This window comes from Eublepharis macularius, chromosome 17, assembly GCF_028583425.1.
Source record: "Eublepharis macularius isolate TG4126 chromosome 17, MPM_Emac_v1.0, whole genome shotgun sequence".
NCBI classification, from domain to species: Eukaryota; Metazoa; Chordata; class Lepidosauria; order Squamata; family Eublepharidae; genus Eublepharis; species Eublepharis macularius.
This window is the reverse complement of record NC_072806.1, coordinates 16,472,962-16,756,049: the sequence shown is the minus strand read 5'-3', so window position 1 is coordinate 16,756,049 and position 283,088 is coordinate 16,472,962. Positions and strand designations below refer to the sequence as shown.

Here is a 283,088-nt window from a genome sequence, read left to right as displayed (position 1 = left end):
TGTTCCATCCTCCCCACAAGTCCCTTGGCATTTTATGATGCTCTAGCAGGAACACAGGGATATGAATCTGGGCCCCCGTTTTATCCTTTCAACCCTGTGAACTGGTCAGATAAGCAGGACCGCAACCTGGCCAATGTCATAGAGAGATCTTTGTGGCTGAGTCCCTCTAGACTAAATGTAGCACACACGGGCTCTTTCACAAAAGGGAAATAAAGATAACTCTGGGAGTCGTCTCATGCGGTTGGAATAGGCACTTGCATTCCTTTGCTCAAAACCTTTATTATATGGACATTTGACTGACACTTTATTTGGAAGAGCAAGATTTGGGTCCAGCAGCACTTTAAGGACCAACTAGATTTCCAGGGTATGAGCTTTCGATCTCTGACTTTTGAAAGCTCATACTCTGGGAATCTAGTTGGTCTTTAAGGAACTACTGGACCCGAATCTTGCTCTTTTATGACAGCCCAACATAGCTACCCACCTGAAATTATTTTATTTAGAATGTCTGTCCTGCTTGTCCTACACAAAAGATCTCTGAGGTGATTGGCTGGCCACAAATATAATATTAAAAGTCAATACATAAAACAATTATCTAACAGAACACAGCTGCAGGAGGGAAAGTATAAATCGGCAGGTGCCTCTCTCCCAAGCCTTCTCTTTTCTAACTCTGCCCAGTAGTTGCAAGCAGAAGGGATTCCCGAAGGTGTCCTAAGCCAGGCAAGTGGGTAAATTAGTTTAAGAACTGATTCACAGATACACAACCTGTCTTGGCTTGTAACTGGGTGTGGGAGCAGAGGTGCCCTTGGAAAGCATTGTGTTTGGGTTTGAAACCTAAAAGTGCTATATAACAGTGAAGGACATGTAAGTCTTCCCCAAAGGTGCAGCTGTCTTGTGAGGACCGTGTTTCTGAAAATCAGTCTGAGGTTTGCAAGACTCCGTGGTTCTAGGAAACTCATTTTAACTCCCTTTCAGTTATTACGTGTATGGATGGGGCGAGGGGACCTGACTTTTTCCCTGCCAGTAAGATTTGGTGCTAGAGGCTGTGGATTTGCCCCTTATTGTCCTGGGAAGTACCTGATAAATCTCTGCCCGATGCCCCGGAGGAGCAAAGCAACTAAGTAACCAAGTGGTTGAGAAAAACCAAGCAAAAATGGAACAAATAGTAAGATAAATGCGACAATTTATAAAAATGCATCCATTTTAACAAAAGAGAGAACAATTAAAACAATAACTATATACACATAGTACCTCGATGTCGCATCTTTCCCTTATGTAGAAAAAAATGTAAAACAGAATAAGAGCAAACGTAAGACTCTTATACATTAGCCAAAACAAACTGTAATCAACTGATGATTAGTGTTTCAGCCTATAGAGCCTTCTTCAGTTTTTACTGATAAATTGTTTCACAACCCTTCTCTATTTGTTAAATAGGATAGAATAAACCTGACCAGACACAGACTAAATCCTAAAAATAAAAAGCGAATATATGTATTTAAAATATACCAATTAAATGTAAATAATATAGTTTTGTTCTGAATATATATAAGATTTTTTTTAAAAAAACAATCACTTTTAAAAATGCCACAAGCTGTCACGGAATAGGTTAATATAAAATCCAGTCCTCCATATATAATGAATATCCATTCCAACAGGTATTTATGTTGTAAAAAGAGGGGATGCTGTTATATTTAATATCCATGAACCTAAACTTATACAAAAGATATAATGCCTATTTATCCAAATGTAATAATAATAAACCAATACAAAAAAAGAACTGCTGTAGCATAGTGGTTAAGTGGCTAGGCTGCGAATCAGCACTGTGCTAGTTCTACTCCCGCTACTGCCATGAATTACGCAAGTGGTCTTGGGAAAGTCACTCCTCTCAGTCCCAGCTCCCCAGCTGTATTTTGGGGATAACAACACTGACTTTGTTGTTGTTCCTAGCTATCCACTAGCATGGCCACAGGTGATAAGAAGCTCCTCTGCCACATTTTCAAATGAACAACAGGCTAATATACTCCCCAGTATGAACAGTATTGGGGGCTCCAGCTGGGTTTTACTTTGGTGCATCTCAGGATTGCCCAGCAAGTTTCATTGGCAAAGCAGGGATTTAAACCTGGATCTCCCATATCCTAGTCTGAAACTTTAATCACTATACCACAGTGGCTTTTTGCAGGATAGCTGCTGTTGAACAGTACCAAGCAGCCGGCCTGGAGGAGTCATGCAAGCCATGTAGTAGCAAGTTGTCTGGTTGCTGCCTGTTCTGTCCCCGATGAGTCCTCCCTCAAAGGCCCTGCCCCCTTCCCACTTCCTTTAACTGAATACCAAGGCTTGGAGGCTAGCAATACTGCTGTGGTTGCCTAGCAACCTCCACAATGGCCATTGGAATCTTATTCTTAAAGGTGCGGGTGCAGATTTTATTATTTTGGTGTATTTTTAGATTTTTCTACAAACCTGGAGCTTTTCTCAGGTTGGTAGAAAGATCTATCTGTCTTGTCTGTCCGTGGCCCCAGTATCTGGATTTAATTATCCACAGATAGGCCATGTTGAAAATTAGAGATGATGATGAAGATGGAGATATGCAAGCAATTCCGTGGATGCTGCTACTACACAAATTCTTTCTAGCCCATCTGAAGGCAATCACACAAATGACTGTTAATGAAAGATTTTAAACGGATTGGACTAAAAATCAAGTGTCAACAGATTTCTTCCTGCAGCTTAGACCAACTATTTCTAATTTTTCTAGCATCTAGTTGGGGTGAAATGGATAGATGGATGTGCCTTGCAGGTGGGAATGGCATTTGTTACAAAACAAAAAATCCATGGGTAACTACTAGAGCAGTCATTTGGCACTCTGGTCCACTAAAATTTTGTCTGCAATAGCAGAGAGGTTTTTTTTGGGGGGGGGGGGAGGGTTGCATGTTACAGAAGAAGGAAATAGTACAGGGAAGATCATATACAGTGAGGGGGACACGGCTCAATGGCAGAGTGCCTGCTTTGCATGTAGAAGGTCCCAGGTTTGGTCACCAGGACCTCCAGTGAAAAGGATCAGGTAGTAGGTGATGTGAAAGTCTTTTGTATCTGAGACCCTGGAAAGCCACTGCCAGTCAGAGGAGACAGTACTGACCTTGGTAGACCAAAGGTCTCATATGGTTTAAGGTAGCTTCATGAGTCTGGAAGCTGCTCTGGAGAGCATAAAGGAGATAAGAGGCAAAGGGCACCGAGGCTCTTGCAAGGGGCAAGAACATCTAGTTGAGGCATGGGCTAGCTGGTCAAATCTAGCCTCCAAAGGCTTACCATCTTTCCACCTCTCACATGCTCACAGTTACATATCTCGTCCATTCTCTAACATTGAGAGAGGGGCAAAGGGCTCTTTAAGCCTGCTGCCTGCAACTGGGAGCAACAAGTTAGTGGAGCCCTTTGCCCCCCACCATTGCCTTCTGCTGCTCACTCTTGTGCAGAAGCCAAGATACAGGCACTGTGGAGTGAGCAGCTGCTGAATCTACGGGGGACGGGGCTCTACTAAATCCTCAGCTCCTGTTCAATTTAGGAAGGAGAATGGAAGAGCCCTTTGTTCGTCTCAAGACCATGAGGATCAGGTGAGCAAGCCAATATTGCAAACACTCCAGCCCCTGCTAAGTTCAAAATGTGGTCTTTTAAAAGAAAATAGTTACTGACCAAGGCTGAAATCACTTAGTTAACCTTCAAAATGTAACTGGCCTATCTTACACATGCATTGTGTTCCTTCCCTAGTTTGGTGAATGGCTTTGTGGGATGAGGAATTGACATCGCTTAAACACACACACAGTCTTGGGTGATGTGCGCAAGCAAGTATGTGGCTTGTGATATTTTAGCGACTCTCAGCCGGAAGTAGGAATGGTCAGCAATTTTTTTAAAAAAAACCTTCGCTACTTCTTTGGCAGGCGGTGCAGACAAAATAACAAACAGTTCAGAGCACGTGTTGTTTGAAAAGTAAGCAAGGGAGACACTGATAGATTATGCGGCTGGAAAACTCTTAGCTTATCCTCCCGAATCTTTTTTCCTATTATAGGGAGTTTCTGCTGGTTTTCGTGCCTCTTAGGAATGAAATTGCCTTTAACTGTTGTGGGTTTTTAGCTAGCTAATTCCATCTTTTCCCCACCCCTTCTATTCTTTGGTCCAAGACTTTTTTTCATGCCAGAGACAAAAAGTTGAAATGGTCCCTTCCCTCCTGGCTAGGACAGCTGGGACAAGGTCAGATTTAACTATCTATAGAATATCTCTTTTATCCCCCCCCCCTTACTTTCTCCCAAGGAGCTTGGAGAGTCATACATGGTCTCCTCCTATTTTTTCCTCACAGCAACCCTGTGAGGTAGGTTAGGCTGGTGGAAGGTGGCTGGCTCAAGGACACCTAGTGATCTGCCTGGTTTAGATGAGGTTTGTATGTACCCTGTTGGCTTTCTAGATCTGCTTCCCTCAGCAGAGAGGACAGATCTTGAAAGTTGGTGTGGTGTTATGGCTCGAGTGTCAGGCTAGGATCTCAGTTCAATTCCCCAGGAGGAGTCATTAAGCACAACTTGGCAGTAGGACAGCTCTGGTTGAAGGCCAGACGTCTAGGGGCAGAAATGGGTTTTGTGCAGAGAAGCTGCTTGGACTTGACATGATCCCAACACTACAGTCCCTTTGCTTTCAGCTCTAATTGTTGGAGTAATGATGGCGCTGGGGCAATGCCAGCTTTGAGCTGCTGGGGGCGGGAAGGAGGGCACACATGTTGGAATTGAATAAATAAAAGCCATGGGAGGGCTCTTGGAGTTTTCTCTGGGTTTTGGATGAGCTTAGAAAACAGCCATCTTATGCTGTTGTTTATAGGGAAAGGGGAATTTGCAACAGGATGCGATGCGGGGCCCCGTTGCTCTCTGCAGAGGCCAGGCCCGTCTTCCTCCCCTTTTAGTTATAATAGTCACCAAAAAAAGCTTGAAGCTTTCTGCAGCAAAGGCTTCTCACGCAAGTTCTCCGGGATCCTGGCACAGCTGTTTGTGCAGACAGAGTCTCCTCGGCTGTGCCCCCTCCCTCATCTGCACAGCTGGCTTTCTGCTTTTACCCTAAAGGTGGGAAAATAGCAGCTCTGAAAGCGAGGGCGGTGTACTCCCAAAGAGACAGCTGGGCTGGGAGCAGACAGACAGCGTGGGACTGGATGGCCTGGGGTCCTCCTGATCCTAGGAAAATGTAGGGGGAGCTCGCTGTGATTCTCCCCCCCCCAATTTTTTAAAAAGGAGACCACCACCCACAAAGCCAGTGAGTTAAAGGGGGAGCAGCCTTGTGGGGAGAAGGACTTATTTAAGGCCAAAATTACAGTTGCTACCATGCTTGGGAAATACCTGGAGATAATCAGGGCTTTTTTTCAGGGGGAATGCGGTGGAACGGAGTTCCGAAACCGCTTGAAAATGGTCACATGGCTGGTGGCCCCACCCCCTGATCTCCAGACAGAGGGGAGTGGAGGGCAATCTAAACTCCCCTCTGTCTGGAGATCAGGGGGCGGGGCCACCAGCCATGTGACCGTTTTCTCCGAGGGCGACTCACTGAGTTCCACCACCTCTTTCCCCAGAAAAAAAGCCCTGGAGATAATAACATTCAATTTATATATTAATAACATTCGATTTATATACTGCCATTCAGGACAAGTTAATGCCCACTCAGAGCGGTTTACAAGGTATGTCATTATTATCCCCACAACAAAACACCCTGTGAGGTGGGTGGGGCTGAGAGAGCTCCAGAGAGCTGTGACTAGCCCAAGGTCACCCAGCTGGCTTCAAGTGGAGGAGTGGGGAATCAAACCCCGCTCTCCAGATTAGAGTCCTGCACTTTTAACCACTACTGTCTGTCTGTAACTGACTGTCATTAGGCAACTTGCCTAGATTTGTGCCAGAAGTTGCAAGGAAACTAAAGTCAACATATTCTTCTTGCCCTTGAGGAAGATGCTCAAAATGGGTTCAAGTAGCTGGCAAATTTGTTGAGTGGGTGGAGGCTTTTGGTGCCCCCTTACCATGGCATTTTGACAGTAAAGAGCACATGTTCCTTGGTTACCTGTAACACAACAGAGAACAAAAATTTACCTGGGTTGGCACCAAAACTCAGACTTGCCTTGGAGGGTTGCAGGAACTTTGTGTTTGCAAGAACTTTTACATCTGCAAGATAAGAAGGAACAGTTTCATGACACTTTCTGGCTGATAAGTGGATTTACTGTTGCTATTTATTATTGTAACCGTTGTGTATTTATTGTACTTAATGAAGAGTTATTATCTGTACACTAGTTGGTTTGGATCAAAAAGGATGTATTTATAATGAAATGTTTGATGGTTTTGTAGTACTGAGCAGAGCGCTTTATATATTTATTAACACTTGTTTCCATATCCTGTTGACTGTTGGTAATTCTTGTTATTAGGTCCTCGGTGGAGGTTAATTATTATTGAAAGAAATTAAGAACTTACCTTGATTTGGCCCCGGAGTCTCTCTGAGCTGGGCTCATTCCAATGGAATGGTTTATCACTACAGTGACTATAGAAAGTGATTTATACATGATTATATGAATTGTACCAGACTGTTGGTTATGAGATATGCAAAGGTTTTGTATGACTATATGAGCACTTGTCACTTTATCATAAGCAGGATTGTTAACTGTGTAATTTATGACGGTTGTTTTCCTGGGTGCGGTTCCCCACTTTTGTAGTTTTGCGCCTCCAGGTGGTGGCTGGAGATCTCCCGGAATTACAACTGATCCCCAGGCAACAGATATCAGTTCCCCTGGAGAAAATGGCTGATTTGGGATGTGAGCTCTATGGCATTATACCCTGCTAAAGTCCCTCCCCTCCCCAAACCCCACCCCTCTCCAGGCCCCATCTCCCAAATCTCCAGGAATTTCACAACCTGGAGGTGGCAATCCTGAGATCGATGGTCCGACCTGGATAGACCGATGGTCTGATTCAACACAAGACAGCCTCATGCATTCTTGTGAAGAGTTGTGGCTTAGTGATAAAGCATCTCCTTTGTGCACAGAAAGCCCCAGGTTCAGTCGCTAGCATCTCCAGTTCAAAGGCTTGGGTGGTGTGACTGTACCAGCCAGAGGGAGCAGTCTTACTTGATATACACTGAATCAAGTTATCCCAACAGTCTGATTCTGTAAAAGTTATCTTCATGCATGACCCTTTGGGCTCAGATACGTTACTGGAAGTTTCATGGGAGGTTGAACTTTCATCTGGTGCCATTACAGCAATTTAAATTATCCCAGGGAGCCATGATTTTCCCTGCTGGGGCAAAAGTACACAGTAAACAAGCCAACCTCCGTTAAAGCAGCAAACCAACTTTACAGCTTTACAGCAGAGAGATGTTCTATACATGCTGAAGAGATGTAAAGATTGCTGTTTAAGATTGAATTGTTGATGGTGGTTCTGACGAAGGACTCCTGATGAAGCAGAGGGAAACAAGGTGGACATCAGCCGGCCCCTTGTTGAGCCCACCCCAGACACGGGCTTTGATATCTTCTCAGCCAGGGGCGTAGACTTTCCAATTTCCCCGGGGGGCGGGCGGGCTGGGGCTGGGCTGGTCCTTAAAAGAACCGGGGTCCAGTGATGTCCTAGGGAGGAGCCAATGACACCACAAGGAGGGGCTTCCATTGCCACCATCTATGGAGGCGGGGCCATGGAGGGGCTCCCCACAAATTTAGGGGTACCCAGGCACCCATGATCGTTACCTGCTTGAAAATCAAAAAAGGATTGGAAAACATTTTCATAAAAATTTTCTTGCATTGTTTGGCGCATATATTGTTGCTAGTGTGTAAATCTTGCCTTCCAGAAGCCTGATTTTCAGAATCATATATCTTCCGTCAGAGTCTCTGAATTCTTCTGTAGCATTTATTTGTAAATTGTTTATATAAACTGCAACTCCTTTTTAAAATTATAAATTCTTAATAAACACAGAAATACATAAGAGCAAAAAACAGGAACAAAGCCCCAAAGAATCATAGAAATTGTAATATAAATAGGAGGAGTGGACAGTCCTGTGCTTCATCTGCCATTATAACTGAGTCCCTCATATGAGTTTGTCATTGCTTGCCCCCCTGACCAAATTCAAGGGGGCTTGAGCCCCTCAGCCCCCATGTAGTTCACTGGTTGCCCGGGGGGGCTCAGCCCCCCCTGGCCAAATCCGGGGGGGGCACGAGCCCCTCAGCCCCTCCGTAGTTTACACCTATGTTCTCAGCCACCTGAAACATACAACAGGACTTTATGAATAGCCTTGTGTACACTAGCAAAAATTATTAGCCTTGTGTGCACTAGCAAATATGCTGCATTCTCTTAGGACCTATACCCCATTGATGAGACTTTTGTATATCAAAGAGGGGGGTTTGAGCTGTTAAAAATATTTAATTTTGGAGCTGTTGCTATTATAGCTGTGTAAGAATTGTCTTTGTGAAAATCACTAAAATATGTATTATTCACTGTATGGAATGTAAATTATTGTTCTGCATTTTGGATTAGATTGTTTAATATTTATGTTGAGGTTCACTGAGCACAGAATATAAGAACAAATATTTACTTTATTGTTGTAATTATTTATTTGGACCCTCCAGTGTGGTTTCCACTGTTGGTTTGGGGCAAAAGTACAGGCAGTGCTTCTTTCCTAAAAGAAAAAGGTGCCGGTGTTCTTGATGGTTTCCCCTCTCGGCCCAAGTCCCAAATGCCCAACAGGTGCTGGAACTCCATAAAGAGGAACTGGAACTCTGTTCTGGTGCATTCCCCCTAGAAACAAAGCCCTGTGACCTGGTACCTACCTGTTATCAGCGGCCATTGCTACACCTTGTGACAGTGAGGCCACACATCAACTGATGCTGTATGAAAAAGTACTTCTGCTCATCTGCCCTTCCCTGACTGCAGATGTTTCAACAGGTGCCCCCCCTTTCAAACTTAAGAAAGTGGAGGAAAACTATTCATCTTTTTAAAACCTCTGCTGTGGACTTCTGTCCCCAGACTGACCTCAGAAGTTTGGGGGTTCATGAAAACACTTAAATAAGTCATCCAAAGAGATTTGCTCAGCAGACACCTTTTCTACTTCCCTTGGCTCTCCGTTTAGGGCAAGCCATGAGCCCCTGGGCTGCTTGGGTTCTGTGGTGCTCCAACCGCACAGGAGGGCAACCCCCCGCCAGTATGCCAGTATGGTAGTGCCTATAGTGTTGCTCCAGGATCTTGGAGAGACCAAGGGTTGCCAGTCTCCAGGAGGCGGCTGGAAATCTCCTGGAATTACAACTGGTCTCCAGGTGACAAAAATCAGTTCCCCCAGAGAAAATGCCTGACTTGGAAGGTGGATTACATGGCATTATACCCAGCTGAGATTCCTCCCCTCCCCAAACCTCGCCCTCTCCAAGCTCCCCCCCCCCTCCCAAATCTCCAGGAATTTCCCAACATGGACCTGGCAAGACTCCAGTTCAAATCTGCAGTCTGTCACTTTCAATCTAGCCTACCTCACAGGGTTGTTAGGATAAAATGGAGGGTCCTTCTGTGCTGACCTGAGCTCCTTAGAAGACTGGGATTAAAAATATGGTAGGTAAATACTGTTGATATGTCAATGACACACTATCTTCATTCCTAAAGGATATCCAAAGATCTCTTGCTTTGTTTCAGGGAATTATCTGTCACGGGAGTCCCAGTATTCTCTGTAACATTGCAAAAGATCTTAAGGCACCGAGGGCAGCAAAATGTCTTGGGCTAAGCCTCAGCAGATGGATCTGGGAGCAGGGTCTGGTGGGGCAGGGTGTTGGTTTAGCCACGCTTTCGGCCCCTTCAAAGGTTCTTCGACCCTGGGAGCGATCTCCAGCCCCTGCCACGGGCTTGCCTGCCAGTTGGCTTTTATGCCAACTACTTTCCCAGTTAAATATATATTTTGTGACCCTCCCTCCCACTTGATGAAGAACACCATGGCCTCGTCAGAATTTCCGTTCATCCAGGCAGAGAGCTGTTGTAAAATCTACGACGGTTGCAGCCAGCATTTCGGTTCCAGGCTAAAGTCTGGTGCTCTTGACTGCCAAGTGGTTCTTCTTCCAGAAATCTGGGCGGGGGGGGGGGACAGGATGACCTTGCAGTTCAAGCAAAGCAGCACTTAATTTACTGACTAAAAGGCACTGCACAGAGTTCCACATCCTGCCTTGTTACCATTTGGGAGGAAGAGGATTGTGCCTGCTTGAACTGCTTGTGAGCCGTTTTCAAGATCCTATCCTCGTTGGTGAATTCTGAACCAAACTTGGGGGGTGACTGATGTGTTCAAAAAGAATTTCCCTCAGCAATAGGGTTGTCAACCTCCAGGTGGTGGCTGGAGATCTCCTGGAATTACAACTGGTCTCCAGCGATCAGTTTCCCTGGAGCAAACGGCTGCTAAGCAGGGTGGAATCTATGGCATTATACACTGCTGAAGTCCCTCCCCTCCCCAAACCACACCCTCCCCAAGCCCCACCCCCAAATCTCCAGGAACTTCCCAACCTGGAGCTGGCAACCCTATGTAGGGTTACCAATCTCCAGGTGGAGCCTGGAGATCTCCTGGAATTACAGCTGCTCTCCAGGCCGGAGAGGTCAGTTCCCCTGGAGAAAATGGCGGCTTTGGAGGTTTCTGAGGTAACTCTCCTCCCCAAACCCCACCTCACCAGTATCCACCTTCCAAATGTCCAGCAATTTCCCAACCTGGAGTTGGCAACCTTAGAGAAGGAAGCACACAGCAATTCTCTGAAAAGATTTTGAAAAATGAAAACGAACTTCCTTTTTTCCCACCCAGTAAATCTTTTCCTTTGAGTGAAAGTCTGGGTCTTCAGAACTGATGATATGGGTTGCTAAGTTTGGTGGTGGTAGGAAGGCTGATTAAATGAAGAGAGGGCTCCTCAAGTGCTGGGCTGGGTGAACCCCTGGCTCCTGGGACATTTGTTGATCATGTAGAGATGCTCCTGCCCTACTTTGGGTTGCCTTGGGGCCAGCAGCTAGATCCAGGAACCAGCTCGGCCTTCTTGCTGTCTGTGATATCTGTCTCCTTGTTCATTGCTGCTTGGAGGAAGAGCTCTTTCTCTCTAGGGGCGACTTGTCTTGGGCAGAGAAGGATCCCAGGTCCCTCAGTGGGGGTAGAGGATACCCTGTTCCCACCCTCAACCCCACCTGCCACCACTCACCTGGCCACCAGGGGGAAAGGCGTGGGAATGGACTTCCTGGGCATGGTCCCGGGGTGGTGCAACGACATCACTTCCTGGAAATGACATCATCATGCAGGTGCAGGAGTGAAGACAAGGTGAGTGCCAGCCACCCCTTCCTGCCAGGTGGGTAAGGGGACCTGGCAATCCTAGCACAGACACAGACTGGTGCAAGGAATGTCTCGGGCAGGAAAGGAGATGTGTGTTTTCCTGTCCGTGTGGATTCTGCTTGACATTTCATCTTGGCTGAGGGGAGAACAGGCTCTGAAGCTCACACAGTTCAGAAGCTGATGGAATAAGCTTTGGGGGAAGGACATGATGGCCTTTGAGAACTGACCCTTCTCTGAAGCAGATTCTGTTCTCCAGTGACCTTTTGTGAGTTCAGTAGGAAAGGGATCAATGAGGCTTAAAGCAGGAATCAAACACCTCGCAGTTGTGCATCCTCTGCGCCAACCGGCCTCCTTTCCCAGGTGGTGGCTGGGGGTAGAGAAAGAGTCACCTCTTTTAAGAACAAATTAGGAGATGACAAGGAAGCAGTCCGTGTTCATCTGCTCCTATATAAAAGGCGAGCCGCATTGACGACAACTCACCTTTTATCCCTGCGCAGGCACCCTCGCACATCCCTCTATGGGGATAAAAGGTGAGTCCTCGGTAGCACAGCTTGCCGAAGAGGCCTCAGCAGGCCGCTGCCAGTGGCAGCACAGCCCAGCCCAGCACAGCGGCCACTGTAGGGCCTTGGGAGGGCTGCACTGGGCCTCTGTGCTGCCCCAGGTAAGGTTACCAGTCCCCCGATCCCACCCTCCACCCCTACCCCCACTTACCTGGCTGACAGAAAAAGGCTGGGGACCATGCTTCCTGGCGTGCTCCCTGGTGGCGCAGTGTGCTCCTGTGTGCCGCAGTAGGCCACTTTAGCACCCTTTCTGCCCCCCCTTGGCACTCCCTGGCCCGGATTGGGGCAGGATCGGGTGGTTACGCAATGCAGGAGCAAGGCCCTTTCTGCCCCCCTGGCAGTGTTCCCAGGCCCTCCAGCCAGCCAAATTGGGGTTGAATTGGGCAGCTGCAGAGCTCAGGAGCACTCCAGGACCTGTTGCACCCCTGCCCCAGTGTCACTGCTGGGCTCTGCAGCGGCCCGTTGACCCTAATTCGGGCCACTTTGGGCCAATTCAGGCCACTGCAGGGTGCAGGAATGCCCTAGGGCCTGTTGTGCCATCCCAATAGTGCTCCTGGGTCCTGCAGCATCTCGAATCAGGGCTGAATTGGGCAGCTGCAGAGTGCAGGAGCACTCCAGGGCCCGATGCACCCCTCCAGCGGCACTCCTGGGCTCTGCAGTGGCCCGATTTGGCCGAATCAGGCCCATTTTAGAGGTGCCTCTGAACGTGGAGGTTCCCTTTAGTCACCAGTGATGGATCTCTCCTCCATGGATCTGTCTAATCTCCTATGAAAACCATCTGTGCGTCTAGTGGCAGTGAATCCTACAGTCTGGTTACTCATTGAGTGAAGAATTCCTTCCTTTTGTCTGTCTGAATCCATTGCCTAGCAACTACATTGGTGCTCCTAGGGTTGCCAGCCTCCAGGTGGTGGCTGGAGAGATCTCCTGGAATTACAACTGATCTCCAGGCCACAGAGATCAGTTCCCCTGGAGAAAATGGCTGCTTTGAAGGGTGGGCTCAATGGCATTATGCCCCCAAACTCCACTCTTTCCAGGCTCCCCCCCCCCAGATCTCCAGGATTTCCCCAACCTGGACCTGGCAACTCTAGGTGCTCCAGAGGTCATGAAGGGAAACTCTGCGTATAACCAGAACTTTGTCTCCATCATAGTAGTTTTTGTTACCACTAGAGTTCCCAGCTTCTGCTTGAAAGCAAACTTCAGCTTGTCTTTTCAGCAGTAAGACTTCATGCATTTCCCCCCAAGATTGTTGTATGTAAAACACCCCAAAGAAGAAAAGGAAACTGGCCCAAATATTTAGCTTAAAATTGAAAATTTTTGCAGGCATGGCTGAAATAAAGCTCTTGTAAGGATGGCTGAAGTAAAAATATCTGTCTTCCTCTAGTTTAGGCCCCAACTAAGTCCTTGCACACGAGTACTACCCACAGCTATGAGCGTGATGAAGCATTGGTCCCCAAAAGACCAGCCAGCAGGCGTTAGCTCAGTTGAAAACTGAGGTTCGTGCAAAGGCAAGTTGAATTGCCAGTGCTTTTGGGACTCTTTGGCAGCTGAGTAAGCTTATGGAAAAATCGGTTGGCCGGAGATGAATCTTAAGGAGTCTGGGGGGCAGCGAGCCAGGAGCCAGATCTGCGGAGTGGAACAGGTCTGCAGTACAGCCGACCGGGAAAGGGATATGAAGGTGGTTGGAGCGGGAAGAGGGAAAAATTCTCTGGAGCTTTTACTTTGATGGAAGCCCCAAAGCCAGGACAGGCAGTGGGGGCGGTGGTGGTGGGGAGATTAAGGGTGTAGCTGCAGACAGAAAGGAGCAAGACATCATTTCAAAGATTGGCCAGGCTTCCTGCAGTCCCGCCTTCTGGGATTCTGGCTGTCACCCTTGTCTTTTTGGACTGAGCTGTGTAAACTTCAAAGAAACCTCAGCTGGTGGCACGGACCTGCTTGCAGACCCTGTCCTGTTAGCATCCGCAAGAGCCGTGCAACCCACAAGCAAAGATGGGGGCGGGCGGGCGGGGGGGGGGGAGAATTTAGTAAGTAGTTCATTCTGTGCAGGGAAAGCTTTTTGCAAACAGGAAGCAAAAACAAGTTTGCATAGGCAGGGCTTTCAGGCCGGAGTCTGTTTGTGTGTGTGTGTGTGTATAGTTCACAGTAACTCTTTGCTCCGTTTAGTCTAGAGAGGGAACCGACTGACCTTTTTCCTTAGGCGGTGAAACACTTTCAAATGGCTGTTTCAAGTTTTTCCTCCTCTTTAGCTTGGAGTTAAATAAAATAGACTGTTCCATCAGTCACAGCCAGCTGGAACAAATATTTGCTGTAGTTTTTTTTAAAAAAACTACCAAAAAAAAAGATCCTGAATCGCAACCAGGTGTGTAAGATGAGAGTGGAAACCAGACACGCTTTGTATGGCTCGTAGAAACCTTGGCATTGACAGTTGTGGCCCTAGGCTCACATGCCAAACTAACCTGCCCCTTTCCCCCTGGCCTGGCTGCTGGTCCTACTGTCGTGGAGGTCAAGATGCAGCACCTCTGTAAGGAAGGCTCACTCAAACCAGTTCCACACCAGCCAAAATTTCACGGATGAACTTAGGACTCCTGGTGGACCTGTGCCACTGCAGCTGAGCGCCTCACATGATGCACCCGCTTTGCTCTGGTGAAAGCTCTTTTTCACTTGCTGTTTGGTGACTTTGCTTCTGAAGCAGTCTGTCAGAGGTTGTTGTATGTTACGGGTCAGGTGCCCCTCGAGCACTCGCAAACTCGTGCAGCCTCAATTTGCCTCTGGTCTGTGAAAGGAAAGGAGAGAAGCATTTAACCCTTCAGTTCCCACTCCCTGTTTTCATCTGGCTCCTGTGCTCTGCTTTTCAAAATTTAACGGAGAAAAATATATCAGAGCAGGCAACCTGGTTTCCCATTGCATGGAGGTTGGAGAGTTAAGCTCCCTTTCTCTCCTTGCATGAACCTGTGGCAAACGAGGGCTGCTTATTGTGGGTGGACGGAGTCATGTGATCTTTGTCTCCACTGGTGTTTGGTTTTTCTGCACAAGAAAGAGGGCAGAAGGGGGAGGCCCCTGATAGGCATGGTTCTAGTAGTACAAGCACCCCTGTGAGGAAGGCTGCTGTTTCTAAACAGATGCTCCCTCCAGGCACAAAAAGTTCTGGGCCCTTCTCAGGCAGAGGCAAACTGGGATTGGCTCTTTGCTTGGAGAAGAGATGCTTTAGGAAGAAACAAGTAGGTGCCAAGAAACAAATCAATGGATGCTTTGGGCATGGAGCAGGGGTCACTGGGGTAGGGGGGGCGGTAGTTGTCAATTTCCTGCATTGTGCAGGGGGTTGGACTAGATGACTCTGGAGATCCCTTCCAACTCTTTGATTCTATGGTGCCTATAGGTACCATATTGGGGATCACTGTCTTAGTGGTATACATGATTCTTGACCCTATTCTCATTTTTATTGTCTTTTATTCTGTTCTTCTTTGACTCTCCGGAGCTGATTCTGTATCGAAATAAATTGATTGATTGATTGATTGATTCTTGCCCCTTCATATTCCTTCACACCCACCTTGTGAAGTAGGTTGTAGAGTGATTTGCCCGTAGTCACTCAGACAGCTATGTTTTGACTTAGAAGAAAGTGACTTGGGTTTAAAATGACACTGCAAGTCACCGTCTAGTAAAGTGGTTTCACTTTTTTTTTCAAACCAAGTGTGTGTCTCACACATCTTCAGAACAATTGTCCTCCTGGAGTTGTGGTGATGTTGTTTCACTTCCTTTTCTCTTTCTTCTCGAACAACATTACCCTTCGCTTCTGAAATCTTACTGTAGGGGCAAAACTGCTGAACGGTCTTATTTCCTTGCTTTCTGGCCATTTTTTTTAAAAAGCCCACCATAAATATGTCTTGTATCCTTGGCTGAGATCTCTTTCATAAATGATGGAAAGCGAAATTTGTGAAATGTCTGTAGGAGGCTGAAGAAAGGCCCTTTGTCCTGCATTGGTGCAGAGAACATTGGTCAGTTTCTTAGAAGCACTTCTGCTGTCCCAGAAACCTCCAGTTTTGCAGGATGAATACGCTGCTTGTCCGGGCATCCGCCAGAACCTGCTTCTCAAGGATGAAGCCTCACGGGCTTGCCTCGGAGCTGCAGATGATACTCGGGCTGGAAAATGTGGTTGCCGATCTGTACTGTTAAAGGCAATAACCCTCTTCCCCCGGCTGTACCCCGGTAGAGCAAAGAAGAGCTTCTGGGATTCTTCCGGGCCTCCCTACATCATGTTTCTGTACTGGAAGAAAAGGGGGGCTTATGAGCTGGAGACTCTCCCCACAGATATGGTGGGACTGGACTATGCAATGGTGGAGCGCTTCTCCTGGAACTCGGCTACGGACATTGCCGAAGATCTGGATGGTAGGTCAGAATCCCTGCCTGCGGAAGGCTTGTGGGATGAGGTCAGCGAGCTCGGAATGTGCAACTGCCCTCTTTGCTTCCCAGAGCCAACCCCAAAACTATGCAAATATTTTTAAGTGTAGATAATTTATTTCTGCACAGAGAAGTTGCTTTTCTTCCTTCTCGCTCTCTCTTTTGCCAGAATGTGCCAGAGTTGTTTTATGACAAGGCGAAATGTTTTTACAGTTGAAACCGAGTTGTTAGAGCTAGTAAATAGACAAAAGAAACAGGGAAGGTTGTGGGTGCTGGGCCAGGATTTGGGGCATCTAAGTGAGGGGACTAGATTGGGGGCTAGCTTGTGATGGGTACGAATAACTTATTTTCCGTGGGACAGGAAAAGAGAGATGCTGCTTACACACGGTGAGCCTTGTTCCTTGGTGAGAAAAAAAAATACATCTTTGGGTGCATCAGTGTTTGTGTAATGATGACTTCCTTTCTTGGCTGTATTAATGGCCCGGAGCAGTGGATCTCCAGTCTGCAGTCCATGGCTGGTCCCTGAAACTATAGTCAATCTACTGGAAGGTTGATTCTGTTATATGCTGAAGAAGCTACCTGTGTTTCCGTTTAAAAATGAAGATGAATAGCAGACTGCCTCTTCTTCGGCAATGCAGACAACGGCTTATTGCTCCCTTGTGGTGAAGAGGCAGAGTTTTAAGGAGGAAGACATTCCTGCATTCTCTTATGCAGTGGGTTGCAACTGCAGTGGCCCACAAAGAGCCATGCAGCCAGACCAGCGGTTCACTATTCTACAAAGTTGAAGGAACACTGCCTTAGCAACTGTCGGCCTGTTTAATTGTATTGATTCCTGAAAAAGCTACAGTCTGATGAGAGCCAAGCTACAAGTGACGCCTGACACAGGTTGGACACTTGTCAGCTTCCCTCAAGTTTTGATGGGGAATGTAGGCATCCTGGTTTTACAGCTTGGCTCTCCATTACAGCTGCAAGACCAGGATGCCTACATTTCCCATCAAAACTTGAGGGAGGCTGACAAGTGTCCAACCTGTGTCAGGCGTCACTTGTAGCTTGGCTCTGAGCCTGGAGCCTGTAACCTCTGCTTGCAAATGGCAGGATCAAATACTGTGTGGCTCCTTTCTTTTCTAGCTTGACTTGATGATGGCTGAGCAGTGGCCTCAGTCCTCTAGAGGAATGCTGAACAGTCATAGCTCTGCTTCTGGACCACCTCTCACATTATTTCTTGGGGACAAGGAGATGGATGCCCATAGAGGGAAAGTTCAGGGAAGTATAGGCCAAGGGTAGAGAAGAAAGATCACTGGGAGCAAGCCTTAACAAGCACGGAGCTGCTCCAAAAGGGATCTTCCAAAGGCTAGTCCAGAGGAGTCTCGCCGCAGGGCCTTAACTCTGCATCAAGGTGGTGCATGCAGCTGCTTGACTGCAGGGTGAGTTCTTCCTTGTGGTCACTATTGGGGATAAAAAGGTAAAGGTGCAAGCACCGAGTCATTACTGACCCATGGGGGGATGTCGCATCAGGACGTTTTTGTGGCAGACTTTTTGTTACGGGGTGGTTTGCCATTGCCTTCCCCAGTCATCTACGCTTTACCCCCAGGAAACTGGGTATTCATTTTACCACCCTCGGAAGGATGGAAGGCTGAGTCACCCTCGAGCCAGTTACTTGAACCCAGCTTCTGCCAGGATCGAACTCAGGTCATGAGCAGAGCTTGGGCTGCAGTACTGCAGCTTACTGGAATCGCATGTGGTGAAACAATCTGCAAACCAGTAAATTGCAACAGATAAAACTTTTATTGAAGCTTCTGCAAAAAGTTTTGTTTCGGCAAACGGAATTCTGGGAACCAGATTAGCTAGGTGAGGGGAAAAAAACAGAAGTTTCTGGAGTAGGGAAGCTGCTAAATGAAATTGAGTCCTTTATTTTAGGAAGAAGAGCAGATGAGCGTCAGCCAGGAAGAGTTTGTGATGATTGAGTTTCGGGCTGTTTTTTGTTTTTTTGTTTTTGCAGGGAGATAGAGATAAGCTGCTGTGAATTTGCAAGTTGGACAGCTAGCTTCTAAAAGTTTATTGCCCCCTTTAACATCACATAAATGTTTAGCTCAAGTGCTTCTCTGTTTGGTAAACACACCACTTGCTGCGACAGATGCCGTCCCATAGTTGATTGCTGGCACAGTCGGAGAACTGGCACACAAGTACAGGGGCAGGGGGAGGTTTGATCTTGCAAGCACTTGAAGAGTAGGAATGGATACTCAGCGGGTACCTGCAGCACCTTTTCTAGTGCACAAGGGGAAGCGGCTGGATTCCTGATACCTGCGGGAAGCTATATCATAATATACCACAGATTATTGGTGATGATGATCCCCCTAGTTGTGATTGGCTGAGCTGTCCTAAAGTCACAGGGCAGATGGACCATTTCTCTGCCAAAGGCTGGGCTGCTCTGATCTTGGAGAAGGGCAAAGCAGATAGGGAGGGAGAAAGGCAAGGAGAAGGAACAAGGACTTAGGAAAAGCAGTGTGGCAGCCAGGAAAGGAGGGAATAAAAAGACTAAGGAGAAAGCAGTGTGGCAACCAGCAAAGGAATAAAAAGACAGCAGTGTGGCAGCCAGGAAAGGATGTTAATGATCTGGTTATACGTTCAACAACCCTGGTGTCTGCCTTATCCTTTGTAACCTTGAATCTTGCTCTTCTACTACAGAACGGCTACCCACCTGCAACGCCCTTTGTAATGTGGGCCCATCTACATCAGGGGGGTCCCACACGCTTGGCAAGTCCATTGAGGAGTTCACAGCTGATGCCACTGGGCTTTTGTTTTCGCTTGCTAGTAGCAGACTGACATGGCTACCCCTTTGCCTTTAACGCGTTGCAGACAAACAGAAGTTGTGGTTACTTACTGTTTGATCGCTCATTATCCAGTTCTTAAAAGCAGGGGGCCAGACGCAGGGGAGGAGCAGCCGCCCGGTTACAAAGGATAAGGCAGACACAAGGGTTGTTGAACGTGTAACCAGATCATTAGCATCATTCCCTAATGGGATTCAGATTAGGAGGGTGACAAATGCGGGGAAAGAGACTTCAGGCTTTCTCCTGTACCATTTCCTTGAATTGAAACAGCCCCGGGGTGCTGCTTATACCAATTTTTAATTTTTTAAACAAATAGCCCCAATTTTCTCCCTAAATGCAATGCAAAGTGGCTTATCGCATCCTTCACTCTTCCACCACTTTATTCTCACACTAATAAACCTCGGAGGCAAGATAGGCTGAGAGACTGTGACAGGCACAAGGTCACCTGGCAAGCTTCTGTAACAGAGCGGGGATTAAAACCCAGGTTGTCCTGCTCTAACCACTAGGAAATCCTGCCTGCACGTGAACTGCTGGGGGGTTAAGGAAAGGTCTCATAAAGGAACAAAGAGAGCCACTCAAGGGCCTAAAAAAAGAATGGCACTTTAAAAAAATTAAATATGTGTATGTCATCTCTGTATCTCTGCATTTGATGCCAGAAATGCAAAACAAATGTGTTATTGATGTGTTATTCTTTTAACTCAAGTTTGGCAAGCAATTTCCTTGACAATCAGAGGAAACAACAGGGAAAATAGCCTCTCTGCTCCTATTAGCCTCTCTATGCATGATGTGACTCTTCTGTTCTTGCCACCTATCTTGGTGGTGTGGGGGGAGCGCTTCCGAGTCAGAGTTGATGTATGTTGACTCCTGGTGGGGTGTTCACGGCAAGAGACTCAGGGCCAAGCTACAAGTGACGAGTTACACTTGAACGGCAAGTGAACAGACTCACATGTATTCCTCCCTGTTCACTTGCACTCCACTTGCATTCCACTCGATCACTACGTGTTCGAGTGGAGTGCAAGTAGAATGCAAGTGAACAGGGAGGAATACATGTGAGTCTGTTCACTTGCCATTCAAGTGTCATTCATCACTTGTAGCTTGGCCCTCACATGTATTCCTCCCTGTTCACTTGCATTCCACTTGCACTCCACTCGATCACAGAGGTGGTTTGCCATTGCCTGCCTCTGCAACCCTGGTCTGTGTTGAAGGTTTCCCATCCAATTACAAACCAAGGTCAACCCTGCTTAGCTTCTGAGATCTGACGAGATCAGGCTCCCCTGGGCTATCTAGGTCATTTTACAGGGCTGTAAAAGAGACATGGGCCGTTTCCACATGGCTTAGCGCTGCTCGTAACAACCCGGAAGATCGCACAAAAAACGCGGAAGATCACGTTTTCTCGCGCGAGATTTGCGCAATGTCATGTGACGTCGCACAAATCTCGTGTGAGAAAACGCGATCTTCCGCGTTTTTTGCGCCATCTTCCAGGTTGTTACGATCAGCGGTAAGCTGTGTGGAAGCGGCCCAGAATTGACGGGAACCACATGTACTGATGAATGTGCAATGAGTCATCAGGACAAACGTGTGGAAAGCATAACATGCAGTTAGGCCTGTATACCTGCATCCAGTCAGGATTAACTGTCTTAAGTACTATCTCCAAAGACAATCCCCTACCTTGGTGTAGAAAACCATCCTTGTCAATCATTCCCGCCGCCTGGCTCAGGCCTTATCCTAAAAATGCTGCTTGATCCCGGGGCTGTAGCTGGATTTCCTTGTTTTTTTCCTGCATTTGGAAAAACTTTCCCCTTTTTCTCAGCTGAAAGAATTCCTCATTCACTTCCGTTATTATTCATAATAGGTCAACTGTAATGATAATTTTGCCTGGTGAGGCAGCCAATGGGGAGGCTGTAACTAAGCCTCCACAGCCAGAAGTGACCCCGCAGCGGATAGAGATCTCATTGTTCTGGAAGGGTAGGGGGAATACTTCTGAAGCGTGGGTAGGCCGGCTCTCAAACATGCATATTTCTCTTGACCATCTTGAATAACAAGGAAAGATGCTAGGCCATGCTTGGCCGCCATGGCTGATACCTGGAAGCCATCAACCTTTTCTTCCTTCCTGGCCAGGTTTAAAAACTGCGGGATTCCTGTTAGGGCTGAAACAAAAAAAAAGGGAAGAGATTTCCTCAATTTGCAATTTACACAGGGGAGGAGGGAGTTGGAAAGCCAGTTTCTTATAGCTGAATTTGTGTGGGAGAGACTGGGTGGGTGGAGCTCATTGAAAATATGGCCAAGGATGTAAACAGTGACTGAGGGTGCTTTGTTGCGTGTGACGGCAGCCAGTAGGTATTGGTGGGTGTCTTCTGGGCAGATTTACAAGCTGACCAAGATGCGTGTCCTTCTTGGCACACTGCAAACCTTGGCAGCTGCGTTTTGAACCCAGTGCTAATTCCTCCAGTTTTTAAAGGCAGCTCCACGAAGTGCATGTGACAATAATCCAATCTGGATGTTACCAAGACGATTAGCATTGTGATCGGGTCTGTCCTTGATGATTACAGCGGGTGAACCAGCTCAAGCTACTAGAATGCACTTCCTCTGCAATTGGCTTCAGAAGAAGCAAATCTGGGAGTGGAAACAGCCCTAAGCTGTGAAACTGTTTCACTAGGAAGTGCAACTCCCTCCAGAATTTGCCATATACTGTCTGAGAGGGCAGAAAAGAGCAAGAGTCCAGCAGTGGTAGTGTATGAGCCTTCGTGAGCCACAGCTCTCTTCTTCAGAAATCTGAAGAAGTGAGCTGTGGCTTCCAAAAGTTCATACCCTGCCACAAATTTTGTTAGTCTTATAGATGCCACCAGACTTTTACTTTTTTCTGCTGCTACAGACAGACTAACACGGCTACCCATCTTGATCCATCTGAGAGGGATTGTGGCTTAGTGATTAATGGGTCAGACTAGGATGTGAGAGACTTTAGTTCAAAGCCCTATTTGATTCACTGGGTGACCTGGGGCCATTCTGCCTCTCTGTCATCCTAACCTGCCTTGCAGGGTTGTTGTGAGATAAAATGGGAAAGAGAGAGCCATGTCCATCCCCCTGAGCTCCTTGAAAAACAATCCGGATACAAGTGCAGAAACATAGCATAGCATTGCTCTTTAGATCTTGTTGGTACTTTGAATGTGTAGGATTTCAGTGCCCCCATTTGCGTTAGTTGAAGTCTAACATGCCAATTTTAACAAAATCTTTAATATGCAGGCTCAGGAGGAACAGTCCTCTGAATGATTATTGAACACAAGGGGTACAAAAGGGCAGCAGGTTAGGAGTGAAATATATGATCCCGGAAGCGTATCCAACAAAACAGCCCGCTAAACCCAAAGAGAACCACCCTCCAATCGGCCTAACCTTTCGCAGCTCAGCCACTTGAAAGGATTAGTTTGGCCAAAGGTGATATAAGCTTGCTTCAAAACAGCTAAGACTTCATGCTTCTCAGGACAAAAAGCCTACTGGAGGCAGGGAGGGAGGGAATGGCAGAGGATCAAGAACCGGTAATCACCCAGCACACAGGCACTGGCTTTCTCAGCAGGAATGAGATCCAACCAGGGAATCAGCCCCATATACAGAAGCAACCTGAGTCTTGCCAGAGCATCAGGTCTGGGTTATCCGTCTCATCATTAGCCACCTTGGAGCTCTCCCGGCCTCTCCCCGTCTTGCTGTTTCCCAGGTGAAGCTGAAGGCTGTGCTCACAAGTTACTTCCTCAGCCGTCTCCCTTACCAGGCGGAGACCTGCTTAGGTCTCTGAAGTCACCATGGACCCTTGGAGTGCAAGGAGGGCATCATGCCTCATAACATGCTCGAAGGAAGGAGCTATTTTTGACGGGCGACAGCCTGGCGCAAAACAAAAGCCTCACAATGGGATTTGGATTAAAGATCAGCGTAACGGTTAAAGCTTAAAAGCAGATTGTAGACCCATTTTGGGGGCCAGGAATTCACTAAGCTTGGTGTTGCCATCAGCGGCAAAGGCAGCCTGGGAGACACAGCCAGAAGGGCTTATTTTCCCAGGTGTAAACCCGGACCCCTCAAAGTGCTGCTGTTTCCTTGGAGTCCCTGCCTCTTCCTAGAATCGTGGCGCTGTCCCACATGTACACACAAACCACGATTCACAGCTGAATGTGTAACCTGCCTCCATCGCAAAATGTTGTGATGTTAGTTCATAGAATCATAGGGTTGGAAGGTACCTCTAGGGTCATCTAGTCCAACCCCCTGCACAATGCAGTTCAATGATGGCCTGTTCAAGAGAACAGTTATCACAGGGGGGGGGGGAATCAAAGGGATATATTGGCATGTGTGAAATGGTCTTAACTGTTTAAGAACTATCTGGCCCAGTTGGCCCCTTATAGACAAAGGCCATCATCACACGGCTCCTTATTTCATCAGTTTTGCGCTAGAAATAGTTTCCTCTGTTATCATTATCAGAACGGATCCTCCCATCTTTTGACAACTGCTTGCACTTCCAGTTGGTCACATTAACAGGGGAAAGCGCAATTTGACGGGCAGTCAAAGTGCCTCCGGAAACGGGGCCCCAAAATCCCAACCCCCTCTTTTAAAAAATGTTTTTTCCGCATATTTGTGCTATATCGCACTTCTGTTATACCAATATTGTGCTGGGCCATCACTGATATATATTTTTTAAAAGGGGGGGGGGCAAGACGGGCAGCGAAGCAGAGAATCCACGGCTCCTTGACACTAAAATTTTAGAGGAAATGTCAGTGTACTCAATCGGTGTAAACTGCTTCAGTTGTTCTTGCATGGCAGAATATCGCAATAGCGCTATAAGGCTTACCTTTAAAAAAAAATACTTTGAGGCTTAATTGCAGGTTACGCTGGGGCTTGTAGGAGTGTGGGGCAGGAGAATCAGCATTAGGTGGGACAGATGATCGGGGAAGTGAGCGCTTTGGCGTTGCAAAGCGTTCAGTCGATCCAGGGCATTCACATGGAAGTGGATGAGGACGACATAAAGAGTCACAAAACGTGATTTGGGGAGAATGGCGAAATCGCAACAGAACTGGAATAAGGTGAGCATTCAGCGGGAGATGGCGCTAGTTTGGTGCTAAATTTATGGCCGTGTGACGATGGCCAAACCCTGGTGTCATCACACTGGAATGAGAGGTTGAATGAACTGGGAGAAGGGAAGGCCAAGGGAGGCAGAACGGAGCTCTTTTAATACCCAAAGGGGGTATTGCATGGAAGAAAGTCCGCTAGTACCTTTAAGACTAACCAACTTTATTGTAGCACAAGCTTTCGAGAGCCACAGCTCTCTTCGTCAGATGCAAGAGAGCTGTGGCTCTCGAAAGCTTACGCTACAATAAAGTTGGTTAGTCTTAAAGGTGCTACTGGACTCTTTACTATTTTGTAACTACAGACAAACACGGCTAACTCCTCTAGATCTATGAACATGGAAGAGGGCAGCTCTCTGCTGCTGCATAAGGCAAAAGTCGACCTAATGGGCTTGAGTTGCAGGAGGTGGCCGGTTTCGAATGAATATTAGGAAAAACGTCCAAACAGTGAGAGTAGTCTGGCAATGGAACCAATTACCTCCTTAATAGGCAAGAGTCATGCTTTGGGTTCCTTTCTTCATTTGGGATTAGGGGAAATATGAAAAAGAAATCCAGCTGTGAGTCAGTTTGTTGGCAGGGCTTGGAGCAGTAGGTCAAAGGTAGATTGCCGATGCCGTCAAGGCGAACGCAGGTCTCTCTTGTTGTTGTTGGCCGGAGACCTGTGCTTGGAACTTGCTTAGTTCACTGCTAAAAATAAACCGAACTGCCCCGCCGTGTCCTGTAGCAATACCTGAAAAAACAGCACCCCTTTTTCCTCCCTGATTCAAGGCAGCACGATGGGAAAGGCTACACTGCATGTCTTCAAAAGTCCCGCATTTGAGCATTTTCTTGAAAATTAATGCTGTCCACTGACTGCAGCACCCTTTTGCCGATGTCTTCATCGGTATTCAACTATAGTTTCTGTTTCGGGGGGTGGTGGAATGCAAATCTTTTCCGTTGGGGCTGAATACAAGGAGGATAAAGAATAGTTTGGTGTCCTCCCTTTTTAGCAATAGGCATGTGCTCTATGTGGCCGTTTCCACACACGTTGAATAATGCACTTTCAATGCACTTTAGCAATCCTTTGGAAGTGGATTTTTTGTTCTGCACATGGAAAAGCAGTTCCAAATGTTCACTAAAGAGTATTGAAAGTGGATTATCCAACGCATGTCGAAGCAGCCTATGTACCAATAAACTTTGGAACTCATGGCAAGTGGGTGTGGCATTTGTATTTTCATCATGAAGGAATCGCAGAATCACAGAGTTGGAAGGGGCCATACAGACCTTCTCATCCAACCCCCTGCCCAATGCAGGATGAGCCTAAAGCATCCCTGACAAATATTCATCCAGCCTCTTCTTGAAAACTGCCAGTGAAGGGGAGCTCACCACCGCCCTAGGCAGCTGATTCCACCTTTGAACTACTCTGACTGTGAAAAAGTTTTTCCTAATATCCAGCCGGTACCTTTCTGCATGGAATTTAAGCCTATTGCTTTGGGTCCTACCCTCTGCTGCCAACTGGAACAGCTCCTTGCCCTCCTCCAAATGACAGCCTTTCAAATACTTAAGGTGAGCAATCATGTCCCCCCTCAATCTCCTTTTCTCCAAACTAAACATTCCCAAGGCCCTCAGCCTTTCCTCCTGGGGCTCAGTCTCCAGACCTCTGATCATCCTCGTCACTCACACATGAAAGGTGGAGACAGAGAATAGCTTACTTAAAACTTCCTTTTGAGTTTGCTGCAGAGGCTAGCTTCCACATGGCAGTGATGCTCCGTACAGCTCTCAGCAGCCACAGACTATCCATATGATTATTTTTTTCCCCTCCTTCTACACTTTGCTTAGCTCATGCCCTTGTGGCTGCCATTCACCCACACCAAAGGAGGGCTTATAAAATAAAACGGTAATTGACATATTGCTCTAGCATTTGGTTAGAGTGATATGTCAATTACCTCTCAGATCTCACAGCTCCTTCTGTTCCCTTCTCAGCTACAATCAAGATTAAGTATGCCCTCCTATTGCTCCAGGGAGCAAGAGACTGTGCTGCTTTCCTTATGAGTAAGTGTCTCAAGTATCTGCCTGTTGAAATCATGCTGGTGTTGGTAAGGTGGTGGTGGACCACTGGAGTGACAGAACCTGCTGTTGTCATGTGTGATCTGGGCTTTGAATTGTTTCCCTTTGTCCTGTCCGTGAGAACAACTGTGAAAGGAAATGCCTCTGACTTGCTGTTGCTTTTCCTAATAATGTGGCTTTGCTATTGATTTCCATTAAATTTTTATTGCAATGGGAAATAAAGAGTTAAATGTGTATAAACGATTTAAGCGGATATTTATTTGTTTAGAGAATTTATAGGCCCTGTCTCCAAAGACCTGCTCCAGGCAACTGAGTCAAAACAATAGAATAAAATCATTTTTAACAAACCCATAAGTATTATCAGTATTAAAACAAGCCATTTCTAAACAAGCCTGGGGCATAAAACCAAAAATCTTCAGCAGCCTGTTCATGGAACAAGAAGCGGACCATAAACACAGATTATTTATTTATAAACTGCTTTTCTCACTGAGACTCAAGGTGGATTGCATAGTGTAAGTCAATGCAAACAACGGCAGAGATATTCAATAAAGCAATAGTACATATATATACGAATGCAAATTTGCAGAGATTTGAAAACAAGTAGAAATCTGATACAGAGCTGAAATGCTGATGAATCAGGGCACAAACAGTTCTAATCCTGACATATTAAACAATGCAGAAACTGCCTGATAGGATTATACTTACAGCAACAGCAACAGATAGTACATAGTAGCATAGTCTGCAGTTCCTATCCCTTTACCGATGCATCTCTTTGAAACCACTTCTTTACAGTACAGCCCTGGAGAAGAAATTGGCTGTGGAATGTTTAAAAAGAACCATAGGAAAAAATCCTTGTTATTTAAGTGGGAAAAGATTAAACATCAGCTGGTATAACACCAGTTGCGCTCATCATTTGTAACGAAGAATACAAAATAAAATCATTCAGTGGGAGCTTCAAAAGCTGAGGAAGTAGTTTTAGGATATCCTAAAATTATATGGATTTATGAACAAAGAGAGAGAGCGCAATATTGTGAAGCAGTGGCAACATGCAAAACAGATAGTGGCTGCTGCCGTGTTTTCAAATAAAGTATTTTCAGCGCAAGACAATGAGGAGTGAATAGAAAGTTTACAATGTTTAAAAAGCCTTTAATTCACTTAATATGGTCATAAGACCTTTCATCTAAAGGTCCTCCTTGAGGGCTCACCAGGCCCCTACCTTACTGTCTTTTAGGCACCAGCCCCAAACATTTCTTTTGACCTAGGCTTCTAGTTAGGGTTTTTGTCTTTCCAGCTGTTTTATGGTCTATGCTTTGTTTTACGGACAGTTTAATGATGATTTTTATGTCCCCAGCTTGTTTTATTGGCTTGCTTGTTTTAAAATTGGTTTACATATTTTAATTCTAAGCCACCTTGAGCAGGACTCTGGACAGGTGGCATAAAAATATCCTAAATAAATAAATAAATAAAGGAGCTGGTCTATTGATAAAGGAGGGTTTGGGGACAAAGGGGGAAAATGAATGGAAGACAGGAGAGTGGGGAGAATATAGTATCAGGGATCAAAAATGGATAAGGACATGTACGAATGTTATTAGGTATACAATTTGGACTGGTTTCAGGGGAAATCACTGCAAGCAGTACCTTGCACCAGTTAAGACCGTCAGCTTTGGGAAAGATCAGAAATATGATGAGCAGCCCTACAGCATATGCAAGGCAGGTCAGGTAGAGCAGAGATATGAGAAGTTACTGAACTGGGGTGGTTTCTACACAGAGGATTTGCTCTGTACGTGACTCCCAAAGGGCAGCAGGATTTTTCAGAGCATTTATACCCCATTGTCCCATTCCCATTCACCTTCTTTTCTCTGGGCTTTCAAGAACCTGCCTTGATCCAATATTCTTGGGCACGCTGGAGTCAAAGTAAGCTAGTCCACACGTGAACAAGACAGGTGTGAATTTCCAATCCTTCCTGTATATATACTCCATGTAATTTTCCTTCCACATCTCCTTTTGTCTGCCCCCCCCAGTTCTTTTAAAAATTGGTAATAGATACATCACTATAATATTATAACGATATACCCACTACTGATTATTTTTTTAGAGTCCTCCATTGGCATTGGGTGGAGGATGTTTGGTAACGGAGGGCACAAAGAAGGAAAACCAGAGATCCATCTGAGGCAATGGATCTGCTACAGAGAATTGTTGCTGTGTGGAAGCAACCTATGATGTACCCCACATGGGCAGGTGGGGGCTGGAAAATTGAGAATTGCAATGAAGCCAACAAAAAGAAACAAGTCCGTGTTTTGTAGCTAGGAGGAGGAGCTGTGGGGGGGGGGGGAAAGCTCCAAGTGAAACTGTTTGCTTTGGAGGGGACCGATGCTGCTTTAAAGAATGGCCCTGTCTGTCTAGATGCTTGCCTGCTTCCTCCATGTGCAGCATGCACACTTGTACATAAACACATCCTGTGCAAATGCTACAAGGCTTCAGTGATCCCTGCTGGCAAAGAAAAAGACCCCGTACTAGGTGCTCCAGGAACGTCCAGTGCTTTTTGAGGAAGAATGTTCACTGTGCGAGCAGGAGATGGATTTTAAAAGGTACTTTTAAATTATCCCCCCCCCCCAGAGTTCCATTCAAAGAAATTTGGCACCTGCGGTTCACTAAAAATCTCTGCCTCTTCCATACTGCTGCTGCATGGACCCTTGTGGCTGTACGAAGTCCACATCGAAGGCGATTTGCTGTTCTTTTAAAGCGATCTTTCCTGTAAATTCTTGCAAGCAGGCAGCTTCTCGTCAAGCTTTGTGCTTTGATCGTAACAGGCTCCCTTTCCCTGCTCTTGCACCTTTTGTGGGTTAGTTTCCGGAAGAGCTGCCTTGGTTGGATCTTTCTCAACGCCCCCGCCACCTCTTCCTTTGACCACAAACCATAGTTTTTCACTATTCGAGCTGGCTAGCTCTCCAGAGAGGGAGAGAGCAATATTGTGGTCACATGCTGGCCACTGATTTGAAGTTTGCAGGCTGGGAAAGTTTGCTCAGGACTAAGAGGCTGATCTGTCTCTCCTTCTCCTAGATGAACGGGCGGTGACAGAGGAGAAGGTCCAGCATTGCCAAAGTCCCAACTGCACCAACAAGCGAAGAGCTGTAAAGGTACATCTTTGCCATCTTTTGGGTATGGAGTAAGGGTGAGTGTATGTGTGTGTGTGGGGGGGGGAGGTATTTGTGAATTTCTTCCCTTGCGCAGGGGGTTGGACTAGATGACCCTAAAGGTACCTTCCAACCCTATGATTCTTCTTTGTTTTCTTGGGTGTGGATCCTAGCGCTTTGGAGTTCTGAGGTTTTGTACCCAGAGGATACCTGTTATATGGTTAAATATGGGAAAGGAGGCTGTTTCCTTAGGTGGCTTCGCCAAAGACCTTAGGCGGCCTGGACAAATGTTTTGATTTGCTGAGTGGTTAGCCCCAAAATGGCAAAATTATGAGTAGTTTTCAGGAGGCTCAGTGGTAGAGCATCTGATCTGCTTGCAGAAGGTGCCACGTTCCATCCGTGGCATCTCCAGTTAACAGGATTGGGTAGCAGGTGATATGAAAGACCTCCGCCTGAGATCCTGGAGAGCCACTATCAATCCGTTTAGACAGGGCTTTTTTGGGGGGGGAAAGAGGTGGTGGAACTCAGTGGGTTGCCCTCGGAGAAAATGGTCACATGGCTGGTGGCCCCGCCCCCTGATCTCCAGACAGAGTGGAGTTGAGATTGCTCTCCGCACCATGTGGTGTGGAGGACAATCTAAACTCCCCTCTGTCTGGAGATCAGGGGGTGGGGCCACCAGCCATGTGACCATTTTCAAGAGGTTCCGGAACTCCGTTCCCCCACGTTCCAGCTGAAAAAAAGCCCTGAGTTGAGATAACGTTCACCTTGATAGACAACTTGTCTGATTCACTCAAAGGCGGATTCAGGAGTTGAGGTACAACTATCCATTGGAAACAAAAACTAGGCTGTTCTCTCCTCCAACCAGTAGTAGAACTTACCCTGATCGTTAAACTGTCCCTGCTCCGTAACACTGGGCACGGCTGATGGGGGCTGCATAATGACATCAGAACGGGAGGTAAAATAATAGACGCCACACCCTTACATTAATTCAGTTCCCTCGGCGGCTGCTCGTAGCGAGAAATATAACTGCTTGGCATCGAGTCTGGACTCAAGGAATGTGTGCCAAGGAGGAAAGGGGAGAGACAAGCAGTTTATATGTTAATTTAATGGAACGGGTGCAATTTTTTTCCAAGTCTAATGCCGACTCCTGGGCTTGGACAAAATATTACAAATGAGGGGGAGGGGGCATGGCTCAGGGTCTCTTTAGAGGATACGTTTCTGCAAGGCCACACTCCGGTTTTAAAATGTTCCCTGCAGTCACATGTCAGCCAAGGGGGAACGGCTTCTTTTTTAAAAAAAGAGCTCAAATGAGCTCAGAACCCCAAAAAGAGGGAGCGCTCCTGTCTCCCCCCAAGTCAGTTTCCTGCATGAAAACAACACACAGGGGGAGTTATTTTGCCGACTCTGTGCACACATTATCCACGTGTAGCTGCAAAGTCAGTGAATGTGAGAAAACAGCAGTAGGGGGAAGCCAGGAGCCTTTCCTCCCCCATGCAGCACTGATTTGAGTTCTCCTTTTCAACAACAATAATAACAACATTTGATTTATACACCGCCCTTCAGGACAATTAACACCCACTCAGAGTGGTTTACAAAGGGTGTTATTATTATCCCCATGACAATCACCCTGTGAGGTGGGTGGGGCTGAGAGAGCTCTGAGAGAGCTGTGACTGACCCAAGGTCACCCAGCTAGCTTCAAACGGAGGAGTGGGGAATGAAACTTGGTTCTCCAAATTAGAGTCCCATCGCTCTTAACTACTACATATTTGTGTTTGTGTGTGTGTGTGTGTGTTGCAGGAAAGGGTAAGGATTCAAAAGGGAATGAAGGCAAGGAGCCAGATTTGTTTCCCCACCTGATTCGTAGACTCCTTTTCAGAGCTCCTATGATCTAATGATCTTGAGCAATGACTAATAGAATAAAAATTAATTTCTAAAGGAAAATATGCCAAAGAGAAATTTAGCAACAGATCATGTACATTTGGGTCACTATCTAACATCGGATAGGGAAGAATCTCTCCATGAAAATTATGAACCAGAGAACACTTTAAAAGAGATAAAATCCAACGATTCCTAAAGACAGTAAAAAGTAAAAAAAAAAAAAAAGGACTTTCCAGTATTTTATGGTTGTAGAATGGAGTCCGGGCCATGCTTGGTCCTTTGCTCCCTTCAGGAGGGCACCTGATGGCACATTGACTGCCTTAGGCTGCACAGGTCTCCGAAGCTGGCAGGCTTGCTGGCTTCCCCAGATCAGGAAGTAATAGCTCTGCAGAGATTTGGAAGCTAGCAGTCGTCTAGCTGACAGGGTTTTTTAAAAACCCTCTTGGCAGGAAGACAAAGGGGAGTGTCAGTCTTGTCTTTGGGGGCTATTAAAGCTCTGGCTTCGGGAGGAGGCCCCTGGGAACGCAGATGGTTCACCGAGGGCAAAGATGCCACAGGGAGGAGAGGAGAAGTTGTGCCCAGCCATGTGTGTGGGTGTGCATGTGCGCTAGAAGTAGGGCTGTTGGCTTCCCCCCCTCCCCCCATTTTCTCTCTCAGGCCTTACACGGGTCTCCCATTACCTCACTCCCTTTTCCTTGCAAGTACATACCGCAATGACTTTTCCAGACAGAGCGGCAGCACTGAAGCAGCTGGAGAAACACTCTGGCTGGGAGGGGTCAGAGAGTCTCCGTTCCAGCAAAGGGATGAGGGGGGGGGCAGTTGGAGACAGCTGCTCTCCTCCTCCTGGGCCTTTCGCAGTGGCTTTCTTCACAGCAATTAACTGGAGTTCCGAATAACAGGACTTGCAAAATACAAGGACTCTTTCACGCTCCTGAGGGGTGTGGGCAACTTCCTTCAGGTCAGTTCCTCTGGGAAGAGAGAAACCCCTGGAGATTTTGAGTGTGCTGGACAGAACTGGTTTGTAAGTAAATGTAAAGAGCGAACAGGTGGGATGCAGGCAGGCACTTAAGTACGGAAACCTCCATCCTAAGGAGAAAAGTTTGGTGTAGTGGTTAAGAGCGGCGGGACTCTAAATCTGGAGAGCGGGGTTTGATTCTCCACTCCTCCGCTTGAAGCCAGCTGGGTGTCCTTGGATCAGTCACAGCTCTCTCAGAGCTCTCTCAGCCCCACCCACCTCACAGGGTGATTGTTGTGAGGATAATAATAACATACTTTGTAAACCGCTCTGAGTGGATGTTAAATTGTCCTGAAGGGCGGTAAATAAATTGAATTTTGTTATTATTATTAAAACCACAGAAGTTACTGTCTCTAGGGCAAGGAGGCCAGTTTGGAAGCTACTGTACCATATTCAACCAGACTTACCCTTTTGTCTCCCCTGGAACAAACTTTGAAGAAAAAAACCGTACCCAAACAAACCCCGCCTCCACAACTCCCCCCCCCCCTTTTTTTAGCTTTTTGCAAAAGCTAGCTGTGGTCAGCCCCAATTGGCCAGCACTTGGGACGCCGCCACCACACACAAGCGCAATCTCAGGAATAGTTTGCAACAGTTTTTAATTTTTTAAAAAAATAAAGTGAAAGATGGGCATACAAATAAATATGCATAGATATGCTACTTTAAAAAGAACGCCTTATCTAAAATATGGGCACAGCCAGGTGGTGTGTTTGTGTGTGTGTCAACCAAGATTTGGTCAGCACACGAGCAGACAAATTTCAAAGTCAGGCTAAAACCAGACTCACAGCAACGGGAAAGAGCCTGCAGTGACCACTGTCTAAATGTTCTACCTGTCTTCTCTGAACTTTACCCAACAACTATAACTTTTCATGGAAAACCAAAATGTTTCAATGGCATATGTAATCTGCCTTCCCAAATACCAAAGAAAAACTTGAGGTTATTTATTTAAAAGCTGTACACTCCTGTACACTCAATAAACACACTTCCAAAGTGTTAAGTGCTGTGAGGACTTGAACTCAGAACCTGGGCTACCACCACCTACAGAACCCTGGCATATGTCCCAGGTGAGCTGCACACCTGCCAAGATAGCTACTGGCCCAATCTCTGCTGCCCCACAACTCCCCACTCAAGATGACCAGGAAAAGAAGTACCACCCTATCTGGAGGGATCCAATCACAGCAATAGGAAACACATGGCTGAACTGTCCAATAGGATGCAGCCTGGTGGTATAAAGCTGCTGCCTTCAGCCTGGACCTTTCAGTTTGAGAAACACATCCATGGTGTAAAGATGGTTAATACTCTTGAGTACGGCTCTTGACCGTGTCATTTTTGGCCTTATGCCATGTTCTGGAGTGCCTTGTAGATTCTAGCTGTTTCCCTGATCTTGTCTGCGTTTGTGTCTAGCTTTGGACAGCTGTAATCAAACCTAACTTCTGGCCAGATCTTGAATGTGATGCTACGGTATCCTTATAGACCTCTTATTTATTTCCTACCCTTTGGCTATCTGCCTTCTGGCTGGACTTCAGACGTTTCTCGCCTGCCCAATCAACTGCATGCATCAGTGCCTGAAAGATGGCATCTGTTAAAAACAACAAAATAATTAGGCTAACCATGAGAAATGCTGGAATTAAATCAATCCATAGAACAAGCTTGAATAAAAACAGAAGAGGAGATAGATAAATACAAAGAAAGCTGGGGTGTGCAGACTTAAAGTTGGCAATAAACATACCGGGGAAAGACAACACAGAGAAAACAGGGTGTGACATCACAGTGAAAAGGGCAGGGGAGGAAGAAAAGTCAGTAATCAAAGGTCTTGAGAAAATAAAAATGTTATCACCTGATGTCTAAAAGACAGCCAGTTTGTGCCAAGCACATTTGCATGGGTGCAGAGTTCAAAAGTTTAAGTGCCACAAGGGTGCCTGAACTTTGTCGCTCAGCCACCTTGGTTCTGACAAAGAAAGCCAAGAACGGGACCCATAAAGTTGATTTTGTTGGGTAGGTTTATATGAGAGAAGCCAGCCCTTCAGGTACCTTGGTCTGAAACTGTTAAGGACTTTCAAATAATTGTATTGTCAAAGGCTTTCAAATAATTATTGGGAAGGTCATGGCAGATCTATCTAATAACACCTATTACCTATGGTTAGGTGAGCAGAGCTTGGGAGTAGTATATGAGGCTCAAACAAGAAGGAATGGCTGTCTCCATCTTTGAACTTCCCAGAAACATCTGACTAGTTGCTGGTGGACTAGGTGAACCCTTGGCCTGTCCAGCAATCTTTAGTTTTTGCCGTGATGGGCATATCAAGTTAAACTGATGTAACAGGAGCTGAATGATCAAGCAAGCTGATGGTACAGACTGGCCAAGTGGTCAGCGTTGAGTTCTTGAACAAATTAGAACCACCTTGGTTCCGCTCCCACTCAGAGCCAAGCTACAAGTGACGAATGACACTTGCCTGGCAAGTGAACAGACTCACGTGTATTCCTCCCTGTTCACTTGCCATTCACTTGCTCTCCGAACAAGTGAATGGCAAGTGAACAGGGAGGAATACACGTGAGTTTGTTCATTAATCACTTGTAGCTTGGCTCTCAGGTAGCTTGCCACTTATATCAATTTCAACTCTCCCCTGCAGCCTGGCTAGTCGCTCGGATTCTGCACCAACTGTAAGAAGAAAGTTCATGTGGGGTTTTGAGCAGCCAATGACTGCAGAACAACTGTTCTGTGCTGTGCTGATCTGCAGTTGTGACGTTGGCAGTGAGCTTTTGAGTTATCCAAAAGGATTCCTGAAGCGGAGGGGGCCATGGCTCAGAGGTAGAACCATACTGACTTCTGTGGACCAAGGGTTTGATTCAGCTTGATGTGTTCATACTGGGGTAGAGGCAGCTGCTTCTGGGGGGTTACATCTTAGCTCCGTGTTAACAGGTGATGAGATCAGGAGCACGGGGCTATGGCGGAAAAGATCTTGTGCCTTTCAGGCTGAATACATTTTTTTTTCTCCAAGAGACGAAAAAGATTTAGAAGAAAGATCCTTGCTTGTGGTACACATAACTGTTACATCAGAGTTGTTTTACCAGGGCTTATATACCTCTCTTCTAGATAAACTAGATTAGTGCCCATCCAAGAGTGGTGAACAAGTTAGTATTATCATCCCCACAATACTACTGGGGAGCTGAGGCTGAAAGGAGTGGCTTACCCAAGGCCACCTGCTGAGCTCATAGCATTAGTGGGATTTGAACCAGCAGAGTGCTGATTCACAACCGAACCATTTAACCACTGTGCTACAGCAGCTGTCTAAGTGGTTGGGTTGTGAATCAGCACTCTGCTAGTTCAAATCTCACTACTGCCATGAGCTTAATAGGGGGCCTTGGGTAAGCCCTCTCAGCCCCAGCTCCCCAGCTGTATTGTGGGGATATTAATTACACTGACTTTGTTCACTGCTCTGAGCAGGGCACTAATCTGTCCAGAAGAGCAGTATCTAAGTGCAGTTGTTGTTGTTGCCACTCTACCTCTCCCTCGTAGCCTTGGAGTCCAGCTTTGGAGGCATACTTATCCAACTGGGAATGACCTGCCTTCCTCCCCCGCTGCCAAAGCATAATTTGCGTGTCTGAGTAAAGAATAGCACCAGGGAGAATCCCCCCCCCTTCTTAACCTAATTGTTCCTTAATGTAAAGCTGTGATGGACTTAAAGCCTCTTATTCCCCCCACAGCCTCAGCAGCTGCTTTTGTTCCTTCTGCACAATTCTCTAGAGGGTTTGTCGTCCCTCAGGACTGAATTCCGGGTAGTGAAAATCCTGTGGGTTTTTTTTAACACTGCTTGGCTTTTTCTCAAGGACCATCTTGAAGTTGAGGTAAGGGTTAGGAAATGTTCTCTTGTGGAGTCCAATGCAAACCAGTTTCCCAGATTCTCTTCTTCCTCCTTTTCTAGTGTGTTCTGACCTGGGTCTTTTGGGTGGTTTCAGAGTAGCGAGTTTGTTCATTCTGGAGATGTGTTTTTGCATATTTGAGGCTCATCTTGCGTCTTCTGTGGATCTCATTTCAAGTGCAATCCTTGCCAGAGTGACACCTTTCAAAGCCCATACGGGCATAACTCTGCATAGGATTGCGCTGTTGGTGCTTTCGGCTAAAGGAAGGCGAACGTTTCAAATAGACACACCGGGCATTATCCCTGGTCAAAATACAGATATACAATTTTTCCTTTTGCACAGCAGGTCTCTTCACAAACCAGTTCTGCAGGTTTTTGGTGATTATTCAGGCTGAATCAAAGACAAATGAGTCCTTCCTTGGAAAGAGAGATAAGAACAAACTCAAGCACAGGTTTATGGCTGCTGTGTGGGATCTCAGTGGCTAGCATTTGCGACATCATTGTCTCGGAATAGCATTTCAGTTCTTGGAGCAGTTTAGGAATGTTTTTGTTAGTGTAATCAGCTTTTTTAAAGAAAAAGCTGAACATGTATATATATACGTGGTATAAGCTTTCATGAGTCAAAGTTCCTTTCTTTAGTACCTGAAGAAGGGAGCATTGACTCTCAAAAGCTTATGCCCTGAAAATCTTGTCGGTCTTTAAGGTGCACTGGACTGAAATCTGCTGTTCTACTGCAGACCGACACGGCTACCTACCTGAAACGCTGTATATACATGACCACATATGTGTGTCCTTAAAAGAACTTTTAAAAGTTAGTTTTTCTGTGGCTGAAGTACATTTCTCTCCAGCCCTTTGAGTATTTAATTTTTTAAAAAGAGCAAACAGCAAAATACCCACCCATATTTGTTAGGTCTGGCTGGTTAGTCATCTTGACTGGCAGGATCGGGGCCATAACAACAGGAGCGGTTACGGGGGTGGGGAGACCGTGCTTCCTTTATTTTAAGCCTAGAAGAGGCAGCTGTGGGCTGGGGGGTGGTGGTGGAGCAGGTTTGTAAAAGTATGACTGGTAGGGACAGAGGGAATGTCTCGTCCTCTGCAAAAACGGTGTGTGCGAGTGCTCCAGCGCAATCGATCGGCAGACAGTTCAGGGTTCAAACAAGTCCTCCTTCCTGCAATGCCTAATGAACTTATGGGGTTCTTTGTCACTGATTGTTCTGACAGGGATCAGCACAGATGACTTAGACAAATTTGGGGGTGAGAGAGTTCTTGACGGAACCTTCCTCTTTACGGGCAGCTCAGTCCTGACAAATAGATCCTTGGGAACCAAGGGTGGTCACCTTTCTGGCCTGCTCTCCAGAAGTGTCTCAGCCAGAAGGCTGGAGGAGATGGATCTTTGGATGCGAACACGGCTAGTCCAAGGGTTTTGGGTATGCCCCTTGAGGGCGCACTCTGAGCTGATGGCCAGTCTGGTAACCGGTGGGGGGGGCAGCTATGGGGTGTGGGCTCTGCAGGTCTGCCCATTTTTACTGCCCCTGGCTCCCCAGTGCCCTCCGGCACAGTAAGTAATCACCCCAGATGTGGATCATTCTAATCTGCTTTAGACTGCGGCACAGAGGGAAACAGGTCCCCAGAGTGGAATACAAAGGGAAATACAAAGCTAAGATCCTTGTCTCATTGAGAACACATGATGCTGCCTTATCTTGAGTCAGACCCAGGGCTGATGTGCCCACTGAGGCCGGGCCGGCAGCCACCTCAAGCACTAAGGCACCAAGGGGGTGCCGTAGGGGGCACTGGGGGCAGGGGTGCGCGCCATGGAGCTCGATTGCCCCGTGCTGCTGCGCCTGGCCAGGAGCTCTGTGCTGCCACCACCGCCGCTGGCATACAGCTGCGGGCCAGGCGCAGCAGGCTGCCGGGATGGCATGCAGAGCAACTGAACCGGAGGAAGGATGCATGCGCACCGTCCCGGCTGCCTGCCATGCCTGGCTTGCAGCTGCTGTGCCCGGCCAGGAGTGCGTGCTGGTGGCAGCAGCGTGGGGCAGCTGAGCGGGCAGCTTCCCAGCCCTCCCACTCAATTGGTCTGTGCTGCTGCCACCACCGCTGCCACCAGCACACAGCTGTGGGCCAGGCGCAGTGGGCGGCCAGGGTGGTGTGGGGCAACTGAATGGGAGGGCTGGGAGGCCACCCATGTGCAGCCCTGCCCCACGTGATGATGTCACACGCAGTGATGTCATCACGCAGTCTGGGTGCGCACCAACACCCCTGAAGCTGCCTCAGGCACCAGAAATGCTGGCGCTGGCCCTGGTCAGACCTTCAATCTCTGAAGGTCAGTATTTTCCACTTTGGCTGGCAGCTGCTCTCTAGAGTCTCCAGCAGAGGTTTTTCATATCCTCTTTTAACTGGGGATGTGGGGGATTGAACCTGGCACACTCTGCGGGCAAGGCAGATGCTCTACCGCTGAGCCACGGCTCCTTCAACAAGCACAGGCAGCTAATATTTCATATGGAACAACCAGGCCCATTGAAACTGAGACCAGGCCCAAGAGGCCAGCTGTTCTTTCAACTCTGTGGCTTCCTGCCTGATGTACAAGGGAGCGTTCACCTCGGTGAGGGTGGACAGTTGGCAGCAGAGGGCATTTCCTTATGATTAGTGCCCATCTTGGCTTGTGACGCCGAAGGGCCTGGGCATCACCAGGGTTTGGGGCTTGACTTCTTCTGCTGGGGGCTATGGAAATCCTCCCGAAGGCCATCAGAGAGGTGGTTGTTTGTTTGCCTTGAACTTTGCGGCAATTGCCAGGATCTATTTGAGGGAGAGAGGCGGGGCCAGCCAGCAATGTTTATGAGGATTAGGTGCTGGAGCGTGGAAGGAGTGTAGAAGAAATGGAGACAGCAGCAGGGACGACCCGGGGGAATGAGATTCCCTTCAGGGCCTGCTTCTTATGGGAAAGGGTGAGCCTTAACAGAAACGGTTCATCCGGACTCTGTGCAAATGGGAGGATAGAAACAGTATGGTATAATGGTTACAGTGTCAGACTAGGACCTAGGAGTCCCAGGTTCAAATCCCAACCCTGCCATGGAAGCTCATTGCATCTCCTTGGGCCAGTCATTCTCTCTCAGCCTCACCTACCTCACAGGGTTGTTGTTTTGCAGAGAAAACGAAAGAGGGGAGAATAATATTTTAAGCTATTCAGGTTAGAAGCAGATCATAACATCTAAAAGATGAAAGCCTGGGGGACAAGAAATGCCTTGGCCTGGTGTCTAAAAGTTGGTAAGGTAGGTGCCAAGTTAGGGTTGCCAGCCTCAAGGTGGGGCCTGGAGCTCCCCTGGAGCTCCTCTGGAAGCTTCGGAGAGTTGTCAACCTATGCAAAGCAAACCTCAAGGAGGAAGGCATTCTATAGGCAAGGTGCCACCACTGGAAATGCCCTGTCTCTGGTCACCACCCTCTGCAGGCAGGGGCACAGAGAGCAGAGCTTGAGAAGAAGATCCTAACTGGCAGGCTGGACAGTATGGGAGGGGGCAGTCCTTCAAGCACCCTGGCCCCATTCAATTTAGGGCTTCTCCTCGAGGTTGTCCTGGCAGTCCAGTCCGGGCAATTTACATGGTTATATTTGATTCTGCATGTTAAAAACAGTGGACAAGAGAATCAAGAAAATGCAATGTTCCCCAAATATTTCATAAACAGCCCCAAATAACCCAAGTGTCCTTTAGCCACCTTAGCTAGCGAGTAGAAAGGGAACTAAAGTAGGAACCACAAAGTCCCCCATGAAAATCTCATCGCTGCCACAAACTCACTTAAACAGCCTTACACAAGTAACTGTTCTCTTAGCCCCATTCTGGTAGTAATAACAATGCCGGCCTGCCTTACAGGGCTGTTGGAAGGAGGGCCGAGTGATGCAATGAAGTGCTTTGCATGTTCCAAAGGTATTAAGTGAATGCTAATGTTGGCCATGTGTCATAACTACTAATTTCTGCTCCTGGGGCAGTCTCCTGGGTCTTAATCCCTCCCCCAGCTTGTCATTGGGCTGAGTTATGGGAAGATGTAAGAGTCTAATGCTGAAATTCCAAGTTCTCGCTGCTTAGGAGTTGTTCTGCAAAAGATCCTATCAGGTCTCTGATTTTTTTACCATTCCACTCAACAGTACGAAATGGCTGAATCCACTTTATTGCGTTAGGCTGCAGGACACAGAACCAATCAGATGCTGCAGTGGTGCCTTGCTGTCTGGCCTACTGCCCTCGCTAAGCCTCTGCGCCTACCTGTTAGCTGACTTTCCACCCACTGTTAAGAAAGACCCTTACTCATTCACTACATTCTATAATTTAGTTGTTACTTCATTCCCTATCAGTGTATCACATCATCTTTGATGCCTACTTTTCAGTCCAGTGCAGACTGTCCTGGACAGGCGCCCTTATCGTATCCTCCCGCAGTTACATGTTGCTTTGGCGGCGGCACCTCCATCATCTGCCACAAGATGGCAGCACTTGCTAAGAGCTGACCAATTCTGCTCCTGGGAAATGAAGGGGCATCTCAAGTCCTTGAGGAATCGTGGGAGAATCTGGTATGAAGGGGTGGGTGGATTCCCTTTGCCTGCTTCTAGGAGGAAATGCAGAAAATACCTTGCTTTGGTCTGAAACTGAGAAGGCCTGGAGTCGCCGCTGGAATTCTTTCTCCTCCCCTAGCTGCAATGCCTTTGCGTGGCTCTTGAAACCAAGGGAAGCTTGCAGGAGTTCTTCTAATGGCTCGGAAGGATCCCAGCTCGGTTGGCACTGCCCGAAGGCATTCCTCTTGCCATGTTCCCACAGAAGATAAACCAGAGCTTATCCCAGGATTGAGGGAACAGAAACATTTGCCACTCTTAATTTCTGAAATGAGGCATCTTGGTGAAAGAGTCCTGGAGATTATACTCTGGAAAATTCTGTTAGAAATCTTTTGGCCTCATCCACAGAACTATAGTACTGGAGTAATGGTTAGGAGGCAGTAGGACTCTAATCTGGCGGTGCAGAGTGGTAAACTGCGGTACTGCAGCCCAAGCTCTGCTCACAACCTGAGTTCGATCCTGGCGGAAGCCTGGTTCAGGTAGCTGGCTCAAGGTTGACTCAGCCTTCCATCCTTCTGAGGTCGGTAAAATGAATACCCAGTTTCCTGGGGGCAGAGTGTAGATGACTGGGGAAGGCAATGACAAACCACCCCGTAACAAAAAGTCTGCCAAGAAAACGTCGTGATGCGACGTCCCCCCATGGGTCAGTAATGACTCAGTGCTTGCACAGGGGAATAATAACAAACTTTGTAAACCACTCTGAGTGGGTGTTAAGTTGTCCTGAAGGGTGGTATATAAATCAAATGTTGTTGTTGTTATTATTACAGAGATGAGCTGAATCACTGTGCTGAGATATCTTCACTATAAACTTCTGGTCACTGAGGCACATTTTTTTTTAAATTAAAACTCAGCCATGCTACCCACTTATATCCGGGAAAAAAGTGTATGGATGACCCTCTGAGGAACCCCCTCCTGTGTGTCTCTCTGGGAGTTACTGTTCTGAATGAGCCCCCCTGACTAGGAGCCCTGATCAGTGACTCAGACAGGAAACAGACAACCTGGGTGAGGTGTTCTGGTTTATTTATTTAGCTATTCCCCTGCCAATGAGGACACAAAGTGGTTTATAACCACATTGTTATCCCATTCATTTTATCCTCACAACACCCCTGTGGCTGAATGAGAGTTACTGGCCTAATGACACACATCAAGCTGCTATGACAGAGTGGGGATTTGAACTCTGTACACAAGACATCTTACACGAGTAGGATCAAGTGAAAGATCTTACACTTGTTCTCCCATTGTGGATACACATGCACCGTTAGGGAGACAGAGTACACTTGAATATAAGACCACACTGAAAGTAAGCCACTTGAGTGTCCCAGTGTAAGATGTCTTGTGTAGAGAGACTCTTAGTTCCTAGTCCAAGATGGAACAAACTCACCTATCCACAACATGGCCTTATTAGAAAATAGCAAAGCTAGCACAGGTAGTCCTGCAGAGCAGCAGCAGGCAGCCTCCTTCCTGGATCAGCTCGGTGCTGTCTTTAATTATAGAATTAATTTACGTCTTATGGCATATGCTCTGGGAAACCTCTGTAGTGTGTACTTGTCCCTGTACGTCTGACCTCCAGGGACTCTTGTACTCTGCCTCAAGTTCACCTGGTTTTTTTCCCGTCCCATAATAATCCCCCTGCGTCAGCTGGTAGGCACAATTCTTGCAGATTTGCATGCAGCCACATGCTCATTCTGTTTACAAACCATATGAAGGGGAGCCAGACTAGAGAAGAAGGAAATGTACGTGGAATGAAAAGACGTCGGTGTTGATGTGACAAGCTAAATATGCAAGTGCTCACAAGAAGAGAGGTGGGGCCAGAGGAGAGGAGCATTGATGTGATGTCACTGCCATGATAAACACTCTTTGGAGTTTGAAGGTTTGGCCGAAAGGAACATTTGTTGCTTTATGCCCCCTTGATACTTTTAACTGGTGATGGCAGGAGCTGAACCTGAGACCTTCTGCACACAAAACAAATGCTCTCCCACTGAGCCATAGCTCCTCCTCTAATGCAACCTGTCTGCAATAGATTTTTTTAATTGATTGGCAGTATTTATAGTTCGCCTTTCTCAATGGGACTCAAGGTGAATTATACAGAGTAAGTCAATATAATCAACAGGCCAGAACACCCAATAACACAATGTAATAGGACTGCAGAAATTTGGAAGCAAGTAGAAATCGGAGAACAGAACTGAAACAAAGCATAAGTATTAATATGACATGTTATTCTATGCAAAAATTATATAGCAGGTTCCTACTTACAGCAATAATCAGTACAAACTGTGCATAGTAATATAGTCCGCCGTCCCTAACCCTTAACCAAAACATCTTTCTGAACCAGCACTGCCCTATTACCTGTATAAAAAGCCCTTTTGAATAATTCAGTTTTGCATAGTTTGTGGAAAGCTGGAGAACGGGAGCCTTCCTGGTCTTATCAGGCAGACCGTTCCATAAGATGGGGGCCACCACAGAGAAAGCATGCACACAGGAAACTGCTGATTCTGTCCATTTGTGGGGTGGCACCTGAAAAGGCCCTGCTCAGATGAAAGAAGCTGTCGTGATGGATCATAAGGAGAGAGGTGGTTCTACAGATATGATGGATCAAGTCCAGGAAGGGCTTTGCATGTGATAGCCAAAACCTTGAACTGAGCCCAGTAATTGATGGGCAGGCAATGGAATGACTGTAGAACGGGAGTAATTTGCACGCTCGGTCTGGCTTCCGATAGTAGCTGAGCTGCAGTGTTCTGCACCAACGGGAGTCTCCAAATTGACTTTAATGGGAGACTTACATAGAGCGCATTACTTTAGCCTCATCTCAGTGCTACTCTGGCAGGGATCAAGGTGGCCAGACTGGCATATTGCCATCTTCAGGCCAGATGCGGGCTCCAAACGGTGCGTCTTCCGGCTGATGAGTGCCCAGCATGTGCATATATATGGAAACCAAATTTTGCCCATATTTAAAATCCAACAAAATCTGACTTTTTTTTTTTAAAGAATCAATCTCAAACCTCTTCAGGTTTCACTTTTGTTTTGAGGTTTTGTCTTGTTGGAGAATGCTTTTCTCAAACATAAATGTTAACCCTCGATGAATTTCTAGGGCGATCAAGTTGCTTTCGAAGACAGTTATGCTTGTTTTTTTTGTTCTAGTAATTCATTCTTTCTCCAGATATTCCCTGGAGGCTTGCAAACCTGAGAGGGGGGGAAGGGACTGGAATGATCTCTAGAGAACGGAGCTCAATGCTCGTGGGGGAAACGGTGGTTCCAGAGGGTGGGCTGTATAGAATTCCATGCCTCTAAGATTTCTCCCTACCCCAGACTCCACCTGGCATTTCCCAGAGGTGGCAGCCCTAACAGGGTTAAGCAATGGAAACAGACTCTGGGACTGAACCAAGACTGGGGACAAGGGGGTATTATTTCGCTTTTTGAAAATGTTGTGTGAAAATATAGAGAGAGCCCATGCGGTGCGGTGGCTAGAGTTTTTGATTAGGAACAGGGAGGCCCTGGTTTGAATCCCCGCTCTGCCCCGGAAGCTCACTGGGTTTCCTTGCCTTGTTGTGAGGATAAAATTGGAGGAGAGGAGAGAGGCAGCATCCTCAGGACCGCACCCTTTAAGGCGCCTGGTGCTCTCTTATCCTTTGTGCTAAGGGAAACCCGCAGGCCTCCTCCCTCCATGTGTTGTACTATGCCTAGGAAAAGATGTGCTCGGGGACCCAGGCGACACAAAGTTCCAGGCGCGACAAGCCCTGGAGGTGCCCTCCAGCTTACTGGCAGTCCCACTGGGGCAGGCTGCTAGGGTTGCCAACTCGAGGTTGTAAAATTCCTGGAGATCTGGTTGATGAAACCTGGAGAGGGCCGGGTTTGGGAGGGAGTTTAGTTGGGTAAAATAGGTTCGCCATCTTCCAGATGGGACCTGGTGATGTCCCAGAATTCCAACTGGCTATAAAGATCACTTCCCCAGGAGAAAATGTTGCTTTGGAGAGTGCGCTCTGTGGCATTATAACCTGCTGAGTTCCCTCCCTTCCCCAAACCCTCCCCTGTCTCCACCCCCCAAACCTTCAGGAATCCCCCGACCTAGAGCTGGCAACCGTAGGGTATAATGACGTAGAGTCCACCCTTCAAAGCAGCCCTGTTGTCCAGTGGAACGGATCTTGGTGGCCCGGAGGACATCTGCAATTCCGGGAGATCGCCAGGCCCCACCTGGAGGTTGGCAACCGGGGCTTCTCGCCTGGCCAGCGCCCCTCTCTTCCGTTCCCCCTTGCTACGCGCCTTCTTGGCCACTGCGGCTGCTGTTGCGCGGCGGCAGAATGGTACGCTCCGGCCGCTCGCCTCTCCCCGGGAGGGAAGTGGTAGATCCCGGCGGTCCTCGTTCTCCAGCTGTCGGGCTTGAACGTGGCTTTGTCTCCGGCGCCCGTCTGGGCTGCGCACTTCGCGGGAGGAAGCGGAGGGGCGATGCGCAGAGGCAGAGGGCTGGGCAGAGGCGTTTGCGGCGCGCCCTGAGCAGCTTGTCCGTTGCCTGGGTGAGATCTGGTGGGATCTCCCGCCACCCCGCCCGTGAGCCTGTAGATTTCCCTGCAGGATCCTCTCTTTGGATGCTGCAATGAGGCAGCGTCTGGGGGACTTTAAGGCGCTGGGCGAGGGGAGAGGGACTCCCGAGGGGCTCCCGGCGAAAAGCCACCTCCAAATGGTGAGTATTGAGCGGGAAAGCGGAGGCTTGTTAATCTAGGGAGATTTTCCTTCGGTGTAGGGGAGCCGTGGTTGGCCATGGGATCTGGACCCGCTGGAGGGCAGATGCGTGCCAGAGCTTGCTTGGAGATGGTGGCATCTTTTCCCAAGGGGAGGCGCTGAAAAACACGGAGACCTGTGTATAAACAGGGCTTGCGCTCCCAAAGAATTGTTTTGTTCTGGGTTTCAGGTGGGTAACCCTGTTGGTCTGCAGTAGAAGAGCAAGATTCGGGGCCCCTAGCACCTTAAAGACCAACCAGATTTCCAGGTTGTGAGCTTTCAAGAGTCACAGCTCCCTTCTTCAGATAGAAGTGGACGTATGTAGGATTTTATCCAGCCAGAAAGGTTGGATGGCCGGTGTTCAGTGAAGTGTCCCGTTGAGACTGCAGAGGGAATTCGTCTTCCCTCCCTGCCTGTGTCTGGGCTTGACTGGCATCTTACGAGGTGGGAGGGAGGGATGTTTGGCATGTGCCCATCCTGATTGGCAGTGGCAGCCTGGGAGATTTTCAAACCCAAGGAGGAAGGAACAAAAGTGCACAGAAAAAAAGATGGCAGGATGGTGGATTAACAGAGACCAGAGGTGCATAATGGTGTGAAGCCTCCTTCCCGTAGTGACATCATCTCCGGACAGGTGTGAGCGTTGTTCTGCCAGGCCACAAGGGAAAAAAAGGGTAAGCCAACCTGCGGAGGCAAGGTTAGATTCTGTGCAGGGCCTACGTCTCCTCCACGGCCCTGGCAGCAAATATTCTGAACTAGCAGCAAGTTGGCTTTCCAAGAACGCGGCGATTGATTCAAAGCGATAAGTTCCGTCTGAGTTCCAGCTAAGCCTCTAAGCAGCCTTGGCCGCTGCCCAGTTCTGCTCCTTCTCTCTCCGGATTCTGTTGTGGAGAGGTCTTCCCCCAGGCAACGGTGGGGTTTATCGCATGGGCCATCGCCCGGATTCCAGAGGCGGTGGCTTCAGCTGCTGAGACCCGGAGGGCACCCAGCAGCCTGGCTTTGGGGATGCCATCTGAACAAGGCACCTGGGGGTGTCCGAATGGTGGCCGAGGCGCATGCGGTTGCAACTTCTTAGTTTACAGAATCTGACAAGTTGCAGTAGACCAAAAGAGAGGCCTAGCACCGTTTTAGGTCTTGGGGAAAAGGGTGAAGCTCGCGGGGAGGACAAGATTCAGAGGAAGGTTCAAAGGCTTGCTCTTGGATCAACTAAAATTGGAAAAACAACCAGGTGTACTTTAAGACATTCGTGTTGTTGCACCTCACAATAACGCTAGTGATGTTACACACGCAAAACAAAATGGATTGGTGCGCGATAGGGACATAATTGGCTTACAGTATGTGGAACCAGAGAGACAGCCAGAGATAAAGTTGCTCCTGTGGAATCTTGGAACAAGGGAAATGCCCCCCACCTTTCTAAATGGTACCTGCTTCCCCCTGCCTTGCAAGCTTCATTTCTTGAAGATGTTCTCAGTGATGTGGAAAGGGAACTTTGCACGTTCTCAGAGACCTGGCATTTCTGGGTGTAGATTCTGGGGCCCTGAACTGGGGACCTCTGCTAATTCTAACTGAACAGTGCATGTGAGAAAATGTAGAGGCAGTTTTTGTTATCTTGGCTAACCAGTTGTAGCACATGGAACAGTGGGTTCTGTGGAAGCGGTCTGCCGTCTGGTTAAATGCTCTCTTGCGGAAATTTCGCCATGGGGCTCTTTGTGCTGCGGGGTCTGATTTACCGTATTTGGGACAGAGTTAAGAATCTTCATGCAGGTCAGAACAGCGAATGAGCTGAGCGTCTCCTTCTTCCTTCCCCAGAAGAGAGTAAATTGCTTGCTTATGCTAGCATTTGAACTTGGCGTCCTCTCCCCAAATAATTACCCGGTGCTTGGCTATGTGAAGTTCAAGGCACACAGCTCTGCCTTTGTATGGATGGCTGCAAGTGGATTAGAATCAGGATGTAAAGAAGTTTTTTTTTTTTAAAGGCATTCCCTCTATACATTTTTATCCCACCTTTCCTTCTAGGAGCTGCTGGCATCATGCAAGGTTTTCCACCCCTCTTTTATCCTTACAGCAACCCTGTGAGGTAGGTTAGGTTGAGAGCGAGTGACTGATCAAGGTCACCCAGCAAGCTTCCCTGGCAGAGCAGGGGACTGGAATCCACACCTCCCAAGTCCTTGTCTAACAGTCTAACCACTACACCACACTGTTCTCCTTCCCTCTGTCGGCCCCACACTCTTGACTGGTTCCACCCAGGCAACTCAGAAGGTGTGATTTTATTGGTTTAGTACATTTTTATCCCCCCTTCTTCCAAGTAGTTCCAGGTGGCTTGCAGGGTTCTCTCGTCCTCCGTTGTATCTTTACAACAATCCTGTGAAGTAGGTTAGGCTTAGAGGGCATGACTGGCTCAAGGTCAGCCAGCAGCTTCCAGGGCAGAGTGGGGATTCGAACCCAGATCTCTCAGATCCGAGTCTGACACCTGATCCACTACACCTCAACAGAGCAAGTCTGCATGGAGCTGATACCCATGCTGCTAGAGGGCCTGGTGAATGGGAGAGCGAAGGAACCATTCCTTTCCAGGTAGGCCCATTCTGCAGGGCTGGGAGGAAGGTAGCTGCACCCCTTCAGCCCTGACACTCTCGGCAGAGATCTGAAGGCACACTGTGTGGTTAGAGTGCTGGACTAGGATTTGGAAGACCCGGGTTTGAATCCCTGCTCTACCATGGAAGCTTGCTGTGTGTCCTTGGGCCAACCACTCTCTCTCTCAGCCTAACCTCCCTCACAGGGTTGTTGTGAGGGTAAAATGGAGAACACTGTAAACTGCTTTGGGTCCCCACCAGAGAGAAAGGTGGGACATAAAACAGACAGACAGACAGACAGACAGACAGACAGACCTCTTCTAGCTCCTCTTTGCTGAGTTCTGAGTATCCCGGGATTCACACACATTCTCTAGGCGCCCCCATCCCTCTAGTGCAGTGGGATCCGCTTTCCCCACATGGCTTCTTTGACATACATGGCTAGAAATGAATGTCACAGGTGTGCCTTGTGCAGATGAATTTGCCAAACAGCCGCCGGCTAACTCCCCCCCCCAAAAGTCTGCTTGGGGCAAAGCTGTCTTTGCTAGGTTAGAATGTCCCGGCCAGCATCCCCATATCGTTCCGGCATTAGTAAATGTGCTGCCGAAGTGAGTGTGCTAGCATCTCCAAGGAAGGAAGTTGCCTGGTTACAGGGAAGCACTCTTGGAGACACTGGCCAGCTATTGCCAATTGGTTTAGATGGGGCTGCCCCATTGATTGGCGTTAGGAAGAGCCTTTCTCCTTTTTTAAGAGAACAAGAGGAAGGGTATTACATGCCCCTTGTACATCCCAGCCCTTGGTGGCCGACGGGGTTAGGAGTATGTCTGAGTCCACAGCGCTGCTCCCGGCTGTGTTGGCTCATCTTTTTGACCTTGGCCGGTCAACATCAGGTCCCTCCACTCGGCCCTTTTTGGCTCTGCCTGCCGGTGACTGCAGGGAGGAGCGGTGACGCAGCTGTGGGGGACAGGCGGGCCGCTGAGTTGTGCTGCCGAGCCATTCATTCAAAGCTTGCGGCCAGCACTGCTGTCTGGCGGCTTGGCTGTTGGCTGCCTTCGAGGGTGTCCTCCCCCAGCCTACTGGAAACGATTGAAATGGAAGCCTGGAAGGGCCGAGTTTTGTGCTATTGGCAGGCGCTCTGGAGATTTGCTACCAGTTGCAGAGCAAACGGGCAGCTGGTTCCTCAATGTCCCTTCTCCAAATTTATTGCGGCTGGCTGGCATCCAGCTGAAAGCTGGGCTGTGACAACTCAGTCCAGTGGTCCCCCCCACCACTCCCGAGTTTTATTATCAGCCACTTTCAACATTATTTTTAAACAGGGCAAACTCTAGAATATTGAGTCAGTCTGTTAGATTAATTAGTGGAAAAACCTTTTAGCTCGATTTTATAAGGCACACTGGATTCATTGGATGAAAGATGTCAAAAACTGCGTTGTTTTTTCTGAGCATTACTGCAAAACCCATAGATGGCACATACAGTCTTAAGAGGCATTCCTCCTTCTGTGTGGCCCAAAAAGGAACAAATGCATCTTCTAACACGGTGCCTGCTGTGATGGGCCATCTAGGCATTGTGGAAATCCCAACAAAACATGTCTCCTCCTCCTTCGGAATTATCGTTTTGATCTATGTGCAAATATATAATTAAATTCCACATGAATGGGCTAAGTTTTTAGGAAGGAGGCACAGGAAAACCTCTTTAGGGTGATGTTGCAAACTTTGCTTTCCTGCTGTGAGTGGGTGTTGTGTTGCTAGCTGCTACTGAACATGTCACAACAATATCTGGTCGCTACCTGGGAGCATGGCACAACTGCAGGCTTGGAGGGAGATTTGTGGATTGTGAGTTGGAGGGACATGTGTGGATTATGGGACCCAAAGGACAATTTGATGTGGATTTCATTAGTGGTGGGAAGTGGTTGTGTGAATTGGCCATCAAGGGCATTGTTTTGGATATTTGGTGGCGTGGGGCAGGGGATTCCACGATGGGACTTTCTCGGGCTCAGAATTCTGCTTTTGAATATCTTCAAAATGCATTTGCAAAAGAACAACATGCTGTCCAGCGTTTCTTAATATTTTAAGAGTTTCTCCTCCTCTTACCTTTTACACCTCATAATAACTATCACAGGGTGGTCTTGGCAGTCAGACATTATTGTGGACTTTTGGTATCTAAGCGAGTATCCTCCAGTCTTCAGTAAACTGAGGCAGAGTCGTACGATTTAAGACGGAAGGCATACTTCACTCTTGCAGCTGGGCCCCTTTAGAACGGGTAAGAGAAAGGGCATTTTCCTATCAGAGGGGCATTCCTCATATTTCTGTGGGAATCAGTGTTCTGGGGGTGCAGCTAATGCATCTGCATTGGGTGTGATTGAATGACCCCCTTCCTATCCCTAGAGGAAGTTAAAAGAAACAAGACAAGGCTGGAGCATCAACTCATGAAGAGACATGCCGGGCAGCCTCTTCTGCACGTGCGCTTGCGGAAGGCTTTATTTAATGTTTTCATGAATGGCTGTCTCTCTCAGCTGGTTGAGTCTCAGTTAAAGGTGGCTGTGAATGTGGTTAGTGTATGAGTCCGCTGGCAATAGAAAGGCATCTGTGGAGTAATCACTCGTGGTCTGAAACTTGGGAGGAGGAGGAAGCAGCCGAAACAGTGTTGTTTCTGCCCTTGTTGCATTGGACGCCTCTTGGATGAACCCACCCACACTTTGTTATTGTTCGGCGACCCCAAGCAGACAGGAGAGCATTTCCTCAGCCACATAGAACATAAGAACATGAGAGAAGCCATGCTGGATCAGGCCAATGGCCCATCCAGTCCAACACTGTGTCACACAGTGGCCAAAAAACCAGGTGTCCTCAGGAGGTCTGCCAGTGGGGAAGGGACACTAGAAGCCCTCCCACTGATTACCTCCCCCCCAAACACCAAGAATACAGAGCATCACTGCCCTAGACAGAGTTCCATCTATACCTTGTGGCTAATAGCCACTGATGGACCTCTGCTCCATATGTTTATCCAATCCCCTCTTGAAGCTGTTTATGATTGAAGCTGCCACCACCTCCTGTGGCAGGGAATTCCATGTGTTAATAACCCTTTGGGTGAAGTACTTCCTTTTATCCGCTCTAACCCGACTGTTCAGCAATTTCATCGAGTGCCCACGAGTTCTTGTATTGTGAGAAAGGGAGGTCAGCTGAGCCCCGAGGCAAGAGGTCACCCTGTATAATGTGGCTGCGTCCCAGCTTGTCAGATCCAGGTGCGAGGCCTATGCAGCTGGGTACTCTCTGAGTCACTCGGACAACTCCTGAACTTTCAACATACGCAAATACGGGGGTGTGAGGCAGGAAGGAGCGCTGGGCCTTTCGCATAGGGAGAGGAAATGTGTGCTCCTTTTCTTGAGGACTTGCCAACCTCCAGGTGTGGCCTGGAGATCTCCCAGAATTACAACTGATCTACAGTCTCTGCCCTGGATGGCTTAGACTAGCCTGATCTTAGAAGCTAAACAAGGTCAGCCTTGGATGGGAGGCCACCAAAGAAGTCTAGGGTTGCTACATACATAGAGGCAGGCAATGGAGAGCCCCCTTTGAATGTGTCTTGCCTTGAAAACCCTGTGTCAGCTGTGATGGTCAGGAGCGAGGTTCAGGTTCTGCTCCAGCTTGGTCCATTCAGTGGCTGTGTGTGTGTCTTGTTTGGCTGTCTCCTCCAATGCACCTTGCAAAAGCTTGGTGCTGCACATCCTCTGCGGTTTCCTCTTGTAAGAGGTGCAGCTCCATGCATTGGCTTGATGCGACTGCATGTTGGTATGTGCCATGTTCATGCGCAAACTGTTCTGAACATGCAAGCTCTCCTCCCACTCTAATGGAATGCCTTGGTGCGTTATTCCCGCACTTCCTTGCCAACTGAAATCAAGAACGACTCTGCTGAATTTCCTTCCTTCTCCAAGATGGCAACAGGCCAAGAGAGCAACCGTGTGGCTCAGGCCAGTAAAATGTCTATAAGCAGAGGCTGTATTTCCTGCTGTCAGATGGGAGGTGAAGGAAGGGCGTGAGTTCTATGTGAGATCAATTTGTTTTCTATTGCTACTCAATAGATGGAGCTCTGGCATAAGAAAATCTCCCGGGCTTGAGACCTTCACCCAAACAGGAGATGCTCTAGACTGGACTGCATCGCTTCAGACTGCAGTTGAAGGATCGCCTTTTGGAGCACTCCCTGCAGCTAGAAAACCATCACAGCAAGCTAAGAGAGAAGACAGACCTGTTGGGCTTGTTTTCTATTGGCAGGGAGCTTTTTTTTTAAAGTGAAGTAACATTCATAGCTGGAATGAAGCTCCTGTATCCTGAAAGGGGTGAAGTTCCAGGTTAGCATTTGACAGCCTCTTTCTCATGCATGTGTGAAGGAGGGCTGTCTGGCCTACCCCTGCCAGGACCTCAGCAATGGGCAGAGGGGCTTGAATAATCTGCCCACTAAGGAGTTCCTTCTCCTGGTCCTAGAATAGGGCTGCCAGCCTCCAGGTGGTGGCTGGAGATCTCCCAGAATTACAACTGATCTCCAGGCGACAGAGATCAGTTCCCCTGGAGAAAATGGCTGCTGTGGAGGGTGGACTCTATGGCATTATACCATTCTGAGGCCCTTCCCCTCCCCAAACCCCACCCTCTCCAGGCTCCACCTCCAAAATCTCCAGGAATTTCCCAACCTGGACCTGGCAACCCTACCCTAGAAATATCTCCTCCCAGTTCCAGGCCTGGAAATCAGCCATATTACCTTTGATCTCCAGGGCAATCACTCTTTGTAGTCCCACCCCTGCAGGGCACTGAAGATTAGATGTTGAGTAGTCCCTGATTCCTAGCACACAACTCCTGATATCGCCAGAGCAGCTAGAAGGGGTAAGAGATTGGCTCCAGCTGGCTTCTCTTAAGATGGCACTTTGAACTTGAAGTAACTTCCTTAATGGCGATTCGCATTCGGGAACTGCCAACCTGCTTTGGGCCAGATACTGCACATACCGTTGGCCTAGTGGCTTAGGGTTGCCACCTGGCTCAAACTGTTCTGGCCTGACCAGAACCGCAGCCGGTTGTCAAATGGAGAGGATGGCATGCCATCAAGGAATGCCATTCACATGCCAGTGCACGTGCTAAGGTGTCATTTGCATGGAGGTGGCGGATGCTTTTTTAAGGCAGTGCACAGGTGTGCTAGCCGTGCTGCCGTGTGCAGCTCTGGCCCTTTGTAGGACTCTGGAGATGACTGGTACCATTGTGCAGGGTATGTGGGGGGAAGTGAGCGCTGGCCATTGGCCCCTGTACCTGTATGCAAACTCTCAGTCATCTAAAAACATCAGTCAATCATCCACAGAGAATCTGACACTCTGGGGGACAGACTGAGGGTTAGGCACTGTTGGAGTAACAAAGATGCATTTGTTTCCACAAAGGAAAGAAACTCTGCACATGGTCTGGGCATTCAGCCCTTGGTGCCAGAATATTTGCAAGCAAGCATTTATGTTCTGTAATTTTATGCTCTGGGTTATGCTGTTTTAATGCTCTGGGGTTTGATGTGCTTTGCGATTTTTATTGGCTGGGTTTTTGATGGTTTGTTAATTTTAATGCTTTTCTGTTTCCATGATTTTATCTCCTTGTTGTGAACTGCCTTGAGCTGGTGTCTGGAGAGGCAGCATGTTCACTTTCTAAAGGAAATGTAACCAGATTGTAATGCTTTCAGCTGAACCTGTTTTGGCCCCATAAAAATCCCAAGATAAGCATACCTCCAAAGCTTCTCAGATGAAAACAGAGATACATTTGTCCAACTCAGTTCCCATCCCAAAGATTGCTGCCTGATCTTTCCCCTCCCTGTTTATGCTCTGACGAAGGTTGTCTGTTGTAGGTTGCATTTGTTGACACTGCAAAAGCCCGCCCATCCCTGGTTGAGAAGTCAGGAGAGTGTTTGTTTGCGATTTTGGCTAAAGGTGTAATAGGAAGGCAAAATGCCTGACGAGATTCTCACACTGCTGAAAATGTGCTTCAGGATCTGACAAAGTGAGCTGTGACTCACAAAAGCTTCTGCCGTAACGAATGCATTAGTCTTTGAGGTGCTGCAAGCGCCTTTGGCATTCTGGCACAATGCCTTCATGTTCATGCGTGTGCCTTTATATGCATGTGCAATAGAGCCTAGATGGTCGACTCCCCACTCAGATTCAGGGGGGGGGGGAGAATTAATCCCTGAAGAGCAACAGCTCCAGAAACTCACACTAATGAAAGTTTTTTTTTAAAGGGGGGGGCAAAATCAGGTTTGTTTATTTATTTATTTGTACCCTGCCTTTCTTCCCAATGGGGATTGGCAAGGTTACAACAGTATTCTCCCCATCCCCATTTTATCATCACAACAACAATCCTGTGAGGTGGGTTCATCTGAGAGAGTGATACCCCATTCCCAATAACCTTCCATGGCAGAGGAGGGATTCAAACCTGGGACTCCCAGTTCCTAGTCCAACACTCCTGATCTGTAGACCATATTGGGTTATCAGATTGGGGAACTAAAAATAGAGGCTATCCCTGTTAAATAGGGACAGTCAAGGCCAGTTGCTAAGGTGACCAGATGAAATTGATGTGGGGATCTTGTCCCTCGAAGAGGAAACTCATTTGTTTGTTTTCTTCCCCCTGCATGTCAAGTTACTCGTGCCAAAATTCCCTTCTTATTCCTGTTGAAAAGATAACTTTGATAATGTCTTCCAAGTGCCTTGAACTCCTGAGGTAAGCTCAATCAGCGTTACTATGTGTGAAAACAGCACGAAGCCTTGAATCAAAACAGTTTGAATCTCACGTCTCACCTCAGAGATTTCCCTTGAGTCATCAGACTGTAGCATGATGAGAAAACATGTGCAGACGGTGCGGGGGGGGGGGGCGGGCGGACAGACTGCCATAGACCAAGTGCCAGCTAGTCAGCCCAGGAAACAGCCTGAGGCAGCAGATATCCAGGGCTTCCAAACCTTTTGAGGGAATATCCCTCCTCCTTCTATAAGGTTGCCAACTATAGGTAGGGAAATTTGGGAGGTGGAACTTGGAGAGGGTATAATGCCATAGAGTCCATCCTCCAAAGCAGCCATTTTCTCCAGGGGAACTGATCTTTGTAGTAATAGATCAGTTCAAATTCTGGGAGTTCTCTAGGTGTTACTGGGAGGTTGGCAAGGCAACTGTACCCCACTACTACTCTAGGGAAACTTGGCGAGAGTGCTGAGGCGGCTGTTCCTCCTCCTTTTTTACCTCACTTTACTCCCACACACGCACGCACACACTGTCCAAGTAAATGAAGGAAAACTCTACTCAGGGGTCTTTGGCTTCGTTAATCCTGAGGGCACTTTGGGAATTTTAACAAAGGATAGTGGGCACAAGGCAACCACAAAATGGCTGCTCTGTGTGTGTGTGTGTGTGTAGCTAACCCTAAATCTCCCCCTGCGTGTTTTAAAAACAATGTTTCAATTAAATAAAATGTTCAAAGTGGGGGGAAATGGAAGATTTCTGTTTTAGAATGGGCTAAGAAAACTTTTGGAGAATAGTGTAATTGCCTGAGCTTTATTACTATTTATCCAATTGAAATAACTGAATGGGTTTTTTGGGTGGGGGTGTGTGATGTTAATTACTATCAGGGACTCTGATAAATCAGATAATCCACTCTACCATAAAGCCCATAAACCATTTATAACAGATTTTATTTGGTGGCTGTCTGGAGATATTCAGGCAGAGCGGCATTATACTCTGGTAGTATAATGCCAGGGGAACTGATCTCTATAGCCTGGAGAGCAATTACAATTCTGGGAGATCTCCAGCCACCACCTGGAAGTTGGCAACCCTTTGTGGGATGAGTTTCCACCAATGAGACTGGGGAAGGAGTAAATCCTTTTTCTCCTCCTTTATCTTTTGAAGCTTTTCTCCTATTTAGTTCTACTTTCACTTCTCATAAAGAGTGTCACTCTTCTATAGGATTGCCAGCTCCAAGTTGGGAAATTCCTGGAGATCTGGGGGGGGGGTGAAACCTGGAGAAAGTGGGGTTTGGAGAGGAAAGGACCTTGGCATGGCATAATTCCATAAAGTCCACCCCCAAAAGTAACCATTTTCTCCAGGTGAACTGATCTCTGTGGTCTGGAGACTGGCTGTAATTCCAGGAGATCTCCAGCCAATACCTGGAGGCTGGCAACCCTACTCTTCTACCTTTCTATCATGAAGACAAACAGCCAAGCTGTGACCTTCGGCTCCCACACTAACTGCCCAGATTTGGGAAGGGGGGAGGCAGTTGGAGCTTATCTCTCTCTCTTTTCTGCCTCCCACCATTCCAATCTCTTCTCCCTCACCATCTTCCCATCACCTTCCACAAACATCAGGTGTGGGGCGGGATGAGGGTGAAAGACAGGTTCCAGAGAGCCAGAAAAAGGGAAAGGAAGGAATGTGGCAGGTGGCAAAGAAAAGAACTAGGAAGAAGATATAAGGAAGGAGGGTAGAAGGGCCAGGAAGTATGGTAACAAGTAGGAGACAGGAAACACATTGGTAGGCACCATGACGCCCCAGGCACCACATTGGGGATCATTGATATTCATCGTTGCCTTTATTATATAGTCAACAGACCTTTCAGTAATACAGTCATGAAAATAAATTATATGGCTCGTGCATATTTGGAGGTTGACAGAGTACTTTCAGCATCAAAGAAAATCAAGTCTCAATGGCTACATTAAAAAAAATAGTTCAGTAATACATGTGTGTTATGTGCTGTCAAGTTGCTTCCAATTTATGGCGACCGTATGAATGAAAGACCTCCAGAACATCCTATCCTTAACAGCCTTGCTCAGATCTTGCAAACTGAAGGACATGGTTTCCTTGAATGAGTCAAGCCATCTCATCTTGGGTCTTCCTCTTTGCCTACCACCTTCAACTTTTCCTAGTATTATTGACTTTTCCAGAGAGTCTTGTCCTGTCATGATGTGACCAAAGTACGATAGCCTCGTTTTTGTCTTTTAGCTTCTAGGGAGATTTCAGGCTTGATATGTACACCTGAAAAAGGAAGACTAGCTCTTCTGCTAAACAGCCTGGTACCACAACCAAATCCTTGGTTTAATCTGTTCTCTTATATGGAAAAGGGTCAAGGGAATCTAATTTAAAAAACATTTTTTTGAAGTGGGAATATAATTCTCCTTTCCCCTGGTTGCATGAAAATAAGACTGTGAATGTGTGTGAATAAAGGAATTAAATTTTGCTCTTGGTTGGCTCAAAGCAGAGGAGATCTCCTGAATGACCTGTGTGTGTGTGGCTCCATCACTATGTGCGCGCGCATGAGAGAGAGAGAGAGCATTTCCGGAAACCTGATGCGCCTGGTGCTGGTTACTTCTGCTGAAGTTGAGGTATGTCTCTGCCCGAGCCTGCTGCTTAGTTTCCAGCAGGGAGAGTCTCTGGCAGAAAGTGGGGGCGGGCGAGAGGAAGGCGAAGGCCAAGGCAAGTACCTGCAGGCAGGCAGCTCCAGCCGCTCAGCCGTGCTCTGAGCCAGCCGTAAATTGTAGCTTGTCTGAGCCCAGACTGGCAGGAGCGGGTTTGCAAACCCTTACTCACTGCAAACCCCAAAGATGCCCCACCTGCTTAGTCAACCTTTTGTCACACCAGAGATTCCACTCCAGAGCCCTCCGACGGCGATGAGTCAGCCAAGCTTTGCTCCAGCTTGGCCGGTGGCTCCGGAGCTTGGGAGAGACTACGGTTTCTGCCACTGTCCAGATGAATTGGCTTGGTGGAAACGGGGGGCCGAGAAGGCTGCTGTGGCCGGAGAAGGGGTAAGTGTGGGGCCCTGGGGAGTTGTGGCTTCTGTTCTCCTCTGGACTGGCCTTTTTCTTAAAGGAGTTCCCCTGTTCTCACAGCCCTTGCGCAAGTGGCATTAGCTTTCACGACGTCCACACCGCAGTTAAAAATTCAGCAGTGCTCTCGGCAGCAGCTGTGGCTCTCTGTTGCCCTCTTCCCTCTGCCTGGGTGCTTTTCTGCATCTCTCTTGGGAGTTTGGCTGGCTTGCAATTGGAACTGAGCCAAAGTTGCTGGCTTTTCCCATCCTGGGTCCAGGGAAAAAGCCACCTGCTGATTTCCCCCTTCATCTGCCCAGAGCTTCTTATCCCAGCTGCTTGAACTTGATGCTATGCTGCCTTCAGTTGCTGGCAACCATGCTTGTTCCCCTCTCCACCCCCTTTCTGGCTCATCCCTATAGGATCTGGTGCCTTACACAGACTGCAAATATTTACATGTTCACTTCCTGCACAGGAACACGCTGTGGCAGGACGAGGGCTTTGGGATCTCCTCGTCCCTCGTGAACTGCCACTGGGGGGGCTGTCCTGGAGCTTGCCTTGCTGGCCAGCCACAGGACGCCCTGGGAACACAAGAGCGTGGGAGGGTGTTCCAGCAGCTGCTGCCCTTTCGGCAGCAGCCCCCAGCTCTCACATCTGGCCGGCAGACAGGCTTTCATCTGCTCGATGGGAACCATGTGGCCGCAGAAGCGCAGATGCTGGCCTGTCTGCTCGGAGTTTCTTGGGGAGATATGGAGAGGGAGGTTCGGCAGGTCTCTGCTTGTCTGGAACATGGTGCAAACCCTTTACGACGGCTGCAAGAACTCCAGCACTTTGGGGGAAGAAAGGCAATTATGTAATCAGGGCAGGGGAACAAGAGAGAAAAAGCTACATATGAAGGAAGCACGTTTGCTTCTTCGCATGGTTCTGTTTGCTTCCTGGGGAAGGGTAAAAACTTATGCCAGGCTCTGATGCCTTCTCTCTCCCCCTGACTATTAAAAATGCTCTTTGGACTTTCTGTAGGGTGAGGCCTTGGCTCCGTAGCAAGCATCTCCTTTGCATGTAGAATGTCTCAGGTTCAGTCGCCAGCATCAGTTGACATAAAAGACCACCTAAGACTTTGGAGGGCTGCTGCTGCTGCTAGTCAGAACGATAGTGTGTTGACTCTGGTAGGCCAAGGGCCTTCCTCCGTTTAAGGCTCATATGCGGCCTGCAAGAGGTCACCAAGGAATTTTCCATGCCCTTTCAAGCCCCCCTTTTCAGAGTTCAGGATATGATTAAGAGAGGGCAGCTGGCGTTCTCGCTGCGGCAGTTGTAGCCCGCATCAGATCTACTTTGCTTTAAATTTCAGCCATCCTTCTTGGCATACTGATCTTTGTGCAGTTTCCTGCACGTACTTTCTTTATGTGAACTATGGATATCCCACCCTTCAAATAAACCTCAGGGTAGCTAATGCTGATTTAAAAAACAAAAAGAGGCAAAATAATTTTTAAAAACATTCATAATACAAACAGGAAAAGTCTCAATTTCACCCAAACCAACAACTTACAATTCATAGTTCAGTAAGCCAAATGCTGTTTTTAAAAAAGAGTCCCGTCCAACCAACTATCAGCTGGAAGCTTTCTGAAATAATCAGGGGTGTGCAGGCTTTTCAGAAGCTATGGAGGGAGGTAATCTGGCCAATGGATGCCGGGTGGCTGGTCCATGAATAATCAGTAGCTGAAAATGTCTGATTTGAGCCAAAGTTGCTCAGCCTACCCATTTTGGTGTAGTGGTTAATGGCAGGACTCTAGTCTGGAGAACCGAGTTTGATTCCCCACTCCTCTGCTTGAAGCCGGCTGGGTGACTGTGGATCAGTCACAGCTCTCTCAGAGCTCTCTCAGCCCCACCCACCTCACAGGATGATTGTCGTGAGGATAATAATAACACTCTTTGTAAACTGCTCTGGGTGGGCATTAAGTTGTCCTGAGGGGCATTATATAAATCCAATGTTATTGTTGTTATTGTTGTTGTTAGGCAGCTAAATAAATTGGTTGGTGAGTGGATCAAAGAGAACATGTAGATGTATATCAGTGGAGGAGGTCCTTTGGATATGTGGCCCCCATGTTATGGAAGGTTTCAAAGGTTATAACCAGCAATTTGAATTGTCCCCAGAAACAGATTGGTAACCTGCACCGCTGTTTAGCATCTGTGTAATATGATCCTGTCAACTTGACTCAGTATACAAACGGGTGGCTTCATTTTGCACTGGATCCTCTGAATAATTGTCTTCAAAGGCAGCCCTGTGCAGAGTATGTTACAGTAGTCCAGCCTAAAAGCAGGGTGGATTTGATTTAAATTGTGATTTACATTACTAGTCAGGATGGACTCGATTTATTCATGGCTTACCTACTGAACTTCTCATGATGTTTCATTAGGGCCACCAGGAAGGGTTGTCAACCCCCAGTTGCAGCTTGGAGAGCTCTCAGAATTACAAATGACAGGAATCAGTTACCTTGGGGGAAATGGCAGGAGGATAGACTGTATGGCATTAAGCCAGTGGATGTCCCCCTTCCCTAAACCCTGCCCTCCCCAGGCTCCACCCCCAAATCTCCTGGAAGCTCCCAACCTGAAGTTGACAACCAGGCCATGCATTTCTTTATTTCACTGGTTAAATACGGTATGCATGTCTTACCTACAGATACAGGAACTCCATTGCAATGTTCCCAAACAGGTCTCTTTTATGGCCTCCTTCCATTGTAGCCTAGGTTTTTACTTGTAGTGAGTAAACATGATGGTGGATCTAAAATCAGTGCAAGCTACTCTGAGAAAGACCTCTAGGTTTCTGAAATAATGTTACTCAGGCAGTTTCACTTTTGTTTCTACTGCCTGTCCCACCGTTCTCACACTGAACTTCAGACCTTAAGGTGGTTGTTGGAGATCTCCCAGAATAATAACTGATCTCCAGCCAACAGAGATCAGTTCTCCTGGAGAAAAATGTCTGCCTTGGAAGGTGGACTTTATGTTATTATACCCAGCCGAGGTGCCTTCCTTCCTCCCATCCTCTTCACCTCAAAAATCTTCAGGGATTTCTTTACCTGCAGCCAACAACCCTAATCTCTTCTGCCTTCAAGATTCTTTTATTCATTGAACGTCTTGAAAGTTTGCACTTTTAGAAAGAAGCAAGGGACGGACTCTGTGCACAGATCAGCAGAGGGGCTATATGGCTGAGGGTTTTCATTCATTCATTCATTCATTCATTCATTCATTCATTCATTCATTCATTCATTCATTCATTCATTCATTCATTCATTCATTTATTTTAATTATGTTATTTATAGTCCACCTTTCCCCCCCCCCCAAGACTCAAGATGGATTACATAGTGTGAATTAGGACAGTCAGTTTCAAAGACATTTCAATAAACAATGTAATAGAGTATATAAATGAAAATTTACAAAGATTTAAGCCAGCAGAAATGCAATACAGAGTTGAGGAAATGCTGAAACAGAGTATAAGCAATTATAAGATCGACCTATCCAAGGCTTTTTTTCAGCTGGAATGTGGTGGAGCGGAGTTCCGGCACCTCTTGAAAATGGTCACATGGCCGGTGGCCCTGCCCCCTGATCTCCAGACAGAGGGGAGTTTAGATTGTTCTCCACGCCGCTTCGGTGGAGGGCAGTCTCAGGGCATGGGGCCACCAGCCATGTGACCATTTTTGCCGAGGGCGATTTAAACTTTTTAAAACTTCCCCCTTGTTCCAGCTGACCCAAAGTGACGTCATTGGCCCTGGAAGCATGCGTGCACTTTGCGCGCACACATGTGATACCAGGGGCACCACCTCCCACCAAGAGTTGCCCCCTGTGCTGGCAACTCACTGAGTTCCACAACCTCTCCCCCCCCCCCCAAAAAAGCCCTGGACACATCAAACAAACAAAGGACTACCCGATAGTACATAGTAGCACATAGCAGTAAAGTCTATAGTCATTGTCTCTTTAATGATACATCTTTCTGAGACCATTTCATTACAGTGCAGTTTCTTACCTGTATATTTCTTATTTATTTAAAAACATTTTCAGTGTTAACAAGCATGTTATCTCAGGGAATACAAATCCACGGTCTGAGAACTGTAAAACTAAGCATCTCTGGTGGTATCTTCTAGACAGCCCAGAGACTCATGGGTCCTTGTTCTATGAAAAGTTGGAACTTGTTTACAAAACCTTTTCTTAAATGTTACGACTCTTGAATTAGAATTTATTATTGTTATTCCATGATGTGGTATCTTCGAGCTATAACATAGCTTAATTAAAACTGTATTTCAGATAGATTTCCCCTTAAAAAGCATTTTTTTTAAAAAAAAATCTGATTTAAATAAAAAATCCGATTCTTCTTTTTTTAAATCACTAATTTTATCCACCCTGGCTAGGGTAGATACATCAGTGTGGCTTGATTGGACCAGTGTGGCCGGCTTGATGGAGTCTAGGAGGGAGAATTTCTTAAACATATGAAGCTGGAAAATGGAATTTTTTGCCACAGTCTGAATTTGTTTTTCAAAGAGCACTGGGGATCCAGAAGTAAGTGCCCTGAGGCTTTTTACATGCTCAGGCAGGGATAACATCAGATCACCTAAAAGAAGAAAGTGACTTCCTTCTAGAGCAAGAGCCCTACTAACTAGCATGTTGTTGGTGTATTGTGTTTCATCCTGTATCCATGTGACCTCCAGCTTCCTCCTCGTGACTCCCTAAAATCAGGGCTTTTTTCCAGCTGGAACGTGGTGGTACGGAGTTCCGGCACCTCTTGAAAATGGTCACATGGCCAGTGGCCCCGCCCCCTGATCTCCAGACAGAGGGGAGTTGAGATTGCCCTCCGTGTCAGTCCGGCGTGGAGGGCAATCTAAACTCCCCTCTGCCTAGAGATCAGGGGGCAGGGCCACCGGCCATGTGACCATTTTTGCCGAGGGTGATTTAAACTTTAAAAAACTCCCCCCTTGTTCCAGCTGACCCAAAGTGATGTCATTGTCCTGAGTTCCACCACTGAGTTCCACCACCTCCCAGAAAAAAAGCCCTGCCTAAAATAATACAGAATGGCATGAACCAACTGAAACTTTGATTTGCATTTGCATAAAATGAGCTCCGATAAAGCATGGGCAGGGATAGGTATGGAATCGTGGAACGGGTGACGCTGTGCATGGGCAGAAAGGAGAGACACTCTGCAAGGTGTTTGCTCAGTCCAATTGCGCGCGCGCGCACACACACACAGACACACACACAGACACACACACACAGAGCTGCCATTTTGATGGATTTGTTGTATACTTGGTCTTCCCCTAGTTTTCTGAGATTGATGATAAAACCTTTTGGTCTCCACATACTACAGTTGAAACAAAAATGTGCCCCTAGATTCTCAAAGTTGTCCTGGGCATGTTCTGATGGCAAAGTTGTTCTCTCATGCACAGCTGTTTGCTAATAAAGATCCTCTGATGTTATCCAAAGAGTATTCAACATTTGGCAGCTGGCATTCAGTAGGAGTTGGTCATAATCAGAGATGTAGCAGGGAATATTTGATGGGATTGCAACAGATGAAAATGTTAATCGTGTGTTTTAAATCCTGACCTTCCAAGGAGCTCAGGATGGTATATAGGGTTGCCAACTCCAGGTTGGGAAATTCCTGGATATTTGGGGGCAGAGTTTGGAGAGGGCAGGGTTTGAGGAGTGGAGGGAGGGCTTTTGGGGGTATAATGCCAGAGAGAACTCTCTCCAAAGCTGCCATTTCCTTCAGGAAAACTGATATCTAGAGAGAGATCAGTTGTAGGCCCTACTTGGTGGTTAGTATACATGCTCTCATCCCATCTATTTCTATCATTGCAACAACCCTGTGAGGTGAGCTAGGTTGAGTGAGAGAGAGTGGGTCAAGGTGACCTAGAGAGAGAGGATTTGAAGCCACACACCCCACTACGAGTCCAATGCTCTAACCCCTCTACGACATGGTCTCAGTTTTATTTATTCAAAAAGGAGTGGAATTTCAAACTGAAATGCCAGATTTCAGTTCTAGACTTGGAACTTCATAGTAAAATTTCACCATCAGCGTTTGAATTTTGAAATTCCATTCGATTTCTTATGTCCCCCAAACTCCCAGGCCATTGGTGAGAGGTAATATATAAATATCTAAATAACATGGGAGAGGCAGGGAAAAGCGGCAGTGTGTTTACATCTATTCTTGAAAATTCAGTTAGAGCTGAACTCCCTCCCAAATTTCTCAGCTACCAGTTTGCTGTCAAGTATTTTCCAGATAACAGAGCATTTTCTGCATGTTTTAGATATTCGACATCTGTAATTTGACATTCTATGATACTTAATTTCAGTGTTTGATGGTTGATATGCCATGGAGATGGATACCTGACAAGATCTGATAGACGAAATATGCAATGTGATTTACAGCCTGTGTTGTATTATTTATTTATTAATTATTAATTTTTTATTCTGCTGTCCCTCCAAGCAGGCTCAGAGCTGATAACATCACATATCATATATCACAATAAGATCACATTTGAAAAGCATAAAATTCAGCGAACATAGAGAACATACATACGTCATATAACAGAAGTCTCTGAGAGTAATTCATAGCTGACGTACAATGTGGGATATAGTCATTGAATGCTGAAAGCATATGTCATATTGAAGCCTGATAAATACTCCAGCTGTCTAAAGCACACCCACTTTGAATCCTGAACTGAAAACTTCCAGTAGTTTTGAATATTTGAAGTTCTGGCAAAAGTTATCCAAGTGGGCTGTGTTGCATCGCCCCCTGCTGGGCATTTCTGTCTGTTGCTGATCCATCTATTAATCTATACAGGCCCTCATCTATCTATTAGATAGATCCATCTATTAATCCATCTATTAATCTATACTGTAGGTGCATACATAGCATCTCCATTTAAAAGATCTCAGATCATAGACTGCTCTGGGCTTGATGGACCATAGGTCCGATCCATTCGACGGTGGCTTTATATGCTTCTTCTTTTGGAGATTAAGCCAAAGGGGGCGAGGGTCCCTCTGTCTGCTCTCTTTCCCCTGGAAAGGGAGGCATGGATTGTGGCTGATTCGGGCAGCCCTGAGAGATCTTTCTTTGTTGCCATCAATGGGCATTGTTGTGTGCAGGCTGAGAGGTCACAGGGCACCAGGCAGTACCCCTCTCCCCCCCCCAGGGCCTGGCTGCGCATTTAAAAATAACTCTCTCTCGCTGTCGATGCCGAATGGCCCCGAGCGCAGCAAGGCCTATGCTCACAATTGCAGGAAACACTCTGGCTGCCGGTGCATTGTTTTGCAGCAGACACTTGCTTCCTTTGCCCTGCGAGGGGGACACCAATAGGCCAACACAGCCCACAGCCTCTTTTACAACCAGCCCAGAGATGGGTGCATAGCTTTGGCCGAGGAGTTTCCTGCTTCTTCTGTTAGAGGTTTAGATTTAGCTTAGAGAGACGGGAGAAGTCACCCCTTCCTGGTGATAACTTTGTTCTAGCTGAAGGGGAGAGTGTATTATGGATACATGTGGGGCTTACAAGCAGTGTGGGCCGCACCGCACAACAGAGTAGAAAAAAGGAGCAGGGAGCCACGTCTCAGCAAGAGGGATTGCAGACAACTTTGCTGAAGAAAGATGGAGAGGGCGGTTTTCCCACTTCTGAACGGAGGTCAGTCCTGATTTAAAATTGCTCATCCACGCAGTGTTTCGCATTTAAATTGGGTCCTCAGTCACTCTGCACATGGTGTTAGCTCCAAGGGATGTGACACTGGCCATGTTGATCTCACCCACACGGCAGCTGAGGGCCAGTGAAAACATGGAAGTAAGCGAGTGAGAGCCCTGCTGAAACTTACGTAGAAATGAGGCCTCGATTCTGCAGTTAGCAGAGGAAGATTGCCTCCCCTACCAGTATATTGCTTTACTGATTGAATGGTTTCTCCTGGGGAGGAACGTTTTATCTTTGGAATCTGTCGGAAGATTTGGAGTGCAATTCTAAACAAAGTTATTATGCCCTTCAGTCAGTTGGAATTATTGGACTTAGAAAGGTGTAACTCTCCTTAGGATGGCACGGCCAGTCTGTCAGTAAACTGTCCTTCATTTCTTCGTCTAGCCTTCTTCTCTTTTTGCATGTGCAACACAGCTACAAGGGGTTGCTGGGGACTCGTAACAGAGATCGGGTGAGCTCTTGAGGGCTCATAGGAAAGGACGTTGCCATACAGTTAGCTCTTTGTGTGAGCTTCCTTTCAGGGACTCCTTCTCAACAGTGTATCTTTCTTGCCCCAGTGTCTGATTCAAATATGACGTCTCAGAAACACAGAGGCCAAGAGAAAGCTGGTATTTTCACTGGCGCAGTTCACAAGGGCCACAAACCAATGCTTAGTTCCATTTAAAGAATTGGAAGTCATCATGTTGAACCATATGATTGGCTTGGAGTCCCTCGGGAGAGAAACAGCGCGTACGTTTCCTCTTATAATCCTGCAATGAAAAGGGCTAGAGACTTTAAAAAACTTAAAGCTGGAAACAAGTACATTGTTGCAATCGATCATTATAATGTTACATTGCTATACTGATCTGACTATTGCTGATTTTAAAAACTCAAAAAGCCCTCTGGTGGAGAGGAGAAATAGCCACTGTAGGGACTGAGGTAAGTAAAATGGTGCTAATATGGACAGGACTTGCAAAAAGAAATGCACATGCGAACGGGGCTTTGACTGCAATCTTCTGAAAGGGTGACATTTATTTTTTCATTTTCCTTTGTTGAATGGACAAGTCGCTAAAAGGGCAGAGGGTGGCAAATAGCTAAAATTAACAAACACCCTACCTGAGTAGAGCTGCCCCAGGGTGGATGTGTCCTTTTACGCAGCTTGGTTATGTTCTCAGTCTTTAATTATGGGTAAAAGTATGGTGGAACAGCACTCGAGGAGGAACCTAAGGAGTTATGCTTGCAGTTTCACACTTTCTCAGAAGGATACATCACCGTGTAATCTTATGTGTTTATATTTCTGGTTTATCATCACTGTATAATTACATTGCTTGAGATATTTTCTTAGGTGTTCTATTTTTGGTATATTTGTGGTTGGGTGCTTCCCCCCCCTTATGTTGCTCACTTTTCGTGGTTTTGAGGGGTTCTTTTGCTTTTAGTTACCTACTGTGGAGCAAGGCATTTGTCTGCACCTGGGGGGGGGGAATCCAAAGGAGGGCAAGAACTCTATACCTTTCAAAGCTGTGTAGAAGAGATACTGGTGGTTGGCTGTTCTCTGGCTTACAAACACCCCTGCACGAGAGATAGCATGTGCCAAAATACCCCTCTTCTGCAAACTCTTAAAGAGACTTGTTGATTTCAAAACTCGCCTTTCATACCGGGAGGTTTTGCTGAATGATGGTTTCTCTCTTTTCTCCCTTCCCGTGCCCCCAGGTATGCCACCACTCCGAGTGCCAGCAGCTGAACCACAACAGCCCCCTCCACTTGTGCGAGACGTGTGACGGACACTTCCACAGCGCCATGCACTTCGACGGCCACATCCGCTTCGACTTGCAAGGTGACCCTGGCCAAGCTGTGTGTGAGTGTGTATGTAAGGGGTCAAGGGCAGGATGGAGACCTGGCCCCTGAAAGGCATCGGTATTTCAAGAATCTGGGGCTCTGTGCTCAGAGCATTAAATGCTTGGTGCCTGTTGAAACCATCTGTATTAGAATCAGGGCTTTTTTCCAGCTGGAACACGGAACCTCTTGAAAATGGTCACATGGCCGGTGGCCCCGCCCCCTGATCTCCAGACAGAGGGGAGTTTAGATTGCCCCCCGCACTGCCAAGCGGCACATAAGGCAATCAAAACTCCCCTCTGTCTGGAGATCAGGGGGCGGGGCCACCAGCCATGTGACCATTTTCTCAGAGGGCAACCCACTGAGTTCCACCACCTCTTTTTCCAGAAAAAAAGCCCTGGTTAGAACCATAAGTGGAAATGGAGCATAGATGGAATCCACATGAATGACTCTTATTTTTTCTTTGGAGGAGCAATTTGAAGAAAGGAAAGGGGGGGTAGCTACCCCACTCTTCCAGGAAGGCTGCTGAAGAGCCCTGTGGCTACAGCCACTTCCTTCCTCCAGGTATCTGATGAAGGGAGCTCTGACTCTCGGAAGCTTATACCTGGAATTCTTTTTGGTCTTTGCTGGACTGGAATCTTGCACTCCCTCCCTCCAGCTATCCCTTATATTTATCAGTCTTTTAACACACATGCATTTTAGCCTGCTTTTCCCTTCTGGGGACCCTGTGTGGCTTTCTTTTTGTCATTTGAAACACATTTGGCTTTTACTGCCAGCACAAGGCGCTCGAGGCAGCTTCCACCATAGGGACAAAACAATAAGTAATAACAATGTGAACAATTCACATTAGTTAATGCTTTAAATGCTGTTTTTTTAAAAAAAAAATGCCAAAAATCCATTATTCATCTTTAGGATGGATGGCAAATTTTTTTAGGGGTTGGATTTGTCTTGAGGGTTTCTGGTTGCTGATGCCGACTGGATAACAACAGATTAAAATAGCTTCCTAGCCAAAGAAGTGAGTTGTGGCTCACAAAGGCTTGTACCCTAGCACAAATTTTGTTAGTTTTATAGGTGCTGCTGCAGTCTTGCTCTTTTCTGCTGCTACAAACAGACTAACAAGGCTGCCCATCTTGATCTAGCCGAAATGCCATCCTTCAAAAGCCAAACTGAATAGGAAAGTCTGTTTGCACTCTTGGAAAATGCTTTTGTCTATGCTCATTTGCTCCAGAGGGCCATAGAAGAGCCCCAGGCGATCAGACTAAAAGTCTGTTTAGCCCAGCATCCCGCACTCAACAAGGGTCAGTGGGGGGCATCTGGGAAACTCACAAGCAAAGCATAAAGACTGGCGGAGAGCTCTGCCAACCTGCCAGTGGCGATGTCTCCCCAAAAGGTGGGGGGATGTGACCAAGTCTTTGAATCCCCGTCCTCTAAGGGCTTTGCTGTGGATAAATCCATTCGTTTCGCCTTTCAGGTTCTGTCCTGGCACGGAATGTCTCCACGCGGTCATGTCCACCACGCACCAGCCCTGCTTCAGATGTGGAGGAGGATGACGAAGGGCTGATGGACGGAAGAGGGTGAGTGAAGGGGACACCAACATGGGCACTGCTGAATTCAAGGGAAGGTCTCTGCATCTAGAAATCCAGCATCTCAGGGAGAAAGTTTCCAAGGTAACTTTCTTTCCGACATGCTGGTTTCCTTATGCAGAGAACTGTGCTTTAAAAAAAATGTGCAGGGGAAACAGCCAAACATAGAATCTCTGTACCTGAAATCTGAAGTCCATCAAAAGTTTCTAGCAGCTCAGAAATTCTGTAAAAGTCTTTAAAACCCTCCAGGAACAAGTGGGAGAACTATCTCCTGTGTTGGGAAAATTCTTTGCTTGCCTTCCCCCAGTTATGGAGGAGGAGAGGAGGCAGAGCTTTCTTTTGTAATACCATTGTTTTTCTCTTGCAGGGATAAGAAAAGTTCAGCACTGAAGCTGCCCAAGAAGAAGGCCAGGAGGAGACACACGGACGTAAGGATGCTCTCATCTGCTCCCATCTTGCTCTCTCCCTGCCAGACCTGGGAATGCTGGCCTCAGGATGTTACCGGGATGAGGAAAAGAGGAGTGGAAATGTGCACCAGGATTTTAATGGGGAGGAACTTTGTTTCTTAATGCATGGAGCCTATGCTTAAGAGGCTTAGGTAGTCCCCTCCCTGGCAGCAATAGGAGCATATGCAGATGTCTCTAATTGAGGGTCATGCTGGGCACATGGAGGGCCAAAATTGGGTTTGGTCAGTGTAGCAATCTGCCTGTGTGACACTGGGCTTTGGTGTAATGCCAAAGAGCTTGTACCTGCCCTCTCCAGCCAGGGTGCCCGCTAGAGTTGGCAACCTGAGTAAGGGGGGACTGATGAATGTTGAGCCTTGCTTTGGGGTCAGGGCTGTGTCTCCTAGTGCTAAACCTCTAAATCTCTCTCCCAGGATCCTAGCAAGGAATGTTTCACCTTGAAGTTTGATTTGAATGTGGACATTGAGACTGAGATTGTGCCAGCCATGAAGAAGAAGTCGCTGGGGTAAAGACATGAACGTTCGCCTGGGATTTGGGGCAGGGGTACATGTGAGCTTTCAGTGGGCAGCCAGTGGAAAATTGCACCAGATTCTCCCCAAGACCCCTTCAGTGCTCCCAAGCCCCTCAGTTCACATAGGCAGAGTGCAGAATTCTACCCGGTTGCTCAGCGAGAAGTCCACTTGCTCACACCTTCCTTGCCAATGACCACAAAGTCTCCATATGACTGACTGGTGAAATCCTGAATTCTCACAGCTCAGGTAGACTGCTCCTGTACAAAGCCTGTTATGCAGATAAACCTACTGGCATATATCCAAGCATGCAGTTCCCCCAAAGGAATGATGCTTCTGTTTGTAGGTGGGGTGGTGGTGATTTCCATTGATTCCATCTTCCCATTGCAGATTCACTTTGTCCCCTGTGATGTTTGTGAGGGTCCACTTATCCCCCCCAGGAATGAAATTGGGGGAGGGCATTCAGTAGGATGTAGGAGGAGGGATGTCCTACCCTGTGAAATCCATCTGTAGTGTCTGCTGCTGTCCAGTTTCGCATTTCAAATGTGCTCTTCTAACAGCAGCATCTAAATGTTCTTCATTGTGTTATTCTTGACCAATGGTGCCATTCTGTCTGGTCTGCTGCCCGCACTAAGCCTCTGAACTAACTGACCTCTATCTTTTCACTTACCATCATCAAAATGTATCCCGTACTGCAAAAGATTACTATCTGCAATGTACATTAGTGCCCTCCAATATATCATGTGATCTCTGATGCCTATTTTGCACACATGCCCAAGTGCCTATATAGCCACAGACTAGTTACGCTGCTTAGGGCAAACATGAAACTTCTTAGCTATCAGGATGTTTCCTATCAAAGGCAGGCACAATTTGGAGGGTTGAGTGACTGTCGGTTACTTCCATGGAGTGGCCATGCTATCTACGGGCTTTGTCTTTTTCTCTTCGATGCAGTGAAGGACTGTTGCCCGTGTTTGAGAGGAAAGGCATTGACCTGTCAAAAGTGGATATTTATCTGGATCAGTCCAACACGCCTCTCTCACTCAACTTTGAAGCCTACCGATTTGGGGGCCACTACCTGCGGGTGAAAGGTAGGCGCTGCTGGGTTCTCAGCAGTCGTGGAGAGACCTGTGGGTCACTCAGGGTTCCGCTACCACATCCCATTCATTCTTTTCTTTTGCAAGGGCAGCTCTGGGATTCTTTAATCGAGGAGGAGTGGAAGGTGGGGTGGAAGGAAAAATGTAACCCACATCTGGCATATGTGTGTTGAATGATCTAATGGGGAAAGAATAGTGGCTGTTTAGCCCACTTAAAATGTGTTGGCAGCCTTTTGGGGTGACGAGTTGATCACCCAGTAGGCAATTCCCAAACATGCTTGGGATTCTAGATGGACGTTGTATACATTGGTGGTTCTGTCACGTGTCAAGTCTATTTTAACACCTGAAAGAGAACTGCTAGCACAGACATACAGAAAAACAGTATCTTTATCCACAAGCAATGGAAATATGTTCAGATTGCAGATTCTTTGAAACATTTTGTCACCTATCTAGTTGTGTGTGTGTGTGTGTGTGTGTGAGAGAGAGAGAGAGAGAGAGAGAGAGAGAGAGAGCTAAGAGGAAGGAGATAGAGTCCTGGATTTGGAGGTATACCTAGAGGCCATGTAGACCAGCCCCTGTCCAGTACAGGAAATCCAAAACTAGAGCATCTCTGACAGCTGTCTGACCTCTGCCTGAAGATCTCTAGTGAGGGAGAGTCCGTTTGCCCCCAGATAATTGGCTTCATGGGGTAAGGGAGGAGGAGAAGGATGCAATGAACCTTCCATCTGGGAGCTGCATTGTGGAATTGTACTAATAAAGACACTGTCAGAGCTGATTTGCCTGTTTTATACTTCAATAGTTTTATCCCATTATCTGCCTTGAGGACCCGTATGGATGGAACGTGGCCTGGATGTACAATAAGCAAATAGATCAGACAGAATTAAACACAAAGCTGAGATTAAATATTTCTGCGGTGGGTTAGAAATCCAGGGGAAGAGAAAAGAGATTGGATGATCAGCTGGGACAGGCCAAGCAGCTACAGGCATGTAGTAGTTGATAAGTGTTCACTGTCAACCAGCTGTGGCCGGCTCCTGTTTGGCTTAAGGATTCAAGAGCTAACTGAGGGTTGTTTCTCTCTTTGCACATTTCAGCCAAACCTGGGGATGAGCTCAAAGTGGAGCAGGCAGTGAAAGACTTCAAGTCCCTTAGCTTGCCCATCCTGCACCCCCCCAGCACTGGATCACCCTTCCCTTGCACCCCCTCCTTGGACCGGCTGGAACATCTGCCCCTTCGCAGGGAGAATACCGATATCCTGGTGAGTGAGAAGTGGGGAGCCTTTCGGGGAGGGGGAGGTGTGGGGTGGCTAAAGCTCAGAAACGGGGAGGATGGAAGCCTGTTGACTCTTCTGGAGTGTGACAAACAGAGTGGGATAACCGTATCCAGCTCGAGAAGGGTCCCAAATGGGTTGCTAAACTGCTTTGCTCAGTTGCCTGCCTCGCCGGGTGGTGGTAGTGAGGATAAAGTGATTTAACTGTGCTGTCTTTAGCAGATATGTTGGCATTGATGGCAATAGACTATTGATGGCAATAGACTTAGAAGAGAGTAGCTCCACTTAAGGGTACATTGTTAGAGAGAACCAAGTAGGCATTCTGAGCTCCTTGGAGGATACATGGGATAAAAATGAATAACTGACTTGCCTTTATCAGGGATATCATCTGAAATATAACAGGGGTGAAGAAGGGGGCCAGGTTCTACACTGGGAATGGGGGAAGCACCCCATGTCACTACACCAGTTTGGTGTAGTAGTTAAGAGTGGCAGAACTCTAATCTGGAGAGCCAGGTTTGATTTCCCACTCTTCCGCTTGAAGCCAGCTGGGTGACCTTGGGTCCGTCACAGCTCTCTCAGAGCTCTCTCAACCCCTCCCACCTCACAGGGGGATTGTCAAGGGGATAATAATAACACACTTTGTAAACCGCTCTGAATGGGCATTAAGTTGTCCTGAAGGGAAGTATATAATTCGATTTTATTATTATTGTTATTAAAACTTCAGCAGCCTAAACAAAAGAACGTTGTGTTTCTATGAAGATGCATCATGCTAATGATGGCATTCAGTTTTAATAACATGCAGCATGGAGTGTCCAAGGGCCAAGGCTGCTCTCAGAGCATTTATACCCAGTGGCCTGAACCCTGCAAGGCCGCAATATGTGGATTCCTTTTCACGCCTTTTCCCTTATGTCGCTGGATTTTTTTTTTACAGCATTTATTGAAAAAAGCAGAAGTTGAACAGTAAAAAGAGGGATAGAAACAGCAGCATGTGTGCGTATGTGCCATCAAGTCACAACTGACTTATGGTGACCCCAGTAAGGGGCTTTCAAGACAAGTGTGAAGCAGAGGTGGTTTGCCAGTGCCTTCCTCTGCAGAGTCTTCTCAGTGGTTGCCCATCCAGTAGTCGACTCTGCGTAGCTTCCTAGCACACCCGGGGACTGCGTGATGACGTCATCACGAGATGACGTCATCATGCAGTAAAGGTGGGGGCATTGGCTGGCGGGTGACTGGGGCAGCGCGAAGAGGCTGCCTGTGCTCCACGCGCCGCCCCGGCAGCAGCGTGGGGGTGGCTGGCGGCGGTGGCGGCAGCGGCACAGGGCTGGCCAGTGGCGGCGGTGGCGCAAGGCAGGCACTTCAGCTCTGTGGCATGTGCCTCTGCCCCCAGCACCCCCTCTGGCGCCCCCTCCGGTGCCCCCTCCAGCCCCGCAGCCTCCGTGGTCCCCACCTCACCGCCTCAATGGTGGTGCCGGCCCTGCACCCACTCATCTCCATCTCTCTCTCTCTCTCTCTCTCTCTCTCTCTCTCTGTCAGCTTAACCTACTTCTTAGGACTGTTGTGAGGATAAAACAGAGGAGGGGAGTGCCCTGCCCTGAACTTGCAAAGTCAGGCTAGAAATGCGACTGACAGAAATATCCAAGAAAGTGGTTCCAGCCATATTCCTGTCAAAAACGAGGCTGCCCGCAGGGGCATTGTGAGAAAGGAACGGTTTTCTTTACTGCAGCTCTTTCCTCTTGCTCACAAACTGGGTGCTGTGAGGAGACACGGCTACAGTCAGGAAGTGGAGTGACACAGACCCCCCCCTTAATAATAACAACAACATTTGATTTATATACCGCCCTTCAGGACAACTTAATGCCCACTCAGAGTGGTTTACAAAGTGTGTTGTTATTGGTTGTTGTGGGTTTTCCGGGCTGTATTGCCGTGGTCTTGGCATTGTGTTGGCATTGTGTTGTTATTATCCCCGCAACAAACACCCTATGAGGTGGGTGGGGCTGAGAGAGCTCCTAGAAGCTGTGACTGACCCAAGGTCACCCAGCTGGCTTCAAGGGGAGGAGGAGGGGGGGATCAAACCTGCCCCTCCAGATTAGAGTCCTGCTGCTTTTAACCACTACACCAAACTGGCTCTCAGTCCGGCTTTCCTGAGGTGCTGTGCGAGGTAGGCCAGGGCTACAGTGCGTCCCCACCTTGCGTGTTTGGAAGGGCAGTCTGGCAGTTCAAGCAATTACATAGTGAGTTGGGCCAACCATAAGCCAAGATTCACATAGCTGTCCCCTACCCTTGCTGGAGCTTGATCTTTGCCTATGGGTGGAACCTGCCTGTACCTCATACTATGAGCCAAGTAGGAATTATAGCTTTGCCTACCTATTCCAAAGGGGAGCTGGAAAAACTTGCACCGAGGAGTGCAGCTTTTCTCATGCTTCCTTGATACAGACCGTCTGACACGGAAATCTTTTTAGCAGATCCTTGTCTTGGGCCTTGGGGGTGTCTACTTGTGTCCCTGCTTTGAACTGCCGGTTGTTTTCTCTTGCAGCTGTGGCTCCCTTTGTTTTCCCAGTGTCCTTTGTCTCTCCTAGCCAGTGGCGATAGTAAATGAAGTTGCCGTTTTTAGAACTGCGCCCTTTTTGCCAACAGTTTATGGAACAGTTCATGGGAAGAGAGGGGTACTTTGGACCTGTCTAGTGTGATGAGAGCTGCATAGAGCCAGGAAGCTGCCTGTAACCCCTGGATTTGTTGCCACCAGGATCCACATATACAGGGCTTTTTTTCTGGGAAAAGAGGTGGTGGAACTCAGTGGGTTGCCCTCGGCAAAAATGATCACATAGCTGGTGGCCCCACCCCATGATCTCCAGACAGAGGGGAGTTTAGATTGCCCTCCATGTTGCGGAGGGCAATCTAAACTCCCCTCTGCCTGGAGATCAGGGGGCAGTGCCACCAGCCATTTGACCATTTTCAAGAGGTGCCGGAACTCCTTTCCACCGCGTTCCAGCTGAAAAAAAGCCCTGCACATATATAATTCTCAGCTGGGCAGTCCTGCAGTCCCCCAAGAGGCAGTGATACCTGGGGGCGGCCCATTCTGCCAGGACAAAGCACTCTCTTTACCTTCCCACCAGTTGAGACAGTAGCCGAATCCAGCCAGTCAAGGTTTTTCATTCAGAGATGTAGCAGGCGGTGGCATGCTGGGAAAGCAGAGATTTGGGCCGAATGTGAGTTTGCTCTTTGTCAGTAGAGAGCTAGATGGCAGGGATCTCAATGCAACAGCTGTAGGTGAGAGATAAGAGGAATGTTGGTCCTTCAAGGCTAGAACCTCCCACCACTCTTCTCCGAGGGAAAGGAAGGTGACAGAGATGGGAAATCCCTCTGCAACATTTAGCCTTATGCTTCCTGGCTCTTTGTCTCCAGGCAATCTGGAAGGTCCTATAGATCTTGTTTGCATGTTTTCAGTGCCATTATTGCATTTATAGGGCACTTCAGACTGCTCAACCATCTTCTCCTCTGTTCTCTCTGTCACCCTTACCACAGCCCGAGAGGATAAGCCACAAGAATTATCCTGGGGTGATATTGAGAGGTGAGCAGTCCTCTTAGTGACAGCTGGGAAATTAATGGTTTTCAGCTTGCACCTTGACCTAGTATGGTATAGCCCCCGCCCCCATTGACGTTCTCAGTGTCTTGTTGTGCATGCCGCTTATAGGGCCAAAGGGTGGTAGAAAGTGCTGTCAAGTTGCAGCCAACCCCGTAGGGCTTTCTAAGGCAAGAGTCATTCAGAGGTGTTTTGCCTCTGCGTAGCGGCTCTGGATTTTCTTGGTGGCCTCCCATCCAATTACTAACCGGGGCCGACCCTGCTTAGCTTCTGAGAGCTGATGAGATGGGGCCAGCCTGAGCCATCCAAGAAGGCACGGGGCTGATTTGCTCCACGCATCTCGAGATTCCCCTGTCCTGCCACAAACAACACAGAATCCTCTCGGTTTCGCTGGCCTGTCCCAGCAGTGGCAGATGAGGGTGAAAAGTTGCTGCTCGATGAAGAACATTTGCTTACTGCAGGATGTCTCCAGATCTAACTGTGTTAGGCACAGTTCCTGTGTATGTCCTTCGCTCCACTGTGGGTCCTGTCAAGCCGATGTTTGCTGGCAGTTCATGCTTGGAGCTTGCATTCTCCTGCATTTCCCTGACTTGAAGCAGCCCCGTTGTTTGGCTCGCTGATAAACTTACGCGTAGCTCATCCATACTGCGGTCTCCACTGGGGGAAAACGGCAGCTTTCAAAGGTGAGTTCAGGTCAGGAACTCAGCCCAGGGAGGAACGCATAAGCTCCTTCTCCCTGTGTGCTATATTCCTGACCCAAATCAGGTGTCTGCGTGCCTGGGCATTGAGTTCAAGGTGGGGGACTCTCAAACCACTTCTCTTGAAGGTCCATGAGAATTTTATAATGTGTGGTTTGGCCCTCTGAATTGATGTGGGCTGGAGTCCATCGAGGCCTTACTGCATTCAGCCGCTGGCCAGCTCATCCTGGAAAGAAAGCTCACGTCTGCATTTGGGCCTGGGCTACAGATCTCTGATCCCCGGCAGCTGCTTTGGAGTCCACAGGAGTGTAGCTATGCCCAGTGTGGGGACCTTTGACCCGCAGCATCTGCAACATCTCTAATTAATCTGGAGCAAGAGGTTAGAATCAGGTGAACTCAGGTGAACCCTTCCTGCAGAAAGGCCTTGGCTAGGAGCCAGGCCGTGTTTTCAGAGCAAGTTCTCTCCCATTCCTTTTTCCTGTGTAGATTGATTTAGATACCTTTGAGGGTCATGATTTAGCCAGTGTGGTGTAGCAGTTTGAGTGTCAGCCTAGAATCTGGGAGAGAACCAGGTTCAAATCCCAGCTGCGCCACCGAAGCTTGCCGGGTTGGGCCAGACATGCTCTCTCAGCCTATCCTACTTCACAGGGTTGTTGTGCAGAAAAATGAAGGAGAGGAGAATGATGTAAGCCACTTTGGGTCTCTTTGGGGGAGAAAGGTGGGGTACAAATGAAGCAAATAGAGACTTTATTATCGTTTTTATAATGGAAAGTACATAATTTTGCCATCTGAATTTCCTCCTAAGGAGTGGCCATGTTAGTCACAAACAGGAATCTTGCAGCCCTTAAAGATTTTATTTTAATGCTTCTGTGGGTGAGATATAGAACGGGCCCTAGTCCACGAAAGTTCACCTGCCATAAATCTGTGGTTTCAAGGTGCCCCAAGGCTCCTTTTTTCATTAATCCTGGTTTAGGACATTCCAAAAGTACAAAAAATCCCTCTGCATTGTCAAGAGATCCTCCCTGGCCCTTGCAATTTACAGAGGCTTTTATATCCCACTATAGGCTGTGCCCATTTATTTCTTTTTATCCTTCCTCCCTTTTCTTTCCTTCCAGTTCTGGTCTTCAAGGAACTTAGCAGCAAAATGGAAACCTGTTTTAAAAAGCAAAATCATTTCAAAACCCACCAAACGTGCTTGTTTGTTTCGAGTTCTGTGTTTATCTCATTGCAGCAGCTGGCAATCAATTCCTAATCATTTTCCCCCATTCTTTCAATGGATGGGCTTGAGCTGGTTTCTGCAGGCTGGGGGGCTCAGCTGCACTTGGACTGCTCCACAGCAAGGAGAGTGTGTCAGTTGCTTGTTTCCCCCCCCTCTGCACGGCACATCCGTGCATCGGGGAGAAGACTGGACGGGACCCTTCTCTGTGACATGCTGGAGCTAGCTGCTCTGCAAGGCTTGATCCATGCCAGCCCTTAGCTTTGGCATCCATATGCAGTGCCAGGGTGTCACTCTGGAACATGCACGTTTAGCTGAAAAACCAAATTTGGCTTTCCGTTGCACTTTGGAGCATGCCAAGTGCTTCCTGGACATTCACTCAGCAGTCTTGGTGACGACCCTGCGAAGTTGCTTTGGGGCTGAATGCCCAAGTGGAGGCATCAGACACAGTAGTAGCGAAAGCAAAGCGTTTGGTCATGTGCCACCCCACTAACTGTTGGTAGGGAAGGGGTAGATCTAGCATGGGATGGACATAAGGAAATGCTTCTTTCTATGATGAGTGATTGGAGGGGAGAGGGCCCTCAAGTCATAGCTGACGTATGGTGACCCCTGGTGGGGTTTTCATGGCACGAGACTAACAGAGATGGTTTGCCATTGCCTGCCTCTGCAACCCTGGTCTTCAGTGGAGGTCTCCCATCCAATTCCTAACCAAGGCTGACCCTTCTTAGCTTCTGAGATCTGACGAGATCCGGCTTACCTGGGCTTCCCAGGTCAGGGCATGATGAGTGCTTAAAAGGTGGAATTCGCTGCCAGAGGATGTGGTATTAGCCTCAGCACAGATGGCTTTAAAAGGGGATGAGACAGGTTTATGGAGAAGAGGTCTATCAGTGGCTACTAGCCCTAGTGACTAAAGAGAACCTCCACATTCAGAGGCAGTCAACCTCTGAATATGAATGACAAGTGGTAACGTCAAGCTTTGGCCTCTGTGCTCTGTTGCCTCCCTTCCAGAGTAACTGATCGGCTCTTGTGTGAGGCCGGATGCTGCACTGGGTGGACTGCTCTTCTGATCCAGCACGACTCTTATGAGAAATGGTGCACAGTCTCTCTGTGTCTCCCACCTCTTGAGTCTGTTGAATTGGACCTGCACAAAACTTCGAACTGGAATGGCCTTTCATTCCCACCTGTGCGCATGTTTTTCTCTCTCACACACTGCCCTTGACCATTCCGCCATTAAGGCCCGCAGTGGACAGCAATCCACTCTTCCATTCCCACAAATCCCATCCCAGCCCCCTACCAAACAATGAAGGGGAGCCAGGCGACAGCTGAAGACAAAGTCTCCGCTGTCGTGCAGGGCTGGGGGAAGCATCCGTCCCCAGAGGTGTATTGTCTCCTTGTCAGCGGCTGTGCTCTGCTTGCCCAAAGGGCAGACTAGCTGTCACCAATGCGGGGCTGTGCGCAGGGAAGTGACTGTGAGTATCCAGCTGTTTGTCCCAGCTGCTCTGCTGGCAAACCCAGGGGGAGCCTCTCCCCTCTCCTCCTCCCTGGGCTAGCTGGGAATTGTCCGCTGCCCCTGTGTTTTGGCTGCAAAGCCGGGAGGCTCTTGAACCAGAGCCAGCACCTTTTTTGGAGGAGGATTTGATTGCTGCCGGCACCCCTTTCGGCATGAGATAAGCCATCCTTTGGTGATTAGCACACCAACTTTTATCTACCAGGTACCCAAAGGTCTCTGCTGACTATATATATATATATTTGTGGTGTGGGGGTTAAGGAATGAGTGTGGCCGTGAGTTGCAAGAACGCTGGTAGCAGCTGCTATCAAAATCTGCTCCTTTGTTCCCTGGGAGTAATGATGCTTCTTAGGGGAATGTGGTGGAAGGTGGTTAAAGGAGCAACGTCTGTGTTCCTCCTGGAATACGCCTTGGGATCCTCTGCAATGCGCGTGGGCTTCTCTGTGGCACAGGAGACATTGAAAGTTGCTACTCTAGAGCGGTGGGCAATGAACTTGACTCCCAGTTCCCATACTAGAGCTTTGCAGAAACCTGTTTTCCATTTCCAAAGGGTTCTGTTTGCACCACTGGGCGTTTGCAATCTGCACCTCTTTTTGTTCTGTTTGCTGTAAAGGTGTTGTGTTTTTTGAGTGGCATAGGATTTCTTCTTTTTTGCAGTTTAAAAGAATTAATGATATAGACAATGATGATTCTCTTTGGGTCCCGTTGAGTCTCTCTGCACAAGACGGCAGGACACATGTCCGTCAAGTGTCGGGAGACACAACGTTAGCTTAGTCTATTTTGAAAGACAGAGTCTGCGGAGATCGCTCCAGAGGGGATAGATTCTCTCACAGCCCTCTGCTGCCTCCCCTTCCTGAGCCTTTGCCCTGCTGAGGCTCAGTTAATTAAAAGTTTTAAGCAGCAAAGGGCAGCAGGGTAAAAGCTCAGGAGGAGGAGACAGACCGACATGTCAGAGGCGGCAGAGGGCTGTGAGAGAATCCATCCCCTCTGGAGTGATCTCCGCTGGCTCTGTCATTTAAAACTACGCTTCCCAGCTAATATTGCATCTCCTGACACATGAAGAACACATGACGAAAGTATTGTGTAGAGAGACACAATATTGTGAAGTAAAAGTGGGCGACAGAGGGATGAGCTTGGTAGGCAAAAATGGCGTAGAGGAGCTGCCTTGTGAGGAAGGGAAAAGGATATATAGGTGTGTGGAGGGGAGTTAATTTGGGGGCGGAATTCATATTTGACACTAAGAGACACTAGCAACAGACAATGGCTGATTCCGCACACGTTGGATAATGCACTTTCAATGCACTTTACCAATCATTTGAGGTGGATTTTTTTTGTTCCGCACACACAAAAATCCGTTCCAAATGATCTATAAAGAGGATTGGAAGTGCATTATCCAACGTGCGTGGAATCACTCCATGTTTCTTCCCTGATACCTTGCAGAAGGAAAAGAAATCTCTCTTTCTTTCTTTCTCTCTCTTTGTTATGCATGCGCTCTCTCTCTGCGTGGGTTCCTACTTATGGGCAAAATAAAACCAGGGCTTTAAAAAAAAAGTACAAACAGAAACAAAATGTGCAGTTCTGGGAGGGAAGCTCTGCAGTTCCAAAAGAACATTTGTGCAGTTAAAAAAGTTCAAGTCTCGCAAAAAGTTGTATCATGTTAGCAGATGTGACTGTTATCTATATGAAAAGCAAAATGAGTCATGCAAGGCTGCCTGCAAACCTTAAACCCCGATAGGGTTGCCCACAGCCTGGAGAAGAAAACAAAATGTGATGTCCTTTTAACAGAGGTTTCTCAAGTAGTTATTTACCAGGTGTTGTTATTAACCCACATGCCACAAAAGCGTTCAGCTTCTACACAGTAAGCCTCTACTAAAAGGGCAGGGCATTTTTCTCCCGGCCTGTTGGCAAGTGTCACCACCTCCTGCCAGAGACAATCCCCAAAGATTCCATTACTGATGATGTCCACAGAGTATTTGCCAATGTTTCAAAGCTGAAGGAAGTTATGGAGACCTCACGTCAAACTGTCAGTATTATGAGTGGAAGAGCCATGGTTTAGTGACACTGGATAAACTATTTTTATTGAGTTGCTTGCTGTTGAATATATCAGTAGAAAAGAGCAAGAGTCCAGTAGCACTTATAAAACTAACAACATTTGTGGTAGGGTATGAGCTTTCGTGAGTCACCGCTCACTTCTTCAGATACTTCTGTACTGAAGTATCTGAAGAAGCAAGCTGTGACTCACGAAAGCTCATACCCTACCACAAAAGTTGTTAGTCTTATAAGTGCTACTGGACTCTTGCTCTTTTCTACTGATACAGTCAGATGAACATGTCTACCCATCTTTTGAATATATCTCACTGTAATTACTAAAGTGTACTTTTACTTTGGTTTTTCCACGTTTTTGGAGTTTACTCACTCAACTTTTTTTGGTTACCCAATCAGTGGTAGAGCATCTGTTTTGTATGCATAAGTTCCCAGATTCAGTATCTATCATCTCCCATTAACAAGGAGTTGGGGATGTGAAAGTCTGTCCCCCAAGATCTCAGAGAGCCACTGCTAGTCAGAGTAGACCAAACTGTCCTTGATAGACCATTTTGTATAAGGTAGCTTCGTGCATTCAGTGGCCACCGTGTACACACAATTGTGCAGTTGTGCCCTCTTTGTATGCTGGGGGCAGGAATGTGTAGCCAACTATATCAGGTTTTTGTATATATATAATTTTAATTGCTCAATTGTATTGTAGAATCTGCTATATATTTTATGTATTTTATTGTATTTTATGACTATTGTACCCCGTCCTGATCCCACTTGTGGGGAGGACGGGCTAAACACCGAATAAACTAAACTAAACTAAACTAAACTAAACTAAACTAAACTAAACTAAACTAAACTAAACTAAACTAAACTAAACTAAACTAAACTAAACTAAACTAAACTAGAAGTGTATGGTAAGCATGCAAATTACAGTTGCTTACTGCTGCCTCATTTCAATCTTTCCTAAAAAACAAAGCTCTGGGGAAAACTGATATTAAAGCAAGGCAGAGTGGAAGAGGGGCACAGCCGGCTAGGAGGACCTGCTGTCTTGCCAGCCCAGCAGGATTTGGCCCATTTTGAACTCTCTTCATGGGAAGACCCCCCTCCATCACTCCCAAGTCATGGACTAAAAGGTGTTCAAGCGATTCTCTTTGTCCGTTGCTGCATATAATAAACGCATGCAACTCCTAGAAAGAAATGATAGTTTTTCAGGGAGTGCAAGGCAGTCTAGGAAAAAGGATTGGGGCTCCCAATGGCTTGTGGCTATGTTCCCTCTGCTTCAGACGGGATTTTAAAAACCTGCCAACCTCTTTGACCCAAGGCAAGAAAAAAAGGGTTTTGCATCCCCTTCCTGGGAGGCGACAAAGACTCTCTCATCAGCCTGCTTGTAAGACAACTGTTGCCTGCCTCCAGCTATGTGGGCTGTGAAAAAGCAGTTCTGGAGGGCTGCTCCATTTCTGGGGTCCTTTGTTACCAGACTGAGTGCCTTCCTACGAGCCAGGCTGGCAGCAGAGCGTATGGCATGGGCACTCTGTCCGGGGCATACTGGTCTTCCTGAGATGCACGCCAGACCTTAGGAATGCCTCATCACCAGGGTGTCCTGCAAATCCTTCTCAGCGATGCAATCTATGTGAGTAAAGGGGAGGTGGGAGGGGGGGCTAGTAGCAGTGTTGACTCAAGACCAGCCCTCCCCCTCCGCCTGCCAGCCAGCCAGCTGGAGACAGCCAGGCGGTTGGTCTCCCTTGTTTTGCCCTCCTGCCTTTGTTCCTCAAGCGTCTTCCCCGGGCCAAAGAGCAACATCACTAGAGCTAAGGTGAGTCTGGGAGAAACCAACTTTCCCTCCTGGGGTTCTGCTAGAGAACAAAGTTGGTCCAAGATGTCTTGGCACTACTGCTAGGTTTGTACCTGTGAGATTGTTGTGGGTTCAAATCCCATCTTTTTTTTTTCCTGGCTGAGAGGCACAGGAAATGTTTAGGAAGAGAGGGTCATAACTCAATGGGAATACTAATTAAGTGCCGTCAGGTCACAACCAACCCCTTATGGGCTATGAAGGCAAGAGATGTCCCAGGGTAGCTTGCCATTGCCTGGCTCTGCAACCCTGGTCTTCCTTGGAGGTCTGCCATCCAATTAATAACCAAGGCCAGCCCTGCTTCGCTTCTGAGATCTGATGAGATCAGGCTCACCTGGGCTATTAGGCTGCTAGCCTAACTCAGTGGTGATCGTTTAGGAGGGTAGCCAAGTTGGTCTGCAGTAGCCCGGCAGGATTTGAGTCCAGTGGCACTTGAGAGACCAACAAGGTTTTCAGAGTGTAAGCTTGTGCCTTTACATCCTGATTCACTCCTTCGTAACACCCCACCCACCTTTGGCTGGGATATTAAGGCTCAAAGATTTCCATTCCTACTTGTGTCTGAAGAAGGGAGCTGTGACTCTCGAAAGCTTACCCTGAAAATCTTGTTGGTTTCTAAGGCTCCACTGAACTCAAATCCTACTAACTCAACGTTTTGCAGGTAGAAAACTCCAGGTTTTATTCTCCTGGCAGTTCCTGTTTTTTTTTTTTTAAAGTACAAACCCCAGATAGTTGCTTCTGGTCCAAATAAACTAGGCTTGCTAACTGGCCTGGAAACCCATTGATCCTTTATCAATTAACAAAGCCCCAATGAATTAAAATATGAAGAACCGTTTTTCCTAAAAACAAAGGAAGGGGGTGGGTGGGAAAGTGCTACGAGTATCCTGTAGTGCTTCGGCTGTTTTATAAAGATAAAAATTATAGAATCATAGCTGGAAGAAGCAGAGGCCACATAAAGACACTACCCCCCCCCCCCATCAGTAGCAAAAGGTGCATTGCCCACTATCACTAACTTTCTTAGTGAGAAAGGTGAACTATAAATTACATAAATAAATACATAAAAATAGTACTACCCCTTTCAGTTCTGCGGAAGCAAAACAAAATAAGGCTCTAGTCCTCATTAGACTTGCTAAGTAGCAGGTAGTTTTGTGGGTGACCAATTAGAATTAGTGGGTTTGAGAGTCAAGGATGTGTTTGTTTACTTGCAGAGGCTGTTAGCTGTGTGTTTCTGTAACAAAGAGTATTCAAGATGGCCTTGCCTCCTAGCGGTGGCTGCTCATTATTACAGTGGAGATGGTCTTCTGTTTCCTTTATATCCGAAAAGCATTGCCTTTAAACATTTGACAATATGCAGACTCTGTCAATTGAATCAGTTAATCAGCCACAATGCAATTGTAACTGAAAATCCTGTAATTGGCTGCAAGGGCAACTCAAAATCCTTGATGATTGCAAACAGGTATCTGTGTTGGTCTGTGTAGCAAAATAAAACAAAAACCTAGTGACACCTTGAAGATAAACAACATTTATTTCAGTATGTTAGATATCTGTCTGGCGAAGTGCGCTGTGACCCACGAAAGCTCGTATTGAAATAAATGTTGCTAGGCTTTAAGGTGCCACTAGGTTTCTGTTTTATTTAACTAAAAATTCTGTAATTGGTTCTCATCTCTAATTTTTAATGTATTGGGAAGAAAATGAATTCAGCTCTCCAGATATTATCTCTTGTGTACCTGATTCGGATTTTGACTGTGGCATATGCAGAGAAGGGTCTTAAGCCGCCACCGCACCATTTTCCCAACTTGCAACGGTGCCAGGAGTGCGCTGTTTAACTGGTTGTGGAAGTCCACATGTACACCAACTGACTCCTAGTAATGGTGGGACACACACACACACACACATAACATAATTCATTGAGCATGTGTATAGAGTGAGTTCCAAAGGATCTATGGAGAAGGTTGGTGTGCCAGAAGCCCTGACCATTTCTAGTGTCTCAATCTTCTTCCATCTGGAGGTGGGGAGACGTTCTTGTATTTTGTGCGTGCACAGGATATTTTTGCTGTGCTTCCCAACACAAGCATTCTCAAAGTCATTTATAACAACAGGTAAAAGACTAAAACCCACAAAGGATTAAAGCATAACATCCAACATAGAAGAGGTAAGATTGTTCTTCGTCACTGCAGCAGGAGCCAGGCATGATGGAGAAGTGCCTGGCTGCTGCCTCTCTGCTCTCTGATGGCCTCTGGGCTCAAATCCCTGCCCTACAGTCTATATAATGCAGCCTCAAATTGCATTGGGCCCATGCAGGGAAAGGCAAGAGAATTTAACTCTTTGGCTTCTACTGGCAATTCAGAATCTGTTCTCCTGCTCTGTGATTAGCATCTGAAAGGAGAAAAGATGTGTTTTTAAGGGACATGTTTCCCCCCCTTTAAAATGCAAACATCAGTGGAGGTTGGAGGGTTAACCCCTCCTCTCCCTTCCCTGTGGGCTGCACTCCTTTACAATTTGCATTTGGTGTTCTTGTGAGAGGCAAGGTGAGAAATGCCACAGTCACTTGGCTCAATGAGTTAAAGAAAGGTTGTCTCCCTTCCTCTAAATTCTGGCTTGTGACTGCAATAGAGAATCAGGCAGTTCTGAAGAAAGTGTGGGCTCCAGATGTCTTCCTAGGCTGAGAATAGCAAGGCCTTGTGCAGATTAGCCAAACGGCTTGGGGATTTGCACTTCTCTGCCCAGCTCAGGAGAAGTGACTGCCATTAGCAGTAAGCGGGGCAAGGTGCAGCATGTTGCTTTGCGCTTTCCTGGAGCTCTCTTTCCTCCTCAAGGTACACGCAGCTGTCACGTCCGGGGTGGTGGTGGTGGCCTGCAGGTAGACGGACAGCCCTTTATTTCACGTTCCTTCTTTTTTTCTCAGTTCTGTTACCATTTTGACCCGCAGGCCCCTGGACGGCAGAGGAAAAACATGAACGAATTTTTGGGTGAAACCAGCATTCCGAACCAGGATCCTTTGCAACATATTGGCACTTCCTTATCCAGCAACGGCATCGATACCTGGAAGAACCGGGCTGCCAGCCGATTCAGTGGTTTCTTCGGTTCGGGGAACAGCGCCAGCCCCTATGCACGGGTACGTCGGTGGCCTTACCAGTGCTTGCAAACTGTTCGTCAGTAGCCATCACCACTGGGAGGGCACATGCAGCTAAGGCTTTTCCTCTAGGAGAAACTGGCTCCTAATCTGGAGGGCTGGTAATCAGATCCCAAGGGGAGGATACTTGGTTCCTCTTCATGTAATCGGGGGGGGGGGGGGATTTAGTAGGCACAGGTTGTCCCTTGCATCTGCCAGCCTCTTCTGTGCAATGATGGGAAAAGGTACCAGAAGAGTTCTGCTGTTCTCTGTTGCCACAGCTATCCCTTGATTGAGGGGTTTGGTGGCGGGAGTGACATGGGCCTGTGTTGCGACGTCCCAGTGGGTCCTTTCTCAGCCCTCTCTGTGCCCCTTCAGGAGATGGACAAGATGGAGCAGCTGGAAAGCAAACTTCACAGCTACAGCCTCTTTGGGCTCCCCAAGTTTCCGCAGCAGCTGTGTTTTGATCAAGACTCCTGGGAAGAGGAGGACGATGACGATGCCTGCCTGTGCCTGGAAGACAGCTGGCAGGAGATCATCGAGGGCACTGAGGTAAGGGGGTGAGTGGGGTTCCCCAAGGGTCACACGGGATGCCTCCTCTCATCGTTTTAGGTAGGTCTTGCCCTGGAGATAAATGCCAGAGGCAAGTCCAAATCTCTGTGCAGGTCAGTTCTCCAGGGAAGTGATCCTGGGGGCCTTAAGTTGGAGGAACACCATTTCTGGGATGTGAGGATTGGAAAGTAGAGGGTACATACAGGAAGGACAGTAGAGATTCCTATCTCAAAATGGTTTCCTGCTGGTTATCTTTCGGGTTGCCAACTCCAGCTTGAGAAATTCCTAGAGATTTGGGGAAGATGGAGTTTGGGGGTGGGGTGGGGGCTCACTGGGGATATGATGCCATAGAGCCCACTCTCCGAAGCTGCCATTTCCTCCTGGGGAGATGGTCTCCGTAATCTGGAGATCAGTTGCAGTTCTAGGGGAATGCTAGGCCCTGGCTGGGGGTTGGCAGCCCTAGTTATCAATGTCACTTATCCTTATGGGGTCAGTGCTTGAAGGCTTTCCTATCCTTTGGGTGAGAGAGCTCTGGACTACATGTTATGTTTTCTTCAGTGTTGATCTTAAGCAGCTACTTTTCCTCTTGCAAAAGCAGCCCCCCCCCCAACCCCATGGCTGTGGGGCTGGGGGAGGAGGGGGAGAGAGAGTCCTCCTCTGCTATTTTCTTCCTGGAAAAGCCACCCTTAAGCTGCCTTTTTCACTCCTGCCAGGAAAATCTTACAGGGATCTGGATTAGACAAATTCGTAGCCAGGTGTTTGCCCATGCAGCCTCTGTATTCGGCCCCTGAACATCTGGTGCAGGGACAGCACGGAGGACCATTGCCAGTAGTCTTGCTTATGGGATTCCTGGAGGCATCCGATCAGCTATTGGGGATCAGGGGGCGGGGCCACCAGCCATGTGACCATTTTCAAGAGGTTCCGGAACTCCGTTCCACCCCGTTCCAGCTGAAAAAAAGCCCTGTATGTTCCTATGAGGATGGTAGATCAGCCTGGACCAAGAAAGCTGACTTGTCTCCAACCACTCTCCCCACCTCCCCCAGGCTCTGACCCGCCGGCAATGTCACCAGCAGGAGGCGATCTGGGAGCTGCTGCACACCGAAGCCTCTTATATCAAGAAGTTGAAAGTCATCACAGATGTGAGTTGCTTCCCCATCCACTAGGGATGAGTGGCCCTTTAGATGCTCCTCTGGCCTTCCTAGGGAAGTGACTCCGAAGGGAAAGCCCAGAGTTAAAGCATCTTCTTTGCCTGCAGGAGGTCCCAGGTTCAATACCTGGCATCACCAGCTGAAAGAATCAGTTAGGAGGTAACGTCAAAGCCCTCCACTGAGATCTTGGTGTGTGGCTGCTGGTTAAAGCTAGTAACACTGATCTTGGCAGACCGAGGTTTCTGACTCAGGGTGAGGCAGGCTCATATGACCATCCGGACTCCTTGCCTCTAGAAGGCTGCAGGAGAATTCTGAGTTGCAATCCAGTGAGATCGGCCCCGTGGCTGGCTGCAGCGCACCCCCTCCCGGCAGCAGCACCGTATTATTCCTAAGGCTGACTAGGCCAAAGCCTAGGGCCTTCACAAGGACTAGGGGCCTGTTAATTTTTTTTTGCCCCACTTAAATGACAGTCAATTGATTCTCTTATATAACCTCTATTAATAAGTTCATTAGTTGCTTCCCTATTGAAGTGAAATAAACGGTCTCTCATATTAAAACAATGATCTATAAATTATAGATATTTTTAATAAATAATAAAAATGTATTTACTTCAGAATATTGCAGTATTGAACAACTGTACCCCCAAAATGTGCTTTCCTGAAGAGTTCTACTCGCGCAATAAAATATTTTAAAAATTGTGAATCGAATTCTTCAGGAAACCTTCAAAATGGATATAGGGCTATGTACTGCAGTCTGGTACCTACCGTACCAGGGTCAGGCTGTCAGCTATAGTAGGGTGAAAGATTGACGTGCTGGAGGGGGCCTGAAATACCTGAAAGCCCAGGGGCCTGGCCGTGGGTTAATACAGCCCTGCCCAGCAGCACAGGGCAACTGCTGAAGGGTTTGGGCGGGGGGCAGGAGAAATCACCCCAAATTAGCGGGTGTGTTTCAAACCCTTTCTCAAGGCTCGTTTAGGGAAGGAGTTTGAGTTATAGGGAAGGAGAGTCTTGGAACTTTTCAACACAGCCCCCCCCCCCCCGAAGAAAACCGTAAAAGAGGCTCAACTACTTCCACACACACACTGTTTAGAGCCCCCTTTTCCTTTTTTGCATGACCCTGAACACATCATTGCCTGTCTCTTTCTTTTCACAGCTCTTCCTCTGCTGTCTTTTAAACCTGCAGGAATCGGGGCTGTTGTGCGAGGTGAGAAATCCCCACCCCAGCGATGTCTAATTCCCAATTGAAAGCACATCCGCCACCCACAAAATAAGGATCTTTTTAATTGCCTTGAAATTGATTCAGTTGTTACAGTCCCTCCCAGCCCATCCGAAATCCTGGGAATCGGAGTTTTGTGGGCGCGCTCAGAAGTCTTTGTTGGAAGCCTTAAAATAGTCCCTTCACACAAGAGACAGCTCGGTATAGTGGTTATTGTATTGGCCTAGGATCTGGGTGACCCAGGTTCAAATCCTCACTCTGCCATGAAAACTTCCTGAGTGACCTTGGGGCTGTCACACACACACTCAGCCTAACCTACCTCACAAGGTTGTTGTGAGGTTGAAAGAGAAGTGAAGCTGCTTTGGGTCCCCATTAGGGAGAAAAGCAAGGTATAACCAACAAAAAACCGAATAATATAATTCCTGGGACCCAGAATAGGCTTATGTTTGCGATGTATGCATCATCTTTCATTTTTTATTTTATTCAGTTCTTTTTAAACCCACCCTCCAAAGAAGCTCAGAGTGTCTTAGGTAGTTCTCTCCCCTTCTATTTTATCCTTCCAACAGCCCTCTGAAAATATGACTGACCTAGGTCACCCAGCGAGTTTTGTGACGTGCAGGAATCTGAACCAGTCCACGACTCTAACCACTATAAGTCTTGTCTTTGCGAGGAAGGAAAACGTGGCTTTATCTCCAAGCATGCTTTGTGCTCTACAGAATACATGGTGCTTGCTTTACCTGTCACGGACAGATGTTTCCATGCAACAGAGGAAAGAGAGATTCCAGACACTGAGGGCCAAGCTACACATGACGAATGACACTTGAACGGCAAGTGGATTGAGTGGAGGGCAAGTGAACAGGGAGAAATACACTTGCTGTTCAAGTGTCATTCGTCATGTGTAGCTTGGCCCACAGGGGCCACATCAGATCCTGTGACTGGGCCCTAGTCGGTCCCTAGATTTTCTCATTGTCTGTCCCTGGCAGCTTTAGAACACAGTGTCTATTTGGCAGCCTGCTCTCTTGTCTATTCTCAGAAAGCAGCCCAGTTTCACTTCATCATATTCTGCCTGGAAACAGTTTTGAGTTTATTAATTGTTTGAAGAAGTGTCTTAACCACATTTTCTGCAGTAAAGGGGCCACAGGAGGTAAAGTTTGGCTGAAATCAGACAATGGTTTGGGTTTTTTCCCCCTAAGAGCTAAAAGTGGTTTAGAATTAGTGTAGCACATTTATTAATTTTTTTTTAAATGTGATCTCTGGTCAAACAAGTTTGGCAGGTTTTTGATTACAAACTCAGCCAAACCTGTTGGACCAAAGTGTAATGAAAGATTACCCTATGCATACAGATCGCATTCCTGGTGTCACACCTCCTTCAGTTCTCCTTGACCATCAGTCTCCAGCCTTAATTATTGTGTTTATACAAATACACACCCCAGTGGCAAAAGCACCCAATTCGAATCCCGCAGATGTTTGGTGCTGGAGAGCTGCTTGCCAGGGTCCCACTTAGGGGCGAGTGCTATGGAAAAATTACAAGGGAGGAGGGAAAAGCTGCGTTGTGAAGAACTAGGGAGAAAATGCTCTTCCCATTAAGTTGGGGATGAAGGAGAAAAATGGAGTCAGATTCTAAATCTCCAGCCCTCCAAGGGAAGCCCTGATGGTCAGGGAATAATTGTAACTCATTAGTGTCAGAATAGTAAAGCCTCTTGCAGCACTTTTAAGACTAACCAACTTTATTGTAGCATAAGCTTTCGAGAGTCACAGCTCTCTTCGTCAGATGTGGTTCTCAATAGCTATGGTTCTCGAAAGCTTATACTACAATAAAGTTGGTTAATCTTAAAAGGTGCTGCTGGACACTTTACTGTTTTGCAGCTACAGACTAATACGGCTAACTCCTCTGGATCTATTACTGTCAGAAGAGCCCCTTGGGAAATTGTCTCCCCTTGGGACATTCCAAGTCCCTTTCCTGCACGTCCAGCTTTTTGGTTAAAAAGCACATTGTTGGTCTTTTGGCTTATGGAGGAGGAAGGGAAAGAAGTTTTTGCTTTCGACTAAGCGGTTGGCATGAACATGCTCCTGCCTCTTAAGATGCCAGCGAATAACGACAGAGGCTCCAGGCATGGCTGACAGCAACCAGGGCACCTGGCACTAATGCATATCTCTAATGTTATCAAAATGTCCGTTAGATAAGAACATGCCAGGCTTCCCTCTCTCATTGGCTTGCGGTGCCCCCTCTGCAGTGTGCCTTCTGCCTCGGTTGTGGCTCAGAGACTCAGGCCTCCAGAGAGTACTGAGTGCCCCCCCTTCCCTCACAGGTGGATGCTGAGCGTCTCTTCAGCAACATCCAGGAGATCATTCAGCTGCATCGAGCGCTGTGGAGAAGCGTCATGGGCCCCATCCTGGAGAAGGCCAGGGCAAGCCGGGCCTTGCTAGACCCCAGCGACTTTTCCAAGGGCTTCAAGATGGTAGGTATGAGGCCTTTGGCTTCAGGGGCACTGTTGGCATTCAGCAGGAAGGGTTCCAACCTTCCTGAACATTATCATTGTGCACTCCCAGAAGTGCAACAGCTAGTTGTGGCTCTGTAGGAGAGAGAGAAATGTGTTTAGTCCATCCTCAGAACTAGGGATGTGCGCTTCAGGTTTCTGATTTGGGTTTTTAACCTGAATCGGGCCCGATTTGGAAAGATTCGGGATTTCCAAATCGGCCCCAGTATTGCTGAGTCAATTCAGGAATCCCAAAGCAAAGCTTTCCGAAGCGATTCAAATCGTTTCGGGGAGCTTTGGGCAAAGTGGCAGCAGCTATGCCCACAGCCGCGCCAGCAGCAGTTTTCTAGCTGTTGGCATTGCAAACAGCAAGAAAAGTGCTTGCTTTCAGACTTCCTTCCCCACCGCTTTTTTCCCTCCTTCCCCTCCCTTGGGAGAAAAAAGCAGCAGGGCAGAAAGTTTGAAAGCAACACTTTTTTGCCACTTGCAAGCAGCAAGCAAAGTGTTGCTTTAAGTTTCAAACACCCTGCGCTTCCTTCACTGGGTGAAGAAAGTATGGGGCATTTGAAAGCCACACTTTTCTTGCTGCTTATTCTGAATTGTTTTCCCGCTTCGGGTAAACCCGAAGCAAGAAACCTGAATCTTTTTCAGGTGCACACCCCTACTCAGAGCTACTCTCTTCTTTGTGAACATTGCCACTTTCTTGCCTGGAAACTGGCTGGTGGAGGTGAAACAAGACGGGCAAGAGAGTCGGCAAGTTGCCAGAACTGGAGTTCTCAGCTAGGGAAGTTGGCAGGGGTGTCTGAGGACAGCTTGGTGTCAATCCAAAAGATGACTGAGAAGTTGAGCCCACAGTCAGAAGACTTCCAGGAGCAGACATGACCCAGTTGGCCTCTTGTGTCACCTGAACTTTACTGAGCTGCTAGTGACAATACTTGCTGTCTGCTGTAATCCCAACTGGCCATCCTTGGCTAACTGCCCTAGCAGACCAGAGATTAAGGCCCTTCCACTTAATGGCCAGAATCCCAGCTTTGGAACACATGATGCTGTATAATCGGATTGACCAAACTCTGGAAAATGGAGCAGACCCAGCTCCACCTAGTGATGGCACAGGCGCTAGCCATAGGCACCCTACGCTGGTTCTTAGCTCTGCGTACTCTTTCTCTTGCAGTTCGGCTCCCTCTTCAAACCTTACATCCGGTACTGTATGGAAGAGGAAGGCTGTATGGAATACATGCGCAACTTGCTGCGCGACAACGAACTCTTTCGAATTTACGTCACGGTAAGAGTGGGCAGGGTATTTATATACTTCATTTATGCCCCATCTTTCTCCCCACTGGGCCCCAACGTATCTTACATAATTCTCTTCTCCATATCCTAACAACAACCCTGTGGGGTAGGTTAGGCTGTGAGTGTACATCTGGCCCAAGGTTGCCCAGTGAGTTTCTCTGGCATAGTGGGGATTTGAACTTGGGTCTCCCAGATCCTATTCTGACATTCTAACCACTATGCCACACTGGCTCTCCGTTTCTATTGCGTATCAATTATTTATGGGTTACGCATTATTATGTTAATTTAAGATAAGGCGTGCTTTATTAGTATGAGGGTTTCTTCTCTTGGTGAAATAATAACAAAAGTTAGAAGTATCTTTCTTGATTGAACTACGTATTAAATCATTATAATTTTGTTACATCTGGAGCTGACAGCGGGAGCCTCCCATTGTTACGACTATCCTTTTAATGGTATATTTAGGCCCCGGCTGGTTTTTAAATCTTGTTTTTGGTGGCTTTTTGAAACAGCTTGTTTGCCGTGGCCGATTTTTTATCTGTTCACTTTAATGATTTTGCTATATTCTTTTATTGTCCTGAAAATGCCCCCTCCTGGCTGCCCTGCAGCCCCTTCAGAAGTGTAGGCACTGTATGGGCAAAGGGATGGGGAACGGCCTGTTTCTTGCGGCAGGCTTGCCGTTGCTGAACCTGCTGTTTTGTGCCTGCAGTGGGCCGAGAAACACAAACAGTGCAACCGGCTGAAGCTGAGCGACATGTTGGTAAAGCCGCACCAGCGCCTCACCAAGTATCCACTGCTGCTCAAGTCTGTGCTGAAAAAGACAGAAGAGCCCCAAATCCGGGAAGCCATCGTCACCATGGTAACTGGCGGCAGGGCAGGGCAGGAGGAATAAGATAAGAAAAAAATTGAGCTGTGTGTTATCCCCTCTCCACCAATCCAAATTTCTGCAGCCCAGAATCTGAACTCGGCACCCTACAAAATGTTGCATGTTCCTCAGATTTGCATAATTTATGTTGGGGAGAAGCAAAGAGCTTGGCAGGAAAATGCTAAACCTCCCTGATTTCTGCCCATGTAATTTTCAGGGGTAGAACTGGGCTTCCTTTAAAAAAAATGAATACCAGCATTCTTAAACCTTATATACGATGATATTACAAATGGTGAAATCAACTCGCAGAGAGGGAGCATGAGCACCACCTATGCACCATCTCTGGCTTGTGAGCTCAGAATCTAAGCACATAAGAAGTGTATTTATTTATTTTATTTATTTATTACATTTCTAGACCGCCCTCCACATCGGACGGGCTCTGGGCGGTGTAACAACATATTACACCGGTGTACAGGGCGGTGTAACAACATATTACACGGTATGCACATGGGTTCCCTCATGTGATTGGGAACATTTGAAGAAGTACCATTCCCAATCTCAGGTACTTGAGCCTGTGTGTGTGTCGACTTCATACTCACGAGCCAGTGATCATTCGTAGATGGAGGGAGGTGCTTGTGCCCAGTTCCTTTCGTGTGCAATGTTTTCAAACACACTGTGTTGTCTGTAAAGTGCTTCTAGATGTTTACATAGTTGAATTTGTAGTTGAATTTGTATCCTTGCAAAATGTGCCTTGCTCCAAACCAGCAGGGGGACATGAGCCTTTAAGACTGCATAACATTAGGTAGGCAAAAGGGATCATGTGACAGAGTAGATCAGCTCCGAAGTCCTAAGGTAATTGCACCTGGGAACTGAAGTCACTTTTTCTGGGGAGATCAGTGCACCCTGGTCCAGGGAATATTGTACAGTGAAGCTGCCATGTAGCCTGAATCAAACCATTCATGCATCTAACCCTGTATGACCTACTCTGATGGGCAGCCCTTCTGCTGAAAAGACACATCCTTCCCAATACCTGTTCCCCCAGATCCTTGACCCTGCAGCCTCCCATACACAAAGCAAGTGCTGTGCCAGTAAGCCTGTATTGGATGGAAGCCAAGTATTATGCTAAGGGGATCTAGCAGAAAATCCTCACTCCTTGTGTACACATAGGGAAGAGTTAGCAGAGGAGGAACCTGCCTCCCTTCCTCTGTCCTCTCAAGTGCTTCTACCAACAGGATTTGGAATCCTTCTTTCCCTCCCCCTCTTCCCTACTTCCAGATCAACTCAGTGGAACGCTTCATCAACCACGTCAACTCGCGCATGCGCCAACGCCAGGAGCAACAGCGCCTGGCTACCATCGTCAGCCGCATCGATGCCTACGAGGTTGTGGAAGGCAGCACCGATGAAGTGGACAAGGTGGGGGCAAAATTTCGGGGAGGCAGAGCAGGCCAAAGAGGGCAGGCAGTGGTGTGTGGAACTCAGCTGACATTTCACTCTGTCCCGCCCCCAGATCTTGAAGGAATTCTTGCGTCTGGACCTGACAGCCCCCATCCTGGGGACGTCGCCTGAGGAGACACGCCAACTTCTGTTGGAAGGCAGCCTTAAAATGAAAGAAGGCAAAGACAGCAAGGTTTGGGCCAAATGAAATTGTGCTGGTCTCTTGTCTGATGTTGCCAGGAGAATATTTTGTGGCATAACCTTTTCTGGAGTGTACCATTACAGATGGGTGTGTGTGTGTGTAAGACTGAGTGTTCCCTGCACATATTTATTCATTTATGTCATAATACCTCGCTTTTTTACCCAAAGTCATTTACATCGTTCTCCCCCATTTTACCCTCACAACAACCCTGTGAAGTAGGTTAGGCTGAGAGAGAGTGACTGACTCAAGGTCACTCAGAGAGCAGAGTGGGGATTTTTGTTCATGTGTTTCAAAGACAGGACCCTCCACAAGCAGACTGAAGGGGTAAAACCCCAGAAGGGCTTTACCACATTAGTAGTTCTGAATGGGTCTGTGGGTTCTTCCACTGCTCTGCCAGCCCCCATCTCTCTGTTTGCTTATCGTATTTCAATCCGACTTATCCTACAAGGAGCTGAGGGTGACGTCCATTGTTCTCCTCTCCTCCATTTTATCCTCACAACATCCTTCCGAGGTAGGCTAGGTTACAAGGGTGTGGCTGGCTTGAGGTCGCCAAGATAGCTTGGCGGGTGCGTGGGGAGTTGAACTTCAAATTTCCCCAGTTCTACTCTGACACCATATGGGGTCATTCTTTTTTCCCCCTGCTGTGTTGCCTTCTCTAGATGGATGTCTACTGCTTCCTCTTCACGGATCTCTTCCTCATCACCAAGCCGGTGAAGAAGGCCGAACGGACAAAGGTTATCCGCCAGCCGTTGCTTGTTGATAGGGTGGTGTGCCGTGACCTCAAGGATCCTGGTGAGAATGGCCTGTGTGTATGTTGAGGGAGGCCCTCACATTGTTGCCCCCCCTCAAAGAAGTCTTCCCTTTTGGCTGGCCAGTTGCGCATAGGTGGCATTGTGTCTATGCCACATATCTGTCATAAGCGGTATCAGGCTTTTAGCTCAAGCGAGGCTGCCGGATCTTGCTGTTGAGACCACCACTTAATTTTGTTCCAGCCCAAAGATGAACTGCTAGTGCTGTGCGCATAAAATGAACCTGTGGGAACACAAGAAACCCACAAACTACAAGAGACAAATTACACAAGGACGCACACGTAAAATCATAGAAAGGTACCTCTAGGGGCATCTAGTCCAGCCCCCTGCACAATGCAGGAAATTCACAACTACCCTGGCTGCCTCAGTGACCCCTGCTCCATGTCCAGGGTGTTGCATAGTTAGCCGGGAAGCTGCGTTTTAAAAGAGATCTGAAGGCTTTGTCAATTTCCCCTTTCTACAGTGCCAGCAAAGATCTCCTCAGAGGGTTTGTTAATTTCCCCTTTGCCTCCAGAAGGCTCTGTCAGTTTCACCTCCCCTTCTAAGAGGTGAAGAGGAAATAAACAAACTGTCTGAGGCTTGTTCTTAGCTGGCTCTGTAGAGAGGGGAAATTGACAGAGCCTTCCGATCTATCTTTTAAAACCCAGCTTCCCAGCTAACTTTGCAATGCCCTGGATATGGAGCAGGGGTCACTGAGGCAGTCAGAGGAGGGGGGTAGTTGTGAATTTCCTGCATTTTGCAGGGGGCTGGACTAGATGACCCTAGAGGTACCTTTCTATGGTTTTACGTGTGCGTCCTTGTGTAATTTGTCTCTTGTAGTTTAGCTGTATGGTGCTGGTCACTGAATTCATCTTCTTAATACTTTCGGCTTTCACTTGGAAAAAAACCCAAGCTTCCTGCCACTGAAAAACATGGTTGAAAGTGTGTTTGGGGGAAGGCACCTGGAGGGGTCATTGGGTGAGATTTGTAACAATTCTAGGCCTATCAACGGGATTCCATCAGACCTCTGAGTAAACAGACATTGGATCATGCAGTTCCAGTAGGTTTTGTTGTTCTGCGCTGCTTCTTGCCCTCCCCCCGACTGATGCAAATAATAAACATTGCAGAATAGCAAAATGTAGGCAACTTTACATTATTGAGGCAAGTAACAGTGTTGTCCATGGAACCACAAGCAGGAATTTGCTGTGACCAGGGCAGCAGGTTCAGTGCACTTGAAAATATCAGCTCTCCCAAATTCCGCCCTAAGAAAAGTCCGATGAGCCATACACAAAATACTTGGGGATAAATACACTTATCAAGGTTCCAAATTATCAAATTATATTTGTATCTAAAGTGCTCAGTGTGATAAATTTTCTAAATACAAAAATAAGCAATTACATTCAGCAATTCGTATGTCCATCACAATAAGTGAATATAGAGAACAATGTATTCAATGTATGAATTTCCAAGTGCACAGTGTCAGATTTGAAATGTGGCACGGATGGAGAAGGGGTGCCATTTGCCCCTGTTGGAGAAACATCTGTATAGTCTGCATGCCACGAGTACACCATGGCTGTTTCCACACTACTCACCTTCATCCGGAACGCTGCGGAACATCGCGAAAAAAATGCGGAAGATAGCGTCTTCTTGCGTGAGTTTTGCGTGATGTCGTGCAAAACTCATGCGAGAAGGTGCTATCTTCCGCGTTTTTCCCGCGATGTTCCGCAGTGTTCCGGATGAAGGTGAGTAGTGTATAAACAGCCATGGTTCCCTCAACTGAGCAAACAGCACACCCCGGGTTATTGCAAGTCAGGAAAACCACACAGGGGTGGGGGGGGGCAGGGATATGGCCCCTTTTCTTGCATGTCATGATCTGGATCCAAATTGTCCCCCAAACACCTGGAAACTGAGTTCTGAGGATGGAATTTTGCACATCTGATTGGAAAGACCCAGAGAGGGGAAGAAACGAACATCACAAATTCAGTGCCCAGTATCACACATTCTGCAGCTTTTTCTGTATTTATACATCACAGCCCTACCTGCGATCTGCATTTGCTGGTTCCACCCACGATTTGCTCTGCAGAAATCCCACTGCTAATGTCAGATTCTGGTGCTTCTCCCCTTTTCCCTGCCAGGTTCCTTCCTGCTGATCTATCTCAATGAGTTCCAGAGTGCCGTGTGCGCCTACACCTTCCAGGCCAGTGGGCAGTCTTTGTGCCGAAGCTGGATTGAAGCGCTTTACAATGCCCAGGTGAGTCTTGGGAGAACTGAGTGGTGTCTTGGTGGTGGAGAATGCCATCAAATCATAGCTGACTTATGGCATCCCCTGCTGGGATTTTCATGGCAAGGTGGTTTGCCACTGCCTTCCTCTGCAATCCTAGTCTCCATTGGAGTTTAGCTTCTGAAATCTGACGAGATTGGGTTTGCCTGGGCTATCTAGGTTGGGACAAGCTAGGTCTTAACCAGGGCTTTTTTTCTGGGAAAAGAGGTGATGGAACTCAGCACCGCACAATGATGTCACTTTGGGTCAGCTGGAACAAGGGGGGAGTTTTTTAACGTTTAAATCGCCCTTGGTGAAAATGGTCACATGGCCGGTGCCATGTGACTATTTTCAAGCGGTGCGTTCCTGCTGAAAAAAAGCCCTGGTCTTAACCAAACTGAATACCGTGTGTCAGGCCCCTCCCAACAAGGCAAATAATCTCCTGGGACATTTGGGGCTTGGAAAATGATGCACAGGGGAGGCTGTAACATTTCTTCCCCCCTGCACTGAGGTCCTGATTCGAATCAGACCCCTGCAGTGCTTGAGAACTTAGTTCCCTGCTCCTGTTGTATGTCTGAGGAGACTGAGAGTCAGGTCGTGGAGTATCTTCTAGTTTGGCCCCAAGGGACACAAGTGCATTCATGTGCCGCAAGCCAAGCAAGTCAGGTGTTTTCAGGCCGAGGTTGAAAGGCAAACACAGATGTGGACGAAAACAACAAGGGAAGGAGCAAAGACTGTTATAATACGAACGAGCTGGGGTGATGATTGTTGTGGGTTTTCCGGGCTGTATTGCCGTGGTCTTGGCATTGTAGTTCCTGACGTTGGGGTGCATTGGAAGGAACACAGTCAGTCTGGCTGCCACCCGTTCATCTCTTACAGCAAAATCTCACAACAGAAATCTTAAACTTAACGAGTGAGAGGCACAACGATGTGCTCCTTTCACTGTAGCATCTCTTTTGCCACATGGGGGCCTTCTAAGTTCTCAGCCTCGTAGTTGTGCAAATGCATCATGTGCCCTCTAAGGGTTTCCTTTCGTGCAAGAAGACATTTAAATCCGGTTGTGCACTTCTGGTGTGTGCAAAACGATAACAATGCCCCCCATGCTGCTTTGGGAGCAGTCGGATGGATTCTGGCTCTTGGAAGTCACCAGATTGGCTAACCTTATCTGCTGCTCACTCTCTGAACATTTGCAGCGTCTGGTTCAATTAGCCAGGGAAGATTTCTGGTGAAGCCCCAACTTTTCTGCCAGCTCATACTCCGGTAAAAGAACTTACTGTGCAGACTTTGCCAAGGGAGGGTGTTGGGAAATCCCTCTCCCACTGCTGCTGTTAAAGACACTGGAGGAAGCCAGATGGGTTTTCCAGATGTGCAGCAAGCCTACCTCGAGCAGAGAAAGCAGACCTATGTATATTTTATTTATTTAAATATTTACTTAAATATAGGGACCCATAACAGTTTACAACATTGTTTTTCCTCCTCTGTTTTACCTTTACAACAACCAGGGCTTTTTTTCAGCTGGAACGCGGTGGAACGGAGTTCCGGCACCTCTTAAAAATGGTCACATGGCCGGTGGCCCTGCCCCCTGATCTCCAGACAGAGGGAAGTTTAGATTGCCCTCTGTGCTGCTTTGACACGGAGGGCACTCTAAACTCCCTTCTGTCTGGAAATCAGGGGGCGGGGCCACCGGCCATGTGACCATTTCCACCGGTGATTTAAACCCCTTGTTCCAGCTGACCCAAAGTGATGTCATTGTGCAGTCCTGAGTTCCACCACTGAGTTCCACCACCTCTTTTCCCAGAAAAAAAGCCCTGACAACAACAATCTTGTGAGGTAGGTTAGGCTGAGAGCATGTGACTGGCTCAGGGTCACCCAGTGATGCTCTGTGGTTGAATGGGGATTTGAACCCTGGTTTCTCAGACCCTGGTCGAGCCTGCTCACCTCTGCAGTTCTCTGATGCAGCAAGCTTTTCACAGAGCCCTAAGATAGGGTGTGTGGTGGGGTAAGCTGGGCTGGACGAGCAGGAGAACAAACCAGAAAGTGACTCATGCAAGGCAGGCAGCCATCAGGAGCAGAGGCTGGCAGAGAGTCCTGGCAGCAGCCTGGGGTGGAACAGGGTCCTTTCAGTATCAACGGTTCACAGAAATCATTGATTTTAAGATGTTTTTCCACCTTTCCAAACTTGCCCAGCAAGGTCACCAAGAGGAAACATTTTTGGGAGGGGCACTTTTTTAATTGCTAGAGATGTGTTCAGAGATGCCTTTTTAGGTGGTACAAGCTCATGCGGACATGAGTCCGTGTTCTTGGCCGGTGTCTGGATTTTCCGATTGAGATATGCTCCCTCTTGTTACCTAAATTCTTGGTTTTTTGATGGGGGCCGTTTCCTTTTTCCTCCCTGGTAAACTCTCCCCTTTGTCAGCTCTAACTGAGAGCCAAGCTACAAGTGAGGCCTGACACAGGTTGGACACTTGTCAGCTTCCCTCAAGTTTTGATGGGAAATGTAGGCGTCCTGGTCTTGCAGCTGTAATGGAGAGCCAAGCTGTAAAACCAGGACGCCTACATTTCCCATCAAAACTTGAGGGAAGCTGACAAGTGTCCAACCTGTGTAAGGCGTCACCTGTAGCTTGGCTCTGAGCTACCACACTGGGCACATTGGAGCATAACAGCATCTCTTCCCAGGCATGCATCATCTGTGGGTGCAGCTCAAATGGCATTGCCTGTCAGTGGGGATCCTTCCACGTTCTTATGTCTCGGGAGTGTCCCTGAGCCTTCCCAGAACAACGTTGTGCCTGTTCTTCTGTCCCCCTCCCTTGTTACAGAACTTGCTTCAACGCCTCCGTCTCCAGGAGCACCAGCGTAGCCAGCAGCAGCTGCAGAGCCTGGAGGAGGAGGAGGAGGAAGAGGAAGGCGAGAGTGGCACTTCTGAGGCCAGTTCCCCCACGATCCTTCGGAAGAGCACCAATAGCTTGGACTCGCAGCAGTGGTGAGTCTGGGGGGAAGCACTTGAGAGCTTACGAGCCTGGCTGGAGCATCTCTGCACGAGTCCCTGCTCAGCTTCCAATTATCATTCTCTCTTGTAGCTACACTATGAGTGATTCCGCACACATTGGATAATGCACTTCCAATCCTCTTTATAGATCATTTGGAACGGATTTTTTTGTGTGCGGAACAAAAAATCCACCTCAAACGATTGATAAAGTGCATTGAAAGTGCATTATCCAACGTGTGTGGAATCAGCCTGTGTGTGTTTAGAACATTCAATTGCTTCAGGCGCGCAGCTATAGTAGAATACAGTCAAATGTTACGTTTCCCCCTTTTTCATTTTAAATAACTTACATTTTTATTTTTCTAATGCTTTTTCAAGGATTTTTTCAAGGGGAGGGGAGTTTAACCCCTTCCTCCCCTTCTGTTTCTTTCTGCTGGTGAATACTTATCGGTACCTACATTTTTCTTTTAGCCGAGGTACAATGTACTCACAGATCCAGAGGAGTTAATCATGTTAGTCTGTAGTTGCAAAATAGTAAAGAGTCCAGTAGCACATTTAGGACTAACCAACTTTATTGTAGCATAAGCTTTCGAGAACCACAGTTCTCATGCATTTGATGAAGAGAACTGTGGTTCTCAAAAGCTTATGCTACAATAAATTTGGTTCGTCTTAAAGGTGCTACTGGACTCTTTACTAATGTACTCACAGGCATTTTTTTCAGTGAGAAAACAGGAGGGGAGGAAAGGGTTAAACTTGTGGCCTCCTACCACCATTCTCCTTTTTGAAAAAGCAGTCTCCGCGGTTGTATTTGCAAAAGGAAAAAATAGCTAAACTGATCAAAGAAAAAAAAATAACACACAGCTTGACTTTGAGAAGAGGCTGCTTGTTGTGTCTCTGGTCTTGCTTTCTTCCAGTTCAGGAGGAATATCCAGAATGGCATCTCAGAGAGAAACCGAGAGGGTGGGCTTCTCTAGGGTTGGGTTGTTTTTGCTCTTAGGTACTCTGAAAGTAAACCTGTTTGAGTATAAAACCAAAGTATATCTGTAACTTGAATTTAGAATTTAAGTTTAACTTTCAGAAGTTAGGGAAGTGCTGTATTAAAATGACAAAAGTCGCCAAACGCATGGGAGAATAAAAAGTCTTTTAAGGTCAGAAGAGATGTAGCCAAGCAGGTCTCAGGGAATGATATTCCCTAATGCAGAGGCCACCACAGAGGAGGCCCTTCTCCTGAGAGATGGCAGTCGGGCCTCCATAAATAGTGGAACAGAGCAGATAATCTGAGTGCATTGGGAGGCAAGAGAGTCATAAGGGAATGGAAGTTTTCTGGACCCAGGCCACAAACTGCTGTGTAATGCAGTATGATCTTTGGCATGTTTCCCTGGAAATGTATCTCACTGCATCCAGTGCAGCCTTCTCCCGGGTAAGCATGACTTGACAGCATTTTTTTTAAAAATTAACACACCAGCACCTTGCATTGAGTTTGCAAGCTAATGGGCAACCACAGAGCTCTTACCCCTTTCCAAACCCTTTCCTTTGCAGCCTCTCCGACGGCTCCACTGAGACCATCTCAGTTGTTGTGGTCGACGCCAGTGAGGGACCCCCTTCTCCCGATTTTGAGATCGGCCCCTTCAGCTCGCAGTCAGACGAGGCCTCCATCAGCACCGTAGCTTCCTCCACCACCCCTACCATAGAGCTGTGTGAGGCCCTCCCTGCCAGCGCCCCCCACTGCCTGAAACCGGAGCCGGGCACCTGCCGCTCAGCATCCATCGACAGTGCCTACGGAACCCTTTCGCCCACCTCGCTCCAGGAGTTTGCAGAACAGCAGCAACGGCAGCAGCAGGAGACCGCGGAGGAGGAGGAGGAGGACGGTGTCGCCACCCCCTTGCAGCGAGCCGGCTCCCCGAAGCTGCGCCGACGGACCCCTGTGCAGCTGCTCCCCTCGAAGACCAAGGTGCTGAAATCCAAGTCCGAGGCCAACCTCTTGCAGCTCTCCCCATCCTTCCTGGCGCTGCAGCTGACTCAGAGTAAAAGCCTCTCCGAACTTTGCCCAGATGTATACCTCTTGGGCTCCCCGAGGACTAGCAAATCCCGAAGCCGGCGTGGCAGCAAAGGGGCCGGTGCGGGTACCAGCAGCAGCAGCAACAGCAGCGCCTCGGAGCTCTCCGAGGCAGAGGAGTTGTCCTTGCCTGGGGTCCGTGTTTCTCCAGAGCTGGCCACCACCTCTGAAGGGATGCCACAGCCGCCTTACCAGCTAGCTAGCGAGCACCAAGGGGAGGAACTGACCGCTGCCTGCCAGACTCTTTCGGATCCACAGGCAATCCAGCACCGTAAGCTGACGCTGGCGCAGTTGTACCGCATCCGCACTACGTTGCTGCTCAATTCCACGCTCACAGCCTCGTGAGTGCTTGCTGAATTTGGTGGAGAGGGAGGAGAGATGGAGATGGGGAGTTCTGTTAAAGAGTGTGTGGAGATGTTTTATGTATTATGCAACTCACTGCATTGGCCAGATCAGGCATTTTTGTTGCATTTTCCCATGCCTATGATAGCTGGTAAGAGCCTCGTGGCGCAGAGTGGTAAGCGTCAGTACTGCAGCCCAAGCTCTGCTCACGACCTGAGTTCAATCCTGGCGGAAGCCGGGTTCAGGTAGCCGGCTCAAGATTGACTCATCCTTCCATCCTTCCGAGGTTGGTAAAATGAGTACCCAGTTTCCTGGGGGTAGATGATGGGAAGGCAATGGCAAACCACCCCGTAAAAAGTCTGCCAAGAAAACGTCGTGATGTGACGTCCCCCCCATGGGTCAGTAATAACTCGGTGCTTGCACAGGGGACTACCTTTACCTATGATAGCTGGTTCACAAGCCAGAGATAATAATATGATAACATTCGATTTATACACTGCCCTTCAGGACAGCTTAACGCCCACTCAGAGCGGTTTACAAAGTGTGTTATTACTATCCTTCTGACAACCACCCTGTGAGGTGGGTGGGGCTGAGAGAGCTCTGAGAAGCTATGACTGACCCAAGGTCGCCCAGCTGGCTTCAAGCGGAGGAGTGGGGAATCATACCCGGTTCTCCAGACTAGAGTCCTGCCGCTCTTAACCACTACACCAAACTGAGTCTTGAGTTTCATGGCAATTGGAGATGTGAACCTTGGTCACTCAAATCCACGTCCAGCCCCCCAACTGTACCACCACACTGCCTCTCTTCATCTGTTTAAATGACCCTTTTGTCTGTCTGTTGCAGGGAGGTATGAATGTGTCGGAGGAAGCGAGAAGAGACGAGAGATGACGGTGCCAGCACCCAGATTTCCACGTTGTCTTTAAATTACGTAGCATCGCAAGCCTTGGGCGTCGGAAACATTCATCTGCCTGCTCCTTGTGCACCAGGCAGCACAGCAGCAGCATGGGCACGAGGAAAAGGTGCACCGCCTCACAAGTGCAGCGTCTGTGTCTGCACAGGGGACCTTGGGGAAGCATGCACATCCATGCGGGCAGTGTGTGTATGTGTGTGCATATATGTACAGGGTCTGTGTGTCTGTGGCAGTTGTGCACATTGTGGCTCAGGTGTGAATGTACAGGATCATGGAGGCGAGAGAGGTCCGTGCCCAGCAGTGGCTCTAGCAGAAGGCAAAGTCTTCCAGGACTCCGTCTTTGCACTTTGTGGAGCCTTTTGATGCTTCATCGGGACTGACAATGAGGACTTCCTAGGCTGGGAGGTGTGTGGGGGGGTCTTTCTGAAATGATGCACTTTGGAATGCTAACTCATTCAGCCTCCAGATGAGCAACTTAGGGCAGAAAACCCCAATTGTTCTCCTCCCCCAATTAACACGGGACATGATACCTCCTATACAGTGAACGATGGTAGTTCCAGAGCGCTTCCATGCCCCTCCAAGTGAGATCCACCTGCCTTCTGTTCAGAGGAGACCCCAGTTCTTCTACTTGGGGTGATCCCCTCTCGTGGCTGGGCCATTAAAAATAGCAGTTGAAGGAGGAAAACCTATCAGGATGGATTTCAGAGCAAGCCTGCCCTTTTCTGCAGCTAAGGCTCGGGGGCATCTACCGCTATGTCTGTGCAGTTGAACGGGCTGTCTGTACCAAGCAGAGGGCCTTGACCATTGGGGTTGTCTTCCACCTTCGAGTTGCAGCCAGCATGGCCCCAGTCTCCAGTCTTCTGCAACCTGACTTGGCAGCAAAATTATTCAAAGGGCTTAACTTGGGCTGCTGGGCCATCCCTGTCTTGCAGAGGCTGCACGAGCAGCAGGTGTGTTTGTCTCCATGTGGGTGGGGATTGTAAACAAAACAGATGAGGCAGTGGAGGAGTAGGAAATTACCAGGGACCAAGAGCAAGCCGAGCTGCTCTTGTGGCTTGCAGCATCTCCTCACACATTGCCATCTCCTGCATATGGTGAGATGACACCCACAGTGGCCACCACTAAAAGGTCCCTGTGTTGCTGGTAGAACTACTGGATTGTGGCTTAGGTTGCTTCATCGGGACTGCTAGAGAAGCAACCCTTTGGGGAACTTTAAGTTAAGTGGCCAGTCTGCCCTGGGATGGTCCACCTGCAGCCCCAGTTGGGCCTTGGGTCTGTGTTTCCAAGGTCTCCAGCACCTTCCTCAGACCTGTACAGAACTGCTGCTCTCCATACCGTCGGCACATCGTATGCTTCAGCAATGTGTCACGCTGGAGCATCTTGATCCTGCTGAGGTTAGCTGCTATGGAGTAGAGGGAATCAGGATGTTGGGAAAGAGGAGTGGGGGATGGTCTGGTCATGCCAGGAGACAGGAACTCTAGGGTGGGAAAAGAGGAGCTGGTGGAGCACCGCAAGGCTGCCTGCCGGCTGAGGAGATGGGTTCAGGAAGGTTATTTACAGGTCAATAAATTGGGGATTGGTGGCCAGTATACAGTGGGGGAGCCAGCAGAGACAGGGGTGAAACCCGGGGACAGGTGCCAGGAGGTGATCCACGCAGCAGGGAAATAGAGGACCATGGAATGAGGGCGGTGTTGCAGAGGGTCCTGAGATTGGTGACGATTTCCAAAAGCACCCATGTGATCAGTCATCACAATGAATCTGAGTTGGGTGAGCAGGATAAGAGGAAAGTCTGTCTTCTTCCATGCTTGGGAAGCACTGCTAAGAAATCGCCCCTTCTTGCTTGGACTTCAAACCCTTCTACTCTGAGGGTGCTTTGCCCTTCGGGCAGTTGAGAGGATCCATCCCCTCCTTCCGGCAATCGGACATGTTTGTACCGGAATTGCTATGGGATCGGAGACCCTCATCCGACCTAGACCTGCTTGCTTCGCCTTCCAGGGTGGAAACAAAGACCCCTCTTGCTTATCGAGGAGGGAACTCCAGAGCTGTGATCAATCAGTTAGCTGGTGTGGGTGGCTTTACAGCAGGCCTGTGAGAAGGAAGAGAGATGTTCTCAAGGGGCTCCCACCCCATCTAGTTTACCATGAAAAGTTAGCCGGCTGGTGTATTTTTGTGTCGAAAGGTGAATATTTATTAACTCTGAACCGCATCCCCTAATGTGTATTCTCTCACTGGGGAGATGAAGTATTAATAGTCCTTTTTATCACTTTTGTGTATTGATGTTTGCCCCCCCTCCCCCCAGATCTGCCCTCCTGGCAGGGGAGGATTTATTGGGTTCTTCAGTCCATCTAATGCTAACATTCCTGCCCTGTGCTGTCAGCATCATGGACAAACCATTAAATATAGACCAGATCACCCAATTGGTGCTTTCTGTATTCTGTTGGGAAGGCGGGAGGGGGATGAAAAGGTGAAGGATAAGGCCCTGCGGGATGTGTCTGTACAGTTTTATCCCCACCCTTCTGCCCAAGGACCTTAGGACAGCTTCCATCCATCCTTCTCCTATGGGTGACAGTCACCCAGCAAGGACACCCAGCGGCTTCCATGTCAGAGTGTAGACTTGAACCTGGGTCTCCCAGGTCCTAGTCTGGCACTTGAGCCGTCACATCGCAGAGACTGCTCTCTCCCCCTGAAAAGGCTCCTTACCTTAAAGAGTTCTAAACCATAGCTGATGCCTTCCATGTACACACAAAGCTGCCTTATCTCGAGTCAGTATTGCCTGCATGGACAGGCAGCAGCTCTCCGGCTCTCAGGTTAATTTTACAATACCTGATCTTTATAAATGGAGATGCAAGGGATCAAACCTGGGACCTTCAGCATGCAAAGCAGGTAACTTTACCACTGAGCCAGGTCCCCGATCTAAAGTCATGAACATACGAATATTTATTATACATTATTGGTTAATCAAGATCGGTATTGTCTACTCTGGCTGGCAGCTGCTCTCCAGAACCTCAAGCAAAGGCCTTTCACACCACTTACTGTGGGATCCTTCTCACTGGAGATGCCGGAGACTGGGATGTTCTTCATGCAAAACAGATGTTCTACCACTGAGTCATAGCCCTCTCTGTAGGATTGTAATGAAGAAAATCACCCCCTGCTGAGTTTCTGCCTGCCAAGCAGAGTCTAAAAGCCAGGAAGCCCAATAACAAAAAAAAGATGGCAGCCCTGATTGTGAGGTAAAATCTAGCCTGGGAGGGAAATTTCTGGAGACTTGGGGGTGGATGCCGGGGAGAGGGGTTTGGAGTGGGTGGGATATCAGTGGGGTATAATGCCATACAGTCCACCTCCAAAACTGCTTTTTTCTCTCTGGGGGAACTGATCTCCATCGTCTGGAGTGCAGTTATAATTCCAGGAGATCTCCAGGCCCCGTTTGGAGGCTGACAATCTATATCCTGTGGCTGTTCTGCCATTAGCTGGGAAGGAAACTCAGAATGGGGCTCACATGATACTTGATGTAGTCCTGTGCGCTTTCCCACGTGACAACATTATCCTGTGGAAGCCCCAGTGTTGCTGTGGCTGCCAGTGCAACACAGCAGTGATGCAGACTGTGCCAATGCGGTTCTGGCCAAATGGACACTCTTCAACACTGTCTATTCAACTGTGACATGCTTAATGTGGTAAGAGATAATTGGATAAAACCTTATATCCAGGACTCGAGCTGTGTCGTGGATAATTTGAGGGTTTTTTTTAGCTGGGGTGGATTTTAATGTCACATTGGCAATTGCCAAGTTCCTCTCTCAGTCGATTAAGATTAAAGCCTATTAAATTTCTGTATTATAAAGATTTATGTATCAATCAATTTTCTCTTATTTTAATTCTAGTGTGACGCTGTTCAGAGCCAAATTGGCTGTATGAGCAGTTATCATTAAAGATGGCAGATGCCCCTGCATTTTTTCTGTCCTAGTCCCCAATATGCCATGATATCAATATATCAACTACTGGTTTTTTTTACCTCAGAAAATCCCCCCCGGTGGTACACGGGATGGGAGAAATGGGTGCCACAGGGAATGGGATAGGAAAAATGGCTGCCGTGTGGCTTGGATGAGGAAAATCTGGCCTTTCCCACCCAAGGGGCAGCAGGCCCAGTTTTGCTGTGATTTCTCTCAAAACGTTGCAGTGATGTTTCAGACACTGAAACATTGAGGAAAACCGGGATGGTACAGAGAAGGACCACGATGCTGTGCGGAAAAACCATGCGCGATAGCATCCAAGCCAGACATGCATAACTGATCTGTGTTTCTTATAAAATTCTAGCTATGTTTACTTGGAAGTAAGTCCCCTTCAGCGATGATTCTGCTTTCCCGTGTGACACACTGAAAGTCTGTTTTCTTTGAAGCACCGTAGCAGAATGACGGGAGCTCAGCTTTTCCATCCAGGGCTTTCTCTTGCAGAGAGAGAGAGATGTTAATTTGCATAATAACAACTTTTCTAAGAAGCGGGGTGGGGTGGGGGTTATACTTCATTGAATAAGCTAAACCTGGGGAAAGGGTTCAATTATTTCCTGACTATAGGTTAAAGAATTCACACCACCCTAAATTGGGCCATGATAGATTCGGAGCCAAGCTACAAGTGACGCCTGACACAGGTTGGACACTTGTCAGCTTCCCTCAAGTTTTGATGGGAAATGTAGGCATCCTGGTCTTACAGTTTGGCTCTCCATTTAATTGAAATTTACAGAAACCGCCCCCCCCCACACCCAGTGGAGGGGAAGGGGGGCTTCTGGAAAGAGCCCGACGCCTGCAATCCCCTCCCAACCACATGTTCTCCCTCCCATAGACTGCCACTCTGTAAACTTCAATTAAATGGAGAGCCAGCTGCAAGACCAGGATGCCTACATTTCCCATCAAAACTTGAGGTAAGCTGACAAGTGTCCAACCTGTGTCAGGCGTCACTTGTAGCTTGGCTCTGAGATTCAGTTTGCTGGGGATCACAGCCCTAATGTGCCTTGACTCCAGCCATCCCAATCTTATTGCCTCATCTCCCAGGTTTCAAGCAGCATGAGAGCCACCTCCAATTTCCGTGTGGTTACTCAGAATCGTTGCTTTCTTGAAACTCATTTCCTTCCACTGTGGTTTTAACAGTAAAAGCTTCACTGGTGTGGCTTTGCCCTCATTTTTCATCCGGCAGCTCAGCGACATGGTTTGGGTGGAATATACTCGAGACGGGGTCTCTCCAAGGACTGTGTTTCCGCATGGCGGGTCCACTGAGGGCCTCTGCTGGGGATAGGCCCCTTGATAACGCATCCTCCACAGTGTTCTCCATCAAGGCACAACCTCTGAACCCAGAGCTTGAACAATGCGGTTCTGGCTCTTTTGCGCTGCTGTGGTAAGTGCTATGGGTTTGGCGTGGCAGGAGAGAGGGGTAGGTGCCAGCAGTCACATCAGCACATGCAAGAAAGAGACTTGGGGATTTAGAGAAGATTGCCATAAGACAGTTTATCCCATAGTATCTTAACTGTCCCAGGATTGTCTGATAAGCAAAAAACCCTCCTAGCCTGGACTATTTCTTTGCATTTACCAGCAACTGAATATGCGGAAATCAGCTATTCACAGCACATATTTCACAGCACCTTGTAGTGGGTGAGAATGTTTGTGCCTGAGTTACAGGCCTGGTGTTACCTTGGAAGGGGAGAGAGGGAAACTTGAAAGCATAGTTTTTAAAAAAAAGTCTCCTGGCATCCATTCGGTGTAGCCAAACTGGACACAAATGGATTGGGGCAGAAGCCGGATTTATACCTGTGTGGTGCAGTGGTTAGCATGTCAGACCTGGGAGTTCTGAGGCCAAATCCGCAGTGGGTGGTCTTGATCCAGTTATTCTCGCAACCTCACAGAGAAGATTAAATGGAGGATTGGGGATCCAGATATGCCACCCTGCACTTAAAGGAAGGGAGGTATAAAAGTGCATTTAAGCTGTTTGGGTGTAGTGGTTAAGAGCGGCAGGACTCTAATCTGGAGAGCCAGGTTTGATTCCCACTCCTCCGCTCGAAGCCAGCTGGGTGACCTTGGGCCAGTCACAGCTCTCTCAGAACTCTCTCAGCCCCACCCACCTCACAGGGTGATTGCCGTGAGGATAATAACAAAACACTTTGTAAACCACCCTGAGCGGGCATAAAGTTGTCTTGAAGCATGGTATATAAATCGAATGTTGTTGCTACTGTTGAGGTAATCCCCTCACTTTTGGTCCTACATGATGAGATTGTATAATTGCTAGGAGGGAGGGTATTTCCATCAGCATGAGCTTTTAACAATTGCAAAGAGGATTGACAACTTTGGTTTGGGAAATTCCTGGAGATTTGAGAGTGGTACCTGGGGGCCAGGTTTGGGAAGGAGAGACCTGAGCATGCCATAGAGTCCATCCTCCACAGTTGCCATTTCTTCCGGAAGAGCTGCAGTCTGGAGATCAGCTGTAATTCTGGGAGTTCACCAGGCCTCACCTGGAGGTTGGTAACCCTAGCTGTGCAACAAGTACCATTCTTCCTTCACAGAGATCCACAAATGGGAAGAGCCGTTCCTGATAAAGGCATAGAAACCCTGCCGGGGTGGGTGGGTGTCAAATCACCGCAGGAAGTATTGAATGGGTTCTCAAATTGTGCGTCCTGCCAGCTGATAACATAGAAGGCCAAAGACAAAATTATGACGTTTCCTGAGAATATGAGACTTGAAGTCAATGTTTCATTTCTGTGTCAGCAGGCAAAGGTTTTAGAGGCTACAACTGATTGTTGGTCCTCCTGGGAAGGAGGGGAAAGCTTGGAAGAGCCTTCCGCCAATATGAAAAGTCGAAGGAATTCCAAATAGTTGTAACTGGAATTTTTGACCATGATTTTTTTTTTAATCTCAAATTTCGCTATACAAACTTGGGAACTGAAATTTGATAATGGAACATTCCACTGCTTGTTGATTCTAATCAGCTGTTCAAAGAGATGAGGTCTGTTGGGCTAAAGGATTTAATGGAATTTGTACATTTTAGAAAACACTACTTCTTATATGGTAGGGGCCAGATACTGACAAATGTTTACTGTTTATTTGGTTTAGATATTTATACGCTGTTTTTTCTCTCCAATGTGGCTTCAAAACAGTTTAACAACCTTCTACCCTCCATTTTATCCTCAAAACAACCTGTGAGGTAGGTTAGGCTGACAGCGTGTGACTGGCCCAAGGTCGTCCACTGAGCTTCCACGGAAAAGCCGGGATTCCAATATGGTCTCTTGGTCCAGTACTCTAACTCTTACACCCACCTTGTTTGTTTTGTTAATGAAGACCTGTCTTGCCTATCTGGTCAAATGGGGCGCCTCAGTGCAGCTAATGGTAATAATAAAAACCAGTAAGTAACAAAGAACCACTAAAAAAAAAACACAGTATGCTCATGAACAACAACAAAACTGTATAAGTGTGGTAACCAGAGTATAAATATCTTCCACACTGTCAGGCTGAAACAGTCAACTGTTGTCTGTGAAGAAGGAAGGGAGTTAGACAGTCATCTCACGCAAAGCTGAGAACTTCGGTGTCACAGCTAGGAAAGGCCCCACAGAGCTTTTATCCTAGGTGTTTGCGTAGGTTCCCATAGGAGGATGCAGGCACCTGCAACCCAGGGCCTACACCTTTTGGGGTTTACAGGGCCAAGCTACAAGTGACGAATGACACTTGCCTGGAAAGGTAACAGACTCACGTGTATTCCTCCCTGTTCACTTGCCGTTCACTAGTGGAGAGCAAGTGAATGTAAAATGAACAGGGAGGAATACTCATGAGTCTGTTCTCTTGCCAGGCAAGTGTCATTCGTCACTTGTAGCTTGGCCCTCAGAATCACATTTAGTGGGGGAGTCCAGCAGCGTAGCGTGGGTTGTGAGTGCCTGGGGCAAATCCCAGCAGGAGGTGGTGCCTGTGGAACTGTGCATGCGCGCTCCCGGGTCCCCGTGCAATAATGTCACTTTCAGGAAGTGACAGCATCGCACGGCATAGCCACACCCTGCGAGCACTCCCCTGATTCAGGGCCGCTCGCCTCCTCACCCCTTACCCCTCCACCACAGCCGCTCACCCCCCCCCCCCAGGAGCACTCCTGCAATTCAAGGCCACTCGCCTCCCCGCCCCTTACCCCTCTGCCACAGCCACTTGCTGCCACAATCCTCAGTCAGCAGCTGTGGAGGGCCATCTCAGCACCCAGTAAGCCGGCCGCCCCATCGGCGTGGCAGGCGGCGCAGGTGGCCTCCCAGCTCCCACGGACATGGTGCAGGCTCTCCCTGGTGGCTGGCGCCCCCTGATAATTTTGCACCCGGGGCTGCTGCCCCTCTTGCCCCCCCCCCACACTACATCACTGATCTGGATTACGGTCAAGGCGAGTGAGACTGTAGAGGTTCTCCTTCCTCGGGAAAGAGAGTGGCTTTCGCACCAGCCAAGAGTGAACAGGAAGGCTGCAGTCTATAACTACCTGAGCTCCCCAACGCATTCCCAAGCCCAGCCTTATACAACACTGACGGCACACTTAACCCTAGAATGCCAGCTCCATGAACCAGAAACAATTCCATGTTGTTTGGATTAAGCTCCAACCAATTAGTGCCACTGGGCTTCAACCCAGTACCACTAGGTTTTATTAGCTGGAACTGTTTTTATTTATCGTGCTACCTTGTTTTTATCCTTTTATCCGCTCTGAGCCTGTTCTGCAGGGAGAGCGGAATATAAGTGCAATAAAATAAATAAATAAATCCCTCTCGCCAGTGACTTCCGGAAAGCAGTGGTGAGAAATGGTATAGCACAACGGTTAAACCATGGGTCAACGATCTTTTATAATTAAAGACTATGTTGACATTCAGAGCTGAACATCAACAACGAGTCATTTGTGTAACTGAAACTATACCACGTTACATGCCAACTAGAAATCCATAAAGTTTCAGCCACCCGAACAGTGGTTGTTGTGTGTCCTTTATTAGGAAGTGACACACGCAAGGTCTCACAATAAGTCATAAACATAGACAAGAGCATCCTGAACAATTCTTTTACTACACTGACATAAGTATGTACATGATTCACACTTAAGATTACTGGCAACTGTTCACCTCTATCATTTCTCTTTCTGTAAAGCATTTTTTAATCTCACAAAATCTCATCCCTTTCACATCCTGGTTCTCTGAGCAGCTCGCTTCTGCCTCCAATAAACTTAAAAAGATTTCATCATTTTCAAAGAGCCATGTGTGGTTCTGGACTCAGCCACATTTGGCCCTGGAGCCATAGGTTGCAGACCCCTGCGTTAAAGTATAGGACTAGGATCTGGGAAACTCAGATACAAATCCTCACTCCTCCATGAAGCTTTCTGAGTGACCTTGAATCAGCCACATGGTCTCAGCCTGCCCTGATCAACCTTGCAGGGTTGTTGCAAGATCAAAATGAGGAAGGGAGAACCACTGTTCTGCGCTTCTTAGAGAAACGGTGGGCTAAAAATGTAATTAGGTAGAAGTGTGTCTGTCTACAGGAAAAGAAAGAGAATTGAATGCCACCCACATAGTGACGGCATCAGCCCACAACTCTCCAAATCTGCAGTGGCAAGATACTGTTGTACATCAAATGTCACATACTGGACTACAAATACCAATATAGAAATATGAATGTCAATACATTCAGACTGGGACCTGCGTATCTTTGGGACCACCTTTCCCCATATGTGCCCCAGAGGACACTCCGATCTGGAGACAAATATCTATTAATGGTCCCTGGCCCCAGGGAGGCCTGCCTAGCATCAACCAGAGCCAGGGCCTTTTTGATCCGGGCTCCAACCTAGTGGAACGCTCTGTCCGCTGGACCTGTAAGCCGGAGCTGTTCCACCAGGCATATAGTTGATGCTGTGTAGGGCCCCCATCAGCCAAATAGAATGAGAATGGGGCCCTTCCTATCAGAGCATCCAGCTCCAAAACCTTTCCCTTTAAGAAATTTTTCAGTGACAGTTGGATGAAGGATCCAATGACGTACTTCGTGCCATTGAAATTTTGTACCTGTAATTTTAAATTTTTAAATGTATTTATTGAGCTTTTAAATTGAGAAACTGTGAATTTTTGACGTTTATGAATGTAATCCGCCCTGAGCCTGCCGGTGCAGGGAGGACGGAATAGAAATTGAACTAAATAAATAAAGTACAGAGGAAGAGTTCATCCATGGCTAGGGGCAGAATGTGTTCTAACATGCAGCTGGGCATAGTGTTTTGTTTGTGCAGTTAGTAAGGTTGCCAACTTTTGGTTACGAAATCCCTGGAGATTTGGGGGGTGAAACATGGGGAAGGTAGGATTTGGGAAGGGAGCAGGACCTCAGTAGGGCATAATGCCATAGAGTCCACCCTCCAAAGCAGCCGTTTCCTCCAGGGGAAATAGAGGATCTCAGTACCCTGAAGTTATAATTCCGGGAAATCTCCATGCCCCACCTGGGGGTTCGCAGCATTAGCAAGTTGGCATATATGGGGTTTACTAATGAGCTGGGTGGGTTTTTTTTAAAAAAAAAAGATAAAGAAATAGAAACTGAAGTTTAATACCATCTTTCTGTTCCTTCGTCCCTGTTTCCCCCCTCTCTTAACAGTTTTCATTCACACTTCCCTTTTAGTTCACTTTATTGTAGCATAAGCTTTTGAGAACCACAGCTCTCTTCATCAGATGAATCTTATGAAGAGAGCTGTGGTTCTCGAAAGCTTATGTTACAATGAAGTTGGTTAGTCTTAAAAGTACTACTGGACTCTACTATTTTGCAACTACAGACTAACACGGCTAACTCCTCTGGATCCTTTTTAGTTAGAAACAGTCCCAGGGATTGTGGATTGGGTGGCAGGCACTGCCCTGGCTACTTCTATAGAGAGGAATGCAGCTTAGGGCTTAGCTAAATGTTACAAGTGACACAAATCATGTTGGGGGGTCTTTCAATGCACAGTACCACATGCATAGGGGGACTCACCTTTCCAATGTGCTCCACTACTGTGAAGGGGTAGGAGGGGTGCCAGGCTTCCTCCCCACCCCTTTTAGGTTTGTCTCTTCCTCTGGTGCCAGGTGTCCTCAATTGCATGATCCCAGGTTGCTTTTGAAGATACTGAACCAAAACCTCTGAGAACTCTTCAACCACTGGGAATCAGTTAACCCCTCGATCTCCACTCAGCGTTCTCATTCAAAACCCATCTCTCTGCGTTGCTATTAGCATTTAAAGGAAAAAATATTGAATTTTTACCTTTTAAAATGCTAATATCAAAGCGGGACACCCAATTTCTAATTGCAAAGAAACTGAGTGGAGGGTGAAGGGCTAAGCCCCCTTTCCGTTCTCAGCATTCCCCTCAGGCAAATCGAGGCAGCATTTTTTTTTTTAATGGCCTATCCTTGCTTGCTTCTGTCCCATTCTGGATTCTGTTCCTTGGTCATACAAAATAGTAAAGAGTTCTGTAGCACATTTATGACTAACCAACTTTATCATAGCATAAGCTTTCGAGAACCACAGCTCTTTTCGTCAGATGAGCAGCGGTTCTTGAAAGCTTATGGTACAATAAAGTTGGTTAGTCTTAAAGGTTCTACTGGACTCTACTATTTTGCAACTACAGACTAACATGGCTAACTCCTCTGGATCTTTGGTCATACAAGAGTATGAGCTGGACTTTTGAGACCTAGCTTTACACATACAACTGAGACAAAATATTGTCAGATGTCTGCTACTGATGTTGAATTTCAAATGTTTGTGCTTCTGGAAAGTATTTAGCATGAAAATGTAGATGGGGAAAGAGGAAGAGAACTTCATTGTGACTGTAGCCGTAGCTGCTGTGATGCAAAATCTATCCTTCTTTGACGTCTTGTGTAGGAGGAGTCTTTAAAGGTCCTCAGCCCAGAAGGATTTTTTTGCGTTTGGGGTTTTCCAGAACATCAAGACGAATATTGAGCAGGTGGGCGGGGGAGAGGGCAGGCGATGAGACGTCAGCCTCGCACAAACACAACACTTCCTTGGGTATCTCTGTTAAAGGAATAAAGACCCAATGAAAGGAAGTCTTCAGGCACCTGGTGGGTCTGTCTCACAAACAGTGGTCTTGGTGGTAGGACGACCTTCAAGGTCTAAGCAGAGCTTTTTCTGGGGTGAGGTTTGGAAGCAGTCAGTTCTTCTAGAGAGAGGAAGTCGGATAGAGCAGTTGACTGGCCCAGACTGCACTGGTCAAGGGGAAGGTGGAAGATCTTGAGTATGCAGGAAAGAAAAGAGATTGCTCTTCCTTCTCCTTTCCATTGGAATGAATGCTGCCATAAGCTGAATGCGGAGGAGCTGCTCTACCCAAATCTCTGTGGTGCCCTGTCCTATTCTTTACCATTGATTGACCAGCACATCCACTTGATAAGAAGCAGGGCTTTTTTTCAGCAGGAACTTGGGGGAACGGAGTTCTGGAACCTCTTGAAAATGGTCACATGGCTGGTGGCCTTGCCCCCTGATCTCCAGACAGAGGGAGTTTAGATTGCCTTCCGTGCAGCCGAGCAGCGTGGAGGGCAATCTAAACTCCCCTCTGTCTGGAGATCAGAGGGCGGAGCCACCAGCCATGTGATCATTTTGTCCAAGGGCAACCCACTGAGTTCCACCACCTCTTTTCCCCGAAAAAAAGCCCTGATGAGAAGAGAGGCCTTCTTTGCCAAAAGCAACCCTTTTTAGGGAAAACTACAGTGGCGATAGGAACATTGGTTCCAGCTAAGATCAGTAGGGATTCAGGAGGAAACTGACAGAAAGACTTCAGCAGCAGGGACAGGGAAAGGCCAACAGAGTATTGGTGAAAATATTTGAGCTTTGGGGGAACACTTACCCCGCCCCCTTGACTTGTCTGCTGATGAACCCTTATGACTGGGTGTGGATCACACTTTAGGTGGGAGCACAGTAAACGCAGTGTGATTGTCATCTACATGTCAAGGAGCGTAGGAGTGGGCTGCTGTGTGGACAGAGGCAATGTAGCCTTCTTGCATGCAACAGGCAGAGAAAAGCCTTTGGTGACATGTAATGGTGTATGAGGCAAGGGTGCCCCGCCCAGCAGTCTTTGGTGTGAGGCTAAGGGCCAAGCTACAAGTGACGAATGACACTTGAACGGCAAGTGAACAGATTCACGCGTATTCCTCCCTGTTCACTTGTGCTCCACTTGCTCGCCACTTGATCAAGTGGAGTGCAAGTGAACAAGGAGGAATACACATGAGTCTGTTCACTTGCCATTCAAGTGTCATTCATCACTTGTAGCTTGTCCCTAAGAGTGTAACAAGAACACCTCTGTTTGTAGCTATGAAACATGGAGGGGGTAGAGACTGAGAAGGAAACAGGGGTGGAGATATCTCTGGTCCATCGGAAGCTATTGCTCACAGCAGACTGGCCGGGAAAAATAAATTTGCCAAATGCAGTCAAGCCGGCCTGCTATCTGCTGCTGCTTGGGAGGACAATGGCTACTCTGTGCCAGCTTCCTCCCTCTTCTTACTCCCCACATGTAGGTAAAACGAGGTCGGCTGCAGCAGCAGAGCTCTCTCAGTGCTGTGTCAGCAGCAGTGGAACGGGCAGGGGTTGAGCGTGGGAAGAAATGTCTCTGCAGGAAGGAAAAGTGATGACGTCAAGTCGATATGCATCTCTTTGGCCTTTGGAGGATGCAGTCCGACTAAAAGGGTGAAAGGCATCGGGCAGGCTCAGGATGAGCGGGGCCACCCCCAGAGATAGGCTCATAGCTAGATGCGGGGAGTCAGCGTGGTGATCTGGAGACCTGGCTTTGATTCCCTTCTCTGACCTTGGGGCAGTCACTCTGTTGCAGTCTTGTCTATCTCCCAGGCTTCTTGTGAAGACAAAATGGCAAAGGGAGTATGAAGTTGTTAGCTGCTTTTGGGTCCCCCATTGGGAAGGGAAGTGGGGTATAAGTATCTGAATAAAATCATGGGGTGTTTTGCCATCTTCTGGGCACGGAGCAGGGGCCACTGTGTGTGTGTGAGTGTGTGTGTGTGTGTGTGTGTGTGTGTGTGTGTGTGTATGGGGGGGAGGTAGTTGTGAATTGCCTGCATTGTGCAGGGGGTTGGACTAGATGACCTTTGAGGTTACTTCCAACCCTATGATTGTATGTGTCACCAGGTCTGACAGAGTCTAAGGTAGAGCCAAGGAGGAACATGGCGGGAAAAGGGCCAAATCTGGGAGCAGGGGCTGGACCCAGAGCAGACCCTTGGCTTGCTTAGGTTTTCAGGGTTTGGTAATAGTTAGATTTTCTAGTTGGGGGCAGCCTAGGGCACCCCACAACCTTTATTTTTTTAATGAAAATGGTTGGATCTCCTAAGGCTGTGGTTCAGAGGGTGGAGCTTATGAGCTTGTGGGAGAGGCCTTTTGGTGCAGGGGCAGAGCCATTGGAGGATTTTTTTTTTAAAAGAGATCTCAAACTTTTCTCATTCTATTGGATCTTCACCTGCGAAGGGTTATTGCTTTCTTTCCATGGATTTTCAAACTAATCGGGAACATCTGTCTTGGGGTTCGCCTCTCTGCCACTCTCCTCCATAGAAAAAGGTGGAAAGGGACTGAGAAAAAAGGGTGGCTTAATTTTTAAAACGGGGGATGAAGCAGGGAACAGGGAATCGCTAGCCCTCCTTTCATTCTGAAGCTGGGACCATGCTAACTCTCTTGCCTGGAGGCTTCAAGATTGTTTTTTAGAAGCCCTTTTGGCTGGGAGAGGGGATAAAAATCTTCTAGATGCATAATTACACCTCCCAAACAACTGTGCAGTGCAGTCACACCTAGAGATCTAACAAGCCAGCTTGCGGGCAGACAGCAATACAGCTAGAGCTTGGGACAGTGACTGAGAGCCAAGCTACAAGTGAGGAATGACACTTGCCTGGCAAGTGAACAGACTGACGTGTATTCCTCCCTGTTCACTTGCCATTCACTTGCGCTCCACTTGATCAAGTGGAGAGCAAGTGAACGGCAAGTGAACAGGGAGGAATACACGTGAATCTGTTCACTTGCCAGGCAAGTGTCATTCCTCACTTGTAGCTTGGCTCTGAGCCAGACACTTCCAGGCAGGGCTTTTTTTCTGGGAAAAGAGGTGGTGGAACTCAGTGGGTTGCCCTGGAGCAGTGCGGAGGGCAATCTAAACTCCCCTCTGTCTGGAGATCAGGGGGCAGGGCCACCAGCCATGTGACCATTTTCAAGAGGTTTCAGAACTCCGTTCCTTCGTGTTCCAGCTGAAAAAAAGCCCTGCTTCCAGGAATGAAAAGCATTGTGTTATTCTTCTCGAAAGCTTATGCTACAGTAAAGTTGGTTAGTCTTAAAGGTGCTACTGGACTCTTTTCTATTTTTGCTACTACAGACTAACATGGCTAACTCCTCTGGATCTATGTGAAGGTCTGCTAACCTCTTCCTCTTTATCAGCAGCCCTGGTTGCAGCTGCAGTGCTGCTGAAGGCGGTGAGGTCTGCGTGCTCAGCTTTTCCTGCTAGTTGTGGGTGCAGGCCCCACCGCTGATTCTTCAGGCTTATTCTCCAGTGGGTAGACACTTCTGTGAAAGTGATGCCGGGGGAATGGTTTGGGGTATTCCCCCAACTGCAGTGTCATGCTGTGTGTATGTGGCTGCTGCTTTAGGGGACACTTGCTTGAGAACACCCAGTGGGCCAGAGCTAGGGTTGCCAACATTGAATTAGGAAATTCCTGGGGATTTGGTGTGGAGTCTGGGGTTGTCAGCCTCCAGGTGGTGGCTGGAGATCTCCCGGAATAACGACTGATTTCCAGCCAACAAAGATCAGTTCACCTGGAGAAAATGGCTGCTTTGGAGGGTGGGCTCTATGGCACTATACCCTGCTGAAACCCCTTCCTCCCCCAAATCCCACACTCTGCAGCCTCCATCCCCCAAATCTCCAGGAATTTCCCAACCCAGAGCTGACAACCCAGGGTTTGGGGAGGGGCTTTATCAGGACCTACCCTCCAATGTAGCCATTTTCTCCAGGGGAGCTGATCTTTGTCAGCTGGTGATCAGTGGAAATTCTGGGAGATCTCCAGGCCCCGCCTGGAGGTTGACAACCCAAGCTGGGGCAAATCTGCCCTTTTTTTGTTGTGGGTGGAAAATATCTGTACCAAGAACTATTATAAATTCCATAGGGGTGGCCATGTGGATCCAGCTGCAAAATCAGAAAGGGGTCTTGTAGCACCGAAAGATGGTTGGATTCATTGTAGGGTTGCCAGCTCTAGCTTGGGACATTCCTGGAGATTTGGAGGCAGTGCCTAGGGAAAACAGAGTTTAGGGAAGAGAAGAAGCTTGGTGGGGATGTGGTGCCATAGACTCCACCCTCTGAAACTGCTCCTCCTGCCAGGGGGTCGGATCTCTGTAGCATGGAGTTCAGTTGCAATTCTGGGAGAACTCCAGGCCTTACCCAGCACTGGTGCCAGGGGTTCTGGCACCTGTGGCGAGTCGCGTGCCCACAGTGCGTGCACCCCTGGGACTACATGATGACATCATCACATGATGACATCATCATGCAGTAAAGGTGTGGCCATTGGCCGGTGGGTGGCCAGGGCAGTGCAAGGAGGCGGCCCGCGCTCCGCACGCCGCCCCGGCCGCCTGCTGTCCCTGGCCTGTGGCTGCCGCGCCCACCTGGGGGTGTATGGTGGCGGCGGCACGGGGCTGGCCTGTGGCGGTGCGGGGCTGGCCTGCGGTGGCAGCACAGGGCAGGCGCACCAGCTCCATGGCGCACGCCTCCACCCCAGCACCTCCTCCGGTTCTCCCTCCAGCCCCGCAGCGCCTGCGGCCCCTGCCTCACCGCCTCAACGGTGACGCCAGCCCTGGCCTCACCAGGAGGATGGCAAACCTAATTACGGTGGAAGCTTCTGTGGACTAAAGCCCATTGAATCCATATTCAAAGTCTAGTCCATGAAGACATCTGCTGCAAATAAATCTACATGTCTTTTCTTTGGGTTCTTTGTTAGGTTCTAAAAAGGTTGGCATATGCTTTGGCTGAAACCAAGGGTGGAATTTCAAACGGGGATAGGGAAGATTTTTAGCAAGGCCCACACAAAGAGATATACAAGATTAATGCTGTTGTAGATAATGTATATATACTGCATGGTATGTACATAACTATTAGGAATTTTTTGGTAATGGGAAATAATTTAAAAATGTACTAGATTGCTAGATGTCACAAGGAAATCTCTAATCGGTGTCTGCTGCACACAATCACAATTTCTGCAACACAGGTAATAAAAATGAAGAACTTTTAAAAAACAGATTAATGCTATCAAATGTAAATCAGATATATTTTTTTGTCCAAGAAAGCATCTATAAAACTGAGGTGTTCATTGCAAAAACAAACAGTCTTATTTTAAAAGCATTTGCATTTAGGCTGCTCAGCCACAGTAACACCTTTTTAAGCAAAGGGATTTGTGACTTTGACATGCCTGCCTGCTGCATGAACCCATTTCATTGTTTATAGTAAGAGTCACTTCGTGGGGACAATCACATAAAAATGCTCCTAGGGAATATTACGTGTGATCTGAAACACACGTAGGTGGGAAGGTGTTGATATACTCCCATCCTCAATGGTGTCCCTTGCGAAAGCCCGTCTAGAAGGGCCACTTTCTGATCTCAAGCCCTTAAGATTGAACTCAGTAGGGCTTACTTCTGAGCAAACATGTTTGCTAATCTCTTGGTGCTAGAGTTGCCAGGTCCCTCTCACCTCCCATCAGGAGAGTGGAGACCCTGGCACTTAGCTTGTGCATGGCACGAGGTCCTCCTTCACACGCGCATGCCTTGGAGCCAATGCAATGATGTTCCTTCTGGAAGTGACATCCTCATGTTGGCTGTGCGAGCGGTCCTGCGCTCTGCATGGGGTCAATTTGGTCTGTTTGGGGCTCAAATCAGCCCCAAATGATCAGCGGGAATGCTCCTGTGGGCAGCACAACAACATCACTTCTAGAAGTGATGTCGCTGTACCGGTTGGGAGTGTGCACATGGCACATGTTCCTAAGGTGCCTGCTGGTGGCAGGCAACCTCTGGGAGCTTGCCCCTTCCTGCTGATCGCCCACCAGCGGGCACTTATATGCGTGTGAGATAATTGTGATTATAAAACACTCTGTGCAGGCTTAGGACCACCATGTTCTTTTGCATTTTCCACATGTGCATTATTAATGGCATGGTGTTTCATGTGTTCAAATGATATAATCTTGTAGTTCTTCCAGTGGAGGTAGGAAGTGCTGTCAAGTATCAGCCGACATAGCAACTCCATAGAGTTTTCAAGGCAAGAGACATTCAGAGGTGGTTTGCCATTGCCTGCCTCTATGTAGAGACCTTGGACTGCCTTGTTGGTCTCCCAACTAAGTACCAACCAAGGCTGATCCTGCTTAGTTTCTGAAATCTGATGATATCAGGCTAGCCTGAGCTACACAGGACAGAGCAGTTCCTCCAATAACCGTGTAAATTAGGACAGTATATTACGAATGGGTAGAGGAAACGGAATTATATCAGTGCATTGAAAATGGCCACCTTTGGCACAAAATTACAATTTTCTGGATTGTTCCGATTACAGAACAGGGGAAGCACCTCTTTTATAAATTAATATGCAAGTTCTGTCAGGTAGGATGACTGGATGGGGACAACCATAGGAAATGTGCATATGCAAAAATATTTGCATTTGATAAAGAGAGAACTTTCCTAGATGGTTCATGAATGACACACAAGATTTGCAATCCAGTAGTGGTTTAAACAGAGGAGACTGAATATTGGTTGAAAATGTCACAGTACTACAGAGAATCCAGGTAACTTTTGCAAAGAATTCAGCTGCTTAAAAGTAAAGTGTCCTGTGGGTTTGATTGCTCTGCATATTCCAGAAATGCTATTGGGGGAGGGGGAGGTGACGGTGGCCTGGGAAACAACAGCATCACAGTACCTGCCAGCGTGTGTGGCACATCTTTGCAAATCGTTCCAAAGTGATGTGGCAACTCCCACACTGGCAGTGTGATATTGAATCAGGCCTTCTGTGCTGGGTGCTGGGTGGATGGAACTGGTGGTATTTCCCCAGTAATATCAGATCAGATAAGCACTGTAGGTGCTGAAAAAAATTTACTGTAACTTAGAAACTATGCAGAGCAGCAACGGAAACAAAAAGATTCTTATCTGCTATTTTAGCTTTAAACTTGGCAATGTGCAAGAGACCAGGATTTGCTGGAACTCCTACCGAGTCAGTTTCATCAAAATGAATGGGAACTATGCAGAACTGCCTCTGCTACAGTGGCTGATTTTAGTGACGAGTTAGATACACTGGTTAATAGAGCAACATTTGCACATTTGGGTTCCTTAACTCCAGGGTGTGTGCCATCGGGACCCAGAAATTTGGTGGTTTTTCATTTCCCTGATAGATCTGGAACTTCATCTCACATCTCAATTTGACTCAGTTCTTCAATCTCTCTTCCTGACAAAAGTGGCTACGGTGTGGGTACATGCCCTCTACTTTCCACAGTTGACCACAGATACAAAAAATCCATTTAGCTTCTCTAAGTTATATATATCTACCGATGAATCATTTTTATAACAGATTGGTTGATTTATAATCACTTAGTACCTGGAAGATGATATAATCGGGGGCTATACAAACATTCTGAAAGTGCTTGTTTAATATTTATTGTTACCATTGTAACTATTGTTGTTATGAGATCATTGATTAGCCATTATATATATTCTTCTTTATATATATACTAGCTTGATCTCATGCTTCACTACGGTATTTAACTACTTTAAATCCAGTGACCGCCTTTCTTCAACGGTCTGCAGTTTCCTTGACCTGATATTTACCTCAGAACACAGCTGACCAGAGAGAGGGAGGTGCAAGCAGGCAGGAGCCTGCCAGTCTTACAGGAAAGCCAGGCCTGACAGGGAGATTGGCAACCTGAGTGAACTTTGAGGGGAAGATTGGGAGGTTCTTTTTATCTCAGGACACATTCAATGACTCCCAATAGCAACTGCATACTGTTTAGAATGCAGGGAGTGAGGATCGATCAGGCCACATATACAAATGACCTTGAAAGGCTGGCACAATCAGGGAAGAGTGGCCGAGCAGGCAGTGGGCGGGGGTGCAAACAGGCATTAGCCTGCCAGCCACACAAGGAAGCTGTATCCCTTTGGGAAAATACAGTTTACCCATTTGGGCAAATTTCTTAAAATCCCTTCTTAGTGGGTGCTTACATCCCCATATTTCACGTTTCTAGGTCCAGGGGTTTGGGCTGAGTGTTGATGAATCAGTGTACACACACACACACACACACACACACAATGTAAGCAATGTATACAATGTGTGTGTATATGTGTATGTGTATGTGTACACACACACACACACACACACACACACACACTATATATATATATGTATACTAGCTTGAGGCCCATGTTTTGCTACAGTATTTAACTACTTTAAGTCCAATTATAATATTTATGGGTATGTAACATTTTTGGTTTGTGGAGGCGGGGGGAGGTTGAGTTGGTTTTGTAGTATAACAGCATAGTACCCAAGCTTCACAGAAGTATTTGAATAAAGCAAAGTGTGTTGGTGCCGAAAACTGATGAAGTGAAATTCGAAATGTAACAATCATTTAACAGATTTTTAAAAGGGAAAGATTGTAGTGCAATAAATAAAGTGAAAAATATGTACAACCAGTTTTTTTCCTACTGTCACTACTGTGCCCAGATCTGCAGGTACGGCCACCTTTCCCTTGAACTCAGGAGGATATTCTCTGTTCCCTATTTCTAGTAGGAGTTCAGAGAATTCCCTAGCAGACGCCTCGTCTCTCACGTGGACCCTCATGTTCTTAGTGAGAGTTTCCTGATGAGGGGCCACAGATACAATGCCTTGACACACACAATAACCTCGTCAGCTCGAGTTCCCCTTGGGACTACTGGCAGAGTCTGCCAAAAGTCTCCAGCCAGCAGCCCAGTGACTCCCCCCATCACTCTCTTGTAGGCCCTGACATCTTTGACAGTTATGTTCAGTGCCTCAAAACACCCCTTCCTCCTTTTAGCATGGTGTATCCTGCACTATGTCTGCCAGAAGGCTTCTTGGAGGCCGTAAAAGGTGATGGCTGCAGGAGGTGTGAGGTGGAGTTGGACTGAGGGAGGGGTGGTGTGGTGGGCACTTCAATAGGTTCATGTGAGAGGTTTGCATTGAAATGGCCCCTAGAAAGGTCATGCACCATCTCCCCGTGAACATATAAAAACTCAGTTGCCATACTGACTTTTATATAAAACTCCTATTCAGGGAGTCTTGTACTGTCTTTCTTCAACTATCTGCAGTTCCTTGACCCGATTTTTATCTCAGAACACAGAGTTCCACAACTGAACCATCAGAGAGAGGGAGGTGCAAGCAGGCAGGCATCACAGTAGGGTTGCCAGGTCCAAGTTGGGAAATTCGTAGAGATTTTGGGAGTGGAGCCTGGATAGAGTGGCGTGTGGGGAGGGGAGGGGCCTCAGAATGGTATAATAGCATAGATCCCACTCTCCAAAGCAGCCATTTTCTCCAGGGGAACTGATCTCTGTCAAATATCATGTCCGTGGAATGTATGGAGTGGTAGGAGAGTATGCCTTGTGCTTGTAACATACTTATGACCAGTCCGAATCGCCTTAAGCCCAAGAGGAAGTGAGTCTTAGTACTCACGAAACGGGTTAATGATATTTGCAAGCAAACCCCCGTCGGCGTTCGTCTAATTGCACTCATATTTATGGACTGTGAATATATAAGTACGGTGCACAACTCCCTACCTACCGGCTCCCTTTGATGTACTGGCAACTGGCAACTAGCACTTTATAAAAAATTTTCCAAAAATTTTTCTGATGATTCCGGACAACAGAAACATTGTGATATATGTATATATGCTTGGACTTTGTATCATGGCACTTCAAAATTTTGTATAACGCAATTTGTATTTATGTTTGTATTTATTGCACTTTTCGCACTTTATAACACAAAAATTTGAGTATATTTCGGCTCCAAAGATTGTTGAGTCCCGGTTTGGTTGTTTTTGTTTCATATTGGTACCGGGGCCGCCCGTTGTTGTTTACCTGTTCTGCCTCATTGGCAGGCACTTCTGGGGGAAATGTGCTGTGCTGACGTCACATCCTGCTTCTTTATCAACTATTTTATTTATTTACTTACTTCATTTATACCCTACCTTTCTCTCCAGCAGGGACCCAAAGCTGTTTACGTTGTTCTCCTCTCCTCAATTCTGTTTTCACAGCAACCCTGTGAGGTAGGTTAGGATGAGTGTGTGTGACTGGCCTAAGGTTATCCAGCAAACTTCCATGACAGAGTGGGGATTCAAACCTGGGTCTTGTAGATCCTACTCTGACAGTCTATCCACTACACCACACTGGTTCTCACATGATCAGGGGAGATGCCAGTTGATATCTGAAGGTATTCTTAATGTTTGGACCTCAATCCATCTCCCTGCTAAGGGGTACCTGTACGATCCATGGATCATATGATATTCACACTTGTACAACTAGAAGATGCAACTTAAAGATGCCATCTACAACCAGGCCATTAGCTCCACAAACTGTGGCCTGGCAGCTAGTTGACCGGCTGCAACCTCTGAACTGGTTTCAGTCTTTTCCCCTCCTCCTCCTCTTGCTTTCTTAGGTCTTCCTGACAGCTTTCCTGATCTCAGCCTGTGGCTCCTATCTCTTGGTCAACATGAGCAGAATTGAGGGCAAGCGGATAACCACAGGACAAGGGAGGCAGAGGGATCCATCTGGTACTAAACTAGAGAGGTTGTATCTCAGCCGGCTGAAGAGGGAGGAGGAGGAGGAGGACTGCCTAGAAAAGAATTCTAGTTGCAGCACGAATTGCCCTGCAGGTAAGGAATCCGCTCCACCAGATTGCTGAGAACAGTGATGGTGGTGGAAAGTGCCATCAAGTCATCGCTAGGTTACGGTGACCACTGCAGGAGTTTTCATGGCAAGAGAGTAACAGAAGTGGTTTGCCATTGCCTGTCTCTGCAACCCTGGTCTTCCTTGGTGGTCTCCCATCCAATTGCTAACCAAATCTTAGTTGCTTAGCTTCTGAGATCTGATGAGATTAGGCTTGCATGGGCTATGCAGGTGGGGCCAATTCAGGCACCACATGGGCCCAGTTCAGCCCATTTGGGGCCCAAATTGGCCTGCTGTAAAGCATGGGGGTGCTCTCAGGGCAGTGTGATAATGTCAGTCTTTGGAGTGATGTCACCATGCCATCCCAGGAGGCCTCTTTCACTGCCTCCCCTCCTCCCGCCAGTCATGTGAGTGGTGGAGGGGGGCAAAGGGTGGGAGTGGGGGATTCCCCACCTCCACGGGGGCACTCTGTATCCCTAGAGCTACCAATCACAACATTGCAGCTCAGTGAGCAGGCCCTGTCACAAAATGGCCGTTTTAACAAAAATTACAGGGTTTCAGAGCAGGTCTGTTCCTGTTCACTTAAGGAATTGTCACTTAAGGAATTGTCAAACGCTGTCTGCTTCCCATCTTTAGAATGTTTTTTTCTATAATACAGTTACCACAAATTTAAATTCAAGCACATATTAAACCTAAATCTAGCATCAAAATAATGTCTTTTCAGACATGGTTTTAAATTTGCAAGTTTTCTGCCCTCTGATTTTAAGGCTCAGGAACAAACCCCTCAAGCCAAAGCCTGAGTTTGAACAGGTCTGGCAGGAGGTGGTGGTGGTTTAGGTAGTGGGGTTGCCAGCCTGCAGGTGGTAGCTGGAAACCTGCCAGCATTACAGCTGATCTCCAGCTGACAGACATCAGTTCCCCTGGAGAAAATGGCTGCTTTGGAGGGTGGCCTCTTCGGCACTATACCCTGCTGAGCTCCCTCACCTCCCTAAACCCCACCCTGTCCAGGCTCCACCTCTCTAATCTCCAGGAATTTCCCAACCTGGAGTTGGAAACCCTAGGTTGGATACAAGATTCTAGGGGTCCGGGTCAACAAGGCCCAGGAAGCCAAGTTGTGGCATCTGCATAATAGCAGCAGGATTTCCATCTCTGGCTTGGGAAATTCCTGGAGATTTGGGCATTGGTACTTGGGGAGGCTGACATTTGGGGAGGAGGGAGCTCATTAGAGAGCTGATGCCATAGATTTCTTCAGGGGAACTGATCTCTGTAGTCTAGAGATCATTTGCAATTCTAGGAGAACTCCAGGTTCTACCTGGAGGTTGGGTTACCCTATTGTACATGTGTTTTGGCTGTGAGGAGACCTGTATGTGAAAGTTGGCTGACGGGGGCATTTTTTGGAGGGCCCTTGGTGGCTCTCAGCAGCCCTGCCTTTAAAGTCACTCCAAATTCCCCCCCCCATCCCAAAAGCAAAAGCTTTGTATGGAAGGAGCCCAAGTTAAAGGTAAAAAGGTAAAGGTAGTCCCCTGTGCAAGCACCGAGTCATACTGAAACATGGGGGATGTCACATCACGACAGGTGGTTTGCCGTTGCCTTCCCCAGTCATCTACACTTTACCCCCAGGAAACTACGTATTCATTTTACCGACCTCGGAAGGCTGAGTCAACCTTGAGCCAGCTAGCTGAATCTGACTTCTGCCAGGATTGAACTCAGGTCATGAGCAGAGCTTGGGCTGCAGTTCTGCAGCTTACCACACTGCACCACAGGGCTCAAGTTAAAGGGAATTTTTAAAAATCTGGTGGATGGCTGCTGATCCTGCCTCAGGAGGTGCTATTTGAAAGGGGGGAGTGGATCAACATAATTGGACACGCCTGTCAGATAGGTGTCCAGCTTATCTGTCATGTATTAAGTGTTTCTTGCCAGAGTACGATTCCTCTGGGTACATGCAGAGTAAAACCTGTTGTGTTGTTGCTAACTGCTTTTCTTGCAGGCAAGGTGTTTTGATTGTGATTTCCTGCCAAAGCCTGGGAACCTGACCTTGAATTCAACACAGAGATTGAACTAAGCTCCTCTCTTCCCTCCTCCCTTCATCCCAGGCACTGCGCACCACAACTCCTAACGGACTTTTCTTCCCACTTAGGGGGGGTGGGGTGGAGACAAGAACGTATAATTGACCTTCCTTCCTTCCTTCCTTCCTTTATTTATTTGTTTATCTGTTTTTTTAACTCACCCTCCCCACAAGTGGGCTCAGAGTGAGGTACAACATTGATTAAAATACAACATAAAAACCATAATCATAGCTTAAAAACAGCAATCAATAAAACCATTCAGAGACAGGGCAGTCTTGCACTCCTGCCCGTCAGCATATAAAAAGGGGAGGTAGTAGCAGACAGATAGAATACTGTACCCCTTTTCGGGGCAGCCAGCAGTGGACTCTCCATAACCCCTCATAGAGGGAGACTGGTGGAAGGCTTGGCAATGATGGAAATAAATTAGCCTCCAACGTATGCCTGGTGGAACATCTCTGTCTTACAGGCCTGCCTAAATGATATAAGATCCTGGCAGGCCCGAGTGTCCTCAGAGAGTTCCACCAAGTTGGGGCCAGGACCGAAAAGGCCCTGGCCCTGGTAGAGGCCAGCCAAGCCTCTCTAGGGCCAGAGACCACTAGTAGATGTTTTCTGGTTGAACGAAGCACTCTCTGGGGCACATACAGGGAGAGACGGTCCCTTAGGTATGCTGGTCCCAGTCCGTTTAGGGCTTTATAGGTCGGAACCAACACCTTGAACTGGATCCGGCATTCCAGCCAATTCCCCTGTTATTGTATCTTGGTACTGGTATCCAGGGCTTTTTTTCAGCAGGAACGCGGGGGAACGGAGTTCCGGAACCTCTTGAAAATGGTGACATGGCTGGTGGCCCCGCCCCCTGATCTCCAGACAGAGGGGAGTTGAGATTGCCCTCCACGCCGCCGAGGGCAACCCACTGAGTTCCACCACCTCTTTCCCCAGGAAAAAAGCCCTGCTGGTATCTTTCTTTAATAAAAACATCTTTAACTCATACACCTGAGTGATGCAATGAAGAGTTTGGGAAGTACCTGGCAAGACCTAACGACACCTACAGCAGCTGCTTTCTGGATTGTGGCTGTGTTGTGGATGTCCCCTGTCTTGTGGTACCGGCAGCAGCTTATCTCCTTCCACACCACTCTGGTAATGGCAGAGAAGGGCTGAGATCCTCCATGTAGGTTATGCTACACAGACCATGCAGCTCCCCCTTACTGGGCACCAGTGCTGGCACAAAAAGCAACCTTGCTGATGGTTCTTTTTATGTGGCCTGGTGCCATTGGTACAGTGGAGAGAGAGGAAAGGCTGTTGGAGAGAGTGGGTAGAGTCAGGAGGTCACATTTCCAAAACATCTGCTAGCTGGAACAGACTTTTCGGAATGAAAATTTGCTGTGAGCTTCACTCCTGCACTGTAAAAGCTTTCCTTTTATGACATGAAAGAGGACGAGCAATCTTGCTGCATGAGTTACTGATCTGAGCTCAATGACTCATACAGAGATACAATAGGCAGACTCTTCCAATTATGCTCCATCATTGTGTTTGGAGTAATCAATGCTCCAGCCCCCAAGTGCAGGTTGACTGGGTAATGGTCAGATGAGAGACGTGGCACATGCAGAGTTGTGTCAGGCAGGTTTAAGCTCATAGGCGCCTTAAGTGTTCCAGTTAATTTATTCCTTTCTGTACATTCTCTCCAAATTCTGTGCTCTTTCTCTCCATATGTATATATATAAAGTATTGAATGTGTTTGCTTTCACAGGGAAATTTTTGAACTGCTGCACCTGTGAGAATTGCAGTGATGAAAGCTACATGGCGTATGATAATAATTTTACTATCTGTTTCCCGTGCAAAACCTGCAATTCTGTGGGTGAGCGTCTGGGCAATTTTGGGGTTTGGAGGTTTTGTACACTGCACAGAAGCACTGACAGGAAATAGGATTGCCAACCTCCAGGTGGCATCTGGAGATCTCCTGGAGTTACAACTGATCTCCAGACTACACTGATCAATTCCCCTGTAGAAAATGGGCAGCTTTGGAGGGTGGATGCTATGGCATTAGGCCCTCCCCAAACCCTGCCCTCTCCAGGCTCCGCCCCCATATCTCTAGTAATTTCCCAACCCGGAGTTGGCAGCCTGAGCAGTGAAGCGCGACAGCCTTGCGCGCTGGTCTCCTTGTGTGCTTCGGATGTTGCAAAAATTATTAATCCAGCCTGGGTTCAGCTTATCAGGTGGAGGTGGAAAGCTGCACCACAACGCAAAACAGAAAATGTGGCTGTGTTCGTGGCCGCTACAAGGTTCTAGATCATTCGGAGAAAAAGGATGGTGATTTTTCCTGTCAGCGGTGCAAGGACTGTGGGACTTTGAACAAGCAAACTGAGAAGAACTGTGAGTAGTTCAAAGAGCCTGGTTTCAGCCTTTATTCTCAAATCAAAAATACTTTTAATAAATTTTTATATGCTGTACCCTAACCTGAGGATTCTCTCTTCTATTTAATGACTTGCTTTTATACTCTAGAGTGCTTTTATTGGCTGTTTTTATGTTCTGGCTTGTGTTTGTGCTCTGGTTTGGACCCTAGTGCTTATTTTTAGACTCTGGTTTGGGTTTTAGTGGCTTGTTTTTAATGGCACTGTGGTTTGTGAGCCACCTCAAGCATATCTCTGGAAAGGGGCATATACATTTTCTAATTAAATAGAATTTTTTTTTGTGAGCCCAGAGTCCCCACCTTTTCAGGTGTCTGCCCATTGTCTATTGCCCACATGACTCCAAAGAGCCATGTTTTGTCGCTCTGGTTTTTGCTTCCACTGACTAACTGCAGTATGAGTTACTGAATCATTTCACCTATCCTAGTGTCAAGGTTTAGGACGCTTTTACTTTGCACCCATCCCAGAAGCCCTGGATGGCACGTACGGTTCTCTGATCTTTCATTTAGTCCTCACAACAACCTGTTGAGAGAGAAAGACTGGCCTACAGTCACCCAGTGAGTTTCAGTGGGAGAGTGAGGATTTCAATCTGGGGCTCCCCAGTCTGTCTAGTCCTCTGCTTGACTCTTCATCTGCTCCTACAGGAGGCTGCCTGTCATGTCTCTGAATGGTGTCAAGGCCAGGGCATGGATGCTTATAAACCATGTACTCCACCTTGAACTTCTAAGAAGAACTGTGGGATAAAAATGCAGCAGGAAGATAAGCAGGGATTCAAGTCGAAACTCGAGGGGTGGAATCCATGGAACATAAGTCCTTCTCACCGGTTAGCCATCGCTGACCTTGATCCTGCCCAACTGGAACGGTGCAGATAAATGTGCCTGTGGAACCTCTGTGCCTCGTGCAAGTGTCTTTCTTTCCTCTGTTGCTTGTAAGCTGGAATGGTGAGTTCACACAAGCTGCATGAAGATTAAATGCATGTGTGAATGAAGAGCCATCATCCAACAGACAGAACTTCCATATCAGGTCAGGCACAGCACTTTTCACGAGAGGCCATTTCTATCTGACTCTGCATTTTTATCTCACTCTTCCTCCAAAGAGAACTGGGCAGTGTAGAATGTTTTGTGCAATGTCTGTGCGCAACCTACCCACATTTGCCCCTTTTATAGCCAAGGGAACATCCTCACATAAGAATGCGTGCACATAGGTCTGGAACAGCCTCACATAAGAATGCGTGCACATAGGTCTGGAACAGCCTCACATAAGAATGCGTGCACATAGGTCTGGAACAGCCTCACATAAGAATGCGTGCACATAGGTCTGGAACAGCCTCACATAAGAATGCGTGCACATAGGTCTGGAACAGCCTTGCATAAGAATGCGTGCACATAGGTCTGGAACAGCCTCGCATAAGAATGCGTGCACATAGGTCTGGAACATCCTCACATGATAATGCATGCACATAGGTCTGGAACAGCCTCGCATAAGAATGCGTGCACATAGGTCTTCAGTCTTTCAAAAGGCACGATGTCTGTGTGCACCCAAGACATATACTCACACCAAATCACATATAATATGTACATGTAACAAGGGTGCAGGATAGGGCAATATGCTATGAGCACAACCTAGCCAGGGGTCCAAAATGAGCATAAGGACCATATTGATAAAATTATATAACATTTTCCTTTCAGTAAATACTTTCAAGGTGATGAGTCAGTTTGCTCAGAGGCTTAGAATGGGCAGCAGGCCAGGTGTAGCAGCACCACGGCACCTTCTCATTGGCTCTGTGCCTCCAACCTAATAATATAAAGCACATTCTGCCACCAAATTGGGCCAGCATGGAGGAGGGACCACAGAAAAGAGATATTTGATACTGGCGGCAGAAACAGTCTGCCAGTGAGAACTTGGACAACTGGGGGCTGTGGGTTGCAGAGTGTGTTAAATTGGGCACTTTCCCCACATGTCAAAATGGCTGCTTAGAACGTTGTGTGAATTAGCCCCCAAATCAACCCCAAACAACTTCTTTCTTCGGCAGGTTCAGAAAATGAAGATGCAAAGTGTGGGGCCTGCCTGCCCAGTTTTGCTGCACAGGGAGACGTCTGCCAGCCGTGAGTATCTTCTCGCTCCGTGTATGGCATTGCAACCAAAGTTTTTCACTCTGGCCTGTGACCAACTCACCCAAAGAGGAAACCAAAATTCAACACACTTTCAGACAGTACATGTCTCCTACAGATAATAACTTAACAGCAGGGTAGTTCTGGGAAAGCTCAATGAAGAAAAGCTAAAGAACCAGCTAAAGACCAGCAGTGTCACCTGATAGTTTTGTGCCTGGAGTTTCTCCAGGTGTGCCATGCTTGCCAGGGCAGGGCATTAAAGGGGAGGTTTTGTCATTGGCACCCATATGTATTGTCAGATTGGGATAAACATTGCTCTTTGCTGGTGGGGACTTATCCTGCTGGACCAGGGTGCCTTCTGGGGCACCAAACTCAGGGATACTGAACCCCCATGGCTTTGGCAGGCTGGTCAGTTGTTCCATGTGGTGCCTTCTCCCATCTCCTGGACTCCTTCACCATCCCCTCATCTCTTGCTCTGCCTCCCTTTGAGGCTTTTCATTTGACAGCCTGGTCACTCCCAATTATGTTTTTTCACCTTTCCACCCTCAGCTATTTTTATGCACACACCCCAGCTATAGTTAGCCTGGTGGGCAAAAGGTACCCATATTGTAGAAACTTCTAATACCAGCTTGGTGGAGGTGGTGGAAATCTATTAGGAAAATGATGTGGGAGGGAAGTGTTAACTCTGCTATTGAGTTGCTGTAGCACGGACCCAAATCAGCCCCCACTCCACCCAGGCTGCTTTATTGGCAAGGTTTATTTGAGTGCCAGTCCAATGGCCGTAACAGGCAAATCAAACACTGCAGAGCTTAGAATGTCAGCTAGAACCCCTCTTACTTAGTCTTGTCCTTTTTAAATTGCACTCTGACATCAATAGATAACTTTGCCACAGTTCCAGTGCATCTCTTTGAACCATTTCCTTACAGTACAGCCCTCCTACCTCAGTAAAAAAAAGCCCTCTTGAATAATTTGGTTCATTACAGATTGCATTACTGAGCGACCATCTGTATTTCATGGCCATTTCATATGTTATGCGGAAGGAAACCCAGACTGGCCATTGAGCCTTCCAGAGCCTCCACCCCAGCTGACCTCTTGTTCACTCTCCTGCCTCTTAGAGCCAAGCTACAAGTGACACCTTACACAGGTTGGACACTTGTCAGCTTTCCTCAAGTTTTGATGGGAAATGTAGGCATCCTGGTTTTACAGCTTGGCTCTCCATTACAGCTGCAAGACCAGGATGCCTACATTTCCCATCAAAACTTGAGGGAAGCTGACAAGTGTCCAACCTGTGTCAGGCGTCACTTGTAGACCTCTTATGAGAGAGTCACAACTCAGTCTTTGTGTCCTGATCCACAGCTGGAGACCCATATGAGTAGTGCACTGCTCTTCCCTCCATACAGATCTTTGAATTAGTTCATTGTAGGGAACCTGAAGGGTGGAGAATAAACCCAAGAGCCAAGATGTTCATTAGGGTAATTTTTGAGGATGGAGGTGTCAGAGACAACGGAAAGCTTATGCTTTCTTATGACTTTCTTATTTCTCATCATGGCCTCCATTTGAAGAACCATGGGAATTTTCAGCCACAAATTTACAGGAGAAAATAGCAGGTAGCAGCCAGCTGGTAACATAACAGTGTAGTAATTTGTTGAGAGGACTGAGAATCTTCTGCTATTGAGCCTTAGTATCCCCTACAACAGGATTTCATTTCTCAACATTCACTATGGCATGTTTTACCTTTTGTCTTACAGTAGAACTCCTGAAAATATTATAGTTACTACGACACCTATAATTACTAAGGCACCTGAACTGCCATCTGAGCCCAAGAAACCAGGTATGTCTTGAGGGTGGGAGCTGGAGCACCTGCCCTTTGTTTTGAGGCCAGAGGAATATCTATGGCATCTTTTAGTTGGAGGCAAGTCAGCAGACAGAGTGTGAAGTTTGATCACAGAGACCAGAGATCCAAGCTCTGACACAATTTCTAGTTCACACGTAGCCCCGGCATGTGGTTCTGACATATAGTGGTATTCAAAAGAGAGTGAGCTGTCCACTGTACAAAGCCCAGGTTCAGTTGATTCACATGATGGAGTTTAAGACAATTTTGTTTGGCTGATGCTGATGATAAATATTTCCATTTGCTTATTATATTATTAAAATCAATAAAACCAGACTGACTCCTGGTCAGTTGGCAGCTCTAGTGGTTAATATGCTATTATTGACATGCCTGGCCAGTAGCACTATATTCAATATTTGGGGAAGCAAGCTCTTTTCTCTGCCTTACCCCCGTGGTCTTCGCCACCAGAGTTCAATCTCCCATGGGTGTTCCCCATTTTTTTCCTTGTAAAAAAAATTGAGGAAAGAATTACACACCTATGCATCTTGGTTTGTTTTGCCGATATGGACTCCTATACCTGAACGTAGATGCAACTTGCCCATATGGATTCCAATACTTGAACATAGATTGGAGGAAGAATCGCACACCTGTGCAACCTGCCCATACTTGAACATAGATTAGAGAAAGAATTGTACACCTATGCAACTTGCCCATATGGATTCCTATAACTGAACATAGATTAGAGAAAGAATCACACACTTATGCATCTTGGTTTGTTTTGCCCATATGGATTCCTATACTTGAACATAGATTGGAGAAAGTATCGCACACCTATGCAACTTGCCCATATGGATTCCTTTAACTGAACATAGATTAGAGAAAGAATTACACACTTATGCATCTTGGTTTGTTTTGCCCATATGGATTCCTATACTTGAACATAGATTGGAGAAAGTATCGCACACCTATGCAACTTACCCATATGGATTCCTATACTTGAACATAGATTGGAGAAAGAATCGCACACCTATGCAACTTGCCCGTATGGATTCCTATACTTGAACATAGATTGGAGAAAGTATTGCACACCTCTGCAACTTGCCCATATGGATTCCTGTACTTGAACATAGATTAGAGAAAGAATTGCACACCTCTGCAACTTGCTCATATGGAGTCCTATATTTGAACATAGATTGGAGAAAGAATCGCACACCTATGCAACTTGCCCATATGGATTCCTATACTTGAACATAGATTGGAGAAAGAATCGCACACCTCTGCAACTTGCCCATATGGATTCCTATACTTGAACATAGATTGGAGAAAGAATTGCACACCTCTGCAACTTGCTTTGTTTTGCCCATATGGACTCTGATACTTAAACACAGAAATGGCCCTTCTGGATCAGACCAGCGGCCCATGTAATACAGCATCTTGTTTCCAACAGTGGCCAGACAGAACCCACAAGCTGGGCTGAGTTGGCAACAGCCCTCCCCTCCTGACTGCTTCTCAGCATCTGCCAGTCAGAGGCATTTAAAAATAAATCAGAAGAGGTCTTCACAAAAGAGAACAATCCACTGCCCAAGGGATGATTCCAGCTCCAGATCTGGAAGTGCTGATCATCTTTCATGTGGCTAACTAACCAATGAAAGGCTAGCCAATGAAAGGCTCCACCAATCTCTCCAACCCCCTTTGGAATGCATCTCATTGTTTAGGAACTGGTCATGCTCTGGTTTTGATCTGGAGGGGGTGTGTTTGACTGTGTGCTTGTGGCTTTTGCACTGTGGGTGGGGTGGTGGCAGCAAGCAGGGGACTTTGGCTCATGACATGGCTGTAAATCACCCTTTGATCTTTTCTTTTGCTACAGGGTTCAAGCCAGAATATTTGTTTTTCTGCTTGCCCTTCCTATTCCTTTTGATAGGCTCTGTTATATACGGCATGTGGAGGTGCAAGACCAAGACATCGTCTTCAGTTGGTAAATTCCTTCACCTCTCCCCTACTGGGGGTTTCCATGTCTGCTTTCTTTTCAGCTGGCAGCCTTAACATGGAAATGGCCCCAGTGGGTTATTTCATCCCATCAACCCCTAGCATTGAATTGTCCAGTAGTCTGAATAGTGCCATGCAGCTTGTAAAGTTGTAGAGCATTAAAATCTCATAGACGCAAGGAATCCTTAAAACTGCCAAACAAAGTAGGACGGTGTTGTTATGCCTGCTTGGCTTGCCCTGTGAGATCATGGCAGAGGTGAGATTTGAACTTGCTGAGTCTCACAGTCATTTTGTAGCTTGACTAAACAAAAAGGAGGCAACCTCGGTGCAAGACCAGACTACAAACAGAGGAGAACCCCCCGCCAAGGTAACTCATTAAAACAATGCAGAATAATTTTGAAGACAATCTGACTGTATTGATAAAGTGCTCAAGACCAAGACATCGTCTTCAGTTGGTAAATTCCTTCACCTCTCCCCTACTGGGGGTTTCCATGTCTGCTTTCTTTTCAGCTGGCAGCCTTAACATGGAAATGGCCCCAGTGGGTTATTTCATCCCATCAACCCCTAGCATTGAATTGTCCAGTAGTCTGAATAGTGCCATGCAGCTTGTAAAGTTGTAGAGCATTAAAATCTCATAGACGCAAGGAATCCTTAAAACTGCCAAACAAAGTAGGACGGTGTTGTTATGCCTGCTTGGCTTGCCCTGTGAGATCATGGCAGAGGTGAGATTTGAACTTGCTGAGTCTCACAGTCATTTTGTAGCTTGACTAAACAAAAAGGAGGCAACCTCGGTGCAAGACCAGACTACAAACAGAGGAGAACCCCCCGCCAAGGTAACTCATTAAAACAATGCAGAATAATTTTGAAGACAATCTGACTGTATTGATAAAGTGCTCAAGCGCTACACAATCATCAGCATTACCTTACTAATCTTTTAACCCAACCATACTAGTGTGTATACAGTCTGCTAATAAATACAGTGTAATAAATATACAATAAATGCAACATGCAACCAATACACAGTGACTGCAATAATAAATATGGAGTAAAACCTCAGTTCACATGGTTTTACTCCATATTTATTATTGAAGTCATTGCGCAATAATTGCAATTGCACTTATTTGCAATAATTGCAATGATTGCCATAACACAATTGCAATCATTCTGTATTGGTTGCATGCTGCATTTATTGGCATATTTATTGTATATTTATTACATTGTATTTATTAGCAGATTGTAGCTCTGTGGCAATTTCTGCAACCTCCCAAGACAGTTGGTGGTGGAAAGAGACATCGAGTTGTGAGAGACTTCAGAGGTTGCTTGCCATCGCCTGCCTCTGCGTAGTGATCCTGGATTCTCTTGGTGGTTTCTCATCCAAGTAATAATCCGGGCCAACCCTGCTTAGCTTCTGAGATCTGACAGATCAGGCTAGCCTGGGCCATGCCAGATCAGGGCCCAAGAGAACATATGCCACTGCCATTTGGAATTCCTGACCCAATGTAATTGATGGACTCTGTTTCAAAACCAGCTTTTCGTTTAAATTCTCAAGTGACGGTTTCCTATGAAGCTGAAGGTGGTTCCCGGTTCTCAGTTCCTTATTTGCAGTTCCTAGTTCCTTATTCACAAAGCCAAATATAAATAATGGGAGAAATTGAAAAGCTCTGCACCCCAAAATAAAGTGTGTAGGGCCACATATCATACACCTCCATATTCAGCAGACTTTGCCCTCTAAGTGGACCTATACTAGGTTATCCTACAAAGCCCAGTTCGTGAGTTAACAGCTTGAAGTAGGGTGCCCCCAGAATAATAAGCAAAAGGGGGGCAGCTGCAGCAGGAAAAAAACCCCCAGATCACTCCAAATCACACAGCCCTGAACTCCAGAGACTGTCCCCTACAAGAGGGCATGTGCTGGTGCTGATCCAAACACTGGTTCTGGTGCTAAGACCTCCTATTTGGACTGCCTTCAAGAACCTTGTATTGGGAATAGCTGTGAATAAGGAACTGGGAAGGAGAAAAGACCTCTGAACCCCAAAACAATCTTTGGATCACCCCAAATCACACAGCCCTGACCTCCAGAGACTGTCCCCTACAAGAGGACATGTGCTGGTACTGATCCAAACACTGGTTCCGGGGACAGTGCTCCCAATACAACTTTCTTTCCTTTTTCTCCAAACTTATAACATTTTTCAGGTTGATTGCGGAAGCTGTCGATTTAGCAGCAAATTTGGATTACCTTTGTGTTTATGCAGGTGTAGACACTCTAGCGAATTCTACATGCATAGATATGCTTCTTTCCGCCGCTGGAGCTGTTTCCTCTCCAAAATACAAATCAGAAGAGGCTCCAGAATTTCCATCCTCCCTCAGCCCATCCCAAGTGCAGCGTGGCTTGCCCCGTGCAGGTATGCTGGCCCTTTTTCGGAAACAAAATTCCTGGTGCAAGGTTTGAATGTTTGATGTACCAATGTCCAGTTTTCAGTTGTGTTTAGAAAGCTGAAAGATCATGAATTATCATGAAGATAGTTTCCGGTGGGTAGCTGTGGTGGTTTGTGGTCAAAGAGCAAGATCTGGGTCCCATAATACCTGAAAGACCAACTAGATTTCCAAGGTCTGAGCTTGGTAGTCTCTCATCCAAATTCTGATCTGCTAAGCTTCCACAATCTGACAAGATCGGGCTATTTTCATTTGCACTGTGTAATCTACCTTGGATCTCATGATAAAGACATAATAATAATAATAATAATAATAATAATAATAATAATAATAATAATAATAAAGGTCTCTGGTGGAAACTTGTATCAGCTTAGCAAGGCCAGTCGATGATAATGTGACCTCAATGATAATGTGACCAACTTTATTGGCCATCAAACACAAAGCCTTTCATGGCCTTGTTCCCTCATATTTGCGGGACTGCCTCTCTCCCTATGCTCCATCAAGGCAGCTTTTCGCATCTGAATAAAGGCCTTCTGCAGATGCGTTCCTGGAAATGGGCAAAATCTACATCTGCCTGTACATGCGCATTCTCTGTAGTGGTTCCCACCTTATGTAACAGCCTTTCAGAAGAGGCCAGGAAAGTGCCTAGCTTTCCTCAAACTGTGCAAAGCTAAATTATCCAAGAGAGCTTTCTTACACAGGTAATAGGACTATGCTGCAAATAAATGGTTCAGAGCTGCTTTGGCAAAGGGATGGGGACTGAAGACTATACTACTGTGTACTGTCTGTTCCTGTAATTACACTCCTACTGGATAGTTCCGTGCTGTTTAATATGTCATATCAATCTGCTTATATTTTGTTTCAGCACTGTTTTTTTCAGCTTTGTATTGGATTGCTGCTTGTTTTCAAATTTCTGCTGTTCTGACCCTATTGTATTTTTTATTGGATGCCCCATCTGATGTTATGTAATCCGCCTTGAGTCTTAATGAGAAAGGTGGACTACAGATAATGTAAATAAATAAAATATTAATCCATATGTTGGTTCCCTATAGTGTTAAACTGCATCGTTTCAGTGATGCCAATGGACTTCCTTTTGCTCTCAATTTGGATACAGTTTGGCTTTTTAAAGCGAAAAGGTTGCAGCGGGCCTTTGCGGGCCCTGGGGCTCTAACTCCTTTTTGCGTTCTCAGATCCCTCACCCCACCATTCACTCCTGCAAGGCAGAAAGCTGTATGCTGTCATCGATGCAGTGCCCGCGCGCCGTTGGAAAGAGTTTGTGCGAGGCCTGGGGCTCCGTGACGGCGAGATCGAGTCTGTGGAAGTGGAACACAGGCAGCTCCGGGAGCAGCAGTACGAGATGCTGAAACGCTGGCGGCAGCAGCAGGGTGCCACCGTAGATGCTATCTTTGCTGTGCTGGAAGACATGCAGCTGGGAGGCTGTGCTCACGAGCTGAGGGAGCAGCTGCAGCCAAGCAACCTGCTGCCCAGCCACCTCTGAGTTGGGCTGCTAAGTGTTACCAACCTCCAGGCGGCGCTCTGAGTTCCCCCAGAACTGCAGCTCATCTCCAACCTACAGAGATTCCCTGGGAGAAAATGCCAACTTTGGAGGGCGGATTCTATGGTATACTATAGAGTCAAGGAGAAATGGAAGGCCTAGAGTGACATTATATCCCTGCTGGGCTTCCGAGCTCCACCCTCTCCAGGCACCACCCCCAAATCTCCAGGGATTTCCCAAGTCAGAGTTGGCCACCCTACAGGGCACGGGCTGCAAGGCCTCTCCTCTATCTGTGTGCCTTCCTGGCCTGCTGTTGGGCAAAGGTCATGGTCAAACTTGATGGGAACAGAAGACTTAGCTGAAAAGCTGAATCAATACAACAAGGACCAAGGAGGCTTGGTTGTGTATTCGGCTTCTGTGAGCATAAGGCGGCACAGGAAACCTGCAGCCAACCCTCCTTGTGAGAATCCTGCCTCTCCAGGACATATCTGTACTTTTGTTACAAACATTACCTTTTAAAGGTGCGCTCTTAACCCATTCCCTAACTCCCCTCCACACTAATAATTTATGGATTTGTTCGATGGACAAAAAATAGTGGGTAAGCCCTGAGTTCAAATCTAATTTTAAAATACTAGAGAAAGTTAGCACTTTTAGGCTAACTTAAAAGTACAAGTGCTGCCCCCAAACTGAAAACTGGAGGATATGGCGATGCTACTCTGCAAGGTACTGGCTATCCCACATTAGATGTCATACACTTGCTTGACCTCAGTTCTCCATCTGTAAAATGGAACTGTTGACAACATACCTTGCAGGATTGGTGTGAGGATGAGTGACTCTTGTGTGCAACTTGGAAGTTGGCTAGAAATGATACTCAATGCCACTAATGGCATTTCGGTCCTGGGACCCTTTATCAGTAAAATACTGAAGACTTGTAGACATTTTATGTCAGATTTAAATATGTATTTAGGTTTTATCCTGCCCGCTAGGGCCAGAAACCAGATCCAGGTACTCTGAGACTACCTGGGTGTTTTTCTTGGTCTAGATGTAGTGTAGTGTCTTAACCAATTGAGCTGTGAACTTGACAGTTTCAGTCTTGCCACATTGATGAATCACACAGTACCCTTAGACCTTTGGTCCACAGTAGAAGTTAATAAAACTGGCCTACTTTACAAGGCCGTTGTAAAGGTTACTGAGCTCATACCTTTGATAATCCATCATGGTCTATAAATACTAAGTATTAGTGATGGCTTAGTAATACATTTTGCCACATGTTGAAGGTACATAAAACTGTCTCAGAGCTCTGTTGACTGAATCACCCCCCAACTCTTCCCATAAGGCTGATAGCCTGAGGCCCTCATATCTCTTATAGCTTCCCCTCAGCAAAATTGGCCTTCCCCTTTCTTCAAATCTCCCAGAAGGATTTTCAACGTTCTCAGCCATTCTTTTTAGCCTGTTCGTAAACATGCTGTGACCTCACAGTTCCTCACCCAATGGCTGGCCAGGGTGCTATGTATCTGTTTTATAATTAATGTATAAAAGATATCATCTGTTCAAGCTAGTTTCTATTATGTTGGGGGTTTATAACTCTCCACTTTAAAAAAAAAAGGGGCTTGGAGTTTTGTGCAAGCCCGTGGCTTCCCTCAGGTTTATAGAAAAATGCTCCCTGTCTTTCCCTGGCCCCGCTGTGTAGATTTTTAAAAAATCCATATTCTGTGGCCCAGTTCAGAATTAAATATAATGATTATAGAAGGACAAGGCTAGCCTGCCCTTAATTTAATTATTAAGTGATTCTAAACCCCAGGCTTCTGTGTAGGGAAGCAGTTTCAGATTATGATAGTAGTAGGTGTGCATTAATAATGTTTACTTCTGCCCACTGGGTTTTTTCCTCTGACCAAATTCCCCTTCCCTCTACCCCATAGGAAGTCTGTACTTGATTAGCAGAAACCTTAAACCGCCTTGGCACGAGAAACTATTAGTGTATGACATCCAATTCCCCTCCTACCTATACCTGGCGGATTTTTACCTGTTATTGTCTCATCAAGGCAACTTTCCTCAATGGTTGTTTATTGCTTCATGTGCAATAAGCATGGTTTTGTGTGAAATAGGCATACTCAGGGATTTTTTTCAGCTGGAACGCAGTGGAACGGAGTTCCAGAACCTCTTGAAAATGGTCACATGGCTGGTGGCCCCACCCCCTGATCTCCAGGCATAGAGGAGTTAAGATTGCCCTCCGCGCCACTTGGTGGCGCGGAGGGCAATCTCAACTCCCCTCTGCCTGGAGATCAGGGGGCGGGGTCACCAGCCATGTGACCATTTTCTCTGAGGACAACCCACTGAGTTCCACCACCTCTTTTCCCAGAAAAAAAGCCCTGGGCATACTCATGTTTGCCAGCAGTCCCCAATGAAAGCAGAGACAGGCTTGGTATTGGGCTGAGCTAATGTCAAACAGACTCAGCAATCTCACTTCAACCTGTGACATGTGAAATTAGATTAACATACAAGTTTTGTTTCTCTGTTCCAAACCTCCCGGTTTATTCAATTGGCTTACCTGTAAATGCCAACGAGTAGTTTTTTTGCTTAAGGAAATAAGAATCAGGACCATTTTCTATCTGATGCCTGATTATTTCCCATTTGCTGATAACAACAGTGTGCCTGTTTTTTTAAAAAAAAATTACTAAGAATCTGATGGTTGTAAGAAAAAGCTGCCGAGTACATGCCCCCCACCCCTTACCAGAGAAAGTCATGTTCTGGTTTCACTGGAATAAATGGAACAATAAACCACTGGGATGTGAGCACTCGAACTTTCTCTCGTGGGTGGGGGGAGGACCAAATCTTTTGGGCAGGAACTTCCTTGTTTATGCATGGAGAAAAGGAGGGAAAGAAAAGGGGGAATCCAAGCATATTTTTCCATTATCATGCAAAGGAAGGAAGAACTGAGCATGTTTGGAAAATGTTTCTAACCCCAAAGGGCTTGTATGAAGAGGCAGGGCATAGGAAAGGTGGAAGAAAGACAACCTCGGCAGGAGATTAGATTGCTAAGAGAAAAGGTTCTAAGAAGTAACCGGAAGTTCCCCTGCTAGAAGCCTCAAAAAATGATGTAACAATATTGTGCAAGAACAAGAAAATCCCAAAAAACCTAAAAGAAACTGGCTCTGGTTTCATGATAGAAGCAAACCGGGACATCTCCGTGAATGGGGCAGCTGAAGAAATCCCTCAGCTTGAGCCACCAGAACAAAACCTTTTCCAAAACTGGCTTTTCTTTGAACTGCCAACTATCAAATGCACCCCCCCCCCAACACAGATATCTGCAAAACACAGCAATTAACATTCTTCTGCCAGGCTGTATTAGGAAGAAGACTGGGAGGTAAATTTAATGTATATCCATAACACCTTGTGTGGCTTTGATGGGTTCAGCTCTGGGATTGTTCCGCCTAAAGCTGCCGGGCTCTGATTGTGCAGGAAACAAACAACCCGTCAGTGAAAGTGAAAAGCCAGTGGAGATGCTGGAAGAAGTGCTGTTCTTTACAGAGTGGGGAGGGAAAGCGGGTTGTGGCAGGAAACTGCATTTGGCTGCCTTTGCAACCCAAGGGGGCCTGTGGTCCACCCTTAGCAGAAGAACCACCCACTTTTCAAAGCCTGCTCCTTTACTGGTCAAAAGCTGGAAATGTAATTCAAACCGGGGCTGATCAAAGAAAGGCTGAAATTCTCCAGCGACACAGCCCAGCCTCTGCATACAGGAGCACTGGTTTCTGGGGCACGCATCAATTATGCAGACTTGCGTAATTTATTTTGGAGTTTCTGCTATCTTGCTTCTGCCGGTCACAAGCTCTGGCCCCTAACAACTGGGATCATTATTTGTGACCCGCTTCACCCCATTTCAGAAGGAACTGTATACACTGCAAGCATTTTTTCCAAGTCTTTAGCATTTAGAATTTTAAAAAATGAAAACGGAGACAAACAAGAAGTTCTATTCTGTGCTCCTGAAGAATCAAGGGGCTCTGGGAAAAGGTGAGCTAAGACATCAGCAAGGGTCAAACATGGAGAAATTATTTTATTGCATAGAGATGGACATTTGGACATTAAGCAGTTGAGACTGTGCCAGCCATGCGGTTTTGCAATCAGTATGGCTGCAGCATGGCTAGATTTCTTTTACGATTCAGCCTTAGGGCGAAGACGGGCATAACGTTGCTTAACAGTGGCTGACCTCTTTTACAGTGCAAACTCGGTTTCATAGCTTGCCTTGACTGGGTACATACATACATGTTCTGCTATGAGTCTTGCCCCCTTGTGGTGATGGGCAAACAGTCCTGAACCCTCCACCTTTTAAAGCATCCTGTATGCCGCATGAATGAATTAAAACCCATTTTAAAAACCGATGCAAAACCACTCTTGGGAGTGGGTGACGTCACAGACGGTAGCCAGCTGGTCCCCATTCTACTGAAAACTTCCAGAACTGTTTTTTTTTTTAGCTTTTCCACGTTCACTCCAGAACAGAAAAAAAAATGTACACACATTTTCAAGGCAGTGAAGGTGCTTTGCCCAATCTCTGCCCACACTGAGAACATTACGGCTGTCTTCTGCCCCAGGGAGCGAGGATGTTCTTAAAATGTGCACAGAATTAATGAACAGAAGTAAGAGAAATGAGCAATTGAGAGCTGGTGGTAAGAGGGAAGGGGCTAGGGGATGGCAGCTTCTTGCTGAGATGAGAGAAGGGCCCAGAAACAGAAAGGGAGCAGAAGCATTCCTCCCCCTCTTGAACAGCTTGGGGGGGGGGTCTGAGATCTAAAGGGAAGAAGGGGCCCAATGCACAGGTGAAGACTGGCAGGCGGGAGGGGAACACCCCAGTCCTAGTGCTTCGATATGTCTCCTTTTTTGAGGATGATCTGCTTTTGCCAAGGGGCCAGTTTTGCTTCGTCGTACCCAAGAGTCCTTATCTTTTCCGACTGTTCTTTCTCCTTCTCTTCCTCTTCCCGCCTCAGCTTCTCTTCCTCTTTCCTGCTCAAAAGGAGAAGGAGAAGGGGGCACTGGTTAGCAAGGCCTGAGAAGCAGGGGAAGCAGAGAGAGGGCACTGGGAACTGGGAATGGGTCAGCAGGGGTGGGATGGAAGGACTTTGTTGCAAGCCATTCCGAGGCACGCTCCTCCTTCCTGAACTAGATCATTTTTTATTATGTGCAATAACTGAAGAAGCCGAAACAGTCCCCCAATGTAACTCCTCGGCTGATTCCTACCGGCAGTGATTGATACCAGCTGCAGTGGACTAACTTTCAAGGTGACTGCTGCTGAAATTTCAATCCTCCTTGATGTGCTAGACAGAAAAAAGGGTTGCACAGGAACCTGCCAGCTGTCCTCTGTCCTCTCCCCAGCAGTATTCAATGACTCGGGGCCAAGCTACAAGTGACGAATTACACTTGCCTGGCAAGTGAATAGACTGACGTGCATTCCTCCCTGTTCACTTGCCGTTCACTTGCGCTCCACTTGATCAAGTGGAGCGCAAGTGAACGGCAAGTGAACAGGGAGGAATACACATCAGTCTGTTCACTTGCCAGGCAAGCATAATTTGTCACTTGTAGCTTGGCTCTCAGAGCCAAACTACAAGTGACGCCTTACACAGGTTGGACACTTGTCAGCTTCCCTCAAGTTTTGATGGGAAATGTAGGCGTCCTGGTTTTACAGCTTGGCTCTCCATTACAGCTACAAGACGAGAATGCCTACATTTCCCATCAAAACTTGAGGGAAGCTGACAAGTGTACAACCTGTGTCAGGCGTCACTTCTAGCTTGGCTCTCAGTGTGCTTTCAGTGCACTGAAAGGGTGTGACCCTGCCTGGCTTGCTGCCCTCCCGAAGCCTCTGAACATGATAGTCTCTGGCCTTTGCGCTGACATCTTGAAAAGATGCTTCATTATATTACGGAGTTGAGTCCAGTGGCATCTTAAAGACCAACAAGGTTTTCAGAGTGTAAAATTTTGAGAGTCAGAGCTCCCTTCTTCAGAAACCAAGTGTCTGAAGAAGGAAGCTCTCTGACTCTCAAAAGCTCATACTCCGAAAATCTTGTTGGTCTCTAAGGTGCCACTGGACACAAATCTTACTGTTCTACTGCAGACCAACAGGGTTATTCACCTACAATTATCTTAATACATAATTTAAAGTCATCCTCATTCACTGCAGCACAAACTTTTGCAGCCTTTAGCCCACAAGAGCTTCTGCTAAATAAACGGGTTTGTCTTTAAGGTGCCAAAGGACCCTTCTTTCATTTTTACAGGGGTGACTCATCTAGGACAAGAGTTCCCAACCTTGCTAGACCTGTGGTCGCTTTTGGAACTTTGAAACCATTTAGTGAGCACTGCCACAAAATGGCTGCCAGGCGGGGCTGGGACCAGTCGGCACATATTGGGAGGTTCCAAGCCAAGCATATGATGGAGACTGCCAATTCTGAATGCCACTCTTCTTGTGGACATAGGGGTGATGCCTCCTGGGCTCTTCTGAAGTACTCCAAAAAGTTGGAGGAAAGCCAGGACTGGCTGTTTGCTTTGAAGCACAGATGTTTTGGAAAACAAGGAAGCAGGTGCCAGGGGACACATTGGCAGGCACCACTCTGGAGATCACTGGTCCTTTAGGAGAAAGACATCCAAGTTGCCCCATTTGCTCCATTCTCTTTTTACTGTCCCCAGAGTTAGCTACTCAATACACATACACAGGGCTTTTTTTCTGGAAAAAGAGGTGGTGGAACTCAGTGGGTTGCCCTCGAAGAAAATAGTCACATGGCTGGTGGCCCCGCCCCCTGATCTCCAGGCAGAGGGGAGTTTAGATTGCCCTCTGCGGCGCGAGCTGCTCTGCGGCGCGGAGTGCAATCGCAACTCCCCTCTGTCTGGAGATCAGGGGGCGGAGCCACCAGCCATGTGACCATTTTCAAGAGGTTCCGGAACTCCGTTCCACTGCGTTCTGGCTGAAAAAAAGCCCTGCACATACATCAGAATCTATATATTTGTACCTGTAGGGTTTTTTCTATAAAACCAGACTTTGTGCTGCATGCAGGGGAGGGGCAGAGCTCCGAGGGTGAGAGCGTGCTTTGCATGCAAAAATTTCTCCGCTTCAATCCCAGAAATCAGTGTACAGGAAAGGTCCCTGCCCGAGACCTTTGGGAAATGTTGCCTGTTAGAGTAGACCATATTGGGCCACGTGAAGCAAGGGTCAGACTACGTATGAGGCAGCTTCATCTGTTCACATCAAAAGTACCAGATCCGAACCCGAAATGGTGTTTTTGGAGGGCATCTCCCAAAATTCCAACCGTTACATTCTGTTAGAAGGGCCACCAAAATCCAGACTCACCGTTTTTGCTCTCTGAAGAATAAAAGAAAAAAAAAAGGAACCTGAGTCTTATACCCTTTTTTGTCATATTGCCCAAGATGATAGAAAACAGCTTTCAGTAAAACACAGAGAAATTAAAACCGAACAGCAGTAAATTACACAAGGAACAAAAATCACAGAAATCATGTAACTAAAAACAGTGGCAAAAAGGAGCCTGAAGGCATCCTAGACAGCCTTTGCCAGGAGATTTTACAGATGGAAATACAGCCTGATATAAAAAGGCCTTTACCTGTACATCAAATAGATTTCATTTAGTGAAGGTCACCACCACCAAAAAGGCCCTGATCTAAGCCCCCAGAATACCATTACCATAAAAAAGAGGACCCAAGACACTGAGTTATAATTCCATATTACTCCCCAAGAGCCCTGGCTGTACTGGAATTTCAAGGCCCATCCTTTGGTGAATTCATTTCTTGAATGGGAAGGTGGACCTACCCCTTATTTATTTCTACGCCTGGTACAGGTTCACAATTGGGAATTAGGTCTGCTGTTGGCCAAAGTCACACTTCCGTCCCCCTCCTCACTGGCTGTGCTTTCCTATGTTTGGCTGCAGAAGCAGGAACAAAGACTCTGCTTGACCTGCTGCCCCGACTAAGCCTCTGATATGCATCTACTGCCTTGAAACCATGCTTTGTTATCCCATGGTGACCAAGAAAATCCTGCATCGCTGAATCTTAGTCCCTGCCAACATGGCCCACAGCCTTTGCTACCCAGTTCACACCTGTGCCCACTGCCATACCACTACACTAGCATTTTTGTGTTAATGCTAATGGCATGTTTCATCCTCACCTTTCCTCTTCCATCTTCTTGCGAAAAATATCCCTCCGCCAGGCTGGCATTGTGGCTAGGCGAGCTTCTTCTTCTTTCTCCTGCAACACAACAAAGGGAAGTTGAGGGTTTTCTTCCACTAAGGCCTGAAGAAGCGGAGGAGCAGGAAAAAGAGGAGCAAGAAGAATGGCAAGAAGCAACCATCCAGACGGGCAGCCTTGTGGGAAGAGTTAGCCACTGAAGAAGAGAAGGATGGAGGAATGGACATTCCTTATTTGCAGGGTGTGGGAAAGAGGCAGCAGAACCTGGGTGGCGATCAGCATCAGGGTTCTGCTTACAAAATATGGTGAATGCAGACAACCATTTGACAGCATCTGTTCTCCTGACACCCCTTAACTCTTTGGCGGGATGGTGCAGATGAGCAACGAAACCTGCATCTGTATTGGCTCAATGTCTGTGCAAACAGACTGTGTGATGAGGGCCAAACCGTCTGCATGAAGGTCAATGAGAGAGAATCTGGACACCATTTTCACTGACCAGGAAATGCCAAACCCCAGCTGGTGGACGGGTTGCCCCTATAGAAAACCTTCCTGAGATCCTGAAATAGGTTTGAGCATGTCCCTTTTCCGAAGCCTGGTTCACTTCAGTTTTGATTGATCAGCGGATTCAAATTCTCAATTGCTCCCATTTGTGAAAGCAGACCATAGAATAAAAACATCCCCTTTAAAAATCAGCTCGAACTGGAGAAGGGAATTTTCAGTTCTACCACTGGTAGCGGTGTGTTAAAATAAAAAGCTGGCTTCCTGGACTCTGCCAAGATACAGTGTAGGTTTGGAAGGCTCTGGCAACACAGCAGGCAGTCTAGCACATGCCTGAGAGCCAAGCTACAAGTGACGAATTACACTTGTCTGGCAAGTGAACAGACTCACGTGTATTCCTCCCTGTTCATTTGCCATTCACTTGCTCTCCGCTTGATCAAGTGGAACACAAGTGAATGGCCAGTGAACAGGGAGGAATACATGAGTCTGTTCACATGCCAGGCAAGTGTCATTTGTCACTTGTAGCTTGGCTCTAAGAGACCTGTGCATCAAAAAGAGCTCCAGGGCCATCACCACTCTGGTTTGTGGCCAGACCCAAGGTCCTCAGAATCTGAACCAAAGCAGAACTTCAAGAAATATCCAAACAGACAGCTGAACTCCAACATCCCTGAAATCATAGAATCATAGTGTTGGAAGGGACCTCTAGGGTCATCTAGTCCAATCCCCTGCACAATGCAGGACATTCACAACCCACCCACCCCGACTGCCCCACTGACCCCTGCTCCATGCCCAGAAGATGGCAAAATGCCTCCAAGATCCCTACCCAAACTGGCCTGTGGAAAATTGTTACCTGACCCCAAGGTGGGAAGCAGCATTACCCTGGGCATGTAAGAAGGGCAACGAGAACTAAGCACTGATGTAACCCAAAATTATTCCTGTCATAAGAGAACGACCATTTCCCAGCACATAAACCATGTTGGAAGACATCAGCTCTTGCTCAAGCTGGTAGAACCATCATGCTCAATTTGCTGTAAGGATGGAAATTATGGTAAGGCACCTATTGGATAGTACCCATGACATCATTACACAACGTTCTTCACTGCCTAACGTGACCAACTCTTTCTACTCTCTTGACCCACCCATGTACAAACTTGTTTATTTTGACTTTTCCAGAGGCTGAGCTCTCCTGCCTAGCACAGGTGCACTCAACAATGCTTTTTTTAAAATGAACTATCCTCTGAGTAAGAATAATCCCACCTGCTTCCATTGTGCGGGAACACAAAGATCTCTATTGTCAAAGGAACCAATACATTTCCATATATTTCACTGAAAAACTCGTTTCCCACCTTTCCTAGATGACTCAGTGTGAAGATAAAGAGAAACTTTTGATTGAGCTCAGAGGACTAAGGGGTGGGGGAACGGTCTGGAATAAGTTGCTTGGAAAAGAGGCGTTAGTGTCTGCACGTGGTGGTGGTGGTGGGGAAGCGAGGTTTCCATTTCTGGAATGGAGAATGTTCCATCCACACCCCATACCAGCATCTCCCATCCAGAGATTCTTTTCTGGACTCAATACTTGCATTTGGGGCAATTTCATGACAGGCTCTTTGGAGATTTTCCCTGTTGTGTCACAAAACCCAAGCTGCTTTTAACCTTTGCCCCCCCTCCCCCAGTTCAAATTTAGCATACAAGCCCCTTGAAGGTACAGCCTGTTTTTTAAAAAATTATGTGATTGACTTGCATAAAAGCGTGACCATTTTTCTCATGGTTTGTACAACTCCAGAAGGAGATGTGCTGCCTTCCCAAATTGTATAGGCAGAAGACTGATCAGTAGCAACCCTTCTTCTTGTGATAAGCAGCCACCGGAGCTGGAAGACACCTCCACGCATCATTGCCTGTCTCTTGGATGTAGAGTTCTTACTTGTTATTCATCATGATTGCAGACTATTCAAGGTTGCAATACGAACAGCAAGAGATGATACAAAATTAGGACCAGGCTTTGAGAGTATCAGCTGTACCTAGAAAGATGCACCATACATATTTCTGTATTGGTTTCTCCCTTTTCAGAAAGATACAGGAATCATGTAGAGGGGAGGGTGGGGGGTTCTCTACCTGGTCCAAAGAAGTTATGGCCAAGCTGACACGATCTCCACAGCCAGCATATGATACGATTCACCACCTGACTCACACATATTGTGGTGCCCTCTGCTGACCATCTCCTTGTCAAAGGAAGTGTGGGTGGGAGGGCTGGCTGAGCGCCCAGCAAACCCACCAGGGCAAGGTGGTTAGGTGAACAGATGAGTGAGCACGAGGTAACTAAATCTCAACTTTAAATTCCCAAGAGAATTACCCTGGGAGGATAATGACAAGAGGAATCTGAGGTCATGGGAAGGTATGAGGTGACTCGGAGCAGGGCCAGGCATGTAAAGGGGCGTTTAAGGCCGGGATTGCTTTGGGATGTGGCTAGTCAGCCCATGGTGGAATCTGAAAGCGGAACTACAAATGACAAAAGGCACAGATTGGACACTTGTCAGCTTCCCTCAAGTTTTGATGGGAAATGTAGGCATCCTGGTCTCGCAGCTTCGCTCTCTGACTGCTGTCCAATGGACTTTTCAACTGTCACTTGTCCAACATTCCACCAAGCTGCCTACATTTCCCATCAAAACTTGAGGGAAGCTGCCAAGTGTCCAATCTGAGCCTTTTGTCACTTGTAGTTCCGCTCTCAGTCTCCCACAGGCAGTTTCATCCTATTGTGTGCAGGATACCTGCAAGAACCAGCTCAGGTCGGCAGAACATCAGTAAGAGGAACCAAGAGACTGGGGTAGGTGGGCTTCCTGTATCTATGAAGCTTGCTGGGAGAATCAGAGACAATTGTCTCCTCTCAATCTAACCTCTCTCACATGGTAAAGTTAGCTCAGTAGTATAGTAGATGATTTGCATGCTGAGAGTCCCTGGTTCAGTCCCGATGGTGGGAAAGAGAGTCTGAGAGTCTCTCTATATGTTACTAAGTAGCTAGGGATGGCTCAAGTGAACCTCATTTCATGTGTCCCCCTTCCAACTTTCCATGCACTCGCTCACACAGTCACATTTCAATTTGTTCCCCGTGAGTGCATTCACATGTTTCATATCAGTTCCTCCTCAACTACTAAAAGAATCCGTTTCCCCCACATCCATCCATTCAAATGCAGCTCTTGACACTTTCTCACATCTTAAAGAAATGCTAATTGGCAATTCAAAGGAGCCTACAGTACTTGTTCTTGCAGCAAAAACAGAGCAGAATTGATGCTTTGCTGTTCCGAATCACTTGCAGATGCTGTCACACCAAGGAAGCTCCCATGAAATCGGCATTCATGTGCACAGAGCAAGAACAGCCTGCACGTGAATTGAGGACTACACATACAATCCTTCTCTTGAGCGTCCCTAGGTACTCAGTAACATGTAGAGAGACACTGACAAGCTGCTACCAGTCAGAACAGGGAAGGGAATACTTGGCAAGATGGCTTGAGTTGCTCTGAGGTATATTCGTACGGCGGTTTGTGAAGTACCTAAAGAGAGAGAGATTAACCAAGACTTGTTGGAAAGGCAAGAGACAGACAAGCAAACAGAATGGGGATTGCAAGGAAAGAAAAAGCAGCAAGCGGCGCTGCCAAATAGGGATCTTTCTCTGCAGCAGGAAATACAGGCCTCCTGGGCAAGGCTCCATGGGAGGGGCCAAGACCGGAACACAGAGGTGTGGGTAAGGAAGACGCTGACTTTATTTTAGGCAACCGAGTATGCAGTTGGAAACTTATTCTGCTGAGTAAAATGTGGCAGAAAAACAGCAGGAAGGGGAACAGGCACCTCCTCACCCACCCTCCTCTCCAAAACACTGCTCTTCTCAAGAGCCAGCCACACACATGTCTGAAATAGGTAAAAATGTCTTTTCTCTCTCCCACTCGCAACAGGGGGATACTAATACCACCCTTACAGGCTTTTTGTAAAGATTACTGGGGGATACATTTGGACTGAGCTCTTTAACAGAGGGCCTAATTACATGTTACGTTTTCCCCAGGGATATCCCCCACAGACGTGTGCTGGGAGCTGTGTACTTCCCAGGTGTGTGTGTGGGAGGGGCTGATAGGGATCGGGACCACAGCACACTGGGAGAAGGGACTTAGACCTTCCCACCAGGCCATCTTCCGGACCTGCAAGGGCTGCAGGGAGCCGCTCTTTGCCCCATTGGTGGCTGAACATGATAACTGGTACGGTTGCACGTCAACTTCCCAGAGCCATTTAGGTTGGGGGAAATGCGATGGAGCCGTGGAAGGACTTGATCCACTTCTCCCCTGTGCTGTGGTACCAATCCAAATTGCCCTCTCTGCATGCTTGCGAAGTGCGGCACATGTGACCCAACCAGGGGACATTCCCAGGATAAAACCAGCGTAGGCGGGACTTTAAAATGCTCCATAAACAGTTGGTTGTTCTTAACTGGGTAAGTGACTTCTCTTTCAGGTCGAGGCTTCCTCACCTCTTTGCACCTCTTAAGGAGCCACAATCTGATCGGATCTAAAGACTTTCTCATCCTACCACAAAGGAAGCAGAAATGTAGAACAAGCTTCCTGGGCATCGGATTCGCATGCCTTCAGCTATGGTACCCAAAAGGGAGCCAGATAATAATTCACCTTGAGCCTCAGCAAGAGAGTTGGATTAGAAATAAAGGGAATGAATGAATCTTCCCCTCCCCCATCCAGCGTTATCCCTCAGCCTCCCTCCCCGTGATCTAATAATACTGACCTACCTAACAGGGATGTTGCAAAGATTACTGAGACAATTCATAAGAAGTGCTTTGAGCTATTAGATAAAGAAGGGTGCACTTGCAAATCATGGGGAAAGACAGGATTTATCCCTTTCTAGGGTTGCATGAAATGAACACAGGAGCAACGCTTTGTACATCTGCAGGGACTTTTGAGGAAGAGCTGCTAACAGAACAGCTGGCCTCTGAAGGAAAGTGCATGTGTGTGTGTTCAGAGGACACGTGGGCCCAATTTGGATTGGACCGCCGCCTCTGTAGAATTCAACCAAATCTCACCCTCTCCCCAGCAGTGCAGGGAGGTGGGGAGGCATGGCTGGAACACAGCACCCTACACAGCAGGGGCTAGGAGTCTAACTGCACCGATCTGGAATTTGGATGAATGTTTGGGGACATTTACTCTGGGTTAACGATGGCATGGGTGTGGGACAATCCACCCAACATTAAGAAGTTCCTTTACTTCTGCAGCCTTCACATATTTTTTGCACCGTCATATGAGGCAACTTTAATTTAGCAAGAATATTTATTCTTCTTTCCATCTTTTTGGTACCAAGATCTTTGCTACAGACACAAGAAGGAAACTCCACACGGACATCAAATGCAGAAATTACAGGAATGGAAACTTTTACAAACAGAAGTCTGAACTACCACTTCAGAAAAACCATCTGCTGCAGCTCATCACATCTTCCATTTGTGAGGAAATAAAAACACAAAACTCCAAGGGAATGTCCATGCATGCCCCGGAGCTAGCTAATGCTAGTCTTACTTCACACAGTTCCTGGAAAATCAGGGACAACAGAATCGGGTCCCCTTGTGCATTCCCCTTTCCACCGTCTTCATAGATCTACGTCCATCTCTCTCAGGCACATTTTAAAAATAGTAGCATTTCCTGTGCAGCAACAACATGCCAGGAACTGTACAGAATGCAGAGTTACACGGTCCCCTATCAGTTATCTCACACGCTGGGTTGGATGCAACAGGAGTGTGCAGAGAGAGCTTTGGCAAAGGAGTAAGGGGGAAGCTGCAGCACAGACGAGATGAGTTCTGTGGCAGCCAAAAGAAGGGAAAGACTTTTAAAGCCCTCTGCAAATAAAGCCACAAAAATGACCAGCCCATGTTTTACTCTCACACCTGCCCACATTAGTCAGGTTTGCAGCGCCATCCTAAGCAAAGTTACCTTTCAGTGGACTTAAAAGGGTGTAATTCCCAAGCGGCAGGAAGAACATGGGAGAAAGGCACCCACAGTGTTCTAACTGGGCAGCAAAGGGAAAATGAAACATCATGCCAGTGTGAAAAACAAATGCAAACGTATGTATTAAACTCTTAAGAATCTGGGAAGCACCTCTGGTTGCCTCCAATGCTCCTCTCTTCTCCCACGCTCAATGCCCCCCGCCCCCGAATAATATTCAGCATGCCATATGTAGTGCATTAGTGGACCCAGACCTCCCTCCAGCTAATAATAGACACAGCCTTTTCCTTCCATGCACGACACACCTTTATTTCACCATGGACAACAAGAGCCCCATGCAGGCACATCCACCTCAATCCCCCACCCCACTCCTGCTTTTGCAATCAAGCGTGACTTTCTCTGGATTTCAGTGGCTTAAGTTAATAAAGGCAAACAAGAGGACTTGAAATGCACAGGGAAGAAATAAACCACATCACAAAAGCAGACTGGCTCAAACAGGATCCCTCTGGCCACCCACCCAACTGGAAAGAGAATCTATTGTTTTGATTGTCCAAATTTCTCCTCCACTGATTACTTGAGTATTATAAATGCACTCTGTGGCAACGAACTGCAGCCCATGTCACATAATTTATGACATGTTAACAGAGGTGCTCCTGTGAGCCCTCAAAGGAGGCTGCCTTCTTTGCCTCTGCATGATTTACTGTCCAGGCCTCTCCTCCTTCCAATCAGCCTCCACTGGGGTGGCTAACCCTGCCTCTGCTCTTCTTCAGATGTGATGGCATCATTCAATCAGTCATTCCCAAGGTAGATTTACCTACCTACAGAGAAGGTTGCCCTTTGCGTCTCTGAATGAGTCACTGTTCTGAACTGGTTTGCTTCCAATCATAGAGCATACCCAACACACAGGAGGGTGGGTTATTCTGCAGGTCGGTGGTTTTTAGCGTTAAGGCTCTAAAAGCTCACCTTTCAAATATGAGAAATATCTATCCATTTTAATTCACAAAAAAGGGTGCCTTAGCTGTCAAATGTCTGAGAAACATGGTTGTATATGCATAGCAGACGCAAACCAAAACTGTAAGTTACACAGAAGGCAAAATAACTCATTCAAAGCAGCCTCCATGAGCCACATCAGCTAGGCTCAATTTCATATGAATTTAAGGCTACCTCGGGAGCTGGCATTATAGTACACTGGCTGTCTTTTTCTCTACCTCCCTCCCCTCCAAAATACAGCCTTAAGCCCATCTACAGTCAGGGAACTGTCTCCTTACCAGGGCTTTTGTTCAGCGGGAACGTGGTGGAATGGAGTTCCGGCACCTCTTGAAAATGGTCACATGGCCGGTGGCCCCGCCCCCTGATCTCCAGACAGAGGGGAGTTTAGATTGCCCTCTGCGCAGTGGCGTGGAGGGCAATCTAAACTCCCCTCTGTCTGGAGATCAGGGAACGGGGCCACTGGCCACGTGACCATTTTTGCCAAGAGCGATTTAAACTTTAAAAAACTCCCCCCTTGTTCCAGCTGACCCTAAGTGACATCATTGTGCAGTCCTGAGTTCCACCACTGAGTTCCACCACCTCTTTTCCCAGAAAAAAAGCCCTGCTCCTTACTATTTGCCCACTGAAGAACCTCATGCATTGTGGAGGACTGGGGAACACATTGCAAGACTGCTTTCAGTCCATGCAGTGAGCAGTCCCAAAAAGTTGGATTTCACCACTGGACCACATGAATCCAGAGAGCACCCCCTAGAATGTGCCCAGCATGACATTATGGCTGAACAGTGCTGAGGAAGAATGGTAGTGGCAGGAAAACCCTCTTGACCTTCTCCTAGAGGAACCTCACAGAATTGCTGGGTTCTTTGTTGCTCCAGAGTAAAGCTGGAGGCAGGGACCTTCTCTTTCCATCGTTCTCCACTCTCTCCACTCCAGATGCTATGAACTATTTTTAAAAATAGCTTTGGTAAAGGCTCAGCTCATAGCTGTAATTGGTGATCATTTCTCCCCACCCCTCTTTTTTTTTAAAAAAAAGTTATCTATCAAGGTTTTATTTCACTGGTTCATGGTTTTAGCGTTGATGGTGGAAAGTGCCATCAAGTCACAGCTGACTTATGGTGGACCCTTTGCTGGAATTTTCAAGGCAAGAGACTAACAGAGGTGGTTTGCCATTGCCTGCCTCTGCAACCCTGGTCTTTTTTGGAAGTCTCCCATCCAATTACTAATCAAGGCCAACCGTGCTTAGCTTCTAAGAACGGATGGGGATTGGGCTTACTTGGGCTTTTTAGGCCAGGGTGGTTTCAGCTTTACTCCTGAACAAAAGTTTGCTGCTCAGGTTTTGATCAGTATATGCAACTGAGAGAGAGAGAGCTCTCTCTGCTCTCCATTTGATGTTGCTTCTCCCTAGAGATCCTAAAACGAATTCCAGGTACTTGAGGAAAACTGCTCTCAAGCGTTCTTGTACAAGCACTGCTGGTAATCGGGGAGAGCTTTGTGGGCTGCAAATCTCAGGTTCAAACCCTAACATCTGCTAAAAAGGGTGCCAGGTAGCAGGTGTCGGGAAAGACACTCTTCCGAGACCTTTGAGAGCCGCTGACAATTAGATAGACCAAAAGTCTGACTCATTGTTAGACCCTCAAAAAAAAAACAACCCTTTTTGATCAGACCATTGATCTAACCCAGCAGTGGGCAGTTGGGTTGTTCCGGGAAACTCTTAAGAAGATGAAATCAACTTCCCTCCAGCATCTGGTGATAGCTACTTTGCCATTCTGGCTAACAGATGTGGACAGACTGTGCCTTCCTCCATGAAATTATCCAGCATCTAAGGAGGTGCCCATCATCATGTATGGTGGTAGCAAATTCCATAAGCTAATAATACCCCAGTGGAAATAAGGGATTTTCTTTAGTGTGTCTTTAATCTACTGCCATCAGTTTCACTGGGTGACCCTGAACTTTTAGAAGCTTCAGATGTTCACATGAGTGAAAGCATACCCCCTCTAAGGACACAAGCAAAATCCCTTGCAGAAGGTATCTGCGATCTCCGCCCCACTCTCGCAACCAGCTTTAGTGGAGCTGGGATTGGTCAACCCCAAGTTAGGATGCTGAAACAGGGCCTGAACGCAGCACATGTGAAGGATGGCAGCCCCCTCCATCCACCACTCAGGGAGTACCCTCAGATGTCAAACATCTCTGCCTCCTTCTCCTTCCAAAAGGAGAAGCTACGGTCTATGTAGCGGCAAATGTCTTCGTTGCTGAATTCTCCAAGCTCGGAAACCAGCTGGACTGAGTTCTTCCTACTTTTCGCAGCCGGGATTGGGGCCAGTTCATCTGCACTGGTGCTGGGTTCTTGGATGCTGCTGATCAAGGTCTGAGAAGACTCCTGGTGACAGAGGACAGGAGGGCGGCATGGCTCTGCCGGCACCTCCACTTCTGCCACAGCCGCACCGTCAGCTTGCAAGTTGTCCCCGAAGAACTCCTGCTTGAGGTCCTCAAAGCCATCCAGCCAATCTCGCTTGCCAACCTCAATCTCCTCCATCACAACCTTGTGGAACTGGCGGATGAGCTCCCAGCTGTGGCTGCCCAGTCGGTCAAACATCTCGTAGCAAAGGAGGTGGCGAAACTTGCGCTCTTCCCGGGTCATGTTCATTTCTAAAAGCTGGAAGTAGCCCAGCATGAAGAGGTCGAGAGTGAGGCTGTTGTACTCCACCGGTGTGCCGCTGATGTGGGGCAAGAAATGCTCTGGCCAGTAGATCATGTTGGTGCGGCTCAGGCGTCGGATCTGCCTGGTGGGCACCTGGCTGATGATGTTCCTCCAGTGCGCTATCAGCTTCCCCACCACTTGTCGTTGCTTCATGAAATACAAGAGCCGGTCATCATCGCTGGGCCTTTTCCCCATCTCTATTGACAGGGTATCTTCTGTGCCATTGTACACTTTGTGGTCCTCAGTCAAATCGACACTCAGTGTCTCAGCCATTTTTCTCTTGGGGGTTGCTTGCTTGTCCGATTCAGTGAAGGTCCACTTTTTCCAGTGCTCCAAGAAAAGGAAGACGATCCTTTCTTTCCGCATATCAATGTAATCTTGGACACAGCTCAGCTCTGTCTGCACCGGGAGACTCCTGGTCATGTGGTCTGGACTAAACAAAGCTTCCCCAAAGGGATCTCCTTCAACACACTGAGCATTCACTTGCCTTGGGAAGAGGGGCCCCACTTCCCCATAGAGCAATGGGGCATGCGAGAGCTGAATGGGCGGCTCCACGCCAATGGCAGAGATGTCCTCACCCACTGCACCGAATGGCTCGATGCCAGTAATGTAGTCCTCTTCCAAGATTGGTTCTCGGCTGTATGCAAATGGTGCGGTTCCTACTGGAAGAGATCTCTTCCTTTTGTACACCCGGCTGGACATGGTGTTGGGTAACTGTGACTGGATGTGCAACTCATAGTTGGCCTTGAGGTTCTTCACGGACACTCCCCACTGCATGATCTCCTTCTCCACTTCCTCTCGTGTGCAGCTGAAGGACTGGGACCGGGCAATGTTGGCTGGGCCTTCTTTCGAGGGAGGTGTGACCTGAGGAGAACCTTCCATGGTGTTGTCTGGCTCCAGCCCTTCTGGTGTCACCATGTCAGCCAGGCTGGTGGCCTTGCCTCCCAGAGTGGCCAGGAGGACGGCCATACTCTTCAGGAGGGTTGAGATCTTGCTGCACCAGGCTGGGAGGTCATCGGCTCGGCCCTGCATGCGCTTGGGATTGATGGTGAAATGCTCATTTGCCAAGGCAGCGGAGACGGGCAGCAGTTGCTGCAGCTCAGTCTCCAGTTGCTCCAGCTCGGTCTCCACTCTCTGAACCTTGTGCATCACTTGGAGGTTCTCGATTTGTTTCTCGATGCGGAGGATGTCCTCCTCAGTCATGAGCTCCCCAAAGGGACCAAGGATAGCATTGTGGGCATGGGAGTATCGCCAGCCTTCCTGAGGGTAGAAGCTACCAGAGTGAAGCTAAGGCAGGGCGAAAAAAGAACAGAGGGCAAACGTCTCCCTCAGGATCGGCTTCTACACAGTCCTTTCTTTTGCACACGGTAGGCCTTACATGTCCCTTCGTGGTGTAATGGTAACGGCCCAGGCTGGTTGAGGGTGGTCAGCGGGGGATAATGCACGCTAGGGTGGAGAAGGCGGGTAGGCAGTGTGGGAGTGGAGAGAGAGAGACACTCACAGTTTTTCAGCTCATGTGGTGGGCATGCGAGAGAACCGCACAAGGAACAGAATGGTGTTATCAATTCAACGGTAGACCCGCCGGGAGGTGTTCACACATTACACCACTAAGTGATCATGTAAGGCATTTAATCCTGCAGTATCGTGATTGGAGGAAATGGAAGTTTGGGTGTGTGTGCTTTTTGCTACCAAATGGACCCAATTTAAAAGGAGCAGGAACTTGGAAGGCCCTCAAGCTGTCACAGCCTCCCTGCTCAGTAATCAGTGCAGAGACCTTTGCCCTGAAGAGTTGACACTTGGCACATACTGCAGGTTAAACGCATTTAAGAGACAGTCACTCCAAGGCAGGGAGCTGAAAACCATGCAGAGGTCAAAGAAGACGCATGCTGTCTTTCCTCTACCGTCCCAACCTCTGGCACACAGAAGAATCTCACAAGACCAAACGAGCTGGGAAAGAAGAATTAAGTTAGAGGGCCGCTGAAAGCAGTTTGCAAAACTCTCTCTTGCTATTGGCTGAGCTCCTGTGATGACATACGGAATGTTCACGAGTGTTCTGAAATGGTGAAACAGTCATGGAAGAACAACATAGAGGCAATGAGGGAAATGGAAGTTTAGTTTGGCTGGCAGAAATACGTGTCTGAATGTCGTGGGAGACAGGGGAGGGAATTGAGCAGAGGCGAAGAATATGAAGAGATGTGTTTTATTTAAGGAAAGTGGTGATAAGAGAGAACGATGGGCCCAAGATCACCCACCCAAGTGGATGAAGAGTTCTCACGAACTCGAAAGCTTGCACACTGCTTTGTGTCATGTTGGCTGGTCCTAATAAAAGGTATTACATGGATTGTACTTTGGTTTTGGATTTTGATTTTGGACCAGCAAGGCTGCAAACAACTTATGTCTGTCGAGATCCTAGCAGAGTGGGATTTTAAACCTGGGATTCCCAACTCCTAATCAATTGCTGTAACTTCTATACCACGCTGGCTTCTATTATGTGCCACAAAGTAGATTTCCCTGCTTTTGGCTGAGAACTGATGTCTAAAAAGCATTAAATAAATAAAAACTTAGCATGATATTCTGCCCAAGCAGGGTTTCTTCACTGTACATACTCTTCTACCGCAACAAGTTTCAAACCGTGTCCCGAGGAACCCTGGAGCGCCTTATCAGGTATACTTCTATGAAAAAGACAGTAAAGGTGAAAGAACATCCCCACGAGAGATGCTCTGCCATTCTCTTCCCTGGCAATATACAACCACAGGACAGCAAAGAGCACGTCCAAGTCTTGTCGGTGACAGGGGGCCGGGCCCCATACATGCACCCTGCTCACATAGGTCCCTGGCAGACAAGTCAGTGTGGGAAAGGTTCCTTGGAGATCTAACATTGGAAAAACACCCTCTTGCTATGTTCTAACTAGAGCGAATCCCGGGATGAGCCCGGATTCTAGGAGAGAACACCATCTTATTGATTTCCATTGCTGATCGATCACTGCTTTCAGAAAAGCCAGCACGGGGCTCAAATAAGGTCAGAGAACTCCAGATTAGGGCCTTATCTCAACAGAGAGTAACGTGGGTGTAGGCTGGAAGGAGCTGGCCTTAAACGCTCTTGGGCCACTCAAAGGCCATTTGCCAAATCAAGTTGATCATGACTCCAAGCAATGAACTTTAGAGTGTCCTGAAGAAAAGGAATTCCGGCTCATGGCCTCACCTCTCTACTGGGGAACAAATGATCTAAATCTAAACCTGGCTTTTCAGTTTCTGTTCTCAGCAGTATCCTAAACCATATATATGCCATTTCAAGCTGTGCTGAACAATGTGAGATCCAAGGGCCTTACTCACCAGTAAGTGAGCACAGGACTGAAGCCGTATAGACAAATAAAACTTCCTAGCCTGTGATCCATATCTGTGCAGTCAATGGGTCTCAATAACATAATAAAAACATTTGATTTATATACTGCCCTTCTGGACAACTTAATACCCACTCAGAGCAGTTTACAAAATGTATTGTTATTATCCTCACAACAATCACCCTGTGAGGTGGGTGGGGCTGAGAGAGCTCTGAGAGAGCTGTGACTGACCCAAGGTCACCTGGCTGGGGAATCGAACCTGGCTTTCTAGATTAGAGTTCTGCCGCTCTTAATCATGACACCTAACCACTACACCAATTACTACCCTCTAGAGCAACTCAACTAGACAGGAAGCTAAGGATCAAGGGAAGTTAAAGAGCGTTTGAGATCTGATCCACTGGATTAGTACAGAAATAAGTCTGAGGGGTTGTTAGAAATTATCTAATCATATCAGCTTCTGAACTCTTAACAGACCCTTTGTTTTATTATTTTTTGTCCTAGGTTATGTTTTGGGGGAAAAGAAAATCATGTCTCCTAGTTTGAACATACTGCTATTTATACAAATTATTGTTTGCAAAGTGCTCTCATGCTCCTTTGCTTCTTCTCACATGCAAGCTCTAAACCAAGTTGATCTGGTATCCTGGGGCAGGGAGAGTATGCAATAATGTCTTCCAATATTTAAGGAATTTGGGAGAAGGGTAGAAAGAGTGAGATCGGTATGGTCCCAGTCAAGTGATCAGGAAATAAACGAGATCTCCCCCCACTGCCCAACTGCAGAAAAAAAGTTACTGCTTGTAGGCTTTGCCAAAACCAAAGAGCCAGTTTGGTTCTGTTCTCCGAGCCCCACCTCTCTGACCCATCAGGACTCAGGTGAAGACACTAGAGCAATCAGTAGTCACTGCCTATCAACAAGAGAGTACAACTTCCCAAGGGCCTGCAGAAAGTAATTTCTTCACAGCAAACGCACCGCAACCTGCACCACGCCATGCCGGCTTCCTCCCACTCCCCCAGTCCTTTTGTGTACCTTGCGCCTTTGCTCTTCTTCTTCCTGGATTTTCATCTGCAGCTTGCGCACCATGACCTGGCGCTTCCACTCTGGGATGGGCCGCCCCTGTTCGTCGTGGGTGGGGATCAGCGCTTCAATGTCCACCTGGCTGGCTTGGGCTGATGAGGCGAGTGGCAGCGAGGAGCCATTGACGACCGGCTCGGGTGAAGTCGCAGCCCTGGGCACCGAGGTTCCATCTGGAGTGGATGGGGGAGTCGGTGTCCTGGTGGGAGATGGGGAGGAGTTGGGAATCTCAACCTGGAGGGAGGAAGAAAGGCAATGTGAGCATTTGGAGGTTTCTTTGATGCCTACCTGAAACAAGTCTGGCCCTTTTTCATTCTCTTTTGTGCTACAGCAACCAGATTTTCTGGCTTGTACAAAAGAATCTAGCTGCAAAATGACTGCAATAATGGAATACTTCAATATCCAACAATGGGTGGGTGCAGCCCTGGAGTATTTTTTTCGCTGAAAACATCTGGTTTTCACCATCATCATCTTTTCAGTGTGCCTGCATCTAGATGCGCAGAGCTGGGATTGAAATCCCACCCCAACCTTGATTTTGCTCTTCTTATGGTCAAGAGCCCCTCTCGCCGCTTGGGGGCATGCATTCACAACATGGAAAGGACATGGACAGACCACATCACCATAAAGGGGCTCTAAACTAATTCATACATCCTAGGATATTGTGCAATTACTGCAAGATAGCAATCATTTGCAACTGATTCCGCACACGTTGGATAATGCACTTCCAATCCTCTTTATAGATCATTTTGAACGGATTTTTTTGTGTGCAGAACAAAAAATCCACCTCAAATGATTGATAAAGTGCATTGAAAGTGCATTATCCAACGTGTGCGGAATCAGCTGTGACCTCACTAGAAAGTCCCCATTTCCTCCTCTGATTCATTAATGGGGTAGGGCTGTAGCTCAGTGGCAGAGCCTCTGCTTTGCATGCACCAAGTCCCATTGTGCAATCAATTGATTGAAAACAGCAAAGGTCATTTTAAAAACATTCAATTTGCAAAAGGGAAAAGCAAAACAAAGCAGGCATTTCTGAATCCAAACAGAAGGGCAGCAAACTTCAGTAATGTCTCTAGAATCATAGAATCATAGGGTTAGAAGGGACCTCCAGGTTTAGATTTAGATCATTTGTTCCCCAGTAGGGAGGTGAGGCCATGAGCCAGAATGCCTTTTCTTCAGGACACTCTAAAGTTCATTTAAATCAATCCTTGCTGGCATCTCCACTTAAAAGGACCTGGAAGCTAGGAGGTGATATGAAAGACCTGAGACCCAGGGGAGCTGCCGCCAGTCAGAGTAGGCCTTGATGGACCAAGGGTCTGCCTCGGTATAGGGCACCTTCATGGGTTCATAAAAGCACTCTTTGCTTCCTGCACAGAACAGCTGATCCCATTCAGTGATGTTTTGTCCATCCAAGGCTGATTCCACACACATTGGATAATGCACTTTCAATCCTCTTTATAGATCATTTGGAACAGATTTTTTTTTGTGTGCGGAACAAAAACTCCACCTCAAACGATTGATAAACTGCATTGAAAGTGCATTATCCAACGTGTGCGGAATCAGCCTAACTCTCCCTTGCAATTAAAGCAACTCTTTGGAATCCCGTTTGCATGCTGCTGCTTCCCTCCCCTTTACAAGCAGGTTGAAAAGGAGCCCTGGTGTCACGTAAGCCAGCATACCTGCCTTGATTGTATTCTGCCTTTTGTACTGGATAATGCTGTTTGCCAGAGTTATATGCTGTATTCTGTGTAGATCATCTGAGAGTGTCCTAACTGCTGATATTAAGTGCAGGAGAGCCAGTGGGCCTCTCGATTATTTGTTGAAAATATGTACTTCCACTTCTTCCAGCAAGTGTCCTGGAGGAGAGTGGCTAGCAGCGAACTTTGTAACTTTCCCAGAGACTGGGATATTTTCCTTTGTACTTCATGTAGTCTAAACTAATCTGTTCCCACGCAACCTCTTTGGGGTTTCGCACCAGGATGTCAACGGATCCGGGAGGGCAGGAAGTTTCCCAATAAACAGTAATGCCTTTGTTTGAATTGTCACTTCTGCCAATTGCCGCTTTCAGGTGAACACCTTTACTGTATGGATCTCAATAAAGCTACTTCAACTGGAACACCTGCGTGTTAATTGTGGAGGGCTTGAGGGACCTAACTGCCAGAGACTGACACCTGGAGGGCAGGTGGCCAGCCCAGTCTATCACCTACGTTGGCGCCCGCCTGGCCACAGCCCGAGAAGACCGTGGTGAAACCTTTGCTCTGGGGAGTTGGCTTGAGGCTCTTCCCAGCCTTGATTTCTGCCAGCAACTCAGCGTTATCACCGGTCGGGGACATCATGTTGAACGACTTGGTGCCTGGAACAGAAAAGGGGATGGGACAGAGGGAAAGCACCAATAAATTCTCCATAGCAGCACCCACCCTTTAGAACCTTTGATCTGTGGAGGCCATCAAGCTGTCAGAGAGACGGCCAAGACCATTTTAGTCTGGGACAGGACGGCAAGACTGACCTGCCTTCCCCTTCATCTCATTTCTTTTGTTAAATCCTATTTACTGGTCTAGACTTGAATTATTTTATATTGCTGGTATTACTGTTTTTGCTTTTAAATCCTGCGTTTAGCCGTTTATGAAAGTACTTTGATGATGGCTATACAAATAATTGTTTTATTTATTATTAACTGTATCAGTAAAATGGGTGGCTCGTACTAATTATGACAGTGGCAAACCAGACCACCGGCAGATACACTGGGATGGGGGACTTTACCAGATATGTAGCAAAACAGGATTTTTGCAAAATATGTATTTAAAAAAACAACAACAAGCACGCCCCAGATGACTCGAGCATGCGCCAGGAGATACAAAATGTGGAGAGCAACAGAATGTTCGCTGAAGGAAAGAAACAGTGATGGAGAAATTGACCCACTCAACCCCAGAACACTCACAGAATCTCGAAGGGGAAGACTAGCAAGAGGACTGGAATTTTCCAATTGTTTATACTTCCTGTAACAATAATCTCTATATCTCATAGCCACGAGTGCCCCCTTCCAAGTGGATCAAAAATTCACACAAGGCAATATTCTTAACCAGGGTACAGGTTTGCCAAACCTGGGAGAAACTACACGTTTGCATTAAAATATGAGAAATTAAAAGGGGAGGGCTAAAACAATCTCAGAATAGTAACAGTGATCTCATGGAGGGGGCACACAAAATGTTGGGCAATATTTTGGGTTGCCAAAGGGTGCCCTGACAACCTGTGCCAAGAACAGGAAGAGGTGAAAATGGGGGGACAGGGAGGGACTAAAGGAAAGGAGACTCTGTGGGGGCTGAAAGGTGAACTGGCAAGTGGGAGAGGGAGGGAGAGGCAGATTAACCAGGTAAGTAGGTGAATGAGGGAGGAGCAAGAATGTGGAAGGAGATGAAATGGAGTCAGAATAGAGCAAAGAAGGATCCGTGCAGAAGGAGAAATCAGCGTTCCCTGAATTCTCTTGTCATAATAATAATTTTCACCTTCATATACTCATTTACTGCTTGGCCAAAGTTTCAGATGCAATTCATACCGGAAAAGGAGGAGTAAAAGAAACTTTTTCCTGTATCTTGCCTTGAGCGGCATAAAATAGCCATGGTGCACAATCTTTAGGACTGGAAAAAGATTAAGATGGGAGCCCTTACGGGCTAGGAGAAATCATAGGGCAGCTAGCTGTGGCTCTCTACCTTAACAGGAAGCTAAAATATGTAATTTTATTGAACTTGGAATTATCAACACAGATCCTCAAATTGGAAGAGCTGATGAGGCTCTCAGAGAAAGATTAATGGCTTGGGGAAGAAACTCGGCACAGTGAATTAAAAAAGGAGCAATGTTAACTTCTAGCAAAGTCAGTCCTGCCCGTGCAGCTCTGAATATAAATTAAAAACTTCAGAGGCAGATTTCATTATACCTCCCTCGAAAATTTATATTTTGAGTATGGGAGAATAATTTGCCCTCAGAAGTGCCTACCGTCTCTGATTTTATGAGAATCACTTATCTGAGTATGCAGATTGGTACTTGTTTGAAGGGAACATGGTCAGAGCAGTAACTCATGCAGAGAAGCAACAGATATTCCCTGAAGGCAAGAGTTCCCACTGCAATTTTGCATTAGTTGCAACTGGCTCATTCACTCATTTCACATGCATAGCAGAATCACCATCCTCTGAGGAAGTTGACTGGGGTGGGGGGAAGCAGTGATTCATACAGAGGCACATCAGCAGCCTCGTTTTTACAGTTAGTTGTTTTGGGCTCAGAGAAACTTTTAGTTAATTCAATTTATTTCTTGCAGCACTCTAACGACCTCTGCACACAACTTGTATTGTCCTTGCAAGTGATGACAACATGAGAGGACAGGAAAGTCCGGAATAACATTTTCTGAGCCCACAAAGAACTGAGGATATTTCAAAAAGCAAATCTCCCTTGAACCCTAAAATCATCTTACACTCCCCCCCTTCCATTTGCTTCACACAACTGCTCTTCTTCAGGATGCTTACAATTTAATATCCTTTGCAGTGACAGGTCTTTCTCCTTGGCTATTTTGGAGCCTACTTTAACATCTCTGGACCTCACATACAAAAGAGTCATCAGTAAAACTAGTTAATTGTTAAAGTGCCACAAAACTCTTTGTCTTCATTTCTGCAACAGACTCACACAGTTGCTAATCCACATGAGAAGAATTACAAGGAACAGCCCTCCTGGGACCGTGCCATTTTCGAAAGGAAGTGGGGGGGAAATGCATGTCTGAATAGAAAAGTTGCAGTGCAAGCAGAAAACTAGGGTGTCAGGATGTTTTACGGCCTTCGCTTTTCGCTCCCGACATCCTTGTTTTCTCCGTGGGGAGATTTCTTTTTCAATGTGAGAAAGTATTCAAGCATGTGATCCCCCACCTTCAGTCCGAAGTGGTACAGACCAGCAAGAGCAGCACCACATGATTCTCCTGATCACATGATTCTCTTGATCACGTATTTCAGTTCTATATCTCTGGCCATTCCGACAATGCATAACGGTGAAGCAGTTTGCTTTCTTAAGAAAACACAAAACAAAACAAAAAAAGTCATTGGTATGTATTCATCCAGAATTTTGGTATTTTTGCATACGACTGGCGCTAGATTTTAACTATTACCACCAGAAAATGGGAACTTAGGAAAAGGTTGTGCCAAGGAACATGAGACATTTTTATACCTAAATATGTGAACCAGAGACGTCCTGGCTAACGGGAGTGCTTCAAAATCATATGAAGGTTATGGGCAAGTGGCGCTCTCTCTGCCTCAACCCGCCCCCCCCCCCCGGGGGCCATCTGTGCTGTGGAGATAATCATACTGGACTATCTTTCCGGCTGTAGTAAAGATTACTAACAGGACAAACTACATGTTATATGGGAGATCCATTATTGGATCTTCCAACGTTTTCATTTAACATTAAAACGAAGCGCCTGGGGGAAGGCAGCATGGTATAGTAATTAGTGTGCCAAACTACGACCCAGGTTCAAATCCACACTCAGGGTCAAGCTAGACATGGAAGTTTTTAAAGACTTGGGTTTGGATTACCTAGACACAACTCAAGTTCCCTGCAGCCACACAGCCTCAAAATTTCCCTGAGGGTGGGTGGGTGGGGTTCCTCCCTTCAACCTCAAGCCCCCCCCAATAGCACGGGGGGAGTTTTTTCTCCCATTTTTACTGCTTCGGGTACACAGAATACTTCATGTGGAGCAGACAAAACAGGGAAAAACCAACCCTCCCATGCTATTTTGACACAGGAAACGGCTTGAGAATGGAGGGAGGAGCCCCCCCCCCCCCCAGGCATTTTGAGGATGTCCGGGCCCTCCTGCCCCAAAGTTACTGCATGTCTAGCTTGACCCTCAGCCATTATGCTTTCTAGGAGACCGTGTCAATTACTCTCCTTCAGCTTAACCCATCTTACAGGGGTGTTCTGAAGACACAGCACATCTTGGGGCGGGGGGGGGCAGAGAACCATGATTGCTGTCCTGAGCTCTTTGGTGGAAGGGTAGCATTGAAAGAGAGAAAGAGAGAAAGTGCAGGGGGTGGTATTAGTCTGAAAAAGGGGGAAAGAACAGCAAAAACATGGGCATTTGTCATGATCTCTATCACACTTAGCAGCAACGTGAGGAGAGTGGGGCATAGAAAAAAGGGTCTGCCTCCAGTATTGTGGTTCTGATTCCCCACTCCTGCCCCGCTTTTCAATGTTAAAAATAGCCTAGATAACTGATCCTGGCTCTCCCACATAAATAAGTAGTTTGGCCTTTTGGTAACATAGGAGAAGGCCCCCAAACACTCAACATGCAGAACAGTGCAGTGCTAACTAAGAATGGTAAGAACTACACGTAAAGATTTGTTATTCCCTTTGCAGGAATGCTCTCCTTTTTTCACTGAACAGAGAAGGGGAGTTTCTGAGAGCCCCAATGGGGCCCTATTTGTCTCTTCCCTTAAGTGCTGTTATGAGGCCCTAGTGGGAGATTAAGAGTCTCTCTACATGAGACATCTGACACGTGAAGAACACGTGTCGGGAGATGCAATGTTAGCCGGGAAGGGTAGTTTAAAAAGACAGAGCTAGTGGCAGAGCAAAGGCTTTGCTGTATAGTGGAGCTGTGTGAAGGGGCTGTGAAATGCCAGAAGGGAAACTTCAGCCCATCATAACCCCTCCAGGTCCAAGCCTGGCTTTGAAAGGCAGCTCCAGCCCATTTCCATTCCTCGCTGCCCTCTGGTTGTGATCCCACACAGTTTTAGACTGGTGAAATTGACAGAACCTTTGGGAGGTGGCGAAGAAGAAATTAACAAATCCTCTGAGGAGCAATCTCCACCAGCTGTCTTTTAAAACTACGCTTCCTTCCTGGCTAAGGTTGCGTCTCCCTACACTTGATGAAAACACACCCGGTGTCTCTTGTAGAGAGACTTTAAGACAAGACACTTAAATTTACATAGGGATTGAAGCCCAGGGGGAACCTCTGCATAATCTCTACAAGAGGGGAGCTATGGCTATGACCCTACAGGTTAGCTAGTTGCCAGAGTTGGCTCCATTAAGATGCCAGTCCTTTGGTTCGGGTGGGGGTAAACAAGCTGCTTCCGACCTACCCGGGTTCCAAAGCAAGGAGGCGCACACCCCACAACCCCCAGTAACGAGGCAAAAGACTAGAATTTCTCTACTCATAAATACGACTGGTTTTTACCAGTTGTGCTCCCCCACCCCAGAAACCGAACACACTACCGCACCATGGACTCACAGGAACCTCCCTGAAGGGAGAAATAGGGAAACGATACAGGGGTGGCTCTGTCCGTAAGAGCTTCAGCATCACACAAGATAATCCCAACTCGAAAGTAGCCACAGACCATTAAACCCCAACAGCAATCTAATCGCTACATTGAGATAATTGTCAGAAAGGAGGGAGGCACAGCTGTTGGCAGGTCTCTTTTCCCAGCCCGCTGCGTCCCATGGAAGGATCACTTTGGTCTAAATTCTCAAGATGGGCTCTTCCTGGGAATCCAAAACATGCCGAGAGCGATTATCCAAAGGCATCAAAATAAAAGTAACTCACATGGAAAGAGAAAGGCAAAAAAAGTTCGGGCCAAATTAGGCTCAGAGCATTCCAGGTACAGAATTAAGTCAATCCTTCCTTGCGGACCTTCTGGCAGTTTTCTCCACCTCTGACTCACGTAAAATCCCATGATGGTGCCTGCCGGCTTGCTCTCACCTTTTTAGCGACACCACAGAACATTCGGCACTCAGGTGTAAGAGAGGTACGGGTTAAGAAGGGATAAAGTAGGCCGAGAGAAGGTCAGGGCTGGGTTAGCTAGGCGTTTACTCCTCCCCCCAATCCTTCCAGGGAGACCTGGAATAGAGATGATCCAAGATAATTAAAATCCTGTTTCGGGGAGGCATCTGGTACCAGCTGTAATGCCAGACCTCCTCCTCCTCCCTTTTCCGCCTGCCACAAAGCGCAAATTCAAACTGAGGATGCCTCCCTGGCTTTTATAGGCACTTCTGGCGGCTAGTTCAAGCAATCGCATGGCCCTGACACCCCAATGCCTCAGGAAGCAGGACGCCAAATGGCTAGCAGTGCACTGAGCCCTTTACAAAATGGCTAGTCTACTTCGAGGGAAGATACTTGCCCTGCTTGGCCTCGTGGAGTGCTGCGCGGAAGGCACAATCCCAGCGTTCCTGGGCTGTGGGACAACAGCCTGCTTCTTCCTGACAGCATCCGTCCTGAGCCATGCAGGGTCAGGGCTGCCAGTTTCCTAGCAGGCCATTATGTCGCAAGGGGGTGGGAAGCTTTTTCGTGCTGCCTGCTTCTCCCTGCCAGGGAGGGGGAAGTGGTGGGGTCTCGGAACAGCCCTTTCCCTTGGGGGCCGTGGACAAAAAGCTGCTGGCATGAATGGCCCACTTTGAGAAAAAGGACATGCTATTAAGCGCCGGCTTGAGACCCCAAATCCTTCGGGATTCAGGGCTAATAAGCGCAACGTGTTGAACGTCTGCCAAACTGGAATCACTAATAAGCTACCAGAGAGCCCAGGCTTGATGGACATTCACGTGTCCGGCTAATGCTGAGCATATGAGTTCAGACAAAGGAATATTGTGCAAGTGAAATGGGGGGGGGGGTAAGAAACGTTCAGGGATGAGGTGAGGGCAAGCGGTGGTGGGGGGATCGTCATGCTTCCAGGAGCAATGAAACTCCGATCCACAGCAAGCCTAGGCTACGTTCCCTGATGGAAGTGAAGAGGCAGGCAAGCTCAATGGGCAGAGATGGTTCATCAAAAGTGGGTGGGGTTTTTTTTTGGTAAAGTATAGAATCATAGAGTTGGAAGGGGCCATACAGACCATCTAGTCCAACCCCCTGCCCAGTGCATGTGTGAATGTAGTCCTGGATCAATCTCCATATTTCCTCCTCCCATGAAAGATATTCCTTTCCAAGAGGGCTCCTTTCCACACTCTACTGTAAACCATCCAACAGTTCACAGCGCGGTCCCTGGGTTATGCCCTCCTGGTCTGGCTTCAGGAACAGCCTCGGCCTGGTCCAACATTTCCCTCCCCCCTGACACACGGGCACACATCAATGTCCCCCCCTCTTCCTCTTCAGACATGCTCCCCTTCAATGCAACCCCACTCCCCCACTCCCCCCCCGCAGGTTTTGTTTGTTTGTTTTAAAGCAGCTTGGTATGCATTAAAACATTTTCTTCACACAGACATCATGAAATCAAGAAATGACAGAAAGCTGAATTTCCAGCCAATATCAGAAAACAAAATGTCAGAAAAGAAGAGGCGATATTTGGCGCAGGCAGGAGAAAAGGACAATTTTCTGTCTTTGGCTTGTTTTACTTTTGGAGATCGGAAGAATTATGAGACGATCAGCTTGCATTTCACATACACACGCGTGCACACTCAACTTTCTAGTCCTTGATAAGGCTTGGAAGTAATCATGAAATACCTGAACAAATCTCAGAAGCCAACAATTGCAGCTAAGATCCGAGCGAAATTTCCAGCAGTCAGAACCACCCAGCTTTGGTGGGCTGCCTCTCCACCTGACACTTGGAAGCAAATTACATTGCGTAGAAACAGCCTCCTCCAAAAATTCAAATATACACAAACACGCTTAAATTAGGCACAAGTTGGATCTAACCAGCTTTTTTACTAATGAAAAAGGGAGGAGGGGGTCCCCTTTGGCCACCCAAAAAGACTACGCTGGGGATCACAGGACCTGCATGGACAGAAGCCATGTGGAACAAGCACTGTAGTAAGGAAAAGAACTGGGTTGGAAAACTAGCTGGAGAATTCAGTCCAGACCCATCATGTATGACAACCTGCCAGGGGCTTGAAAATACCCCTACGGTTTTACGGTATAAAGCAGGCAGCAAAAACTGGAAACTAGGGGTGTGCAAGGAAAAAACTTTCGGCTTTCTTGTTTCGGGATTACCCGAAACAAGATTCTCTACCGTTAAAGCCGAAAGCCGAAACAAGAATCTCTTTCGGGATTCGGGATTCTTTCGGCATTCTTTCGGCATTCTTTCGGGTTTTTTTTTTGGGAAAATGCCTCCGTCTTTCAGGATGCCTGGAGGAGGCATTTTCCCACCTAATAAGCCCAAAATTGGTGGGGACCTTCCTCTAACCCTTCTCTAACAACCACCCAAGTTTCAGACAGATTGGACTTTGGGGGGCCATGTTATGGCCCCCCAAAGCAGGTCCCCCATCCTCCCATAAGAAAGCGAAGGAGCAGCATATTGTTAGCATGCTGCTGCTGATCTTTCTTCATTATTTCCTATGGGGAAAAAATGAAGAGGCAGGCTTCCTTTGCCAGGGGTGGCATTTTGCATGCAAAATGCCCCCCTACCCTCAGGGGCCCTTCTCCCACCCCTCCTCCCACCCCCCACCAAGGCTCAGCCTGCTCCCACTTGGGGGGGCCATTTCATGGCCTCCCCAAGTAGGTGCTCTAATCTCTACCACTGACAGCTGGGGGAGGCTTGTGTTGCCAGGGGTGGCATTTTGCATGCAAAATGCCCCCCAACCCTCTGGGGCCCTTCTCCCACCCCTCCTCCCACCCCCCACCAAGGCTCAGCCTGCTCCCACTTGGGGGGCATTTCATGGCCTCCCCAAGTAGATGCTCTGCTCTCATCTCTACCACTGACAGCTGGGGGAGGCTTGTGTTGCCAGGGGTGGCATTTTGCATGCAAAATGCCCCCCAGCCCTCTGGGGCCCTTCTCCCACCCTTCCTCCCACCCCCCACCAAGGCTCAGACTGCTCCCACTTGGGGGGGCCATTTCATGGCATCCCCAAGTAGGTCCTCTCAGCCCCTAAAGTCCACCCCTTACAGCCCCACACAAACCCAATTCCCCCCCCCAGCTGCCACACACAGACCCAAATCCCCACATTAGCCCCTCACAGACCCAAATCCACCCCCACCTGCCCTACACCCATAACCCCAGGAACAGGCTGGCAAAGGCCAGCCCTCTCCCTTTGTTCCCTATGCTGGGAACTTCTAAACTCTCTTTCCCTGGGCAATTCTGCACAGCCCAGGGGTGCCACAATGGTGGGCACACTTCTGAGTGCCAGCTGGTCCCTGTGAAAGAGCACCTGAACCACAGACACCCTCCCTCAAATTCCCCCACCACCTACAGAGATGGCTGGCCAGCCAGCCCCATTGTTCCCTATGATGGGAACCAACTGCACAACAAAGAATAAAACAAGAACAACACAAAATAAAGTTTTAAAAAAATTATATTCTCCCTTCCAAAGTACAAGTAGGCAAAGCATTATGACACATTACACCAGCAGTCCCCCACACAGAAAAATTAACACAACTCACTTAACATCAGAGAATCACAAAACACGATTCCTGTCAAAAACACTTTATTTCTTGAACAGCTTTAGGTTACACAGAAGGGGGGCACACCAAAGGGCATGGCAGCAGTATCTTACACAAAAATAACACAACTCACTTAACATCAGAGAATCACAAAACACGATTCCTGTCAAAAACACTTTATTTCTTGAACAGCTTTAGGTTACACAGCAGGGGGGAACACCAAAGGGCATGGCAGCACTATCTTACACAAAAATAACACAACTCACTTAACATCAGAGAATCACAAAAACACAATTCCTGGCAAAAACACTTTATTTCTTGAACAGCTTTAGGTTACACAGCAGGGGGGGAACACCAAAGGGCATGGAAGCAGTATCTTACACAAAAATAACACAACTCACTTCACATTAAAGACTCACCCCAAAAAATTGCTGTCAAAAGAACTTTATTTCTGTAACTGCTTTAGGTCACACAGTAGGAAGGCACAACAGAGCAGGAAAGCAGTGTACTACACAAAAATAACACAACTCACTCCACATCAGAGAATCACACAAACACAATTGCTGCCAAAAACGGTGAAGTGGGTTGTATTATTTTTTGTAGTACGTTGCTATCATGCCCTGTTGTGCCCTCCTACTGTGTAACCTAAAGCTGTTCAAGAAATAAAGTGTTTTTGCCAGGAATTGTGTTTTTGTGATTCTCTGATGTTAAGTGAGTTGTGTTATTTTTGTGTAAGATAGTGCTGCCATGCCCTTTGGTGTTCCCCCCTGCTGTGTAACCTAAAGCTGTTCAAGAAATAAAGTGTTTTTGACAGGAATCATGTTTTGTGATTCTCTGATGTTAAGTGAGTTGTGTTATTTTTGTGTAAGATACTGCTGCCATGCCCTTTGGTGTGCCCCCCTTCTGTGTAACCTAAAGCTGTTCAAGAAATAAAGTGTTTTTGACAGGAATCGTGTTTTGTGATTCTCTGATGTTAAGTGAGTTGTGTTAATTTTTCTGTGTGGGGGACTGCTGGTGTAATGTGTCATAATGCTTTGCCTACTTGTACTTTGGAAGGGAGAAAATAATTTTTTTAAAACTTTATTTTGTGTTGTTCTTGTTTTATTCTTTGTTGTGCAGTTGGTTCCCATCATAGGGAACAATGGGGCTGGCTGGCCAGCCATCTCTGTAGGTGGTGGGGGAATTTGAGGGAGGGTGTCTGTGGTTCAGGTGCTCTTTCACAGGGACCAGCTGGCACTCAGAAGTGTGCCCACCATTGTGGCACCCCTGGGCTGTGCAGAATTGCCCAGGGAAAGAGAGTTTAGAAGTTCCCAGCATAGGGAACAAAGGGAGAGGGCTGGCCTTTGCCAGCCTGTTCCTGGGGTTATGGGTGTGGGGCAGGTGGGGGTGGATCTGGGTCTGTGAGGGGCTAATGTGGGGATTTGGGTCTGTGTGTGGCAGCTGGGGGGGAATTGGGTTTGTGTGGGGCTGTAAGGGGTGGACTTTAGGGGCTGAGAGGACCTACTTGGGGAGGCCATGAAATGGCCCCCCCAAGTGGGAGCAGTCTGAGCCTTGGTGGGGGGTGGGAGGAAGGGTGGGAGAAGGGCCCCAGAGGGCTGGGGGGCATTTTGCATGCAAAATGCCACCCCTGGCAACACAAGCCTCCCCCAGCTGTCAGTGGTAGAGATTAGAGCACCTACTTGGGGAGGCCATGAAATGGCCCCCCCAAGTGGGAGCAGGCTGAGCCTTGGTGGGGGGTGGGAGGAAGGGTGGGAGAAGGGCCCCAGAGGGCTGGGGGGCATTTTGCATGCAAAATGCCACCCCTGGCAACACAAGCCTCCCCCAGCTGTCAGTGGTAGAGATTAGAGCACCTACTTGGGGAGGCCATGAAATGGCCCCCCCAAGTGGGAGCAGGCTGAGCCTTGGTGGGGGGTGGGAGGAGGGGTGGGAGAAGGGCCCCTGAGGGCTGGGGGGCATTTTGCATGCAAAATGCCACCCCTGGCAAAGGAAGCCTGCCTCTTCATTTTTTCCCCATAGGAAATAATGAAGAAAGATCAGCAGCAGCATGCTAACAATATGCTGCTCCTTCGCTTTCTTATGGGAGGATGGGGGGACCTGCTTTGGGGGGCCATAACATGGCCCCCCAAAGTCCAATCTGTCTGAAACTTGGGTGGTTGTTAGAGAAGGGTTAGAGGAAGGTCCCCTCCAATTATGGGCTTATTCGGTGGGAAAATGCCTCCTCCAGACGTCCTGAAAGACGGAGGCATTTTCCCATAGAAAAACCGAAAGAAAGCCGAAAGAATCCCGAAACGTTTCGGCTTTTTTCTTTCGGCTACCCGAAACGTTTCGGCATTCCCCGAAACGTTTCGGCATTCCCCGAAAGAAGCCGAAACACTTTTGTTTCGGCATTCTTTCGGCATTCTGAATGCCGAAACGCACATCCCTACTGGAAACTGATCAAGCCTATGGTGTTCTGGACTTGGTTTGATAAAAGTCAGCAGACCTGGCACAATTTATGCAGGTTGCAAAACTCTCTCGGGAATTAATTTCAGTGTAGAATTTGGATTTCTTTCCGGCACAAGGAACACAGGTGAGCTTCAGAAGTGGGGATAAGGAAAGACCGGGCAATGAATGAATGAGAAAGACCTTTGTTGAATCAAGACAAGAGTTTCCAGTTTGGAAGAAACTTTTCTATGTCACTGCTAACATATACCCTTTGGACCCTTTGATTTTAAAAAAAGAAAGCGCACACACACACAATTTCTGCCTTGGCTGGAACAGTTACCAGGAAGTCCTGCTACCCTTGTGTAAAGCCACCCACAAAGGGGTGGATTCTGTCTTTAACCTATGACTCCACCGAGCAATGTTTGGAGCCCTCCTCCAATTTAAGTGTCTCTTCTTACAAGGAAAGAGTCACTAAAGTCCGAGAAAGGCAACCTGGAAGAAGGCTGAACCCACCCCAATCTATTCCTGACATCAGGACTTTGTACAAAGGAGGAAATTTCAAAAACTCTTCAGTATTAACACTGCTGCAAACTGCAGGTTGCCAAATCAACTGGTGTGGCAATTTAATAGGATCCCTCCCCAGAAGGAATGTCTCTGTGTTTATGAGGTGCACTCTGTTACGAACAAGAGAAGAGAAATAATTCATTTAGCATGAGTTTTTACATAGCGAGTTGTATGTGTAGATATCAAATTTAAATCAGTTTTGTGCACATTTAATAATTATCCCGTCTCCCAAACAAAGAATTCTGGGAATTGTAGTTCTGACATATTCAAAGTAGACATTTTCAGTACCTCACAAAACTACAGCCCCCTCAGGATAGGGTTGCCAGCCTCCAGGTGGTGGCTGGAGATCTCCGGGAATTACAACTGATCTCCAGGCCACAGAGATCAGTTCCCCTGGAGAAAACGGCTACTTCAGAGGGTAGACTCTATGGCATTCTACCCCACTGAGGCCCCTCCCCAAAATCCACTCTTTCCAGGCTCCGCACCCAAAATCTCAAGGAATTTTCCAACCTGGATGTGGCAACCCTACTCAAGGTGCTTTAGAAGACTGAAAACTGATTACTCTAATCAGGGCTTTTTTTCTGGGAAAAGAGGTGGTGGAACTCAGTGATGGAACTCAGGACTGCACAATGATGACACTTTGGGTCAGCTGGAACAAGGGGGGAATTTTTTTAAAGTTTAAATCTCCCTTGGCAAAAGTGGTCACATGGTGGGTGGCCCCGCCCCCCTGATCTCCAGACAGAGGGGAGTTGCGATTGCCCTCCACGCAGTGGTGCGGAGGGCAATCTAAACTCCCCTCTGTCTGGAGATCAGGGGGAGGGGCCACCAGCCATGTGACCATTTTCTCCAAGGGCAACCCACTGAGTTCCACCACCTCTTTTCCCAGAAAAAAAGCCCTGCATGTGACCATTTTCAAGAGGTGCCGGAACTCCGTTCCACCATGTTCCTGCTGAAAAAAAGCCCTGACTCTAATGTTTTAACGTACAGTGTAGAATGTTTCAGATTCCTCCGAGGCCCTAAGTTAAATGGCACAGACATCTTAAGTGGACTGATGGCTCTAGCATGTCAGTTTGTTTGTGGATCGGCTCTGGGCCTGGTGGGAGAAGCTCCAGTGCTGTTCAGCGGACGGCATACAACAGAGGCTCCACTGCTGCTCTACCAAGCCCCACTTTGTTCTCCTCTCCAGCTGAAACCAGTTGTAATTATGTGCAACTGAATCTGCCAACATTCATCTATGCTCTTGCTGTCTTCCTGTCCTCCCGCCCGCCCTATATCCATGCAGATTGCAAACTCCATAGAGGAGAGTCAGGGGTTTTGCCTCTATTGCTGAGCCAAACAGACCCATTTAGATCGGCTCTCCTAAGGCATTTTTGCACACACAGAGTTTCCACACGGGGTAACACACAAATGAGAAACTCAGTCTCCTGAGAGATCGTGCGTGAAAACGGAGGCTTTCCCTCCCTTCTTGCAAAGCCTAGCGGCTGCATTTCCAAACAACCAATCCCTCAACCCACACTAAATAATGCAAGCTTTGCACAGGGTGTGGTGAAAGGTGGTGGATTAAACCTCCATCAATATTTAAGGAGCTGAAGTGTTTGGTAAAAGAAGGAGCTGCCGATGTATTCCAAAGGCAGAGGGGGATGGGTTCTGCAGCTCTGGATGGAACCGCCACCTGTGAAACACAACAGCGGAGGCCTCCCTACGTTACAAACAATACAGAGGCAATGTCGTTTAGTGGTTAGATTGTGGTGTAGTGGTTGCAGCTGCTGTAGCATAGTGGTCAAGTGGCTGGGCTGCATATCAGCACTCTGCTGGTTCAAATCCATCTTCTGCCATGAGCTCAGCAGGTGGCCTTGGGTAAGCCACTCTTCTCAGCCCCAGCTCCCCAGCTATATTGTGAGGATAATAAACACACTGACTTTGTTCACTGCTCTCAATGGGGCACTAATCTATCTAGAAGAGTGGTATATATGCACAGTGTATCATCATCATCATCATCATCATCATCATCATCATCATCATCATCATCATTGCTGCCTGCTGGAAGACCCAGGTTCAAATCCCCTCTTCTGCCACGAAGTTCGCTGGTTGACTTTGGCCTTCCTACCTCTCAATTCTGACTTCCCAAGCTGCATGCATTCCTAGCCCCTGAACTCCCACTGCTTCCCTCGGGGTTTTCTTCTGCTTATCCCACTGCAACAGCAATGACATCCAGCATTCCACAATTGACTCCTCACCTTCCACAGACAGAAAGCTCATCAATATTTGGGGACCAGCACATCCACTAAGCCAATAGCTGGGCAGGGGAAACTTTCCAACACCCCCCCACCCCCATTCCAAGCTCCCCCTGCAATCTGACCTTCATCCTTCCACAGTCAGAGATGTATAAATCAGCCCCCCGAGATTCTGAGTTTGGTACCACAAGACATGAATAAAAACATCTAAGGAAGTGGATTTTCCCATTTCACACAGTAAAATCCAGCTGTTAAAAGTGGATTGAAAGTGCATTATCCAGCACGTGTGAAAGGCTGTCAGGTAAAGATTTTGGAACATGGAGTAATAACTGCGGTTTTGTTACAGTGAAAGCGGAAACAATTCCAAGTCCGGATTCAAATGAACATCTGTTCTTTTTGCAACCTAAAACACATCTGTGTAAATCACTCATGAAACAAAGGCTGGGTGGTGCTGGCCCCCAATCTTGGTTGAGGCTACCTCCTCTGCTTTTTTTGCTTGTAACCATAACAGAGGAGACGATGATGACACAATGAAACTCCAAGGCTGGCAAAGAATCACTAAAGGTATATCCAGACTATCAACTTAATTCAGTTTTACAGCAATTTAACTGCCCGGACTTGCCCTGAAGAATGCCAGGAACTGAGAACACTGAGAAAGTTCTTTAGCTGTTTCCAACTACAGTCCTCAGAGTTCCACAGGGAGAGGAAACCGATAGTCAAACCGTTTTAAGTCTATAGTGTCGATCTGCGCTTAGATTCAAGAACCACGTGCCCCAGCTTACTTCCGGTGGAGGAGGACGACCGTCGCTGGCTGGTGGAAGGCGGCTGACTCTCCATTGGCAGTGGAGGGGGTGGCGGTGGGGGGCAGACGCTCTCAGGGAGTGGTGGGGGTGGAGGAGGAGGAGGCACCTCTCCCGATGGCTTGTTCTCAGCCGTGCCTCCATTCTGCACACTCTCGTTGGATAGAAGGGAAGCCTTGGGAGAGATGAATGAAAAGAGAATGTTGCGGGGACAGCACGCGAGGGAATTGGAAAGCAGTATTATCACACTCTTCCAAATGCCTTAGCTGTGCCCCAACACTGTGGAGGGAGAAACCTCCAAAATCTGGATTTCTGGGAGATCTCCTACTATTTTATGCAGCATTCTAACTGAGACAGGGAGAAATCCACAGCTCAGCTCAAAAAGTTTCCTTTGGATGAAGATAGAGGCTAAATTTAACAAGGAGGTTTGATGCCTCTAGTTCACCTTGCCTCAGTTTGCCTAGGGGCTATGCATGGAATGGAGAAGATGTTCTGCTGCAGCCCACAGCCTCAGTTCCCCATGCGCCGCCTGCAAGAATATCACCAGTTAATTTCACACGGTTGCTTGTGGCCTCTACAAAGAGGCAGGCCTTGACCCCCCTCCCCTTACCAGATGACCACAAATTATCCCAATGGCAGGAAAGGAACAGCAGTCAGACAGCACGAGGCAGTATTCCCCAGGGACTCACCTCCTCACTGTGCGCCATCCTGCGGTTGTTGCCGGTTTGCTCTCCGCCGCTACTGCTGCCCAGATGTTTATAATAATCCCCCGTGCTGGGCTGCTTGTTGAAGTTTCTTGATTTCCTGCTAGAGTCGACCCGCCGCAGTTCTGGGCTGCTCTCAAGCGAGGTCAGCTGCAAAAGTCAAGAACCGTTTCATTACCGCAAGAGAGCAGAGTATCAGAGAGGGCTGCAAAGAGATGTCTGTGGGCACCACAGAGTTCAGGATCTTGCTAGGTCAAGGGTTTGAAGAGTTTAATAGTTTCCTGGAGGGAAGCTCTGAGCCTTGAATGGGTTCAAACCTGGTTTAAGTTCCTTGTGCAAGTGCAGCCGTAACCTCAGAAGTGCCGGCAACATTTCTCCAACTCAGTTTGGCATTCTCCTCCCTCTTTTTTTGCAAGTGCTGACTTATTCTTACAACTTGAAATGAAACTGTACCCTCAAGTCATAGCTTACTTACAGAGACCCCCTGGTGCGGTTTTCATGGCAAGAGACTAACAGAAGTGGTTTGTCATTGTCTGCCTTTGCAACCCTTGTTTTCGTTGGAGGTCTCCCATCCAATTACTAGCCAAGGCCAACCCTGCTTAGCTTCTGAGATCTGACGAGATCAGGCTCTCCTGGGCTATCCAGGTCAGGGTTATCTTTACAACCCGCACTACAAAATTTCAACCAGCCTCAAATCTGTTCAACTGTCATGGCTGCCACTCAAGGCACTCTGGGAATCATAGTACGGAGAGACTTCTTTCAAATGGTTCTTGGCACCTATTCAGAACTACAGTTCCCATAAGCCTGCGTGGAACACTACAGGAGTCCAATTAATCTCAAACTAGGTCAAACTCGTTGTGCAGATGGGCCATTAGCAGGCTTGCCTTTTTTCCGTTGTTTCCTTTCAGGGCTTTTGTGCCCTTTTTAGCAGCTAAAGCTTTCCCCCAGATGAAATATACTAGCAACCCAGCAGTTCAAGGGACCTTCTTCCTTCTTCACAGGGCAAAATCACCACAAGTGCAGTTTCATATGTGTGAAAAAAGCACACAATTTCCCTAAAGGGGGCATAAGGCGCTGCCTTCTCTTGCCTTACACCACTGAGCCCTGCAGAGTCTGCTAGGACTGGTCCCAGCATAGATGCTGCTGCCATGGCTACACGGCCCAGTGACTTGATGCTGCTCAAGGTAGCACCTGCCATTCTCACCTGCACTTCATCCTTTGCGCAACATTCCTCGGAGATGCGACAGAAAGAGAACAGCGCCATATCCCATCCACCAGAGGGGCAGCCTCACTGCATACAAGGCAGCGTTTGTGCCCCTAAAATACACCTGGGTCCCAAAGTCTCCAAACACGCCCTTTCCATGAAAACATGTCCTTGTTGATTAAACTGGGCGCCAGTGATGAATCACCGGGAATAAACTCATCTATCGATCCAAGCGGCCTGTGCTTGCAGCCCTACTTGCTTTACAGCTCAATCACAGGGAAAATCAACACTGGCCGTTTCCACACTACTCACCTTCAATCGGAACGCTGCGGAATGCTGCGAACAAAACCCGGAAGACAGCGTTTTCTCGTGCGAGTTTTGCGCGATGTTGCACAAAACTCGTGCAAGAAAACGCTATCTTCCGCGGTTTTTTCGCAAAGTTCTGCAGCATTCCGACTGAAGGCAAGTAGTGTGGAAATGGCCACTGTCTGGTAGATAGGAAATAAGAGGAGAATGCTGTCTTCTCCCACATTTCAGGCAACACAAATGTACTGTTACTGTTTTAATTTCCACTGTAGCTACAGCATAATTCTTTCAGGCACAAAGTGAGTGTAGCAATACCACCTCACTGTATCCGGAGGAAGAGCGGTTGGTGAACGTCAAAGATGGTCTCCAATTTCACCTCTCTGGCCCCCCAGCCTCACCCTACCTAGGCCATTACTGTTGTTCATGAAGGCTTCGAAATTGACAAGAATTTCTCTCCTAGTTCAGAGAAGTCTGGTGAAACTGACATACTCATTCAGTTTCACAGTGGACTTCTATGCACTGTGCAGATTGGGTGATAGTGGCATGCCTCTAAAATATCTTCCTTCTGCCACATCAGGAAGTCCACAAAAGCCTGATGAAACTGACAAAATCTCATTTGGTTTTCCTAACGGGAATGTCATCAGCTGCACCTGCTTTAAATATTTGTGTGTGTGTGTGTGCGTGTGTACATCCTGCCTTTTGAAGGGGAGGAAAAACATCCAGCTCTCAGCAATAAAAGTTCTTTTTTAAAAAAACTTGTTTAAAAAACAAGAGCTACAAAAGAATAATTAGCAGTAAACAGATTTGCAAGGTTTCATAACAGCAAATTACATGGTATCATAAAAAAAGGAGTGTGTGTGTGTGAGAATCATTCTAGGCCGGTAATGGAAGAACTAAGTCCAACACCTGAAACAAAGATGTGTTTAGTGGAGCTTTAAATGACAATAAAGATGGTGGCAGGCCAAAATCACACAGGAGAGGCTATTCCACATTCATGACACTGCTAGAGAAAATATCCCTTTCCTGGTTTATTTATTTATTTATACCCCACTTTCCTCCCCAATGGGAATTCAATGCAGCTGACAACATTCTTCGTCCTTCCTCCACTTCACTGTAACACTGTTAGGAAGATCGGGATTAGAGGATGTGACTGGCCCCAGGCCACTCCACAAGCTTCCTTGGCAGAACAGAGATTCGAACCAGGGTCTCCCAGAACCTAGTCTGACATTCTAACCACTACACTACACTAAACTCAGTTGGTAGGAGCATTTGGAAAAGGGGTTTGGAACAGTGAATTGGGAAGACCAGAGTCAGTGTAGTATAGGGGGTACAGTGTGGGGAAAGGCCTCGGATCACCACTCAGGTTCATGAGGTGGCTTTGGACCAGTTTTACACCCTCACTCACTGCCTAGTCTACCTCACATGGCTGTTGTAAGGATAAAATGGGGAAAGAGGGGTGTGGTAAAGAGCCACAAACGATGATATGGTTAAGAAAGAGTTAATGCTTGAAAGAGAGGCCCTCTGTCTCCTGGTGGTGCGTGGGAAGAAGCAGCTGTGTTGTGGTTGTTAAGATGGCTGCTGGAGCAGTCCGGTTAGGGCCTCTAGGCACAGGTTGTATAAATGTAGACAAAGGGTGAAGCTACAAGTGACGAATGACACTTGAACGGCAAGTGTATTTCTCCATGTTCACTTGCCCTCCACTCAATCCACTTGCTATTCAAGTGTCATTCGTCACTTGTAGCTTGGCCCAAAGACTGTTAAGTTCCTTCAAAAAGTTTCTTAAATTACTATTATAACAAGGGGGACCACATATGCCACCAAGGGGTGGGACAAAAATCAAATGCACACATCTGGGTCCCATTCTAATCTCTGAAGCCATCGAAGTATTTAAAGGCTCAGGGGCAACTAGGGTGAAGCTGGTTCCCAGTTCATTATTTGTCCGCTCTTCCTAGTTCCTTATTCTCCAATCCGACCATAAATATTAATGACACTTAAACAGCTCTACGCCCCAAAATAAGATTTGGACCACCTCAAACCATGGAGAATCTGTGCTGCAAGGTGATGTATGCTGTTCTCTGGTCTAAAGCCTGCTTTTAATGCTAAGTGCCCTAAAACAGAGTGCCTCCAGGAGAAACCAAGATTAAGTAACTATCTGGGGAAATGTATGATTTGGGGTGCTCTAAAGCTTATTTGGAGGTACAAAACTGCTTGAGTTGAATTGGGGAAATAGGAACTGAAAATAAGGAACTGTCTTTGGGATTCCTTGGGATAAAGTGCGATTTGCAACGAACAAGGCTTATGTTTGGGAGGTGGGGGGGAGAGAGATTGCTTTTTGGGGTATTGAGTGGAAGCGTTAACTCCAAAGACCCGAGCATGCAAACACTGCTTCCAACTACTCTGTGAAAAAGGTCATAGTTCTGCTTTACCCCCTGCTGAAATCCGGCATGGCACCCTTGCACACATCTCCCCTCTCTGCCTTCTACATTTAGAAAGTCCAAAGGACTGTCGTGCTATCTCTCCCTCCCTCCCCTCTCACATGCACCCAGGGGAAGAGATTTACATTTGGAAATTGAGGAATCGATCCAAGCTCTGAAGGATTAGGAGGGCTGGCTTATCCCTTTGTAAAAAAATTGATATCCTTGCTTGCTCGCTCTTGCTCCCTAACAAAGGCTTCTTTGGTGATGGTGGCAGAAACACCCACGTGCCTGGTGCCTCTCTTAGCGCTGGGGCCTAGATTCTAGGATGCAGAATCCCTTTTTGTCCTGTTACTTTTGAGTTGCACAAAAAACTCCTCCTGGTTGAAGAAGGTTCCGTGGAGCAAAAAAGCCAATGCACAGAAAAAAAATAATTTACAATGATATGGCACTTTGGAGCAATCAAAAGCACTTTGCGTGCAGTACCTTCACAGTTCATGCAAGAATGCTGCATGTTAAGCCAATATTGTTGGCAGGTTCCGTTAGTCCACTCACAGCCATGGTGGCATTGAACTACGGGCCCACAGAGCATGATCTATGTCTCTACATTAGGCTAACCCCAAGTGCGAATGTTGTTCTTGCAACTATACCCCTGAGGAACGACAAACTGTTTTCCTGGTGGGGCTCTAAGCCGACACCACCTGAAGAAATCCAGCAGTACAACTTCTCCAGACACATGGAGGCAAAAGGAAACGCCTCTCCTGATGGGCTCCTTTTCATCAGAACAGAAGCATTTAAGCTTCAACCACAACCATTAATAGAAAGCCCTAAAGGATCCACTTAGATCTGCACTCAGCCAACAAAAACGCCAGACAGTTGCCTTTGTAAAGTTCATAAGCAGGGTGTGAAGCCAGAAGCAATCCTTTGCTGCTCTTCGCTAACATCAGATCTTCAATGGTAAACTGCCTCTGTACATGGAGGTTTTATTTAGCTGTCATGGCTACTGGAGGAGATGACCGGTATTGCCCGCTGTTCCTTTACAGTTCCATTTTCAATGGCTGGATTGAAGTGAAACAAGTTTAGCAGGTCTCTGTTTCCTCCGTTCCCAATCCCTTTGGACCCAAGACCAGATTCCACTTGACATTATCCTGGAGCAAAGCTATGACTTCTCTGTTACCTCTGGAGCTTTCCCCTTTGGCACAAAACTCAGCATACCAGGAAGCAGTGCACAGGAGTCCATACGAGAAAAAAAAGGTCCTTTCCGCTCCTGCCATTAAACTTCGACAGCTGAGCAAAACATCTTCGTCAGAGAAGACCCGTCCGGAGGGAAGTGTTCCCTCTTGAAAAGTTACTCAATCCTATACCAAACTGTTAAGCACCATTTGTCTAAATGTGCCCCACCTTCCACTTCTTACAGCTGACACACACTCCCCCCCCCACAGTGGATTTCACTTTGACATTTGTAAACCTTTACTACTACAGAGTATCAGAGGGGAAGAGACTGTTGTAATAAGCATTAAAATAATCAGTATCCTGGACGTGCCTCCTAATGGCAGTGAATAAGTCCACTGTAGTGACTGCTGCAGAGATGCAGCAAGCAGGCTCCTTTAACTTTGCTGCATCTCCATACTGGAAGCAAGCAATGTCCCATCACATTTGATGCAGAGACTGGTCAAAATTCTTCACCACCCTACAGAGACTTATTGGGAGGAAATAAGGACAGAATCATGCAGGGTTGCAGCAGGCACCCTCATCTGTGAATGGTGACTCAAGGCTTATTTCCCTTGAGCCCATTGGGTACATTCCACTGGGGCACAGGAGTGAATTACCGATCCACACACCGTTTCTCTAACAGTTTGTGCATGAAAATCAGGATCCATGTTCCCCATGCCATGTGCCCCCAAACCAGGTTCCCAGTATTGCCACAGCTGCCCTCCCGCCTCTACATTCTATAAATTTTCACAACTTTTTGGCAGTGTTCAGTTTGACCAGGATTTTTCCCCTTTGCTTCACTGCAGAAAATCCTGAAGCTCAAAAGGTAGCGTATTTATGAGAGGGGATTCTTTCTGGCTTTGCATTAAAAGGGGGACAATAACTGAAATTTAGTTTTTCCACCCTCCTTCTAATTCTTCAATCCCAGCCCCACTGAGACATGCTGTTTTACCCGCTATTTTTTGTGAGGCTCAAAAGTTATCATACTTTTTAATCTGCTTGCTGATTAGGAACAATTGCTGTTTGAGTCAAATATTTTTATCATTCAATTGTTATCATATTTTGATTGCCTGAATATCATATTTGTAGTACACCTTGAGTCCCAGTGGGAAAGGTGGACTATAAAGGAAAATAAGTAAGTAAAATGTAGCAGTGAAGAGACAGAGCTAGGAACCAGAAGATTCTGAGCTTAGATCTTGCCTAAGCCACAAAACTCACTAGTTTGCCTTTGGCAAGCCCCCGGTATATCAGTCTTCACATCTGCAATATGAGGACTGTAACTCTCACCCCTGTGAGGTAGGTTAGGCAGAGTGACTGACCCAAGTTGAGCCCAGCAAGCTTCGTGGAGAGGTGGTTTGAACCTAGACTTTTGTGGTCCCTGGATAGCAGTTTGGTTTGGTGAACCTGGGTCTGGAGATGGCTGTGGGCATAGATGGCTTCTCAAGGGGATTGGAGAAGAGATTTATCAGTAGTTACTAGCTACGTGTCCAAAGGGAACCTCTGTATTCAGAGGCAGTCAACCTCCAACACCAGTGCTAGGAGGCAGCGTTTGGGAAGGTCTCGGCCTCTGTGCCATATTTGGTGGCCACCCAAGGCAACTATTTGGCCACTGAGAGAAGCCTGATGCAGGAATTGGATGGACCGCCGGTCTAACCCGGCAGGGCTTTTCTTACGGTTCCTATATCCTAGTCCAACATCCTAGCTGCTACACTGGGTTTCTTGTCCAAAGACTTCCCAGATCACTGAAGTGCTTCGAAAGCTCTGAATGCTAAGTATTCGCTGAAAGCGTTCTAAGCGGTGCTCTTAAAGGGACAGTGGCCAGCCTCTCAATAGCTGGGGGCTGGTTAATCTTTAACTAGGATTCAGCCACAGAATATACAGCATCTGCTCAGTCTCTGCTGTTTGAGGTGGCCAGGCAAACACACTGCCAGAGGCTTCAAAGAAAAAAGAGGAAGCAGAGTCTGCTTTGCTGGTTGGGGGACGAGCCACGTAAAAGAGGGGAAGGAAGGTGGCATCAAAGTGTGCCTGCAGAGCAGCTTGCAGCTCACTTTCCAACCTTCTCCTCCATCCCAACACGTGACACCCCTATTTAGATCCCTAGGTGGGCTTTCCATCTCCTTCCACATCCCTTTCCCAATCTTTAAAACACCCTCCAGCTTTCCCCCGCTCTCTTTTCTGCCCTTATTCCCTGTTATGTCCTGGCCCTACAACCTTCAGTCCTTCAGGCTCTGCCACCCTAAAGCTTGCCTGAACCTCCCCCCCCCTGAACACCTTCAAGCTGCTCCCTGCCTTCAAATTCCTCCTCCAATCTCACCTCTGCCAAAGAGTCTTTGGCTTAAGCCTTGATCCCCATTCTGCCCTAGTTTTAAATTTTGTTAAATAACTGTAACTGGCTTGAATCCAGCCACCCAATCCCAAAGCCTTTAAGGCACTTCCGTTTTTGGAAGAAGAGTCAGCAACTTCCACCGGTTTCCCCCCTCTTGCTGCAGACCCTCTCTTTGCAACCAGTCCTGTGTGTGTTTGCTGACCCTTGACAACAAAAATTGCGGGGGGGGGGGGAGAATTATGGTGGGCTGCTGCAGGACGGAGAAGCTGGAAAGTCCATTCCAAGAGATCTGCTTTGCAAGCAGATTTTGGTGAATACAAGCTATGGCTTTAAATGCATTTGGAGTGTTATTGTTTTCTTTATATTTCATCTTGGGCAATTATTTTTTTCTAAAGGGGAAAGGCAACTCATAAGCGGCCTAAATAAATGAATGGGTTTATTTATTTCCAAATTATCAGGCTGTTCTCTCAGTCCACAGCTCCCAAGACAGTTTGCAATATTATTCTAAATGACAGAGCAAGGTAACTATATAATAAAACGAGCAGTAAAATCAATAAACAGCAGCAAAGGGTTCAAAGTCCTTAAAAAAACTTCAAAACCAGCATGCCAACAAGTCACTGTATGTATACACAAGAAGAGAGAAAGAAAATTCAACCAAAACTCTGGATTAAAAGGCTGTCACCTGATACCTAGTTGGTGCCGGATGAACAGTTTTGTGGAACTAGTTAGTAGTTAAGAGTGTTGGGCTTGGATCTGGAAGAACCAGGTTAGAATCTACAATCCACAAAGGAAGCTTGGGGGTGACTTTGGGCCAGTATTTCTCAGCCCAACTGGTGTCACAGGCATGTGGTTGTGAGGATAAAACAGCAAGGGGAGGCGACAATTTTGTAAGATGCTTTGGGGAGAAAAGCAGAATAGACATTAACTAAATAAAACAAACAAGACATCCCTAGAACTATTGAAAAACAGCTAAGAAACAGAAAGAATCAGGGAGAATGGTATTGTAAACCGCTGTTCTCCCACTGGGGAGAAAAACAGCGGCATATAAGAATCTAAATACATGCCTTCTCCAAACTGGCTACCCACTTTACAGAGCAAGGCCTCTGATGCTCAGTCCTAACTGACCGGCAGGTTCACATGGGAGGAACCTCACAAATGACAGAGAAATTCTATCCAGAGTTATTCTAGTCTGGTTTAAGTCCATTAGACTCAGTAAGCTTGGACTGGAGCATCTCTGTATAGGACTACTAACTCATTCCTCTCCCTGTCCCCCCATCATAACCGAGGCTACGTTCCCTGGCGAAAGGAACCTGCCTTTTATTTTTTAATGCTACGCAGTAGATTAAGGCTGTTAAACAAGTGCAAGATCTGAACAGTGCTTCTTTGCTTAGGAGCAGCAACCAACACATGTAGCTTGAATGGGAGTTTCTGAATACTAAAAATAACATCGGTGAGATAACCATCTTTGAAAAAGACCCTGAAACGGGACCCCCCCCCAAATGAACCGGTCTGCCCGTTAAGATGGTTTAAATTCCAACCTGCATGTATTTGGACCTATACTTGAAGTTGGATCCTATGAACTTTTTGAGTGATCCTAAGGAATACTAATGGACTTTAAAAGTATCAGCTGTTTATAGGTAGTATCATCATTGCTTTGCACTAGCACTTTATGTATAAGTCTGTATATGACGATTGTGTGTATTGATATATATACTGAATGGCAAATTGAACTATGCAGTAACAATAAGAATATTTTTGCAATTGTTATAAGTGTTTATTTCGTTAGGTTGTCACGGTTATTGTTCTCTATTGCTAACACAGTAGATTAAGGCTGTTAAATGAGTGTAAGATCTGAACTGTGCTTCTTTGCAGGACTGCACGCCTGTGGCTGAGTTGGCAAAGACCTTGCCCAGCTCATCATCAGGGGAGAGGCCGAGGCTCAGTGGCAGAGCATTTGCTTTGAAGGCGACAGGTCCCAGGTTCAATCCCCAGCCTCTCAAGTTAAATGGATCAAGACCCCTGGTGCCAGTCCAAATAGACAAGACTGGCCTTGATAATTTAGATCCAGAGGAATTAGCCGTGTTAGTCTGTAGTTGCAAAATAGTAAAAAGTCCAGTAGCATCTTTAAGACTAACCAACTTTACTGAAGCATAAGCTTTCGAGAACCACAGCTCTCTTCTACATCTGATGAAGAGAGCTGTGGTTCTCAAAAGCTCATGCCTCAATAAAGATGGTTAGTCTTAAAGGTGCTACTGGACTTTTTACTATCTTGATCATTTAAGGGCCTGACTCGCTATACGGCAGATTCGTATGTTTATTCAAAAGCATGCAGTGACATAGGGAGCTCAGAGGGGAAAGTGTGTGTTTTGCCCAGGAAAGAACTTTGGTTTGGGCCTTGGTGGATCTCCAACAGTAGCCTTGGGAAAGATCTCTGCCTGAGAACTGGGAGAAGAGCTGCGAAAGGAAACAATGCTAGGCTGAACAGGGGTCACCGAGTGACTACAAGGGCAAAAATGGCTTAATACTCTTTGAGCCAAGCTACAAGTGACACCTGACACAGGTTGGACATTTGTCAGCTTCCCTCAAGTTTTGATGGGAAATGTAGGCGTCCTGGTCTTGCAGCTTGGCTCTCTGACTGCCGTCCAATGGACTTTTCAACTGTCACTTGTCCAACATTCCGCCAAGCTGCCTACATTTCCCATCAAAACTTGAGGGAAGCTGACAAGTGTCCAACTAGTGTCCGGTGTCACTTGTAGTTTGGCTCTTTCCCACACCTCAACCCGTGGAATCCTGGCAAGTGTAGTTTGGTGATGAGCATCTAGAAGAAAATTCTCAGCACCTTCATTAAAGTATCCAAGAGTCTTTAGAAGAAGCCTTGACTGTTAAATGGCTGTACAACCAAGGAATTTTTTTTAGTACAGATACAGGTTAAGGCAGCTCCCTTTTGTAATAATGAAAGTGGGTTTTGTTGAAGCTTCAGCTAATTCATGGATTCCCCTCTTGCCAGTGGGCACTCGGTCATCTAGTTAGTTATCCAAATAATCTTTTGGTTGTGGCAGAGGGCATCTAGGCTAACAGGAAGTTAACTCTCTAACAGGAAGTGCCCAGATGAAGGGATGTAAGAATAAAAAAACTGAGCCAAACCAAAGGCCTGTCTAACCCAGGGGCCAACTCAATCCCACAGGGACTTCTGGGGCAATCAGATACGGCAGAATGGAGTGGGACAACAACAGGTCCTAGTTATTTATGGCGGGAAGTGGCCAGGTTTCCATCTCCCAAAGTCCAGGCAGAAGGGATCAGGAAGTAGTGCGGGCCCACAACATTTTGGAAGACCCTTTGAAGGAAAAACTGATATATTAGGAGTTTTCCAAGTTAGAGAGATGCTCCTCAAAGCGCTGAGTGTGAGATGACCTCCATCTAGACCCAACGTAATGTTGCTGCCAAATGTTAATTTATTCTCTGCAAAACTCTCCTCTGCAAATGTCTATGTTGCCCACTATCCTGTGATTGACAAGTCCCTTTGGGCACAGACACTGGGACTCTGGAGGTGGAGCCTGGGAGATATGAGTGGCTCCACAGAAGGTAGCGACTGGTGAGATGGAGTAAGTTGGCTTGGCAGGGTTCAGTCTGGTTTTCCAAAAGCTCTTAGGCTAAGCAGAAAACAGCCTCCCTCCCTCCAATCGGTTCTCTCTTCTCACCTTGAGATCTTCATATTTCTGAAGGAAATCTGGCCTTCAAGGGGCAACCTGAACCTGAAATTTCAGGACACCCTAATCTCTCCTTCTCTGCATATTTGCCAAATGTTTGCTCCCCCTTTGACATTTTGCTGGATTTTTGAATTAGAGAGGGCCATGCGATCATGTTCACATTTGACAAATGGCAGCTTTCATAGTTGATGCCAACCTCGACCCACAGATCCTAGGAAAGGCTAAAATGTGTTCACACTATAAAATGGGAACTCCCTAAAAAATGGGAACTTCCACTTCACTGGAAATGTTGGTCAGTTTCAAGTATATTACAATTCAACATGTTTCAAAACCGTTGTTTTAAAATTGAATGCTCGCAACATATGCAAAATGTTCAAGAGTTGTTGGGGGAGAGGGAAATGGTACAGAATGCCCTTAAAGGAAGACCCTACTTAGCATCCCAGTTTTACCACCAGAAAAGAGCAAGAGTCCAGTAGCACCTATAAGACGAACACAATTTTTGGTAGGGTATGAGCTTTCATGAGTCACAGCTCACTTCTTCAGGTACCAAGAGAGTTTCAGTACAGGGGGATGATAGCTAGACAGGAGAGTGCCCCCCCCCCAAGAAAGCCGGCTTGCTCTGAAAATGGCCCACCTCAGACCATTACGGCAGGTAAGTTGGGACGACTCTCTGGAGAGATGGGATATTCTATCCCTCAAAGTTCCTTGCTCTATGTTCCTCTGAAAACCTCTCCGATGAGGGAGGCCACAACGCCTTGGAATTCCTTGGACAGCTCTCTCCACTACTTAGGTAACTGATCTGGAACGTAGGAATTTCTTCACCTAAGAGTCAACAGTTGTGCGGTTCTACAGAATGAACAAGTGTAGCCTTGTGTGAGTGCGTGCATGTGTGGCTTGTGAAATGTGATTCTTCCTTTTTCTTTGTAGCATCCCCCCCCCCCACACACACACATAATTTATGGACAGGGAAGCAGAACAGCAGTGCAAAATGAAGGATTATTTTTATTTCTGCTCCCCCCACCTCTGCTTCCTTACTTGATCCAACTAGAGATCCACATGGATTTTCACTCGCCGAATCAGTCACAGCTGCCTTATTTATTTATATTCATTTCATTTCATTTATATGCCCCCTTTCGCCCCAAGAGGTACCCAAGGAGGCTTAAACCATCCTCCTGTCCTCCTTTCCCCCCACACAACAACCCTGTGAGGAAGGCTACGCTGACAGTATGTGACTGGCCCAAGGTCACCCAGCAAGCTTCCATGGCAGAGCGGGAAATCGAACCTGGGTCACTTAGATCCTAGTTAATCACGCTAACCACTACACCATACTGATCTAAATGTGGGGCGGTAATGCACAGCCGTCCCCAAGGTGTGGATACCTTCTCTTCACAGTGCATTGCTTACGACGGACCCACATCTGGTTTACCTTGAGGCCCCTGACAGCTCAAAGGATCCTTGGGGAAAGAGAGGGTGGGAAAAGCCTCAGAGAAAGGCCCAAGCATAGTCCTTGGTAGGCCCCAGCGCCCATAGGTCAGGACTCACAGACATGAGGTGCCCTCTGCTGCCAACCTTCCTTGCCAGCATGCACAGTCCTTGTTCTTTGAGGGGCTCTTGTTTAAAAAAAAGAGAGAGGATTTTCCCTGCTTACTTCACTGGAGTCCCTCTCCAGTCTGCGGGATCCTACAGTATGCAAGACACCCATTTAACTAACAGAGAAAGCAAAACTTATTATGCATACAGTCCATTTCAAGCATTCACACCATTTCAAATACAATACTGTTGTAATCCTTACAACCTCCCTGTACAGTGGGCCAGTATTACCGGCTCCATATTACAGGAGAATAGTATAAGCTGAAAAGCGAGCCGCGAGCACAAGAAACACAGTGGATGTACAGCTGAAGGGACTTCTACGCTAACACTCACAGCCATGACAGCATGATAGCTTAAATTCAATTCATTCCAGACAAAGCTGTCGATTACATTATCTGGTCGCCCGAAAGTTCCATAAATAGAACCAATTCTCCCCCCAAACTTCTTGTCCCTTCCCTGTCCTTGACTGCAAATACACTCACACCTGTCTTCTAGGGAAAGGATTAAAACACCTTAGGAACGGGCAGGCAACAGAGCGGGTATCTCCTTAAAACCCAGAATGCCAACCCAGAGCTTCATGCCAATCATCAATCCCTCAACCGTTTACACGTATCAAAGAAAAAAAAGTATATATTTTCTTTCCTCTTACCTGTGCGGAGAACCACAAAGCCCCCACTAACACTGCCGGGCTGCTCGAAACATCAGCGTCACCTGACACCTGCCCTCTGCACACCTGGGATACCAAAGCCGACCTCTCCAGTTACAGGAGCCCACTAATGAATTAGCTACACCTATCAGCTCACCCTCGAGTGACATCACTCAGGCAAAGCAGCCAATCGTAGCCAAGCGGGATCTCTCCTTTTGCTCTCTGCAGAGCCCCAAGTAAAGATCAGCTGGGAAGTTGGGCAGCTCTGAAGGTGGACGGCTGTGTGCTGACAAGTTGTCAAGATGAAGAATCCGAACCCCCTCCCCACTTTCTGTTCCACTCCTCATTAGAGTTGCAAATTAATTTAAAATGGTTGGGGAAAGGCTCACGAACTGCCCTGTCCATTCCAACAGTAAGACCTCTTTGCAAACCTACTCAAGGTTTAAGCCAGAGGACTAAATTGGCAAGATCTCTTGGGGACTTGAAGCATGGATGTGTTGGCGCAGGTTCATCACATGTTTTCTCTCTCCCCTCTGTAAGCCAGAGCTTGAGATGGCTAGCTCCATGGCCACGAAGAGACTTCTGTCTCAGCAGATGCTACGGAAGTCACCCGATTCAGGAAAGGTCTGGGGAGGCACAGATGAGGATGGGCCTTGGGACCGGACCGCTTTGTGTGTCCGGTTGAGTGCTTTGGTGCACACACACCAGCAGTCTGAAGGCGCCCTTCAATGGAGCTGAGAAGGGTGTCAGGAAACTGGACACCAGCTGCCTGCATCCCAGGGTGGTAACCTCATCCGCCATGCAATCTCCTAATGAGAAATGAAGCAGGGAGGAGAAGGGAGGCGGGAACGTGTACATGTTCACACCTTTGCTTGGCCTTCCTCCCTGCAAGACGTGACTGTCCCGCAGCGTGCATGCAAATATGCTTTGCATAAACACAGTCAGGCTACACGGAAAAGAGTAAGCTGCAGCCTTGGGTTTAAAGGCAATAGGGAATGCGGCTTATTTGGGGGGGGGGCAGGGCTCAGCCCTAGAGCCTGCTTTTATGCTAGGAGCCAGAACTACCAAAGAAGGAAAACAGGAGGAACTCTAAAAAGGTGCAAAGCGGGTTGTCTTTAAATCACAAGCTGCATCAAGTGTGGTGCAGCAGCCAGAGAACTGGGCTATGGTCCCATCTCAGTCATAAAGCCCATTGGTTAGGTTGGTCAGAGTGACTGGCCCACCTCACAAGGTTGCTGTGTATACAAAATGGAGGTAAGGAGAACCACATGAAGGTGGGGCAGAATAAAAATATATTGATTGATAGTACATCTGTACAGGACTGGGATTAGGCTGCAGGGCTTAACAAGATCAGTGTTGTTTCCTGAAGGATTCCCAACTCTTGAGTTAGGAAATTCGTGGAGATTTGGGGGAGTCACCTGGGAGGGCAGAGAGCTCAGCAGATTCCACCCTCTGAAGTGACCATTTTCTCCACGGAAAGTGATCTCTGCAGTCTGAAGGTCAGTTATAATTCCAGGAGAACTCCCAGAGATTTAAAGATTTAAAGGTATTTCTCTCTTAGTTAAAAAAATGCATCACAGAAATGCCCACAGAAATCGAAGAATAAACCCACCCTAGCAAGATCTAACAAGGAAGCAGGTTACCCACAGCGGCTGCTCCCATCACAAGATTTGAGTCCAGTAGCACCGTAAAGACCAACGAGATTTCCCGGGGACGAGCTTTCGAGAGCAAAGCTCACTTCCTCAGATACGCTGACGAATACTTGGAGCCTCGACTCTCAAAGGCTTAAAGGTAAGGTAAAGGTGGTCCCCTGTGCAAGCACCGAGTCATTACTGACCCATAGGGGGACATCGCATCACAACGTTTTCTTGGCAGACTCTTTGTTATGGGGTCTGAACCCGGCTTCCGCCAGGATCGAACTCAGGTCTTCTTGAGCAGAGCTTGGGCTGCAATACTGCAGCTTACCACTCTGCACCATGGGGCTCTCTTCTCAAAAGCTTACAACCTGGAAAATCTCATCAGTCTTTGTTACTGGGCTCAAAGCTTGCTCTTCTACCGCGGACCAACATGACTACCAACCTGAAACGACTCCCAGCTCAAACACTGGGATCCCATCATCCTTGGATGTGAGCAGGGGGTGATGTTCAAAACCTAGCAGCAAGCGGCGAGGGGTGTAAACCCAGCCTTTGTTGTACCACGAGGGCTAAACTGAACCACTTTCAACAAGCAACCCGACAGACTTATATTGGAACTGGAAGCCCAGCTCTATGGAAGCAGCCTCTGGGCTTGATTTTTCTTTGCTGTTGTTGCTAACTAGTCCTTTCTAAAGCCTCCTTCCTACACTTCCTTCCTCCTGCCAGAGAATGAATGGTTGTGGACCTTTCAGGGTGCGGCTGCTGAAATGTAACGTTTCTCGGCTCAGACAGACTGAATTTGCTGGTGTCCCAAGTCACATATAAATATTTTCTCCCCTGTGCTCACTAACAGGATTCAATAGCCAAATGTACATTTGGCTGCATGCAGAGGTCCAATGAGAAGCTACAGTGGTGCTGATCTGCCTGGCATGCTGCCCTCACTAAGCCACTAAGGGAGCAAATCTCTGGTTTTTCACTCCAAAACTTGAAAATATGCATAATTATTCCATACTGGGGGGAAGGAAGCATTTATTAGTCAGTATACACAAATCCCCATTTTTAATCACATGCCTACAGTAGAGGGTTCTATGACTGCCATGCCTATTGCAAATCTTTACATAACTGAGAGTAAATTCATGCTTATTCCCAAAAGGAGCCAGGCTAGTGGTTCCAATGCTGGACTAGGATCTGGGAAACCGAGGTTCAAATCCACACTCTGCCATGGAAGTTCACTAGGTGACCTTTGGGAAGTCACTCCGCCCCAATCTAACCTACCTCACAAGGTTGTTGTGAGGATGAAGTGCAGGAGGAGAGAACAATGTTGTATGCCACTTTGGGTCCCCCTTGGTGGAGGTATAAGGTATAAATACCTAAACCAATAGATTCACAAACTTTGCATACGTGACGTGACACACCTTTTTTAATTTTCCCATTCTGATTCCAACACTGCTTTTCTCCACTTCCCCTTTGAGGGTTCCCGTCCCCTAAGCCACGTTGAAAGGAGTAAGGTTTAACAGTTAATGGACCTTCAACTTCTGCTATTGTTATCTGGGTTAATTCAGACAATTCCATAGAGTAATTATACAAGGAAATTATTTCCATGAACCTCTTTCCAGTGAGGACCTAGTCAAAAGCAGTCAAACTCAGATTCGAAATTAGTGTTGTTATGGAAGGGGGAATTTCTTTTTCCAAAATTCCCTGTTTTAGATATAGCCATTTCTTGTTATTCTTGTTTTTCTCTTTTAAAAGGGGGGGGGGTTCTCTTTCATTTCTCTTTGAAGAGGAATCAACGGATTCTTTTGTAACTGCAGTCCTTGTAGTTGTTTTATGTTACACACCATAGGGTGGTGTTCTAGCAGGAAGATAGGGAGGTATGAGAAGACATTGCTTGCCTCTGAGCATCTAAAGAGTGAAGTTCTGAAATCTTACAAAACCTTCCTTCCTGCCCCTTTTCTCTGCAAATTTCTATTTGATCAAAACAAAATAAATTTGAAACAGACTCCAAATTGTTGGATTTCAGGGAGAAATTGGGTAAAGAAGAATTAAGAGAATTTCTCTTTAAATTGCAATTCAGATCTCTGCCATGAGTTTATTAGATGGCCTGAAGCAAATTCTTCCTTCTCAGCTTCAGCCCAAGTCCCCCAATCTGCAATAAATAAAAAATAAATAACATGACATCGAGTTTCGGCATCGCTGGTTTTCAAAATTCATCTACCCTTTTTGATAGTCAAACAGCATGTACCTTCTCTTGTCTGTCTCCCAGGGGTGGCCAGAGGCCTTGAACTGAAGCGCTGGAAATTACAGAGAATTAATTTTCACAAGAATTCAAAATCTGCGGGGAATGCGTCCATATTGGAATCGGAATGTTCAAACTTTGCTTTTAAAATTCTACTTTGAGGGATGCTTTTTTAAAAAAAAAATCCAAATCTTTAGACCTATTGATGTCTTTCCAAATCACCATACTATGGAACAACAGAATTCTTGCGACACATTCGAACTTGTGAGACAACCCCTTGCCCCCAGAATTTTCACAAGCATATTGGAGTTTCCCCTCTCTGTTTCCCTTCCTTACCTAATAGTATTTGAATCTGTTTTTGAAGGCAACATAACATTTTACACTTATTGTTTTATCCCTGAAGGGATCTGTATTTTATAAGCAGGGCCTGTTTTCCACCTAATTAACGTCTGCAATAAGCAGCTCTCTTTCTTTGCCCCATTAAGATGGCAAGCAGAATGGCATAAACATCCGACTAACAATGAAACACACTCTTTTTCATTTAATCTTTCTTAACATCTTAATATTTAAAGCCTGAAAAAAATTGCTCTATTCATAATTTGCTTCCAACATTTTAAACAAAGCTACCCCCCACAAACATACACACACTTGTCTTGCACCATGGAACTGACATGAGTGCTTAGGATGATTCACACATGCATCTTAACACCACGAGACAGCATCTAATTTCGCAGTGGATCACAGATGAACACACCTTCTTTCTTTAAAAAGGATTGTGTCTGCTGTAAGGCTATACAAATATTCTCTAATATTGACACTCATTTTGAAATTAACATATCTAAACTAATTACAAGAAAAACTTTCCTTGCCAAAGATTCATATGGTTTGCCATCAGTTTCCCTTCTTTGCCCTCACTGTCCTCGCCCTCATTTGCCTTCACTGCCACTTAATGTATTGGCTGCGGCAACCTGCATCATTTTATTTATGGGCCTCCATGACATCATCACGTTAGATGAACCACTGTGACAGTGACAAAAAAATAGAATCATGTGGCTTGCCATGGCCAATCAGATTAAAGATTTAGCATGTGTTCCTAATGACTGTGCACCCTGGTTTAAGAAGCTGGCCTTTGGCATTCAAACTTAAGAACTGGTGATTTAGGAATTTCAGCCTAAGCATGTTGCTGGTTTAATTTTCTTGCACTTGGGGGGGGGGAAGAGGGGGGAAAGTGGAAGGGAGGGGTCACATTGCAGGGAAACTAGAGACTTGTGTATTTGTTTCCCAGCAATGTCATCACTGCCACACAATCCAGCTGCCGACAATAAACCCTCCGCATTGGTAGTGGTTTCTCAAGCAGATCCGACATGTTATCCTGGAAGGATTTGTCTCCCCCACGAACATGCCAGTCGAAGGCAGAGACCTGATCCTACCATGCTGCCGCATGGAGCTCGGCTGCTTCAGCTTCCCATGAGCTTACAGTGCCATCTTAAGCAGAGAGAGTCCCTCTCCAGTCCACTGAAGTTAATGGGTTTCAAAGGGTGCCACGCTACTTAAGCACTGCACTGTTACCATTTCTCAAAGCGCGCATCGTGGCATTGGAAGCATCTATGAAATCTGGAAGCTGAAGGATGAGATCTAAGATTCTGGGCCACAAGGGCTCCTCGCCCTGTGCACCTGTTCACGCACTATCTCCTTGGATAGATGACCAAGGCCAACACAGAGATAAAGATGCACGGCTGCCCCATCAGTTCTGGTTTGGCCCAGAGGGTGAGCAGAAAACGGCAGCCTGTTTTCACCATGATAACAACCAAAAACAACAACAATGAAACTTTCAGCTTGGATCTTCCAGGAAAAAGGGCAGCCAGAGGCTCCAAACAAAGAACTGGAGGATATCTGAGGGGCTGGGGAGATGAGCCCCTCTATGCCCCTAAGTTTGAACCAGAACAAAAAGGGTTAGGACTGGGACCCAACCTGGCAGCCTACCAAAGACTGGGTATGATCAGGCATAGAAAAGAGGGGCTACCTTTGATCCTGCAGCTGGCAGATGGTCTGCCACCTCTGGATTGCCCAGGCCTGGCATCAAACTTGGGAGCTTGGCTTGCTGCCCTTGCTGGGAAAAATGAAGCAGGGCCTTCCTGGGGTTTCGATTATGCCAGCCAGCCTCTGGGATCCTGAGCTGAAGGACACAACTTGCTGTGCCCTGAGTCCAAATTCACAGCCTCACTCTGGCTCTGCAATTGCCCCATTTCTGCCTCTCCTGATTTGCAGTCCATGAGCTTTCAGAACTGGGTCGTCATGATCCACAAGGGGCTAGTTTTTTGCAAAAGAACTCGCAGCCCATTCACTGGGGACCCGGCAGAGGTCTGAAGAAAACAGCGAGGGTGTGACCGGGCTGCTGAGCTTGCACATTCAATGGCACTCTTGAGCCGTAACTAATACTGTGGTCAAAGCCCTGTGCAATTAAACAAATTACAAATGGAACCATCACCTTCTCCGATGGTAGCCGACAGGGTGAGGCACACGGGAGAAGCGAAGCCCAACAAGACGCCCATTGTTCCCTTCTTGCTCTCCATCTCCCTGCCCTCCCTAACTCCCACCCCCCACGGAGACCAGATACTGCTCTCACATTTCACCACCAGCAGCAGAGAGGAACAGCTGAGCAGTGTAACGGGAAAGGCCAGGCTAGGCCTAGGGAAATGCAAAGAAGGAAGCCGCCCAAGGCTGAGTTAGCCTCCTAGCTCATGAAAGCCAGTCTTATCACTCTTATACTGAATCAGACCATTGGTCCATCAAGGTCAGTATTGTCTGCTCTGACAGGCAGCTGCTCTTGAGACTCATGAAGCATTCTTATACTGAATCAAGGTCAGTATTGTCTATTCTGACTGGCAGCAGCACTCCAGGATCTCAGGTGGAGGTCTTTCACGTAACTTTTTACAGAATCCTTTTAACAGGCAAGGATGGGGATTGAACATGTGGCCTTCTGCATGCAAGCAACTGCACACTATCAGTGTGCCACGGTCTCTGTCCAGAAAAAACACTTCCATGCAGGCATAGAGCTCCCATCCCTCCTTCTGCCAAGTATGACTACAGTTGGACTCCACTCGTGGGGCCGAGGGCTTCTAGGGAGCCTAAGCCCCTGCACCTATTGCTCTATGAATGTAGCAGTAAGGAGGGCAACCCATGGCAAGATGTAAGAACATAAGAAGGGCCCTGCTGGCTCACACCAGTGGTCCATCTAGTCCAGCTTCCTGACTCTTACAGCAGCCCATCAGTTTTTCTAGAGTGTCAAGAAACAGGGCATAGAGACCAAGGCCTTCCCCCCGTGTTGCCTCCTGGCCCTGGTATTCAAAGGTTTACTGCACCTGATCATGGAGGTTCCTTTGGCAGAAACTCCCTCTCAGCAAGAGGGATGGAGATGCCCCCTACTGGACTTAGTCTAGATTAGTATGGAGGGCAGAGAACTACACCCAGACACCCCTGAGCCCTGCAAGTGTCAGGTCCAGGATCTGTTTCGACATGACCAAGGCCCACGAGCAGAAACAATGGCTGTCTTCCCCTCTGTATGGTTTTCTCCTCACTCAACAAACACAAGGACACTGTGGCCCTTTTCACACTGCTTACCTGCTGCCGGAACGTCGTGAAATATCGTGCAAAAAGCGCAGTAGATATCATCTTCTCGCAAGAGTTTTGCGCAATGTCGTGCAAAACTCTCGCGAGAAGACGCTATCTTCCACATTTTTTGTGCGATATTTCGCGACGTTCCGGCAGCAGGTAAGCAGTGTGAAAAGGGCCTCTAATAGGTCAAGAGGTCCCATTTTGGGGGAAATGGAAGGATTTCTTGGACTACTTAGGCAGAAGTTAACATTAATTAAGGTAACTTAGCATAAAGATAAGAAGATAAAACACAGGGAAATGAATAATCAAAAAGTTGAATAATCAAAAAGGAACAGGTGTGAATTTTGTATGTGCAGTCTAAGTGGGAAATCATTTTAATCACTAATATTGATAAAGGTTATGATTTTTGGTATTTTGTATTTTAACAATTCTTGTAGCACACCAGTTGTATATTTGTCTTGATTGTTCCCCTTTCCCCCCGCTTTTTTCTGTATTTTCTTTTTGTTTTAAAATATATATTTTTTAAAAGTTGATATTATAGTGTGTATAAGTAACCAACGGGGGTAAGGAGAGCCATTATACAATTACGTTTAGTCATGGCAAATTTTGAATATATTTTTATATTTGTTTAATGTAATTTTAAAGCAGTGCTTGTATAAGTCTCACACTAATTCCAAATGGACTGTTTAGATAAGTTTGTATAAGTCTCGATTCAATTTCAAATGTAGTGTTTGTATAATCTTTTAGTACACACTTTCTATTTTCATACCTTTTCTTTTAAATAAAATTTCTATTTAAAAAAAAAGAAGTCCCACTGTGGCAAAACATGCATTTGGAAGCCACAGAGGGGGGAATGTGGCCGTGTGTGCACGCACAAGTTCTGGAGTAGAAAATGGTACAGAGGGTTAGGCAGCGCCGTTACTCATGATGCTCTCCCCCTCAACCCACATCTGTGCCGGTACTCTGTAAAGAGGTGCCGGTACTCTGTACCAGCATGTACCCCCTGAAAAAAAGCCCCACAGCTAGGCAATCTCTCCTCCGCCAGCTTTTTAAAACTTAAATACACTCTTGGATCCTTAAGAACATGCATTAAAGCAGAAATCAAGTGGGCCCTTTAAGACTAACCATGTTTGTTCCGGCAAATCAGACCTCACTCCTTCAGATGTATAAAAATTAGCTGAAGACTGTTTTCACACATCTCCCGGAAGATCACGCAAACTCACAGCATGAAGCGTCTTCCTAGCACGATCTCTCGGCACGATCCCCTTTAATGGCCCGATGAAACAGGATCGCACTAGGAAGACACTTTTATGCCGTGAGTTTCGCGCAATCTTCCGGGCACGTAGCCATGTGAAAACGGCCGAAGAAGGGAGATCTGACTCATGAAAGCTTATGCTGGAATAAACTTGGTTAGTCTTAAAGGTTCCACTTGATTTCTGCATTACTTTGCTGTCAAAGACTAACACAGCTGCCTTTTTGAAATCAGAATACTGGACCGCTTTTGCACATGCTGAATAATGCATTTGCAATCTACTTTCAGTGCACTTTGCGAGTAGATTAAACTGTGTGAAATGGGGAAAAACCCTTATAAATGACGGCAAAAGAGCACTGAAAGTGCATTATTCAGCATGTGTGAAAGCAGCCCACACTGTCCTGTAGTTGTGGTAGGTGGCTGGGCCGAGCTGTGTTCATCTTCCAGTCATCTCTTCACATTGAGAATCCACTAGTAACCTTCCCAGGACTGCCAGGTATTCCCCCTGAGGCTGTCTGAATCCCAGTGGCCCAAAGGAAACCCCAGGTGGGCTAGGCCAGGCCTTCCTAGAGTTCCTACTGCACTTTCCCATTACAATTCAAAGCAAACTTGAAAAATCCTGCTCGGGCAAAACACAGTGGGTTATTCAAAAAGGCTTTTTTCTCAGCTAGGAGGGTGGCATTGTAGGAAAGGGGCCCCAGATGTTTCGTTAATGAGTTAGGAACCATAGATTTCACCATTATGTTCCCTTACATATTATCTGCTGCTTTAAATATGTACTCCTATATACTACCTGTGCTTCATGTTGTTTAAGGTCAGTCCTAGAATTGATTAGGTTCTGTTTCAGCAATTGTTCAACCCCATATGGGATCCTTGCTAATGCTGTGTCTTTGTAAACTTGTCTTCATTTCCCCTATAATGGAACTGTTCTTGACACTGTATGGAAAAGCCTGCTCTTGTCCTTGCTACTGATTGTACTAATCTCACATTATGTAATCCGCCTTGAGTCTCAGTGAGAAAGGAAGACTACAAATGACATTGGATGGATGGATGGATCCTGAGGGGAGCTGCAAGAGTTTGGACAAGACGCTGAATGTCTCGTGAGTCTGGACCTTACCTCTTTCTTGAGCGCTTCGCTCTCCACGTGGCGGAGGTTGTTCTTCGCCTGCACATAGATATCTGCTGTGTGCTGCACTTCGGGGGGGTTTGGAGCGGGGTAGCCAGGAGGAGGAGGGGGCACCTTGGAGTTGGGGGGTGGAGGAGGCGCTGGAAAGTTTGGAGGCGGTGGGGGGGAAGCTTCGTCTCCTTTCTTGCCATGCCCTGGAGCTATGTCTGGATTGAGCATGTCCATATAGGTCTGCATGTCTGTGATAGTTGTCTCAGGAACCCCTGGAGCGAGAGAGAGGCAGAATAGGGTTGGTTCACACAACTGAATAAATCTCTGGATTACTCAAGATACAATGGCTTGCAACTCCTGTTGGGCTGCATCGACACATCACTGGATACTGTACTTTCATAGAGCTCTGACTTGAAACTGAATTATCCTATGTGGACAGGCCGGGCCAGTTGCACATGGTTTCTACAGTGCAGGGGCCTGCGACCGCCGGCTTTAGAGCCAAATGTGGCTCAATGCGGAACCAAATACGGATCTAAGGAAGAAAATTAAATCTTTAAGTGAAAGTATGTTGGAAGTGTAGGTGCAATGCTAAAATACTACCTAGTATGTGAAGAGAATGGCAGGTAAAGATTGTTATACAATTAAAGGGTTTCTTAAGAAATGGCTTGCAGAAATGGAAAGCATAGAGGTGAAGAGTTGCCAGTCATTCCAGTATAAACCATGCACAGATTTAAGCCAGTGCAGTAAAACAATTGGGCAGGATGCTCCTGTTGGGTATTTATGACTTATTTTAGGACCTTGTGTGCACAACAGCCATTATTTGGGCGGCAGAAGCTTTATGGTCTATTAATCAAAATGTCAATTCCCATTCATGTTAAGTTACATTTTTTCAGTTCTCCAGATGGGCCTTCTTATACTGGCTCTTTGTTGATTTTTTGCTCTGAATTTTTACTTCGTTGGGATCTTTAATGATGAAAGGTAATGGTGGAAAGTGCCGTATCCAACACTGTGTGGATGCAGCTGCTGTATCAACTGACTCCCTTGGAAAGCACGACCTTCAAGACCAAGTTCAGGTTTTAGCTCTTGATTAGCACATCCCATACATCAAGCGGCAAACATATGTGTGTGAACTGGGCCTAGAGATAAATCGTTGTGTGGAACCGAGGCTGTGAAGAACTTATAAAATGGTACACGCAGGCTGTGTCCACACAGGGCCAAACTTGACGTGACTGCATCCTTGCGACTGATAAGGGGCAGCCACCATTTTAAAAAATGCCACAGAGTGGCAGGCTGAACCACTTTTGTTCCCCCTGCCCCTGTAACCTTATCAAGTGCTGAAACACACACACACACCCTGTGGCTGTTTGAGGGCTTGAAAATGTGCGAGGAGGGGGGAGAACAAGACTACTACACTGTAGGCCCAAACAGCATTTTAAAGTCACCTTAAGATGGTGATAATTTCAGGTGGGTAGCAGTGTTGGCTTGTGGTAGAAAAGCAAGATTTGGAGTCAGACGCTCCTTAAAGACCAACTACACTTCCAGCTCCCTTTGTCAGGTAATGGTAATGGTGGCAGTCCACAGCAGCCACAAAGATGCGGTCACATCTAGTTTGGCTCACAGTTTTGCTCTGGTTTGGCATCTAAACTGGAGCAGGATTTCTGGAGCCTCCACCGAACGTCAACCCATAGTCATTCACTTTTTGTGCACCCCTCTTCCGCTGTGCTGTGATCTCTCCCAAATCCAATTTGGTACAATCATGAACATGTTTACCTTAGACACAAACAGTCACAACTCTCCTGCCTATCCCACAAGGAACTCTGGGATGTGTAGTTCTTGGAGTGGGCTACAGCTCTCAGAGAGAGAGCTTGTCCTAAGAAAACCACACTTCAAAATGGATTCCTCTTTCATGAACCTGCTGGATGGAGAATGCCAGTTTTTTAATTCATTAAATTTATAAACCTCTCCATAGCAAAGCTCCCTGAGTGGTTTACTTATGTGGCCAAAGGGTCCATGCATAGATAGGGAGGAGATTAGGCCTGCTGCCTGTTATTCCATACAACTTGAAATATGGGTTTAGAATAGGGTGTCAGCAGGGCTTTTTTCTGGGAAAAGAGGCGGTGGAACTCAGTGATGGAACTCAGGAGGACCACACAATGATGTCACTTTGGGTCAGCTGGAACAAGGGGGAAGTTTTTTAAAGGTTAAATCGCCCTTGGCAAAAATGGTCACATGGGTGGTGGCCCCGTCCCCTGAGCTTGAGACAGAGGGGAGTTTAGATTGCCCTCCCCTCTGTCTGGAGATCAGGGGGCGGGGCCACCAGCCATGTGACCATTTTCAAGAGATGCCGGAACTCCATTCCACCGCATTCCTGCTGAAAAAAAGCCCTGGTTGTCAGGTTCATGTTGGGAAATTCCTGGAGATTTGGGGGGGGGGGCGGGCTGTGGAGGGGGGGGTTGGGGGGGAGGGACTTCAGCTAGGTATAAATCCACCTTCCAAGTCAGCCATTTTCTCCAGGGGAACTGATTTTTGTCACTTGGAGACAAGCTGTAATTCCTGGAGGCTGGCAACTCTAGTTTAGAAGGGTATAACTCTGTTTAGGATTGCAGCATCAGTCACACTCAAAAGTGACCAAAACTTGGGTTCTAACTTTTACAGAAACTACTAAAACCTTCCAAGAACAACATTCCTTATAAGAAGGGGCATTTTCTTTGGAGTGATCCTGATGATAGATTATCAGGCATAACATTAAAGCTTTCTTCTTCTAATTTACAAACACTGATCTGGGTTTAATCTGGTCACTGATTTACGGGTTTTTTGCTTTTAAAAAATGCTTGTTTTTGTGCTGTTATAGAGAGCTGGAACGCATCAGTTCTCAGAAGCTAAGCAGAGTCAGCCTTGGTTAGTAATTGGATGGGAGACCTCCAACAAAGACCAAGGTTGCAGAGGCAGGCAATGGCAAACCACCCCTGTTAGTCTCTTGCCATGAAACCCCCACTAGGGGTCGCCATAAGTCAACTATGACTTGAGGGCCAGATTTCATTTCATAATACAAGTACTGTGCAAAAACCTGGTATGCAAATGGACAGAAAGACTACAGGCAATTCATAAATGTCAAAAATAAGTTAAAGCCACCACAAGGTGGTGCTGTTCCCTTGCCTTGCCTGGCACTGCCTCTCCTCCCTTCTCCCCCCTTGCGTGCTCCAAAGAGACAAGACGATTTTTAAAAAACGAGAAAGGACCAACGCCCCCCCCAATGCCCCAGCCATGCTTACGGGAGCCTTGGCTGTTTCTTTTCTCCCCGGTGCTTGATTGGCTGGAGTTGCAGGAGTCGTAGTTGGAGAGGGTGCTGCTCGGCGAGCCAATGTCGAAGTGAGGCTGCGGAGCAGAAATGGTTGTGTTGGGAGACGACATGCCGGAGTCGGGCTGTTTGAATTCCAGGTCGGCAGAGGGGTCCCGTGAAAGCACCCGGTGCTCCACGCTCTGGAAGACACAGTTAGAAACTGACAATTAAAGAAATCTCATAAACTCATGAAACTGCCATAAACTGAAACAGGCTGTTGGTCCTCAAGGTCAATATCGTCTGCTCTAACTGGCAGCAGCTCTCCAGGCAGAGGTCTTTTACATCACATCACCAGATCCTTCAAACTGAAGGTGCCAAGAATTGATTGACTGACTGACTGATCGTCCGCCCTTGTCACTGAGACCCAAGGCGGATTATACAGTGCAAGTCAATAGCGGCTGATTCCGCACACGTTGGATAATGCACTTTCAATGCACTTTATGGTGAATTGTTTGTTCTGCATACGAAAAAACCCGTTCCAAATGATCTATAAAGAGGATGGGAAGTGCATTATCCAACGTGTGCGGAATCAGCCAGCATCAACAGTTAGGACATTCAATAAATAAATGCAACTGGGTAAAGGGTGTCGAAATTTGAAAACAATCTAGGACCTTCTGCGTGCCAATCACATGCTCAGCCACAGAGCCACAGCCCTTCCCCAACTGCAGAATCAAAAGGTTTGGCCCACACATATTCTAGCTCACATTTTGTTGACTTCTCCTTGCTCTGGCTGAATGGTCCTAGGAATATGTATTCTGCCATCGAATGCAACAACATATACCAAACAGGACCACAGATCCATCTAGTTCCTTGAGCTCTTTTTTCTGGTCGGGCTGCATCCATACATCTTAGATATGTCACTATAGTTCCACAATAGCCCTTGACAATTGGCTCGGCCACACAGGAAAATCCAGTTGCGAATGCCTTTCTTAAAGGCAGAGGTGCATATCATCGGGAAATATAAGGCCACAAAGAGAGGAGATTTCCTGGCTGCAAAGATCAAGGGAGAAGGAATGTGTGGATCCAGTCTGGTTGCAGTTCTGCTAAAACTCAGGTAGAGGTATATCTGAAGACTTTAACCAAGAGCTCACTATTACTCCTCTCTGCTCAGACTGCAATGTGCTTGAACCCTCAAACACTCGATGTATGTGTTTAGGCAATGCTAGTTAATTGGATCATAAATGTGGTCCTGCAATGCTTTGCCACTGTTCCCCCTATCTCCATCCACACCCCTCTACTCAAACACCAAAGGAAACATTTCTGAAGGGAACTCATTTTCTACCAAAAGGGGGGGAAATATTTGGCTGGCCAATGTAAGAAACAGGTAGCAGAACATGGTGGACTTTTGGCCTGATGCAGCAAGGCTGGGCTCTTCTCAGATAACTGGCTCCTGAATATATACGAGAGTTGGCCAGACCCATCCACCAAGCCATCCTGAAGGAAACCCAAGGGGCACATCTCCACAAAACCCAGTATCCAGCCTGCATTTAATATCCCAAGAGGAAAGATCACATTTGTGCAGCGGTGAGGAATCCTTCCTAACCCTAAGGGATGTACAACAATCGATGTATTGTCAAAGGCTTTCACGGCCAGAGAACGATGGTTGTTGTGGGTTTTCTGGGCTGTATCGCCATGGTCTTGGCATTGTAGTTCCTGATGTTTCGCCAGCAGCTGTGGCTGGCATCTTCAGAGGTGTAGCACCAAAAGACAGAGATCTCTCAGTGTCACACAGAAACGTCAGGAACTACAATGCCAAGACCACGGCAATACAGCCCGGAAAACCCACAACAACCATCGATGTACAACCATGTTACATAACGTAACAAGATCACACACAGAGAGAGACAAGCAATAATACAGTCCTGCCTCAAGGAGTCCACAGTCTAATTATGTGAGCCGGGATGATGTAGTGATAAGGGAGAGACTAGGATCTGAGATTCCCTGGTTCGAATCCTCACTCTGCCATGGAAGCTTGCTGGGTGACACATTCCACCTCACCTACCTCACAGGGTTGTTGTGAGGATAAAATGGAGGACAACAACATTTGGGAAGAATACTGAGGTATAACTATATCAAGAAATAAATGTACAGGCTGAAGGAGACAAGAGGGAGAAAGGAGGAAGTTAGAGAAAGAAATCAGTACTCACAAATGTAGTTGCACGTATTTCAATTAGTGTTGGCTGGGGGCATTAAACGAACGGCGCTATAGAACAGGTGGGTTGTGCCGAGGGATTGGGAAGAAGAAGAGAAAGGGAAGGGGCTCTCCTGTGTGGGTGTTCTGGGAAGGAATTCCAGGCCACAGGGACAGATCATTCATCAGGGATTCAGCCACCCTCCAAGAGAGCTTTTCTATACATCTAGTCTCTGTCTCCTCCAAGGCATGCCTGCAATTTTGCATCATCTAACAAAACTCCCTGGATAAACCTCAAACCCATTGCTGCTAAGATGCAAGCAGAGACCTCTATACACATCTCCCCTCCAGCTCTCTCCATCCCCAGGAAAATCTGACTTACGTTGCCCATGGTCCTGGAAAAGCTGGTGGGCTCGTGCCCCCCTCCTTCCCCAACGTGGCGAAAGCCGGAGGATCGACCTTCTCCGCATCGGAGGAAAGCATAACACAACAATGCCGGCTGGGTCCCCAGGGGAAAGAGTGAGAGCAGAAACCCTGCCCCTCTGCAAGCGCTGCCTGGAATCCTTCGCCCAGCTGCCCCAGGTAACACGCCAGCTGCTGAGCTTCTATTGGCCTCCCGGGGATGCCTAAGTAATATTTTTGCCTCTAAATTGGGAGCCGAGGGAGCTGAAATTTATTAGGACGAAGGTGAAGGAAGGCAAGGGCTTGGGGCAAGGAAAGGACATCACAGCACGGCACCTGAGCCCGTCCCTGCCCTGCACACCTGCAGGCAGAACGCAGCATTTTGTACCCACTGGTGACACACACACACAGGCAGAGATTCCCTGACGACGAGCAGCAGAACAATAAACCCAAACGAGCTGGGAGCCAGTTCTGCAGAATTGGTGAGAGCCGGTTTCCGCTCGCTTTCAATGCTGGAGAAGAATATGCTGGGACTGAAGAGCAGTTCACATATTCATGCCTGCTAAGGTTGCCAACCTCCAAACGGGGCCTGGAGATCTCCGAGTATTACTACTGATCTCCAGACAAGAGAGACCAGTTCCCCTGGAGAAAATGGCTGCTTTGGAGGTTGGATTTTATGGCCTTATAGCCTGCTGAACTCCCTCCCTTTCCTAACTCTGCCCTCCCCAGACTCCACTCCCCCAAATCTCCAGGAATTTCCCAATTCACAGTTGGCAACTCTAACTGCATGCCCCTTTGCCACTGCAACATCATACGCTGGCTTTCATAGAATCATAGAGTTGGAAGGGGCCATACAGACCATCTAGTCCAACCCCCTGCCCAGTGCATGTGTGAATGTATAGTCTTGGATCAATCTCCATATTTCCTTCTCCCTTGAAAGATATTCGTTTCCAAGAGGGCTCGTTTCCACACTCTACTGTAAATCATCCAACAGTTCACAGCGTGGTCCCTGGGTTATGCCCTCCTGGTCTGGCTTCAGGAACAGCCTCAGCCTGGTCCAACATTTCCCTCCTCCCTGACACACGGGCACACATCAGTGTCCCCCCCCCTTCCTCTTCAGACATGCTCCCCTCCAACGCAAACCCACTGCCCCCCCCCCGCACCATGTTCTCCACTGTGCGCAGGTACTTGGCACAATGCGAGTGCCCATTATAGTCGGCGAGGTCAGCAGCGGTGTAGCCGTCTTGATCTCGGATGCCCAGATTGACGCCGTTCACCACGAGAATTTGACAGCACTGCAGAGAAAAAAACGGAAAAAGCGTGTCAATGGAGTGTCAGGATGGTTGAAGGCAATCTGCCAGTGCTCAGTTAAGATTTACTTAGGGCCAAGTGACAAGTGACAAATGACACTTGAATGGCAAGTGGATCGAGTGGAGAGCAAGTGGAGGGCAAGTGAACAGGGAGGAATACACTTGCTATTCAAGTGTAATTCGTCACTTGTAGTTTGGCCCTTAGACCCAACCAATCTAACCCAACCAGTACCAGATTACTGACCAGGCCTTCCAGGTGCTCATTTCCATGAGAATAACAGATTATTCAGATTTGATATCACTATAGCAGCTTTTCCTAACATGCACAATCAATGCCTTTCATATGGAGTATCTAATAATCGCTACAATCCTGCAAGGTAGGCCAGCCTTATTACTACCAAGTTATTTATTTGGGAGGCAGACTAGGATATGAAAGACCCAGGTTCGGATCCCCACCCTGCCATGGAAGCTCACTGGGTGACCCTGGGCCAGCCACACACACATACACAGCCTAGCCTACCTCACAGGGGTGTTGTGAGGATAAAAACAGAGAAGGGGAAAACACTGTTGTAAACTACTCTGGGTCCCCATCGGAGAGCAAAATGAGGTATAAATAAATATCTAAACATTTTGAAAAACCACATTGACAGAAGGGGCCATAAGACGATTTTAGGACTGGACTGAACGCCAGCCCGTCTGGCCCAGTCCTCTGCTCGGGAAGGCGTTTCCCATCGAACCACCTCTTGGACCGCAGTGGCTCTGTGGTCAAGCTGACCACTCATGAACTCACCTCCAGCTCACCATTCTCTGCTGCGTCGTGCAAAGGGGTCCCACCCCAGTTGTCTGTGGAGATCTCCCCTCCATGCAAGAGCAGCCAGCTGAGCACTTTGGCGTGTCCTCGGCTGGCAGCAAAATGCATGGCGGAGGCTCCGTCATCATCCCGTTCCGAGAGGCTGATATCGGTGAAGCTCATCTGGGCATGAGAGGGAGAAAGAGAAATGGAGCTCAGCAAAGAAGAGGTTAAAGGCACGAGGGGACAGATGTTGTTAAGCAAAGCAGGTCCGACCCCAAAAGCTGTCTGGAGGGAAGATCAGCTGGGATCCGTCTCCCAGATCCAAAGAAAAATCAATTAGTTTTTAGCTGGCGCACAAGGTAGAAAGTCTGTGTGATTTTGGTTGGTCTTCATAAAAGCCATTTATGTGGCTTTTTGCTATTGGCTCTCTCAAAATACATTAGGCCAAATGAGAGAAAACACACGAGATTTCTAAACTGGCATAATTTATGCAGCTGCCAGAATTTTTCTCAGGCGCAGAACTGGGATCTTTTTAGCACCCACAGCCCACTTCCAGTGTGTTTCTCAGACCTGCGGACACACAGAGAGGTCACTGAGAAAAGAGCTGTCAGCTTCAAAAGGGCAGTAAACCAAAGCCAGGAAAGGCATGTCCGGCTTCTGTACCTACAGGTCCCACCCTGCAGTTTGCCAAGAGACATCTCCCTCCAACTATGGCTGCAGCCAGCCTGCCCTGAAAACTATTGCCCATATGTATGACTTTTCCTTCAAGACTAACTTGTGAAAGGGACAGGAGATTCCGACAGGGACACTATGGCTGATTCCGCACAAGTTGGATAATGCACTTTCAATGTACTTTAGCAATCGTTTGGAAGTGGATTTTTTGTTTCACACACGAAAATTCAGTTCCAAATGATCTCTAAAGAGGATTGGAAGTGCATTATCCAATGTGTGTGGAATCAGCCACTGTTAGCACAACTCCCGTTTTGAAGCTGCTGACCTCAGGGCCAAGCTACAAATACACGTGAGTCTGTTCACTTGCCATTCAAGTGTAATTGGTCACTTGTAGCTTGGCCCTCAGGGGGTTGCTTTCCACCGGCCTAGCCAAGATGATGCTCACCAGCCAGACGATGACAGTGTTGTGGCCCATCTGGGCAGCTGCGTGAAGAGGGGTCATCCCATCGTTGGCGCGTATGTGGGGATCCGCTCCGCAGTCTTTTACCAAGTATTGGATGATTTCCAGGTGGCCTTCCTGGCAGGCTAGGTAGAGGGGCGTGGCACCATTCTTTGTTTGGGCACTGACCGAACTGCAGAAACAAGGATGAAGGGCCATTCAGACACAAGCCTTGATTTTCGGCATAGCCTGTCAGCAACTCAGCTCAGTTTCCCATGTTATTGTCACTGGTAGGGGTACATCCCAGGATCAAAAAGAACCAGGGGGATGGGAGGTGCACTCAAACAGTCCAAATTTTACACCATGAAAACATTTTCAATCTTTTTGCATTTTCCAAAATTGAACAATTTATCTTATTTTGCAATTTATTTTACCATTCTGCAAAATGTACAGGACCATCTCCCTCCCTATGTTCCTCCACAGTAGCTTCGCTCATCTGAACAGGGTCTCTTGCAGGTGCCACCTTGCACATGGTTGAAATCAACAGCAGACTGTACATGGGCTTTCTCTGTGGTGGCCCCTACCCTGTGGAACGGCCTGCCTGAGGAGGTCAGGAGAGCCCCCACTCTCCTAGCTTTCCGCAAACGCTGCAAAACTGAATTAATCAAAAAGGTTTTGTATTGTAGGGAGGGGGTCTGAGATGCTTCCCTCATGAGTTACGGACCATAGACTTCACCACTACGTTGCCTTACATACTATCCATTGTTTTATATATATGCTCCTATGAGCTACCTGTGCTTCATGTTGTCTAATGTCAGCCCTAGAACTGCTTATATTCTGTTTCAGCATTTCTTCAACTCTGTATTGGATTCTTACTAATTCTATGTCTTTGTAAACTAATGTTTATTTACCCTATGGCATTGTTTATGGAAATGTCCTTGAAACTGTATTAATCTCACACTGTGTAATCTGCCTTGAGTCTCAGTGAGAAAGGTGGACTATAAATGACTTTAACAACAACAACAGATTGTACTAGTAATGGGCAGAGATTTATACAAGGTATCAATACCTCACCCCAAACCACAGAATTCTGAAAGTTTACAATGCTAGAATTCAGTGCTGCTAAACCAGGAAGGTCCCTGACCTAGATGGCCCAGGCTAACTTGATCTTGTGGGATCTCATAAGCTAAGCAGGGTCAGCCTTGGTTATTACATGGATGAGAGACCACCAAAGAAATCCAGGGTTGCTACGTAGACACAGGCAATGGCAAACCTCCTCTGTTCATCTTTTGCCTTGAAAACCCTATCGAGTTGTCATAAGTTGGCAGAAACTTGACAGCACCTTACACACACACACAAGCCAGGGAGGATGCAAAGCCATGAACCTTCAGGACCCTTCAGGTCCATCACTTCTGCCCTCCATATTGGGCTCTGATAGTCCCCTTTTGCATCTTAACAGGTCATTAAGTTAATAAGCATTGCTTAGGCTAAGCTCCTTCCATGGGCTGTTTTTGGACACCGCAATTTAGCCGTCTTTTTAAATAAGCCGATTAGGTGAGTAGTAAACACATTGGCTAGGCCACCAACCACTGTGATGAAATACTGGAAACAAACAAACAAAAATGGTTCACATCCCTCTTTGAAAGAGGGGGAATCTTATATAACTCAGCTGGTGCGATGGAGAAAGCCCAAGGCTGGGGCAGGAGAAGAGAGAATTCAGGGATTAATCGACGTATGCAAACCAAACAATGTGGTCAGAGCCCTCCCAGGAGAACCACAACTTCAGTCTGCAGCTAGACAGATCTGATTCTTGAACACTGAACTGGAGGTAGTCCAATGATCGGAAGACATCTGAACACAACGCAAGGGCTCAGACCTGCGGCGCAGTGGATAGAACCTCAGGGCAGCCAGCCAGTCCCGCAAAGACAGCTTCTGGATAGCATCAGGCTATCTCAGCGGTCAGCAATCTTTCATAAACAGAAACCCAACTGATGACAAAATCCGGAGCAAGAGATCAGCAAAGAGCTATTATAAGAAAGCCCCTTTGCCCAATTGGAAAGCTGCAACTGAACTTTACTGATCAGTGGCACATTGACCCATTAAGTTTCTGCAGCCTGAACACTTCAGCCTGAACGCTAAGCAGTGGCACACACAGGAGGCCTCACCATCTGTTATAAATATACACAAGAGCATGCTGCGTGATAGTTTTAGCACACTGGCATAAACCTGCACATGGTTCACATTGGGATTTCTGGCAACTGTTCACCTTCCCGTCTCTAAGCAGTCTTTTAGTCTCATGAAAACATCAGCCAGTCATTCCTTTCACAAACTGGTTACTCTAGCATCCCATCTACACACTGCTATACCTTAACTTGGAATATTTCCTTTTAAAGAACCATATTTGGCTCCACCCCAAGCCACATTTGACTCTGGAGTCATAGGCTGGCAGACCCTTGGGAAAGAGGGAAGCAACGGAACCAATGGCATTGCTTCCAAGCCAGCCTTGTTCTCTGGGCTGAGCAACAGAGAGGACATGGTTTCTCTTGGCACAGCTGTGATCCCTCTTGGCCCCATACATGCCTCATCTTACTCCCCTTTGCCCTGTACACCTAGCATTGTACACCTTTGCCCTGCAGGAGACAAGATATTCAACACATTTGGTCAAGTCTAGAATCAAATATCTAATTCTGAACTAGGTGACAGAGTGTGGAAGAACATAGCAACAAAATGGAGCTATGGGACATACAGGAAGTATTACGAGGTTTGCAGAAAAATCTGAAATAAAAATACTGAGGGGTTAAAACTCCTTAAAATAACAGAAACAAAGGCTGAGCTTTCAATGGCCATTGTGGATGTTGCTAGGCAACCACAATAATACTGCTATGCCTTCCAAGCCTTGGTTTCTGTAAATCAAAGCCATGGGGGGCAGGGGTGGACTTGGAAGTAAAAACTGCTATGGAAAGTGTCCTTGCCCTCTCTTCTGTCAGATACTTTGGTGAGAGAGGACTCACTGGGGACAGGCCCAGCAGGAACCATCAGAATAACAATCCACGCCACGTGGCCCGGTCTAATGATGCCACACAGTAGCCACCAGACTTTTCCCAAGGAGGAGGGAAAGCCAAAGACAAAAGAGCAAATAAAGGTACATTGGCTGGTGGGTGGGATGCAGAGAATGAAGCAAGAAAAGGGGAGAGGAAATGGAGGCTGCTAGGGAAGGGAAGGAGAAATAGTGGAGGAGGAGATATGGGGGGAAATATGATGCCCCCTGCAAGTCCTTGCACGTTCCCTGCTTGTTATATATATTGTCGGTCAATGCTATTGCCTTAAAAAATCCATCAATGTTGGAGCCAAATCATGGGAAGCAACTTCTGGAATGCTCAGTGCCACGCTGTGGCAGCGAAACTTGTGTTTCAGCACCCGGTCAGTTGGAATGGCTATTTCCAGTCTGGTGAGAAGTGAGCGACTGCTTGTCCAATGGGACCTTGTGTTTAATTCCTGGAATGAGAGGTGCTGAGACTTAAGGGTTAGGCCTTGAAAGCTTTTTGTTAATGAATGCCAGTTCTGCAGATTCTCGGCGCTGTCCATTTAAAAGGTCCAAGATAGGAGCAGCTGAGAGGATTACTGAAGCAGGGAAAACACTCCTGTCGATACCGTTTCAAGAGCCTTTGGCAAAACCTTGGGGTGCCCCGTCTATTTGAGAAGTGATCTGTATGGATCGGGGGGGGGGGGGTGGAGGGATGGAGCTTTGCTTTCCGGATACATTAACTTCCCATAGGAGAATTACTGAATGCTACAGCTGGGCTTGGACTTGGCTGTGAATCCTGTTGGGGTCAGCCCCGAACGCTTGACATGTGCCAGAGTTGCAGGCTTCGGCATCACAGCAGCTGCTTTATTAAGCAATCAATAAATACCTGTTTAATATTTTAAAAAGCAGCAGCAATACATACTCAGCTCGGCTGTCAAAGGAGATCCCAGGCCCTTCAATAATTCAACGCTGTAACTCCAAGAAGGGTGGTAGGAGGCCAGGTTCTCTGGGCAGAGCAACGGCAACAATTCCCTCTTTCCCTGAACTCTCTTTTATTTTGCCTTCTGTTTATCCTTTAGCGCATGGATGGTTCTGACACGTAAAGCACAAACAATACATGGGAATGAACCCAGCGAAGTTCAGTTGTTTGTTACCTGAGCAAATCCTTGAGAGGGCTATACCACTTCAAAACTAGCCTCCTTCAAGCGCAGGTTTGAGCTACATCCTAAAAATATGTTATTAAACATTTTACCAAATACGGGCCATTTCCACACAGCTTACCTTATTCTACAAAATAGCGAAATCTCGCACGAAATCTTGAAAAAAGATGCTGTTATCACGGAAGAAGACGCGGTAACAGTGTCTTCTCGCGAGATTTCGTTATTTTGCAGAATAAGGTAAGCCGTGTGGAAACGGCCACTGTTACACAAGAACAAGGAGACCTTTTCCGGTACATGGTGACAGCAACAAGAGTGCTTCATGCAGCGAAATGGGAAACAGATCTGTGCCCTGACAGGTCAGAGTGGATAGACAAGATCTACGAATATCCAGAGTGGATAGACAAGATCTATGGCCAAATTAACTTCTTATATGCATAATAGACCAATAGCTGAATTTTGGAAAAAATGGAAAGATTTCTTTGATTACTTAGGTTAAAACTAAGATAAATTAAGGTAACTTGAAAGATAAAACACAGGAGAAATGATTAATTAAAAATTGTTGATACTAAAGTCTGGGTATAAGCAACTAAGGAGAGGGAATGAGAGCCAGGGGTTTTTTTCTGGGAAAAGAGGAGGCGGAACTCTCAAGAGGGAAATGAGGAAGAAACACATGGGATTCTTTGAAAGCATATTATTTTCACGCACTATAGCCCAGTAGTTTCAAGAGGTGCCGGAGCTCCATTCCACCACGTTCCTGCTGAAAAAAAGCCCTGATGAGAGCTATTATTTAATTTAGCTATGCTGTTACATATTTTGAAAGTATCTTTCTATTAGTTTAATCTAACCTCTGTAAGTTTTTATGCACTTTCTATTGTTATATCTTTTCTTTTTAAATAATTTTTTTAAAATAAAAAACCCTATCCTTCTTGCCCAAACTGCATATTTTGACATGTATATATGTATAAATTGCAGTCAAGTCACAGTAGACTTATGGCGACCCCACAGGGTTTTCAAGGCAAGAGATGGACAGAGGTGGTTTGCCGTTGCCAGACTCTGCATAGCAACCCTGGACTTCCTTGGTGGTCTCCCATCCAAATTCTGACCAGAGTTGATCCTGCTTAGCTTCCAAGATTTGATGAGACTGGGCTAGCTTGGCCATCCAGGTCAAGGTATATTCCCCAACAGAGAGCTTATCATGTGACTTTAACCATCACTCCTCTATCAGTAATGTTGCTCTGACACTCAGGGACTGCCACTGTTCCAAGGCCACTCAAGTGTGCCCATAAACGTGCACAGAATTTATTCAAGACTTCCCTCATTCAGGACAGTTAGAACAAAGTCATGGAACTTTATTTTTATATATGACAACGGCAGAGAGATTATGATATGCGCAAAAATGGAAGCGTTCGTCAATAGAGAAATGGTTGGTGAAGATGATGGAATTTGCAGCGATGGTTAAACTTACTTCTTCGATTAGAGAAAAGACAGTTATTGTTGGTTGTTGTGGGTTTTCCGGGCTGTATTGCCGTGGTCTTGGCATTGTAGTTCCTGACGTTTCGCCAGCAGCTGTGGCTGGCATCTTCAGAGGTGTAGCACCAAAAGACAGAGATCTCTCAGTGTCACAGTCTGAGAGATCTCTGTCTTTTGGTGCTACACCTCTGAAGATGCCAGCCACAGCTGCTGGCGAAACGTCAGGAACTACAATGCCAAGACCACGGCAATACAGCCCGGAAAACCCACAACAACCATCGTTCTCCAGCCGTGAAAGCCTTCGACAATACACAGTTATTGTTACCCGGAAACCCTTTATAGACTTTTTGCATGAAACGGGAAAAAAATGAACTGATGACTTGAGAATATGATGATTAAGGGAGTGGGTGGGGAGAAAATAGATAATAGAAAAAGGAGAGACTCATTGTGACCATAGAGTAAATGTTAAATTTGTGATTTTATTTGTTTGTTGTAGAGAAAATCAGAAGTCACTGCTTTATATCTCTTTTTTCATATATTTTCAGCCTTTCCCCACCTCTTCTTCTCTTTTAACTTTTTGCTAGTTTTATCCTTTTGTTCAGAATAATTCTTAAAAAAATAAAAATAAATATATATAAAAAGACCTCCCTCATTCAGGACCTCCTCCTCAGTTGTCATTCAACTCGTTATAAAACATGCCATTGGATCATACACAGTTGGCACAGACGATAAAGCATTGCTGTTTATTTTATTGGTGCACATATAAGGTTTTCTTGGCATGTATTACTACTGCTGCTGCTTTTGCTGTTGCTGCTACTTCGTGTACAATACATTTTTATCCCACCCCTTTTTTCTCTAACTTGGATGAGAGCTTTCAGCATGCAATTTGTTTAGTTAACGTGCCTTAACTAAAACCGAATAGAGACCACGAGTCTAACCCTCATATGCATAAATAGAACAGAAGTTCAATTTTAAATTGTTTATTTTGAGAATTCTGTTGAATTGCCATTGCTCATGCAAATCACTCGATACAAAGGGATTTTTTTTACCAGCAAAGTGGAAAGCATGTCTGTCAATAAGTTCCCTCTTGATTTCCTGGATATCAAGAGCAAGGTCTTGCAGCATTCTCCTGTGTTTAAGGGGTGCCGAAATCTTTCTTGAGATCCCAGCTTGCTGAATCTTTATGTGACACGGGCATTTCGGCTCACTTTTGCATCGCATTCACTTTTTTTGGGCAGAAGCACTGCCATCTAGATGGAATCAGGCTCTCTAAGAATGATTCAAAAACAACTACAGGCCGCTTGGCAGTAGCCTGTAAATTTCCCAGAATTACAACCAATCTCCAGAAGACAAAAAAGTACATTCCCCTGGAAAAAATGGTTACTGAGAAGAATGACTGTATGGCATTATACCCACTGAGGCCCCTCCCCTCCCCAAACTCCGCCCTTTCTAAACTCCACCACCAAATCTCCAGGAATTTCCCACCATGGAATTAGTAACTCCGGCACACAAAGACTTCGCATTTGTACACCCAGGGAGGAAGACTATTTTCCCACTGTGTATATTAAGCTGCTCTTCAGACAAGCATCCTAGGAACAAATTTCTTGCTAGTGTTTTACAGTTCCTTGCTAACAGGTCAACTCTTAAACAGGCACTCTCTGTGCAGGCAATGATTTATTTATCACATTGAGGGCTGCAAAATTTGCTCTGGCAGCTACGAAAATTTGAGCCCAGCCTTCCAAAGATAATGGGATATCTTGTGTTTCTGATCACCTTCTTTGATATGTAATAGTCCAGCTAGAGGTACAGCTAAGAACTTTGTCCTTCTTGCTATAATTGGCTTTTGACATTTACATATGCAGAAACAGCGTTATAATAGAACTGTCCATTTATCTCTCTCTCTCTCTCTCTCTCTCTCTCTCTCTCTCTCTCTCTCTCTCTCTCTCTCTCTCTCTCTCTCTGTGTATTCAGAGGTTGCATCCGATAGTGTTTTGGAGATCTGGGTGGCCGTTGGCTAACAGCCATGAAGCATTATGTATGTATTGCTTCATTCATATGCAAGTGTATGAAAATGCAATTAATTAAAACTCATACAGTTAATCAAATGAGATTTTGTTAGTTCAAGAGATAGTCTTAATATCTGCATTCATTAATTATTTCAATGGGTTTTTTTTAATGATGAGTCAGTTCTTATTTTTTCAAGGTTAGTCATTGGCCTTAAATGTCTATGTTGTGTAAAGATGATTTTATATCTTATTTATTTGTTTGTGCATACGCTGCTTTTCTCCCTAATAGGAACTTAAAGAAGCTCAGTAGTGGTTAAGAGCACGGGACTCTAATCTGGAGAGCCGGGTTTGATTCCCCATTCCTCCGCTTGGAGCCAGCTGGGTGACCTTGGGCTAGTCACAGCTCTCTGGAGCTCTCTCAGCCCCACCCACCTCACAGGGTGTTTTGTTGTGGGGATAATAATCACATTCTTTGTAAACCGCTCTGAGGGGGCATTAAGTTGTCCTGAAGGGCGGTATATAAATCTATTATTATTATTATCATAATCATCATCGTCATCATCATCATTATTATTAAATTCTCCCCTCCCCCACTGTATCCTCACCACAACAACCCTGTGAGGTAGGTTAGGCTGAGAGTGTGTGATTGGCCCAAGGTCACTCAGCATGCTCCCACAGCAGAGCAAGGAGTTCTTCAAGGGCCTAGTCTAACACTCTAACCACCATGCCTTAAAAATATAAGATGGAGGCTGTGCAGGATTTTTACGATGATTGAGTTTTGCCTTGAATATATGTTTTGAAAGGTGGGAGATTGTTTGAACACATGAAGCTGCCTACACAACTCAGACCAATGATCCATCAACTTCATTATTGTCTAAGGCCATTAGCAGCTCTGCCCGGTCCCCGACAGAAGTCTTTCCCATCATCTGATCTTTTTAACTAGAGATGGAAAAGACTAAGGGTCTCTCTCTACACAAGATGCCTCGACGCATGCTCGTCAAGTGTAGTAAGACACGTTAGCCAGGAAGGATAGTTTAAAAAGACAAAGCCTGCTGAGATTGATCCTCAGAGGATTTGTTGATTTCATCTTCCCTTCTCAGAAGGCTCTGTCAATTTCACCTCTCCAGTCTAAACCTGTGTGGGATCGCAACCAGAGGGCAGCGAGGACTCGAAATGGGCGGAAGCTGTCTTCAAGAGCTGGGCTTGGACCTGGAGAGGTTATAATGGGCTGAAGTTTCCCTTCTGGCATTTCACAGCCCCTTCACACAGATCCAATGTATAGCAAAGCCTTTGCCCTGCCACCATCTCCGTCTTTTTAAACTACTCTTCCCGGCTAACATTGCATCTCCCAACATGTGTTCTTCACGTGTCAGATGTCTAGTGTAGAGAGACTCTAACTTGGGACCTTCTATGTGCCAAACAGATGCTCTACCACTTTGCCAGAGCAGGGACTCAACCCATGCGCTTTCAAAGTGGCTTCCTCCCTATTGCTGCCTTCAGCAACAACTTCATTAAATATGAACAAGCCAAGAAAGCCTTTATTGGCATATATATATAATATAAAATTTTAAATACAGAAACGAGTCCATACAGAGTAAGATTAAAATTACAGATAGGAACAGGACAACAGTATAGCAATATAGACATGCCAAATGCAGCACTTATCACTGTGGGCTTTCTGGAAATTAATTCAAATCCCCATAAGGTACAGGTGACAAAAAGCTGCTTTGCCTCCATGACAGAGTCAGGATAAGTATGCGAGGAGGGGAGGGGGTATCCAATTTCCTCCTTATAGTGCACACACTATGGGAACTGCCCTTCAGATACTATCAATCTGATTATCTTAGCCTAGGCAATACAAGACAGTGGCATCTACACAACAGCCCTTTTAGGAAGCAATTTCAACATCATTCAAAACATGCCAACAAGTTCAGGAGGGGTACAAAAAAAATCCCCAGGGTATGTTTTTTTATCTCCATGAAAAGGCGTTGGAAAAACTTCAAGTCGCCTCCGCTCCGACCTTTCTACTTATTCTGATGCATCAATATGTGCTGGAGAGTCCAGTAGTGGCAGATAATGGGTCTCCTTGACCTTTCCCACATGAAGCCAATCAAATCATTAACCTTACCAGTCAGCCCTGGCCCCGGTCTCCCAGCCACATAAATGCTGGATCCCATTAACTGGACATGCAACTGGTCACCAGGCCAACTGAAAAGCCGGATTTGTCAGGGAAGGTCAAGAGATGAGTACATACCACCCCATTCCTCATTCACTGTAGACACGTTGAGATTTTGCTGGATCCATATTCCTGGTCTGACACATTCCACGCTGAAAATCACAAACTATTTTCATGCCGTTTATTCTAGGAAATGCTCGTTTATCATGATGTCTGTGGGCTGCTTTCCTAAACAAAAGCAATCTGAAACTATGCATAACATGAAGATAATAAAGCAATTACTTAAATACCATGCAATCCACCGATAGTCTCCTCCCAATCGGAAATCAACCCTCACTCAAAAACAACAGCCCGTCCAATAAAGAATGCAGGAAAAATGTTTGCACTGAGCAATGGAGGGAGATGGGGAGGTGGGCTACTGGTTCTTCTTCAGGCCTGACTGCCAGAGAGTAGCATAAAACTCAGTGGTGGAAGAGGGAGCCATGCTTGGTATCTTATGGGATGCCCGGTGGCTCCTGGCCTCTTCCGAGCAATCCATCTGCTGCCCACTGCCTTGGTGAGCAACAAAAGTCAGCGCAAGTGGAACCTGCTTGTTGGCCACCTGCCCGACAGGTCTCCAGTGTCAGGCCTGTTGTGAAACTGGACTGAGGTTTTCTGTACCTGGCAAGCAGCTGCAAAAGGTGGCCTTTAAAACACAGCCAGCAGCATTCAGAAGAAAAAGAGCCCACTTTTGTTAAGACAAACAGATCGGAAAACAGAACAATGCAGCAGGTGGCCTCTGTATATTGCTTTGTTTATTTAAGCCAGCTCCTCCCTCAAGGAACACATGCTGTGGCTGCAGGGGACGAAATCTACGCTAAGACCTTTTCTGGGATTCAGACAGGTACTGAACGAACCATATGCGAGCAGGGCAGGGGGATGCATTCTACAAGTACATGTGGAAACTATTTGAAAAAGCACAGCTTGTCTTTATTCTTCATGTCTCAGCCCCTTTTAAAAACAAGGAATAGGGACTGTATGCTATACCACTGGGTACTGCTTATGGATGTAGATGTGCTGCTACTGGGTAGTTTCCACATCGGCTGATTCCGCACATGTTGGATAATGCACTTTATCAATCGTTTGAGGTGGATTTTTTGTTCCATACGCAAAAAAATCTGTTCCAAATGATCTATAAAGAGGATTGGAAGTGCATTATCCAACGTGTGCGGAATCACTCATCATTTAAACGTGTTGTGTTTAATTACTTATGCTTTGTGTTAGCAACGTTTCATCTCTGTATTTGAATTTATGCCTGTTTTCAAATGTCTGCAACCCGTACCCTATTGCACTGCATTATTTCTACAATCCATACCCTAATGAATGTCTGCCTTGAACCTCAGTCAGAAAGGTGGACTATTAAACAAACAAACATCTTGTTTCCTTAGCGCTAGTGCTCAGTCTGGAAATAGATGAAATAAGCACAAAAGTACCTATAAGCATGTGCAGACTGCCTACCAGTACTGGGGAACAGTCATTGTAATCAGGCCCAGCATATCTAAGTCAAGGGGAAAAGCCGTTCCAGGACTGGGAGTCTAACTTCTATACCTGGTGCACATTCATGGTTCATTCCAATCAAAGACATTCTGCACTGCCGATTGGCAGGGGTCATTTCGTAGAAAAAGAGCTGGAAGAACTCATTAGCATAACTCATTAGCATAACTCATTAGCATATGCCACGCCCCTTGCCATTGCCAGAAATGTGTCATTAGCATTGCTGATTTGCATATGCCACACCCCCAGACATCACCTATTCTGGCTGTTTTGGACCCAATCCTGGCCATTCAGGACTGAAATTGGGCCCAAAGTGGCAAAAAGGGGCTGAAAATAGCTGAAAAGGGGCCCAAAATGGTCTGGATTGGGCCTCTGCTGAACAGGAGAGTGATCCACCACCTGTCAGAGGCCTGATCTGTGCTGTTTCAGCCCCAATCTAGGAAGAAATGTGCCCAAAATGGCCGAAAGTCAGGTGGCGGGGCCACCTGACATGTGACCTCTTTGGGGAACTGCCGGAACTATTTTCCGGCGCGTTACTGCTCGAAATGAGCCCTGCCGATTGGCAATCCCTGCCAGAAATATCCATGTTCTGTAACCACTCAATTCTGGATACAGTATGAAAATTGAGCAGGATACAGGGCTGGCTAACCTTTAACATTCATTTTCAGTCTTTGAAGGCAGAAGTTGGGGAGGACTTTGCATGGAACAGGAAGTGGGTCAGAGGCTGCTACGCATTGGTTGGGAGCTGCAGTCTGAAGGACAGAACAGCGGCTGTAGGAATTGACTTCCTGCGAATGTCAGCTTTCATTTACAAAAAAATAAAAACATCACTAAAAGGCACGTGTTCCTGCCCTGGGAACTAAGCTCACAGAAAGAGGACCTCCTGACTGTCCCATCAGCGAAAGAAGGTCACCTAGCAGGTACACAAGAGAAGGTCTTTTTGGTGGCAGCCCACGATTACGGAATAGCATCCCCAGGGAAGTGCACCTGGCCCCCTCACTGCCGATCTTTCAAAGGCAACTGAAGACGTTTTTATCGAGGACTGCTTTTAATGAACTTTCACTCTATATTTTATTGGCAGTCTTAAACAGTGTTTTTAGTCATTTTATTACTGTTATTTATATTTTAAGCCACCCTCAGTTAATGCAAAGGAAAAAGGTGGCTAATAAATGTTTTAAATAAATTAAAAGAAATTCATAAACTATAAAATATATAAATATCAATGTCCAGCCCTGGGATTTTGCTAAGATATACTTAAAAAGTGTACAGGCTGTGCATGGTCCTGAAAGCCAGACTTATGGATGGCTGCATCAGATTACACATTTATTTATATGCTTAATTTATACCCCACCTTCCTCTGCAAGGGGGATTCAGACGGGTTTACATTGTTCTCCTCGCCTCCATTTTATCCTCACAACCACCCTGCAAGGTAGGTTAGGTTGAGAGAGACTGGCTCCAGGTTACCCAGCAAGCTTCCATGCCAGAGTGGAGACTCAGACCTGGGTCTCTCAGAGCCTATTCACATAAATATCTATCTTATACTAAGCCTGAGTACTGTCACACCTAAGTTGCATCTGTATATTGTGGGATACTGTGCTATCATTTCACAACAGCAAAAATGGACAAAATGACAAGAAAATTGAGAAACCTTGACCCAGGACAGTTCAACACAGACTGGGAGAAGCTGAAACAATATTTGGTGAAGAAATGGGAGGTGGGAGGAGAACTGTGGCAGTTTGAGAACTATTGAAACATAATAAAATGCAGAGGGGGGTGACTTTACCAGGGGGTGGAGAGGCAAATGAGAATTTCTAAGCAGTTACTTTGTTAGATTATTATATATAGAATAATACATAGAATATTGATAGAAAATAACTAATTATAAGGACTGACTAACTAATACTACTTTTGGTAAAAATTGTATAAGGTACTAAATTGAATAAGTCTACCTGTAGATATATGGGTCAAACTGATTGATAACTTTTGATGATAGTTATATAGATGTATAATCAAAGTAGAATAAAAATAATAATATAATTAAATATAACTAAAGCAGAATGAAGATAAGATATGCAGAAAAAGTAACATATAGAGTATAAGTTAAATTGGTTGACTTATATGAATGTATGGTTTATATGGTTTATGGTTTATAGAAATATTTGAAATTATGAAAAATGGGACAAATTGTTTGTCTAATATGGAAGAAGGGACTTAAAGATAGGGTACAGAGTATTAAAAATAGTTAAAGAATTATTGCTTAGAATAAAGGGAAAGTATATGTTTGTTAGATAGATGAATTTAAAATGAGTAAGGGAAAAGGGACAAAGGGTTGGAAAACTGTTGGAAGTCTACAAAAAGGGGGGGAAAGGGAGGGGGTTAGAAATTGGGAAATGGGGGAATTGATTGTAATGTGAAATTAAATGATTCTAATCCAATAAAAATTTTATTAAAAAAAAACAACAGCAAAAATTTACAGTTGGATTTTCCTGGGCGGACAAGCCACTCCATTTGCAAATGATGGCTGTAGCACACTGATAATGCAATATTTAACAATGTGTGAATATAGCCCCAGTTAGCGCTGACGGACGGAGCCTCGCCAGGGTTTTAAGCAGAAACATCTCCCCCCCCCCCCCGACTCCCTCCCTGACATCTTTTAACTGAAGCTGCCACAGATTGAATCTGGGACCTTCTGGACCATTTAGCAACAGCCCTTTTTCTAAAAGCATCCACACATGGAAGGTAAGAGCTCGTCCAGCTTTGTTCCTTTGCTTTAATTTTTAAAAAATCTGTTTAATGAAAGACAATCCGATTGAGGCTATTACCTACTAATCAGGGCAATGGAGCCCCTGTAAACCCATCCCTGGCCATTTCAGCATATTCTACCAGATAATCTGCTTCTGGCAGGCTTCAATCCTATGTAATAGAGCAAGAGGTTTGGGAGCTCCCAGCACAGGGAACTTCGGTTAAAGTGCTCTACCATCTGGCCTCCGCAAGCCGCAGAGAAGCATCATTGTTCGATAGCAGATGCTGAGGTTGGGGTGAGGTGGTGGGAAGATGCATTCCTTTGCTCTGAAAAAGCTTGTCCCATATGGACAAATTCCAGAAGAGAAGCTGTGTTGATTTGTTAGGGCAAAAAACCCCACAACCTTCCTAACAAAAAAACAAGAAGGGAAAATTCTACAGCACCTTAAAGGCTAATGAATGTATTGTAGCTTTGGTATTTGCAAGGAAGTGTGTGTGGGAAAAGATGGCAAGCTGCCCCCCAACTAGCACAAGAAAACGAAGGCGCCCCAACATATTGGTTCATACTGCCTAAGGTTAGTGGATAAACAAAGTCGTGTCCATCCGAATTCTGACCTTCAGGCAGCGGTTTTCAGAATTCAGTGGGAAGCCTTTTCGATTATCTAGTGAACTGGCATTCATGCTTACTAACCAAAAACCATCTTCAAACACTGCACACTGAGCTACAGAATGCATTTATTATATTAATATTCCACGTGCTTCAATATGCTATGTTGTCTATTGGCAGCACTGGGAGTTTGCATGAAGAAGAACCCAAGACACTGTTTTGCTCTGAGCCATCTTCTCCGGACGTTTGAGTACCCCAGCTATTCTTTGCTCTCCATGGTACTGACTCCGGGATGGAAGGGTGAAGGGACACAGCACTGCCAGCCCATCCTAAATACATGATAGTCATTATTAATTACACCACTGGAAAAGAGAAACACTGCACAATTTCACATTATTTGGGGAAACTGCAAATATAAGACTTGTCCTAGGATGTCCACGCTGTCACCAAGGCAGGGACTTCCAGCAGACACTCTCAGGAAGGACAACTTGAAGCTGCTGGCATCCACCAGCATTTCGGAGCACCTTCTGTGAGAAGCAGCCACGCCCCTCCCAAGAGCTGCAGCTGCTCTGATAAGCCGTATCTCTGCAATTCACAGAGGCACCAGCAGACCAAAACGTCAACAAGAGTGACAGCTGGGTGTCTATGGTCCAACACAGGCAACGTTGTAAATCAGAGCTCGAGAGCTGTTCCATTGTGCCATGCCACAGATAGCTTCATGGGGGCCGTAAAGGCATTGCGAACTTGTAACAACAGACTGCGATAAAGTCAGACATTGAACTCAAGGCACACAATGGGAGGTCTGCACTGTTCCCCACCAAGGCATTCTGTCAAATTGTCTGCAGGCGATTTGATGAGTCCCATTTCTGAAGATTAAACTGCCCCGGGATGGGTCAGAGACTGAATACAAGACCCCCTAGTGCTGACTTGCCCCATCTTTTCCACAAAACCTCTGACATCCAAAATTATACGGCCTTTCCCCTCCTTTCCTTTTTTGTTTTGTTTTAGAGGGAAGGAAGCAAACTGCAATTATTAAATGCAGATGTTATAACCATTTCCCCCCCATTCTGAAGTAGACCTCAGAAGAGTTCTTTGGGCCTCTTACACTCTACAGCAGGGAAGAGGAGCTAACAATACATTTTCAAAAAAGGTAAAATCTTAGGTGTCAAACACAGATGGCAGACCAAGGGGCATGATATAGAACAGGGGAAGACCTAAATACCCAGGTGTAGTGTTCCAGTCGACTGGCACGTGGAGGGCTTAGATGACTCGTATTACCAAGAGTGCCCAAGGAGTAGCTCCCCTAAGATTTTTCTTTTCCAAAGAGGGTTCACATACATCAAAGTCTTCCAAGGCAAATAGATCCAGAGGAGTTAGCCGTGTTAGTCTGTAGTAGCAAAAATAGAAAAGAGTCCAGTAGCACCTTTAAGACTAAACAACTTAACTGTAGCATAAGCTTTTGAGAATCACAGCTCTCTTCTTCAGATGCATGGAGGGTAAGAAGAAACTGGTCAGATATATAGGTGGAGAAGGGAGTGGGGAGTAGATGCAATCAGTTTGCTTCTGATAATGGGATCAGTTACTTTTGATAATGAGATAACCATCCACAGTCCCTATTCAATCCAACCCTGACTGAGTCAAATTTACATACGAATTCCAATTCAGCAGCTTCCCGTTGGATTCTGTTTTTGAAAGGTTTCTGTTGAACTATGGTGACCTTTAAGTCCTTGATGGAATGTCCTGATAGATTGAAGTGTTCTCCCATTGGTTACTGGATGGTGCCATTTTTAATGTCAGATTTGTGTCCATTTATTCTGTTGCACAGAGGTTGGCTGGTTTGTCCAATGTACAGAGCAGATGGACATTGTTGGCACACGAGGGCATATATCAAATTACCCTCCATGCATCTGAAGAAGAGAACTGTGATTCTTGAAAGCTTATGCTACAGTAAAGTTGGTTAGTCTTAAAGGTGCTATTGGACTCTTTTCTATTTTTCCAAGGCAAAGTGATACATCAACTTTTGTACAGCTAACAGATCTGTCTATATAAAGATTTCTATCTTTTGGAGGCTATTCAATCCACATTTTTCAGATCTATAGGTGGAGTTTCTCATTGTGCCCCAAATGCCCTCCTCGGAATAGAGCTGGGCCTGGTATCACTTGAAACACTGGTGCCAAGAGGTATGCTTCTGGCTTAAGTTAAATTTTAAGATGTCTGGATTCACCCCCTTAATTCTTTCAGATAACTAAGACTCAGGCTGGGTAGATGTTGTTGAGAAGAAATTTCAATTCTATGGGTTCACTGCTTTATGCCATCTTGGGTTCTCAGGAGCTAAAGAATTATTCAGACCATGAATCTGGGATACAGCCCTCCAAACTGACAACGCTCGAGTACATTTCTATCCAGCGGAAGGGAATCATGGCTGAAATTTTGTGCCAGTTAACTATCTTCACACCTTAGAATTCCCCAAATACCACAAAGCCACTTTTAACATTTTGCCCTCAGCTGTATTGGAAAGGCGATATTTATGTATCCCCAACTCTCAATGCCTTTGTCTTTGCAAACTGAATGCAACTGAAATAGTGAAGAATGTTTAATTATATTGCCTGTTTTATTCATTCTAGATATATCACCCCAATTCTGTTTCCAGGCAGACCCATCCAGTTTTATGCATCTCCCCTCCTCACAAATTGCTCTATTAAACCACTCTCAAAACGGCTAAATTCTGTGCTTTGGCTTGCTTAATAAGAAAGACTATCAAAAGTTTTATTAATTAATATGATTTACCAAAATTAGAGTAAACGAGGCTACACATTTTACTGTTTGTAGAGCATATTGATTTTGGATGTGTGTAAACTGTGCTGATCTCTGATTGTAATAAATGGAACCTAAACACGTTTCTTAAGAGCTAAGAGCTAGTGAATATTTCATTTCTGAGTAATCACGCTTAAGATCGAGACGCATTGCTCAAGGGGAGGGGAAGAGATGGATGATGATGATGATGATGATGATGATGATGATGATGATGATGATAACAACAACATTTGATTTATATACTGCCCTTCTGGACAACTTAATGCCCACTCAGAGCAGTTTACAAAGTATGTTATTATTATTCCCACAACAATTCATCTTGACACTAGTTTTGAGCATGCAGAAGCCCATACGGGACATCAAATGCCAGTGCCCAGCTTCTTCTACACACACCCCAACATCCTAAATAGACATTGGGTGCAGTAGCACCTTAAAGACCAGCTCGATTTCCAGGGTATGAGCATTCACGAGTCAAAGCTCCCTCTTTGACTCTCGAAAGTGCATACTCTGGAAATCTAGTTGGTCTCTAAGATGCTACTGGACCCAAATCTTGCAGACCAACACAGCCACCCAACGGAAACGATCTACATAGAAATTGCTTGAACAGTGCTGTTCTATAACGAGCAATACCAGGGTCGTTTCCACACACGTTGAATAATGCAGTTTCTATGCACTTTAGCAATCCTTTAGAAGTGGATTTTTTGTTCCACACATGGAAAAGCAGTTCCAAATGTTCAGTAAAGAGTATTGAAAGTGGATTATCCAACATGTGTGGAAGCAGCCCAGATCAACTGTGAGATCAAGCATTCTATTACACTCCCTTCCCCAAGTTTTAAAAAAGGAAGCTATTCGGCTGGTTTACCAACACATTGTACTTTAGAAGTAAAGAGCAGGCAAAGGTCTATAGTAGAGGGAGGGGACACACCAGAAGAGGACTCTTTGGTATGAGTACAAGCATGTAAGAGAAGGCACAGACACACTCCAGACTCTCCACCCGCCCTCTTGGAGCTCCCCTTACGGCAGAAGGATTAACAGCCTGCAGGTTACCACAGCGATAACAGCAGGCCGGCCTTCCCTCCTTCCCCCCATCGATTGCCACCCGCCAAGCTGATTAAGAATTAACAAGACAAAGCCCGCCGATTGAAGGCCTGGCACTGATCAGGTTTAAAAGCCTGCTGATTAGGGACACGATTAGCCGCTGCAAACTGAAGAGCCTCCCTAGAATGCCTTTTAGCTCCCGGTGTGGCAAAACCCATCAGTAGCAGCACTACCAGGCCAATAGATTCACTTCTACTTCAATGACAGCGTTGTTCTCTTTTCCACCGGGCAGGAAAGGATCAAAAATGCATCGAATCCTCTGGAACCGTGAAATCCCCTTCTTTCAGTCCCCAGATCAGATTTGCCCTCTCTTCTTTCATTACTATATTTTAATCCCAGCCAGGGCTTTTTTTCAGCTGGAACGCGGTGGAACGGAGTTCCGACATCGCTAGAAAATGGTCACATGGCCGGTGGCTCCGCCCCCTGATCTCCAGACAGAGGGGAGTTTAGATTGCCCTCCGCGCCACTGACACGGAGGGCAATCTAAACTCCCCTCTGTCTGGAGATCATGGGGCGGGGCCACCAGCCATGTGACCATTTTCACCTAAAGTGATTTAAACTTTAAAAAACTCCCCCCTTGTTCCAGCTGACCCAAGGCGACGTCATTGCGCGGTCCTGAGTTCCACCACCTCTTTTCCCAGAAAAAAAACCCTGATCCCAGCCTTCCTCCAAAGAGTCTGTACATCTCCCATCCTCTTGTTTATCCTAACAGCTAGGGATGCCATTCTCCAGGTGTGGCCTGGAGTCTTCCTGGAATTCCAACTGACCTCCTGACTAGAGATCAGTTTGCCTGGAGGAAATGGAGAATCTATGGAATCATACATTTGCTGCACTCCCTCCACTCCCCCCAACTCCACCCTCCCCAGGTTCCATCCCCAAATCTCTAGGAATTTCCCAAGTTAGAGTTGACAGCTCTTAACAATGACTCTGTGTTCCACGCAAAGAGTGTCCCCAAGCCAATCAATACGAGACACACACAGAGTCCTGTGATGAAGATGCTAAGATGTTTAATCAAACAAGAAGAACACATACACAGAAGTAAAAGTCCCTTTGAGCCTGTGTCTATTCGAGGCTCCGAGTGTGTGACAAGACATTTTGTACCCCCCGGGTTAATTAGCAAGAATTATAATATTGACATTTACATTGGTCAGTCCTAATGGACATACAAGTGATTGGCCAGTCTTAATGAACATACAGGTGACTTAGTGATATTCCATTGGTTAATTACATTTTGGGTCATCATCAGCTATGCCCCTTCTCAATTGACAATGTTTATCATGTCAAAATACAAATCCTTCTTTGCTGACACCTCTTCTGCCATAAAATTGCCATGAACTTCTTTCTCAGCGGAAACGTAACATTCTCCAAGGACGCCCTAAATGCAATGCTGATCACTACCCCGTACTTTGCAATTGTTAAACAAACAGCCTGTCATTGTCAATTCAGCCATCTGCCCGTGTAGGAGTGAGCTCTCACTGGCATGGTGGCTTTGAAGCCACCCCTGTACCCCATCTCTGGTGCTGCCGTGATGCTCTGAGAAAGCAGGTGAGACTTTGAGTCTTCTTACTTGTATCAAAGCGGCCATACAGGAAGACGGCTGATGAACATATTCTGTTTATTACATTTTATGGTTGGGCCATCTCCTCTATGCCTCTCCTCCGTCCCTCACTTTTATGGTGTTTTATTAAGAGTGTTTTGCTAAGGACGAGGATCTTCTGGTCCCAACATTTATCAAGCCTTTCTTGTTGTTGCTTCTCAATTTCATTTATCAATTTATCTATTCCTTCAGTCATCTATCCCTTTTCTCCCCCCTAAATTCTTGAACCTATCTTGTAGCTTTCCTAACTTACACCAGCTTAAGTATCTATCTAAATATAAGTATGAGCATACAAGTATGTAGATTTATACTTGTATATATCCACATATATACGGGGCAAGAGCCCCATGGCGCAGAGTGGTAAGCTGCAGTAGTGCAGCCCAACCTCTGCTCATGACCTGAGTTCGATCCCAGCGAAAGCTGGGTTCAGGTAGCTGGCTCAAGGCTGACTCAGCCTTCCATCCTTCCGAGGTCGGTAAAATGAGTACCCAGTTTCCTGGGGGTAAAGTGTAGATAACTGGGAAAGGCAATGGCAAACCACCCCGTAAAGAGTCTGCCAAGAAAACTCGTGGTGCGACATCCCCCCATGGGTCAGTAATGACTCGGTGCTTGCACAGGGGACTACCTTTACCTTTACCTATAGATATGAGTTCTAAATGAAGCACTATTCTCAGTTTTCCCTACTGCTCTAAAATGACTCTTATGTGATTACTAACTTGTGTGAACAATTCCTTCTGTCACTCTGCTTTAAATACACATGTGCCACTGCACAGCCTGTTTACATTCTCATTTAGTGAAACCTTTCTCTATCATACATCCCACATCCTACACCTGCAAGGTAGGTTAGGCAGAGAGTGTGTGTGACTGGTGCAAGGTCACCCAGCGAACTTCTACAGCAGTGTGAAGATTCCAACCTGGGTTTGCTAGATGCTAGCCAGGCACTCTCATCACTACACTAAACTAGTTCTTAAATCCATTGCTCTGCTACACCATCAAGTTTCAAGGCCCTCTTCCTAACAGTCTCCACCTCCTTGCCGTTTTCCATGGGCCAATTCCTGTGTTAGGCATTCAGGTTTTTGGCAAAACAAACAAATCACATTTGGGTTTTTGTTGTTGTTGTTTTAAATCATTAGCTGGGATTTACCACTCCAGGACCCTTCTTGGGTCTCCAGTCCGTTCTTATCTGTTGCCAATCCTTTCTTTTCCGAACATGGGGAATACCAAAAGGAACCACTTGAGGGCACATTCCCAAGAAATGTTTACTACCTTGATGATGAAATATGAACGTCACTCAATAATCTTACTACAGTATTGTTTTGATTTGTGGGCCCAATGGACTTGATCTGAACCAGGCTTCTGTTTCCTTGTTGGCACTTTAAGGGAGAAAAGACGCATTCTGTAATAAAATCACAACAATACCACCCCCTTTAACATAACAGAGCAGTGAGCTCAGTTTCAAAGTGTTGGATAGAATCAGGGCTTTTTTTCAGCTGGAACGCGGTGGAATGGAGTTCCAGAACTTCTTGAAAATGATCACATGGCCGGTGGCCTCGCCCCCTGATCTCCAGACAGAGGGGAGTTTAGATTGCCCTCCGTGCTGCAGCGCGGAGGGAAATCTAAACTCCTCTCTGTCTGGAGATCAGGGGACAGGGCCACTGGCCATGTGACCATTTTCTCCGAGGGCAACCTACTGAGTTCCACCACCTCTTTTCCCAGGAAAAAAGCCCTGGATATAATAATAACAGTAACAACAAGAATAACAATAGTGATAACTGTGCTTATATACCACTCCACTAGACAGATTTGTGCCCCAATCAGAGCCGTGAACAAGGTCAGTATTGTTATAATTACTACTATTAGGACTGGAGAAATCTGGGTTTAATTCGCTTTCCAGCCCTGAAGGTCACTGATTGACACTGGGCCAGATACTTTGTCTTCCAGCCTACATCACAGGGTTGTTGTAAGGATAAACTAAGGAAAGCAAGAGCTGTGTTTGCTGTCCTTTGTTCCCTGGAATGCTGCAGTTCATGTTTCAACATTTATTCTGCTTTCATCAATCAGATGGAATGGAATCCCCACACACACACACACATACTGGAAACCTTATTCTACCACCTTTGTGACTTCTGAGATATCACCAGGCATTGCACACATTCTTGGCCCTAAAAAGTAGGGAGTTCCAGGGTTGTTTTGTTTTAAAAGAAAGCGGAGACTCTCCAAAACCTTAATTCAGTGACCTCACTTGGAATACACAGACTGGGAGCTTGCACTGCTTCACAAATCCCTGGGCTGCGAACCAAGGGAGATGGAGAGAGATAACACTCTGCTGCATAAAGTGAATGGAAACCAAACCTGGCCAGTGGCCCACAGAACTACCAGAGAGAGGAGCACTGGCTTTGCTAGCCTGGCAACTTGGGTGTCTTTCCTGGACAGAAATGTTATATTACAACCCCACTGAACTGAGAGGGTTCATAATCAAAGGAAAAAAGGAGGAGAGGAATAACGGATACATACCAAGTTATTTGCACCTGAGATCTGAAAGCAAAAGCTCTCAGCACTGAAATGCCCCTTTCTGGTGCAAGCAGATGGAGCATGAGGAATCAAGGGAGCTGTCCTAAGCAGCTCTATGGCTGGAGAGCCATAAAGCTTGGAAGAAAAGCTCAGCGGACAGCGCAAACTACCGGAAATGGGATATGCAGTTTTAACTTGCCTGTGCTTTTTTTTCTGCTGCATTTTTTTGGTATCTTGACGCTGCTACTGAAGGGTTTAAGGGCCTTCTTGCATGTGGGGAATGTTATAGAAGAGTTCGTAATGAATAAATGATCTCTGTTAGCATTTTTGGCGCAGGAAAACCATCAAAATGATTCCTAGCTTGGCCAGTTTCACATCACAAATGGGCTCCCCCTAGTGTCAACAGCTGGTATAGATCAGAGGAAGCAACCTGTCCTTTCTAAACTTTTCTGGAAATGGTCAGTACCCAACACTGCCCTTTGGGGCGCTATACTAAGCAATGCCACCTTAAACTGGTGTGCTTTTTAAAAGCACTCAGTGGCGTTCCCACGCTACAAAGCAACACACAATTCACACCTTCAACCCCCAAATGGGGGCAGAGGCATGCACATGAACTGGTCTGGAAGCATTTACCCATTCGAAATATAGTAAAGAGTCCAGTAGCACCTTTAAAGACTAACCAACTTTACTGTAGCATAAGCTTTCGAGAACCACAGTTCTCTTCGTTACATGCATCCCTGAAGATCACTGACTGACACGGGACCAGCTACTTTGTCTTCCAGCCTACATCACAGGGTTGTTGTAAGGATAAACTAAGGAAAGCAAGAGCTGTGTGTGCGATCCTTTGTTCCTTGCAACATTGCAGTTCGTGTTGCAATGCATCTGACAAAGAGAACTGTGGTTCTCAAAAGCTAATGCTACAATGAAGTTGGTTAGTCTTAAAGGTGCTACTGGACTCTTTACTATTTTCAGCTACAGACTAACACGGCTAACTCGTCTCAATTATTTGAAATTTAGGCTGAAACAATGTGCTTGTATGTATGTACCAGCTGGGACAACTTAATGTTCAATCACTCCTGTTGCAATAGGCAGCACAATTATGTTTCCTTAAAAAAACTGGCCAGTGTCTCCCTGCATGCTATGAACTCTCATCATTTTAATCAGAACAGTGACTCATGTTCAAACACAGAGGTCCTACAGCTTTAGCATACCTCCCATTTTAATTCAGGAACAATGTACCCCAGATTAGGGGGGGGGGGAGAAAGCTGAAAGATTTTTTAAATATATATTTCTTTTAGCTCTACAATGTAACAATGCGATTGCCAAACTAATTGACGTCACTTGGACTTATCTTCAGTTGCTAGTAAACTAACAATGCAATCCCAAACAGAGTTACTCAGTCGAAACCCATTGATTTTAATAGTTAACCTGGAGTAACTATGGTTAGGATTGCACAGACAGAAATGTTTGTAGCATGCTCTTTCTAGCCAGTGGCAAAAATGCACTCTCTCACTCTTGAGACTTCTCTGAACAGGAAGCTTAATCCTAGAGGCAAATATGTTCTCATTGGAAACAAAAAAATGGATAGCGTGGTCTTCTTTCTCGACTTTTGACAGTGCCACAGATTCTGTTTCCAGACGTCCTGTGGCAAGAGCTGCAATAAGCAACAACCAAACCCTTCCCCACGAAAGCTGTTGGCACCTGAAGATCAAGTTGCAAGGTAACAGAGCCCAGCGCCACACCGTTTGCAGGAGGTACTGTGGACACACAGTTCTTCCTCGGCGGTGAATAATTCATGTTGTTTCTTAACTAAGGAGAGCAGGTGATCCCAGCAAAAGCAAGCACAAAGAGAAGAAGAACGACATTAAAACAAGGAAGGTCTACTGGGGCTAATCCGCAGCTAATCAGAAACCTATTTAAAGCTAGGAGCTCTCGAAGAGCCGATGCAGAGAGGTTGCTGTATGAGTGACAAGGCAGACGCACCCTCTGTGCTTGGAAAGAATCGAAATTCTGAACTAAACGAAACTTGCAGAAAGCATGCAAATAGTCCAATGTGAATGCAGAGGCTGTGCTAGTGAAGTAGTTAGAGTGTTGGCTAGGGGACTTCAGTTCAAATTCCCATGAAGGTCACAGCCTAACCTACTTCGCAGAGCTGATGTGAGGATAAAACAAGGGAGGGGAATGAACCACATATGCTGTACTGAGCTTGTTGGAGGAGAGGAGGGATTAAAACATCCTAACATTTGAGCAGGGCCATATTAACCTATGGCCGGGCCCCTAGGCTTTCAGGTATTTCGGGCCCCTTCCGGCACTTCAATCTTTCACTCTACTACAGTTGACAGCCTGACCCTGGTACACTAGGTACTAGACTTCCGTACATAGCCGTATATCCATTTTGAGGGTCTCCTGAAGAATTCTATTCACACATTTTTTAAAAATATTTTTATTGCATGAGTAGAATTCTTCAGGAAAGCACATTTTGGGGGTATAATTGTTCAATGCTGTAATAGTTTGAAGGGAATAAATTTTTATTATTTATTAAACATATATAATGTATGGATAATTTTTTTAATATAAGAGACAATTTGTTTCACTTCAATAAGGAATTAGTTGATTATCTTATTAATAGTGGTTATATAAGAGAAGCAATTAATTGTAATTTATGTGGGGGTGTGCCTCAGCAAAAAAAATGGATGGGCCCCTAATCCTGGTGGGTCCCCTAGGCTTCGGCCTAGTCAGCCTTATGAATAATACAGCCCTGCATTTGGGTGAACTTAGTTTTGTTTGTCATGGAGAATGGTACAGCAAACTCTGCTGGGCAATAAAGCTGAACTTCTCATGGACGTTTACGCACTATTTTTGGCAGTGTGGAAAAATGCCTTCCCTTATCAGAGGCTTTTTTTAAAAAAAAACCCTTTTTGCAAAAATATTCGCTTATTCATTGACATTATCCTCGTATGCCTTCTCTGGCCCTCAGTTGACATCATCGCACAGCCAAACCTGATTGTCTATGTAGCAGTGTGACATCATCCCATTCGCTGTGTGATCCCTGATTGGATAGCTTCATCCAGTAGGAAGAAGTAAAAGCAGGCACCAAGAGGAAAATAGCTCTCAACAGGAACAGGAACACACAGGAGAATATTCCACCATTAAGTGCTCTCCAGGAAGTAATATATATGCCCACACCTGGTAATTGTAGGTAATAAGATTAATTATGTGCCACTAATCACTAGCACAGGCCACACTAATTGCCAGAGCTGGCTAGAGGCAAAATTTAGCATCTTTCCAAGAAAGGCTAATACCTCTTGCCTCAGAGTATCTCCCTCCCTCCGCCCGAGCATCAGCCCCTCTTAAAGCTAGGTAGGGCCACATGTCCTTAGGATACCAGACTGCTAGGTCATAATCCACTTAGTTCACTTGTATTTACCTGTATGGATAATCTGCAATGAAGGGTTCTCGCCTTCCAAAGATGTCCACCTGAAACGTTGGGATAGCGTGTAACACTGCAGTTGCTTCCACATGGTAATGATTCTGCCCCTAGCTGTTCACTTATGGGGGCACTTAGCCATTTCTTCAGCAGTTTCCTTGCCTCAACCCTTCCTCCACCAGTCCTGGGCTTTCAGTGGCTTTTTAAAAAAATCTGTTACTCGCCGGATTGCTATAGCACAATAACATGAGATATAGCCACAAACTTCTAGTTCCTCTGAACTCGCTTTCCTTTTTGTAAAGTCAAACTGTTCCCCTTTACACTGCAGAGATATAAAGGGAAATGTGCTTACTTTTAATATCTCTGCAACAAGAAAGGCTACCGTCTGATTTTTTAAAATAAAAGCTGAGCATTCTGAGGAACTAGAAGACTGGAGCAATAGATCATTCTAATGTTATTGCACTGCAGTGATTTAGCAATTATGAATTTTCAAAAAAGCCATCTGGTAGCACAGAGGGATGATGGTTGTGGGGGTTTAGGCAGGGAAAATGGCATCAGTGTGGGTAGGACTTTCAAAAACGTTCACCCTTGTGGCCACATGGATTCCAAAGATGCTTTGATCTATCCAAAAAGATTGTATCAAACTAAATTTGGGGAAAATTGAAGCAAAAGAAGGAAACTGGAAACTGGACAATTAAAGGGTGACATCTTGCAGGTACTCTAAAAGACCCTACTCCCGTTTGGATGCCAAACCAGAACAAAACCTCCACATGGAAGCAACCTGTAAAGCATCTGCTAGCCAAGGAACACTTATTTCTTGAACAAGAGTTATGCTTCATTCTTACTTCCCCTAAAAGTTTACTTTAAGAGAAAGTTACCTACTGTGTTACTGCTTCCTGTTTGGAAAGCGGTACGCCCAAAACCATGACTCATGCAGAGACGTAACAGGCAACCTCCACTAACAGGCAACCTCCACTACTGTGTCCCTAAATCAGGACTGAAGCCAGTCCTAATGAGGAAACTAAATCAGACAGGTCAAGAGATTGTTGGTGAGTTGCAGACGGGTAGCCATAGTCCCCTGCAGCAAATTCTGATTCATTCAGCAATTTGCAGAATAGCTACAGACCGCAAAGAGCAGCTTTCCTGGGGCAGCCTTTTCATTCTTTTTTTAAAAATGTGATGTGCAGAGCACATCGGCAATAACTTGCACCCCAGTCCCCACTTTGCCCAACAAGTTGCAAAACAGTTCCCTTGTAAAGGAGTTCAGGTGCAAGCTGGTAGTTAATTGCCACGCAGCCTAACTTCTTCCCAGGGTATTTATAGGTCAACTGTGCTCCCTCATCATGGAAAATGAGATTAAAAGCCCTGTAATCTGCAAAGTAAAGCTCCACCAGGCCTCCAGCCGTCCTGCTTTCATAATTTGGCTTCAATCGGTCAGCCAAAGGGGGCCTCCCAACTAGCAGCTGACCACATCGCTGGCGCCGAACTGTAGCATCCCAGTAGAGATCCAGATGGCCAATCCCTGAAGAAATACAGGCCCATCTGTGGAAAAGCGAGCTAAGTGTTCCCCCTCCCTCCCCCCACCAAACCTGGCGCCGGTTTAACTCCAAAGCAGGTTCATGAGCAGAGGACAAAATGGCCAGGCTCAAGGGTGACGCTGACAGCCGCAAGTAAAAATAAACCAAGGATGGAGAGGAAATGTGGGGAGAAAAGTTTGGATGTGGCCAGTGTTGCCAACTTAGCAGGGTAGAAAAACAGACTAGGGAGTCCTGGGTTCGATTTCCCACTCTGCCCTGGAAGCTTACTGAGCCCATCACTCCCAGTCTACTCTACCTCACAGGTTGCTGTGAGGATAAAATGGAGGAATGGAGAACTATAAGCTTCCTTGAGCTCCTAATAACAATAGCCACAACAACATTCGATTTATATACCTCCCTTCTGGACAACTTAACGCCCACTCAGAGCAATTTACAAAGTATGCCATTATTACTATCCTCATGACAATCACCCTGTGAGGTGGGTGAGGCTGAGGGAGCTCCGGGAAGCTGTGACTGCCCCAAGGTCACTCTGCTGGCTTCAAGCGGAGGAGCGGGGAATCAAACCCGGCTCTCCAGATTAAAGTCCTGCTGCTCTTAATGACTACAGGCATGTGTCTTATTCCTTCCACCTCTCTTCATTTTTGTCTTTCAAATCCAACCACCATCAACTCTTCACTCAGCTATTAGCCTAGAAGGAAAAACAAACTGGGTGCCCATCTTTTCACCTTTCCAGCTCCAACAGGTAAAATTTAACAAGGTGTAGGAGGATTAACCCCCCCTTGGCCCAATCTGCAGGGCTCGGATCCAAGCCAGTGCCGTGTACGGATGCAATTTCATTTTTGAAAAAAATGCTCTGGGGATCTGCTAGTGGATCCCCCGGCACTTCATCTGCCTTACTCATTTACTTCCTTAATTACTTCATTTAATAATAACAACATTCAATTTATATACTGCCCTTCAGGACAACTTAATGCCACACTCAGAGTGGTTTACAAAATGCGTTATTATTATCCTCATGACACCCTGTGAGGTGGGTGGGGCTGAGAGAGCTCTAAGAGAGCTGTGACTGACCCAAGGTCACCCCAGCTGGCTTCAAGCGGAGGAGTGGGGAATCATACCTGGCTCTCCAGATTACAGTCCTGCCGCTTAACCACTACACTAAACAGTTTGTCTTTCTCCCCAACACTCAAGACAGATTACACAATTAAAAGCAAAGCTCATAAAGACAGTATAACACAACTACAAACCATGCAAAATAAGGTCAATATTATATAAGCAAACAATGCAATGGAAACAGATGGCAAATCAAAGAACATGACACTCCTAAGTATAGACTATACAATGAACAACACCATGAACTGCCTGACATTGCAGAGATAGGACCCTCAGAATCACAAAAGGTGAAGAGGGATAAAGTCCTCCACAGAGCAAGAGAGCAGCTTCAAGTAGCTGTTACCACGAGGCTCCCCAAGGAAAAGGTGTTAGTCAAGTTTCAAGAGTGCAAGTGGAGTTTTCAATCAGAAATAGTACGGAGAAATGGCCCCTGCCCCCAAGCAAAGATGGCATTTTTCATACCATGAGCAATCTGCCAGCAAGTAATTAGTAACAGCAAAATATTAGTTTCAATACACCCTTCCTTCAAGGTTTACAGGGTGCCTTCTTTGGTAATCCTGCTCATCAGGTGGATTTTTGATCAAGCCAATCTTATGTGATTTAGCCCACTTTGCACCTCTGAGACAGGCCCATTACACACTGATTGTCAAGTAAACTAAAAGATTTGCTTGCATTTCACCGGGCCTGTAAGACAGAGCTATTCCGCCAGGCATATGGCTGACGCTGGGCAGTGCCCGCCCCCCCCCTGTGAAGGGGGGGTTAAACCATCGCCCCTATGCGAACACAGAGGCATGTATGAACCACTATGCAGCATGAATTGTAATATTTAATGTTTTTAAATGTTTTTAAATGTATTATTTAATGTTTTTAAATGTTTTTAATGATGTTTTTATTTGTTATCCGCCCTGAGCCTGCGAAAGCGGGGAGGGTGGAATATAAATATAATAAATTAAAATTAAATTAAATTAAAAACTGACTTCCAGAGCAGGGACTCAGGCAGAGACTCAACAGGCTGCCTCCTCCAAGGGCTGATGTTTCTGCTACATCTCTGCTTGGGAAGCGCTGGAACGATCCAATGACATTGCAGAGATGCAACAGACTTACCCACCCTTAGCAGAGTCTCAGGGGAAAGCCATATAGAAAAGGGGCATAACACAAAGACTGAGGCCACAGCTCAGTGTCAGAGAGTCCCCAGTTCAATCCTGCGCATCTTCAGTTAAAAGGCAGTAGATTATGTGAAAAGCTTCTGTTCAAAACCCTGGAGAGCAGCTGCCAGTCAGATTAGTCACAGTACTGCTTCTAATCAGGGGTCATTTTACAGAAAAAAAGCAGGAGAAATTCTTTAGCATAACTTATATTAGCATAACTCATTAGCATATGCCACACGACATCACCAGAAGTGTGTCATTAGCATTACTGATTTGCATATGCCACTCCCCCTGGCATCACCTATCCTGGCTGTTTTGGACCCAATCCTGACCATTCAGGGCCAAAATTGAGCCCCAAAATGGCAAAAAGAGGCGGAAAATGGCTGGAAAGGGGCCTAAAATGGTCAGGATTGGACCGCTGCTGAGTGGGAGAGCGATCCACCACCCGTCAGAGGCCTGATCCGGGCCGTTTCGGCTCGAATCCGGGCCGAAACGTGTCCAAAATGGCTGAGACTTAGGTGGGCAGGGCCACCTGACCTGTGATCTCTTTGGGGAACTGCCAGAACTGCATTCCAGTGCATTCCCCCACAAAATGAGCCCTGCTTCTAATAGATTATTGGTCTGAGCTAATATAAAGGCACCTTCATTCATTAATAAGAATTATGAAAATTTTGGAGCGATGGGGTGGTGGTGATGGAAGAGTTTGGGACACGTTGGGGGAAACTGAAAAACATACAGAACAAAACATAGAAAATAAGACTTGCAGCATGTCTGGCTATCAATCTAAGCTTTAGAACAAGGAAAACTTTGAACTCCTTAATACCATTACATCATATACATCACAGCACATGGTGAGCAAAATTAGTAACATTTAAACAACGAGCAGATCCTTGAAAATGTGTTGTATTCCCAGGAATATCACTGTCTGGTGATAATGTCGTTTATTTATAGTCTGCCTTTCTCACTGAGATCCAACGCAGTTTACATACTGCAAATGAATACAATAAATCAATAGCGAGGACACTCACAGCAAAAAAATGCAATATGCACCACAGTTGGGACAAGGGATGAAAATAGAGATTATTTTACATCTTTGTCCAGCTGTACCCCCTCAGCCCTCACAGAGTTGTTGTTATGTATGTGTGTGCAGGCAGGGGTAATTTTGTAGAAAAAGAGCTGCAGGAACACACTAGCATAACTCATTAGCATAACTGATTTGCATATGCCACACCCCTTGACATCACCTATCCTGGCTGTTTTGGACCCAATCCCGGCCATTCAGGGCTGAAATTGGGCCCGAAATGGCAAAAGGGGGCTGAAAATGGCTGAAAAGGGGCCCAAAATGGTCAGAATCGGGCTGCTGCTGAGCGGGAGAGAGATCCACCACCCGTAAGAGGCCCGATCCTGGCCATTTTGGGCCCAATCCAGGCCAAAATGGGCACAAAATAGCCAAAAATCAGGTGGGCAGGGCTACCTGACATGTGACCTCTTTGGAGAACTACCGGAACTGCATTCCTGCGCGTTCCCCCTCAAAATGAGCCCTGTGTGCGGGGGCAGGAATCCATGCACACCACTTTCAGTTCCTTGGAGGAAGGACAGGCTAAAACTGTTATACACATCATCAGTATATCTATTTCTCATCATGGCCCCATCTATGGATACTTAACAGACAAGACAGATCTTTCTACAAACTTGAGAAAAGCTCCAGGTTTGCAGAAAAACTGGAAATCTTAAAAAAAAATGGGGGAGGAGGTGTTAAAAACCCAAAATAACAGAAGCAGCACCTGCATGGCTTGGCAACCAGAAGACGACGAGGGGGCAGGGGCATGCGGGGGGGGCACCATCAACGATGGCATGAAATCACTTCCATGGGAAACCTGGAAATGATGTCATGCATTTAAGAGTTTCTAGAGATTGCTAGAAAGAACTGATGTCACTTCCAGGTTTCCCCCCAGAAGTGATATCAAGCTGTTGGCCCAATGGCCATTTTTAAATTTTTCCCTTCCCCCTGTCAAAAACAGGGGTGGTGGACCCTGCACCCTCAACAGTGGCTTCACAGCCCTAATCTATACTTGAAAGAAAGGAATGCCTTCTGAGATTGCAGAGGCCACGCTATGGCACGACTTTTGCAACTTGGCTAGACTTATCTCAGGGAGCGGCTGCTGGAGTACGGAACCAGGGAAAGCTGAAAGACAGTATTGTGTAGTGGTCAGAGTGCCAGACAAGGACTTGGGAAACAGGTTCAAATCCCTGCTCTGCCATGGAAGCTTGCTCGACGACTTTGGGCCAGTCATTCTCTCTTGGCATAACCTACCTCACAGGGCTGTTGTGAGGATAAACTAGAGGAGAGGAGAATGATGTAAGATGTTTTGAGTCCTCATTGAGGAGAAAGGCAAAGTATAAATGAAGTAAATAAAAACGTTGAAGGCTGGGGCGGGGGTCAGATAAATGAATGGTTGGTTTGGTGAGTAGGAAGGCCAGACGGAAGCAAGGAGATAGGAGATAGTGGCTGCGAAATGGAGAGAAAGAGGAAGTTGTATGGGGAAGGGTATACAGGGGAAACAAAGTGACCTTTGCAAGTCTTTGCAGGTCCCCGCTTGCAGACATTTATTTCTTGCATGCAGGTTGCAAAATACTGTCCTAGCTGCTAGCCCACTTACAAAACTCTCTGCCTGGAACTACTTAGAGATTTTGCCACATGAAGGGAAGGAGAGGAAGAATATGCCGGCTTGCACTTTAAAACATGCCCCCATCTCCCTCCCTGGACATTAAAAGACATCATCAAAAAGTACCCCGATGTCACGCCATGTGTAGCGCACACTCCTGCACCCCATGCACATGAAAAGGTGCCCGTTCCACACCTCTGAATGGCACCCCCCCCTTCCTCACAGACCGGCCTAATCCATTTACATAACCTCCGGCTGAAACAAAGGCGGCTGTGTTATCACCCCTTTCCAAAAGCGCAGCGTGCAAATCCTCAGCAGCACCCGATGTAACGGCAAGCAATATTTCCATCAAGTTTTAAAACTCGCTTTGTTCGCGGAGCCTAAAAAAGGACGAGGCGCTCGACTTCCCGCCACGATAAAGCTGTCACACGCCGGGTGAAAGGCCAGGCTTTTTGACAAAACGAGAACAAATCTTAACAGCAGCCACGCCAGACGGCTTCCTGTCCAGTCATCCGCCCGACCGGGGTTTGTTGTCACTGCCAGACATGAGAGGGACGCATCCTGCAAACACCTGTGAAGGCTAAGCTTTGCACAAGCTAAGGCAGGGCAAGAGCTTGCCACGAAAACAGCTCAGAAGGTGGTTGCTCAAGGCTGCCCAGGCTACCGTGGGCTGCATGGCTGCTTAACGACAAATAACTCCGCTTGTATGCAAACACAACAAAGGGTCTTGGGGACTCTTAAAGACTGCAGTGTAGTCGTTAGAGTATCTGGGAATTCTGGGTTCAAATCCCCACTCGCCATGAAACCGAATGGCAACCCAGGGCCAGTCACCCTCTCTCAGCCTTATCTACCCCACAGGGTTGTTGTGACAATATAAAGAAGGGGAGGGAAGAGCCATGGATACAAGCAACAAAAACCATACAGACAGTCCTTCTATGGATTCTGTCCTGACCTCCTCAGAGAAAGGATGGGGTTAAAATGTACTAAATAAACAAGAGGAGTTAGCCGTGTTATTCTGTAGTAGCAAAATCAAAAAGAGTCCAGTAGCACCTTTAAGACTAACCAACTTTATTGTAACATAAACTTTCGAGAATCACAGTTCTCTTTGTCAGATGCATCTGACGAAGAGAACTGTGATTCTCGAAAGCTTACGCTACAATAAAGTTGGTTAGTCTTAAAGGTGCTACTGGACTCTTTTTGATTTAAATAAACAAGATATTTACTGTGGCATGAATTTTTGTAGCTTGCAGCCCACCTTGTCAAATATGTAACAACTAGAAACAAAGCCAGTTGTGTAAATAAATACAACGGGCTCTAGAAGGCTGGGGCTGAGGAGGGCTGGGGGGAGGAGGGCTGGGAAGGGCTGGCAGGCAGGCAGGGGGTCTGGGAAGGGCTGGCAGGCAGGCAGGGGGGGTCTAGGGAAGGCTGGCAGGGAGATCTGGGAAGGGCTGGCAGGCAGGTGGGGGGGTCTGGGAAGGGCTGGCAGGTAGGCGGGGGGTCTAGGGAGGGCTGGCAGGCAGGCAGGGGTGTGTGGAAAGGGCTGGCAGGCAGGTGGGGGTCTAGGGAGGGCTGGCAGGCAGGCAAGGGGGTCTGGGAAGGGCTGGCAGGTAGGGAGCAAAGGGGTCTGGGGAGGGCTGAGACGCAGGAGGGATCTGGGAAGGCTGGCAGGTGGAGGGGCAAGGGGCGGTTGGGGAGGGCTGAGACGCAGGGGGGAAACGCGCCTGCAGCCCTGTGAGCCCCACTGGAGCCAGGGTGCGCCACTCTCGCCAGAGCCAGGGTGACAGTAGTGGCATGGCATGGCTCTGCCGGGGCTCACAGGGCAGCGAGCACTTCGCCCCTGCCCTGTCGCCCCAGCTCCACCGAGAGCAGTGCAGCCCAGCTCCACCGGGGTTCACCGGACGGCAGGCGCTTTGCTCCTGACCCGGCTCTGCCAGGGCACGCAGGCACGTTGCTATTCTTGCGCCGCCCTCCTCCTCCGGGTGGGCTATGTAGCCCGGCAGCAGAGGGCCTGGCAGAATCGCCTAGCCATCTGCCGCCAGCGGCACCCTCCGGAGGCAGTGTTCCAGGGCTCACTTTTTATCCTGGTGCACCCACGCAGGTGCACCAGGATAAATGTGAGTTGTCTGAAACCCGCTAAGACAATTATGTTATAGGACAAGGGGAAGGGGGGGGGATAAAACAGTGGGCCCAAAAAAGGCCATGAAATGCCTGCCACATTTCTATGCAAAACTCAAAGAGGGGTCCATTCTGCAAAGAAGGCAGAGATGAGGTTCAGCTTGCTGGCTGAACACCAAAAGCCGGACAATTGATTTCTGCAGTGGAAAATAATCTATTCAAGGTGGACTTGAACACAGGAAGTCGGACCACTGCACTCTTTCTCCTAGAACAGGAGCCAGCAACTTTTTATATTTAAAGAGCCAAACTGCATCAAAATTCAAAGCACGAGATGAACAAAGAGCTAGAAGAAGGAAGCCCATTTCCATAACTGAAAATAAACATTTCTGATCATTGACATGTTGATGAATAATCCATAAAATTTCCACAGCTGAAACACTGGCTGTTGTGAGTCCTTTACAGGAAGTGGCACACACAAGGTCTCACAGTGTGTCAAGTTGTGTTATTGCACTGGCATCAATCTGTCCATGGCGCACACTTGGATTACCGGCAACAGTTCACTTCTCTCATTTCCCTTTCTGAAAAGCATCTTCAAGAAGCGTTGGACTCCCAGTAAAATCTTAACAGACCAGTCCCTTCACATACTGGTTATTCAAGATTTCATTTTCTCTCTCTTTTAAAAAGCCATGTTTGGTTCCATTCTGAGCCATATGTGGCTCTACAGCCGTAGACTGCAGACCTCTCTTCTAGGGTCTCAGGTAGAGAAAGGCCTTTCTCAGCCACCTGATATCCTTACCGTGGAGATGAGAGGGACTGAACCCGAGCCCTTCTCCATGCAAAGAAGGCAACGTAACCCTGAGTCTTAATCAGAACCACAGCTGAGTAGGCTGTGGCTCAGCGGTAGTCGTCGACGTCGTCGACGTCGTCGTCGTCGTCGTCGTCGTCATCATCATCATCACATTCAATTTATATACCGCCCTCCAGAACAACTTAATGTCCACTCAGAGACATTTATAAAGTATGTCATTATTATCCCCACGGAAAGATGACAAGACCGTCTAACGAAATCGCCACTTCAGAAGTATTTTATCATATCAATGGCCATTCAATTAATTGTAGTTTCTATTTAAATACATGCATTATTTTACACAGTCCTCTTCTCATAGACCCATCAAGTGCAGGTGCAATGCAAAGATGTAAACAGTGTCCCCAACCAATACTATTCAGTACAACTCCACAATATACAGTTTGTTGGTCATATGGTTGTGGATTCAAGATAGGTCCAGTAGCAGGCAGATGAAAACAACCATCTGATGGGATGGCCGGTTGGGGTCCCGTTTCCAGAGACTTTTTCAAAGATGGAAGATAGTCCAGCGTGATTTTCAATATTTATAGACTTCCATTCAGTTCACCAATAACGTAACGCCAGGTGCTGCTCCAAGAGGAGGCTGCAGCGGCCCATCAAGATCAGTATTGTCTACTCAGACTGGCAGCAGCTCTTCAGGGTCTTAGGTGGAGGCCTTTCGCATCACCTACTGCCTAATCCTCCTATCTGTCTAGACCCCCTACTTCCATAGAAGGAACAGGGACCTGGACACGCAGCTGCCATTTTCAGCAGCAGCACATTTATAGTCAACTCTCATTTGACCTTCCAGGCCAAAATTCATAATAAGCAGGGAGAAGCACGAAGAACCATATAAGAATTTGTTTCCTTCTAAACTCACAGAGCAACCTTGGAAGACTTCAGTGGACTAACTATTGCTATGGGGGAGAGTTTCCCCTCCTGCCCTTTGTCTCCTGCAAATCAGCCTCCACCGTTGCTTGTTTGTTTAAATCATTCCTGTGCTTCCTGTCCACCCAAACAGGGTCTCCAAGGTGACAAGCATCAAATATTTCCACATTAAAACAGCATTTAAAATAAAGTATATATAAAACAATATAAGCATATAAACTAACCGGCACAGATAACCACACAAGAAGAGAGGAGGGACAATAACAGTTATTTAGGGTATGCTGTAGCATAGTGGTTAAGTGTTTGGACTGCGAATCAGCACTTTGCTGGTTTGAATCCCACTGCTGCCTTGAGCTCAGTAGGTGGCCTTGGGTAAGCCGCTCCTTTCAGCCCCAGCTCCCCAGCTGCATTGTGGGGATAATAATGACCCTGACTTTGTTCACCGCTCTGAGTGGGCACTGATCTGTCTAGACCAGGATCTCTTGCAGGTGCCACCCTGCACATGAGCGAAATCAACAGCAGCCCATACACGGGCTTTCTCTGTGGTGGCCCCTGCCCTGCGGAACAGCCTGTCTGAGGAGCTCAGGAGAGCCCCACCCTCCTGGCTTTCCACAAACGATGCAAAAACCGAATTATTCAAAAAGGCTTTTGTATTGTAGGGAATGGATCTCAGCTGTTTCCCTCATGAGTTATGGACCATAGACTTCACCACTATGTTGCCTTACGTACTATCCATTGTTTTAAACATGTGCTCCTATGAGTTACCTGTGCTTCATGTTGTCTAATGTCAGTCCTAGAATTGCTTACGCTCTGTTTCAACATTTCTTCAACTCTGTATTGGATTCTTGCCAATGCTATGTCTTTATAAACTTGTGTTTATTTACCCTATGGCATTGTTTATGGAAATGTCCTTGAAACTGACTGTACTAATCTCAAACTGTGTATTCCACCTTGAGTCTCAGTGAGAAGACGGACTATAAATTACATAAACAAATAAATAAAATAAAAATATAAGCGCACTGTTATTATTATAAACCGTCACCTGCTGACTGGCAGCAGATAATGATAGAGGGAGACAGATGAATCTCCCTGGGAAGAGAGCGCCAATGTTTCTGAGCCATGTCTGAGGCCTTTTCTCAGGTTGTCATCTCTCTAGCCTTCGATGGCAAGGGCACCCAAAACAAGGCCTCCAGAGACAAGATACTTCTCTCCATGCAAGAAGAAAACATACGGCCCTCAGATCTTTCCCACCCTCACGGGGCAGGGGGAAGATTCAGAATGGAAAAACTACAGGGAAGGAAAGAATTAAACATCCTCCCACCCTCTTCAGCTCTGACTGAAGCCCCCTACGTTGCTTTTCAGTTAAGAAAAATATAAAGCAGTTCTAAATGAAATCAAAACAATCGCAGGCATGCATAATCCCATTTTGCCAGAGACCTTGCTCCTAAACACACGGGCATTAATAGGCGGTACACAGATTAAGACACGAATTACGTCGATCCTGTTATCGGCTGCCAAAGCAGCCATTGCCACCCGCTGGAAAAATATAAATGCTCCAGATCTTTCTCTATGGCATAGAAAATTGTGGGACAATTATACTATGGCTGCCATTACAGATCATCTCTCACGTATAGACCAGGTGACATCAAGAGACTTTATACCTCGCTGGGACCCAGAATGCCGAATGAAACAACAAGAAATCTCCAAAAGACTTAAAGATCTAGATCTGTGGTAAATTGGAAGTATATAATTCCTCTATATCTCCACGACTAGTTCTACACATCCACTCCCACACGCTCAGATATAACAGCACATAATAGGATGGATATTCAATGCAGTAAGATATAATCATTGCTATATGATTACATGAATTGTAAATATATGTTATTTATGATTGTATGAATGTATAGTAGTTTAGAAAACATATACTGAAGGTAATAATAGTTTATAGATACCTATTCTTGTAAAAGTTATTTGAATTTGTTGGTGATTTTGAAAACCATAAACAGATTTTGAAAAAAAAGAAAAAAAGAAAAATATAAAGCAGTGTGTTCGTCTGTCTTCCACACACCATTAAGTTGGCTTTCAAAGGCATGTGGGGGAAAAAATCTCTCTTCCCCAGAGCTCTCACAGGTGCTCCAAAGCCGAATGCTAACATAATCCTCCCCCGAACCTGGACACCTTCTATATCACGATCACCCCAATTAGTTCCACCGGGCCACAGTCCCTCTATAATAGTGCTACCTAATGCAGCCAGCCCATAAAAACAGTAGCCCCTGTGTGGGGACCCATAAAGCATCTACACACTCATGAATATTCATCTCCTGATGGTTACAACATCATGCGACGTCTTTCTTCGGCCATCGCAGACAGAGAGAAGTCCCTCTATCAGGTTCCACTGCTCTTGAATGGAATCAAGGTTACACACTCCATTCTCCGTCACCAAAACATTGACTGAGCATGTGGGAAGTCAAGAGACAGATCAGCCCAGGGGGTTTTTTTCTGGGAAAAGAAGTGGTGGAACTCAGTAGGCTGCCCTCGGAGAAAATGGTCACATGGCCGGTGGCCCCGCCCCCTGATCTCCAGACAGAGGGGAGTTTAGATTGCCCTCCGCACCGCTGGAGGGCAATCTCAACTCCCCTCTGTCTGGAGATCAGGGGGCGGGGCCACCGGCCATGTGACCATTTTCAAGAGGTTCCGGAACGCTGTTCCACCGTGTTCCCGCTGAAAAAAAGCCCTGGATAAGCCTGTGTGTGTGGACCAGCAAGCCCAAAAAACAACACAGCTCTCCAGTAACGTTGAAAGAGACAGGAAGCAAAGACACAAAAGGAAGTGAAAGGAACCAGGCAGAAGGTACCGACAGGACCCAGCCCAGTTTCCACTGGTATGGCAGTTTGGGACACACAGGGCCGCCACGCAGAATACTTCCTTTCCCTCATTCTGCAACGGAGTAGAGTCTAATCCTTTCTCAATAACACACACACTCCATTCCTTTCTATAGCTGAACATCCAGAATATGTTCCTTTCCATTTCAAGCCTGTACTGTCATGGCACAGTGGCAGGGGAGATGCAGGCGTTTCAGGCGCACCAGAACTTTGCACATCCATCCATCCATCAGCCACCATACAGCAGAGCTCTACACACGCTGCAGCCCCTCCAACAGGCTCAAAGAAACCCCAGTCGCCTTGCCAGCTGCCATCTCTGGGCAAACTTTCACATTCTTACCTGGGACTGTGCCCGATGAGGAGTCGCAAGGAAGGGAAGTCTCCTTTGGCTGCTGCGTAGTGAACCGGCAACGCGCCCGTGTCCGTGGCTGCCAGCGGGTCGCTGCCCCCAAAGCGCAGGAGCCAGTCGATCACTTCGTGGTGGCCAAACCGAGCCGCCAAGTGCAAGACCGTGGCACCGGAATTGTCCGTGTCCTGCGGGTTGCAAAACACAACCGGGGTGGTCAGACTTTACCGAGGAGACCTGGTGGAGCTTGGGTGAGGGGTTATCAATTTGATGGGGATCCTTAGTACGGAACTTGCCACTTAGTAGAATGCTGTAAGCAGTGGAAAGACGAGCGCCTGATCAGTACAGAAGTGAAATTTTTTCAACAATGTCTGCAGGTGTCTTTTTGTGAAGTTAAGGAATACCTTGCAGATCAGTGGGAGGGCTGCTTCTGCAATTTTGCTCTAACCAGCAATTTCCCCCTCCCCAAGTTCACCTGCTGCTTCTTCTGCCCTTCTGTTGGAAAGAGCCTAGAAGAAGGACCACTTCTAGTGTCAGGGCTAACAGAGACCACCAACACACATCCATGCGTTCCCAGCACTTTATAATGTATGCTTATTTATACCCTCCCCAACAGGGCCCCAAAGCAGTTTATGACAACATGCTCCTCTCCTTCATTTACCCTCATTGACGACAATCCTGTGAGGCGGGTTAGGCTGAGAGTGTGCAACTGGCCCAACATAACCCAGCGAGATTCAATGGCAGAGGGGGGATTCGAATCTGGATCTGGTGGTACACACCGGTGCACACCATCAGCCCCTCTCTGCAGTACTGGCAGCTCTTTCAGCTGGTGGACTTGGGTGAACATCATGAGTACCGGTACCTCTTTTTTAGGGGAAAAATGCACTGGTTTTGCAATATTTGGGCATGCGCAGACATCACAGGGAACTTTTGCAAGGATTTTAACTCCCTCTATTTTTGATGATAATTTTATGTTTTCCCTTCAAACCTGGGAAACATATGCCTTAGCCTTGGGTGCCCCTCTTCTATGGACGTTTTTGATCTGTATAGGAGGGCCACCTATAGCTATTAGATATATGATATCCTCCCGGCTTTTTTGGGCCTACCAGCAATGTGGCAGCTGCATCCTGGACCAGCTGCAGTACCCAACCAGTCTTCAAGAGCCACCCCATGTAGAGCATGTTACAGTAGCCTAGCCTGGATATCATGAAGACATGAGATACCTGCTCACTAGGAAGGGATACTGTTGGTGAATCAGTCAAAGTTGCTAACGGGTATTCCTCCCCCAAATCAATATTCCCGGACCAGGCATTAGCAGCAATGGCTCCAGAAGGACCCCAAGTTGCAGGCAGGGGTCTTCAAAGGGTAATTCCATCCCAAGTTACAACACCAACCCCAGATCTATTAGCCAGAAGTACCTGCTTATCACCTCTATAAAATTTTGGCTTCTTTGGTCACATCCAGCCCATCACTGATCTTAGGCATCAATTCAAAGTTTTAAACAAATGAATTACAACCCCCCCCCTCCAAGTATGGACCCATAGAGGAAGCTGCTTACTGTGTCTCTGCATGATTTACTGCTCTGGCCTTGCCTCCTTCCATACACCTTCCATTGGGGGGGCAGATAAATCTGCATCAGGTATGACTTGAGCAGGTAATCACCATCAGTTCAGAGATGCCGTAGAATGACTGCCTGTCGCACCTCACCACGAGTTACTGCTCTGCCCATCTGCAATCATGACATCTCCCTGCACAGTGTGTTACACATAAACCTGAGAAGGGATCTCCTCAAAGGGCAGCTAGTTCTTACTCTTCAATCTAAAGTTAACTCTTTTCAGGCACGCCTCTAAAATGGGGTTTAAAAAAACCACCTATCAGAAGCGTGGAGAAACACAGATCTACACCAACCGGCAATGGCTTTCCAAGCTCCCAAACAGAAGACATTCCCAACTTTGCTACTTGAGATCAATGGGAGGCGTGACTGTAGATGTTCTACCCGAGATCTAATCCATCCCTTCACCCATGATGCCTTTCTTAAAATCCAAGAGGAAGATGCTGGGAAAGTAAACCAGATTTGCCCAGCACTGCACAAAAGCCTTAGAGAAAAACAAATTTTGTAACTTTTATCATACTCTGTGCAGTGAAGGCTAGTGGTTTGGGAGACCCAAACTACAAACCCATGATCATTATATGGTCTATTTATATGTCATTTTACAAACACCGATATTCTGCCTTTCTCCATAAACAGGATCCAGACAGCTTACAACAAAGGAAAGCCCTGGCAAACAAAACTGCCTGTCATAACTTCCTAAACACCTGAAGAGGAGAGGTTCTCTTCACCTCCACCAGCAGCCCAGTCATCAGGTGTCAGGTGAAGGACATTTGGGCAGAAGGACAGCGAGGAGAAGCTGACCTAAGGAATGTAACTGGCACGTGGGATCGCATGGGGAGATCCAGATCCAGAGGAGTTCGCCGTGTTAGTCTGCACAGTAGCAAAATAGAAAAGAGTCCAGAAGCACCTTTAAGACTAACCCACTTTACTGTAGCATAAGCTCTCGAGAACCACAGTTCTCGGTGCATCTGACGAAGAGACCTGTGATTCTCGAACGCTTATGCAACAGTAAAGTGGGTTCATCTTAAAAGTGCTACTGGACTCTTTTCTATTATGAGGAGATACAGTTCATCAGATAAATAAATAGATAAAATAAATACCAGGCTCCATACCCCCTCCTCAAGTGCATTTTTCCACTGGAAGTGTCTGCCTGCCCAAATCATGTGGCAGAGTCATCTTTAGGCTCCAAACCCTACCAGGCCATGAGCAATAAGCAGTGAAACTTTAAAGGATCTAATATGTCTAGACTCCTATGACGCGAGGGAGGAGAGGTCAGAGAAAAGAAAAACACTGGGAATCAAAAGCAGGGGGGCTGGATTTAACTGCAGTTTGACAACCAGTGTGACGTAGTGGTTAGAATGCTGGACTAAGCTCTGAGAGACCCGGGTTCGAATCTTTGTTCAGCCATAGGAGCTTGCTGTGTATGGGCCAGCCACACACTCTCAGCCTAACCTACCTCACAAGGTTGATGTGAGGATAAAATGGAAGAGAGGAGAATGACGTAAGCCAGCCTGGAGCCACACTGGGGGAAAAGGCAGGGGGTAAATGAATAAATATAAAATATCTCAGCCCTGGCGCCTATTTCCAACATGACGGCTCAAGCTCACGGCCCGTTGTGAAAAAGATGAGTCAGCCTCTAAGGCCACGCAAAGTGTATCCCCCTCCATCAACTGCTGCTGAGTCACTCGAGCGAGACCTGCTTCGAGGCATTAAAGTGTTATGTAGGGAATGACATTTGGAAACACGTGCCTTGCGCAGGGACGCTCTGTGGAGAGCCAGGATTGGTTGCAGCTTCTGTCAAGGGTGCATTCAGAGGCGAATCCAGATTTGCTGCCGTGTAATGTATGGAATGGGCCCAGTCTTCGTTTTTCAAATGAGAAGGGAGTGTCCGATAGTCTCCCCAACATTTCAGATGATGGGCACGACGAATGCCTCTGCGCACAGCCTGCGCACCAATCCCATATGCTGAAAGCATCTTGCGCTGTATTAAAGGCTAACAGGTTTACTGCGGCAGATGCTTTCTTTGCTGGATGACTGGTGAAATGGGCTCTAGTCCATGAAAGGTTAGGCTGCGGGTACAGCTTTGAAAAGCTACATGACTCTTGTTTGTTTTCATGGCAATGAACTGACTAACCCTCTGGAATCCGTTCCTCTGGGTGGACTCGTTGAACATCACCGTCCCACTCCACCCCACCCCAAAATGCTGAAAATTCACAAACAGCACTCTTTATAAAGAAGACACTCTGATGCAGCTATCCAACTAGCTCTCAATGCATGTAACAAAACTCCCCATTAATGACACAGCCAGTGTGGTGTAGTGGTTAGAGAGTCAGACTTGGATCTGGGAGACCCGGGTTCGAATCTCCGCTCTGCCATGGAAGCTCAGTGGGTGACCTTGGGTCAATCACTCTCTGTTAACCTAACCTTCCTTACAGGGTTGTTGCGAGAATAAAAATGGAGAGTGATGTAAGGCACTTTGGGTCCCCATTGGGATAAAGGTGGGGTATAAAAGAAATAAACAGACAAAATAAATATCGTGGCTTATTCAGCAGAAAAAGGTGGGCACTCTGTGCATGCTCCAAGGAACTCCAGACTTTCTTTCCAGGCATTACTATTGTGATCATCGTCACCCTGGTTTCTCAGTGACTGACATCTAAGCAGCAAGGTGCCGGGCCGGCTCAAATCCTAGCCAAAAGGTGCCCCCTCTTACTCTGCTGGGTGAAATGACTGCACGATCCTCCCTTTATCCTGCGCCCTTTCAAAGTAAATCCCGGTGCTGAATCCTTCCCAAGATCATCCCTGACAGACGGAACATCTAAAATCAGCGACTTCTACTTTTGTGCGTTCGTATGTGAGCCTCTTGAACACGTTAGACGAGTCTGCGGCTAAGCCGGCAGTTGCCGTGCGCCCAGGGCGCAAAGCTCTCCAAGGCGCGGCCGGCGACTGGCGCGCAACGGGTTCCTCCGGCGGCGGTGCCTACCTGGACTCGGCAGCCTCCCTGCGTGAGCAGCCACTGGAGACAGGCCAGGTTGCCGGTGGCGGCGGCGTCGTGGCCCGGCGTGGCCCCGTTGCGGGCCCGTCCGTTGCCCGCCAGCGCCGCCTCCTCCACCAAGAAGCGCAGGCAGTTCAGCTTCCCGGCGCGGGCGGCGTGGTGAGCCGGAGAAGCGCCCAGCGCGTCCCGGAGCGCCGCCGGCTGCAGCAGCCCCTCGGCCTGCAGCGACTTGAGCGTGTCCACGTCCCCCTGGCGGGCGGCCTGCAAGGCCCGCTCCAGGGCCATGGCCGCCGCCTCTTCCCCCTCCTCCGACGGCAGCCCCGTCCGCCTTCACCAGACGGGGGGCGCCATGCCAGCTCCGCGGGGATGGCCCGTGCGCCTGCCTCGGCCTCGGAATGCACCTCGGGCGCTTCCTCGGGCACCTGATCCGCTTAGCCGGGGAAAGGAGGGGGGTCCCGGCACCGTTCCGCCCGCCCCCTCTAACTCCGCCTCTCTCGCCCCCGAAGCTGCTGGGACTCTGCGACTCTCCAAGCGCGCTGCGCAGGGCTTAGCACGAACTCCGGCCGGGCTCGTCTCTTGCTCGGTTACCCTCTCTGCCTCCGAAGGCCGCCGAGCGCCGTGCAGCAAAGCGCTCCAGCGGCTCCAGCTCCTCCCGCCGTCTGGCTCCCTCGGTCCTTCGACAGCCGCCGGGGCGCCCTTCTGCCCCTCCCCGCGCTTGCCGGCTCCTCCCCTCCCCAGCCCTGATGCTGCCGGCAAGAAGGGGTTAACCCCGGGCGCGGTCGGGTTTCCAGCTCCAAGTCCGAGTCTGGCCCCGGCTTTTGCCTTGAACGCAACCTCTGTTGCTTCCCTGCCGCATTAAATCTGTTTGCAGTGTCTAAATAGCCTCTGAGGATGGGCAGAGTGCTTTCCTAATTAACTTTCCCACTCTGCCTATTCACAGATGAGAAAGAGAAAGGTCTTCAGCAGTGTTTAATTTCAGTTTCTCTTCGTGTTAATTTATTTTATTCTTATTTGTGTCACTTATAGTCCTCCTTTCTCACCAATACTCAAGGCGGATTACACAGTGTGAGCCAGTACAGTCAATTTCAGAGACTTTTTCAATAAGCAATGTAATAGAACAAATTTGCAAAGATTTAAAACCAGCAAAAAATCTAATACAGAGTTGAAGAAATGCTGAAACAAGAGCATAAGCAACGCTGACATTAAACAACATAGAAACTATCCAGTAGGATCATGTGTACAGCAAGAGACAGTACATAATAGTAAAGAGGTTCATATCAAAGAGGTTCTGATTTCTGTTTCCTACTTTTTATCACATTTACAATCAATCAATTTATTTTGATACAGAATCAGCTCAGAAGAGTAAAAGAAGAATAGAGTAAGAACAATAAAAGCGAAATTAGGGTGGGCACATGTAGTGGGACAAGCACAGACCTGTGGGCACAGGTTGTAGTGGGGGACAGAGAAGATGGTACCTTCCTCCGGCAAGGAAATAAGTTATTGGGGCTCAGTCAGCTGCCTGCATATCGCACACTCTTGAAGGCAAAACTTGGCAATTTTATTAGTTATCTCCTGGGAAGAGTCTACAAGAAGGAGGGAGACATGATATTGTTCAGGTCTTCCTGGTAAAGTTGACAAGATTGGGGCTATACAGTGAGATCAGGTTCTTGTAGAATGGGCAGTCCAGCAGAACATGTTTGATAAACTCTCCCTGTATGGCATGGGCAGAGCCGCAGAGGGAGTGGAACACAATGGTATCTGCCTTCCAGGAGGGCTGAAGGTAAAGCGTTGAAGCGTACAAAGGTAAAGGGTCTCCAATATTTAGAGATCTCAAGGGATCTAAGATAATCTGTTGGTTGGAAGCATTTGGTGTGCTGCAGAACTGTTGGATATTTCTGTATCTGTGCACTGTCTGGTTGTAGGACATTTACAATGAAATCCTAAACAGTTACTCCAGTTTAAGACCATTAAAATCAATGGGCTTAGTCTGGAGTAACTCTGTTTAGGATTTCACTGTTAATCTAATAATAATCATGCTTTAAAAGCTTGCTGGTCATTTAACATTCTTTAGTGATGTAGTTTTCAACTCAGAATTATACCAGTTACTGTCTTTGCGTATGAGGCAATCCTTTTTTTTTGTTGAAGCTCTGCAACAGAGAGGGAATTTCATGGGTAACTTTGCCAAATCTGTTTCTGGTCCTTTGAAGCATTTCTCTGACTTTGGCAAAGGAAACTCACACCATGGCTTCTGGTCTGGGTTCAAGGTGCTGTAATGGGGCAACTTCTGTTACAGCACTGGATTCCCGTGGGAACGCGGTGATCCTTTCCAAATTTAACAGCGCAGTCTGAGCCTTCTAAGTCTATTGAAGTCAACGGGATTAGAAAGGTGTCACTCTGTTTCAGATTGCACTTTTAGGCACCCAAGCCTTAGCCTTTCTACAGAACTAGATCCCCGCAGGAGTGAGTGGAAGCTGTAGTGAGTGGAATCACCTCCACTTATCCCCACAACAACCCTGTGAGGTAGGTTAGGTTGAGAAAGTGTGATTGGTCCAAGGTTACCCAGCAAGCAGTGGGAATTCAAACCTGAGTCTCTCAGATGTTTGTCTGACACTCTAACCACTACCCATGCTGCTTTTATCTTATGTAGTGAAACAAAGACAGGCACAATACGGGTACTTCTTTTTCCCCCAACAGAGCCAAAACAACAACAACAACATTCAATTTATATACCGCCCTTCAGGACAACTTAATGCCCACTCAGAGTGATTTACAAAGTATGTTATTATTATCCCCACAACAAACACCCTGTGAGGTGGGTGGGGCTGAGAGAGCTCCAAGAGAGCTGTGCCTGACCCAAGGTCACCCAGCTGGCTTCAAGTGGAGGAGTGGGGAATCAAACCCAGCTCTCCAGATTAGAGTCCCGCGCTCCTAACTACTATACCAAACTGACTCTCCAATAACAATAATAATATTGTTGTTATTTGAGGAGTGGGAGAAAATGGGAGATGAGAGATTAACAGTTTATTTGACAATGTTTACTCCAATGAAATTGTTCTTAAGTTGCCATTACAATGGCACAGTCCTAAACAGTGTTATGCCTGTTGTCTTCAATAGATATAGAAGAGTGTAACTCTGTCGAGGATTGCACTGATATTCTTCTTACTGAAGTCCATCATCTTTTGGCCTTGGCCAGTCCTGATAGTTTCCCCCAACCCAGGGAAAGCAAAGAATCTCCAGTTGCTGTCTGGCGATGCAAAAAAAGGCCCTGTCCCTTTAACTGAGACTTAATGGGCTATTATTTAGCAGGTGATGTTTACCTCCAGGCCACTGCCCATTGGCCCCTATTAAGCCTCTGTTAAGGGAACAGGGCACTTGTCTCTGGGCCAGCTGGCAATCCTAAAAATATCTAGAGAGCCCATTTCACTACAGAGTCCAAAACAGTTAGTCTTTAACCTGCTATATTTTTTCTGAGAAACTTATTAACAACAGCAGCCTTAAGCTGGCTGCTATAAGGATACGACTGATCATTTCCCTGCCTTACACGCAGGGCCTTTTTTTCTGGAAAAAGAGGTGGTGGAACTCAGTGGGTTGCCAGCACAGGGGGCAACTCTTGGAGGGAGGTGGTACCACATGTGCGCGCACAAAGGGCACGCATGCTCCAGGGCTGATTATGTCACTTTGGGTCAGCTGGAACAAGGGGGGAGTTTTTAAAAGTTTAAATCGCCCTCAGCGAAAATGGTCACATGCAGGGCCGGCGCGCCCATGGAGGCCAGGTAGGCGGTGGCCTCGGGCGCGTGGGCGCTGGAGGGGCGCTGGAGGGGGTGTTGGGGGTGGAGGCGCGCGCAGCGAAGCTGGCATGACTGGGCTGCCTGCAGCTACTGCTGCAGCCAGCCAGCCAGCCAGCCCCTTGCTGCCGCCGCCGCCACACACCCCAGCCGGGCACAGCCTCTGTGCGCCGCTCGAGCAGCGGCTCGCGGCTTCTGCGCCCAGCTGGGGCGCGCGGCGGCAACGGCACAGAGCTGGATGGATGGCTGCAGCAGCAGCTGTAGCCAGCCCACGCCAGCTCCGCTGCGCGCTCCTCCGCCCCAGCTGGGCGCAGAAACCGCGAGCTGCTGCTGGGGTGGCGCACGGAGCAGCCTCCGCGCGCCGCCCCAGCCCCGGCTCGCAGCTTCTGCGCTCGGCTGGGGCGTGCGGCGGCGGCGGCGGCACGGAGCTGGCTGGATGGCTGCAGCAGCAGCTGTAGCCAGCCCACGCCAGCTCCGCTGCGCACTCCTCCGCCCCAGCCGAGCGCAGAAGCCATGAGCTGCTGCTGGGGCGGCGCACAGAGCAGCCTGTGCGCGCCGCTCCAGCAGCAGCCCGCAGCTTCTGCGCTCAGCGGTCCGTGCGCCGCCCAGCCCCCCTGCGGCGCGTGATGACGTCTGTGATGACGTCATCACGCCACGCGGAGGCGCAGGCGCACGCCGCCGCAGGCGCTAAAACCTCTGGCGCCGGCCCTGGTCACATGGCTGGGGGCCCCGCCCCCTGATCTCCAGACAGAGGGGAGTTTAGATTGCCCTCCGCGCCACTGACATGGAGGGCAATCTAAACTCCCCTCTGCCTGGAGATCAGGGGGCGGGGCCACCAGCCATGTGACCATTTTCAAGAGGTTCCAGAACTCTGTTCCACCATGTTCCAGCTGAAAAAAAGCCCTGCTTACACGTATGTGTGCACCGTTCCAATGCCACTCCCAGCATGCTCCTTGACCGGGTTTGTGCTGCCAGGGGTCTTAATGAGCTGGACTTCATAGTATGCTGCAAAAGCAGCAGTGATGGCTGCTAGGTTGCTTGCTACAGCCATCCACAGGGAGTAGCCATATTCAAAGCTCGGAAATCCAGGGATGCTCAGAGACACCTAAAAGATAAGCAGGAAAAGCCACTCAGGCAAGGAAGAGAGAGAATCATAGAACTGCAAGGAACTTTCAGAAGACGGGGGGCAAACAGTTGAGCTGGGGGGCCCACAAGCAAGACTGGGCAACCCCAAAGCAGCTTAGAGCCAAGCTACAAGTGACGCCTTACACTGGTGGGACACTTGTCAGCTTCCCTCAAGTTTTGATGGGAAATGTAGTCGTCCTGGTTTTACAGATTGGCTCGCCATTACAGCTGCAAGACCAGGATGCCTACATTTCCCATCAAAACTTGAGGGAAGCTGACAAGTGTCCAATCTGTGTCAGGCGTCACTTGCAGCTTGGCGCTCAGTCTACATTGGAAACACAAGTTGCCAAGGAAGAGGGGCCAGGCCCGAGACAGATCAAGATGGGTAGCCATGTAGAAAAGCGCAAGAGTCCTGTATCACCTATAAGACTAACAAAATTTGTGGTAGGGTATGGACTTTTGTGAGTCACCTTCCACAAATTTGGATTGCCTTATAGGTGCTACTGGACTCTTGCTCTTTTCAACAGCCCGGAGAAATTAGCTTTATAGACTAACACACACACACCCCACAGCAATGTGTCCCACTGCTTAAGCATTCTTGCAGTTGTGGGCTGGGGACACATAGGAGCCACACAAACACACTTCTAGGCCTGGAACCGACTACATACTGTTATAATATTTCTCTTGCTCTGGTCTGCAATTCAGAGCAGTATCTGATGTTTAGAGGTGTGGCACTTTGCACCTCCTCACAGCACTTCTCCGTCCCATTCAAAAATAGAGCTCTCTCACCACTCTCCCTGCGGGGTGTTGTACAAGCTTTCAAGGTGTGGGCAACTTATGTATCTTCCATGGGGGGAGATGCCCAATTTCTGCTTTGGATGTGTCTTGCAGGAGTTGGAAGCCCACAGCCCAAATACCTCCTGTTCCTGCTGTATATCTGCAGGCCTTCCATCACAAGGAAGAAAGAGACGGTTTAACCATTCAGCCTCCACTCCATATAGATTTTTGCATCTGTGCTCCCTGCTTTGACAGTAGCGCTTTAAAGGAGAAAAAGATATGACCTTTGACGACATTTTGTTTCCTGTTTAAATGTAATAGAGCAGGAAGCCGGGTTTCAAATCCTTAAGCCAAGAGGAAGTTGAAGAGTTAAATCCTTTCTTCCTTCCCTGTATGACTTGAGGTAAATTGAGGCTGTCAGAACCTGGGAACTGCAACATATAACCAAACTCTGTGATCTGAGCCCTCAATTAGACAACACTTGTTGTTGGCAACATTTTCTTAAACTAAAACTCACGGGGAGTAAGTTTCTCCTGAGGTGAAAAACCTGAAGGGTTGTGAATTTGTCACAAGAGTGAAATTACTTGGAGGGGAGAGGAGGAGGGGAAATATTCTGACATGACTTAAAGTACCAACTAGTGATACAGAATTGACTGTGGTGTGCGCATTCATTTGCCAGTCCAGCCATCCTCTCTGATTATACAGGGTATGCAGGGTTTTGTTGTGCTTCAGAAACCTGCAGAACTGGCTCGATTTAATAGGAGGACAAAAGATAAAGCCTCCAATATACCCAGGGCAACAATGATTCTAGGGAACCACCTACTCCCCTCTGAAAAAAGTAATTGTACCTCATCTAGCTGTGTAGGATGTGAAGAAAACAAGAAATGAAGGAAGGCCTGGCAGCAGGTAACAAGTGGGCACACGCCCTTTGACTTTTCTGTTCCTAGGGGTTGCCCCAGGAAGGGCAATTGGTGGCGTCTGGGCCTGACCCAATTTCAACTGGCTCTTTTTACCCCAAAGAATGTGTGATCAAGGTATATAGGGGAGTCTGCTCAGAATGTCATTCATAAGGAAAAGAACAGCATTAAAAAGGGACAGATTCTGCACTGTAGTGTTGCCTCTTTTTGTTGCATCTCAGAGCCAAGCTACAAGTGACGCCTTACACAGGTTGGACACTTGTCAGCTTACCTCAAGTTTTGATGGGAAATATAGGCATCCTGGTTTTGCAGCTTGGCTCTCCATTACAGCTGCAAGACCAGGATGCCTACATTTCCCATCAAAACTTGAGGGAAGTTGTCAAGTGTCCAACCTGTGTCAGGTGTCACTTGTAGCTTGGCTCTCAGATGTCCATGGGCGGTGAAATAACCAGTGTGGTGTAGTGATTAAAGTGTCAGATTTTGATAAGAGAGAACCTCCCCCTCAGCCATGGAAGTGTGCTGGCTGTTCTTGGGCCAAATACTTACTCTCAGCCTGACCTACCTCACAGGGCTGTTGTGGCGATGACGATAAACTAGAGCAGAGAATGATGTTATAAGCTGCTATGGGTACCCATTGGGGGTGAGAAGCAGAGTATGAATGTCTAAAGAAGCAAATAAATAAGCGTATTTGTTGGGAAAGCCACTAGAAGGTGCCAGCTTCATTCTGGACTCTGGCCAATTGTCTGGGGATCAGTTTGTGCCACAAAATGACCTTCTGGCCTCCCCAACCACTCGTGGGAGAACACAGAAATTGGCCCACTCTGGGAAATCAACAAGCACTTGATTTCGCTGTTACCTCCTCCCGCTTTCTGCCCTGCTGCCTTGTCAGTTAAATACTTCCAATGTCATCCAGACTGCTGGGACCCATGCAGCTTTCTCTCCCCACCTTGTCCCAGTACTGAGGATCTGCTGTGGAGAAGCAGGGAGTAGGCCAAAGTCCTCTGTAGTCCCACCCCCCACCTAGCAGATCCATGCTGGCCTAGGAGGCAGTTTGCAAATGATCTTATTTACGTTGTGACATTTATTTATATTATTTTCATTCGTATATTCATTATACCCCAATGAGGATCGAAAGCAGCTTATGTCATTCTCCTCACCTCCATTTTATCTTCACAACAACCTTGTGTGGTAGGTTTGGCTAAGAGTTTGTGACTGGCCTAAGTTCGTCCAGCGAGCCTCCATGGCCAAGTGGGGACTGGAACCTAGGGTCTCTCAAATCCAAGTCTGACACTACACCATGCTAGCTCTCCTCCTGAGAAACCCCTGACTGTAGTTTGGTCCTTCTCCTCTTCCCCTTTAAAAGCCTTTGACAGCTTCCCAAACCTGTTTTGTGAAGTGAAAAACAGATGAGACGCAAAGGGGGCTGGCTGAAAGGATGTGCAACAGTCGTAAGCAAAGAAAATACCTCATACTGATGCTGAGAGAACACGTACACACAGTATCGGATAACTCCGACGCAGGTCATAAGGCCTAAAATGGAAGAAAGAGTGCCATGAACTCCCACAGGTGGAGAACACCCCTCCCCCTCCATATCCTCTGTGTGGTTTGGATCACTTCTAATTTTCAAACTGTCTGTCGTGAGGGATGCTGCTAGAGAGAGTTACAAGAAATAAATACATTCAAGAATGAAAGGTTCTTTTTCAGTACAAAGTCCACAGTCTCAGAGGAGACTGCCAAATGTATCTCTGTACGATTTACTGTTCTGGTCTGAGCCCCTTCCAGTCAGATTCCACTGGCTGTCTTTCTCTGATGTGATTGAATTCTAATCAGACACACACCAGAAGTACCCATCTGCACTGGAGGCTGCCTGTTGCTTCTCTGTAGTAGTCACTGCTCAGAGTTTGCATCCTTACAACCAGAAAGCAAGAATTACAGAGTGTGGGCTCTGTGAAGGACAGGTGATTCTCTCTGTCTGTCTCTCCCTCCTGCCCCACTCTCTCTCTCACACACAACCTTTTTGTGAATCTCCAAGTTTAATTTGGAATATGAGTGTGTCTTGGCTACCAGAAACCTGGGAAATGTTATTTTAGTTTGCTGAGATTTCACATTGGTATTGTTAAAAGCCTTCTGAAAGAAAGACAGAAGCCTTCTTTCAGTTAATCACAGCAGTTGCATTGAATTATGTCAGCAACTGACACAGTTTGATACAATTTGGCCTTAAGTTGTATAACTTTCTTCTCAACTATTTTTTGACGTAGTATCACAGGAATCTCAACAGCAACTCAAGGCCTTTTGAAAAAGGAACACAAGAAAAGATTACAGTCAACTATCGGCAAGCTTTCTAAAGAAACAGCTGTTTGTTAGCATCTGTCATGATATCATTATATAATAATATTTATCTTGTGTCTTGCTGTAATGATTACAAACTTGCACTGTTGTTTTGATTTCTAATTCCCTCTTGTATGTTTTTGTACCTCTGTTTTTTTTCCTTTCACATATATTTATACACACATGATTGTGCAAAAACAGTTTCCGAGTGTGTCATCTGAGGCTCCCCCTTTTCAGCACTACAGAAATCACATTAATATGTACATACTATGCTTCTCTTATATCAGCTGTGCTGGATCCCAGTTTGCTTATGGGTCCACTACAAAGATTGCATTTTTTGGACCCCTAAAAGGCTTGAATGTATCTAAAGGACTTCCTCTAGCTATGCTTTGAGGTCATCTGGATGTTCACTCCAACAATCTTAAAGATATAGCTGGGAAGGATCCACGTCAGGACCTTCTGAGAAGTAACTGTCCCCACTCTTTGGAACTCCCTTCCACAGGAGTTATGTGTGGGCCCCTTGCTACAGGCCTTCTGGCCAGTTAAAAACTCTCTCCTATGTGACCCCTGTATACGATTTTTATTGTTTTACAGTGTAATGATCTATTGTTACTTTGCGAGTTTACATGTGAGCTTTCTTAAGCATTGCAATGGAAAGAAAACTTATACATGTCTTAACTGAAAAACAGAGATGATCTCATTTCCATCACAAAGGGGGCAGGTGACTTGTCCAACTTGCTTATTCTGCTGCCCAGTGAAGCTCTCTTGCATACAACCAAATGCAATAAAAGTGCCCCCTACTAGGAAATCGAAAACAAACCTGAAGGGCAATTCGTAAAAAAATACCAAACCTGCAAAAAGGTAGAATCCCACAGAGAGGCAGAGGCACCGGTGTTTGGCTATGGTGGGCCCCTGGCAGCAGCTGAAGTACCTACACCCTGAAAGGAGGCAGAGAAAGGCCCCAATTCCAGCCACAGCTGATGTGATAAGGCAGGCTCTCGTGAGGATAATAGCAGCTGGAAAAATACAGAGAGAACAAAACCCAATGAACCATTCCATGCCAGTCGGGAAGGGCCTGCTTCTGGGGAAGAGATCAGCACAGGAGCTCCCAGACCCAACATGCTGCTTTGACCCAGTATCCTGTCTCTGACAGTAGCTCGGCAATTATGGAGTGGATAATTTCCTACCAGTCACTTTCAGCACAGAACTGCCAAGGCTCCCAAGAGCGAGCGTGTGAATATAAACACTTCTATCTTAGCGCAGACCCATGACCCCTTCCATCCAGCATTTGCTCTTGAGGAGCAGCCAGTCTGATCCCTCCGTGCATGCAAAAGCAAAGTATGAAGGTATCAGACATCTAAAGCTCAAAGGTATACTGCCCTGAACACGCGGTTAAATTCCTTGCTGAAATAACTATGGATAGACCCGTCTGTCACAAAAGTTTCCTGAATCAAGGGCTATCCTGTGCCAAATAATCCCATGATTATACCCTGGACGAGGAAGTGCTCCGTTTTCTTTGTCCTGAACTGACTGCAGGGACTTTGAATAGATTCTGCCGGCATTCTAGTATTCTGAGAAGGAATTAATTCTCCTTCCTCGGGCTTTCCACATCATAGCAGCAGATGGCCCAATGGGGGTGGGGGGGGAATAGGTATATCATGAACTTGGTTAGAAAACCTTCAAACTGTCATCTGAAAAAACTTAACACATATTGCATTTGGGATATATTTCCATCCCAAAGCAAATTCCCTATGCAGCTAGAGGTAAAAATGCTTGCCACTGTCAAGAAGGGCTGTTATGTCTCCAGAGTATGTACAAAGAATTCCTTGGATCATTGCTTTCTTAATAAACTCATGCTGCAGGGGGGAAAAAAACCCTCGGAGTATTTTAGTTCCCCAAGGAATAAAAAAATTCCCAATGGCAAGATAATCTGAGGTTTATGTTCTACCCAGGTGATTTTATGTTGTTCCTTTTACAGAAAGTAAACTGTAAGTGATATGTGGCTGTACTTTGGAGACATACAGTAAAATCCTAAACAGATTTCAATGGACTTAGACTGAAGTAACTCTGGTTGTTGTGGGTTTTCCGGGCTGTATTGCCTTGGTCTTGGCATTGTAGTTCATGACGTTTCGTCAGCAGCTGTGGCTGGCATCTTCAGAGGTGTAGCACCAAAAGACAGAGATCTCTCAGTGTCACAGTGTGGAAAAGATGTGGGTCATTTGTATCTACTCAGGAGGGGTGGGGTTGAGCTGAGTCATCCTGTGAGAGTTTCCCAGGGTGTGGAATGCTAATGGCGGGAGGCTTCACTGTATCCTGAGGAGGTTCTTTTGCATATGGATTGGTACTTGATGTGCTAATCTTCTCTGCAGGGCTATTGTCGGGGATAGAATGTTTTGTTAGCCTGGTGTTTTTCAGAACTGGAAACCATGCTCTGTTCATTCTTAAGGTTTCTTCTTTCCTGTTGAAGTTTTGCTTATGCTTGTGAATTTCAATGGCTTCCCTGTGCAGTCTGACAAAGTAGTTGGAAGTGTTGTCCAGTATTTTGGTGTCCTGGAATAAGATACTGTGCCCTGTTTGAGTTAGGCTATGTTCAGCCACTGCTGATTTTTCAGGTTGTCCAAGTCTGCAGTGTCTTTCATGTTCTTTTATTCTTGTCTGGATGCTACGCTTTGTGGTCCCGATGTAAACTTGTCCACAGCTGCAGGGTATACGGTATACTCCTACAGAGGTGAGGGGGTCTCTACTGTCTTTTGCTGATCGTAGCATCTGTTGTATTTTTTGGGTGGGTCTGAATACTGCTTGAAGGTTATGCTTTTTCATAAGCTTTCCCATCTGATCAGTAATTCCTTTGATATATGGCAAAAACACTTTTCCTGTAGGAGACTGTTTTTCCTTGGTTGTTTGATTCATCCTGGGTTTGATTGCTCTTCGGATTTCATTTCTGGAGTAGCCATTTGCTTGAAGTGCATGGTTTAGATGGTTAATTTCCTCATTGAGAAGATTAGCACATCAAGTACCAATCCATATGCAAAAGAACCTCCTCAGGATACAGTGAAGCCTCCCGCCATTAGCATTCCACACCCTGGGAAACTCTCACAGGATGACTCAGATCAACCCCACCCCTCCTGAGTAGATACAAATGACCCACATCTTTTCCACACTGTGACACTGAGAGATCTCTGTCTTTTGGTGCTACACCTCTGAAGATGCCAGCCACAGCTGCTGGCGAAACGTCAGGAACTACAATGCCAAGACCACAGCAATATAGCCCGGAAAACCCACAACTACCATCGTTCTCCGGCCGTGAAAGCCTTCGACAATACATTGAAGTAACTCTGCTAAGAATTTCAGTTTGTTACTGTAAAGGTGACAATGTTGTAAGAGGAAAAGGTTCTTGAGACACTTTGCTCTGTATCCAACAAAAAAATTAACAAACTGGGGTACTAATTCATCCCATTTGTATTTTTAGGTTTCTTTTTTTAAAAGATTATCTGGATTTTATGACATCTTGTGTCAGTGAGTTCCACCGATTTTACACAATGCTGATTAGTACTGATGGGGAGTTTGTGTCCTCTTATGAAAACAGAATGGGAAAATAAACAAGGGGAAGCAGGAAAACTGCTCTGTACAACAACTGTATCTATGTGTAAAGTAGAAAGTGATTGATTTACAAACTTGCAACAAAGAGAGTTTTTATTTTCTAGAGCTCTAGGGAGTGTTGGTGACAAGTTAAAAACCAAGAGGAAGTTTTCACTTTACCAACAGACATCCCTGCTGTTGTCCAAAGCAAATAGCAATCATATAACACCTGTTTTCTTGCAGGACTTAGGGTCCTCCCCCTGGAATGATGTGGTACTGCATGTGTCCATTATAGACGGAGCAACAGCAAATAGAGGAGACGTTTCCAGCGATTCTGCGAGTTTCCAGCAAAAACCGATGGTGGACAACACTGATTGGCTAGCACCAGTGACAACACCAAGACGTGCTCCCCAAATCCTGAGGCACTTTTGGAGCAGTTTCAGTAACAGAGATTCTGACAAAAATTTCCTCATCCAAATTTCTCCCTGAGTTTCGGAGTTCTGAGTTAACGGAACGGGTTTCCAAAGCGGAAACAGTGCCTTGGGGATTCTCTCAGTTGGTCTATTTTATTTTCAAATTGTGTATAGAGCGCAGCACAGGCTGTACAACTAGCTATGATTTTCACAGTGCAATCCTAAACAGAGTTATACTCTTCTATATCCAGTGCCTTTAATAGACTTAGAAAGGTGTAACTCTACTTAGGATTGCATTGTGTTTTTCTGTGTAATGTGCATATCTACATTGTTGATGATGATGATGAAAAAGAAGAAGAAGAAGAAGAAGAGCAGTCTTTATATGATTGTACCTTCAGCAGTATTTATATTCTCTTTGCAAGCATGCTCCAGTTCAACGACCAATTTTGGAAATTCTTTTTTCTTAAAATGGAGTTCAAGAGGACTGGAATGCAGGATAAAGCAAACCCATGGACCAAAGCAGGAATGAAATGGCAGATTTGCTCAAACATATCCTACCATATAAAAAGGGAGCCATACTTGTGACGGCTCACCTTTTATCCCTGCGGAGACACACTCGTGCGCTCTTCCGCAGGGGTGAAAGGTGAGAGCGAAGCTAGAACCGATGAATTACACTTGAATGGCAAGTGGACAGACTCACATGTATTCCTCCCTGCTCACTTGCACTCCACTCGATCACATAGCTCTCCATCCCATGTCTGTGCTTGACCGGGTTCTGTGTGATCGAGTGGAGTGCAAGTGAGCAGGGAGAGTCTGTCCACTTGCCATTCAAGTGCGATTCGTCACTGCTAGCTTGGCTCTGAGTCCTTAGCAACACGGCTTGCTGAGGAGGCAAGAGCAGGCCACTGTGGGTGGCAAGAAGGCCCAGTGCAGTGGAGTGGGGCCTCCTTGCCACCTCAGGTAGGGTTGCCAGTGCCCGCTCCCCTCTGCCCTCGCTTGCCACGCTGATGGGGAAAGGTGGGGGAATGCACCCCCTGGGTGCACTCGCTCCCTGGTGGCATGATTCGCTCATGTACGCTGCAGTAGGTAGATTTTGGCCCTTTCTGCACCTTCCCCCTGCACTCCTGGACCCTCAGCTGCTCTATCGGGCCCAGATCAGGGCTGGATCGGGTGGTGTGCTCCAGGGCCCATTGTGCCCCCCCCAGTAGCACTCCTGGGCTCCACAGTGGCCCGATTCGGCCCAAATCAGGCCCATTTGGGGCCAATTCAGCCCATTGCAGAGAGTAACCAAATCAGTCTTCTAGAGCTCGTTGTATTTGTTCCCACAACTGGCTTTGTTGCTAGTTTTAAAATATTTCTACTTTCAAAAAATAAGAGAAAGATTGACTTCATAATTGGATATATAGATAGAAGGAAAAGATGGTTTGAAAATAAATTGTTGCCCCCCACCCACCCTGATGCTGGTGAATCAGCCACCTGGAATAAGAAGATTTAACATTTCTTCCCAAACCTCCCTCTTCCAGGGCAGTCTAGCTTGACTAAAACAAGATGCGACATTTGGACTAGCCCGGGCATGAGTCATCCAGACTGAAAACCTCGCATTTGGGGGCAGATGTTTTAAGAACAGCAGGTTTGTATCCAGGCTGCAGAATTTACCAGGGTGAGGATTCAGGTAAGAGCTGAAGACATCGCAGGTCCAGATCTTGACAAATTTGTCCCAAACGCACTCACCCCACAGGCCTCGGCAGCGCATGCTGAGAACCACCGAGCCTTTGCTGTTGACCTGGAAGAGAAAAGAAGGAGAATGCAATCCCTCCTGAACCTCAATAGGCAGTCCACTTACAGCGCATCTACACTGCACCTGCAAAGTGGGTTGACCCTGCTGTCATTGGTATGGCACAGTAGTGAAGGGCCTGACCTCTGAGCTGGGACCCCAATCAAGTTCTCAGCTCTGAATACTCCAATAGTAATATCATAATACCGTTCAGCCTCAGTCTTACCACCTGTAACATGGGAATAATCATGGCAACTACTTCATGCCTCATTTTGTGGCACAGTATTTCAAGTAAGTGACTACCAATCTTTATAAATATGAATAGATCCCTACCAGCTTTGGCTTACATCCTTGAGCACATAAAGCTGCCTTTTACTGAGTCAGACCCTCATTCTATCAAGGTCAGTATTGCCTACTCTGACTGGCAGCACCTCTCTAGGGTACGCATGTTTTTATCACCCATCACAATCCCTGTTTAACTGGAGATTCTGGGAATTGAACCTGGGACCCTCTGCATACAAGACAGACATTTTACCACTTACCCACAGCCTCTCCCCTCCATCTGAAACAGAACCAAGAGCCCATTATATAGCCACTGTTTTGTATGGATGTTAGTGACCCCTAGCCATCCAATTTTGAGTCCCCTTCCGAGCTCCATTTCACAGCCCGTCTGCCTTGGTCCTTTCCCCAAGAACAGCTCATCTTCTCTTACCTGCCAGCAGTCCGTCCAGAGAGAGCCGATTGTGCAAACAAAGGAAAGGGCCCCAGAGAAAATGGAGACCAGACTTGCGGCACTGCCCATTGGAGACCTTCTGAAGGAGTCAAGACCCCTATTGATTCAATGGCCTGCTCTGCCAGGTGTTTTCCAGATCTGCCAATCAGGAAGTGCCAGGGGAGTGGGTCACCACAGCTGGCTCCGTCTCCAAGTCTCTCCTTCAAAAACTGGCTGTTTGGAGTTCTTGTTGTCCCCGGTTTCTTTTGTGTGTGCATATGTGAGGAGGGGAAAATGCAATCAGGACTTTTAATGCAGTGGGAGGGTTTGACTACAAACCCAAGGGAGGCAGAGATTAAGCGGGACTATGCAGCGTCTACCCCGTCATAAATGTCAGGCAGAACGGAAGAGGCAGCCGGAAAATTCTGAGTCCTGCTGTGTTGGCTTTGTGTTCCAGAGGCCCTGCTAGTGGAGCCTTGCTCCAAGGAGCAACAGCTAAGAAACTCAGCAAAGATCTCCGACACTGAGCTTTGTGGACAGAAAGTCCCATGGGAGGGGGAGTGGTTTAGTGGTAGAAACCCCATTTTGCATGCAAAAGGTCCCAGGTTCAATCCCTGACATTGCCGTTTGAAATGACCAGGTTACAGGTAAAGTAGAGACCCCTGGAGAATTGCCGGCCTCCAGAGCAGGAAGCCAAAGTTTTGACTCGTTACAGGAGGCATTTTTGTGTGTTCAGTTCCAGTTCATGTACAGCAAGACGGGGGCTTTGGAGAATGGATTCTGATTTGATTCGTTCAGACTTTATTGGCATATAACAAAGAAAACTGGATGGTACAAAGAAAACAAGAGCAAAATGTAAAACGGTTGAGTGATGTCAACGGTTATTTCTGAAACTTCTCCTGGCGCGGCTTCATAGCAAGTTGTAAAAACTTTGCTGCTTTCTCAGTTATTTATTTATTTATATATTTATAGTCCACCTTCTCACTCAGACTCAAGGTGAATTACATAGTGTGAGATTAGTGCAATCAGTAGCAAAGACGTTTCCATACAGTGTCAAGGACATTTCCATAAACAATGTCATAGGGTAAATAAATACAAGTTTAAATAGTCATAGCATTAGCAAGGATCCAATACGGAGTTGAAGAATTGCTGAAACAGAACATAATTCTAGGACTGACGTTAGACAACATGAAGCACAGGTAGTATACAGGAGTACATATTTAAAGCAACAGATAATATGTAAGGCAACTCAGAGGAGAACTCATTTAAAAGACAATAAATCTTGTGGGATGAGGAAGAGCCCAACATATTAACTAAAATAGATTCTGATTCATATCGAGGCATGTATAATCCAAGGTCTGTTGGTACAGTGATCCGATTCAGATGGCTTTGTTTGTTCAATCTATCGATGAGATGCAATCCGTGGCAGATGGTTCTGTACTGCTCAGGATCCAGAATCCACCAGAGGCTGGAAGCCAAAGAATTAGAATCTTAATGTATGGAAATGGGTAGCTGAATGTATGGAAATGGGTAGCTGAAGTTTTTGTGTCAGAGAGGATGTTGGGTTTTTAGCAGGTGCCGTCCTTCTGCCATGAAAAAGTTAAGCTGACATTTACGTTTAGCTAGTGATAGCTAGTTTGCATAGGACCAATTAGGTATACAATAGTGCACCACAAAGGAGGTGGTATTATTATCAGTCAGTCAGTCAATACCTTTATTGGCATAAAACAAAATTAAACAAACCTGTATTTAAATATATAAAATACAATCAGAACTTATATCCTATAGTCCCTAATTCTCTTAGCAAGCAAAAGAAATCTCGCTACTGAGAGGATAATATGGGGACACTGATCCGATAAAAGAAAGAAACGAGTCTCGCTTCTGGGAGGCCATGCTTATTACACAAAATAGGATTGATTAACACTTCCTGTATTTGGACATAAAATTCACATCAGAGCAAACTATGAGCAATTGACTCTGGTTCCCTATTATTGCATGGGCAGTTTATTTCATTATAGGACAATTTCGCAAATCTTCCATAAGGGACTGCAGATGAGAAAACATTAAATCTTGCTAACATAAAAGTGCGATGTAAATGTGGGGCTGTGAGGTGTGTAAAATAATTAGCTGGAAGTGCAGAGTAGTTCCTTCCCACCAGAAAGGGGGTGGCATTCTTATCAATGTGGTGGCCCTAGGACTGACTATTGGCTGATCATTTTTATTGGGGGGCAATTAGCAATCCTGCACGTAAGCAGGGATCAATTACAGAGTCAGTTGCAGTTTGAATTACAGAGATATAGGAGTAGAAAGGAGTGAGCGCTGCAAAAGAGACGATCAAAGGAACAAATATGGAGTTAAGATAAGCTGTTTGTTATTTTAATATCCATGTAACCTGTACCCTAATTTTGTAGTAAACTCTTTTTCTTAGAAGCTAAACACACGTGTCCATACTGCTTATTTCTGCTGTGTATTATTTTTCACTTGGCTACAATTTTGTTGGGATTTAGCAAGTGTTTCCGTTTCAGTCATGAAAGAGTTAACCTGTTTGTGTCACTTACTTAATTAATAGACTTACTTTGCATGTAACCACTTAGACCTCAAGCAAGGATTCCCACCATAGAAATGGGAGTCTCTAAGCATAATGAAGTAGAATTCGGATTTTCTATAGGACAACTTGTTTATTAGGGGGGAGGGGGATTAAGTGATGCTATATACTGAAGTTTTATTGCTCTTTATTCAGTTGCTTTCAGTTGCTTTCTCACTCTCTGTTACTTTTTCTAGCAAGGTGTAGTCATCTTAGTAATTTATTATTTTTATCCAAATGTAGCCAGAGCCAGGGCCTTTTCAGTCCTGGCACCGGCCTGGTGGAACTCTGTCTGATGAAACCAGGGCCCAGCAGGATTTATTATCCTTCCGCCGGGCCTGTAAGACAGAGATGTTCCGCCAGGTATATGGTGGAGGCAAGGCAGGGCCCCCGCTGGCCATACTTGACTTGACTTGAAAAGATCTGTCCACCCCCCTATATATATATCTATAGATATGCATATATGGGCCATGTCTGAAATGAAGTAACTCTTCCATCGCCATCTGAGGAGAAGTTTTTATTGTATGTAGTGTTTTAAATTTTATTGAAATGTTATATCTGCTTTTATATGTTTTTATGTAAATTAAAATGTTGTGCTCTGCTCTGAGACCACTCAGCGGGGAGGTCAGACTAAAAATCTAATCTAATCTAATCTAATCTAATCTAATCTAATCTAATCTAATCTAATCTAATCTAATCTAATCTAATCTAATCTAATCTAATAAATAAATAAATAAATAAATAAATAAATTATCTTTACCCCGGTTGTTGGGGGTTTTCCGGGCTGTATTGCCGTGGTCTTGGCATTGTAGTTCCTGACGTTTCGCCAGCAGCTGTGGCTGGCATCTTCAGAGGTGTAGCACCAAAAGACAGAGATCTCTCAGTGTCACAGTGTGGAAAAAAGATGTAGATCATTTGTATCTACTCAGGAGGGGTGGGGTTGAGTAGATACAAATGATCTACATCTTTTTCCACACTGTGACACTGAGAGATCTCTGTCTTTTGGTGCTACACCTCTGAAGATGCCAGCCACAGCTGCTGGCGAAACGTCAGGAACTACAATGCCAAGACCACGGCAATACAGCCCGGAAAACCCCCAACAACCATCGTTCTCCGGCCGTGAAAGCCTTCGACAATATATCTTTACCCCCTTGTAAAGTATTCTTACAGAGCTACACTGGAGTGTGTGTTTATTCTCATTACTTCCAATGCACAATCACTGCATAACTCTGCAATTTTCTACAAATTTACCAACAGAGGGAAATAACACCACCTAGTAAATAATACCCCCTTCAAGACTTTATTAAAGAAATAATACGTTTTTTTTCTCTAGGCCATTTTGAAAGAACTGCATGGAGTCCATGTTGGGACTGTTCCAGACACCCATGCAGAAGGCCCGATCAAAACTCTGGAGAAGAACCAGACCCTCTTGGACTTCTTACATCTGACACTTGAATGTGTCAGTCCATGGAAACAGGGTACATTGAAACTGACTCCCACCCCTTGCAGCAAGAAATCCAGGCTCTCTTGAGTTAGAGGTTCTTTAAAGAGATATCATAGTTCCAGCATATATGTGTCCATAGGTTACATGGAGGCAAGTAAAAGCATCTGGCTATACACAGGTCTCTTGCTGAGAATGACGTAGCGAGTGCTTGTTACAATATATCTATCCCTCTACACAAGCCCCCCACCCTCGGTGCCCCTCCAGCTGGGTACAGTCAGTGGGAGAGCAGGAAGGAGCTGTCCCAAGGCCGCTGCGGGGAGCCACCTCAGATAAGAGCTCAGCCTTCTCGGGAACTAGACAGCAACTGTGGAAAACAGACACATGAGGCTATTGCAACATACTCAGAGCAGGCAATATGGAGGGACTGTGGGCAGCAGACCTGACAGAATGCTTCTGCAACCAAGCAGCTTTTGAGGAGGGGGGTTAGGAAAAGTATTCAGCTTAGGTAGCTTGCCCTCCATGACTGGAGGGGGGAAACTTCCATTCTGTGCTTAGCAGGAAACACCCTCTACTGGTAGCTGTACGTGTTATGCACTCGGTCCCCCAAATTCAGTGCCAAGGAACATTCAGATTGCATATATTTCTCAAACCATTTTGGCTTCTGTGAACTGGGCATGGGGGGGACAAATAAAACACAAAGCCGCCAAAGCCATTTTGACCATGGGAAGTCCTGCTCTCCCTCCTCCCCCTGTGCCTAATTTGCCCCGGCTGGATGAACAGCCTTTGCTCTTGAAAGGGAGCTTTGACTCTCAAAAGCTCAGACTGTGGAAATTTAGTTGGTCTTTAAGGTGCTACTGGACCCATATGTATTCTTGGAACTGTTTTGCTTCAGCTCCTTTCCAGTGGCTTGCACCCAAGGGATCGATCCTCTAAGCTTAGTTGCTGGAAACCTTGTCCTGTTAACTGTTTGGGAGCAGGTGAGCGGCTTTTGACTCCCTCTGGCTGTCTTAAGTATTTGAGACTTGGTCTTAATAAATAAATGCAACCAAAATGTAGGCAAATAGCCAAATGATCTAAGGTCAGTAGACAGTCATCTTGCCAAAAAAAAAAGGGGGGGGGATCTTGGAAACCAACACCCTCCCCTATTAAATAATCAAGCTTTAAAGGTCTAAAAATTATGCATGCAACAGCATCATTGCCAAATTGGAGACAGATGGCCGAGTTACGTTTTCCTTATCGATCCTTTTCTATAAGATGAGTGACACACACAAAACCCTCAGGGAGAAGTGGTTATACATTGTCTAAAATCCACCCTTTTTGCTTTCTGTTTTAACTAGGAGAGCAAGATGCCTCAACCATGACCAGAGTTGTGAGTGACCCTCCTTTAAAAATAAGTTATTTTTGCCATTGGTTGTTGTGGGTTTTCCAGGCTGTATTGCCGTGGTCTTGGCATTGTAGTTCCTGACGTTTGCCATTATTATTCGTTCAGGTGGTGATGAGAAGAAAGACAATGCAAAGTATTGACCACAAGGGGGCAGCATTGCAGAACTCTGGGGGGGACTGGGCAATACTGTCTATTGAATTTGCATTCCTTTTCCCCTGCGTTGATCACGGAAACTTATACAATGAGCCAGCCAACAAGACAGACTAAGGGAACGTGGAGTTGCTAAGAGAGATCTTTCCTCACCCCTGCACCCCGGTAAAGCAGACTTTTGCCTTTATGGCGCAGGGGTGAAAGTGTTGGATGGGTATCTGGGACCCAAGTTCAAATCCTGCCATGAAGCTTATTTAGAGACCTTGGGCTAGTCATGCTCTGTTAGTCCTACCTACTTCACAGGGTTGTTGTGATGGCAAAATGGATGGAGACTGGAGCATCTGCCCGAAGTTCCTTGCAGAAAAGATGGGATAAAAATGTTTCATTTGCTATCTGGGCCCCTTAGATAAAATTGTTCAGTCTTATCACAGCACATGTCATAGCCCTTTGTGCTTATTTCACTATTACAGGATTGTTCCTTTGTGTTGGTTAAGGTGAGGAAATGGGCAGGGGAAGCCCATCTGGTAAATTACACCCCATCAAGCCTCTATTAAAAGGAAGTACATTTTTCGCCAGGCCAGTTGGCAACCCTCATTGTTGAAGTACTATCTTGGGTTCTGCTAATTGGTTTATGCTCAGAGTCAAGTAGGGTAAGACAGCTAGGAATTGTCTGTTAAACCTTTTTATTTTTCAGAAGAGTGAGTTTTAAAAACGCACGCATTAAAGAGAGGTTTCTAGTGCATAGGAAGACTAAAACTAGCAGGTCTCTTCTTGCTCTTGATGGGCACAGCAGTTTAAGATTTCAGTTTCCCTTGAGCCAGGAAAGCAGAACTCATTGAGGTCTGATAACTTGAGACTTTGACCAGTTTGGCAATATTCTCACTTGAATAAAGCAGTGAGGCCTGTAATTTTCAGCTTACTACTCTAAAATTCTATAAACGATCACCTCCAATTTTCCTCTGTTGCTTTTCTACCCTGATATCAGGCTATGGATCTCCGTTCATTGAAACACCCAAATTAAATGATTGACTGTCTAGTTTGCTCCTCTAACTACCAAGGTCTTCTTTACATCTCTTGCTGGGTTCTCACGAGAAATGTGCTGGGATTTAGTAAGTGTTTTTGTTTCAGTTGTGAAAGAGTTAAACTATTCGTGTTACTTACTTAATTAGTAAACTTATTTGCATGTAACCACTTAGGCCTCAAAGTTGGATTCCCGCCATAGACATGGGAGTCACTAAGCAAAATCCAGAGGAGTTAGCCATGTTAGTCTGTAGTAGCAAAATCAAAAAAAGCCCAGTAGCACCTTTAAGATTAACCAACGTTATTGTAGCATAAGCTTTCGAGAATCACAGTTCTGACGAAGAGTGCATCTGACGAAGAGAACTGTGATTCTCGAAAGCTTATGCTACAATAAAGTTGCTTAGTCTTAAAGGTGCTACTGGACTCTTTTTGATTTTACTAAGCATAATGAAGTAGAATTAGGATTTTCTATTGGGCAACTTGTTTATTGGGGGGGGGCGATTAAGTGATCCTACATACTGAAGTTTTATTGCTCTTTGTTCACTCTCTCAACTACTCTCTCTCAGTTTTCTCTCAGTTACTTCTCATGCAAGATGTAAACAGCTTAGCAATTTATTATTTGCTCCAAATGTAACCCTATTTTTATCCTTTAGTAAAGTATTTTTACAGAGCTACACTGGAGTGTGTGTGAGTCTATTCTCATTACTTCCCAGGGCGTTTTTTCTGGGAAAAGAGGTGGTGGAACTCAGTGGGTTGCCAGCACAGGGGGAAACTCCTGGCAGGAGATGGTGTCCCTGGTACCACATGCGCATGTGCAAAGTGTGTGCATGTTCCCGGGACTGCGCAATGACATCACTTTAGGTCAGCTGGAACAAGGGGAGAGCTTTTTTTAAGTTTAAATCGACCTCAGTTACTTAAAGTTTAAATCACCCTTGGCAAAAATGGTCACATGGCCAGTGGCCTCGCCCCTGATCTCCAGACAGAGGGGAGTTTAGATCGCCCTCCACACCACTCTGTCCTCTGCCTAAAGGGGAGGGTGTGCCCAGTTGAGGCAATCTGCATGAAACCCTACTATGAGCTATGAGCGGCACAGAGGGCAATCTAAACTCCCCTCTGTCTGGCGATCAGGGGCCATGTGACCATTTTCAAGAGGTGCCGGAACTCCGTTCCACCGCGTTCCTGCTGGAAAAAAGCCCTGTTACTTCCAATGTGCAATCTTTGCACCAACTCTGCTATATTTTCCTCCAAAATGCTTCTTGCCGCCTCGAAATCTTCCTCTCCCAAGCTGCATGACCCACTCAGCTATGGAAGCTCAGCAAGTTTTGATAGGCATTGCTATCTGCATGGCATCTCTGGGCTGAGGCCACAGCCTTCAGAGAAAGCATAACAGCCCATCCCACCTGTCTTTCTGGAATCATAAGACAAGTGAGAGACTCGTGTCCAGACCGACATCCAATAGATATCTCGTGCCCCAGGCTGCCTACGGACCTGTTCTGGCTTGTAATCTCTGGTGCATAAGGTGGCTCTTAGAAGGAAGACCAGTTCCCAATCCAGCTCAGAGCTCCCAATGTAAGCAGCTTCTTTTGGAAGCTCAGAGTGAAACCAAAGAGGTTTGCTTGGAGTTTATGACTAAGCTGAGAAGCAAGCATCTCCTTTTCCTGAGGGTTCACCGATGTCCCGTGAAAGTGAGTCTCCTATCAGAATAATCTCACACAGCTCAGAGGTATAAGAAGTAG

The 283,088-nt window shown here is 46.8% G+C and overlaps 4 protein-coding genes across 5 annotated transcripts; 2 read left to right on the top strand and 2 right to left on the bottom strand.

Annotated features, from left to right (window-relative positions):
- Positions 1-29,294: 29,294 nt before the first annotated feature.
- PLEKHG5 (pleckstrin homology and RhoGEF domain containing G5) lies at positions 29,295-107,129 on the top strand. 2 transcript variants are annotated; one of them, XM_055001549.1, is made up of 21 exons: positions 29,295-29,366; positions 67,164-67,287; positions 68,758-68,860; positions 69,237-69,297; positions 69,747-69,838; positions 70,794-70,930; positions 72,028-72,191; positions 86,011-86,196; positions 86,572-86,745; positions 87,789-87,884; positions 89,046-89,096; positions 91,418-91,567; positions 92,757-92,867; positions 93,582-93,731; positions 95,013-95,150; positions 95,245-95,364; positions 96,033-96,165; positions 98,297-98,412; positions 101,238-101,401; positions 102,944-103,801; positions 104,646-107,129. In XM_055001549.1, the coding sequence occupies exons 2-21, from the start codon at positions 67,251-67,253 to the stop codon at positions 104,653-104,655; spliced, it is 3,051 nt and encodes a 1,016-aa protein (XP_054857524.1). In that variant the 5' UTR covers positions 29,295-29,366; positions 67,164-67,250; the 3' UTR covers positions 104,656-107,129. The 2 variants fall into 2 exon arrangements, with proteins under 2 accessions (XP_054857524.1, XP_054857523.1); XM_055001548.1 differs by lacking the exon at positions 29,295-29,366 and adding an exon at positions 45,142-45,376.
- Positions 107,130-140,266: 33,137 nt separating this feature from the next.
- Positions 140,267-142,566, top strand: TNFRSF25 (TNF receptor superfamily member 25). Its single transcript, XM_055001805.1, has 2 exons — positions 140,267-140,381; positions 141,603-142,566. The coding sequence occupies exons 1-2, from the start codon at positions 140,267-140,269 to the stop codon at positions 141,908-141,910; spliced, it is 423 nt and encodes a 140-aa protein (XP_054857780.1). The 3' UTR covers positions 141,911-142,566.
- Positions 142,567-145,945: 3,379 nt separating this feature from the next.
- ESPN (espin) lies at positions 145,946-260,007 on the bottom strand. The gene is made up of 14 exons (XM_055001031.1): positions 259,349-260,007; positions 254,751-254,944; positions 215,054-215,240; positions 213,934-214,116; positions 212,997-213,128; positions 209,233-209,440; positions 205,961-206,232; positions 182,687-182,851; positions 181,980-182,172; positions 166,854-166,999; positions 164,605-164,883; positions 150,063-150,142; positions 149,235-149,246; positions 145,946-146,902 (listed from the first exon to the last, which is right to left on the bottom strand). Exons 1-14 carry the CDS (start codon positions 259,643-259,645, stop codon positions 146,755-146,757), a joined length of 2,496 nt encoding a protein of 831 aa, XP_054857006.1. The 5' UTR covers positions 259,646-260,007; the 3' UTR covers positions 145,946-146,754.
- A 4,045-nt stretch (positions 260,008-264,052) lies between these two features.
- LOC129344530 (claudin-16-like) lies at positions 264,053-274,860 on the bottom strand. The gene is made up of 5 exons (XM_055001252.1): positions 274,771-274,860; positions 273,941-274,067; positions 269,144-269,308; positions 267,430-267,494; positions 264,053-264,250 (listed from the first exon to the last, which is right to left on the bottom strand). The coding sequence occupies exons 1-5, from the start codon at positions 274,858-274,860 to the stop codon at positions 264,053-264,055; spliced, it is 645 nt and encodes a 214-aa protein (XP_054857227.1).
- Between the last annotated feature and the right edge of the window lie 8,228 nt (positions 274,861-283,088).

What these genes read in the sequence shown, in the direction of transcription:
- PLEKHG5 (XM_055001548.1), top strand. Translation starts at nt 45,290, where the DNA reads ATGAGGCAGCGTCTGGGGGACTTTAAGGCGCTGGGCGAGGGGAGAGGG. An exon ending in AGTTGAAAGTCATCACAGAT is followed by an intron (nt 87,885 to 89,045) that starts GTGAGTTGCTTC and finishes TTCTTTTCACAG; the next exon opens with CTCTTCCTCTGCTGTCTTTT. An exon ending in CCGTGACCTCAAGGATCCTG is followed by an intron (nt 96,166 to 98,296) that starts GTGAGAATGGCC and finishes TTTCCCTGCCAG; the next exon opens with GTTCCTTCCTGCTGATCTAT.
- TNFRSF25 (XM_055001805.1), top strand. Translation starts at nt 140,267, where the DNA reads ATGCTTCTTTCCGCCGCTGGAGCTGTTTCCTCTCCAAAATACAAATCA. An exon ending in GCGTGGCTTGCCCCGTGCAG is followed by an intron (nt 140,382 to 141,602) that starts GTATGCTGGCCC and finishes TTGCGTTCTCAG; the next exon opens with ATCCCTCACCCCACCATTCA.
- ESPN (XM_055001031.1), bottom strand. Translation starts at nt 259,645, where the DNA reads ATGGCCCTGGAGCGGGCCTTGCAGGCCGCCCGCCAGGGGGACGTGGAC. An exon ending in ACACTGTCATCGTCTGGCTG is followed by an intron (nt 214,117 to 215,053) that starts GTGAGCATCATC and finishes TCTCATGCCCAG; the next exon opens with ATGAGCTTCACCGATATCAG. An exon ending in AAGAAGAGCAAAGGCGCAAG is followed by an intron (nt 150,143 to 164,604) that starts GTACACAAAAGG and finishes GTTGTGTTGCAG; the next exon opens with GAGAAAGAAGAAGAAGCTCG.
- LOC129344530 (XM_055001252.1), bottom strand. Translation starts at nt 274,860, where the DNA reads ATGGGCAGTGCCGCAAGTCTGGTCTCCATTTTCTCTGGGGCCCTTTCC. An exon ending in TCTGGACGGACTGCTGGCAG is followed by an intron (nt 274,068 to 274,770) that starts GTAAGAGAAGAT and finishes TTTCTCTTCCAG; the next exon opens with GTCAACAGCAAAGGCTCGGT. An exon ending in TCTCTCAGCATCAGTATGAG is followed by an intron (nt 264,251 to 267,429) that starts GTATTTTCTTTG and finishes CTTATCTTTTAG; the next exon opens with GTGTCTCTGAGCATCCCTGG.